The 284,216-nt window shown below is 51.3% G+C and overlaps 5 protein-coding genes across 16 annotated transcripts in view; 2 read left to right on the top strand and 3 right to left on the bottom strand.

The window, feature by feature from the left end:
• Positions 1–5,995, top strand: part of NINJ1 (ninjurin 1) — a 13,698-nt gene extending 7,703 nt beyond the window's left edge. Inside the window, exons 2-4 of the mRNA XM_025360324.1 lie at positions 315–543; positions 1,861–2,024; positions 5,262–5,995. Coding sequence (XP_025216109.1) covers positions 315–543; positions 1,861–2,015 — 384 coding nt within the window. The 3' untranslated portion in view covers positions 2,016–2,024; positions 5,262–5,995. The remainder of the gene's footprint in view (positions 1–314; positions 544–1,860; positions 2,025–5,261) is intronic.
• An 8,361-nt stretch (positions 5,996–14,356) lies between these two features.
• On the bottom strand, positions 14,357–32,363 carry CARD19 (caspase recruitment domain family member 19). 6 transcript variants are annotated; one of them, XR_003116042.1, is made up of 6 exons: positions 32,133–32,293; positions 20,096–20,249; positions 17,054–17,207; positions 15,657–15,716; positions 15,313–15,384; positions 14,357–14,611 (listed from the first exon to the last, which is right to left on the bottom strand). XR_003116042.1 is itself a non-coding variant. In XM_025360786.1 (6 exons), exons 1-6 carry the CDS (start codon positions 32,137–32,139, stop codon positions 14,496–14,498), a joined length of 552 nt encoding a protein of 183 aa, XP_025216571.1. In that variant the 5' UTR covers positions 32,140–32,363; the 3' UTR covers positions 14,357–14,495. The 6 variants fall into 6 exon arrangements, 4 of the variants coding, with proteins under 4 accessions (XP_025216571.1, XP_025216573.1, XP_025216572.1 ...); XM_025360786.1 differs by having other exon boundaries at positions 20,107–20,249; positions 32,133–32,363; XM_025360787.1 differs by having other exon boundaries at positions 14,450–14,611; positions 15,303–15,384; positions 20,107–20,249; positions 32,133–32,363.
• Positions 32,364–43,172: 10,809 nt separating this feature from the next.
• On the bottom strand, positions 43,173–69,588 carry SUSD3 (sushi domain containing 3). 6 transcript variants are annotated; one of them, XM_025359639.1, is made up of 6 exons: positions 69,446–69,588; positions 59,336–59,449; positions 52,469–52,657; positions 50,390–50,537; positions 49,082–49,213; positions 43,173–43,770 (listed from the first exon to the last, which is right to left on the bottom strand). In XM_025359639.1, exons 2-6 carry the CDS (start codon positions 59,382–59,384, stop codon positions 43,560–43,562), a joined length of 729 nt encoding a protein of 242 aa, XP_025215424.1. In that variant the 5' UTR covers positions 59,385–59,449; positions 69,446–69,588; the 3' UTR covers positions 43,173–43,559. The 6 variants fall into 6 exon arrangements, with proteins under 6 accessions (XP_025215424.1, XP_025215423.1, XP_025215422.1 ...); XM_025359638.1 differs by lacking the exon at positions 59,336–59,449 and having other exon boundaries at positions 43,173–43,282; positions 43,535–43,770; positions 69,446–69,582; XM_025359637.1 differs by lacking the exon at positions 59,336–59,449 and having other exon boundaries at positions 69,446–69,582.
• A 21,775-nt stretch (positions 69,589–91,363) lies between these two features.
• On the bottom strand, positions 91,364–161,332 carry FGD3 (FYVE, RhoGEF and PH domain containing 3). Its single transcript, XM_025359229.1, has 18 exons — positions 160,941–161,332; positions 148,849–149,016; positions 147,543–148,044; positions 124,769–124,858; positions 123,611–123,747; positions 121,872–122,028; positions 117,565–117,703; positions 116,761–116,819; positions 114,357–114,503; positions 112,446–112,538; positions 110,099–110,178; positions 108,439–108,469; positions 107,868–107,975; positions 105,925–105,987; positions 97,567–97,689; positions 94,637–94,777; positions 92,919–93,059; positions 91,364–92,263 (listed from the first exon to the last, which is right to left on the bottom strand). Exons 3-18 carry the CDS (start codon positions 147,993–147,995, stop codon positions 92,012–92,014), a joined length of 2,214 nt encoding a protein of 737 aa, XP_025215014.1. The 5' UTR covers positions 147,996–148,044; positions 148,849–149,016; positions 160,941–161,332; the 3' UTR covers positions 91,364–92,011.
• Positions 161,333–235,171: 73,839 nt separating this feature from the next.
• BICD2 (BICD cargo adaptor 2) lies at positions 235,172–283,688 on the top strand. Of its 2 annotated transcripts, XM_025360196.1 has the most exons (8): positions 235,172–235,503; positions 265,892–266,104; positions 272,254–272,406; positions 274,290–274,745; positions 275,463–276,506; positions 277,094–277,245; positions 279,561–279,771; positions 281,587–283,688. In XM_025360196.1, the coding sequence occupies exons 1-8, from the start codon at positions 235,264–235,266 to the stop codon at positions 281,590–281,592; spliced, it is 2,475 nt and encodes an 824-aa protein (XP_025215981.1). In that variant the 5' UTR covers positions 235,172–235,263; the 3' UTR covers positions 281,593–283,688. The 2 variants fall into 2 exon arrangements, with proteins under 2 accessions (XP_025215981.1, XP_025215980.1); XM_025360195.1 differs by having other exon boundaries at positions 279,561–283,688.
• Positions 283,689–284,216: the final 528 nt, after the last annotated feature.

Genomic DNA, 284,216 nt, shown 5'->3' with positions numbered 1-284,216 from the left:
GGAGAAGCAGCCGCGCCTATGGCAGGAGGGCAAGGATCGGGCAACGCTTTCCAGTGGAAAACCAGAGTGCATGTACTAGGGTTGCTATGTCATTTCCGTTCTCTCCAGGACTGTATTCCTAGGGGAGGTTTTATAAAGACCGAGCACATTCTCGCAGCCTCTCCTTAGGGTAATAAGCACTTCTGACTGAGCACTTACTGGGGTGGGGGCAAGGGTAGCCCTCACCTGCAGGGCCCAGCAACCCCCAGAGCCCAACTCAGGCACAGCCCTTGCCCCTCCCCCACCCTCCTTGCTGACCATCCCCCTCCCCGCAGCCGGCCCGCTGGGGCTGGAGGCACGGGCCCATCAATGTGAACCATTATGCCAACAAGAAGAGCGCAGCCGAGAGCATGCTGGACATCGCGCTGCTGATGGCCAACGCGTCCCAGCTGAAGGCCGTCGTGGAACAGGGCCCCAGCTTCGCCTTCTACGTGCCCCTGGTGGTCCTCATCTCCATCTCCCTCGCGCTGCAGATTGGCGTGGGGGTGCTGCTCATCTTCCTCGGTAGGTCCCTGGGTGGGGCAGCCAGGCCACCTGCTCGCCTTGCTGGCATCTGCTCGCACCCCCGGGACAGGTGCCCACCACCTTGCACACTTGGCTCTCAAGGAGCTGCCGAGTCCCTGGCCCTCATCACCCAGACATGCAGTCCAGGAAGTGGTACCCCACCCCCCACGCCCTCCACTTTGGTTTTTGTTTCGTTTTGTTTTGTGTTTTGAAACAGTCACCCAGGCTGGAATGCAGCAGCACAGTCTCGGCTCACTGCAAACTCCATCTCCTGGGCTCAAGTGATCCTCCCACCTCAGCCCCCAAAGTAACTGGGATTACAGGTGCTCACCACCATGCCCGGCTAATTTTTGTATTTTTTGTAGAGATGAGGTTACGCCATGTTGCCCGGTCGAATTTTTGAGCTCAAGTGATCCAACAGCCTCAGTCTCCCAAAATACTGGGATTACAGGCGTGAGTCACCTCGCTCGGCCTTGCTTTGTTTTTGAAACCGGGTCTTTCTCTGTCTTGATCATGGCTCACTGCAGTCTCAACCTCCCAGGCTCAAGTGAGCCTTCTGCCTCAGCCTCCCAGGTAGCCTGGACCACAGCTATGTGCCACCATGCCGGCTAAATTTTTTTGTTTTTGTTAGACACGGGGTCTTGCTATGCTGCCCAGGCTGGTCTCAAACTCCTGGGCTCATGTGATCCTTCTGTCTCAGCCTCCCAAAGTGCTGGGATTACAGGTATGAACCACCGTGCCTGGCCCCACCCTGCATTTTGAAAGAGCACAGAGTGGGGTCAGGGCCTGGCCTGTGGGCATTAGGGCAGGTGTTTCACTGGGTTCTTGTTGACTCATGCCATGAGATAGCCTCAGCCATGCCAGTCCTCACCTCCTGGGCCCAGGGTCCTCCTCGTGACTGCATGACCTTGGGCAAGTGGCTGAACCTCCCAGGCCTCACCTATAAAACAGGCATCATAATAGAACTACAGTTTGTGGCAGGAATCACTAGATTAAGGCCCGCAAAGGGCTCAGTGCATTTGCCCAAACCTGGCCTTTGGTTGACGTCCATAGCTTCAATTCCTATAAGGAAAGTGCGGGGGCTACAGAAGGTGGGGTCGTAGACTGAGGGGCTGCCCAAGCCAGGGGTGCTGTTGTCAGTGTTTCAGCAAAACGTGTATTTTTCTCTGGGCGACAAACCTCATCGTAAATGCGATTGAGGGCCCTGTAATGTCCCAGGACAGCTTGACCACTGGGGTGGGTCCCCTTCCACTGTCCCAGGCTGGGGTGCTGCATCTGGGCTGCCCTTGGCACCATCCACTCCCCTCTCGCCCACAGTCAAGTACGACCTTAACAACCCGGCCAAGCACGCCAAGCTGGACTTCCTCAACAACCTGGCCACGGGCCTGGTGTTCATCATCGTGGTAGTCAACATCTTCATCACGGCCTTCGGGGTCCAGAAGCCCTTGATGGACATGGCGCCCCAGCAGTAGGGCACCCAGGTGAGCCGGGAGATGGGGCGCGAGGCCTGCAGTCCTGGGGTTGCTCACTGTCGGAGGCTCTCGCAGTGTGGCGAGTCCCTGGCTGGCCAGCCTTGGACACCTTCCTATGCTATGGGCATCCTTGTCCACACCTACAAGGCCAATGCCTGGCCACTGTCTTGAGGCCAGCCTTGCCACTGGTGCTGGCCACCTGGGGTCCTGTGGTCACAATGTTTAGATGTAATGTGTGTAAGAGCCACCATTTGAACATCCTGGAGAACTCACTTAAACATAAGATTTCTATGTATTCAGAACATCTGTCTGAAAAAAAAAAAAAGATTTCTGGGTCAGGTGCTGTGGCTTACACCTATAATCCCAGCACTTTGGGAGGCTGAGGCGGGCAGATCACTTGAGGTCAGGAGTTCGAGACCAGCCTTGCCAACAGGGTGAAACCCCGTCTCTACTAAAAATACAAAAAGTAGCCGGGTGTGGTGGCACATCCCTGTAGTCCCAGCTACTCAGGAGGCTGAGGCAGGGGAATCGCTTGAACCCAGAAGGCAGAGGTTGCAGTGAGCTAAGATTGTACTCCTGCACTCCAGCCTGAGCGACAGTGAGATTCTTTCCAAAAAACACCCCAAACCCAGAGATTTCTGGCTTCTCTTGATAAGTCAGGGGCTCTGCACCCCTTATCAGCTCCACTTAGCAGGTGAAGCTTCCTCCCAGCCCTCATCTGAGAAAAAGGGGCCCTGGTATGACCGCCTGCCTGACCCCACTGTGCCAGTCTAACCAGGACGGTGGGATTCAGGATCTTGTCACATGAGCCCCTGTGACTCTTCAGGTCTGCCCCGTGCCGGACCTCACAGAGTCTGTTAGCTGCCTGCCCTAGGCTGGAGCCTGGTTGTGTGCGGGATGCAGACGGAGGCTGTCCCCACAGGACGAGGCTGTCCCCACAGGACGAGGTACCCAGTGTAGGAAGACTTCCCACACCACACACAGCCTCTCCCTGTGTCCTTGCTCAGAGGGGGTGAGCGTCTGCCCAGTGATACAGCCTAGGAGCAGGATCCACAGGAAGGCCTAGGACGCAGCCATGGTCAGGGCCACATGGTGCACACACTACAGTCCATGCAGCCAGGCCAGGGCCACACACCACAGTCCCTGCAACCTCGGGCCTAGGGGTCACCCCTCCGGTTTGTAGCAGAGGTGGAGGTGAGTTGCCAAGGGAGGGGTGGGCACTCCTGGCAGGTGGCCATCTCTCCACCAGTGGTGGCCCACGGCAGAGTAGACAGGAGCAGTGTGCTTGGGACAGAGCACCTGTGTGTCAAGGATATATAAAAATTTCCCCAGGCCGGGTGCGGTGGCTCACACCTGGAATCCCAGCACTTTGGGAGACTGAGGAGAGCAGATCACTTGAGGTCAGGAGCTTGAGACCAGCCTGACCAACATGGAGAAAACCCATCTCTACTAAAAATACAAAATTAGCCGGGCGTGATGGCGCCTGCCTGTCATCCCAGCTACTCTGGAGGATGAGGCAGGAGAATCGCTCGACCCTGGGAGGTGGAGGTTGCGGTGAGCCAAGATCGCGCCATTGCACTCCAGCCCGGGTGACAATGCAAAACTCTGTCTCGGGAAAAAAAAAAAATTCCCCAAGAGGGCGTAGTAGAGGAAGAGGTGGGGTGCTGGGGCCAGCAGCTGGGTTGGGAACGCCCCGCATCCACCCGGCCTCGCCCCTCCCCACACAGGGGCCAGCTAGGAGTGGCTGCAGCTCGTGGTGACCGATGCTCCCCTACCACACCCATGGCCATTCCCCCAGTGGGGTCACACCAGCCCCAGTGTCCCGGCCGTGGAGCCTGAAGTCACCTTTCTGAAAGGGCGTGGATGTGAGCGACCCCAGTGGGGTCCGAGTCACTGTTCAGATGCTGCCTCCAGTTTGTATTTGTCCCCTTCCAGAACACCTAGATGTCAGCTGTTCCCTGGCTTGGGGCATGTGGCCAGGCCATTTATTAACCACCTGCTGTGTGTGCTGAATGCAGTCCCTAACTCTCCCAAACATCAGTTATCTGCCTGCCAGGAAGAGGGTGCTGGGCCTGTGGGCCAGGTGGGGACCCAGCAGTGGACCTTAGGGCTGTCCTCAGAGGCTCAGAGGCCAAAGCTGCTGTGTGTCCTGCCTGGAGCAGCCAGAGAGGTCTCAGGCTTCGTGGGTGGCTATGGTTACAGCTGCCCAGCCCCAGCCCCCCATGGTGGGCCAGGCCTTTAAGTCCTGGCAGTAACCCGGCCATGCTATATTCATTCCATTTTCAGAGGGGAAACTGAGGCATGGGGTACTTTGACACCTCTCATGTCAGAATCAGTCTCTTCTCCTTCCTGAGTTCGGGTGTCCAAATGGCGCCGACACTTGGGGCTGGTCACAGCCTGGCTCAGAGCTTCTATTCTCCCTCCTTCCAGGCCCAGACCCTCTCTTCTCCCTCCTTCCCAGGCTCAGACCCTCTCCTCTCCCTCCTTCCCAGGCTCCTCTCCCTCCTTCCCAGGCTCAGAGCCTCTCCTCTCCCTCCTTCCCAGGCTCCTCTCCCTCCTTCCAGGCCCAGACCCTCTCCTCTCCCTCCTTCCCAGGCTCCTCTCCCTCCTTCCAGGCCCAGACCCTCTCCTCTCCCTCCTTCCCAGGCTCAGACCCTCTCCTCTCCCTCCTTCCCAGGCTCCTCTCCCTCCTTCCCAGGCTCCTCTCCCTCCTTCCAGGCTCAGATCCTCTCCTCTCCCTCCTTCCCAGGCCCAGACCCTCTCCTCTCCCTCCTTCCAGGCCCAGACCCTCTCCTCTCCCTCCTTCCCAGGCTCCTCTCCCTCCTTCCAGGCTCAGACCCTCTCCTCTCCCTCCTTCCAGGCCCAGAGCCTCTCCTCTCCCTCCTTCCCAGGCCCAGAGCCTCTCCTCTCCCTCCTTCCCAGGCCCAGAGCCTCTCCTCTCCCTCCTTCCCAGGCCCAGAGCCTCTCCTCTCCCTCCTTCCCAGGCCCAGAGCCTCTCCTCTCCCTCCTTCCCAGGCTCCTCTCCCTCCTTCCAGGCTCAGATCCTCTCCTCTCCCTCCTTCCAGGCCCAGAGCCTCTCCTCTCCCTCCTTCCAGGCCCAGAGCCTCTCCTCTCCCTCCTTCCAGGCCCAGACCCTCTCCTCTCCCTCCTTCCAGGCTCAGACCCTCTCCTCTCCCTCCTTCCAGGCTCAGAGCCTCTCCTCTCCCTCCTTCCAGGCTCAGAGCCTCTCCTCTCTCTCCTTTCCAGGACCTTGGATGCTGCCTGCCTTGCAACTCAGCTGCCCAACCCCAGGAGCTGCCGTACCTGTGAGGTGTCCACCTCCCTGCACGTGGCACTCCCCAGACTGCCAGAGCCCAGGCTGGCCTCATCTTCACCATGTCCCCGGACCAGCCCTTGCTCTGACTGCGACCAAGTGCCATGCAGCAGGCCACTCTTGTCTCTCGGCGGCTGTTCCCAGGAGGCAGCTCCCTCCTGGCACATGGGGCTGGCCACAATAGCCCAGAGGGTCAGAACTGGATAGCCACAGAGACCTGTGCCCAGAGAGGGGTCTCAACCCACCCAAGGACACACAGCAGGTCCGTGGATGGGCTGGAAGAGGGACCAGGGCCAGCCTCTGTCTTAGGACATTCCAGAAAGACAAGGAGATGTCTCTCCCTCTCGCGAAGCACCAGCGTCCCCACCTCGCGTGGGCCCTGTCCGGGTTGCCATGGTGACCCCAGCCTCTATCCAATTCCTAACCCAGGGAGCCTGCACAGCCAGAACTGCCTTTGGCCCTACTAATGGTCACTGGCTCTGGTCTCAAGTGCCTGGGCTTGGTGGCCATCAAGAGGGAGCCAGCCAGGCCTGTGAGGGCCATAGACCCTGTATATACCCTGCACCAGCAGTGACCAGGCAGAGCCCAGCCCCCTCCACGGGGGTCCCAGCGCCCACTTTTCTAATCATGAATGACCAATAAAGCCCATGCTCTTTGTCAGGCTCCATGTGCCATCTCCCTGTTCCCAGGGCTGGACCGGCCTTGACCTCCCCGTCCGCTCTTCAGCTATCCTGCAGGGGCGTCAGGAGCCCACAGTTCTGGCCAGGGCCGCCTTCTCCAGAATCTTGGCTTGGGGAGCTCTTTGGCTCCTGACATCTCCCGGGGTGAGGTTTGGAGGCACGGAGGTGGAAGTCTGAGGTCACTGGCATCAGCAGCCCCTGGTGACTTCTGACCCAGGCAGGGTCAGGTGTGGAGCAGCGGCGTGTTGCCCCTCACATGTTTCCAGCACTGTTTCCTGCCCGCCTGCTGACAGGCCTTGAGGTCCTGCCCCCGCGTCTCTCTGCCAAGTCTGAAGTTGCTGCTTCCCCACAGTGGTGTCCAGTGATGCCTGTGGTCAGCGGGGACATTCTCTGGGTAGAGGGGAGCTGGGAGCCATGCCGGGACCAGGCCCTGCACTCTCAGGGCCCACCTGCCCCACAGGACCCCTCACCCAGTGGAAATCTGGCTCCCGGGCCACCAGTGTCTGACGCTTCACTCTCTTCTCCTTGGTCCCCCGTCCTTCCCCAACCCCCCACTACCCATTCTGTTCTCCCCACCGGCCCTCCCAGCCCCAGCCCCTCATCTCCCGGGACGCGGAGCATCTGGTGGCCTGAGGTGGGAGTAGGGCCAGTCTGCCCCATTCTCCATCCCACACTGCCTCTGTGTCCCCGCTGTGGTACCTGAGCATCTCCTGCCAGCCTCTGCCCTTTCCTCCTCCAAGCAGCCTTCCAGGGGCACAGGGGAGGGGCGAGGCCTCCAGCACTGCCAAGGCCCCCACTTCCTTCCTCATCGCTTTTCTTCTGTCCCCATCTGGGCTGGGCCCCATGACTTGGGGTGACTCCAGCTCCCGGTTCCTCGGATGGATGAGCGGCCCCCACCCTGCAGTCCTGTGTCTGGGCTGACATCGGGTCTGCACAGCCCCATTGCTGAAGTGACGGAAAGCAGAAGCACTCCTGAGTGAAGGGGTCTAACCTGGGCTCTGCTCGAAAGCACTCCCGGGGAAAACAGCAGCAACTCCTGAGTAGGTGGACTGTGTGGATGCCGAGAAGCTGAGCTCGTGGCACTGCTCTCTCCGCTTTTGTGTTTGTCCCATAGAGGGTGTGAAAAGCAGTTGATACGGAAATGGGTTCTGAGACGTGCTGAGTGGAAAAGGAAGCTGCGAAGGTATATGGTGGGTGCGAAATGTGTCCTGAGAGAAGGCGATGTGGCGTTGGCCACAGGTTGCGTGGCCAGGGCTGACTGAGATGCATGCCGCCTAGCACTCGGTCCCTGCTTTGGCCGTGGCCTGCAGTGTGGGCTGGCTGGCGGTCTGGCAGGTGAGAAGGCCCCCTGTGTGCCTGGCCTCACACACCAGCAGCCGGATGTTGGCCAACACATGTCTTAGCTCCTCCTTTGGCCAGGAAAGGAAGTTCACCAGGACCAAGGGGGAGGGACGAACCCAGATGGCTGTGCTGGGCCCTGGGCCATCCCCAGTTGGATATGTGCACCCTGACCCCCTGCGGTCCCCATGCCAAGGTGGCCTCACCTACTCAGACACCCATGCTGGCTGCCCCCAACCTCCCCGCCCACCAACTCCCAGGCTCATTCACCAACCACTCCACCAGCTCTGACCCTGATTTCTGGGGTTCCCATCTCAGTCCTCAGCCTGCGCTGCTGCCCCCTGAAGAGCATCCTTCCAGGCCCCCATCGGCTGGCCGGGGCTTAGCTCTAAGGTTGCTCCGGAGGCCTTCCTGACCAGTCTGATGCCGCCCCTCCCTGATCACTGTCTTGGCCCCATTGCAGTTTATGCTTTGGTGCCTTGGGCTAGAGTCACTGTCCATGTTGCCAGAGACAGTGCAGCCAGGTGGACTCTCCTCCTGGAGCTGGTGTCTGAGTCCAGCCCAAGTCCAGGGCGGGCACTCCAAGAATGAGTGTTCTACCTGCTGGGTCTCCTAAGGGCCAAGGGGCTCTGCAGGAGCCGGGGGCAGGGCTTGGCACCCGCATCCCTGTCTGTGCTTCTCCTACTTAAGGATCCTTGGTCTGACCTGGCTCTCCTACCAGATGCCACCACCTACCTGCAGCTTGTGTCCTCAGCACTGTCCAGCATATAGTAGGTGCTCAGTAAATGTCTGGGGCAGAACCCACTCACCTGCCTGTCTGTGCTAGGCCCTGTGCACCTGTCACAGCAGCCAAGGGACAGACAAAAAACAGGCCCAGGAGCTGCTGAGAGCCAAGCTAGCTTCTGGGAGGGTTTGATAGCCCCTATGGGATCCTAGGACCTGATGTATCCACTCCAGCCTGTCCTGCCCGTGGATTCAGCTCTGCTCTCATGGGGGACCTGGAAAGTCAACAAGATGTACCCACCAAGTTGGGTGGTGGGGGGGACAAGGAGGGACACACAGGGAGCTCAGGAGGGATGGGCAGGGAGGTCAGTAGGTGACCTGGGATGATGGCGAGGGGCCATGTGGAAGTCTGGGAAGAAGGTTTGAGGACAAGGAAGCCTGTGCACAAGTCCTGTGAGCTGGGCTGTTGCTGGGGAAGCAGTGACGTGTGGGAGCAGGTAGGGGCAGTCACATACAGCTGGAGATGACCAACCGGGCAGAGTGCGATGGGAGGCTCTCCTAACCTCTTTCCTATAACAGAGAGATTATTAGATAGATAGATGGTAGATACATGGATGGACGGATGGATGGATGGACGGACGGATGGATGGATGGATGATGGATGGATGATGGATGGATGGTCAGATAGATTAGATAGATAGATAATAGATAGATGATGGATAGATAGATTAGATAGATGATTAGAAAGAGATGATTGCTAGAAGCTGTTGTATTAATTTGATGGAAAAGAAAAGATTGACTGATAGATGGATGATAGATGAGAATAGATGACATTGGATAGTTTGATAGATGATGGATAGACGATAGATACGTAGGCAGGCATAGATCTCAGTGGCTTGTTGCAAGGTGAAGAGGTACCACTGTGCCAGCCTGAAGCCCAGCCTCGGCCGCTCACTCCCTTATAGGGATCCCTCGCTCGGGTCTCTTCATGGCTTGGGTGCCTGTGCATGTCCTTGACACTGCTTATTCCTGCCCACCTAAAAGCACTGGAAGTGTCTTCTAAGTCTTGTTGGATCTACAGGCTCCCTCTCCCAGGGCAGTGCTTCCTGTCTGGTTCACCGTTGAAGGACCTGGCCCATTCATTCCACATGTGCAGAGGAAGGACAAGGGCAGCTCAGGCCAGATGAGTGGGAAGGCAACTGGGCCTCCATGCAAGGTGCTGGGCCCAGGCCTGGTAGGGCCAGGCAGGGAGGAGCACCTGATCTGTGTGTACTGAGGAGCTGGCCATTGTGACAGAACCCACGTCACACCCTATGTCCAGCCCTCCCCTCCATTTCCTAGGGACCTCCACTTCCACCTGTGTTCAATCAGAGTGGAGTGCCTGGTTCTTCACTGCATTATTCTTTTTTTTTTTTTTTTTTGTACTGCATTATTCTTAACAATCAGAGGACTGGGCCCGGCACGGTCATGCCTGTAATCCCAGCACTTTGGGATGCCCAGACAGGTGGATCACCTGAGCTCAGGAGTTCATGACCAGCCTGGACAACATGGCAAAACCCTGTTTCTACTAAAAATACAAAAAAATTAGCTGGGTGTAGTGGCACATGCCCGTAGTCCCAGCTACTCAGGAGGCTGAGGCACAAGAATTTCTTGAACCCAGGAGGTGCAGGTTGCAGCAAGCTGAGATCGCACCACTACACTACAGCCTGGGAGACAGAGTGCGAGATTTCTGTATCAAAAAAAAAAAAAAAAAAAAAAAAGGCACGGTGGCTCACGCCTGTAATCCCAGCACTTTGGGAGGCCAAGGCAGGCAGATCACGAGGTCGGGAGTTCGAGACCAGCCCGGCCAACATAGTGAAACCCCGTCTCTATTAAAAATACAAAAATAAGCCAGGTGTGGTAGTGGGCACCTGTAATCCCAGCTACTGAGGAAGCTGAGGCAGGAGAATCTTTTGAACCTGGGAGACAAAGGTTGCAGTGAGCCAAGATCGCGCCACTGCACTCCAGCCTGGGCAACAGGGCGAGACTCCAAAAAAAAAAAAAAAAAAACAGGCACAGTGGCTCATGCCTGTAATCCCAGCAGTTTGGGAGGCAGAGATGGGTGGATCACTAGATCAGGAGATCGAGACCATCCTGACTAACATGGTGAAACCCCATCTCTACTAAAAATACCAAAAAACAAACAAAAAAAAATTTGCTGGGTATGGTGGCAGGCGCCTGTAGTCCCAGCTACTTGGGAGGCTGAGGCAGGAGAATGGCCTGAACCTGGGAGGTGGAGCTTGCAGTGAGCCGAGACCACACCACTGCATTCCAGCCTGGACGACAGAGCAAGACTCCGTTTCAAAAAAAAAAAAAAAAAAAAAAAAAAAAATTAGGGGTCTGAATGCTTTCATATTTTCCTTCTCTTTCTCTCAAATACTTTACTTTAGAGGAAACACTAACTCCAGGTGCTGCTGCCCTGCTGTGACCTCAGGAAGCTGCCCCACCAGCTGCAGCCTCTTTGGCCCCCAGCCCAGCACGTCCTCGTCCTTCCAGCCAGCAGACAGCTGGGCTCTCCCACCAGCTGTCTGTAGGCCAGTTTTAGGCCAGCGTAGCCCACTCCCTCCACACTTGTGGCTGCAGCCTGGTCTGTGGAGAACCACCCCCGCTCCCTCGCCCCTCTGCAAGGCAGTGCTAGGTCCCCTTCCCAGATCTGATCACCGTTTGGGGTCCCACCGCAACCCATCCAGCACTTGCCCAGCCAGGCTGCGGGAGGGTGGGTGTTCCTCACCTGCCATGCTCATGCTAACCCTACAGCTGGGGGAACCAAGGCTCTGAGCTGTGACATGACCCCAGCAGGCCGTGGTGACAACAGCATGCCCCTCGTACTCCATCTCCCGAGTGCCCCTCAGGTGCAGGGGACAGTAGGGCGCACAAGAGGCTGGACCCCTTCCCAGATTCTGAACCTGTCTGCGTGAGGGGGGGTGTCCAGGGCTCACCCAAGGAAGGCCAGAACCCTGTGGCTGCTGAGACCCGGGTTGGTGCAGAGGTGTGAGAGGCACTGAGTGGGCAGGACCCCTGTGAGCCCTCTGCGGAGGAGCCGCTGGCCCCAGTCACAAGGCACTGAGCCGGCAGAACTGGAGGCAACAGCACAAGAAAGCCGTGTCAGCACCCCTAAAACCCAGTCTGTGTGTGTAGTCAGCAGGGTCATTTCTCCCACACCGGTACTGAGGATTGTGCAAGACCCAGCTATACTGCCGGGCTCTGAGCTCAAGTGCTGACCTGTGACAAATATACTCCTGGGTTCCATCCTAGGCGCCCCCCAACACCCTTCCCTCACCCCTTCCTTACCCCCACCCTCACCCCTCCCTCACTCTCTCCCTCCTCCCTCAAATCCTTCCCTCACCTCTCCCTCACCCACTTCCACTTCCCTCCTTCACCCCTCTCTCATCCTTCCCTCACCCTCACCCCTCTCTCACCCTTCCCTCACCCATACCTCACCCCTTCCTTATCCCTCTCTTTTCACCCCTTTATCCCCCCTCACCCCTCCCTCATCACCTCCCTTACCTCCTCCCTCACCCCCTCCCTCCCTTACCTCTCCCTAACCCTCTCTCATCCTTCCCTCACCCTCTTCCTCGCTCCCTCTCACCCCTCCCTCCCCCAACTCCTTCCCTCACCTTTCCCTCACCCCTTCACCTCCCTCCTTCACCCCTCTCTCACCTCTCCCTCACCCCTCCTTTACCCCCTCCCTCACCCCTCCTTCACCCCTTCTTCACCCCCTCCCTTATCTCCCTCCTCACCTACCTCACACACCCCCTCATTCCCCTTCCTTCATCTCCCTCCCTCATCCACAGCCCATTGCTCACACCCCCTTCCTCATACCCCCTCTTTCCTTCACTCACTCTCCCTCACAACCTTCTGCATTTCGACTCCAGCTCTCCCACAACCCCTCCCTCACACAAAAGCTTTGGTAATGGGAGTTCCCTCGACCCCAGCATCTCCTACCAGCTCCTGCACAGTTCTGAATGTGAGAACGATATCCCATGTCCAGCTGGGGTAGCTTGTAGGAAACTGCTCTTCTTACTAGGGTATCATGAGGGCTTCCTGGACGAGGTGGCATTCCTGAAGGATGAGTTGATGGGCGGGGCTGGTAAGGAGTCCCAAGCTGAGGGAGCAGCATGGTTTTTGCCTGAACACCCGCAGCACAGGTGTGGAAGCACAGGACACGGCCATCTGTGGATGTAGTGTGGAAGCAGGGACTCAGGACAGCCAGGAGGGCCTCACTGCCCAAGGCTGCCTTCCCCTCCCTGGGGACCTAGTTCACTGCTGGTCACAGGAACTGGTTGGCCTGGTGGTTGGCAGGGCTGGGCCTGATGGGTGGCTGAGGCCCAGACACGGGTGCCTATCATTCTCCCTCCTCCAGGCTCCAGCCTCAAAGGGTGGGGCAGCCACCAGGTGGGAGGCGGCAGATGCAAGAGTGGGCCTGGTTGGTGGTCAGGGACGTCACAGACTCAGACCCAGGCTTGAGTCCAGTTGGTCAGGGATGGAGCTGGGGGTAGCTGGGCGCTGGGAGGGCAGTCCAAGGACAGTGGGGCTCAGGACCTGGCTGATGTGGGCCTCGGGGCAGGGCGGTGAGTGCACGCAGATGGACAGGGAAGGCAGCAGTCCTGGGGCCAGGCAGCCCCTTGCTGAGGAATGACACCTGCCCACGGGGCCTGGGGAGTCAGGGCCTCAGGTGGTGTCAGGCAGCCCTGAGGTGTGTGTGTCCTCCACGGCCTCTGGCCAGGCCACCTAGGACTTGCCCAGGCCACACACCAGCCTGTGCCCTGCCTGCCTCGGAGGTTTCCTGCCTTCAGCTGACGCCGTAATAGAATGTTAATGTCCCTGGAGACCCCTCCTTAGCTCTCCAGGGACAAGTCACACCTGTCTACACCCTTCACCCAGACACCTGTCACCTTCACTAAGTATGTGTCTCCTTTACCCAGGCATGACGGGCACCTGGAGCAAGGTGGTCAATTCCTAAAAGGATTTCCGAGGCAGGGGGGCTGTGACAGAACCCACGCTCAAGGAGGAGTCCCGAGGGAGGTATCCCATTTCACAGGTGGGCGAACGGGCTGAGACTGGAGCACAGGCTCTGGCCCCGCGGCTCAGGGTGGAGGAGGGAGAGGGCAGCTAGGGCTGTCCCCCCGCCACCCCACTCAGTGGGCGCGTGGCAGCCTGGCAGGTGGGAGGGCTCTGAGGCCCTGGCTGTCCTTGCCCCTGGCCCTCAGATCCCTGAAGGGGCAGGCACTGTGATGACCAAGCAGCAGCGCCGCCCAGTAATGGGACATCACGTCCTGGAGCTCCACACTCCGCGGTCAGCCTGGTTCCCACTGTAACATGCGCAGCAACCCTGCGACTGACTGAGCATGGTCCCTCCAGGAGCCGCACTCATAGCCTCGCCCTGCCGGTGGCATCACCCCAGGGTTAGGGGCTCCCAGCACCTTCTGGGGCAAAGCCTGGGTGCCTCCAGAAACCCCCTGGAAAATGCAAACTCATGATGATTCTGCGGGTTGACAAATATTCTTGTTTCCCCACTAAAAGGCTTGGGGGAGGAGCTGACAAGGGGAGGGAAGCAGGTCTCCGGCCCAGGCTCAGCAGCCGGGGGGGCGGGGGGAGAGAGAGAGAGAGAGAGAGAGAGAGTGTGTGTGTGTGTGTGTGTGTGTGTGTGTGTGACAGAGAGAGGCACACAAGGTGGGAGGAGGGGGCAGTGTGGGGGACATCTGAGGTGGGGAGGCAGTGCCCGGGGGCTTATCCGAGGCAGGTGAGCCCATGTTGGGGGCGTCCTGTCTGGGGGTCTGTGCCAGCAGCTGGATGTGGAGATGCCGGGAATACCAGGGCCAGTCCCAGCTGAAGCAGCCACAGCTACCGTCATCTCTGAAGCCCTCCTGAGACTGAGGAACGAGACAGGCTGAGGGAACTTGAACATTTAATATGGTCAGCACCTTGTAAGATGAAGGTGTTTTTTGGTTTTTTTTGTTTGTTTGTTTTTTTGAGACGGAGTCTCGCTCTGTCGCCCAGGCTGGAGTGCAGTGGCGCAATCTCGGCTCACTATAAGCTCCGCCTCCCGGGTTCACGCCATTCTCCTGCCTCAGCCTCCCGAGTAGCTGGGACTACAGGCGCCCACCACCACGCCCGGCTAGTTTTTTGTATTTTCAGTACAGACGGGGTTTCACCGTGTTAGCCAGGATGGTCTCGGTCTCCTGACCTCGTGATCCACCCGCCTTGGCCTCCCAAAGTGCTGGGATTACAGGCGTGAGCCACCGCGCCCGGCCGGAGGTGTGTTTTTTACACAAATTATAAATAATGAAAAATAAGCATTTAGAAAAAGAAGCAGCAGTCCCCTTGGCGGGTCGGCTGGAGGACTCTTTGGTTGAGTGGCGGGTGAGGCCCTGGGTCCAGGGTCTGTCAGAGCCCCCCTAGGTCATCTGCCAGGAAGGCCAGCAGGTAGCGGCTGACATGTCTGTCGATGATGACAGGCGAGAAGCCGAGGACGCGCCGGGTCCCTGGCAGGCCCTTGGGGTCTAGAAGACAAAAGGGGAGGCAAAAGCTCACGAACCAGTCCCAGAGGTGAATTCTGTGTTTCCATCCCTCCCATGGGGGTGGGTGGGAGCGGGCACTGGGGCAGGGTGCTCCCTCCCGGTCATGGTCTTGGCTTGAGTTGAAAAGACAAGAATTAGGGCAGATTCCAGAGCCCCCAGCTCCCACCCAAGTGACCCAGGGGCCTTGAGTCCTGCCATGTGTGCCTGTGTCCTTGCGCCCAGTAGGCCTCCCAGCACGACAAACTCAGGCATCACAGAAAAGGGAGACGGGGCAGGCCAGGCTGGGCGCCAGTAGACGGGCCCTGGGAGGCTCCTATGCATCAGGCCTGTGGCTGGTGGAGAGACCCAAGGCCCTGGGGCACGTGACCTGCTCAAGGGCCCCACATGGCTCAAGGTCACAGGTGTGGCAGGGCTTTGTAACACCCAGAGTCCTGGCTGCACCCCTCCTCCTGCTAGGGGTCATCATTTTCTGGTTCCCAAGGGTGGCAGGAGCCAGTGGACGCTGGGAGCCTCCTCACATCCCATTTCTCATGAGCCCTGCAAGGTGACACCATCCCACTGCTCAAGTGTGGACACTGAGGTGTGGAGAGGCCAAGGGGTCCTAAATTGGGCAGGGTCTGGGGCCCTGGCTTGGTGGCAGAGGGGAAGCAGGCCTAGCCCTGTGAGGGTCCACCTGCACCCACCTGGTGGATAGCAGTACAGGAGCAGGGCCAGTCCCACAGCAAGGCCCAGACCAGCCAGGAAGCTCATGGGTCCTGGGGAGAAACCAGCATGAACAGGGCTCCCCTGGGCCTCAGAGGGGTGGGGTCCTGAGGCTCGGGGGCTGCGCAGGGGAGGGGGGGCCAGGCTGAGGTGCTGCCTGAAGAGCCCCTAAGCGAGCACCTTAGGGGGTCTGTCACCAACAGAAGGCCAGGAATGGAGCCACACTTGGGGTGGAGAAGCCCCTGAGGCGGAGATGGAGCCCTGGGGAGGGTAAAGAGAGAGGGAAAGAGAGGGAGAGAGAGGGAGGGCAGCAGGGAGGTGTTACCCCTGTCACTCAGCTCGCCGCTCTGGCTGCCCGAGTCTAGCTGTGTGCAATCTGAGTTCTCTAGAAACAAAACCACAGAGCATGGTTAGTCAATGGGCAGGGCCAGAGAGCAAGGTCGTCACCCCGTAGGAAGCCCAAGGCCACTGCTGCCTCCTGGGGCCGCCAGGCCAGACCAGGCCGTGGTACCCGAGACCAACCCTCCTCAGGGAACTATGCACAGTCTGGGTCTTCTCCGGTGGTCCAGCTGCTGTGACTTCAAGTGCCACAGGCATGGGGAAGGTCATTGTACCCTGGTGGCCACAGGCACCAAACGTAGCATGAACATTGCTGTGGACAGCGTGGCTGCTGTCGGCCTGGTGGCTGCCTCACTGGGTGCAGCTGGGCCAGAAGCTTTCTGCCCAGGCCTCCCCCGGAGGTTATCCAGCCTGAGACCTGCTGGACGGGCCTAAAGGCACGCGGGAGCCACAGAAGGTGCTCCACCTCCAGTGGGGCCGAGGCTTGGCCCTGCCTGGTTTTGAAAGCCCCCTGTGGCATATTCGTGGCTCGGGAGGGAGAGCCAGTCCCTCCTGCAGGGCTGGGCCTCCCCTCGAGCTCTCCCTGCCCACCATCTGCACTGTGTCCTGTGAGGCCTGGGGAGGCCTCCGGGGGCTCAGAGACCCCCAGCCCAGTAGCCTGGAGTGAGCCACCCAGTCCCTCTGGTCTCTGTCCTGTTGCTTGAGGGCCAAGGGGCAGTAGCCTCTCCTCCTAGGGCCCTGACCACAGAGGCATCAGATCAGAGTTGCCATCTTCATCTTGAGGCGCCCTGAACGTCCCGGCAGCTCTGTGGGCCCAGGCTACTGGCATCCACATGACTCCCGGGGCCTGAGCGCACACTGCCTGAGGACAGGAGCCTCAGAGCTGAAATGCATGTGCTTCGGACCAGCCATCCGGGCCTGACCACGCCCTATGGAAACCCCCACACGTGTGCAGATCACGGCAATGAAAGGGTTCATCATGGGGTTGGGTAATTCCAGCGGGGACCGCCTAGGAGCGCTATGCAGCTGTGGGAACAAGGCTGCTGTCCACACAGACAGGAAGGGATCCCCCTGGAATGAGGCTAGAAAAGGAAGGGCAAGAGAGGACGCACAAGATGCCCCCTTCTGTGTGAAAACTGCCATGACAGAGAGAGATGGAGAAAGTGGGAGACAGAGACCAACATCTGCACTGCCCGTGCCTGCCACACTCTCCCCTCGGGGCTGAGGGTGGCCTCTGGGGAAGGGCTGAGGCGAGAGGGGATGCCAGGCCTGGGCTGCAGCAGACTTGGGAGGTCATGGAGAACATCCATGGCATCAGCAGCAGGCTGGGGTGCCCTCCCTGGGCCGGCACCAAGCATGCATGGTTGGGGACGTGGAACTTACGCAGAGCGTGGCGGCTGGGCAGGCAGCTGTGCAGGGGCTGGGCATGGATATACAGGGCTCGGTAGAACTCCTGGCAGTCCCGCTCGCCGCTCCGCTGCAGGTGGCTCAGGAGGTCACAGAGCCGCACACGCAAGGACGCCTTGGGGTTCCGGAACTGAGGGTATAAGGGGGTGCCAGGGAAGATCAGGCCAGGGGGGCTGGCTGTGGGTCAGGGCAGGGCACCAAGGTCAGGCCCCCAGCCTCAGCTTCCCCATTGAGTGTCAGGACACCTGCTGGATGGCAGCTCCTGTGACACCCTGCCCCTTACCCACACCACATAGTGCCTGGCATTGCCTCTGTCACAGGCATCACTGCTACTCCTCATACTCCCTGTGGGGTGGGAGGTTGGGAAACAGGCCAGGAGCGGTCACAAAGAAATCACAGGGCTGGCCGGGCACAGTGGCTCACGCCTGTAATCCCAGCACTTTGGGAGGCCAAGGCAGGCGGATCACGAGGTCAGGAGATCGAGACCATCCTGGCTAACACGGTGAAACCCCGTCTCTACTAAAAAATACAAAAAAATTAGCCAGGTGTGGTGGCGGGCGCCTGTAGTCCCGGCTACTCGGGAGGCTGAGGCAGGAGAATGGCATGAACCTGGGAGGCGGAGCTTGCAGTGAGCTGACACCGCGCCACTGCACTCCAGCCTGGGCAACAGAGCAAGACTCTGTCTCAAAAAAAAAAAGAAAAAAAAAAAAGAAGAAAGCACAGGGCTGGTGACATCATTCCAAGTGTTAGGACATAGTGTGGCTTCCTGTGTGACCTCAGCCAGCTACTCCACCCCTCTGAGACTTGGTTTCTTCATTTGTAAAAAGGGGATAATGAACCCTCATGGTAGGCTATGACAGGGAATTAATGAAGTGAGGTATAAGTGCTAACTTCTGTTATTTTGCAGTCTACAGGAATGTGATTCAAGTTTTTAAAAAATAAGTTGAAGCTGAGCGCGATGGCTCATGCCTGTAATCCCAGCACTTTGGGAGGCCGAGGCAGGTAGATCAGGAGCTCGAGGTCAGGAGTTTGACACCAGCCTGGCCAACATGGCAAAACCCCATCTGTACTAAGAGTACACAAAATTAGCCAGGCATGGTGGTGCATGTTTAATCCCAGCTACTTGGGAGGCTGAGGCCAGAGGATCACTGGAAACTGGGAGGCAGAGGTTGCACTGAGCCGAGATCACGCCACTGCACTCCAGCCTGGGTGACAGACTCCATCTCAAAGAAAAAGAAAAGAGTGACAAAAGTATTGGCTCTTTTGATGTGTCTGACAGAGAAATGTGTGGTTCTCAAGGTCAGTGGACACGCCACTGGGCCTTGACCGCCAGGACCTGGAGTCTGTGGCCCAGTGCTGCCACCTGGTGGCAGCATACCATTCTACATGGCCACAGGAAACGAGTAAAACCATGGCAGTGTGGAAATGACAGCCAGATGGGTGGCAGAAGCTATGGTGTCTGTGAGGAAGGAATATGTGGTTTTTCTTGTATAAACATCCGAAACTTTCTAAACTTTCTAAAAGTGAACATGCGTTAGACTTCAATTACAATTATAAGAGATGGATTTGAGCTCCTAACTTTTAAAATTACTGTATCACCTTCACAATGGAAGAAGCACCTGAGCCAGTAGCAGGGCCCGTGTTGACTTGTGTTCTGTTGTGGGCCAACCTCATTGTGCCAGGAGATGCCCCAACCCTAAGGATAGCCCTGCATCATGACCCCCTGCCAAGTGAGGAAATGACAGCTCCAAGAGAAGGGACTCAATTGGGGTCACCCAGAGGGGAAGGAGGCTGGCAGGACCTGTACCCCGAAGGCCTGGGGTCTCTGGCACTCACTGCCCATCCCTCTGGTCTTGGTGATGGCTGTCAAGGAACAGGTGGCTCAGTGCGGGCGCCAGAGCCACAGATGTGGGCGGGGTCGGCAGGGTGTGGCTAACTCTCTCATCCAATGTCCCCTCAGGGCCACCTGGCACTGGGGTGATGGGGCAGGACAGACTTCCCAAGACAGAGCCCAGGAATTGCATCTTAAATGCCATCTCCAGCAGAGCCACCCTGCTGTTTCCAGCTCTGCAGCTCTGAGAGGCCAGGGCCATGTGACAGAGCAACAGCCACCGGCCCTGGGCACTTTCCCAAACAATAGGATGAACTCAGGACATGGCCTGGCACTCCTGAGATGAGTGGCCCCGGGCAAGCGGCTGCCTCTTGGGCCTTGGGATCACCTCTGTGAGATGGGGTGATGGGTGCGGTGCCCACAGGGCTGCAGGGCCATCTGGTGATAAGGGCTCTCGGGCAGGCGTTTACCCGGCTCAGCTCAGTCAGTCCACACCACACCTGCCAGGCAGGGCTCTCAGCGTCTGCTCCACACATGGGGAAGCTGGGGTTCCGAGGGGACCAGCCCGCTCAGCACTGCTGAGAGGGGCAGACTGTGGCATGGCCATGGGGTGGGTCAGCATCTGCCTTCCTAGAAGCTCGGTTGCCTACCTGTGACATGCTGGGCTTTCCAGCCGTGTACAGTAACATAGAAATTAGAGAAAAGGAAGCAATTGTTTGCCCACTTTGAACCTTCAGAAGATGCAGAATGCAAAGCACTGTGGCACTGGGGTGGGCCAGGACTATCTGTTCCCCATCCCACTTCAGCTCTCCCTCTGCCTCCACCCTCCTCACCCCTCCCTCTCGCCCTCTTTCTCGCCTCCCTCCAAGTCTTATACTGTCATGTGCTTCATGTATTGTCACATTATCTCCTATAATCTCCCAGCAACTTGGGGACAGCATACCCAATGACATAGGAAGAAACTGAGGCACAGAGAGCTGACATTCTGGGCTTGTTTGGTCCAAAGGGCCCCAAAGGGTCAGTTTGTAGCTCAGGCAGCCTTAGTAGCCAGGTCCAGATATGTCACCTCTGAATCCTGACATACCTAGTGTGTCATTCCCGTGAGAGAATGACCCAGGGCTGGTCACCAGCTTCTCCTAGCCCAGAAGGGAAGGGAAACTGAGCAGTGTCTCGGGCACCCCCCTCACCTCCTCAGCACCTTTTCCGCCTCCTTGTTGGTAAGGATCTGTGGGTAGTAGCGGTTCAGCTGGAGGATGATCTTGTCCACCTGCTGCTCACTCAAGCGCCCGTGGCCTGTCAGGAAAGGCGTGTCCTGCACCAGGCGGTCACAATACGTCTGATCTAAAACAGACAGCACAGGGGCATGAGCTAGCACAGCCCAAGGGGACCAGAGACGACAGCCTTGTACTGACACCACAGGAGGGCATCACCCCCGAAGTGGGTGCCCACCAGGAGGGTGCACCCGCAGAATCACAGCCATCCCAGCCCGTGTGGTGTGCATTGCACAGCTGAGAGCTGCCCCTGGCCTGCCAACCTGCCTGCTGCCAACCTGCCCCACCAGAAGATGGAAGTGAAGGGTTGTGCTGGAAACCCACTTTCACAGAGCTCGCCACAGAAATCAAACTCAGAGGGGCTAAGAACCTACTTTTCATGGGCCACCTGCAGGGCCATCAGGAAATAGTTGGGGCCTAGGGTGGCACAGGTGGCTCAGAATGCCCAGGGCCAGGCATGGTGGCTCAGACCAGGTGCGATGGCTCACCCCTGTAACACCAACATTTTGGGAGGCCAAGGTGGGCAGATCACTTGAGCTCAGGAGTTCGAGATCAAGAATGCTCAGACGTGGGCTCTGCAGATCTTCACACTGGCACAGATACAGGGACACAGGGCTCAGGGTGGCCCGTGCTGGGATCACGATGGGACACAGTGTGTCTGAAAGGCCTTAAGAAGCTTCTACCAACAGTAAACCAGTGAGTTCTCCCAGAGGGCTAGAAATGCTTTTCATTTGCCTTTTTTTTTTCCAGAATCACCATTAAAATATCATTGTACCACTTTTCCATTAAGAATGTTTCTTAGAATGACAAATCTTTAAGGCTGAGCAGTGGAGTGACGACAGGAGGGCATGGAGAGGATGGTACACAGGATCCCCACAGGGACTGAACATGTGCATCACCTTACATACTTGTGGCAGCTTGTCCTGTTTCCCCATGTACACAAAGAAAATATTTATAGAACATAACACAGAGGAAAATGAGAAGGGAATCTAAATGTGTTGCTATAAAAAGTGAACAAAACACAAAGGAAGGCAGTAATAGAATAAATGAGGGTCAAAAAAGCTACAAGACATACAGGAAACACATAGCAAAATGGCAGTAGTAACACATTCCTTATCAGCAATTAATTCAAATGTAAACAGGTTAAACTTTCCTTTTTTTTTTTTTTTGAGATAGAGTCTTGCTCTGTTGCCCAGGCTGGAGTGCTGAGGCCCAATCTCGGCTCACTGCAACCTCTGCCTCCTGGGTTCAAGCGATTCTCCCTGGGATTACAGGTGTGCGCCACCATGCCCATCTGGTTTTTCTATTTTTTTTACTAGAGACGGGGTTTCACCATGTTGGCCAGGCTGGTGTCAAACTCCGGACCTCAGGTGATCTGCCTGCCTTGGCCTCCCAAAGTGCTGGGATTATAGGCATGAGCTACCGCGCCCAGCCAAATTTTCCTATCAAAAGGCATAGATTGGCAGAATGGATTTTTAAAATATGAGACAACTAAGTGCTGTCTACAAAAGACTCACTTCAGATCTAAAGACACAAAGAAGTTGAAAATGAAAGGACCTAAAAAAATTCCCATACAAATAGTAACCAAAAGAGAGATGAGGTAACTATACTAACATCAGGCAAAATAGACTATAAGTCAAAAACTATTACAAGAGATTAAAAAGTATATTATGTATTAATAAAAGGATAAATTCATCAAGAATATGCAACAGTTATAAACATATATGCACCAAATATCAGAGCTTCAAAATGTAAGAAGCAAACACTGGCAGAGTTGAAGGGAGAAATAGATACCTCTATAATAATATTTGGAGACTTCAAAACACCACTTTCAGTAAGAGACAGAACCACCAGACAGAAGATAAATGAGGAAATAGAGGACTTCAACAACACCATAAGCCAATTATACCTGGTAGACATACACAGAACACTCCATCCAACAATATAGATATTTTTCTCACGTGCACATGAAACATTCCCCAAGATAGGCCGCAAAACAAGTTTGTGGCCACAAAAACCAGTTTTAATATATTTTAAAAGGTTGAAATCATATAAAATATATTTTCTGACCACCCACAATGAAGCTAGAAATCAATAATAGAAAACTAAAAAATTCACAAATATGTGAAAATTAAATAGCCAATGGGGTGCCAGTCATAGTGGCTCACACCTGTAATCCCAGCACTTTGGGAAGCTGAGGCAGGCAGATCACTCGAGGCCAGGAGTTTGGGACCAGCCTGGCCAACATGGCAAAACCCTATCTCTACTAAAAATACAAAACTTAGCCAGGCATGGTGGTGCACGCTTGTAATCCCAGCTACCTGGGAGGCTGAGGCACAAGAATTCCTTGAACCTGGGAGGTGGAGGTTGTAGTGAGCTGAATTCGTGCCACTGCACTCCAGCCTGGGTGACAGAGCGAGACTCTGTCTCAAACAAACAAACAAACAAACAAGAAAACCAATGGGTCAAAAGAGAAATCATGAGGGAAATTAGGAAGTAACATGAGAAAAGCGGAAACACACACCTACACACACACACCCACACACACACACACCCCCGCTACACTACGCCAAAACCTAAGGGATGCAGCAAAAGCAGTGCTGAGAGGGAAAATTATAGTTGCAAATGCATATATTTTAAAAAAATCTTAAATCAGTAACCTAACATCACACTTTAAGGAGTGAGAAAAGGAAAAACTAAAGACCAGAGAGCTTGAAGAGCAAACTAAACCCAAAGCTCACAGAAGGAGGGAAATAATCAAGATTAGAGTGAAGACAAATGAAATAGAGAATCGAAAAACAGTGGAGAAAAATCAAGAAAACCAAAGTCGATTCTTTGATGATATCAATAAAAATGACAAAACTAGCTAGACTGACAAAGAAAAATAAGAGAAGACTCAAATTACTAGTATCAGGAATAAAAGTGAGGACATTACCATGAACTTTACAGAAATAAAAAGGAATGTAAGAGAATACTATGAACATTTGTATACCAACAAATTAGATAACCTAAATGAAATGAAAACATTCCTAAAAACACAATCCACCAAAACTAAACCATGAAGAAATAGAAAATCTAACCAATAACTAGTAAGATTAAATCAATAATGAAAAATATCTCAAGAAAGAAAAGCTCAGGACCAGATAGCTTTGCTGGTTAATTCTACCATAAATGTAAAGAACTAATACCAATCCTTCTCAAACTTACAAAAAAAAACTGAAGAGGAGGGAACACTTCATAACTAATTCTGTGAGGTCAGCTTTACCCTGATACCAAAATCAGACAAAGTCGCTTCAAGAAAAGAAAACCACTTTGAGAGAGAGAGGCAGGAGAGTCACTTGATGCCAGGAATTCAAGACCACACTTGGGCAATACAGCAAGACCTTGTCTCTATGAAAAAAAAGAAAATGGAAAAGACTACAGACCAATACTCCTTAGGAATATTGATGGAAAAAATCAACAAAATCCAGCAAATCAAATTCAGCAGCATGTTAAAAGAAGTATACATTGATTTGTTCCTGGAATACAAGGATGGTTCGACATGTGAAAATCAAAAATCAATCAATGAAATATACCACATTAATAGAATGAAGGAAAAAATACATGGCCATTTCAGTTGTTTTAGGAAAAGCATTTGATAAATGTCAACATCCTTTCTTGATATAAATATTTAATTAATTAGGTCTAGAAGATGGTATGGTTTGAATGCGTCAACAAGTATGTATTGGAAACTTAATCCCCAAAGTAACAGCACTGAGAGATAGAACCTAATGGGAAGTGTACAGGTCATGAGGGCTCTACCGTCATGAATGGATTAATGCCAATTACAAAAGGGCTTGAAGTTTCAGGTTTGTTTTCTTCCTCTTAATCCCTCTCATTCTCTCTAGCCCTTCTGCCTTCCACCATGGGATAACACAGCAAGAAGACCCTCACCAGATGCTGGCTCCCTGATCTTGGACTTCCAAACCTCTAGAAGCATGAGCCTATACATTTCTGCTCATTATAAATCCCCTAGTTTCAAGTCTTCTGTTATAGCAGCACAAAATGGACTAAGACAGAAGGAAACTTCATCAACATGATAAAGGCCATAGAGTTGGCACTCTGTCTCTGCAGGTTCCATATCCAGGGATTAAATCAACAGCAGATATAAAATATTTGGGGAAAAGCAATACAAAATAAGACTACAGCCAAAAAATACAAGTTTTAAAAATACAGTACAACGATTTACATAGCATTTACATTGTGTTAGGTATTATAAGTAACCTAGAGATAATTTAAAATATATGGAAGGATGTGTGTAGGTGCAAATATTATAGCACTTTATATAAGGGATTTAAACATCCTCAGATGATTTTGAGGGGATTCCTGGAATCATCCCACCTCATATATTGAAGGACATTTTTATATGAAAAGCCCACAGCTAACATCATACCTTAATGGTGAAAGACTGAAAGCTTTTTCTTTAAGATCAGGAACAAGATAAAGATGTCTGCTCTTACCACTTATATTCAACATAGTACTGGAAGTTCCAACCAGAGCAATTAGGCAAGAAAAGGAAAAGGGAATAAAAGGCATCCAAATTGTAAAGGAAAAAGTAAAATTTTCTCTGTTCACAGATGACATGATTTTATACATAGAAAATCCTAAAATCTTTTTCTTTGAAGTTAGAGCTAATTAAAAGCATGCAGCAAGGTTGCAAGATATAAAATCAACACACAAAAATATTTCATCTCTACATACTAACAATGAACAATCCAAAAATTAAGAAAATGACTCAATTTATAATAGCATTGAAAAGAATAAAATACTTAGAAAGAAATTTAATCAAGAAGGCAAAAATCTTGTACACTGAAAGCCACAAAACATTGCTGCAAGCACTACCCAAAGCAATCTACAGATTCAATGCAATCCCTATCAAAATCTCAAGTGTTTTTTGCAGAAACAGAAAAACCCATCCTAAAATTCATATAGAATTTCAAAACAAAATACCTGTATAGCCAACAAGAAAAAAAAATCTTAAAAAACAAACAAACAAAAAACAGGGTTGGAGGACTCATATTTCCTGCTTTCCAAACTTACTGTAAAAAGATACAATAATGAAAACAATGTGGTACTATCATAAAGACAGATATATGGGTCACTGGCATAGAATAAGAGAGTCTAGAATTAAACCCTATTTTTAATTAAAAGAGTGGAAAAAAAGAGTGAAAAAATAGTTCACATAAATGGGAGAAATATTTGCAAAGCATATATCTCATAAGGGATTAGTATCCATACTCTATAAAGAACTCCTACAACTGAACAGCAAAAGACACAAAGAACCCAATTCAAAAATAAGCAAAGAACTTGAATAGACACTTCTCTAAAGGAAATATACAACTAGCCATCAAACACACAAAAAAATGCTTATCAGGCCAGGCGCAGTGGCTCCCGCCTGTAATCCCAGCACTTTGGGAGGCTGAGGCAGGCAGATCACCTGAAATCACCTAAGGTCAGGAGTTTGAGACTGACCTGGTCAACATGGAGAAACCCTGTCTCTACTAAAAACACAATAATTAGCCGGGCATGGTGGTGTGTGCCTGTAATCCCAACTACTTGGGAGGCTGAGGCAAGAGAATCACTTGAACCCAGGAGATGGAAGTTGCAGTGAGCCGAGATTGCGCCACTGCACTCCAGTCTGGGAAACAGAGCAAAACTCTGTCTCAAGAAAAAGAAAAAGAAAAAATGGTCATGATTACTCATTAAGGAAATTCAAATAAAAATCACAATGAGATATCGCTTCATACTCATTAGGATAGCTATATATTAATATAACAAATGTTGGTGAGGATATGGAGAAATTCAAACTCATGGGCATTACTGCTGAAAATGTAAAATAGTGCAGCCACTGTGGAAAAAAACAGTATGGCAGTTCCTCAAAAATCTAAACATAGAATTATCGTATGATGGCTGGGCACGGTGGCTCACACCTATAATCCCAGCACTTTGGGAGGCCGAGGCAGGCAGATCACGAGGTCAGGAGAGCGAGACCATCCTGGCTAACATGGTGAAACCCGGTCTCTACTAAAAATACAAAAATTAGCCAGGTGGGATGGCAGGCGCCTGTAATCCCAGCCACTTGGGAGGCTGAGGCAGGAGAATCGCTTCAACCTGGGCGGCAGAGGTTGCAGTGAACTGAGATTGCACCACTGTACTCCAGCCTGGGCAACGGTGAGACTCTGTCTCAAAAAAAAAAAAAAAAGAATTACCATGTGATCCAGAAATTCTTCTAGGTATATACCTTAGACAACAAAAAGCAGGAACTCAGTTGGGGGTGGTGGCTCATGCCTGTCACCCCAGCACTTTGGGAGGCCAAGCTGGGCAGATCACCTGAGGTCAGGAGCTCAAGACCAGCATAGCCAACATGGCGAAGCCCCGTCTCTACTAAATACAAAAAGCTAGCCAGGCATGGTGGCACTCGCCTATAGTGCCAGCTATTCAGGGGGCTGAGGCATGAGAATCACTTGAACCCAGGAGGCAGAGGTTGCACTAAGCCAAGATCACACCACTGCACTCCAGCCTGGGCAACAAAGTGAGACTCTGTCTTAAATAAATAAATAAATAAATAAATGCAGGAACTCAAATGGATACTTGCACACCGGTTTTCATAGCAGCACTATTCAAAATAAAGATGGAAATAGTGCAAATGTTCACCAGAAGATGAATGAATTATCAAAATGTGGTATATACCTATGTACAACAGAATATTACTCAGCCCTAAAAAGGAAGGAAATTATGATACATGGATGTCACAACATGGATGAACCTTGAAAACATTATGCTAAGTGCAATAAACATGGCACAAAAGGACAAATATTATATGATTCCAATTATATGAAGTACTTAGAGGAGTCAAATTCATACAGACAGAAAATAGAAGAGAGATTACCAGGAGGTGTGAGCAGAAGGAGAAAGGGCAGTTATTGTTTAATGGGTACCAAATTTCTGTTTGGGATGATAAAGAAGCTCTGGAAATGGACAGTGGTGACAACTGCACAACATTGTGAGTGTATTTAGTATCACTGAAGTGTACACTGAAAAATGGGTAAGAAGGTAAATTTTATGTTTCTGTATATTTTCTCACAAAAAATGTAAAGGGATAAATAAACTCTGGTTTATCCATACAATGAATATTATTCAGTGCTAAAAAGAAATGAAGGCTGAGTGTGGTGGCTCACGCCTGTCATCCCAGCACTTAGGGAGGCTGAGGCAGGTGAATCGCTTAACCTGGGAGGCAGAGGTTGCAGTGAGCCGAGAGTGCGCCACTGCACTCCAGCCTGGGCAACAGTGAGACTGTCTCAAAGAAAAAACCAAAACAAACACAGTGCCATCGTGTTGGACATAGCGGGGCCCCCTCTTGGGTTTCCTCCTTGAGGCACAGACTCAACAGACTGTTTTACTTTCTCATGCCTCTTTCCAGTTGCCACGTCCTCCTGGCTGGTCTTTCTGCCCCCCAGAATGTGGACCCGCCCCAAAAGCAACCATGCTCTGTGGGACCCTGTGCAGACCCTACAGACCCAGGCCCAGGTGAGAACAGCCCATCTCAGCATGCTCGCCCTGCGCCGGGCTGGGGACCACGGCGATGGGCAGATCCATCCACATCCTCCAGGGGCTCACAGTGTAGGGGTGTGGGCTGGCATTCACCAAGCAACCCCGCAAACACATCCTTAACCCCACAGATACCTGCCCTCCAGAGAACAACACGGGGGCCATCCTGGTTCACAGGGTCCCTGGTGATGCCCACATTGAGGCCATCAGCCACCCTATCATCTGGCTGAAGCCACTTGCCATGGGCTGCGCAGGGAAGCAGATGGCTGGGAGCTGACTCAGCCCTCACCTGCACTGAGTCCGCCAGCAGCCCCACCATGGTGAGGAAGCTGAGCGCAAGGCCGTCAAGTGACCTGCCAAGGCCACACGGACAGGCCCAGCTGGGCGGTCTGGGTCCAGCGCCTACAGTCCTCTAGTTAAAAGAACTAAGATGAATTAGCCAAGATTCACAGAGCAATCCCACACGTCTGGCACTCTGTGAGCCCTGCGTCTACCTACAACCTTCATCCTTCCAACAGCCCTGCAACATAGGGACAACCACCAGCCCCGTTTTCAGATAGGGAAACTAAGGCACAGTGAGACAATAAGGTACCTGCCCAAAACTGCAACCAGATACGAAGTGACAGATCAAGATCCAGGCCCAGGCACAGCCGTGTTGAGGACCACCTCTTGACATCCAGACATTCTGCCTCTCTAATTAACATGCGACTTCACTGTAATCAGCGACAGCAGTCTACTCCCTGCCAGACCAAGAGACCAAGAGCAGACCCAAGGCTGTCCTCCCCAGCACTGCCCACTTGGCTAAGAATCCAGTAGTTAGGTGCTCACTAAAGAGTTCTGCAGGCTGGACGCAGTGGCTCACGCCTATAATCCCAGCACTTTGGGAGGCTGAGGCAGGTGGATCATGAGGTCAGGAGTTCAAGACCAGCCTGGCCAACACGGTGAAACCCCATCTCTACTAAAAATACAAAAGAAATTAGCTGGTCGTGGTGGCACACGCCTGTAGTCCCAGCTACTCAGGAGGCTGAGGTAGGAGAATTCCTTGAACCCGGGAGGCAGAGGTTGCAGTGAGTCAAGATAGCGCCACTGCACTCCAGCCTGGGTGACAGAGTGAGACTCTGTCTCAAAAAAAAAAAAAAAGAGTTCTGCAATGAATGGTCCAAGGCCCAAGGGCAAGCACGGTAGGTGGACGGTGGCCAGCATCCTGTAGCGGCCTCCTGCTGCCCTGCAAGCCGCTAACCAGGCGGAGCCTCCGCTGCTGCACAGCCATGAGTCACCGTGAGCCGTGAGTCAGCTGGCACAGGCCGCAAGATCTGGGGGCTGAAGCCAGGCTCCGCGGCTTGGGGGCTCTGCGCTTCCTGTGGTTGCGAGTTGTGCACACAAACACGCAGCACTTGGAAGCCAGAAAAGGCACGAGAAACGAAACCATCTCAGTGCCAGCTCCCGATAAACAAGTCCCTGAACTGTTTTTATAGGACAAAGGAAGATGGCTTGCTCTGGCACAGACCCGGCAAGCCTTCACCATGCCCTACATCCCCTTTCTTCTTGCCAAGCTGGCACCAGCACTATAGACCCCCACTCTATTACCCCAACATGAACCTTCTTATCAGCTCAGACTGATGCCCTCAGCCTGGCATTCGAGGCCCCATGGGAGCTGGCCCCACCCACTCTCACCCGGCCCTCCAGGCCCATGAGACTTCCTGCGTGGCAGTCCCCAACAGCACCATCCTGTCTGGGAACCTTGCCCCAGGCTGAGAATACCTGTTCCTCGGTTTCCACCTGGTTAATTCATGTTCACCTTGCTATCCTACGTGCAAGAGGGCTTCCGAAGCTCCTGTCATCCCCAACCAACTGGAGTCCAGACACTTGGGCATCAACCTCCACTCCCGAATTTTTTTTTTTTTTTTTTTTAGACGGAGTCTCACTCTGTCGCCCAGGCTGGAGTGCAGTAGTGCGATCTCGGCTCACTGCAAGCTCCGCCTCTCGGGTTCACGCCATTCTCCTGCCTCAGCCTCCCCACTAGCTGGGATTACAGGCACCCGCCACCACGCCCAGCTAATTTTTTGTATTTTTAGTAGAGACAGGGTTTCACTGTGTTAGCCAGGATGGTCTTGATCTCCTGACCTCGTGATCCACCTGCCTCGGCCTCCCAAAGTGCTGGGATTGATTACAGGCTTGAGCCACCGCGCCTGGCCCCCTCCCGTATTTCTTCCAGGAGCCCCCTTGTCTCAGAGCTCAGCCCAACTAAAACTGCTCACTCGCCGGCACAGCCCAGGGGGGTAACTTGTCAAGCACCTGCCCCACGCAGACACCTCCTCAGCGTTCTGCAGGCACTGGCTCACATGCGCTGCTTGCAGCGAGGGCTGGCGCGAGGCAGGACCCCAGTTGGTGCAGGGAGGTGGTGAGCCTGGGACTACGGGTCTGCAGCCTTGCAGGGCTGTTCATATGACCCTCCCAGAGCTGTGCTCCAAGGGCCTTGGCTCTCCATGCCAAAGACTAAGGCTTGTGAGGGAATGTCTCCAGGCCCAGTGAGTAGACCCAGCAGGTAGGAAGCACACACTGGAAAAGGTGAGGCCTACAATCAGAGCCTTCAGGGACCCCTGCCTGATGGGATCTCCCAGCTCCAGCATCCCCTTATGCAAGGAAGCTTCCCTGACAGAGAGCAAGGGACAGGGTCCCTTTGTGCAGGAAGGCTCCTCAATGGACAGCAAGGCCTCAGGCTCTGCCAATACCTAGTCCCTGGGACAGGGCTCCCTGGAGACCAGCATAGCTCTGAGTTGTGTCCCACGCATTCTGATGAACTCACGAAGGGAGTTAAGGAATTCCAGCGTGGGCAGGGCACAATTTGACTTTGTTTCCCCATCTGTACACAGACAAGATACTCCACGTGTCCCCATCTGATCATTTTCTTTCTTTCTTTTTTTTTTTTTTTGAGACGGAGTCTTGCTCTGTCGTCCAGGCCGGAGTGCAATGGCGCCATCTCGGCTCACTGCAAGCTCCGCCTCCTGGGTTCAAGAAATTCTCCTGCCTCAGCCTTCCCAGTAGCTGGGACTACAGGTGCCCGCTACCACGCCCGGCTAATTTTTTGTATTTTTAGCAGAGACGGGGTTTCACCATGTTAGCCAGGATGGTCTCGATCTCCTGACTTTGTGATCCGCCCGCCTGGGCCTCCCAAAATGCTGGGATTACAGGCGTGAGCAACGGCGCCCGGTCCCCATCTGATCATTTTCAGACAGGAATCACCCAATATAGGGTCCAATGCACAGTAAGTGCTCAGATATGAGAGCCACAAATAAGAAGGGTTAGAAGGGAGGACAAAGGGGAGCAGGTGGCAGCTGGGGGGGTCTCTTGTGGCCTAGGCTGGAAGTCTCTTCTGACCTGGTGTCCTGGAAGTCGTCAGTTTCCAGCCCATGAGATCCTATTTGTGTGCAGGACCTAGGCTGAGACTCAAGTGAGAGCACTGAGAGAGGACTAGGGACTTCTGGGGCCAACCTGAGCCCCTGAGCCAATTCTGCTCCATGAAGCAGAACAGTGAGAATGAAGTACAGCTTCTGGGAACCCCCATACTCCCTGACCGGGCTGCCATGGGGTCCCTTACCAGCCCATCACCCTCATGGGGTTTCTCCAACAGGGGAAGGTCCACAGAGCAGGGTCACCCTGTTTGGGATCAGGAGGATGGTGGGCAGGTCCCCAGAGAGGCCCTGGGGAGGAAGGCTGGGCTGGGGCCACTAGTGTGGAGCACAACAACACTGGAGGGTCCAGTCGTTGTCCCCGATTCCCTTAGGCCTAAACAGGGGCAAGACCGTCGTGGACCCCCAAAAGAGTCTGGGAGGCTCCAAGAGTCCCACAGAAACCACATGCAGCCGAGGAACGCATCGCCTGTGCTGCGAGGTCGTTGGGGTGGTTGCAAGGATGGAGCGTTGTTTCCGTGACCAGAATCATAGCAGGACCGCTGTGAATTCTCTCTGTTGTCATTTCTACCACCTCCTACTCTTTCATACCAAATTCCCCACCACGGGACACCTCCCAACACACAGACTGGCAGTGGCCGAGCCCAGACCCTGGCTGTGCAGCCCCACCCTGGAGCTGTCTTGTCGCCCCCGCCCTTTTCAGGCCCCGCACCTGGCCACCACCCATCGTGCCCCACCCCGCCTCGGCTGGCACGGCCCCGCCGGGCAGAAGCCCGGGACACCCACCACCTCGCAGGGGTGCACCCGCGCACCACCGGCAGCTGACGGGCCAAGGTCACTTGGCCCCCGCAGCCCAGGCGCGGCCTGCAGGCAACTCGCAAGACAGCCGGACCCTCCGGCCGGGCCACCCATCCAGGGCGCCCGCATCCCTGCCGCCCAGCCAGCCCCGTGCCCACCTGTCATGGCGACGGACACAGCGCCGCCCGCAGTCCCCAGCTGTCTACCCCGCTGCGCGTCAGCCCCTCGGTCAGTCGCCCAGTACAGCCTTTCCAGTGACCGCCGCCCGCGGGCCGTCCTCGCCCGCCCCTTTTGGCTAGGCCCGTCCCCCGGCTTCGGCGGTGTAGACTCGGGGGCTCTAAACCCCGCCCCTCGGCGAGCCCTGCCCCCTTCCCGCTAGGCCCCGCCCCTTCCGCGCCCACTACGGCGCCGCCAGGGCTCTAAACTCCGCCCCTCACTCGAATCCCGCCCCCTTGCCGCCCTATGCCGCTACGAAGATCCTTGCGCCTTGCCCCTCACTCGAGCCCCGCCCCCTCCGGGATCCGCTTCCGCGCCTCCAGGAGTCCTGAGCCCCGCCCTGCACCTGAACCCCGCCCTCTCCGACGAAGGTTTCCAAGCTTCAAGGACCCACTGGGCCCCGCCCCTCACTCGGGCCCTGCCTCCTCCGGCACGGCTTCCGCGCCTCCAGGAGCCCTGGGCCAGCCCCTCACTCTAGTCCCGCTCCCCCCGGCATCGGCCTCCGCGCGTCCAGGGGCCCTGAGCCCCGCCCCTTCCTGCTATACCCAGCCATTGCGGGAGTCACCGGACCGCCCGCCCGCCCCTCCCAGCGTCCGTTAAGGCGCCGCGAGGGGCCCAGAGTCCCTCCCCTTGCTGGGCCTACAACGCCGTCGCAGCGGCCTTAAGCCCCGCCTATCACTGGAGCCCCGAGTCCCACCCTCAGCGCTGCCAGAGCTACGGCGGCCGCGCGCTTTCGTGGCCGCGCCCGCTCCTGCCCGGGGCCCCGTGCGTCTTGGGCCCGCCCTTCCGGGCGCTGCCGCGCTGGGTGGCGGAGTCGGGATCCAGGTGGCCCGGCGGCACCCGGCTCAGTCCACCGCCCCTCCCTCGGCCTCGCGCCCCACCCTTTGGCTGAGGAAACAGACTGAGAGGGGAGGTGACTGATCCAGGGGCATATAGAAATTCAGGCCCTGGGGAGTATAGGGCCAGGCCTGGGGCAGAAGACCGGTTGGCGTCCAGTACGCCGCAGGGACCCGCCAAAGGAGACAGTGCCCAGTGATGCTCTCCCAAATCCAGGGGAGAAGGACTCAACGGTGTGACCTCGCGGGGGGGAGGAGGGGGGTGGCCACGCCTTCTTGGGGGACCCCAGTCCCCCACCTTCAAAAGACACTAGCTTGGCAGTGTGACCGTAACTAGGGAGGTCACTTAACCTGCCTGAGCCTCAGTTTCCTGGACTGTAAAATGAGTGACCTCGGGCAAACTCTCCACCTTCCCTCCCGCTTTCTGGCCTTTCCAACTCCGGTGCTCACCACAAAAAGACGCCAGCCCCGTATGATGTGAATGCACTGGGCCCTAGCCAGGAGATGGAGACCCGTGAAGGGAAGCAAAGCAGCGCCCTCCCAGCCAGCAGCAGCAGTTACCCCTCCCGTTTCCTTCTCTGCCTGTGTGGGCCGTTCCCTCGTAGCAGCTCTAATATGAGATGCTGGAGCCTGACCCAGAATCGGGGCCCAACACAGTATCCCCTTCCCGGACAGCACTGTGGTCCCTGCAGTTCATGCGCCGTCTGTCTCTGTGCCTCAGTTCTCCCCTGTGCCACGACCTCCCATCAGGGCCAGCATATGGGGCATCAGGAGAATGGGTGCAGTTGTCACCTGGAAACCTCAGAACTCTTGGGGCCCAGTCATGGCCATACACAGCAGCCACCCCTGTCCCCAAACACTGAAGGTGAGCCCCTGCGCAGGCTCCCCAGGAGGCCAGGCTGCCAGCAGACCCAGCCTGCCCCAGGCCTGTGGACAGGGCCAGTCCCAGGGCAGGAGGGTAGTGGCCCAGCCTGTGGGTCCCTCCAGGCCTCTCATCTGCTTATGTGCCTGGGTAAGTCCAGGCTGGCTCTGGGCTCCAGGTGCTCCCCTGGAGGACCCAGAGGGGGCTTCCCCAGAGGGCCTCTTTTGCCCCGATGGGATGTGGCCTGACGCCAATTCTTCTTCATCCATCACACTGTTATGGCGTCTAGTACTTAGCTCTCTGGGTTTATTTTGCACACACTCCTGCCCCTGAGTGATGTTAGAGCCATAAGGGTGGGGACAGAGTGGAAGGGAGACACAGTGGGGACCACAGTGGCTCCATGCACTGCCCACCTTCAGGGAGCCCTGACCCCAGCCCCTTTTGGGAAAGCTAGCATCCCACCTTCACAACCACTCCTGCACCCTCAGCACTGCCCCTGACCATGTGATGGACAGGGAAACTGAGGCTTCGAGCATGAAGCCCCTTGCCCAAAGTCTGGCAGCCAGGTGTGGCCTCCCAAGTATAGGTCGCTGCTCCTTGGCCACCTGAGGGTTTGAAGAGGATTTACTTCAAGGAACCCAATCCTGCATGCAGGGACTCAAAGCCCTGTGCCCTCTGGGATGTGCCCTCCAAGCCTATGGAATGGAAGGTCACGGCAGAAAGCAGGACAGCTGCTAGTGCAGCCAGGGGTCTACAGCCCAGATGCCCACCACGGGGGCTGCAAGCAGGCATGGACACCCCCATGGTCAAAGGGCAGGTCCTGGGCATTCCCCCTCCCCCAGACATAGCACACACATCCTCCCTCCTGGCTAGCTCTTGCCAGCTATGGCTGCCTGGACCCCAAATGGAAAGTGAGTTCCTGGGAAAGTCGGGGGGCCCCTTAGGAGGAGTGAACTGAGGTGTGACAGGAAGTCCCGCCCTTGGACACTGTCAAAGAAAAACCAGAGCTGGACTGTGGTTACAGATGTAAAAACAGATTTTTATTCAGGACTCTTGTGATAGGGGAAGACAGACATCAGCAGAGAACTGGGCTCAACTCCGAATACAGCAAGGACACTTGGGACAGGAGGCGGCTTTGAGGATGGAAAATTAGGAAGAGGAAACATCGGGGTGAAGGGGATTCCGGCTGACAGAATTCTTGCAAAGACAGCCTGGGCTGATAAGATCTCACCCAGAGGACGGTGCGGGTGAGGACCGTGATGGGGTATCAAGGGTGATCAGGTATCCAGGGTGGGGAGTTCTTGCTAAACTCACTAGGAGGATTCTTTGTTGAAACTGGATTTTACAAGGAAGTCCACAGATGGGCCAAGGAGAAAGTTCAGGAGCCTGACTAAAGTTTAGTCAAGCAGAGAATCTTTGTGAATGTCACAGAAGCCAGGGCGCTGACACACACACACACCCGCTCCTCTGAACGGCCTCCACCTTACTATTTGCTTCTTTCAGATTTTCTTGCCATTCACATGCTTGATCTCGTTAGAAAGCAGGCAGAATTTTAAAATTATGCAGGCAAAGCTAATTTCCACAGGGGTTCTTTGCATTGGGTTGGGTGGGGGCACTTCCCCCTGGTTTTCCTATGGCCAGCCTTTCCTCACTCAGGCCTCTGCTCACCTGCACCCCGCACCTGTGGGCTCTGCCTTCCAAGCCCAGCCCTGCTCCCACCTCGGTGACCACCATCCCTGTTATCTCTTGCTTGGAAGGTGGCAGCTGCCTTCTCACGTCTCTTGTGAGATGTGAGACGTGCCCCATCCTTGTCTCCACAGCCCAGTACTCACATGGCGGCCACAGGCCATAACACTGAGTCTGACCGTCCTCTTCTCCCACCCCGGGCTCATAGCCTTCCTGTTCCTCCAGCAGCCACCTCTGCCATTTACAAATCTTCATGTGTGCTGTGACCACCCAGAATGTTCTTCCCAGCTCCCTGCCTAGCATCCTTGCCGCCGCTTGGAATCTGGCCCTTCTGGACCACATCACTCGCCACCACACCCCACCCCCAGTCTCAGTTCTTCAGAGCGCTAGCCTTGCCCTATGATGGTTTCCCCACTGACCATTATCTGTGCTGTAGTGTTCACTCCACAAAGGCTGCCATGCAGGAGGCACTTAATGAATGCACACAGATAGCTCTGTTGACAATTAGGGTTAAGGATAGGAGGGCAAGGACAGATGCTATAAAGATGACAGGGTGGCCTCCCTGAGAGGCTGACGCTGAAGACGGTGTTTCTAGGCCAGGGCAGGAGGCACGAGGCCCCCATGGGCTGTGGGAGACCTTCATGGCTGAAGCCAACTGTAACCAGGCCAAGAGGTGATGGTGGGTGATGAAGGGCCTGAACACTGAGGAGCAAGGACATTCTCCTCCCACATTCTCACATGGCCAGAGGCCATCATTTATCCATTCAGCCACTGATTAATTCATTCAACAATATCTCCTAAACATATGCCCAACCCAGAGCTGGATCACAGGGAAGACAGGAAGTTCCATCCCCCTGATGGAGCTTCCCTGTTACCAGAGGACACAAACACACATCTGCGTGTTGATCTAGTAAGAGCTAGGGAGGTGGGTCAGGCCAAGAAAGAGGCAGAGGATGCCTGTGAGGTTGCCAGCCTCCAAGGTGGCCCCAGCAATCCTCACATTCCAGGTCATGCCTTTGTGTAGACTCCTCCCACAGTCAATCAGACTGGTCTGTGTGGCCAGTGAAGTGTGGCAGGGGTGATGGTGTGACTTCTGAGGCTGGGTCACAGAGGCATCATGGTTTCAGCCTTGCATCTTCAGATAGCTTGTTCTGGGGCTAATCAGCCACCATATCATAAGGATGCTCAACCTGCCTTGCAGAGAGCCCTGTGTGGAGAGGAACTAGGCCCCCAGCCAACAACCAGCAGTGACTCACTGTGAGGGAGGGAATCATCTTGCAAGTGGATCCTAAGCCCCAGTAGAGACTTCAGATGAGACCTCAACCCTGGCTGACATCTGACTGCAGTGGCATAAGAAACCCTGAGTCAGAACCACCCTGCAAAGCCCAAATTCTTGACCCACCAAGTGAAAGAGAATAAATGGCGATTGTTGTGTTTGAACTCCCATGTTTTGGGGTAATCAGTTCCAAGGCAATAAATAACTAATGTACTATTCATCTGAGCAGAGGCCTAGCTGCACTGAGGAAGCCAGATGATAGCTGGGGAAGTGTTCCAGATGAAACAGGGCACGCAGGAGCCTCGAGGCAGAAGTGAACCTGCTGTGCCTGAGAGACAGCCAATGTGATGTTGTGGCTGGAGTGGAGCAAGGGGAACAATAACAGGGAGTGACTGGGCATATTAGGCCGGGTCACACAGGCCAGGCAGCTAGGAGCCCATGGTTTGGGGGCTGTAAGCTGGGGGAAGAGCATGGTGATTTGCTCTGATTTACATATTTTAACAATCCTCTGTATACACAAAATAACTAAAAGCAGGGTCTCAAAAGAGATATCTGCACACTGATTCACAGTAGCCAAGAGGTGGATACAACCCAAGTGTCCATCAAGAGATGAATGGGTAGGCTGGGCGGTGGCTCACATCTGTAATCCCAGCACTGTAGGAGGCCAAGGTGAGTGGATCACTTGAGGTCAGGAGTTTGAGACCACCCTGGCCAACGTGGTGAACCTCCATCTCTAGTAAAAATACAAAAACTAGCTGGGCGTGGTGGCAGGCGCCTGTAGTCCCAGCGACTCAGGAGGCTGAGGCAGGAGGATCACTTGAACCCGGGAGGTGGAGGTTGCAGTGAGCCAAGATCATGCCACTGCACTCAAGCCTGGGCGATGGAGTGAGACTGCATCTCAAAAAAAAAAACAAAAAAAAAAAAAACAAAAAAAAAACAGGTGAAAGGATACACAAAATGTGGCCTTATTCAGCCTTAAAAAGGAAGGAAATTCTGACCCATTCTACAGCAAAGGTGAACCTTGAGGACACCATGCAAAGTGAAATAGTCTAGTTACAAAAAGACACATACTGCGGGACTCCACCTATGCAAGGTATCTAAAGTAATCAAATTCATAGAAACAGAAGACTGGATGGTGGCTGCCAGGCACCTGGGGGAGGAGGGAATGGGGAATTAGTGTTCCATGGAGACAGAGTTTCCGTCTGGGAAGATGAAAAAGTTCTAGAGATCGACGGTGGTGACAGATGCACAGCAACGCGAATGCACTTAATGCCACTGACCTGTTTACCTAAAACGATTAAAATGGTAATCACACCTGTAACCTCAGCACTGTGCAAGGCCAAAGCAGGAGGATCACTTGAGGCCAGGAGTTCAAGACCAGCCTGGGCAACATAGTGAGACCCTGTCTGTACAAAAAAAAAAAAAAAAAAAAAAAGTAAAAAAGTTAGCTGGGCGTGGTGGCACGTGTCTGTAGTCCTAGCTACTTGGGAGGCTGAGGTGGGATCCCTTGAGCCATGGAGGTAGAGGTGGCAGTGAGCTATGATCACGCCACTGTACTCCAGCCTTAGTGACAGAGCAGACTGTCTCAAAAGAAAAGTTACACTTTTCGTGTATTTTGCCATAATTTACAAAACAAACCTTCTGGTAGCTGTGTGTAAGTTGACTGGTCGGGGGCTTGACTGGAGGCAGGGAGACCATGAGGAGGCCACTTTCATGGTCCAGGTGAGAGGCCTGAACCAGGACAAAGGTGCTTCTCCCTCCCACAGCTCTGAGGTGGGGAGGAGGGGTGGATTCTGGATGAAGTTTGAGGATGCACCAAAGGACTTGCCGGAGGATTGGCTGTGGGGCCTGAGAGAAAGGGAAGGGCTCTGGCCTGGGGGTAGGGAAGGAAGGAGGAAAACTGAGTTCTGCTCTGTCCATGCTGAGTTTGAGATGTCTGGGGTCATCCAAATCTGAGCTCTGGGACTGCCTGACCAATAGAACATTGTGCTAGGCTCAGGCCTCACAGAGCCAGCAGCTCCCACTTGCTGTCTCTTGGGCTGCTCACTCTTGAAATCCAGTGAGTGAACACGTGTCTGGGAGATTCTGCCCTGGCCACTATCTGACTGCAACCACATGTGAGAGGCACAAGCCAGAACCACCTAGCTTCGCCCAGCAAGCCCTCAGAACCAGGGGCACGCAGGATAACATGGCGGCAGCGGCTGCTGCTTTAAGCCACTGAGTTTTGGAGTGATCCACTGTATAGCAATAGAAAAATGAAACACATAGGTAACCAAGTTGTTGAGGATTGGTTCAGGAGACATGATTTTTTTCCCCAGTCACTTACGTTCTACTGAGTAAAGATGTCTCCTTTTGACACCTTAAGCTAATTCTCTAACTTTTCAGCCCCTTCCGGTTATCAGAATGGCACCATTCCTATATTTAAGGCTGAGTCACGTTTCTTTGATAACTTAGCTTTCATCCCGACTGAAAAACATGGGTCTCGCCAACACCGAATTTGAAAGGCAGCTGAGACCTCAGTGGTCTGGAGACGACAAGAAGGATGCCATCGTAGCCTGGATGTTGCTCGCTGCTGTTTCCCCACTCCTTTACCACCCCTGGAGAGGGACCCCCGGTGACTTTGTGGTGTGGCTTAGTCTGATCCACACATTATGAACAGAAGCGATGTGTGCTCCCTCCAGGCCAGAGCATTTAATTGCTGGTGCAAGTACCGCCTACCCTTGTATCCTCTTCCGTCCTAGGCCTAGCACAGAGGCCGTGAGTCTGTGGATTGTATCCTCTTCCCCTGCCACGAGACTGTGGACTCCCACACTGGAATGGGGGCTCCTCCACCAGCCGGGGTCCCTGGTGACTGTATGGAGTGGAGCCCACCCCTGCCAATCCAGCCGAGACACAGAGCGCAAGTGGGAAATAAACTTGGTTGTCTGACCCCTGAGATTCAGGGGATTGTTCGTTTCAGTCGCATAACCTCACTAGTCCTGATGAACACAATAATATCAAAAGTTACTGGTTTTTGAGCTGAGGTGAGTGTGGGAATGTGCCATGTGGCCAGCAAGGGCCAAGCATTCCAGGCAGTGGGAACAGCGTGTGCTAAGGCCTTCAGTGGGAGTGAGCGGGGTGTGTCCAGAAAAATCAGAGCAGTTGGTGGTCCCTTTTCTTTGTTCCCAGTACTAGTGGGAATTGGACCTCTAGGGTTTTTTGGGGAGATTTGGGGCCAGCTCCTTGCCTTGGGAGCAAGGTGAAGGGAGAGCTGGCCCCAAATCTCCCCAGAAAAATCCTAGAGGCCCAGAGAGCCAAATCCTCTCACATGCATTGTCAGACCATGCGTGCAGGAGTACTCGGCTCTCTGCTCCCCGGCTGTACCATCTCTCGGTCCAGCTGAGACCCCTAGGCCATGGCGCAGACGTGGGGGGATCCAGCATGCTGCACTGTGAGGGGCTCATGCCCCACAGCTCCCCTGGGCAATGGCTCTGTGCTGCCACGCCCCATGTCATTTCCTCCCCTCTGGCCCCCCTGCCCAGTGCAGCCCCTCCATGGCCATCTGGACACCCATTTCTGTAACTGTCAGCTACTGGGAGCTGGAGCCCTTCACCCCAGTTCTCCTGTTCTCTGCTCCAATAGCCCAGGGTCAGCCACCTGGGCGCAAAACACCCATCTCCCTTTGCAGGCCCCTCAAATTTCAAGGGAGGCCTCTGGGCTCCCCTTAGCTCCAGCCACCTGGCCTGTCCTGTCCTGCATGGTGGTGATCTACAGCCTCCACCTACCTGGTCCCACCTCACAACGGGGGTTAGTGGTAGAAAGGGCTGAATGGGGACTAGAACTTAGAACAGGAGAGCCCGGAGCCTTTTGTCAACAGCGCCAAACCTTGGTGCTGCTTAAGTCCTTTAAGGAGCTAGAAGTGATTCAATATCCCTGGTATCCAGATCAGCGGTGGCAGCCTGGGCCTGTGGGCCACCGCCAGCCCTGACCCTGACCGTATCCAGATCAGCGGTGGCAGCCTGGGCCTGTGGGCCACCGCCACCACCAACCCTGACCCTGACCTGCTGCTTAGCCTACCGGTCCCCAGAGGCCTGCAGCCAAGAGGCACCACTTCCCACTCCCATAAAAGCCAAGCAGAGGCAGGGCGCGGTGGCTCACGCCTGTAATCCCAGCACTTTGGGAGGCCCAGGCCGGCGGATCACAAGGTCAGGAGATCGAGACCATTCTGGCTAACATGGTGAAACCCCGTCTCTACTAAAAATACAAAAAAAATCAGCCAGGCGTGGTGGCCGGCGCCTGTAGTCCCAGCTACTCGGGAGGCTGAGGCAGGAGAATGGCGTAAACCCGGGAGGCGGAGCTTGTAGTGAGCTGAGATCGCACCACTGCACTCCAGCCTGGGCGACAGAGCGAGACTCCGTCTCAAAACAAACAAACAAACAAAACACAAAAAACAAACAAAAAAGTCAAGGACAGCTCTCCTGAGCCTGTCAGGAGCCCCAGCAGAGGAAAGCTGCACTGGGCTGGCGAGGGCTGGATCCGTGCTTTCCTGCCTCAGTGTCCCTTTGTGCCCACAGAGGCCCTGAGACGCTCCAGCACTTGACGGGAAACCACCAGGCACACTCTCTGGCCTCACGATCCCGCTCCAGGAATCCACCCAAAGGAAACGGCATCCCAGTATCAAGGTGTCTAGAAATGTGAAGGCCAGAAACGTGAAACCACCTAAGCATCCCTTGGCTGGGGATGTGTCATATAAATCATGGGACACCTGTCAGATGGACAACTCTGTGCAGCACGAATCAGGAAAGTATCTGGTTTGAAGGGACATGACAAGTGTAGCTTCAGTCTGCAAGGAGCCATGCAGAGTAAGGGCTTCTTCCTCCTGACCTTTGGCTCCTCTTCCTCATGGCCCCAACATGGCTGCTGGGCTTCAGGCAGGAAGCAGGAGAGATCAAAGGGCAAACCCAGTGGCTTTTCTCAATGGCCAGAGACAGGTCACACCCCGAATTACCGGAGGCTGAAGGTGTAGTTTTAACTGGCCCGGGACAAATGGGGGGCTCAGAGGTGAGAGAGAGGGTAGGGCGGAGAGCTACAGAATGAGCTCTGAGTTCATTTTAAGTAGAAGCAAACAAGAGGTGCAGCAGCAGGCAGAACTGGCTAAAACCACGCCTGCAGTAGGCATGGCTATGTACACACAGGCCTGCAATACAAATAACCCCTCTGGGAGTGACGCTGGGAGAGGAAGAAATTCGTCTTTTTTTTTTTTTTGAGACGGAGTTTCACTCTTGTTGCCCAGGCTGGAGTGCAATGGCACCATCTCAGCTCACTGCAACCTCCGCCTCCCAGCTTCAAGCAATTCTCCTGTTTCAGCCTCCCAAGGAGCTGGGATTACAGGAGCACGCCTCCATGCCCAGCTAATCTTTGTACTTTTAGTAGAGACGTGGTTTCATCACATTGGTCAGGCTGGTTTCACACTCCTTACCTCAGGTGATCCGCCCGCCTCGGCCTCACAAAGTGCTGGGATTACAGGTGTGAGCCACCGTGCCCGACCAAAATTAATCACCTTTTATAAAATTGCTTTGACAAGTGATTGGGTTAAAGGTGACTGTGATGCTTGAACCCCGGAGGCGGAGGTTGCAGCGAGCCAAGATCGCGCCACTGCACTCCAGCCTGGGCGAGAGTAAGACCTTGTCTCAGAAAAAAAAAAAAAAAAAAAAAAAAAGGTGACTGTGATGGTTATAAAGTGTGTCTGCCAATTGTCTTCTCACCAGTCAGCACTCTTCCCACCTAGCAGGGGAGTCCAACTCTCCACCCCTTGATTAGAAGGCCCACTCGACTCCCAGTGAACAGACACAGCATGACTTCTGAGGCCGGGACCTGAAAGGCAAAATGACCTCCACCTGGTGCTCACATTGCAACTCCACCTTGAACACTGGCTGCCATGTTGTGAGGAAGCCCAGGCCACGAAGCTGCCACATGGGGGTGCTATGGCTGTGAAATAAAATCTTAAGCCCCACTGACTGACTGAATGGACCTGTTTTGGCCAAGGAGACCTGGCCGTGACTAAGACACGTCAGTCACGCCACAGTACACTCCTTCCTCACTAATCAATACCAGATTTTTTTCTTCAGAGTTGAACAGAAACTAGTCCTGAAAACCAAAAAAAGGGAAGTCTCCTCTGCAGACTCTAACATCAACCAACCTTTATATTTTTCAGTATTACATATAATGATGTAGTTTTACTTCATACCCCTCATCTGCACTTTTACAGACAACAGATGCAGAACCGTCCATGGGTCCTTCCTTGGAAGCTTCCTTCCTGTGGAGGAAGATGTTGAGGTAGCCATCTGTACTTGCTGAAAAGAAGTTTATTGCTATTTTCTTATGTTATTATACAAAACTAGATTTGCTTAAAACATTTCCCAGTCTCTTTAAAGGAATACTAGTTAGTGGGAGGCCACAGCTGGTAAATTACCCTCAGTAGTAGTTTCAAGTAGTCCATAACTATAAAACTCGTTACAGCCAGGATATGTCGGAACAGAACACTCCCGCTGGGGTCCTCAGCTTTGGATGTCAGCTCGGCCCCCCAAGGGGTCCCTACACCTGGAAGCTGATTCCACTCATTAGTCTCGAGCTGGACGCATGTGGAGTTCACGTGGAGTTGCAGCTGACTGGCTGGTGGGGTGAGTCTGGCCTCCCATTGTGGAGCATGGGCGCCAGCCTCACTGCACGGTCACCCTAGGGCATATGCTGCGGGCTTTTGTGGCATTCCTGTGGCCAGCCCAGAGGCAGGCAGGGGCTGTCTGGGGTTCGCCATATGCACCATCACCTGGGCTTGGGGCGAGCTGGAGGAGCCACTGAGGCTCAGAGCTCTGGGGATCCCAGGGTCCTTGTCCACGCTGCAGGTCACACTGGCCAGCTTGCTGGTGCTCTCAACATGGTCTCTGTGGAGAGAGGAGGCATGAGTTGGCAAAAGAGTGTAGACAGGGTTTAACCCCCAACTCCATACCTTCCCAGGTACCCAGGCCCTGGGCCTTCAGTGGGCCTGGGGCAACTGTCGACCTGAGCACTGAGGAGCTCGCTTCCTCCTGCCAGGAGCTGCCCTGCACCCTAAGGTGCACAGAGGCCATTCCATCTCCCTGCTGGGCCCTGTTGGCAAGTGGGTCCTTCATCCACATAACCAGGGTGTGGCCCAGGAGTCAGACACTCGCCCCTCTAAGGTGTGGGAAGGGACTTCCTGGGACTCACTCAGAGTGTGCAGAAACCACCAGAAACCCAGCTGCCTGGCCAGGGCCTGGGACGTCCCAGGCAGAGGAGGGATGCTGGGGAGAAGGAGGTCAAGGGGAAGACATCGTCCCTCCTGCCAGGCCTGCCTCTTTGGTGGCCAGGAGCTGGATCACCCACCTGCTCCACCCTCAGTCCTCTCGTGGCTCTCCCACCCCCCAGACAAAAACCAAGCCATTCCCCAGGCTGACCAGACCTTGGCCCTGCCCCATCTCCAGCTTCCACGCACACTGGCCTCTGCTCCATGTGGGCTGCCTGGCGGCTCCCACCTCCAGCCGTTTGCCCTTTCCTCCTCTCAGAGGCTGTCTCTCTCCCCTCCCAAAGCAGGCTGTCTTAGTCCTTTCACTTCCGGCATCACCTCTTCCAGGAAGCCTTCCTGGACCACAGCTCCCACCCACAACTAATTCTCAGAAAAACTCTAGTAAGTAGTAGGAAATAAGAAATGATCTGCTTATGCAATGAGTAAGTTAAAGAATCAATAACTGGTGGAGACAAAAGGGAGCTTCGGGGAGCCAGGAGCCAGACTGACTTCACCCAGCCTCTTTGACTGGTTGTGTGGGAGTCTATACAGGTTTCTTAATCTGACAGTTCTTCACCTGGAAAATGGGATAAAAGTAGTACCCACCCCTAGGTGAAGAGAGTTAATATTTGAAAGAGTTCAGAACAGTGCCTGTCACATTGCAACTTCTGAGAAGTACTTATGAAATAAAAACAAGGTCAAGAGGCAAACCTCACCTTGCTCAAGGAAATTTACCATCTATGGAGGTAGCCTGGGCCCTGCCTGAGGGGTGGGCAGTCCCAGAACAGGCAGATCCCAAGGATCCTGCCTGGCAGCCCGGGGCCCAGGGCTGGGGACTCAGGGAACTCTGCCTCCATTGGCTGCGAAGTCCTGGGCAGGACCTGGCTTCTCTGAGTCCCCACGAAGCTGGGCTGAGTGCTCGAGGTCCCCATGTGTGCGAGAGCTCTGGGAAAGGGCTCTGCCCGAAGCGTGCCCCTCCCAACCCCCCTCAGCCTCACCACCACTTCCTGCCTCTTGAGCTGACTATCAGAGTCCCCCAAGCTGACCTCCTCCAGCCTCTCACAGCCTTGTCAGGGTGCCTCCCTCCCGCCCTGGCTGTCTCACTCCCCTGGGAGGTGAACACAGCTCTGTACACAGATCTGTGGTCACTCTTGGACGGGACGCGCACGTCCGACCACATACTGTGCAAGTTCCTGCAGTGGAAGAGACAGTGTCTGTGGCGCTGGGACCAGGCAGACGTGTGGCCCCAAACGGCACCCCTGGGAGCCCCTCTGGCCAGCAAAGCCCCTGCAGCAGCAGCAGCAGCTGTGGCTGCCATCATCCCGGACACCATGTTGCCTTGAGAGGCAATTATTCCTTCCCCCATTCCACTTTTCCCAGTTATGACACAGGATGATGTGGTCTCAGTAATGGGGAGTGGGATCACAGGTGGGGCAATGGAGGAGCTCTGAAACTGGCTTTGGATATCTCACTACCCAAAAGGAAAGGCATTAGCCACCATGGCCCCAACAAAACTAAAATAAAAAGGAAAGGGGGCCAGGCATGGTGGCTCACACCTGTAATCCCAGCACTTTGGGATTACGCTTTGGGAGGCTGAGACGGGTGGATTGCTTGAGACCAGGAGTTTGAGACCATCCTGGCCAACATGGTGAAACTCCATCTCTACTAAAAATACAAAAATTAGTCGGATATGCTGGCACGCGCCTGTAGTCCCAGCTACTCAGGAGGCTGAGGCAGGAGAATTGCTTGAACCCAGGAAGCGGAGGTTATAGTGAGCCGAGATAGCACTACTGCACTCCAGCCTGGGCAACGTAGTGAGACTGTCTTAAAAAAAAAAAAGAGGAGCTGGGCATGGTGGCTCACGCCTGTAATCCCAGCACTTTGGGAGGCTGAGGTGGGCGGACCATGAGGTCAGGAGATGGAGACCATCCTGGCTAACACGGTGAAACCCTGTCTATACTAAAAATACAAAATATTAGCCGGGTGTGGTGGCGGGCGCCTTTGGTCCCAGCTACTCGGGAGGCTGAGCAGAAGAATGGTGTGAATCCGGGAGGTGGAACTTGCAGTGAGCCGAGATCGCACCACTGCACTCCAGCCTGGGCGACAGAGCGAGACTCCAGCCTGGGCAACAGAGCGAGACTCCATCTCAAAAAAAAAAAAAAAAAAGGAAAGAGGCCTAATAAATTTATAGCCAATCGATGGGTCAGGTGCCCTCCCACAACACATGGAACAAAACATTAGGAGGTAATTCAGCAGAGAAAATGAGAAAATGACTAATGCCAGCAATGGCACTGGTGAGCCAAGGCTGGAGAAAACATTCTTCCTCGACATTTATCAAAGAAATGCTGACGGAAACCACCCACACAACTTGTAGCTACTGTAAGAAACAAATGATAAACAAATGGTCAGCACTCAGTGATGATGCAGTTACCAGAAAAACATGGCCACACTCACTCGTACCAGAGCTCCCAGGGAAATAATGTGGTCATAAAATATTCAGACTGTTGGGCCTAAACAATCGAGTCCTAGGATCACCTCCAAGAGTTGTGGTCTTGAAAAGAAAAGCAGCACTAAGCAAAAAGACACTGACCACGTCTGGCCACTCAGCAGGGGACAGTCTAGCAGATGCTGGAAGCTTTGGAATAATGGGCTGCTGTAAGGAATGATAGCCTGGAGGCCTCAGACCACCATGGTGACCTGGAGCGTGTTGCTAAGTGCAGAAGTCTCGAGAGCAGCATTTCTGCTACATCCGTGTTGATGTAATACACACCTGAAGCACCAGGAAAGGAGACAGAAAGGTGAATTCCTTCCCTGCAGGTGTTGGCTAGACCCAGCATGGGGTGTGCAACCCAGGGCCGCACAGATCACCACCTCCTGTGCCTCAGTTTCCCTGTCTGCATAAGGTCGTAAGAGTGGCAACGACACTAACAGCCAGTATTCACTGAGCTCGCCCCTGGGCCTGGCGAGAGAGGCACACACCTGGACTCAGGTAACCTCAACAACTTGAAAGGGTGGGCGCTACTGCAATCCTCACTTTACACATGAGGACACCGAGGCATGGAGCTGTTACAGTCATACAGTGAGGCCATGAGGGCTGGGACCAAGTGCACTGCAGGCTTGAAAGGCTCCAGCGGGAGGGCCTGAAGGAAGGGAACACAAGCTCAATGATGTCGTCTCGATGGCTTCCCGGAGCCCGGCGTCTAAGCGCTGTTCTCCACCCAGAGAAACAGGGCTCCTGGAGCAGTGGCGAACCGCGGAGCTGGGCACAGAAAGCACGAGATGGGCCTGGGACATCCTGTGCAAGGCAGGAAGCCCTCACACACTGATGGGGATGGATCAGAAGGACACAGGCCATGGCTTGGCACAGCTCCCACTGCCAAGAACAACTGGAGCCCACAAAAAGTGTGCTTGAAAATAATGCAGGGGAACAGGGGAAGGGGCATGAATGAGGTGGCCTGGCTGAGCTGGTAACCGTGAGAACGGGAGGCAGGGACAGGAGATCCGTGACGATATTCTACTTTTGTGTATTTGTGAACTTTTCCCAAAATAAAAGTTTCAGAAAAGAATATTCATGAGTTCATGTGATGCTAAAACAACAAAACAAAATCGAAAGAAAAAAAGGGAAGAAAAAAACAGCTCATCCTCATCCTTGATAGAAGGAATGTCAGAAGTGCAACAGAATGAACAAAATCACCATTCCGTAATGCCCAAGGCAAGAGCAGATCTGGCAGGATCACCCTTGCACGCTGAGACCACGAGTCGGAGGAAGCTGAGACAGTGGAGGGACGCTTGCAGAGCCCCTTCCTCAGGCTCTGACAGTGGAGGGATCTGGGGGGCTTCGCTTCAGCCAAGAGACCTCATTCCATGTGGCGTCTTGGGGCGGCCTGGCCCATGTCTGTGATCTGCACACGCAGCCCTGTACCAGAAGTGCACAGCTGGCCCTGGTCACACAGAAACCCCAGACAGATCCAGACAGGACCTCTGCATGGGCCCTGGTCACACAGAAACCCCAGACAGATCCAGACAGGACTTCTGCCTGGAGCCCTCAGAGGACTACACCATGAAAATCTGAAGGCCCATACCCATTTAAGGAGCCCAGAGACCTGGCAGCTGAGCGCTGCGTGTGATTATGGACCAATGGGTAGGCACGCTCAATGCTGCTCACCACACTGAGACGTTCTCCACTCGACAGGCCACATGCAATCAATATTAGATTTCTGTTGGTTTTTATTTTTTTTGGGACGGAGTCTTGCTCTGTTGCCCAGGCTAGAGTGCAATGGCGCAAACTTGGCTCACTGCAGCCTCCGCCTCCTGGGTTCAAGTGATTCTCCTGTCTCTGCCTCCTGAGTAGCCGGGATTAAAGCCACACACCACCACCCAGCTAATGTTTGTGTTTTTAGTAGAGATGGGATTTCACCATGTTGGCCTGGCGGTCTCGAACTCCTGACCTCAGGTGATCCTCCCACCTCAGCCTCCCATACTGCTGGGATTACAGGTGTGAGCCACCACGCCTGGCCAATCAGTATTAGATTTCTGGACTCAGAAAAAGAATGTCCTTGTATTGGTTCAGGGCAAAAAAAAAGTATGTGTGTATTAAGAGAGAGAGAAAGGAGAGGGAGAGAGCACGGGAGGGAGAGCAAGTGACTGAAGCTCAGTGTAGAGCCCCGCTGGGTGTGGGTGGAGGGAACACAGGTGTGTAGAAGCTTCAGCTTCCCTGGAGGATGGACCCTCCAGATGAAAACAATCCGGGGGGCAGTTCTGAGTCCTAGAATGTTCGTCAGGACAGAGGGCTGCAAGGACCCCCAGCCTCTTGTTTTAGAGATGGGAGTTAAGGTTCTGGGTGGGCCAGGTGTTCTCAGGCTCTCAGCCTGTGGGAGCAGCAGGTGGCCCGGGGCCTGACCCAGCTGGACCCCTTGTCCCCCAGCATGCCCCCCACCCAGACCCGGGCTCACGTGGTGAAGCTGTGGTTGTCGTGCGCCTGGCTGGACCTGCTCACGGGTTTGTTGAAGTGCTTGAGGCCAAGGTATGCGGCCTGCACTGTCTCCAAGTCCTCATCTCTCAGCTGGGACCACAGCTGGGCTGACCTGGAGGAGAGTTTGGGAGGAAGGACTCTGAGCATGCACATGTGTCCCCGACAGCGGTGAAAACGGACTCCATGTAGGCCCACGGCACCGTCTGCAGGACGAGCACAGGCTGGCAAACCTCTCAAAGAGCTGGGCAGTGGATGTTTTAGGTGCGGTGAGACACATGATTTCTCCCACAGCTAAGCTCTGCCGCTGCAGCCCAAAAGCAGCCACACACCAGTAGACGATGAACATGGCTGTGTTCCAATAAAACTTTACTTACAAATACAGGTGGTGGGAAGTTCTAGGGCTGGACAGTGCTAATGGCTGCACGACGTCAGGAACATACTTAACGCCACTGAACTGTAGGCGTTAAAAAGGTAAGTCTGATGTATTGATATTTTACCACAATAAAAAATAAAAACAAAAAAAAATAATAAATTACCACGGGGAAAAAACCTGACAGGGAGCTGGACTTCGCTGGTGGGCTACAGCTAACCAGCCCTCCATCTGCAGTGACAGTGACTCCCCCTCAAGGTTTAGGGGGCGTGTGTGGCAGCCCTGCAGGCCGTTAACACAGCAGAGTGCATACTGCATATGTGTAGCAGGTTTAAGAATAAAACAATCCCAGCCTGGCCGCGGTGGCTCACGCCTGTAATCCCAGCACTTTGGGAGGCAGATCACCAGGTGGATCACCTGGGCAGGAGTTCGAAACCAGCCTGGCCAACATGGTGAAACCCCATCTCCACGAAAAATACAAAAAATTAGCCAAGTGTGGTGGTGCATACCTGTAACCCCAGCTTCTAGGAAGGCTGAGGCAGGAGAATTGCTTGAACCCAGGAGGTAGAGGTTGTAGCAAGCTGAGATCACGCTACTGTCCTCCAGCCTGGGCGATAGAGCAACACTCCGTCTCAAAAAAAAAAAAAACAAAAAAAAAACCAATCCCCCATGAACCCATGGCCTGGCCTAAGAGCAGGGCCTCGGAGGCCCACATGCTCCCCGGCTGTGATGCTGCCCGTGGCTGCTGCATGGGCCAGGAGCAGCACTTGGTGAGACGCAGGCTCAGAGCAGTGGTAGGAACGGGTGCGTGCCCTGAGGGCAGTGCCGGGGTTCCCATGAAACACTCTGCCCTTTCCTCCTCCCATGGTGCCAAGAGGCGCCTCCCGGGAGGACCCTGAGACCATGAGGCCACCATACCTGTTGGAGCGCCGCTGCTCACTCTTCTTCATGCACTTGAGGAGGCAGCAGGTGAGGAAGGCCATGGACATAAGCAGGATGATGGCGCAGCTCACAATGGAGGCAATCACGGCCACCCTGAAGCCAAAGGTCTCGTGTGGTGGCACCACTGTGTGGGAGACAACCACGGCTCCTGGGCGAGGTTTGCCCAGATCTGCCTGGCCCAGGGGTTGGGGATCTCAGGGGTGGTAGGGGCAGGGCCTGGGTGTGTACAGAGCCCGGGCAGCCCTCAGTGAGCCCTGTTGCATGGTAAGGGGGCAGTGAGGTGCTGGGGGCTGAGGCAAGGATCTGTGCAAACTATATTTGGAGGTGGGGCTATCAGAGAAGACTCTCCCCAAGAAACAGGTATTTGAGCAGGGTGTGTAGGAGTATGCAGAGTGGCTAATTGAAGGGGGTATTTGAGCAGGGTTTTGTAGGGTGTGTAGGAGTATGCAGAGTGGCTAATTGAAGGGGGTATTTGAGCAGGGTTTTGTAGGGTGTGTAGGAGTTTGCAGAGCGGCCAGTTAGAGGAGCTCTGGCAGAGAGTTCAGAGTGATGGCCTACGTGGCTCCTACCCAATGGAGTCCTGCCTGAGGAATGAAGGAAGGGCAGGCCACAGAGAGGAGGTGACAACAGACAGTGCTGAGGAGGCCTTGCCCAGTCCATGGTCTGGGTTCTCACAATGCCCCAAGGTGGCAACATTCTTCAGGGGGCCTACATTCCTTCTCAGGTTACTTTCCAGGAAGGCCCAAAATACTATGTATCTGCTGTGTGACCTCAGCTATGCTCCAAACACTAGTTCCATCAGATTCTACTGGATGTTCTGGCTAAAAAAGGCCCCAGAATCCTAATTTGAGCAACACCATGTACTCCCCTAGTAGGGGCCACGGCCCTGTCTCCTGGTCCCCATTTCCCATGCTCCCTAGTGGATGCTGGCCACCCAGAATGAAGACTACATTTCCCAGTGGTCACAGGACCATGTTCTGGCCAGTGGAGGATAAGAAGTGATGTGGGACAACTTCTAAGAACCTTCCCTGAGATACTGGGGCCTGCCCTTTGGCCCCGGGGCCCCTCACCCCATAACAGCTGCCTGGAACACAGCTGCTGCCACCTTGAATCATGAGGCTGAGGGCATGCCCAGCAGAGCCATGCCAGGGAATGGGCCTGGCTCCCACTGCCATGGAGCCCACACAGGCCTGCCTGCCCACCCCGAAGGCTGAGCTCCATCATAGTTAATCCTAGCATTTTGGGTTTTCTGCCTCTCAAAAGCTAATCCGAACACTCGCATTCTCAGAGAATCACCAGCATGTGGACATTTGAAAGATTCTGAGAAGTCCCGCAGCATAAAAACCCAGAAGCTGCCAAACTGTATTTTGACTCTGAGCCCTTTTCATGCACAAAACACATGAACATACTACACATGGCTTCGTTCCGGACGTGCCATTCTGGGCACTGAAAAGGGACTACCTTGTGGACCCTCCAACACCTTTACAACAAATACAACCAGAAAACCATCTCCTCCCACAGACTGGGAGCTCCAGGGCCAGGCACATCGTGACCTTCCGTGTTGCCAGTACTTAGCATTCCTGATACATGAAATATCCTATTAAAGTTTGCCATGTCCACGTGTACGTGAATGAATGAATGAATGAATGAATGAATGAATGAACATAGTTTCCTGCTTAACAGATGAAAACGTGCTGGCTCAGAGAGCTTGCACAGCCTCTTGGCAGTGAGGGGCTAAGTCAGTAGCAGAGCCAGGATTGGAGGCCCACTGCTAGGCTTCGGGTCCACGCTGCCAACATGGCAGTGGGAGGGTTGAGGGCCACCAGCTGGCTGCTGATATGTAAGCAGGCTGTCAGTGTTGGGAATGGGATCCTACACACTGGCCCAGCCCTTGTGAGTAGACACCCATGCCATCCCCACCCACACCATCCCCACCCGCACCATCCCCACCCGTGCCATCCCCACCCGCGCCATCCCCACCTGCACCATCCCCATGACAGGATTTGGGGCCATCCCCCACCCCCAGAGCTACCGAGCTGAGAGAGGGGTCCTTACGTTTGCACACTGGAGACCCTGAAGACCACTCAGCGATGCTCCCCTTCCAGGTGCAGGTGAGGAGCCCAGACCCCACCATCTGGTGGTTGGAGGGGCAGTGGAACATGAGCACGGTCCCCACGGAAGCACCATCGCCACGAAGGACTTGGAAGGTGGCTTGCGGGGGTAGCCGCAGCTGAGCGCAGGTGCCTGGGGAGAGAGGCAGGTGTGAGGCATGGGGGGTGGGCACGCAGGGCGGGGCTGGGCAGGACCCTGGAGGGAGGAGCTGGCACAGCATTGGGGAGCACAGGGGCAGGATGCAGCTCCAAAGGCCATTGGATGCTCTAGAGGTCACATGGGGTCATCCAGACCCAGGGACAATGCAGAGCTGGATCCCTCCAGGAAGTACACTCTAGACGTTGAGGATTGGAGCGTTAAAAAAAAGAAACACATGTTAGAAGACAATAAAAGCAAATATACCTTCCCTGAGACACTGAGGCATTGCCTTTGATTATGACCTAAACACAGTTCCAAAGGCAGAAATCAGAACGAAAAAAAAAAGAGGGACAGAGAGAGAGCAACAGACTTGACTGCATACAAAGCAGAAAGCAAAAGCTTCTGAGGCTCCCTAATAATGGAAAACAACCAACTCAGTGAAAAATTCGGGAAAGGATATTTGGAAAGCACAGGACAAAGGTTGGTTCGACAGTCTTAATTTATAAAGAGGTCTTACACATCAATGAAAACTGAATTTTCCGTTTTAAAAAAAAAAAACAACAAGTTCTAATGTGTGAACAAGCAATTCGCAAGGACACCAATGGCCCACAGTCATGAAAAATGCAGACCCACAGGCAACTGAGGAAATGCTGATTCAAGGGAGAGCTCAGTTTTCCTGCATCAGTGAGGTGAAGGCAAAAAGAAAACAATGTGCAAGTTGGCAGGGCCTGGGAAGCCCTGTACCCGGGCTGGGGTACAGATCCAACCTTTCTGCAGAGCGTTTGGTAAATTCGTTAAGCACCCTATGTTGCATATGCACCCTCAGCCACAGGAAATAAGAATCTGCTGGCCGGGCGCGGTGGCTCACGCTTGTAATCCCAGCACTTTGGGAGGCCGAGGCAGGTAGATCACGAGGTCAGGAGATTGAGACCAGCCTGTCCAACATGGTGAAACCCCATCTCTACTAAAAATACAAAAATTAGCTGGGTGTGGTGGTGCATGCCTGTAATCCCAGCTACTTGGGAGGCTGAGGTGGGAGAAATGCTTGAACCAGGGGAGTCGGAGGTTGCAGTGAGCCAAGATCACACCACTGCACTCCTGCACTCCAGCCTGGCGACAGAGCAAGACTCCATCTCAAAAAAAAAAAAAAAAAGAAAGAAAGAAAAAGAAAAAAAGAAAGAATCTGCTGCCAAGATTATGGGGAAGCCCACCTCAGAACCATACGTAATAGAGAAAGGCTGAAACAACCCACGTCTCCCGCAGAAGGGAATGATTCCCTCACCCAGGTCCATCCAGACGGTAAAATACCAGGGAGCACTTACAGTGATGTTCTTATTTTTTTTGTTGTTGTTTTTTTTTTTTTGAGACGGAGTCTCGCCCTGTCGCCCAGGCTGGAATGTGCAATGGCGCGACCTCAGCTCACAACAACCTCCGCCTCCCGGGTTCAAGCGATTCTCTTGCCTCACCCTCCCGAGTAGCTGGGATTACAGGCGTGTGCGACCACGCCTGGCTAATTTGCTGTATTTTTAGTAGAGACAGGGTTTCGCCATGTTGGCCAAGCTGGTCTCGAACTCCTAACCTCGTGATCTGCCCGCCGTGGCCTCCCAAAGTGCTGGGATTACAGACATGAGCCACCATGCCTGGCCAGTGACGTTCTTATATAAGGACACAGAGATGCTCTGGATGCAGCAGCAATCAAGAATTTTTATAAAATTCTAATGATGACAACAGCTGGGACTGAGAAGATTACTGTGGCTAGACGCCGTTGCACCTGCCTTACATGTGCCATCATCTATCGGCACAGCAGCCTACCCAAGGAGAACCATCATTATCCCCATCGACAGATGAGCAAACCGGGCAGAGGGTCTTACAACACTTTCTGCAGTCACACAGCTCTTATGCTGAGGGAAGACTGAGAACCAGACAAGGAGGCTCTGGTCTAACTTCACACACATTCATATGCACACACAATGTATATGAGTTGTCGTGCTATGCATGTATCAGCAGCTGGTTACTTTTCACAGCAGTGAAGTGTTCCATTGTGCAGATGGGCCTCAGTGTGTGTCCCTGTTCCCCGCATCTGAGTTGCCTCTGGGTTTCAAGGATGTTCAGTGAAACTGCTAAAGACATCCTCGAGCAGGTCTCCTGGTGTCCAGATGCAAGAGGCTCTTCCTCCTGCTTATCTGGTATGTCCTGATTTTTGGGCATTGACAGTGGACCGCTGGTGCATCACAGGTAAAGAACAGGGACAGGCCGGGTGCGGTGGCTCATGCCTGTAATCCCAGCACTTTGGGAGGCTGAGGTGGGCAGATCACAAGGTCAGGAGATTGAGACCATCCTGGCTAACACGGTGAAACCCAGTCTCTACTAAAAACACAAAAATAATTAGCTGGGTGTGGTGGCGGGTGCCTGTAGTCCCAGCTACTCGGGAGGCTGAGGCAGGAGAATGGCATGAACCCAGGAAGCGGAGCTTGCGATGAGCTGAGATTGCGCCACTGCATTCCAGCCTGGACAACAGAGTGAGACTCCGTCTCAAATTAAAAAAAAAAAAAAAAGAACAGGGACAGCAGGCCGTGCTGATTCATGGCATGTGCAGAGGCAGAGACTGACCGGAGACAGCAGTGGTGAAGGGCCACCTAAACATCTCTGTGTCTGTCTCCCTCTGCACAGGCAGAGCCTGACACCCAGAGATGGGGGTGATGGCGGGGACAAAAACTGGGGCATGCAGAGTCTGAGGGACTTCAATATTCCACACTGACCTGCTATGACCTTCCCCTGTCCTCTGTGTGCTGTGTCTCCAGCCAGGACCGTGCCCCGGGTGCCAGGCATGGAAGTCTCACTGCCCACCGAGCCTGAGATGAGACCTAGCCAAGCTTCTGAGCTCCCCAAACCTGCTCACCATGTGGCTTCTCCTATTATAAGTTCAATTTAAATCAGCAGTCCCTCCATCCTTCAGTTGCTTGGGCCCCAAACCTTGAAACCTACTTTCTCAATCCACAACCAATTTGCCAGCAAACTCTGTGGACTCTAATTTTAAAATGTTTACCAAAGACATCTGAGGTAGGCTGCATACCATCCCTCAGATTTATTCACGTCCGCCCAGGAACAGTCACGTGGGCTGGCTGTGTGCCCAGGCAAGGTCTTCATCTGCAAGACCTATCACTCCATTTCTTATCCCACATCTGAATTCACAAGCCCATCTAGGGGGAAACTGAGGCTCAGAGAAGTCACACCACCCCTTGCCCCAGCCATGTGTGCCACGGCTATTAATGGGCATCAGCAGAGCTGGGCTTCAGGCCAGGCCCGGAAATCTGGTCTGGGATCTGGCAAAAGTGGAGGTTACCAGAGGCTCTGTGCCATGGCAGTGACAGTAAAGGATGGCATTTGGCTGTAGCTGGCCAGGTCACATTGACCTACTCCCCAGCAGCACCCAGTGGTCCCCCTGCCCCCTGGCCTCTGTGTCACTGAGGACCCTAGGGCCTTAACAAGCTGAGATGCTGAGGGTGAGAGTGTGGAGGCAGGGGTGGCCCTCAGCAGGGGTTGAGGCAGACATGCCCCACCACTTTGGGAAGGTCAGGCTACACAGATTCTGCCCTGACGACACTTGCTAGTAAGGGAGGAAGAGGTGTGGGAGGGGCTTATGGTTTGTGTACTTTTCTGGGAGGGATGCGGGAGGGACTGATCTAACACAAACACCACTGGGGGCCTAATGGGTGCTGTACTTCATTATAGCCCTATGAGGAGGGTGGTCTACCCCTAGCTTACAGATGGGGAAACTGAGGCACAGCAAAGCTCAGTGACATGCCCAAGGTCACTCAGTGGGAATGTGGTAGGGATGGAACTGGGACCCTGCACACTGTGTCGGGAGCCCCACCTGATGGCCAAGCCCAGGGGGTAGCATCTGCCCATCTCACCTCATCCTGGGTAGCTTCCACTCTAATTCCCACTCCTGGCTGTGGATGCCTCTAGTAACCCTTCTCCCCATTCCAGAGTTGCAGCTGGAAATGTGATCACCACTGAAAACTACATTTCCCAACCTGCCCTCCAGGGAGCTGTCACGTGACTGAACCTGGCCAATGAGGTGTGAGCATAGATGCTGTGCCAATTCTGCATTGGGGAGTGTGATGGTTAATACTGAGTGTCAACTTGGTTGAACGGAAGGATGCAAGTATCGTCCCTGGGTGTGTCTGTGAGGGTGTTGCCAACGGAGATTAACATTTGAGTTGGTGGACTGGGAGAAGCAGACCCACCCTTAATCTGGTGGGCACCATCTAATCAGCTGCCAGTGAGGCTAGACTAAAAGCAGGCAGAGGAACATGGAAGGACTAGACTGGCTCAATCTTCTGGCCTCCATCTTTCTCCCATGTTGGATGCTTCCTGCCCTTGAACATCAGACTCTAAGTTCTTCAGCTTTTGGATTCTTGGACTTACACCAGTGGCTTGCCAAGGGCTCTCGGGCCTTTAGCCACAGACTGAAGGCTGCACTGTCTTCTCTACTTTTGAGGTTCTGGGACTCGGACTGGCTTCCTTGCTCCTCAGCGTGCAGGCAGCTTATTGTGGGACTTCACCTTGTTATCATTTGAGTCAGTACTCCTTAATAAACTCCCCTTTATATATACATCTATCCTATTAGTCCTGTCCCTCTAGAGAACCCTGACTAATACAGGGAGCAAAGATGGTGGACGTGTGAAGGGGCAGAGCAACCTCTCGGATCCTAAGAAGAGAGAGAAATAAACTCCAACTGGAGTTAGGCCACTGTTTTTTTGTGGATTTGTTAAGTGGACTGGCTCAAATCTGATACAAAGCTTCAGCAACACGTCTCAGCCCAGTGCCTTATTTAGCGCTTGGGATTCTGCCTGGCCCACTCGGGGCCCCAAGGTGACAATAACAAAAGTAGGAATATCAGCAGCAACAATAATAATAGAAGGAAGAATAATGCCCAGGCTGTACTCTGTGCTGAGCGCTTCAGCAGCTGTCGGGCGACAGTACATAAACGAGCACACGAGGTCCAGCCTGTGGGGCTCCTAGGCCACCTCCACCACACGCATTTGGGGGCCCAGGCAAGGGAGCCTGCCCCGGCGTCAATGTCAGCACAGCTGTTGTGCCCACCTTGGACTGGAATGTGGAGGAAATGAGGTGTCTGGAAGGCATCTGGAAGGTGGCTGTGCCTGGTACACATGAGGGCAGGAGCCATGTTGTCCTTGGAAGAGCTGCCTCCCCCATTCTGCAGCCCCAGAAACCATGGCTCAGGGACACTGAGGTCACATAGCCAGTTTGTGGTTCTGCCAGGGTCAACCGCAGCCACCTGGCTCTTCATCCCTGGGCTGTCCCCATCCTTTCTGCCCCTTCAGTATCTGGGGAAGGCCAGCCTCTGGCTGGGCAGGGTCATTCTGACGGCTCCCTGTCTATGCATAGATCCTCAGCATTCGCACAGCTACTAACAATAACAATGCATGTATGGATGGAATATTTTGTTCAAGAGCACCCCGCATTCCTTATCTGCATTATTACAGATAAGGCTCAAAGAGGTGGACTCACCTGCCCAAATGCCCACTGATAGCAGGGAGGGAGCCACCACTAGATGCAGCGTCTGAGATTCTTACATTTGTAACATATATGTAATAGGAGATTTGTATCTTCTCTACATAAACAGCACTTAGATATTAATAAGCCAATGACAAAAATCACAACAAAATGGGGAAGTTAGAAAAGAAAGACAAATGGCTCGGCCAGGCATGGTGGCTCATACCTGAGAATCCCAGCACTTTGGGAGGCCAAGGCAGTGGATCAATTGAGGTCAGGAGTTCAAGACTAGCCTGGCCAACATGGTGAAACCCCATCTTTACTAAAATACAAAAATTAACCGGGTGTGGGTGGCACATGTCTGCAATCCCAGCTACTTGAGAGGCTGAAGCAGGAGAATCGCCTGATCCCAGGAAGCAGAGGTTGCAGTGAGCCGAAATTGTACCACTGCACTCCAGCCTGGGCAACAAAGTGAGACTCCATCTCAAAAAAACAAAAACAAAAACAAAAACAAAAAAAAAGGAAGAAGTAAAACAATCTCCATTAGATGACATGATTTTGTATATATGTAGAAAAGCCTCAGAAATCCACTAAAAGCTATTATAAATAGATATGAGTTCAGCAAGGTTGTAGAATACCAGGTCAACATACACAAGTCAAATGTATTTCTGTACAGTAGCAGGGAGCAAATTGAAAATTAAGAAAAACATTTTATACAATAGCATCAAAAAGAATGTTACAAATTTAATAACAGAAGTGCAAAACATAACTCTGAAAACTACAAAACGTTGTTGAAAGAAATTAAAGACCTAAATAAATGGGAAAACGTCCCATGCTCATGGATCAGGAGACTTAATATTGTTATGATGGCAACATATTATGGTAGTCCCTCCTTATCCTTGTTTTCACATTCCATGGTTTCAGTTACCGGTGGTGGTTCCACAATCAGAAAATAGTTACCTCACAACAGTTGTGCTTTGGGGCCATTATTGAGTAAAATGAGAGTTGCTTGAACACAAACACTGCAGTATCAGGGGATCTGATAACCCAGAGGGCTACTAAGTGACTCACAGCAATCCCAGGCGGGGTGGAGCAGGATGGGTGAGATTTCGTCAAAATACCCAGAGTGGCTCACAGTGTAAAACTTACAAATTATTTCTGGAATTTCCCATTCCATCACAAGGCCTATGTATTTCATCTCACTTCATCTCATCATGTAGGCATTTTATCATCTCACATCATCACAAGAAGGGTGAGTACCGTCTATTAAGATATTTAGAGAGAGAGAGAGACCACATTCACATTACTCTCATTACAATATATTGTTATAATTGGTATAACTTATTACGAGCTATCATTAATCTTTCACTGTGTTTAATTTATAAATTAAACTTATCATAGGTACATGTGTTTAGAAAAAAAAACAACGTATATAGTATCTGAAGTTTCAGGCATGCACTGAGGGGTCTTGGAATGTATCTCCCTTGGATACATTGTATCTACTATAGCATTGTATCTTCTATATTCATTGAATCTACTGCATTCATTGAATCTACTGTATTCGTTGAATCTACTGTATTCCTCAAACTGATATACAGATTCAACAAAATCTTTATCAGAATCCAGCTGCTTTCTTTCTAGAAATCAACAAGCTGATCCTAAAGCTCATATGGAAATGCAAAAGACCTAGAATAGCCGAAACACTCTTGAAAAAGAACAAAGCTGGAGGGTTCACACTTAACCAAATTCAAAACTTATTACAAAGCTAGAGTACTCAAAACAGTGTGGTACTATCATAAGGACAGACATAAAGGCCAACAGAATAGAACTGAGAATGCAGAAGTAAACCCTTACATTTACAGTCAAATGATTTTCAACAAGGGTACCAAGATAATTAAATGGGAAAGGAATAGTTTTTCAACAAATTGATGCTGGGACAACTGAAGCTGGACCCCTAGCTCATACCATATACTAAAATTAAAATGAATCAAAGACCTAAAAGTAAGAGCTAAAACTATGAAACTCTTAGAAGAAAACAGAGGGGAAAATCTTTGTGAACTTTGGCAATGGTTTCTTAGGTCTAACACCAAAGACAAACACCAAAAGAAAAAGAAAAACAGGACTTCATCAAAATGAAAAATGTTTGTGCTTTAAAGGACACATTCAAACAGGACTTCATCAAAATGAAAAATGTTTGTGCTTTAAAGAACACATTCAATAAACTGAAAAGACAACTTACCAATAGGGAGAAAATACTTGCAAATCATGTATCTGATAAGAGGCATGTGTCTAGAACATATAAAGAATTATTACAACTCAATTATAATAAGACGACAAAATTTTAAAATGGCCAAAGGATCTGAACAGACATTTCTCTGAAAAAGATAAGTTAGCAGCCAATAAGCACAAGAAGATTCTCAAAATTATTAACCTTCAGGAAAATACAAATCAAAACCACAAAGAAGTCTGTCAAAAAGACAGGCAATACCAAGGGTTGGCTGGGCGTGGTGGCTCACGCCTGTAATCTCAGGACTTTGGGAGGCCGAGGTAGGTGGATTACTTGAGGTTAGGAGTTTTGAGACCAGCCTGGCCAATAGGGTGAAACTCTGTCTCTACTCAAAATATGAAAATTAGCCAGGTGTGGTGGTGGACGCCTGTAATCCCAGCTACTTGGGAGGCTGAGGCAGGAGAATCACTTGAACCCAGGAGGTGGAGGTCGCAGTGAGCCAAGATTGTGCCACTGCACTCCAGCCAAGGCAACAGAGTGACTCTGTCTCAAAAAAAAAAAAAAAAAAAAATTGACTGGAGTGATGGTAGCACGTATCTATGAATCTACAAAAACTACTCAGTTCTATGATTTAAATAGGTACATTGTATGGTATGTGAATTATAGCCCGGTAAAGTTGTTTAAAGAATCATGGGGAAAATATGTCAATTAAAGAAATGCACATTTAAAATTGAAGACACTTGGCCGGGCACGGTGGCTCACACCTGTAATCCCAGCACTTCGGGAGGCCGAGGCAGGCAGATCATGAGGTCAGGAGTTTGAGACCCGCCTGACCAATATGATGAAAACCTGTCTCTACTAAAAATACAAAAATTAGCTGGGCATGGTGGTGTGAGCCTGTAGTCCCAGCTACTTCAGAGGCTAAGACAGAAGAATCCCTTGAACCTGGGAGGTGGAGATTGCAGTGAGCCGAGATCATGCCACTGCACTCCAGCCTGGGTGACAGAGCAAGACTCCATCTCAAAAAGAAAAAAAAAAAGCAACTGAAGATACTCTTTTTTTGCTTCTTATCTCTGTCAGAGTTAAACAGACCAGCCCTTCAGATTAGGGAGGCTGCAGGGGAGGGGTGCACAATTTCTAGGGGTGGTACACAGAGTGGGGAGGGCCTGAGGAGCTGCCCTGCCCTTCCGGGGGATGGAGGGGACACTGGGCAGGACTGGAGTCAGCAGGAGGCAGAACTGCCCAGGGATGCTGGGTCGATGACAGCTGACACTGAGCATTACCTGTGCCAGGTACAGCTCTAACCCCTGGCCTGGGCTATTTCCTATAACCCTGGACTGACTCTCGCTGGCCTTGGGTCACCTAGCTCCCAGTGGCACAGCTAGGACTTGAATTCTGTCTCCAGGGTTGGGCTCTTCATCAACTACCATGCTCCGTATCCGCAGACATCAGTGTAGGAATGAATAAATGAATGAATGCAAGAACAAATGAATAGAGGACTGGCAGCCTGACCTCACGGACAAGAGTCGTGATCAGCACTCCCCAAGGGCCAGAAACCACTTTGCTTTTTCAGGATCTTGGGATCTGGATATGCACTGTTCTTCTGGCCAAGGAGGTGCCTATGGGATTCTGGAGCCCTGGCAGACACAGCAGGGCAGCCACGGGCTGGCCACGTGGCCCCTTCTCCAGGGCAGCCAGGCGGCCAACACTTCCCAGTCCTTAATTTAGAGCTGCGACTTCTGCATTCCTCTGTGGCTTCCCAGTCCACTGTGGCCCTTGCAGAGAGGAGGCCCCACCAGCCATAGGTTTGGGAGTAGCCGTTGGCGGATGGGAGGGGAGGTTGGCGAGGGTGAGTGCACCCAGCACCCACAACAAGCACCTGGCTGTGTCTGCCCAGTGAGAAGATGAATGGATGAATGTGAATTCATTCTTTAAAAATAAAACGGGCCGGGCGCGGTGGCTCAAGCCTGTAATCCCAGCACTTTGGGAGGCCGAGACGGGCGGATCACGAAGTCAGGAGATCAAGACCATCCCGGCTAACACGGTGGAACCCCGTCTCTACTAAAAATACAAAAAACTAGCCGGGCAAGGTGGCGGGCGCCTGTAGTCCCAGCTACTCGGGAGGCTGAGGCAGGAGAATGGCGTAAAAAACCCGGGAGGTGGAGCTTGCAGTGAGCTGAGATCCGGCCACTGCACTCCAGCCTGGGCGACAGAGTGAGACTCCGCCTCAAAAAAAATAAATAAATAAATAAATAAAACGATAACTTCGTTAGAATAATGAGATGCCTGGAGGGGTGGACCAAGGGATGGAGACAGATGTGAGAAAGCAGGCACAGCAAAATGCGAAGGGTGGAATCGAGCTGGTGCATGTCCAGGCAAAAAATTATTTCAACTCTGCCTCACGTTCAAAAGAAAAATGCTCGGGGAAGACCTTAAGCATCCCCACTGCTGACATGTAACTACTCCCCTGGGCACATCCCCTTCCCACCCACTGGGGTCCCAGGGAAGGGGCGGCCATACCACTCCCCATCCAGGACCCAGACACTAACCACTGCTGAACCGTCTGGGCACTGGGCTGATCCTCGAGACTTACTCTACTGAGACTGTGTGTCACCGCGGGAACATAGCTTTCTCTCAAACAAGACAGATGTGACCACCAGGGCCTCCCATGCACCCGAGGCAGCCAGGCCCAGCTCTGGAGCCAGAGGACCTGGGTTTGAGGGTCAGTCCGGCTTTTCCAGAAGACCCTGGTCACTTCTCCACCTACAAATACCACAGCAGGCAGGGTGGGGCAAGGACTGGATGAAATGATGATCATCCCAGCATGGCCACCTTCACAGCTGACTTCCTCTAAGTGTGTCTTAGAAGGAGCAGCTCCTCGGATGGGCGCGGTGGCTCACGCCTGTAATCCCAGCACTTTGGGAGGCTGAGGCAGGCAGATCACAAGGTCAGGAGATCGAGACCATCCTGGCTAACACAGTGAAACCCCGTCTCTACTAAAAATACAAAAAATTAGCCAGGCGTGGTGGCGGGCACCTGTAGTCCCAGCTACTGGGGAGGCTGAGGCAGGAGAATGGTGTGAACCCAGAAGGCAGAGCTTGCAGTGAGCCGAGATCGTGCCCACTGCATTCCAGCCTGGGCGACAGAGCGAGTCTCCATCTCAAAAAATAAAAAATAAAAAATAAAAAAGGAGGAGGAGCAGCCCCTGCCCCTGCCTGCCCACATGTTGTGCTGAGCTGGGTGGGGAGCTCATGACTAGCCATGTCTGAGGTTGACCAGTCGGCTCTCGCCTAGGCATGTCTGAGGTCAACCAAGGTCTTGTCTTGGTTCACACTTCATCTGTCAAAAGCCACATCCTGTGTTCTCAGCCACCAGGTTCTGCTATAGTGAGGGCTCTTGTCCTCAGACAGCAACTGCAGGTAGTGGATTACATGTCACAGTGAAAGGCATCAACAAGGGGGCAAGCATGGCCCCTTCCCAGCATCCCCAGAGCCTGTCCTGCCTGCATCATTGAGCCTCACAGACATGGGGGATAAAGGGTGAAGTCGGCTGGGTGCGGTGGCTCACACCTGTAATCCCAGCACTTTGGGAGGCCGAGGTGGGCAGATCACAAGATCAGGAGATCAAAACCATCCTGGCCAACATGGTGAAACCCCATCTCTACTAAAAAAATAAAAATTAGCGGGGTGTGGCAGTGTGCGCCTGTAGTCCCAGTTATTTGGGAAGCTGAGGGAGGAGAATTGCTTGAACCGGGAGGCAGAGGCTGCAGTGAGCCAAGATCACACCACTGCACTCTAGCCTGGTTGACAGAGTGAAACTCTGTCTCAAAAAAGATTTTAAAAAAAGGTGAAGTCACCACCCACAACCAAAGAAACGGGACCAGCCAGCGCGGTAACGCTGACCTACAAGAAGTCCGAGATGTGCTGTCAAATTAAAAACTCAAACAAAAGTATAAAACGATTTGGAGTACAAGCCCAGTACAATTGATGCCAGCCCCCTAACTGTACGTGAGCAGAGAAGGATGGTGCCTAGTGGGGCTGGGGGGCCTTAAATGCAGTCCTGGTGTCAGACCCCGCATTTCTAGCCAGCTGACCAGGAGGGTCTCATGCCCAGGTCCTAATGTAAGTGCACTGCTGGAATGGCTTTCCTTCACAAGTCAAGCAGAGGGTCTGAGAAAGTTACTGGTAGGAGGGAGGGCAGGGTGAGTCCTCGCTGAACACTCACAGCCCTGATCTGCCTCCTCAGAGCAGCCGAGAGGTCCAACCTCCTTTAAGCCCTCAGCCAAGAGGGCACGGGGAGGCAAAGTCATGTTCCTGTGGCCTCTGCTGCCAGAAAGAGAAGCCACTGACCGGGAATGCCCTGGTCTTAGCCCCCAGTTGGGTGGGCAGGTTTCCTGGAAGGCTAATCAATAGGTTCCCAGGGTCTGATCCTGACAAGACGCTTCCCAGCAGCAGGTCCTGGACCTGGATTTCTCACCTGGCTCAGTCTCAACTTCTCCGTCTGCAAAACTGGTGACTTGCCCTCCTGGGTCTGAGAGGAGCAGGACTACCCTGTGGAGACCTTGGAACAGGATCTGGTGCACAGGGTCACTCCCTAGGTCAGGGCTTGAGCAGCCCAGGACATGAGCCCTACTGGGACCCTAGGCCTCAATCCCCAAGGTCCATGAAACCCAGGAAAACTTCAGCCCTTAGTCCCTGATCCCCAAAGTCTGCAGTATACAGGGGACCTTCAACCCTCCAGGCCCCAGTGGGGTCTCCTGCACTCCTTTCCTGAGCCTGGGAGGTCAGGAAACACTTTCTCTGGGCTGGCTCCATTTTCCAGATGAGGAAACTGAGGCCCATAAACCTGCCCAAGGCCCCTGGCTGCACAATGGCAGTGCCAAGGGTAGGAGCCTGCACTCCTGTCCCCTTGGGGTAGCCCTTTCCATAGGATTCACAGCGAACTCACAGCCAGGATTCCATAGGATTCACAGCGAACTCACAGCCAGGATGGGGCAGGCAGGCAGCACAGTGCCAGGAGCTATGGCCTACGAAGTCTCTATCTGCACCCAACTCCCAGGGGCGTTCCAAGAAATCACCAAGGCATGAGGATGGAGCTGGTGGATCACCCTTGGCTCTAACCCCCACACAGCCAAGTCCTGCTCACACAGAGACTCTAGGACTCCCAGGGGACCCAGGGCCACCCCTCACTGACCTCCTGAGCCCCTCCCCATGCCTGGTGCCTGAGAGGCAGATCCCACCTGTCCCCTCCCCTGCTTCAAATACTCATGAACTCTCAGCTGCCCGCAGATGGCCCTCCTGTGCCTGATCCCTGCAGGGGACCCCACACCCCAGCTGTCTTTGAGGATGTCTCTTCCCTAAAGCTGGAGACAGAGGCCTTGCCTCCCTGGATCTGTCCTGCCCTCCAGCCCCACCCTACCTGCCTGCTGTTCCCCAGCCCTTGGTTGTGGCTGCCCTTGATCTGCTGGCCCAGCGCTGGGGCATTTCTTACCTGGCACCCTTTAGATCCCTTTGCATGTAAATCTTAAAGGAGAGGGAAAAACAACAGAAACCCGATTTGATGCAAACAAGGTACAAAATCAAACACATGAGGCCCTGCCTGGCCCTCCCACGGCTCAGGGGCAGGTGGAGAGGGCCAATGGGTACCTCGGGGGCACACCTGTGGGATGCCTGAGCGGCCCTCAGCCCACATGCCGCACCTGCGCCTCTGCCCGGCCACCTACTGCAGCTGCGCTTCCTCCCTCTCTGGCCTTATGTACGGAGGCGGGCAGGCCTGACCGGGTGGGTCCTCATCCTCCCAGCCCATGAGGCCAGTCAGGCGTCTGAGAACAATCCGTACTTGTTAATCTTCTATCTAGAACCTTGGACCCCAGGTCAGCCCTTCCATCCTCCCTCCTGGGATTCGCCACACAGCCCCTATACCCTGACCTCGCCTGCTATGCGACAAAGTAACTATGTTCCCTTTTATGCTGGCTGAGGCTGTGGGAGAGAGGGCACCCGAGTGATAGAGGCAGGCTGTGGACCCAGTCTCACCTAGACTCGATCCCCACCTGCCAGTGAGTCCCTGTGTGACCTCAATCTGGGTCTCAGTTCCCCCAAACGTGAAACAGGAACCTTCAGAGGAATTTCTCAGAGTTTAAAGGGGGTGACTTGTGCACACAGAGGTGCTTTGAGAACAGGACCCCCAAGACCCTGGCAGTGGGGACAGGGCCTGGCCCCAACACTACATGTGAGTGGCCCACAGCCCTGGTTGTGTGTCTTCAGGTAAGTCAACTGCCCTCTTTGAGCCCATCTCCACATGGAGGGTGGGCACAGGCTTCAGAGCCACTGCAGCCTTCCATCTCCAGGCTGAGCAGCAGGGTGGCCTTAGGACGTGGAAAGCTCACAATCCTCCAGAACACAGGGGGGCTAATTCCAAATGAGGAACGTGTACCCCCACATCCCTGGTGGAAAACCGAGGGCCCTGGAACCTATGTCTTCTACCAGCTGCTCTGTCAATGCCGATGGGTGGCAGGAGGCCATAAACAGGCATCACGGGGCATGTCCGCCTTGCTTTGACTTACACAGGCATTCACAGGGTCTCAATTTCTCCTCCGTAAAATGGACACAGTTCAGTTCTGGGGCAGGAGTTCAGGGGTGAAGCCAAGAAGGCACCGGCAGAGCACACCTCCTGCTACCCCCCCGCCCAGGCCCTTCCTCCAAGGCCCTTCCAGGGATGCCAGGGGGGTTACCTATAGCCACTGGAACCCTGCTTTCCTGGACAATCTCCCAGATCAGGGAGTGCTGGGGCCGACCTGGGAGCAGGGCCAGGGGCCAGTCACACAACAAACATGATAAACTCCTACTCTGAGCTAGTCTCCCCCGCACGCTGCCCTTCTCCCAGGGCGCTCATGGGAGATGAGGGAAGACCACTTCCTGCCTCCTGGGAAGACAAGTGTGTCTGCACTACTGTGCTCTTAATAGCTACTCTAGGAAAGCCGGTGGTAATGGTCCCATTTTAAAGATGGTGGGAAAAACACACACGCCCATGCTGTGTTTTTGGTTTTTGTTTTGTTTTGAGACAGAATCTCACTCTGGTGGCCCAGGGTGGAGTGCAGTGAGGTGATCACAGCTCACTGTAGCCTCGAACTCTGGGCTAAAGCAATCCTTCCACCTTTCAGCCTCCAGAATAACTGGGACTACAGGCACATGCCACCATGCTCGGCTCATTTTTTTTTTGCATTTTTTGTAGAATGAGGTCTTGCTATGTTACCCAGGTTGGTTTCGAGCTCCTGGACTCAAGCAATCCGCCCGCCTCAGCCTCCCAAAGTGTGGGATTAGAGGCATGAGCCACCACTCCTGGCCAGTGGTGTTTTAGTGTCAAATCCTCTCCAAAGACTCCCAACCCCCTAGCCTCTCACTTCACAGCACATTTCACAGATCAAGAAACTGAGATCTCATGGCAGGAGAGTGATGGAGTCCAGATGATGGCATCATCCCTGCACCAGAACAAGTGTCCTCCCGGGGCTCCACTGGGCCTGTCCACAAGCTTGGGGGCAGGTAGACAGTGGGGAAACTGGGGAACATGGGGAAACTGAGGCACAGAGGTGCAGCGACTCACCCCAGGTCACAGGGGGATTCTAACCCAAAACTCCAACAAGGGGGCCAGTGCCTGGGAAGTGGTCATGGTGGTCAGAGGCAGAGCCAGGGCCAGGGAGGATGAACAAGAGCACAGGGTGCCAGACTAAGCTCCATTCCCAGCACAAATTCCAAGGCAAACAACCTTTTGTATGCAAATATGCCAGAGCCTCCAGATACTCCCTGGCCTTGGGCTGACCTTGGGCAAGTCAAGGCTATCCAAAGGGCATTGGCACCCACTCCTCCAGGCTGTTGTGCCAGTAGAAGGGGCTCCTCAGGCAGTACCAGGCCCTGGGCAGGCCTTGCTCAACCACAGGAGCAAAAGTGCTCATCACCCCAACACCAAATGAGGGACTCTGGACATTAGGCTGCCAGAGAGTCAAACTAAACAAACCAAGTCCACCAGCGCCAGGAACAAGTGTCAGCGCCCACGTTGCGGAGTTGAGGAGCTCTGCTCGGTGAATTAGCTCCCTGAGCCGCAGTTTCCCCATCTGTGAGAGGAAGCCAGCCTCCTGCCACCTTCCTGCCAGTTCCCTGACGCTGCAGGCTGACAGCGTGACCTGGTCCAGCCCACCCCAGTCCGGGCTTCAGCTTCCTCCTGCGCAGAGCCTTAGCCCCGCAACGCCCGAGACAGCCAGGACCCTCAGGCCTAACGCTCGTGGGTAGTGGCCACGGAAAAAAGTTTTTGGGATATCTGAGACCCCGAGTTCCGGTTTGCTTCCACTTCTACAAGGGTTAGACTTTAGAATCATTCAAGGAGCAAGGCCAGCAATCGAACCCCGGAGACTTGGGCACGGGAGCAGAAAGCTCTTTAAGCACATTCTTGAATTCAAACACTTAAAAGTAAAATAAAAAGCAGCCTCTCTTCCTTCCGGAGGCCTCTGAGCCTCGGAGACAGCCGAGGCGATCCCAAGCCTGGCCATAGGATGACCTCGGACAGCCACTCCCCTCTCGCAGGCTCAGTTTCTCCATCTGTAAAGTGGAGCTGCGGTGGTCACCAAGGAATCGTGAAGATGCAACCTCCCTCAGGGGCAGAGAGGGCTCCCCGCTCCCGCCTCCGCGCCGCCCGCCCGCCCGCCAGGTGAGGCCGGTTTCGACTTCCCCCGGAGGGGCGCGGAGGGGTCCGGCGCCTGCGGCGCGGAGAGGCTTGGCCGGCCGCGGTGTCCGCAGGCGCCCGGGACCAAGGCGCGGCGGCGACTCGGGAAGGGGCGCGCGGGCTGCTGCTCGCTGCCAGGCTTCGGCTCCGCTAGGGCGCCTGTTGGGCTGGCGGAGGGTCGAGGAGGTTCATACTAGGGGCAGATCGCGGCTGTGGCCCCCACCCACGGCTGTGCGGCCCCGCGACCCCCTCCCCTCGGCTTTCCCGTCTGTGAAATGGGCGCAGAGCCCCGCACGCGGCCACTCGGCCTCAGCCCTCACCTGTGCGGTTCCCTGGGGCAGGCGTGGTGACCCCGGCCCGCCCCCGGGGCCTCGCCTTGCCACGGAGGGTGGCGGCCGCCCCGCGCATCCTGCGCGCTCCGAGGCGCTTGGCGGGGTCTGCCAGGGCAGTGAGCCGGGCTTGTGGGGGCGGGACCTGGACCCGGGTGAGGGGCGGGACGCAACAAGCCCCGCCTCCCGCGCCCGCCCAGGGGCGGTGCCATGCAACTTACAGACCACGCCCACATTTGGGCTGGGACCGAGGTCCGGGCGGGGGCGGGGTCCCCTGGGGAGCCCGAATACCCAGCGGGCCAAGCCAGCTGGCCGAGCGGAAAGTGTTGCTCCTCCGGGGCGTTGCACGCGCGGCTACCTCTGCCTGACACCCTTCCCCCATCCCGCCCTGTTCTCACCTCCATTCCTAGTGTGGTTTTTCCATGCGCTTCTATGTTTTTATTTTTTGAGCAGGATTTTGCCTTCTCAGGGTGCCGGATTCGGCCGGTACCAAAGGGCAAAGAGCAAAACCCCTTCCCGGCCGGCCCCTCGCACACCCCACTCCCCCCCAGAGATCTGTGTGGACCCAGCCTTCTTTCCCTGTCTCTCACTGGGCCAGGCCTGCTGAGGCACCCTGAGGTCTGGGTGCCCTTGTTGTCTTCGGTTCTCACTGAGGGGCCCCCAGCTGGGAGAAACAGGATTGAAAGCCCTGGGGTCTGGCTGCAGGGCCCACACGCACCTGGAGGCCTCCCTTCTCCTGGCTTCCCCTTCCCACTCAGCTCCACCTGCAGCAGGCCCAGAGCTGTGATCCGGGCTCTTTCTCTCTCCCTGACCCCACCCAACCCAGGCTTAGCCCCCTTCCCAAACAGCCACCAAAGGGTGGGGTGTGGTGTCAGGCCTCAGACATCCTGGATCTTGGGCTGCTTATGGGAAGCCACCTGAGCCGTGCCTATCCCTGTGGAGCTGGCAAAGGTAATCCTGGCAGAGGGAACAGCTGGAGCAAAGGCCCTGGTTTGGCAATGTGTGGCAGCAGAAGCCCAGAGCAGCTGGCTGAGGCATGCCTGCAGGAGCGCAGAAGGTGGCCCAGGTGGGCCAGGCTGTCTCCAGAGTGCCTGGCAGGTGACCGTGAAGAGTGTGGATGTTCAGGTGGACCATGAAGCGGGGTTCCAGCAGGAAAGGCCCTCCCCGCCTCTGCTTTCCGAACCCTCCAAAGCTGAGGTTCAGTGTGAAACGTGAGGGGCCCTCCCCCTTTCACCATCAGGGTTGGCGTCACCCCTGATATCTTCTTCCTCCTTGCCCTTGTGGGTCACACACGATGGCTTACTTCAAGCTCCTTTATTCAAAACCCAGCATGTGTGTTCTTCCGCCGTGTGGGGAAGCACAGGACCGTCAGCGGTGCCCACTGCAGACCACGCTCTGGGACCCCAGAATGTCTTGCCAAGTGGCCCCTAACCCACCTCTCAGGCCTGTGTGGTCCTTTCTCTGGTTTTGCCCACCATGCACCACTGGGCGGAGGGCCACTGCCTGTAGGTACATGGACAGGGCTGGGAGGGAGGTCTGGGGCAGCCCTGCAATTGCTGGGTGGAGCTAGGTGAGGATGGAAAACACTAGGCTGCCTGCAGCTCCTTAAGCCACCACGCTGTGGCCCAGGCCTTCAGGACTCCTCAAATGCTAAACACCTGGCCATTTAGGAAGTGTGTTTCCTAGAGCTGAGTAACATAGTGCCACAGACTGGGTGCCTGAGAACAACAGGAATTTATTGTCTTATGGTTCAGGAGGCCGGAAGTCTGAGATCAGGGTGTCGGCAGGCCTACAATCCCTCCAGAAACTCCAGGAGAACAGCCTTCCTTGCATCTTCCAGCTTCTGGCAGTTCCTTGGCTGGTGGTAACTTAACTCCTGTCTACACACGGTGCTTTCCCTGTGTCTCTCTGTGTTCACATCTCTCTTCTAAGGACACCAGTCATATTAGATTAGGGCCCATCGTAATGTCCTCATCTTAACTTAAGACCCCATAAAGAGTCTGTAAAGACCGGCCGGGCACAGTGGCTCACACCTGTAATCCCGGCACACTGGGAGGCGGAGGCAGGTGGATCGTAAGGTCAGGAGTTCGTGACCAGCCTGGTCAACATAGTGAAACCCTGTCCCTACTGAAAATACAGAAATTAGCTGGGCGTGGTGGTGCGTGCCTGTAGTCCCAGTTACTTTAAAAAAGAGTCTGTAAAGACCTTGTCTCCAAATAAGGTCATATTTGGAGGTACTGAGGATTAGGACTTAAACATAGATTTTGGGGGACACAGTTCAGCCCCTGACAGGTGGGATCAAGGAGGACAGAGCATGTTTTTCTGAGCATTCTGTCGCTTGGTTGGGTTGTGGACATTTAGGCTTGTGGTGCTGGGCCTCCATTTGTACTGTTAGGGGACCTGGAGGTGGCCTAAGGACCTCTGTCATGTCCTTTCCACTGGAAACAGTATGCCTTGCTGTGGCTCAGAACACCCATTTGCTGCCAAAAGGCCATCTTCAGGAGCTGTGGGAGGGATCTGAGCCTGGTTCTGGAGGTGGGCCTGTCACCTATTTGAACCCTGATCAGGGCCATCTTGTCCACCTTTTCCCAGGCCCTTGGAATGGTTTGCTCCTACAAAGCCCAGCAATTCCAGCCACACACATGGGCGAAACTGAGGCACGTGGAAGGAACGGCATGGGCCCACCAAGGACAACCGCCTGGGGTGCCCCCTTCCATGGTGGGAACCATGGCTCTCTGACAGGCTTCCCTGATCCCTGGGGCAGGGGTGGGCACCCTTGCACTAAGTCTTCGTGTTCTCATCTGAGGGGTGGACGTGGTCCTGCCACCCTCTCAAGGCAAGTGAGAGACCGTGATGTGCTCAGGATGGAGTGGTGGCCTCTGAACTGGACTGCCAAGGCCCCGTCAGCATTTGAGCTTGGCCTACCCACCCAGCTCTCCTAGTTGCCTGGTTTCCCAGACTCTCCAAGTCTAGGCACAAACTGGGAGCAGTGCTTGGGCTTCGCCTGCCTGAGTGTGTCTCTTTGCCTTCCTCACCCTCCTCCTCCATGGAGCCCTCCCTGATGGCACTCCCTGTCAGAGCCATTTCGTGCCACCTGTCCTTAAGGCCTGGTCAGCCTGTGTCACGTCTCTGAAATGAAGAGGACATGTGGCCAGGTGTAGAGCTATGGACATGTGGCCGATTGTGGCCAAGAGGATCACTTGAGGTCAGATACACCAGTAATCCCAGCTACTCGGGAGGCCAAGGCACGAAAATTGCTTGAACCTAGGAGGCAGAGGTTGCAGTGATCTGAGATTGCACCACTGCACTCCAGCCTGGGTGACAGAGGGAGACTGTGTCTCAAAAAACAAAACAAAACAAAACAAAACAAAAAAATATGGGCTCCCCTGCTAAAGAGGCAGAGGAGGAGGCTAGGAGGAACGGATGGACTGCTGACAAGGCAGGTCGGCAGAAGGAAGCAGAGTCAGTCACAGCCTGAGGAACTGACCAAAGTCGCAGCCTCTTCCCAGCTCCATTTGCAACTGGGAGCACACAGTGCACTGTCAGTGGATGCTTATTGGATGGAACCTGGGAGGCGGGGGAGGCCTGCCAGCCCTGGGGCTCAGTGTTCCACTCTGTAACATGGGGGTCTCATGCGCTGCCAGAGGTTTCCAGGGGAAGGTGAGGGTCTGGCTTGGGGGTTTCCTCTTTCCTCAGACCTTAGCTGAGGTGTTGCCACCCCCAGGAAGTCTTCCTCAACCCTTGGTTTGCCTGACTCAGCACCCGTGGGCCATGGTGGCCTGGGAGGGGGCCCATGCAGGAGTCTGGTGGTGACAGAGTTCTTGGCTTGACGAGTTTTTCTAAAATTAGATAATAATTGTGGAAATCTAAAACATTTTGTTTTGCTTTTTTTTTTTTTTGACAAAGTCTTGCTCTGTCACCCAGGCTGGATTGCAGTGGCATGAGCTCGGCTCACTGCAACCTCTACTCCTGGGTTCATGCAATTCTCCTGCCTCAACCTCCCGAGTAGCTGGGATTACAGGCATGCACCACCACGCCCAGTTAATTTTTGTATTTTAGTAGAAACAGGGTTTCACCATGTTGGTCAGGCTGGTCTTGAACTCCTGACCTCAGGTGATGCACCCTCCTTGGCCTCTCAAAGTGCTGGGATTACAGGTGTGAGCCACTTTTTTGCTTTATTCTTGATTTTAGTTTTTACTCAATAGAAAATGAGATTTTTGTTCTGAAAACCTCTCACAATAGACCACGTCCAGAAAGTTCTTTTGCAAAATGATAAGAGGCAGGGAAGCACTGGTGGCCTCATGGGTATCTTCCCTTTTTAAAAACTGTATTACCTTTTAAAAACTAAAAGCAAAACAAGAAAAAAAAAAAAAGTAACCTGAGGTTGCAGTTCTAATAGGCCAGATGTTTGCAGAGAAAACAATTTTCCCAAAAATGTTTTCTGCTAGGCCATCTGGAGCCCTCAACACACACCACTTATCCTCCTAAAGCAAGGCAAGAGCCCTGTCCCCACTGTGCACAGCGACAAAGGCCCCTCCCCAGGGGTACTCCGCTGCTGCGGCCTGAGCTCTGACCATCAGACTGTCCTACCTGGCCGCAGCCTGCACAAATAGATCAGTCAGCCCGGGTGACATGACATTGAGCCGCCGCCCTCAGGTTCAGAAATGGTGACTCAGAGACACAAAGCAAGGCGCCCGGAGGGCAGAAGGAATGACAGGTTCATGGAACAGGTACTACCAAGCACATACTGCGTGCCAGGCCAGTTCAGAAGCTGGGATACAGCTGGGCCTAGGAGGGACAAACTCTGGCCAGGGGCTGCTCCCCCGATCCTCATCCTACAAGCCAGGGCCTTTGCCCGGCCACTGCTGGGTTGGCAGATAGCGGCTCATCTTTTTCCCACCCCTCAACTCCTTTTGTACTTTCTGAACTTCCCACAATGAGCATGTATCTATTCTCTGATAAGAAACAAGGATTTTAAATGCTTTGTAAATGTAAACTATTGCAAAATTTCCCACGACCATTCTGATGTTCACTTGTCAGGAAAGATGTGGACTGACCGGGGTCCTCGGCTGCTAGGATTACACAGCATTACCATGCTCTGAGGACTTACAACCAAGCATAGGATTTCAGGTGGGGGGTTGTGCTTCCATTGGCCTGGAGCTGTTCCCAGCTAAGCTGGCAGGTCAGGGGGTGCACAGGTGGGTCAAGGGCAGCCCGAGGCTTAATGCTCAAGAGCCAGTTAAGCTTCTTTGATGCCCGGCACCTGCACAGCGAGCAGCATGGGCCCCCAAGTGCCTGGTCACTGGAGAAGCGTGAGAGCCTCGCCTCCTCCCTCCCCACAGGCTTCCTGCCAGCTCCCACCCTGCCCCCGGCAGAGCAGCGGCTGCTCAGCCCTCACCAGCTGCCAGGCTCAGTGTGTTTTAGTCCTGCCTCTTCACCAGCCCTCTGGTGGCCTCAGGTAAGCCCGCACCCCCTGGGCTCCAGTTTCCCCACCTCCTCTTAAAAAGGGCTGAATTGGAGGGTCCTGACAGCCCGGGGCGGGTACAGTGTGTCTGGCAGCCATGCCGCTGAAGCTCAGAGTGTCTGCTCGGGTCGCTCAGGTTCCCTGGTCTACCGCCTGGCTTATATCTTTGGAGGAGGCAATCCTGCGGGGGCAAGGGTTCCATCTGGATATGGCCCCCGGGTGGCCTCTCAGTGGCCTGGAAGGATGGCTGAGGCTCATCCATACAGAGACATCAGAGGAACTCAGCCTTAGGAAGCTCCTTGGAAGTCTCCTGTGTTACAGATGGGGAGACTGAGGCCTGCGGCGAGGGGAGAGTCTCCCTACAAACCAGGCTTTGGAGCCTGTCTGGGGTCAGCCTGTGGGACCTGGGCATGTGACTTGGGCTCTCCTTGCCTCAGTTTCCTCCCACTCCCAACAAAAAATGGGCATGCCAGGACTCCTGTCCCAGGGCCAAGGGTGGAGCCCATGATAGATGGAGCTTTGCTGCCATCTCTGGAGGAAAGTGGAGAGCAGGAAGGGCTGCTGGCGGTTCCCCGTCTACACTCGCCTCTCCCTCTGCCTGCGTTGGCAGCTCCAGTTTTCTAATAATCACTCAGTTACCATTGATGAGGGCTTCACCATCCCCATTTTACAGACGGGAAACTGAGGCTTAAGCCTGTGAGTCACGTATTTGCTAAGTGGCTGCTTTAGTTGCAGGGGACAAAAACCCAAGTTAAACCCATGGGTGAATAAGGAGGCAGGTTATGGGTGATGGGGGAAAGGTGTCTGTAGGACTCCATCTGTCTCCCCATCGCTCAGCATGCGTTCCTCTGTCTATTGGCCTCACCCACCCCACCACGGATGCTGCAGCTTCCAGGTTCTGAGCAAAGACCTTGCAGCTCACAGTCCTAGAGGCAGGGCAAGGCTGTCTCCCGGGATCCTAACATATCATCCCAGGATGGATCACCCTCAACACTGTGGCCAGGCAGAGGCACTTGGCTGGGCGAGGGTTCCAGTATCTCTGTACCTGTCACTGGATAACCACAGATACTTCTTAGAATGGCAATAATCCTTTCCTTTGCTCACGAACCTGCAATTTAGGCAGGACCCAGCATCTGGTTTCTGCTCCCTGGGGAGGTTCAGCTGGAGCAGAGCTCCATTCCCAGGCCGGCTGATCGCAGGCTGACGCGTTGGTGCCAGCTGTTGACTACTCTCCCAGGGCGGCTTGAGCTTTCTCACAGCATGCTGGCTGGCTTTCCAGGAGCAAGCATTCCAGAGGACAGGAAGTGGAAGCTGCCAGCTTCTCAAGGCCTCGGCCCAGAAACGACACTGCTGTTACATCATTTTCACCAAGCATAGAGCTCAGAGTCAAGGAGTAGAAACAAAGACCTCACTTTCAATGGGAGTGTCAGCAAATTGAAGGGCCGCCAGAGGGCCAAGGCCTGTGCTCTGGATAGAAGCACCAGGCCAGGTTGTTGTCAGCCACTTCTTGAGTATCTGCTGTGTACCTGAGCTCCAGAAGCCGCTCCTCATTAGAACGCCAAGATCAGGCTGAGACCCGAAATGTACACATGATCCCATGACTTTTATTTTCTTTTTTTGCCTTTTGTTATTATTTTTTTGAGACAGAGTCTCGCTCTGTTGCCCAGGCTGGAGTGCAGTGGTGCCATCTTGGCTCACTGCAAGCTCCGCCTCCCGGGTTCCCGCCATTCTCCTGCCTCAGCCTCCCGAGTAGCTGGGACTGCAGGCGCCCACCACCATGCCCAGCTAATTTTTTGTGTTTTTAGTAGAGACGGAGTTTCATCATGTTAGCCAGGATGGTCTTGATCTCCTGACCTTGTGATCTGCCTGCCTGGGCCTCCCAAAGTGCTGGGATTACAGGTGTGAGCCACAGCGCCTGGCCCCCATTATTTTTTGATAAAACACAGACACACACATATACAGACAGATCCAAACACATGGATGGCTGGAGGGTGCTAAGTGTGTGGTGTTATTACTGGGTGGAGATACAGGTGAGGTGCTTGTTCTTAGTGCCTATCCATATTTGCTAAACTCTTTAGAGGAATGTTCCTTTCATTGGTCTGTACTTCTGAGCTATAAGGACGCTGTCTGTGGGGGCAGGCAGGTGCACCCCATTACCAGAGACAAGACCATATTTCGTAGCCAGTCATGAGCGCATATAAATCCGATGATGGCAGTTTGTTTTTTCCCTGAGGCCTGGCTTAGCCCAGGTGGGTCCAAGCTCACAGCGCCATCCAGGGTCTCCCTGCGCTCTTTTCTTTTTTATTTTTTTGAGACAGAATCTTACTCTGTTGCCCAGGCTGGAGTGCAGTGGCATGATCTCAGTTCACTGCAACCTCTGCCTCCCAGGTTCAAGCGATTCCCCTGGCTCAGCCTCCCCGGTAGCTGGGATTACAGGCAAGAATCACCACACCCAGCTAATTTTTGTATTTCAGTAGAGACGGGCTTTCATCATGTCGGCAGGCTGGTATCAAATTCCTGATCTCAAGTGATCCGCCTGCCTCAGCTTCCCAAAATGCTGGGATTACAGGAGTGAGCCACCACTCCCAGCCCCCTGTGCTCTTTTCTTTCTTGTCTCCTTCAACCCCTATGATCCTGAGCCCTCCCGGAAACCACCTCATTCTCAGCTCCTCAGAGAGCATTGCAGAGGGCAAGGAGAGGGCCAAAGCTAGCCCATTTGGTGACTTTGTACACATTTGGAGAAGGCCACATCCCTGAGGGTGGTACATGGGCTGCATCTCAATGTATGTACACATTCCTCAGTGCCTCTGTGTAGTGGATGACCTGCTCAACGGAACATGGTGATCCTTGGTGGGGATCGTGTCACTGCAGCCTTCAGGGGGTAAGAGCGTACTGGTCCTGCACTATAGACCACCTGTAGTGCAAACGGCCATTGCCTCTGGAAGTCAGACTTCAAGAAATGGTTCTGTGAACAGGCCCCTGCCCGGCTCTTCCATGGAGTCAAAAGTCCTTCCCCTTGCTTCCCGATTTTTTTTTTTTTTTTTTTTTTTTTTTTGAGACGGAGTCTTGCTCTGTCGCCAGGCTGGAGTACAGTGGCATGATCTCGGCTCACTGCAACCACTGCGTCTTGGGTTCAAGCAATTCTCCTGCCTCAGCCTCCCGAGTAGCTGGGACTACAGGTGTGTGCCACCATGCCCAGCTAATTTTCGTATTTTTAGTAGAGACCATGCTGGCGAGAATGGTCTGGATCTCTTGACCTCATGATCCGCCCACCTCAGCCTCCCAAAGTGCTGGGATTACAGGCATGAGCCACCGCACCTGGCTGCTTCCCAATTTTATTCCATACACTCATTAACACTGACGGGCTCTGCCTGTCTCTGTGCTCCATGCTGCTGGCCCTGGAGGTCTCCCAAATCCACAGGGCCCAGGAGCAAAGTCCTCACTCCCCAGTGAAGCAGGAGACCCCCTCCCCCAGCCTGTCCCTGCAGTGTTCCCGCTGCAGTGACCTTCCTGCCCCAGCCTGTCCCCGCAGTGTTCCAGCTGCAGTGACCTTCCTGCCCCAGCCTGTCCCCACAGTGTTTTAGCTGCAGTGACCTTCCTGCCCCAGCCCTGTCCCCACAGTGTTCCAGCTGCAGTGACTTTCCTGCCCGCTCTGCTCAGCTCTGTGGCCCTGCTAGTGCTTCAGCGCTCAGCTCGGGCACCACGTTCTCCAGCAAGGATTCCCTAACCATCCAGGCTGGGTGGGGCTGGACCACAGGTTTGCTCCCTCCTCAAATCCCCTGCAGACAAATCATACCTCAAGGGCAGGAACCATGCCTGACTCATCTCTGTGGCCCCAGAGCCCAGCGTGGGGCCGGGCACAGAGCAGGCACTGGTGAGGGTCTGAGGAACATGCAAATGAGACAGTCCGAATAGGTAATGCGGGCGATGACACTGGAAAACACCTGTTGTTCTTTTCTCTCCGCTCACCAAATTGAGCTCTAGTTCATAATATGGAATTTGGCTTCAGGCCATCCTGAGCTCAAACCCTGGTCCCGAGCCAGCTGACTTTGGGGTGGTCACCTGTAGCAGATGCCGTCTGTGCCTGCCATGTCGCCTCAGCCATGCCCACTCGGGGGGCCCTCAGCCCAACTTCCAGCTGCTGGAGACTCCCTCTGGGGGCCCGTATTAATCATACTTTTTATTTTCTGTATTCTGATGCTTTGACATCTTGGGGACTTGCTGACCCTGGAGTGACGGCCCCTCCCAGGGATAGCCAGTCCCTAGAGAGAGTAAAGGACTTGGCTGTGATCACGCCTTTCAAATGCAAACCAACCCAGAGCCCACATGCTACACCCCCTATCCGGGGCTCCCACACTCCGGGCCACCATCCCCCTGCACTCCTCACCCCGAGGCAGGTGCCAGACAATCAGCAAGAGCCTCCGTGCCCCAGAACCCACGGAAATGATTCGCAGCTGCCAGTACTCAGCCGGCTTACCCTGCCTTGCCCACACCTTCCTGCAAAACCACAGTAAAGGCTCCGGCCCACAGTCCCCCCATTCCCTCTGCCTGCTGACCAACCCTGGGGCTTCCCTGTGTGGCCCTGCGAGGCTGGAGGCCTCTTCCACTTTGGATCTGTGATAGCAAGCTATCTTCTCAATGGTAGTTGTCTACTGGTCTGCTGGCCTCACCATACCTGAATAATAACAAAACCAGAATCATCTTCAAACAGGTCCAAAGTCCCTCTGCTCAGGCAGGGCAGGCCGGAAACGTGGGAGAATGATGAATGGTCCCTAGAGAAGCCCTCAACCAGTGTCTCCAAGTGCCTCCGAGGTATTGGAGGGTAAATGCCCAGCTGGATGGTACCGGGGTGACTGTCTACCCTGTGAGAAGCCAGCACTGAATTGGCGTTCACCGCTCCTGTTGAACATAAACAGTCTCCCAGGGCATCAGTATCAGACAAGACCACTTCAACATCTTGTCTTGGCACAGAAAAAACAACGTCAAAGTCACAGGCCAAGTGTGGTGGCTCACGCCTGTAATCCTGCCACTTTGGGAGGCTGATGCAGGTGGATAACCTTGAGCCCAGGAGTTCAGCCAAGACCAGCCTGGCTAACATGGCAAAACCCTGTCTCTACTAAAAAATACAAAAATTAGCTGGGCATGGTGGTAGGTACCTGTAATCCCAGCTACTTGAAAGGCTGAGGCAGCAGAATTGTTTGAACCCGGGAGGCAGAGGTTGCAGTGAGCTGAGATTGTGCCATTGCACTCCACCTGGGTGACAGAGCGAGACTTCGTCTCAAAAAAAAAAAAAAAAAAAAAAAAAAAGGAAAAAGTCACTGGAAAGACAATACCAACATCCTGGGTGATACAAGTGGCTGCTGTTTCATACCAATTGCAGCTTGAGCCTCATTTCATTCCTCTGCTTTCTGATGGAATGTATTAAGATACCCAAGCATAGAATTGCTCCTAATAGCATCCAATGCAGACTGGCTTCCGACCCCCCTCAAAACCACCTAACACAGCCCAAATCCTACTCCACATCCTCCCTAACAGCATCCCACTGCAACGCCCTAAGCTTTCCCAACGCATGTGCTCCCGCTCATTGCCGCAAGTCTGCAAACCCAACTTCGTTCATCAGCAGATGTGTTCTGGGGCTATTAACTGGAGGGATGGAGTAGTAGCTACCAGACTCCCCTGCAGACTAAGGTCCAGTTGCCTCCAGACCTAGTTGCTTAGCTACCCACCCTGTGTGTTAGTGTTCCAGGGTCCCTGCAACAAAGTACCACAAATCGGGGTCTCAAAACAAAGGCATTCTTGGTACTCCTTGGCTTGTAGCTGCACCACTTCAATCCCTACCTCCATCACCACATCTCTGTGTCTTCTCTTCTTATCGGGACACTAATTATCGGATTTATGGCCCATCCTAATTCAGTATGACTTCTATATCTAACTATATCTGCAAAGATCTTATTTCCAAATAAAATCACATTCTGATGTTCCAGGCAGACATAAATTTGTGGGTACACTATTCAACTCACTACAGTGGGAACCCCTAAAGGTTGCTGTGGTCCCTTGTTCAAAATGCATTCACCTCATCCCAATATCCTCCAAAGTCTGAGCACATTCCAAAAGGGAGAAAAGGAGCCGGGCGCGGTGGTTCACGCCTGTAATCCCAGCACTTTGGGAGGCCGAGGCGGGTGGATCACGAGGTCAGGAGATCGAGACCATCCTGGCTAACACAGTGAAACTCCATCTCTACTAAAAATACAAAAAATTAGCCGGGCGTGGTGGCGGCGCCTGTAGTGCCAGCTACTCGGGAGGCTGAGGCAGGAGAATGGCAGGAACCCGGGAGGTGGAGTTTGCAGTGAGCCGAGATCGCGCCACTGCACTCCAGCCTGGGCGACAGAGCAAGACTCCATCTCAAAAAACAAACAAACAACAACAACAACAACAACAAATAAATAAAAAGGGAGAAAGGGAAGAAACGAAAGGGTCTCTTGGTCCTAAGTAAGTCTGAGACCCAGCAGGCAAGTTCCATTAGGTTTCATGATCTGAAAATAATCCTCAGTGGCTCAGTGTTCTGTCCTCTGGGACTGTGTTGTTGGCCCTGCACTCTGGGGCCTTGGCAGCAGCAGCAGCCACCCTCCTGCCACCTGCCCCCCGCAGGCCCGCCCCTAGCCTGTCTCTGTATCCATGCCTGCTGTCCTCCAAGGCATTCTTCCTTCATTTCATCCCATCTCCATGCCTTTCTTTTTTCTTTTCTTTTTTTTTTTTTTTTAAAGATGGAGTCCCACTCTGTCACCCAGGCTGGAGTGCACTGGTGTGATCTCGGCTCACTGCAAGCTCCGCCTCCTGGGTTCACGCCATTCTCCTGCCTCAGCCTCCCGAGTAGCTGGGACTATAGGCACCCACCATCAGGCCCGGCTAAATTTTTGTATTTTTTTTTAGTAGAGACGGGGTTTTCACCATGTTAGCCAGGATGGTCTTGATCTCCTGACCTCATGATCTGCCTGCCTCAGCCTCCCAAAGTGCTGAGATTACAGGCGTGAACCACCGCACCTGGCCCCCCGCCTTTCAATTCAGGCTGGCAGTGTTTCTGCTGGTGCAACATTCTCAGAAATCTTGTTGGTCTCCTGTGTAGTTTACAGGGACCCATGCCATCAGACAAGAGGCTCTATCCACAGATCATTCCTGGATAACCTCATCTCTATTCCTCAGTTCCACTGAGATGGCTGATTGGATCCACGAGTCACATTCATAATGTCTTCAACAAAATGTCTAGCAACACCCTTGGTGTTCTCTTCACACTTTCTTTCCACACTTTCTCAATAGTGAATCTGCTAATTTTAGCAATCTGGACAGGCTAAGGGCTTCCCAGATTACCAAGTACAGTTCCTTTTTGCTTAACAGTTCCTTCCTCGATTTATCTCTTTTCTCTTAAAAGAGATAAATTGCTACAAGCAGCAAAAACAAACCAGGCCACACCTTCCACACCGTTTGGAAATCTCCTACTTTCTACCCAACACTAGAATGTAGTTCAGCCAACTTCTCTACCACTCTATAACAGATCACTTTTCCTCCTCTTTCCAATAGCATGTTCCTTACTCTCTTCTAAGGCCTCACCAGAAGCACCTGTGATGTTCATATTTCTACGAACATTCTGTTCTTTTTTTTTTTTTTTTCTTTTTTGAGATGAAGTTTGCTCTGTTGCCCAGGCTAGAGTGCAGTGGTACGATCTCAGCTCATTGCAACCTCTGCCTCCTGGGTTTAAGTGATTCTCTGCCTCAGCCTCCCCAGTAACTGGGACTACAGGCACATGCCACCACACCCAACTAATTTTCATATTTTTAGTAGAGACGGGGTTTCACCATATTGGTCAGGCTAGTCTTGAACTCCTGACCTCGTGATCTGCCTGCCTCGGTCCCCCAAAGTGCTGAGATTACAGGTGTGAGCCACGGCACCTGGCCTGTTCTTCATGACATATATATTATTTAAGATGATAGATTTCGATCAGGTGTGATGACTCATGCCTGTAATCCCATCACTTTGGGAGGCCAAGCCAGGTGGATCACCTGAGGTCAGTAGTTCGAGACCAGCCTGCCCAACATGGTGAAACTCTGTCTCTACTGAAAATACAAAGAATTAGCCAGGCGTGGTGGCGGGCGACTGTAATCCCAGCTACTTGGGAGGCTGACGCAGGAGAATCGCTTGAACCTGGGAGGCAGAGGCTGCAGTGAGCCGAGATCATACCATTTGCACTCCAGCCTGGGCAACAAGAGTGAGACTCTTTTCTCAAAAAAAAGACGATAGATTTCTCTATATTTTCTCTTTGATTTCTAATCCTCATGAGGAGTACCTTAAATAAATGTCCACTTTTCTACCAACAAGCACTTGAAAGCCATCTGGGCTTTTTCTATCAAGCACCTCAAAACTCTTCCAGCTTCTACCCATTACTCAACTCCAAAGCTACTTTTGCATTTTCAAAAATTTGTCACAACAGCACCTCACTTCCTGGTGCAAAATCTGTATTAGTTTTCTAGGGCTACCATACAAATTAATTCTCTCACAGTTCTGGAGTCCAGGAGTCTAAAATCTAGGTGTTGGCAGGGCCAAGACCCCTTTGAAAGCTCTAGGGGAGGAGGATCCTTCCTTGCCTCTTCCTAGTTTCTGGTGACTCCCAGAAATCCTTGATATTCTTTGGCTTGTAGAGGCATCACTCCAATCTCTGCCTCTGCTCTCCCATGGCCTTCTTCCCTGTGTGTATCTCTCCTCTTTTTTTTCGAGATGGAGTCTTGCTCTGTCGCCCAGGCTAGAGTGTAGTGGCGTGACCTTGGCTCACTGCAACCTCCACTTCCTGGATTCAAGTGATTCTCCTGCCTCAGCCTCCCCAGTAGCTGGGACTACAGCCGTGCGCCACCACATCAGATACTTCTTGTATTTTTAGTAGAGACGGGGTTTCACCATGTTGGGCAGGCTGGTCTCGATCTCCTGACCTCGTGATCCACCCAGCTTGGCCTTCCAAAGTGCTGGGATTACAGGTGTGAGCCACTGCACCCGGCCCTTTTCTTTTCTTACAGGGGCAAAAATCACTGGATTTAGGGGCTATCCTAATCTAATGTGGCTGTTACAACTCTCATTCATATTAATGCTGCCTCAACATCCATCTTGTCCTGTCGCTGGCTTGTCACACCTGAGCTATATATTTGGACACAGTCTCCACGCAGTTCCTGTTTTTGCATTTTGGATAGATAAGGTCTCATACTCTGAACTGCAGGATCACCTTACTTCTGCTTTAAGTCTGGTGAACTTGACAATGTAGCCAAGTTCCGGTGCTTACCCTCATGCTTCCTTTAAATCAACCAATGAGCCCCTGACTTGGGAAACCCACGTAGATAACACCCTGGACCCCAGTAAAGGCTTTGGTCCCCAGATCCCCCTCTCTTTCTCCTTACCTGCTGCTGAGCACGTGTCCCAGACGTCCCCTCCCTTTCCCGTGGCCCTTGTGAAGCATGCTGCCCTCTGCTTCCTGGGCTTTGTGAATTAGAAACTCAATCCTTTTGCCATTTTGGTCTGAGGTCCCCCACTGACTAAACCGAACCTGACCTAAATGCCTCACTTAAGTCACAAACAGTGACCTCATCTTAACTTAACAAATTACATCCCAGTTCCAAATCAGGCCACATGCTGAGGTTCTGGATGGACATGGAATTTGGAGGTGACATTATTCAACACACTGTACCTTGTATTGACTTTCAGCCTTTCTCTGCCTCAATCTCCACTCCCCTACTCGGTTTCCTAGATCACCTCCCAAATAAACTCCTTACATTGAAATCTACATAGCAGGGCCTGCTACGGGAGAACACGCCTCAGGCATGGCCTCCCCATGCTGAGCCGCAGAGTACTTCTCTCCGTGCAGGTGAGGGCAATAGCCCTTTCCTCTGAGGTTTTGTTGAGGGCAGAGGAGAGAATCCTCTTGTCTCACAGAGCAAAATATTCACTTCATGACTCCGGGAAGAGGGGTGCTTTGAGACTATACCCCAATATAATTTTTCTTTTTCTTTTCTTTTCTTTTCTTTCTTTTCTTTTTTTTTTTTTTTTTGAGATGGAGTCTCGCTTTGTCACCAGGCTGCAGTGCAGTGGCGCGGTCTCGGCTCACTGCAACCTCTGCCTCCCAGGTTCAAGCGATTCTCCTGCCTCAGCCTCCCGAGTAGGTGGGACTATAGGTACGCACCACCACGCCCAGTTGATTTTTGTATTTTTAGTAGAGATAAGGTTTCACCATGTTGGCCAGGATGGTCTCAATCTCTTGACCTCGTGATCCACCTGCCTCAGCCTCCCAAAATGCTTTACTGGCATGAGCCACCGCGCCAGCCATGATTTTTCTTAAATGTGAATGGGCTGTTCAGGTGTCTGCAGTTTTTCAATGTCTCTTCGGAACAGATGTTGTTGGAAGGGGTGGATCTTTTTTTTTTTGAGATGGAGTCTTGCTTTATTGCCCAGACTGGAGTGCAGTGGTGCAATCACGGCTCACTGCAACCTCCGCCTCCTGTGCTCAAGCAATTCTCCTGCCTCAGTCTCCTGAGTAGCTGGGATTACAGGCATCCACCACCATGCCTGGATGATGTTTTTGTATTTTTAGTAGAGATGGGATTTCACCACGTTGGCCAAGCTGGTCTCAAACTCCTGACCTCAGGTGATCCGCCTGCCTTGGCCTCCCAAAGTGCTGGGATTACAGCGTGAGCCACCGCGCCTAGCCAGGGGTGGATAATTTACGTGAGTTTTGATAAGGTAAAGGGAAAGCCAAGCTTCCTTTCTGAGACAGAGATTCATCAGGAAGTTGTGTGTAGAATTTACAGTGGGCAGCACTGGGGCACTGAAGACTAACTAAGCTTTCTGAGGGGGCCAGGCCTGGCCCCGGCAGAAAAGAGGAAGAGATGCTATGAGCCTGGATGCTGGGTGGGGGAAATATGGCCCAGGCAGGACATTTTGGAGAGCAGAGGCTGATCCATGCAAAACAGTGGCTGCTGGGTGGAGAAGGACAGCAGTTAGCAGTAAACCTGACTCCACGTGACATTTATTGACTCATGACTAACTACTCCAGATGAAACCAGAGATCTGACTTCCTCCCACCTCTGTTTGGGTCTCACTGGGAGGCTCTTCCGGTTCCAAGATGGCCGCCCAAGCTCAGCAGCCAGGCTCCCTCCTGCCATGGGGGGTGGGGGGGTGGGGAGGCCATCTTGGGCCATGTGACCTTGCAAACCAATCACTGTGACCAAGGGAATGGGGATGCTGATTGGCTCGGGTCGAGTCAGAGGCCCCCGAAGTGGAGTCTTCCTGAAACACCTTCACTTTCCAGAAATTCGGGGCTCAGCTGACACACACCCAGCCTCCAGCTCTTTCTCTCTTAGGTGATGATACCCATTGCTGTCCCCAAGCCTCCAGGGCACAGCCTTGTGTTTGCCCCGCCCTGGCTAGACAGGAAGGGCTGAGTCCAGCCTGGGGCCAGTGCTGGGCATCCCTCAACAGGGTGGGAGGAAGCCCAAGGGAGCAAGGACAGAAGCGTGGAAGTGGGCAGGCTGCTGCCGTCAGGGACCCCGGGAACACTCATGTCCAAGGCAGCACTAAGGCCTGCACCTCCTGTGGCCCAGCTGGAAGGGGCCTTAGCGCACGAGGGATTCAGGGGCCATGGAGCCCGACAGCTGGGAGATGGCATGTGGCTGCTGTCCGACCACACCGTTGTCATCCTGGCTAAGCTGCAGCCTTCCGGAGGCTTGCGGGAGCCTCTGTCAGAGCTTCCCACCTGGGCGCAGGGCACTGAGCCCGTAAATCCACCAAGGCAGTGTGAGGAGAGCGGGGTAGGCCCTGAGGCCGGGCGGCCCAGGCGGCTGCTTTTCAGGATAGAATGTGCAGAATGTGGGGTGCCTGCCTGGGTGCTCCCCGATGGCCTGCCCTGCCTCCCTTTTTGGCCCACCCAGACCTTCAGTTTTATGTAACACCCCTGGAACTGCGGGAGGAGCCCTGGAGGTAGACGGAGCCCGTGGCTCCAGCGGGTCCCTTTCCTCAACCTCAGTTTTCTCCCCAGTATATGGGGAGGAATCCTCCATCCAGAGTAACGATGTGAATGATGTTGTGGGCAGGGAGCAGCCTGGCCTCTTGTTGCAGCCAGCTGCTGCAGAGACCAGCAGGTGCCCCTCAGGAACTGTAAATGCTTCAACCTGGGGCAAGAGGGAGGTCCTGAGGGGAAGGGTGGAGGGGCCTGGACCATACCTGCCCAGTGCCAGGCGCTGCCTGCATGGACATAGTATTTCAGCTTCAGAGCCAACCACCACTGGCCCTGCCTACTGGGGCCCAGAAAGTAGGGTGTCTTGGGGTGGGTGCCTGAAGGAATGGGCTGTGGGGTCATGATGCAGCCGCCCCCAGGAACCACTGGGCCCAAAGCTCCCCCTGGATGGCCCTGGAGGGGTCATCCAGAGGGATTTTGCAGGCAGAAACACAGCAAGCAGCCCCAAGGGAAGGTGAGCCCACCGTTCTTCCTGCATGCTCAGTGCCAGAACTGGCTGCTCAGAGGGGCTTGGATTCTGGAAAGTGGGAGATGTTCCTGGGGCAGCTGGTGATAAGACAGAGTTCTGGAGGCCTCCATGGCTGCAGGGAGGGCAGGGCTGGGACTACCCAAAGGCCTGGGCTCTGGCCTCTGGGGTAAGCCGCCCTCTTAGGCTGGGGCTTGTGGGGGCCAGTGGCTTTTCAGAGGTGCTGTCCTTCTGCGGATCCTGCTGCCTCCGTGGGATGGTGGGAGGCAGGCACAGCGGGAATTGGACTGACCTGCATCCCAGTCTCCCTCTGCCCATGTCCTGGGGACATGGACGCTTGTTTGGGTCTTAGTGTGCCCGTGTTTACAACAGGACCAACCATCTGAGAAGGAGCTGACTCTGATGTCCCCGAGACCCAGGACGGTGAGTGAGGCAGGCGAGCACTGGGCTTTATGACCTCAGACAGCCTCTACTTTCCCATCTATAAAATGAGGATCCCAGACCCAAAGTGCTCAGGGCCCCTATGGCAAGGCAGGAGTTACTGAGCCTTTCCAAGGCTATGGATAGGTATTCACTGAGCACCTGCTGTGGGCCAGGCTCTGCTAGAGGGGCTGCTTCCTGCCCTCTTGGAGCTTCTAATCTATGTGGGAAAAGAGAGGTTAAACCAGAGAGCAAATGGCTAAACAAACAAGTGGAGAGGCTGGAGGGCTGTCTGCGGAGGCGGCGTCTGAGCACAGTGAGTGTTGAGGAGGTGGCCCACGAAGCCCTGCAGGAGGAGCCCCCAGGCCCAGGGAACAGCATGTGCCAAGGCCCCAGGAGGAAAGGAGGCTGGTGGTTCTGAAGGCCAGGTAGCTGCAGCCTGGTGATGGGGCTGAAAGTGTAACTGTGCCTGGGGCTACAGGTGGTGTTTGGTCCCCTATCCCAGAAGTCCAAATGATGCTCAGTGCACTTCCCTATGGGACAGGGCACTCAGGAGGCCCGCCTCCCCTGTGTGGTGGCCCAGGCTGAGCCCCCAAAGAGTCTGCTAGCAGTACCTGGTGCATGAGCAAATGGAAGAAAAGTAAATTAGGGGCCGGATGCAGTGGCTCATGCCTGTAATCCCAGCAATTTGGGAGGCCGAGGCGGGTAGATCCCCTGAGGTCAGAAATTTCAGACCAGCCTGGCCAACATGGTGAAACCCCATCCCTACTAAGAATACAAAAATTAGCTAAGTGTGGTGGTGTGCACCTGTAATCCCAATTACTGGGGAGGCTGAGGCGGAGGGTGCAGTGAGCTGAGATCGCACCACTGCACTCCAAGCCTGGGTGACAGAGCGAGACTCCATCTGAAAAAAAAAAAAAATGAATGAGGGAATCCTAGACAGCCCCTAACTCACTGCGTGACCTTGGGAACGTGCACTTCCCTCTCTGGGTCTCAGTTTCACTGCTGCCAAAACGCCTTCTCAGTCATCATTCTCCTCTCAGGCAGCTGCGGAGCACTGGGCTTGCAGCAGGCCCTCCTGGAAGCTCATTCATCTTCCCCAGGACTGCCAGGCTGCAGCCAGCACCCTGCTCTGGGCCTAGTAAGGTGGGGTGTGCCGGGTGGGGAACCTGCCCATGGCAGGAGCACACTCCTTCCCCTCTGTCCTGGTTTCCTCTCACCGCCCACCACCGCTTGCTCCTGTGAAAGCCTTTCAGCTCTGGTGTCCACTGTGCTCCAACCTTAGCCCTTGGGCTGGTACCAGGAGCCCCCATCCTGCAGGCTAGCGTGCGGGGGAGCCTCAGAAGGGCCCCCAGCCCAGTCCCTCCCTGACTCCTGTGGTGATGGACTCCCCAGACTCTGTGCTGCCCCATTCCACGTTCTTCAGGCCCGAGACACCAGGAGCTACCTCCCACTCAGCCACAGGCATCCCTTCCTCCAACCCAGGGAGTGGTCTCCTATGCCTCTGGAGGCGGTGGCCTTGGGGAGAAAGGGCAGGGAAGATGGTAAAGAGGCCAAAAGCCAGCGTGCGTCCAGCATGCATCCAGGCTCCGCCACTCCATTAATGGGCAGTGGAGCGTGCCCAAGCCCTGGACTGTGGGGTGGGAGGGCCGGAACGTGGGGTGGGGCAGTGTGTGGCGAGAGGCCAGGCCCAGGCAGCACCGACGCCCCGGTGTGGAGGCCCCCGTGGCAGCCAGCTCCCCAGCAGCATCTTTGGTGGGGTGTCCCACAGGAGGGGTCTCTGAGGACAGACCCTAGGAAGGCCGGATCTGTAAGGGCGCCGCACGTAGGCTCTGCATGCCGGAGGCCTCTCACTGCCCCCGTCTGAGCCTCAGCTTCCTCTTTTGGAAAAAGTGGGAACAACAGCCTACAGCCACCAGTGTGAGAGCAAACAAGCTCCCAGCAGGACGGGCCTCGCAGCAGGTGGCAGAGTCCGGGGGCATGCCCTGCCCCAGACCTGCGGTGACGCACCTTGTCCCTGCCTCCCAGCGGACTAGCCAGACTGGTGAGTGCAAGACAGAGGGCTTGAGGCTAGGGGACTCACCATGGCGACCCCCACAGCACAGTCTTCGGCCCCAGCAGACCCCTGCCCTGCTGGATTCACCATGCCCGGCAGGCCAATTCCAGGTGCCTGCTCAGTGCCAGAGCTGTGGGGCTCTGGGGGTGTCCTCTCTCTGACTCAGTTTCCTCAGCTGTCAAGTGGGGATTTCCTGGGGTTGTGGTGAGATGGCAGAAATGGAACTACTGGAGCAGGCAGAGGACGGAGTCCTGACCCTTCAAAGAAGGGCCTCATGAGGGCTGCCGCGGATGCTCAGTAGATGTGTGTGAGGGAGCGGCTCCGCCACTGCTCCGTAGGGGATGAATGTGGGTCAGAGCTCAGATCTGCAGGGCAGAAGGCAGGGCCAGCGGCTGGGGTCCCCTTGAGGCCTCTTCCACCCCGTCCCTAGCTGGGTGAGGGGCTTTGCTGCTTCCTTAAGCAGCAGCTGGAGCTGGTCGGGGCACCTCTGTGCAGCTAGAAAGGTCTGATCCCGTCTCCCCCGGCGGGCACTGTCCAGTGTGGAAGCATGCACGTTGTTTAGCATGCCTGAGCCTCAGTTTCCTCCGTGTGAAGTGGGACTAGAACATCCAGCACAGTGTGGGAAGCAGTGGCAGAGGCCCGGGTAGCCAGCAGGGGCTCCATGTGCAGTGGCTGCAGCATCCAAGCACGGCCCAGCTAGAGCTCATGGGAGCTCACCCTCGCCCTCACCTGTGCCCCCATCTCAGCTGTCCCCCACTCACCTGTGCCCCCACTCACCTGTGCCATCTCAGCTGTCCCCCACTCACCTGTGCCCCCATCTCAGCTGTCCCCCACTCATCTGTGCCCCCATCTCAGCTGTCCTCCACTCACCTGTGCCCCCACTCACCTGTGCCCCCATCTCAGCTGTCCCCCACTCACCTGTGCCCCATCTCAGCTGTCCCCCACTCACCTGTGCCCCCATCTCAGCTGTCCCCCCAACCCGTGTTCCCAGCTCACCTGCCCCCCACCTGGGATCAGTCTCCCATTTCTGGCTCCTCCCCCTGCCCTCTCAGCCCCCGGTAGGTGCCCTCCATGTCTTCCTAGGTGTCTCCACATGGTGCTATATGGATATTAGAGGAGTGGGGGTCCTGACCAGTGAGCATCCCCCATCACTGGTCCCTAAATTCCCCCACTCTCTCCCAGAGGCCCTTGGGGCTCTGGTGCAAAGAGCACCCGCACCCCAGTGGCCTCTGCAAGGTCCCCACTGGCACCATCTCGAGTGCCCTGCACCCCACCCTCCCCATCTCTGAGCCTGGCCATCTTCACCTGCCATCTGCCCACCCTGGGCAGGACAACAGATGCAGAACTGCTCTCCAGGCGGTGTGCGGTCCCATCACCCTTGTCCCTCAACCTTTTATCAGTCAGCCCACCTTGTGGGGGGACCCCGCTGAGGGGCTCAGGAGAGAGCACTGAGGCTGCGCCACTGCCAGTGGCCAGTGTTTATTTATGCAGATAAGCACTGTGTGCCACCAGCATCAGGAACAGCCACAAATCTCATGCGTCTGCCACTCAGTGGCTGGGGTAAGTCCCAGCAGAGCTTCCGAGTGCAGTTATTTAGGAACCGTGAGTCCAGCTAGGACGTGGCAGGTCCACCTCCTGGGGGCTGGAGGCAGGACCTCAGGAGAGGACAGAGAAGGGAGGTGGGAAGCGAGTCATGATTCAGCTCACACGGTGTAGACAGGCTGGGCAGAGGCGGGGGTGGACCACACTGCAGACTGGCCGGATGTGGCTGTCCCTGGCAGTGCCCATGCTGCCTCCTTCTGCCTTCTGGGCCAGCACCACCACACGACCCGTATGGATGATGGTTACTGTGGCAGTCGGCCCCTGCTCTGGGCCACACTGCTGGGGCTGGAGGCCAGGCTCTTAACCAAGACTTGCTGGGTGACCCTTGGCCAGTGGCTGCCCCTCTCTGGGCCTCAGTTTCCTTCCCTCCAAAGCCAAGTGTCCTGAGCTCTGGGCTGTTGGCCCACCCTCAGCAGTCCAGGGCGCTCTTCATCTGGCCTCTGACGCCACCTCCCAGGAGAGCACAGGCCCAATGTGGTGGAGTACAGGGCAGCGGGAGACTCAGCTCACGGAGCAGCTGTGCCCATAGGGACCTGAGGCTGCAGGGTCCCCGGGCTGTCCTGGGCCGTGTCCCCACGGGCAGCAGTGCTCAGGGTCTCCAGCCATCGCTGCTGCAGCTCTGCGGAGGGGGCGCTCAGGTACCAGGATTGCTTGGCCCACTGCAGCTTCCACACATGCCCGGAGTCCAGCCTCTCCTCAGGGTCCGGCACACTCAGTTTGCAGCCGGGGAGAGGGATGGTGCGGGGCAGCCGGCCGTCCTGCAGCAGAGGAGCAGATGGTCAGCGGTGCCTCAGCTTCCCGGCCTCGGGCTCACCTCAGTGACAGGGGCCTCTCCCAGGAAGCCACTCCCAGACCCTTGCAACACAAGGCAGGTGCTGAGCCCGAGGGGCCTGGTGGCTGTGCCTGCACTGCCTTTGTCAACAGGAGGACAGTTGGTGGGGGGACCCACTGGTTCTCCCCGAGGGAGGATATAGGGGAGGGGATGCCTTGCCCCCCTCACCAGACCCCCAGACTCCATGGCCTCCTTTGGGCTGTCTGGCCCCTGGGGAGGCGAGGCAGGACAGGCCAGTCCCTGTGACAGAGCAGCAACTGGGGCTCCAAGGGGCCAGGCCAGGGCTGTGTGGGTTCCTGAGTCTCACCTGACAGGTTCTGTGGCTCCTGGCCACCCTTTGTGCCCCCTTGGCCCACCCCTCCTTGCACCCTGGCTGGCTCTGGGGTCCACCCAGGTGCCAGTAGGTTCTGTCTCCTGTGACTGGGGAGCAGAGGGAATCCTGCGCTGCTGGGGAAACTGAGGCCCCAGGTAACACTGCTCAAGCAGGTGGGCCCCAGCTGGTGGCACAGGCTTGCTGTGGGAGCCTCAGGCCTGAGGCTCTGGGCTGCTGGCCCAAGGCCTGGGGGCGTGGGGACACGTACCTGGCTGCCTCCCTGCACGTGCAGCACCTGGGGATCCGACGTGGGGATGGCAGCCCACACCTCGCTCCAGGTCTCACCACTGTCTGACAGCTGCAGGGGGCCGCAGAGCAGGCTGGGCTGGGGGTCTGCAGCGGGTGTCTTCTGCGGATACAAAGACACAGGTTGGGGCAGTCTCGCCTGCAGTGGTCACGCCCTGTTCTGAGGAGGCTGGGGCAGGGCCAGGGCCACTGCTTGGGAGGAGCTGGCTGTGGAGACCTGGCCAAGGCCTGCACAGAGACTGGGACCAGCCGCACCCAGCTTCCAAGGGTCACTAGAAGCCTGCAGGACGTAGGCGTGTGTGGTATCAGGCGGGGTTTGCAGGTAGGGCTCTCTAAGGGGAGGGTGTCCATATGCTGGGTCAGGACACATCAAAATCACAGGAAAACCCAACAGCAAGTACCTGAGGGTAGGTCACGGGACAGGGACTTCACGCGTGTCAGTTCTACACACACCGTATACATGCGTGTGCATGCACACACAGCACACACACACACCACACGTGCCACACACAGGCCCTCCCTCTGTCGTGTCACTGTTGGAGCTACTGTCCACCATTTGGACATGGCTTAGACACCCCCTGCCAGAGCTGGACCCCTCAGACCTGGGCCCCCCTTCGAGGCCAGAGTCCACCTTACAGGACCCTGGAGGCCCGTGCCCCAAGGACCTGGCGCTCTCAGAACACACTTCGGTATTTAAATTGCAGGCATGAGGGAGCTCAGTGGGCAGAGCAAGGTCCTTCTTCACCATCGAGACCATTCAACGCTCAGTCCTAATAGACTTACATCCTTGACTTCTGAGACCGAGGACCTAGGTCAGGGCTCCAACCACAGCTGTAAGTCAGAGCAGCTGGGACCCTAAAAACCCACTGACCCCCCGATCACCTGACTGAGCCTCTATGAGGGAAATCAACACTAGAAGCTTCCCAGGAGACCCCAGCGTGCAGCCGGCACTGCGAACCGCAGGCTGTGTCGAGTGCAGAGAAAGGGCGATGAGCTTTTCTGGAAGCTCATGTTTTCTTTTTCAGCTTTCCTGCAACCCCCCAGAATAGACTGTGTTCTTGAGGAAAGAAGGCAGGGAAAGCAGCAGCCACTCTCAGAAAGAGGAGTGGAGGAGGAACAGAGGAAGAGAAGGAGAGGAGTGTGGGGGAGAAGAAGATGGGGAGGAGGAGAGGGAGCAGGAGGAGGAGGGAGAGGAGAAGGAGAAAGACAGGGACGCAGAGGGAGAGGAAGGAGGGGGAAGAGGAGGAGGAGAAGGGGAGCGGGAGGAGGAGGGGGGGGTGCCTGCCTCCAGGGCCCTGCGCACCCTCTGACAGCTGGAGGTGAGGCAGGCTGAGACAAGGGCAGTGTCTCCCCTCAGGTGGGCCTCAAGGCCTGGACTTGAGGGCAGCTTCAATCCATGCCCTCCAACCAGGTGACCAGGAGTGACACTTGTTCCCATCTAACTCCTAGATGCAAATGGTTCCCAAGCCTTGGCCGTGGCTGGTCCCGAGAAGCCAGTGTGCACACACGGGATCTTCCGAGTGTGTTCCCAGCCTGGGGGTCCCACTGAGACACACCCACATCTGTCCTGGCCCCAGGGACGCCCGAAAGCAGAGGCAGCTGGAGCTGCTGGGCACAGAAGCAGGTGTCTGGAGGCTCTGCCACACTGCCAGGAGGGGAGCAGGAGCTGGGAGCACCCACCTCTGTGCTCTGCTTGGGCTCGGCCGGAGCCTCGGGGCTGGGGCTCTCGGGGGCCACTGGCTGTGTCAGGAAGCACTCTCTGCAGACGCGGCTCTGCCGGCTGTTCTCGGCCTTGAACTCGGAGCACTTCCCACAGATGACCTGCCAAACAGAGGGCACCTGTGACCCCAGCACCCTGGGGCAGAGGATTATCCAGGAAGAGGCCAGAGGAGAGGTGGAGTGGGCGGGAGGAGACTTAACACAGTGTGGGGAGGCGTAAGGGCTTCTCCTTGACGTAAAGGGGGGAATCCTGTCTGAGGGCAGAGAGCAAGGCTGACCTTGCTGGGCATCTGGTATCCACCCTCCTGTCCTGGAGGGTCCAGAGTCCAGGAGTCTGTGTGCATGGGAGGAAGAGTGGGAAGAGCCGCCAAGCACACGGGAAGACACCCCATCACTGGCCATCAGGGAAATGCAAATCAAATTCACAACCAGAAACCACCTCTCACCCCTCAGCACGGCTATCTTCCAGACCAACAATGACAACAGCAACGAAAAGAAAATAGTGTTGGCACGATGTGGAGACATCGGAATCCTTGCACTATTGGTGGGAAGCAAGCTGGCGCAGCCTCTGTGGGAAGCAGTAGGGTGGCTCCTCTGCTTCCCACAGAGTTAAACACAGAGTTACCATACGATGCAACAGTTCCACTCGGGGCATGTACCCAAAAGAACTGAAAGGAGGATCTGAAGGGATGTTTGTACACTCATGTCCATAGCAGCGTTACTCACAATAGCCAAAAGCTGGAGGCAGCCTGTGTCCGTTGGCAGATGAATGCATGAAGTCGTCATGGTCTGTTTGTACAGTGGCATGTGACTCAGATGCATGGGTGGAGCGTGGGGATGTAGCCAAGGAGTGCTCCTCAGTGACTTTTCCAGAGCTTTTCCTACCCTGGACACTCCTGGCAGGCCCCCTTGTCCCCCCTCCTCTGGCCCCTCCAGCTGCGTCCCGTCGGTGGTCCTGTCTCTCTCTGCCTCGGTCTCCCTCCCTCTGCTGGATCCTTTTCCCAGCACACAGAGGCTCCTGCTGCCTCAGGGCCACCCACACCCACTTCTGCATCTGCTTCTCCTGTTCCATCCTGCCCCGTGTACCGAATATTGCAGAGGACTTGGAGATCCTTGTTCAAACCTTGGGAAATTCTAGTTTGAACCTAAACCTGCGGGCACCGGCTGCTAAGGGACCACGGCACTCAAACACTGAGCTCATATCGAAGGTCTCAGGAGCCACAGCAGCGGGGAAATTGCGCTTTTTAAGTAGATGGAAGGCACCCTGTTCTGGAGTCCTACTTTTACGAGGATTTTATTTATTTTTGGAATTTATCTTTTCTCTATCACTTCTTGTGTGAGGAAGCAGGAATACTGGGCAAACCAAGGCAATGAACGCTAAGCCCCAGCAGGCTGACATGGAGATGCAGTGACGTCAGTGAGGGCACCGAGCCACTTCTGCTGTGCGGGGAAGTCCAGGTTGGCCATGAGGATGCCCACTCCAAAGAAGATTAACAGAGGCTGCAGCTTCTGATCCTGAGTGGTCACAAAGCCTGAGGCCTAGAGCTGAGCAGGGGCCTGGGCACATATTCTGAGGATGGCTCTTAAAGCAACAGATTCCCCTCAGGTCTGATGGGGAAACCAGGTTTAAGTTAAATCCCCCAATTCTGGAGTATAAACTGGGCCCCAAACTGAGAGTTCTTTAAGAGGTACAGATCACATTTCGCACTTACCTGCCCATCCATCCTCTACCATCCATTCATCCATCCATCATCCATCCATCCATCATCCCTTCATCCACCCATCCATCCCTCCACCCACCCATTCATTATCCACTCATCCATCCATTCATCCATCCATCCAACCATTCATCTATCCATCCTCTACCATCTATCCTTCATCCATCCATCCATACTTCTGTATGCCATCCAACTATTTGTATATTCATCCATCCATCCATCAATTCTGTAGTCATCCATTTATACTTCCTATATATCCACTTCCATTCACACTTCCATATGCCATTTATCTAACTACCCACCTATCCATCCATCCCTCCATCCATCTCCCCATCCATCTATCCATCCATCTATCCATCCATCCATCCATCCATCTACCTATCCATTCGCCCACCTCTCCATCCACTCATCCATTCATCCATCCTTCTACCCACCTATCCATCCATCATCCATCCTTCCAAGGACTCATCCACTTATTCCCCTCCCCCTGCTGCCTCCCGCCATGTGGCAAAGGTATGACAAGTAACACCAACTGCTTCAGGCACAAGTTGCTGGCGCCCTTTGAAAAAACACCAAAGAATTCTGTGTTGAGATCCAGTTGCTGACATAGATTCAACTTTAACCTCTTAACCTAAAGATACTTAAATCATCAGTTCCTTCCTCAGGGATACTTCTACATTCAATATTAAGCATTGAATTTTCTCTACTCTCAGGAGAAAGGGCTTTGGAGTGAGGGGAATGGAGATGGTGTGCAGCTGGGGTGCCAGTCGGAGGCACTGCCTCATCACATGGGCCCACCAGGCCTTCAGCACCACTGGAGCGCTGGGACAAAGCTCCCAGCACAGCCACACCCTTCACCCATCTCCAATACGCCTTGCAAGGAATGAGGACTATCATCTCCTTGTTCTCAAGGTCACCCAGCTAGGGGTTCTGTGGTTCCCAATCCAGCACTTTTCCAACCACAAGGAGTGTTTGTTGAACACCAGAGCTGACCAGAGAAAAGTGATCAGATTCTACTTTGGACAGGACAGTTTTGCACTCAAGGGCATCTATATCCATGAGCCAGGATCAGGAAGCTCTTCTGTGCAGGGCTGGTGTGCTGCTGGTGAGGACTCAGCTGCTCTGTCCGAGCAGGGTGGCCTCCTGTCCCTGTCCCCCTCTCCTGGGACTCACCGCCCCGCATAGCTTGCAGTGATGCCTCCTCTTCGTGATGGAGTTGAAGGTCTCGCCACAGCTCTTACAGCTCTGCTTCTCCTTGTCACGTCTGGTCTTAGAGGATAGTTTTCTGGGCTCGAGCTACAAGGAGGCAAATAGATGCCATCAGCTTCCGAGTCATGTGTGCACCCTACCCCACACGGCAGTGGAGTGGCAGCTCTCGTGACTGTAAAAGCCACACAGGCTCAAGGCAAAAAGTGGAACATGCAGAAGGGAATGAAGTGAAGAGCCAAGTCGGCCCCGTCTCTCTTCCCTCCCTCACCCCCCAAGTGGCTGCCTGTGCCCATTGCACCGAGTAAAGATTGTAAGTGGGTCAAGATCTTCATGTTTGGAACAACCTGGCCAATGACTTTATCTGGTGCATCTGAGAAACTATTGAAAGGAGCCACAGCTGGAGGAACACAGCGCTTACTAGGGTGGGCAGTGGGCAGCACAGCCACGGCCTGCAGCCTTGGGGACGGAGGCACCCCTGCCCGCAACCCGAGCCATGTGTCCACATGCCTGCTCTATGCTGGGCACCGGGGGGCCACACCCTCCAGGCACGCCACATGGATGAATATAGGTGTACACCCACATGCCTGAGTGTGCAGACAAGCATGGCAACATTTTAGGGGGAGGCTGGAGGCAGTGGCTCACACCTGTAATCCTAGCACTTTGGGAGGCTGAGGCGGGCAGATCACTTGAGGTCAGGAGTTTGAGACCAGCCTGGCCAACATGGTGAAACCCCGTCTCTACTAAAAAAAAAAATACAAAAATATAGCCGGGTGTGGTAGTGGCAGTGGTAGTGGGTGCCTGTAATCCCAGCTACTCGGGAGGCTGAGGCAGGAGAATCGCTTCAACCCAGGAGGCGGAGGCTGCAGTGATGCAGTGAGCCAAGATCGCACCATTGCTCTCCAGCCTGGGCAACAGAGCGAGACTCAAAAAAATATCTGGGAGGACATGTGAGGAAGCCATGAAGAGCTGTACCTCCCTCTGTCTCCTGTTGCCTGAACTGCCTATAGAGGAAGGTGGTGTGGAGGCTGCAGCAGGTGTATCCTGGGGCTGCCCAGCCCAGCCTTGGTTTCCCTGTCTGATTATGAACCGTGCAAGGTGGAGAGACCCCAGGCTCCTGCCTCCTGTCAGCCATGAGACCCTGGATGACTCACCTCTCCTTTCTAAGCCTCAGTTTCCTCACCTGTAAAATAGGATGAGTGACTGGTCCCTGGGCCCTAAGCCTCATCACAGTACATAAAACTGCCACTTTGGCAAGTGGCTAATTACCCTTTCTTTTTTTTTTTTTTTTTTCAACTTGTGAATTTTTTTTTTTTTATACTTTTTAAGTTCTAGGGTACATGTGCACAATGTGCAGGTGCAGGTTTGTTACATATGTATACATGTGCCATGTTGGTGTGCTGCACCCATTAACTCATCATTTACATTAGGTATATCTCCTAATGCTATCCCTCCCCGCTCCCCCCACCCCACAACAGGCCCCGGTGAAGCTAATTACCCTTTCATGTTATAGCCTGCAGCCCTGGAAAGGCCTCATCATTTGATGAAATAACTTCCTGGGCTTTTGAAGCTTGGTCCACACCCAGCATTTCCTCTCTGGGGAGGAGGCGCCTCCCTTGAGATACTTTGTTATGGGCGCAGAAAACACCCTTAAGAAGACTTTAGGAAAAGGCAAAGCTATGTCTCCCGTTCCCCAGGATGTCAGAGCTGGAGCTGCCCCTAGAAATGTTTATCTCAGCCTCTCCAGTCAGGGGAAACTGAAGCCCGCAGGTGTTGTTTTTCTTTCTTTTCTTTTTTTTTTTTTTCTGTTTAAAAGAAAATTACATAAAATAAGCTAACCATTAGTATAGCTGCACAGAATAAAAACAGGTCTGGGATAGGCTTTAAAATATTACAGTAAACAGAAGGCCGGGCGCGGTGGCTCACGCCTGTAATCCCAGCACTTTGGGAGGCCGAGACGGGCGGATCACGAGGTCAGGAGATCGAGACCATCCTGGCTAACACGGTGAAACCCCGTCTCTACTAAAAAATACAAAAAACTAGCCGGGCGTGGTGGCGGACGCCTGTAGTCCCAGCTACTCGGGAGGCTGAGGCAGGAGAATGGCGTAAACCCGGGAGGCAGAATTTGCAGTGAGCTGAGATCCAGCCACTGCACTCCAGCCTGGGCGACAGAGTGAGACTCCGTCTCAAAAAAAAAAAAAAAAAAAAAAAATTACAGTAAACAGAAGTGTGTGTGTGTGTGTGTGTGTGTGTGTGTGTGTGTGTGTGTGTGTGTGGCGGGGCTGGGGGCCGAGGGGCTGTAAGAACAGCACCAGGCTGAGGTGTCTGGAGCTGGGGAGGGACGCTCACTGCAGTTATCCCCACTTGTGTGGGTCCAAAACTGCCATAGGAAAACGCTGAACAACATACACTTAAAAAAAGTTTAACAGAAACTCTTCAGGTTCAAGGAGAAAGTGGCTTGCGCACGTAATTCCAGCACTTTGGGAGGCGGGAGGGTTGCTTGAGGCCAGAAGTTCGAGACCAATCTGGGCAACATAGTGAGACCCTGTGTCTCAACAAAAATTCAAAAAATTAGCTGCCGTGGTGGCACGTGCCTGCAGTCCCAGATATGTGGGGGGCTTAGGTGGGAGGATCACTTGAGCCCGGGAGGTTGAGGCTACAGTGAGTTGTGATCACACCACCACACTCCAGCCTGGAGGACATGACATCCCAACTCAAAAAATAAAAAAAATAAAAAAAAGAAAGAAAGAAAAAGATGAACTGAACTGGTTGGGGGTGAAGAAGCAAGAAAGGGGTGGCTCAGATTGGGCATAAGCATTGGAGGCTGGGATGGGCTGAACTGTGTCCCCCCAGATTCATATGTTGAAAATTTAATTCCCAGTATCTCTGAAAATGTGACTATATTTGGAGACAGGGTGTTTAAAGAGACATTAAGTTAAAATGAGGTCTTCGGTTGGGCCCTGATTCAATCTTACTGGTGTCTTTATAAGAAGAGATGAGGACACAGAGACACAGAGAGAAGACCGTGTGTGGACACAGGGAGGAAACTGCCATCTCCAAGCCAAGGAGAGGCCTCAGGAGAAACCAGCCCTGCCCACACCTTGATCTCAGACTTCAGCCTCAGGTAGTATGTTGTTCTGGCAGCCAAAACACACGGACACCAGTGCCTCCGAGCACATTCTGGCCGGGCACTTCCAGCTGTGTGGCCTGGTCTGTGGTCCCCCTTCACTGGCCCACCTGCAGGTCCCCCAAGCGCCCGGCCGGTTTGGCACAGGAGCCCAAGGGCAGGGCTGGCTCCTTTGAGGGTGACAGGGACGCTCACTCACTGTGCTGCAGCCCCCAGCACCTCTGAAGAATGGGCCTTGTGCCAAAGACACGGGTGAGGCGGCCTCGGCTCCTTCTGCAGTTTTTCTTATGCTCAAGACCCCAGTGGGGGCTCCAAGCACACTAGGTGGGGAATGGGCGTCACTGACCTGGTAGTGAAAACCTGTTCTCCAGGTGGGCACCCAGAGAGGCTGGGATTGGTGGAAGGGCGGCCCCGATCTGCACCTCAGCCCAGAACCGCCTGCTCGTGAGGACCCCAGAAGGGGGACCCCTGCCACGGCACCCAGGGGCAGCACTGCATAGCAGCTGAGAATAGCACACGGCATGCCCATGGGGCAGGGGGCAGCAGGGGCTGGAGGAGCGAAGAACAGCCATGTAGGAGGACAGGTACCTGCGGGGCTGGGTGCACAGCAAGAGCTTGGCCTCTGAAGACCAGCGGGGACCAGGTCCCAGTGAAGGGACAGATGACAATTCTGGAAGCAGCGAGTGTGGCTTCCAGAATTGGGGCAGTGCCGGGAGTCCCACTGGCTTCCTTTATCTGGCAATTCTTCTCAGCTATGGAGCTGAGCTGAGCACTCGGGGTGGGTCCTGGCCTGCACCAGCTCCCATGGAGCTGAGGCCCGCAGCCCACCGAGGCCAACCCTCCAGCTCCCGTCATCAAGGTGTGGCAGAATCTGTAGGCATGACCCAGTGGCTGAGGGGCAAGAGGCCCACCTGAGTAGCCAGGGATGGTCTCTCAGCCGTGCACACGCCCCTTTGTGGATGAATTTACCACGCAGGTTGACCCAAAGAAGGGAGCTCAGGTTTTCGTTGTGGATGTCAGGACATCAGAAAAGCTGGGCCCAAGTCTCTCCAGGAAGATGGAGAACTGTGGCTTCCTCAGTATCTGACCGAGTGACTTCACCCCCAAAGCGCCCAAAACACACCAGCGTTAACCCAGAAAGTGGTCTCCACCAAGGGTCAACAGGGCTGCCCCCTCCAGCAATTTTTCTTGAGCAAATTGAGCTGCACATCCAGGAACGGGGGGCACAGCTGAGTTACATAGAATTGGAGCCCAGTAAGTGGCCCTGATGAAAACAAGTCAGTTTCATCAGATACTAGAAATGACCCAGCAGGGGACACAGGCTGTGGGGCACAGGTACTGCCTGGGGCTGTTCTGACAGGAGGGTGGCTGGGCTGAGGCCTGAGGCCATGCCCCTCGTGACAGCCTTGCCCTGGAGCCCCGAGGGTAGACACAGCGTGCGGCCTCGTCCCAGGAGGGGCAGTGCCTGAGAAGGAGCAGTGCCTGAGAAGAGGCCCTGGCACTGCCCTGTCGAGGGTGCCCTCTGATGCCTCGCTGGCACCTTGGAGGGGTTCATGTGTCACCCACGGTGGGTCTGAGACCCTAAGAGACCTTCCGGATTCTGACATTTTGTGTTTCTGTTAAGAGCAACTCGATGCTTGCCCATCAGGGAAGCCTTTGAATTCTGCAAGGCCCCTTGCAAAACTTCCTGGCTTGGGCGTAGCTTCTCTTAGGAAAGGGGCTTACAGGGACTATACCACTGAAGAAATCGGGCTCAGGAAGTAAGTTTAAGTTTGGTATACTGTAGCAAAAATCACTGTTGTGGATAAGAGGATGAACTTGCTTTTGAGTGCTTTGTAAAATGCACACTGAGCTCACCTCCATCACACCACATTCACCCTGTGCAGCTCGACGCCGACACTGAGCTGTCCCAGCTCCCACCACAGTCTCAACTCTGCTGTTTTTGCTCACAGGAAGCCACCAGTGAGGAACACATGGCCAGGTCAGGCCACATCCACTGGGGGTAGGGACGCCGTGGGGCCCTGGGCTGGAGCCGAGGTCTGTTGTTCGGTGGTCTGTCATGGGCCCAGCCCTGGCTTGGTGTGGGTAAGGGACAGAGACAAGAGACTGGAACTGGAATTGTGGCCCTGAGCACCTGGCTCCCTGGGCTGCTGCAGAACCTGAGGCAGCTGGGCCCTGAGCCAGGGGAAGTACAGGGAGTGGGGCAGGTGGCACTGTCCACCCAGCTGGGCGCACCCATGGAGGCACAGCGGGTCTGCTGGCCACAGCCTGGTCCAGCAGATGCCCGGACACTGACTGAGGCCCCGAGCCCCAGTTGCCTTCTCGCCTGTGATGGAAGCAGGGGACCAATAGGGGCATTGCCTGTGTGGCCAGCAGCGCCTCAAAGCCCTGCTCCAAGGCCATCTCCAAGCTGTGTCTTCCCACAAGTGAAAACATTTTAAACCATGGCCTTGCAGGTTCTTCCAGCTAGAACATTCTCCTGTCCAGGCACCAACCCGGGGTTCGACTCCCCAGGACCACACTCAGACACCCTGTGTGGATCCCCTCAGCCAGGCCGGGGCTCCTGCTGTTTCTACAGCCCACCCAGGTCCTGCCCACCCAGGGCCTCCCTCAGCACGTGGCCTCCACCCACTTCTGCTTCCTTGCCTCCCCAAGACACTGAAGGTGCCTCTCCAGGGCCTGTGGGCTCACACACAGGACAGACGCACTCACAAAGGACAGGTGGCTCTCACTGAGTCTTGATGCCTCTGCAGCGGGACTGTGACCATGGATGCCTCCATAAGCCTGGCCCAGGGCCTGGGGCTGGACATGGAGGGTCATCGAGCGGAGGCCAGCCCAGCTCACTCCTTACGTGAGCTGTATGTGTGGGAGGCAGTGCTCTGTGCCAGGACGTCACCATGGAAACTGTCAGGGATGCCTGCCCTGGCTGTGGGATGCCAGGCAGTGGGGCTGATCAGGCAGTGCCTCATACACACGGGTGTGGGCTGTCACGTCCCCACTGTGACCCTGCGATTGTGTGTCCACTGTGGGCAGCTCACGCTTCTGTGGCTGCACTCACACCATGAGGACACATTGCTTTTCATAACTTTCCTTACTGCTCCAGAAAAGGGACTGAAGAGCTCTGGGAGTCTGGGGCACAGCCAGCCTCTCACTTACTGCTGGCGATACGAAAAGTTGCTGATGGGCGGATTCCCGTCATAGGCCGGGCGTGGTGGCTCTCGCCTGTAATCCCAGCTGAGGTGGGCAGATCATGAGGTCAAGAGATTGAGACCATCCTGGCCAACATGGTGAAACCCCGTCTCTACTAAAAATATAAAAAATTAGCTGGGTGTGGTGGCGGCGCCTGTAGTCCCAGCTACTTGGGAGGCTGAGGCAGGAGGATTGCTTGGACCTGGGAAGTGGAGGTTGCAGTGAGCCGAGATTGTGCCACTGCACCACTCCAGCCTGGGTGACACAGCGACACTTCGTCTCAAAAAAAAAAAAAAAAGGCTGGGTGCAGTGGCTCACACCTGTAATCCCAGCACTTTGGGAGGCCAAGGAGGGCAGATTACGAGGTCAGGAGATCGAGACCAGCCTGGCTAACACGGTGAAACCCCATCTCTACTGAAAAAAAATATATATATATACAAAAAATTAGCCAGGCGTGGTGGCAGGCACCTGTAGTCCCAGCTACTACAGGAGGCTGAGGCAGGAGAATGGTGTGTGAAGCCGGGAGGCAGAGCTTGAAGTGAGCTGAGATCACGCCACTGCACTCCAGCCTGGGCAACAGAGTGAGACGCCATCTCAAAAAAAAACAAGTTGCTGATGGGCAGACTCCTGTCACTGAGACATTTTTATCAGGGACCCCTGGGGCAGGCTACGGGGCTTCATAGACTTGGACAGAGCAAACAGCAGATGTCAAGTCCCTGGGGCCTGGCAGGGCAAGGGGAGCCCAGGGCATCTCCAGGGAGGGTGGCCAGGGAGCGGGGTGAGGCCAGACAGAAGGAGAGACAAGTGAGAGGAGATTTTCTCCTAGGAGGCCAGGGGACCACTTCCCCGCAGGCTGTCAGACTTCCTCATTTTAGTGTTAATAAGATGTCCCTGCAGGGTGCCTGTCTGCTCTGCAGAGGCCAGGTGGCTGTGCTTTGTGAATCTGGGGGTCTCTCCTCTTGCCTGTTGGGATGTATTTGGAAGTCCCCCCACGCCTGCGAACTCCATTGTGCCTCTGAAGCACTACATCCTTCCCGAGGCCTCCTGAGTTTCTTCATGGTTTCCCAACGCCGGGCCAGCCCAGATCACGATGGGTGGGGCCTGGTAAAGTTCAGGTCATGGGAGGCGGCGGCCAGCGGCCAGCCCACTTGGACAGACCCCTGTCTGGGGTGGGGCTAGGGCAGCCATCTGGGGCCACTCATTTCTGAGCCTGCACAGCATAGGGGGAGCGAAGCGCCTGGAGAATCGCCCTCCCGCATCTGGGTGCAGCAGCCACATGGGGTGCCCCCGGGTGATGTTGCTGTCAGCATTGGTGAGTGCCAGGCCTGGGCGCCAATGATGATGGCTCCAGGTACAGATGCTCTTGGCCCTCATCCTCTTTAACTTCCCGGATTAAATGGAGGAGGCAGGCCTCATCCCAGTTCCTACAGCACATCCTCTGGCAGGCGGGTGCGTGGACACAGCCTGCCTGGCCGGAGCAGCACCCTTGTGGGCTGGCTGCCATAAGGCACAAGAGAACACAGACGGGGAGAGGCAGGGAGGCTCAGGCCTCCCTGGCCGCAGCTTGGGGTGAAGGACTAAGCAGTCCTCTGCGTTACTGAGCCTCCTGAGGACCTTGCACTGTCAATACACGCTTTATGGGACGATTCACACACGTTAAGAGCAGAAATGTTCACCTGGAGCTCAGAGGATTCTCACATGTGTGCCCAGCTGTGTGACCACCTCCAACTAGGTAATGGACATCCCCACATTGACAGGCCTCCACGTGCCTGCCTCACAGAGTCCTCTGCAGTGACCACACAAGTCATCAGAGCCTGGACTCAGACATGGCTTTACCTCCACACACCCAGGTCCCCAGGCACAGTGAGCAGGACAGGCTAGCCCCTCAGTCCTCAGCCTCCAGGAGGCCCCGGTCCGACCCTCCCTCTCCATCTTCCCTACAGGTCATCCTGGTCTGACCCCCTGCTCCGCCTCTCACCCCTGCTGACCACTGAGCATATGGCACTTACCCCTGCTGCACCTGAACTGCCTTCGGTGGTCACCACAGACTCCAGAGGGCTGGTGCTCGTGATCTGGAAGGGACACAGAGGCCGAGTGAGAGGAGATTCCAGGGCCACGCAGCCCCTGTGCAGTGAGGACAGTTCCTGAAGCCTCCAGCACCCCCGTGCATTGAGGGCAGGCTCAGGAGCAGGAATTCCCAGGCCTAGGATTTGCTGTGCCTTTGGGGAAGCTTTTTCCTCCCTGGGCCTGGCCTGAGCTGGAGGCCTCTCCTAGGAGCATCTGCCAGTGTGGTGGGTGGCTGGTGGGTGACGCCTTCCTTTGGCCCACCCTGATCAGGGGCTCTAATTCACACCAAGTCACCCAGTGAGGAGGGTCCCTTTGGGTTCTCTCTCATCCTCCAGGGCTCTTTGTGGAGAGTCTCTGCAGCCCCCACTTTCTCAGCAAAGTGAGGCTCTGGGCTCAGCCTCTGGCCAGAAAGGGCTTGGCCAGCTTTAAGGAGAGCCAGGCTCAGTGTCTCACATTCCCAGGTCACCTCCACTCAAGGCAGTCCCAGGACTCTTCCTTTCTGGATGATGCAAAGTTCTTACAAAGTGAATGCAGAAAGCAGAAAAAACCTAGTGGACTTGATACAAATATGAAGTGGATATGGGGGAGGTGGGCTGTGCCAGGCAAACCCACGGAGGTGGTACAGAGGGCAGAGCCAGCCTGGAGTTGGGATTCGGGCCTGCGGGGTCTGGGTCAGGCGGCGAGAGTTGGGGCACCCTAACTCTGAGTCATGCCCAGTACCCCCGTGAAGCCTGGAGCAGAGGGCCTGGCGTAGGGCTCAGGGCACCGTCTCTCCTGGGTGCCTCCCCAGATGTGTCCTTGCTATAGTTCCAACCCCTATGCCTTGTCCAGGGCCAGTGGCTCCAGGGCCTTCCTTGCAGTGGGCAGACATCAGCCTCCTCACCCAATCCTCTCTCCCTGACTCCAGGGAAGCCCTGCGGGGAGAAATGGCCGAGGCTTGGTCCTGGGGCTGCAGCCCTGACTCCCTGGCCAGGCTTCTCAGCAAGGACCCTGTAGCCCTGCCTCTTTCCCAGCCTAAGTCTCCACATGAAATCCCCCTGGGCCCTTGGGGCAGCTCCACATGAGGATGGGGAGTGAGATGCTCCTACTGCTTCCCCCAAGGGGCTCTGAGCCACCATCTCCCAGGGCACAGGGGCACTGGGGGGAAAATACAGTCACAGAAAGGTGTCTGCAGTCATGGGCCGTCCTGGGCCAGAGTGGTATGTGGGCAGTGCACCACAGCCCTGTGACGCCGGGTCCACAACCCATGTCACCGAGTTTCTCTGAGACTCAGTTTCCACGGGGATGATGTAACATTCCTTGGTGCATAGGATGCTGTGCAGAAGGCACCAGACAACCAAACAGGTCACGTGGGAGCACTTCCTCCACGGCCACATCCTGCTTTCCCGTCCACCTGGGCGCTGACCACGGGCCTGGGGCCCAGCAGGCTGCAGCGGGCACTTAGTGGAGGGTGGGTAGGGGTGAAATTAAGTTCAGTCTAAAGCTGCCATGGAAAGGTGGCCAACGCTTCAAACCATGTCAAACACGGCAAACGCGGAGCTGTAACCAACCCAGCTGCTTCTGGGCTTCACTTTCCCTTTTCTGTCCATACATCCTCTCCGACCACACAGCAGCAGAGGAGGCTCTCTGGACCTATTCTGGTCTCAAGGGTTGTAGGGGGCAGGTGCTGTCCCATCCACGAATAGTTGTTTGCTCAATTAAATTGTTACATTTAATTTGTCTGAAGTTTTTCTTTTAACGCAAGGGAGCGCCCGCTGTCCTGGTCCCTGGTACAGCAGGAGGAAAGCCTGGAGGTTGGGCTGTCCACCCAGACGCCAGTGCCTTCTGCTCTCCGCAGGCAGCTTGTCCCCTGGAGGCCCCTCTGCGCCCCGGGCCACTGACTCACAGGCATGTCTGGAGAGAGGCTGGGGTCCTCATCCTGGCTGAAGGCGCCACCGAAAGCCTTGAAGGTCTCACTGTTCTGCTTGTGCTTCTCGATGGTGGCCTGGATGATCTGGACACAGCAACACAACAGGGAGGACCATCAAGGGGTGTGGGGGTGTGGGAGGACGCTACCTGCAGGAAGGATGCGCCTGCCTCTGTCCCGAGGACGGGCCCTGGCGTTCCCGGAACAATGCCCAGGCCACTGGCCATCTCCTTTCCCTGCTACCAATGATGTGGTCTCCCCTTCAAGCTGTCCAGATTGAGGAGATCCACCCTGAGCGGGGAACCTGGCCTGTGACTCCACCAGGCCTGTGCATGTTTATTTGGGGGCCCTCAAACAAATGAATGGGTTGAAAGGCCTGTGACATCTGAAGGTGCTTATGAAGGCACAGTGTGGTCACTGCATCCCTGCAGGGTGCAGCACAGGGCCAGCAGTCCCGGAGGCCAGGGCCCCCACCCTCTGTCCCAACATAAATGGCCTTACTGCTCAATCACTTGGTCGTTTGGTTACTTTACAAGTTTAGAAGCTTCACCTGAATCCATTCTTTCTTCTCTTCCTCTGTCCTAAAAAACCAAAACAGTCTTGTATTAATCCAGTCTTGGATACTGACTCTAAATGACCAGCCCTCTCTCAGCCCTGCAGCACACCCGAGCCACGCACTGGCTTGTCAACGCAGCTCAAGGATGGGAAGATTGTCCCCAAGGGCCTCAAAACACTTGTGGCCTGGTGGGGCCAGGTGAGCCACGTGGAGCCCTCTGCAGTGGCTGTAATTCAATGCCTCCTTGGACCATAATGGGTCATTACGAAGATCCCACTGTTGGTGGGCTGTGGGAGAACAGAACTCCCATATATGGCTAGTCAGAGCACAGCCTGACATCACCTTAAAGGGTAGTGTGACAACAGCCACCAAAATTTCAAACAGATGCACTACCCTGTGACCAGCAATTCTATGTCAGCAATCTATCTGATGGCTACAACTACACATATGCAGAAACACCTAAAAACAAGGACACTGCTTACAGCACCATTTGTGATGGCCAGGTTCAGGAGGAGCCCAGGTCCTCGTCAGTGGGAACTAGCTAATGATCATTAATGGAAAATTATGTTGCTTTAGGAATGGTGTGCAGATATGGGATGATTCTTGACAAATTAAGTGAAAAAGCAAGATGCAGGACAGGTATAAACAGCCATCTGTGATTTAAAACGTAGATACAGGTGCATGTGCATAGAAAATCCTAGAAGGGGCCAGGTGCAGTGGCTAACACCTGTAATCCCAGCACTTTGGGAGCCCAAGTCGGGGGGTGGATCACCTGAGGTCAAGAGTGTGAGACCAGCCTGGCCAACATGGTGAAACCCCATTGGGGTTTCACTCAAACAAGAAATTAGCCAGGTGTGGTGACGGGCGCCTGTAATCCCAGCTACCCAGGAGGCTGAGGCAGGAGAATCACTTAAATCTGGGAGGCAGAGGTTGCCGTGAACTGAGATTGCGCCACTGCACTCCAGCCTGGGCAACAAGAGCGAAACTCTGTCTCAAAAAAAAAAGAAAGAAAAGAAAATCCTAGAAGAATACTCAAGAGAGGACTAAGAATGTGCTGGGCCTGCTGAACAGGAGGTGGGCAGAGGCTTAATTTTCATCAACTTCCCTTGGTACTGAAAGGGCCCTGATCATCCTATAGATAGTTTTTCCGATAAACATACAAATTGACCCTTCCAGTCTTCAAGCTTGAAAGTTAACATTTGTTTTATCTGAGTTCCTTCCTCAGTAACCTTAAGGCCTCTCAAAAAAACCATCAAGGGACTGAAACTCACCAGGTCACCACATCCAGACAATGAGATGCCCAGACCCTTTATCCATCATGATTGCTTCCTTGCCCCCACTAGTTCCTGTTTTCTTACACATTGTTACATTTCTTCCCTGCTGTATGTGCCCCTAGTTTTAGTTGGTCAGGGAGATGGATTTGAGACTGAGTTCCATCTCCTTGGCCGATTAAAGCTTCTTCCTCGGCAATAATCATCTCAGTGATGGGCTTTCTGTGCAGCACGCAGCAGGACCTAGACGGCACCCTGGTGTTTGGGTAACAGTACTGTTAAATTTTAAGCCATACATAAATAAAAATATATTGCAGGTTATCCAGTTTAGAAAAAGAAGACATGAGGTCAAAGACATTCACTAGAAACAGCCCGTTCCATACCGCGTCTGCAGCTCCAGGGACCTTTTCTTTCCCGTTATGATAAATGTATGCGCTGTGTTTGGCTTGACGATATCTTGCACCTGAAGGGGCAAGAACAAAGAACAAAGCAAACCCCAGCTGGTCATTTTAGCAGGTCCTTAACTCCAGCCTCACGTTTTCTGACTTAGAAGTGTTTCCCCGAGGAGGTAGCAGAGGTGAGCCTGCAGCCCCACAGTTCTCAGGGAGAGGGGCGCAGAGGCCCAGGTCACCGTGGCTGCTGCATGAGCTGGTCCATCGGGAACAGCGGGCCTCCCACCCTGCTCAGACACAGCTGGGACCGCTCATCTTCTGTGCTTGGAACTCTGCTGACCAAATCCATCCCCCGACACCCAGCCTGTCAGGTTTCCTCCCCATGTCGCCCCCATCCATCCTCCTCGAAGCCAAGCCATTCCCCACAGGCACCACTGGGCACTGCCCCCCTACAGCAGCCACGTCCCCTTAGGATGGAAAGGGACCTGATGAGAAGAGCAAGGGTGGCCTTAGCCACCCTGTAGAGTCTGCGCCCCTGAGCAGGTGTGCCCTGAGATGAGATGTAAATAGGACAATGCGTGCCCAGAACTAATGAAAATGGGGTCACTTCTTCACAGAACCACAGCCTCAAATTCCATCCTCTTCCATCAGGATGAGACCACAGAGACCACGGCTGGGCACGGTAGCTCACACCTATTCCATGTCTCATTGCAGTGGGAGTTGAGAGGGCTTTGAATGAATGGGTGCTCCAAAAACATTTGCTAAATCAAAATATGTAGTCATTTGCTTAATGCCACCAAGAATCCCTTCTTACCTTGAAATTCTCTGAATTCGGGTTAAGAAATAAAAGACTAACTAGAGAAAATACCTTTTTTTAAGGTTGTTTTATTATTTTTTTTAAGTTATTTTTGAGACAGGGTCTTGCCCTGTCAGCCAAGCTGGAGTGCAGTGAGTGGCACAATCATGCAGCCTTGACCTCCTGGGCTCAAGCAATCCTCCCACCTCAGCCTCCCAAGTAGCTGGAAATAGAGATGTGCACCACCATGCCTGGCTAATTTTTTATTTTTTATAGAGACACGGTTTTACTACATTGCCAAGGCTGGTCCTGAACTGGGTTCAAGTGATCCTCCTGCCTCAGCCTCCCAAAGTGCTAGGATTGTAGGCGTGAGCCACTAAAACTACATGCCTGGCTTTTTACAGTAGTTAGAAGAAACCACTTTTCTAGTGTTTCTCTATAAAAAATCAGTCATGGCTGGGCATGGTGGCTGACGCCTGTAATCCCAGCACTTCGGGAGGCTGAAGCGGGTGGATCATGAGGTCAAGAGTTTGAGAACAGCCTGACCAACATGGTGAAACCCTGTCTCTACTAAAAATACAAAAATTAGCTGGGCATGGTGGCATGCACCTATAATCACAACTACTCGGGAGGGTGAGGCAGGAGAATCCCTTGAACCCAGGAGGTGGAGGTTGCAGTGAGCCGAGATCACGCCATTGTACTCCAGGTTAAGAACTACCATTAAAAATAATGACTAACTAGGCTGGGCACGGTGGCTCACGCCTGTAATCCCAGCACTTTGGGAGGTTGAGGTGGGTGGATCACAAGGTCAGGAGTTCGAGACCAGCCTGGCAAACATGGCGAAATCCCGTCTCTACTAAAAATACAAAAATTAGTTGGGCATGGTGGCGTGCACCTGTAATTGGAGCGGCTCGGGAGGGTGAGGCAGGAGAATCCCTTGAACCCAGGAGGTGGAGATTGCAGTGAGCCAAGATCACGCCATTGCACTCCAGCCTAGGCGACAGAGCGAGACTCCGTCTCAAAAAAAAAAAAAAAAAAAAAGTCATTCTGGACCATGCTACAGATCTGCCTGGAACCCTCCCCCAGCTCCGCTGCAGGAGGACAGGAAAGAGCTCGGGACCCAGGAACCAGGGAAGGGAAGCAGGCCCTCGCCCCAGCCAGGATTTCTCCCTGCAACCCTGGGCTTCATGTTTTTGTTTGTAAATAGGGCCCCAAGTCCCAGTCTTAGAGGTGACAGGGTTCGGTCCAGGTCCTGGTGCCATCCCTACTGCCCCCTGCATCCTCCAAGGCTCTGCAGAAAGGGGAGTTGGCAGCAACGTGGCAGGTGGGCGAAGCAGAGAGGGATGGAATCCTGCCCTTCCGGCCTGGGGCACCAGGACTGAGACGATGCCTTGGTCACAGATAGGGTCTGTTGCTTGGAAAAGCAGGCAGGGGTGCCAGGCTGCACAGAGGTGAGTGCCTTAGCAGCCAGAGCCCGGTGTTCCCAGCCCTGCTCAGTGCCCCTTCTAAGGGGACAGGTTTGAGATGGAGGAGCTCACCCACCTGGAGGCCTGAGATGTCCATCTTCTCCCGGACGCTGAACTTCTGGCCCATGAGCCGCAACTTGGGCACGCAGTAAAGGATCATGCTGTTGAACTGCAAGAGGGATGGCACAGGTGAGGAACGGGAGCTGCCCGCAGGCCACCCCCAAGGGCCCCAGTGAGCTTCATGAGATCTTTTCATTTTTTTTAATGTTATAAAGTGAAAAATATTTTTAAAAGATATGTGCAGTAATTTTAACTACGGTTACATCTTTGAGTGAGGAGACTCTAGTCACTAGCTTTATTTTTGTTCATTTCTATTTTTAAATTTTTAAACCATGAATATGAGCTAATTGTATAATCAAAAAAACGAAACTTTTTTTTTTTTTTTTTTTTTTTTAAAGGGTTTTTTTTTTTTTTTTCCCTAATTTAATAAAAAAAAAAACGAAATTTTTTTTTTTTTTTTTTTTTTTGAGACGGAGTCTTGCTCTTGTTGCCCAGGCTGAAGTGCAATGGCACAATCTTGGCTCACTGCAACCTCCACCTCCCGTATTTAAGAGCTTTTCCTGCCTCAGCCTCCCGAGTAGCTGGAATTACAGGCAGGTGCTACCACGCCTGGCTAATTTTTATATTTTTAGTAGAGATGGGGTTTCACTATGTTGGCCAGGCTGGTCTCGAACTCCTGACCTCAGGTGATCCGCCCACCTCAGCCTCCCAAAGTGCTGGGATTACAGGCGTGAGCCACCACATCCAGCCAAACCAAAACTTTTGAATGAGCTACTGACACATTCACCAAAACGGATGAATCTCTCAAACCCACATGGGGAGCTAAAGGAGCCAGACTCATCTCATGGCATTGATGTGACATTCAGGAAAGGCAAAATTCTAGCAACAAAGAAGAGACCCATGGTTGCCAGGGCAGGGGAGCACTTGCCCACAAAGGGGTGGGACAAGGGAATTTTGGTGGGAGGGGGGCAGTGATCAAACTGTTCTGTAACTTGGCCAGGCGCAGTGGCTCACACCTGTAATCCCAGCACTTTGGGTGGGTGGATCACCTGAGGTCAGGAGTTCGAGAGCAGCCTGGCCAACATGGAGAAACCCTGTGTCTACTAAAAATACAAAAATTAGCCGGGTGTGGTGGTGCGTGCCTGTAATCCCAGCTACTCGGGAGGCTGAGGCAGGACGATTGCTTAAACCCGGGAGGTGGAGGTTACAGTGAGCCGAGTTGAGCCACTGCACTCCAGCCTGGGAGACAGAGCGAGACTGTGTCTTAAAAAAAAAAAAAAAAAAAAAAAACCAAAAAACTGTTCTGTAATTTGATTGTGGTCACAACTGTATTAGTCAAAACTCAGAATTGTAAAGCAAAAATGAGTTTTAGTTAACATAATTTTTAAAAACTTAAAAAAAAACTTTCAAAGAAATAATTGTTTATTTAAGGAGAATTAGAAGCTAGAGGAAAATAGAGGAGGAAAGAAGAACCATATCTGTTTCTACTGCGCCACGGCACCCGGGGTGGGTCTCGAATTACACTTCCATCCAGCCTTCCCCTCCCTCCCAGCCAGGGTTTGGTTTAGGAATAGTCGAAAACATGATTTGCTGCTACAGTTCTCTGTGCTCTCCTGGTTGCTACAAGCTGGAGTCTGCTCAATTCTGGGGAGGAAAGAGGTATTGGCTGTGAGGGATTAAAAAATGAGATATTTGCAGCAAATGGGGAGAAGCCGCTGGCAAAAGTCTGGTGTCTGGATGTGGAGAAGCGAGGCTCCCTGTGGCTAGGGAAGGGATGCTGAGGGTCTGAGAGGGAGCCAGAGTCCCAGTAGGAGAGGCCACAGAAGAGCCATGTCCTTGGGCAGCCAGAGCCCTGCTGGCACTGCCCTGGACTTGAGACAAATGGCAAGGGAGGCTCTGCGGCTGGGCTGGCAGGAGCCAGGCTCACCAGGAAGAGGTGGCGGTCCTGGGCGGTGCCGTTCTTGGCTGACAGCTTCTGGATTTGGCCCTCCTTGATCAGCTCATTGGCCGGGTTGACAATGTCCTCTTCCCCACCCAGCTGCTCGTACACCTCCAAGAGCTTGTGCATTTTCTCCTGCAAGAGACATGGGGCTCAGGCACCAAAGGTCTGTGAAAGTGGCTGGTAACCTAGAGATACGTGGAGCCCTTCCCTGCAACTGTGGCTCAGAATCCAGAGAGGACAATGAGCTACTGACAGGGATGGGAGGGAAATCAGAGTGATGTTTGAGTTGAGTATTGAAGGATGACTAGGAGTTCGCCATGCAGAACATAATAACAATGATAAACAGCAACAGAGCTAACCATGCTGTGAGCCAGGTACGGTTCTACATATGATACACGTTTTAACTCACCTAGTGAGGTGAGTGCCATTGTTATTGTCATTTTACAGACAAGGAAACTGAGGCACAGAGAGGTCAGTTGAGTGTCTGAGACCCAGACTCGGACAATCCATATGTCACCTTTCCCTGGCCATGGTGACTGCTGGGGTGGTCACGTGGGTAACCAGCACCCAGAAGTGCGATGGGACCAGGTCAAAGCTCATGGCCCAGCTTTGAACCGGATGCCAGTGCAGCGGAAGGCAGAGCTGAGCCCGCAGCAACCTCAACAGTCACGTGTCCGAGTCTGGACCTGCGTGCCTCAGAAGCCCCGTCCTTGGACCTGAGTGATCTCAGCCTGTACACCCTGGAGGCAGGTGGGTTTGGCTGATCCTTCTGTCTCCGGCACCAATGCAGGTAGGTGCAAGTGGGCACAGGGTGTGGGGGGCACTAGAGGAGCCAGCAGCAGAGAGCTTAGAGGAGAAGACCAGGGTAGGGGTGAGGGTCTTTTGAGAACTGGGGGAATGGGCAGGTACCTGGTATATACACAGAGGAGCTGGCTGTGCACCTGCCCACTACTGGGGGCTGGGTGTGCAGCTGGTGTGTACCGGGGGCTGGGTGTGAACCTGGTACGTACTGGCGGGCTGCGTGTGCAGCTGGTGTCTAATAGTGGAGAACTGTATGCACCTGGCATGTACTGGGAGGGCTGGGCAAGCACCTGGTGTGCAGTAGGAGGGCTGGGTGTGCACCTGTCATGTCCTGGGGGGCTGGGTGAGCACAGAGCCAGTCCATGAAGGGACTAATGCAGCTTTAGTGAGTGAATGAATGACAGTAACACTGAGCACTGACACTTCCTGCACCAGGTCCTGTTCTGAGCATTCTATGTGGAGTGCTCCCCTACACCCGGTGGCTTACAGGTGTGCGCCACCACGCCTAATTTTTGTATTTTTAGTAGAGATGGGTTTCACCATGTTGGCCAGGCTGGTCTCGAACTCCTGACCTCAAGTGATTTGCCCGCCTCGGCCTCCCAAAGTGCTGGGAGTACAGACGTGAGCCACCCTGCCTGGCCTTGCTGAGGCTTTTGAACACAAAAGTTGCCATGGGCTCAGGCCATCTAGGGCTGAGTTCCACGGTACCACGTGGCCGACACTGTCTGGGGCAGGCCGGAGACTGCTTTGTGGGGCAGGACTTGGGGCTGACCCTGGATATGTTGCAGCTCTCACTGTCTTTAGCGTTTTAGGGGTCATGAAACAGCCATTCTCTGAGAGGTGTGTGAGTTTTGGGAGAAAAGACCTGGATTTGGATAATTAAATGAAACTGCCTAGGGGAAGTACCTGGAACATAATGGATACTTCGAAAACAAAGGAAATTCCTTTTTTTTTTTTTCCTGGTTTTTTTTTTTTTTTTTTTTTTTTTTTTTTTTTTTTTTTTTTTTTTTGTTTTTTGAGATGGAGTCTGGCTCTGTTGCCCAGGCTGGAGTGCACTGGTGTGATCTCGGCTCACTGCAAGCTCCGCCTCCTGGGTTCACCCCATTCTCCTGCCTCAGCCACCCGAGCAGCTGGGACTACAGGTGCCCGCCACCATGCCCAATTTTTTGTATTTTTAGTAGAGACGAGGTTTCACCATGTTAGCCAGGATGGTCTCGATCTCCTGACCTCATGGTCTGCCCACCTTGGCCTCCCAAAGTGCTGGGATTACAGGCGTGAGCCACCGCGCCCGGCCATAGAGTGATTCTTTTAATCTCCACAGATGCCCAATGAGACAGGCTGTCAGGGCTCCCATTTTATAGATGGGGAAACTAAGGCATAGAGCGTTAAATAACTCACCAGGGACACAGATCTATCATAGCAAGGGGCGGGGCTGTCCAGCTCACCCCCCTGGGGACGGGAGTAGAGGAGTAAAGGAGTCACTCGTGGAGCCCCCCGAAGGATGGGGGCGAAGGGCTGGCCCACAAGGGCCCCCGGCCCTCACTGTTGCTCACCACCCTGCTGGTCCCCGCCCGAGTCCCGCACTCACCACTTTCCGAATGGCGGCATTGGAGTGGTTGGCGGCTGTGGAGATGAGCTCCAAGGACCCTGCAGGAGGGAGGCTGGGTTCAGCCTGGGGCCACGGTGGCTCCATTTTTGCTTGCCTGAGGGGCTCCAGGGCAGCTGCCTCCAGAGGGAGGATCTGTCTCTGCTGTCGGTCTTTCCCATGGTGCCTGGGCTACTCTAGAGGACTGGCCCAGAGGAAGGGGGTGACCCTGCCTCTGACCCTGCAGACACATCCCTTCTGCTGGGGCCAATACCAGGCAGGGGGCTCCCACAATCCTGCAGATGCCTGCCCGGGCTACCTGCCAGCCACACCAGGCAGTGACTGGACCAGGAGCAGCCCCCACCAGCCCCATAAGGCCCATTTCTGGGGCCTAAGCTCTGAACGGGGCCAGCATTTAGCAGCACCTTCCCTAGACCAATGTTTACCCGCATACTTCAAGCAGGGGAGATTTTTCTCTGCCCTCAAAGACACTAAGTCCCTTCCTGGGCTGTTAGGGGTCTCACTTTTTCTCTCTCTTCCTCTCTCTCTCCTTCCTCTGTCTGTGTGTCTCTCTCTCCTCCCCTCTGTTTCTCCCTCCCTCTCCCTCTCTTTCCCCAATGTCTCCTTATCTCTCTCTCTGTCTCCATCTCTCTCCCTCCCCTGTCTCTGTCTCTTTCCCTCTGGTCTCTCTGTTTCTCTCTCCCCTACCCCCACGACCCCACGACTCTCTCTCCCCCTCTCTCCCCACTCCCACAGTTCTTGGCAGGTGCCCCTGTGCCCTCCTGGGAGCCCTTGGCCCCAGCTTACTCTCCGCGTCCTTCCGGTCTGGGGCGTCCTCCGGAAGCCTCTTCAGATAGTCCTTGAGCAGCAGCTCGTACCGGGGGACCCTCTGCACGGGCTCCAGCATGTGGTGCTGCAGCGTCAGGTTTCCACACACCTCCTGCTTCTGTGGGGACAGAGGGAGCATGGGGCACCCCAAGGACACGTGTGTGGACGCCGGCCCCACCACAGCTTCTGGCCACCACAGCCCCAGGAGGCTGCCTGGAACTGGCTGCCCGGAACTGACTTCCCTTCAAGACATGGCTGGCACAGACCACACTTTACAATGGGGGAAACTGAGGCTCGGAGAGACTGACCAACGGAGCAAGGACTGGAACCCCAGGCTATGGCCCTTGGCCCAGAGCTGGCTGTCTTATATGCATCCTCGGTGGAGAAAATAAATGCCTGGACAGGACTGTCTCCTCTCAAGAGTGGGTTCTCCCCACTCCCCACCCACCCGTGGGCCTATGCAGGGCTCCCTTGACCCCTCTGCTGAGAAATCAGGCAGAGCTTCGCCCAACTCTCCCCACTGGGAATCGGGCCAGGGCCTGTCCTCATGCCTAGAAGCCGCTGGGGAGTCCTCCTGCAGATCGTGCTCGATGTAAACGCACCAGTGTTCCAGTTGGGTGCTGAGATCCTTGCGCCCCACCCGTGCCCAGCACTGCTCACCGGCTCTCCGTGCCTGCCTCCCACCCTGCAGCACCTCCTTGCTGCCATGTCTCCGTCTGGCATCCGAACCCCAGACACGTGTGCTGAATGCTGCCACCCTGTCACCTCTGTGCTCCCCACTCGGGTCCTCCTGCCCGGGCCACTTTGCCTCTGCCTCCCCCGACGATGCCCGCTGGGCAGCCTGTGAGGGCCTGCTGCCTCTGTCATCCTGTCCACCAGCTTCCCCACCCACCTGCCAGCAACTTGAGGGCCTCAACCACCCTCACCAGGCTCAGGGCCCAGAACAGAATGGCTTCCAGCTCAGATGAGCTCAAAAATGCCTGGGATACAACAGGGTGAGAGAAACCCAAATCTTCATAAAAGCAACTGTTTCCAGCAACATATTGACATAATCTCCAAGTGTCTCCCTAAAAGAAACTTGTTTTTATTCTCTTTTTCTTTCTTTCTTTTTTTTTTTTTTTTTTTTTGAGACGGACTCTCCCTGTTTCCCGGGCCGGAGTCCAATGGCACCATCTCGGCTCACTGCAACCTCCGCCTCCCAGGTTCAAGTGATTCTCCTGCCTCAGCCTCCTGAGTAACTGAGATTACAGGCACCCACCATCACACATGGCTAATTTTTGTATTTTTAGTAGAGACGGGGTTTCACCATGTCGGTCAGGCTGGTCTCGAACTCCTGACCTCGTGATCTGCCTATCTCGGCCTCCCAAAGTGTTGGGATTACAGGCGTGAGCCATCGCACCTGGCTGAAACCTTTTTTTTTTTTTTTTTTTTTAATGGAGTCTTGCTCTGTCGTCCAGGCTGGAGTGTAGTGGAGTGCTCTTGGCTCACTACAGCCTCTGCCTCCCTGGCTCAAGCAGTTATCCTGTCTCAGCCTCCCAAGTAGATGGGATTACAGATGTGTGTGTGCCACCACACCCAGCTAATTTTTGTATTTTTAGTAGAGATGGTGGGGGGGGGGGGGTCTCACTATGTTGCCCAGGCTGGTCTCGAACTTCTGACCTCAGGTGATCCACCCACCTCGGCCTCCCAAAGTGCTGGGATTACAGGTGTGAGCTTCTGCGCCCGGCCAAGAAACATATTAATTGGGGAAAAAACCCAACTTCACCTGAGCAGTCCTGGCAGACACGCCCTTAATCAAGTCAATATCCCCAGGACGCAGAGACTGAGCCACCAGGCAGAACGCAGGGAGAAGAACACAGCCTCACTCTGGGAAAAGGCACAGCCTCAATCAAACTGGACAAACAGCAGAAAAGCCCAAGCAGGCAGTCTACAAGTAACTAGCCTGCACCCCTCAAAAAGACAAGGACCTAGGTCTGCTCCAGACCCAGGAAGCCAAACACCATCATGAGAGCAATGTGCGGCCCTGGGCTGGGTTATGGACCAGAAAACAAGAACGTTATTGGGACAATCGGTGACATCTGAGTGTGGGCTGCGGAGTAGACAGCACCAGGACGTCCGTGTAAAATCCCCAATTTTGATCACTGAGCTGGGAGTACGCAAGAGAATATCCTTGTTCACATTTAGTGATAAAGGGTTACGGTGTCTGCAACTTAGTCTCGAAACGCTTAAAAGTCATCATCATCTGTATGAGTTTAGAGAGAATAGTAAAGTAAGACTATTAACAAAATGTTAATAGTGCATAACAATTTGGCATTTTTGCAACTTTCCTGTAAAGGTTTAAAGTTATTTCAAAATAAAAGTTTAAAGTTTAAAATATGCTTTGGATTAAAGGAAGGAAACCTCCAAAAGGCCACAGGAAACTTGAGTCACGCAATCCTGTTTTGTCCACGCCAGGGCTTCTCACCCTGGGCACTATGGACACTCGGGTCAGAGAATTCTCTGCAGTGGGCCATCCTGTCCACTGCAACGTGTTTTGCAGCATCCCTGGACCCACCAGATGCTGGGTGCACCACCAATGTCTGCAGATATGGCCTGGGATCCCTGGGGGGGCAAAGTCACCTTCAGAGAATGGCTGGACGGTACTGAGTCCAGGCAGAGAGCCCTCTCCACAGCCTGCCTGGCCCTGTGCCCAACCTGCCTACAGTGAGGGGATGTGCAGACCAGTGGCTGGCCTGCAACCGGGGCCATGTCTGCCTCGAGTGTCCCCAGGCAGACGTCATCCAGGACATGGCAGTGCTGCAGTAGCTGCTGCAGACGTGTCTGCATCCCAATCCAGAAAGTGTCTAGCCTCCTAAGGGTTTGCTGGACCCAAGAACGGGGTCTGCCAGGGATGGACAGAGGACCACAGCCTGTGCCAGGACAGTGACTGTTCGCTGCACCCTGGAAGGGCTCACTCAAGCTCGACAGCACACATGTATCATTACGCCACGTGGCCATGTGACTAATTTCACTGTCTCAGCGTCTACATAGAGTATGCCCTTCCCTTACTTCATTCTGAAGCCTAGATGGGAGTTGCCAGCTTGATTGGCAACCCGGGAAGAAAACCAAATTAATCCGAATTTTGTGTGGTTTTTTTTTCTTTCTTTTTTTTTTTAACGGTGGGGGGTCTGGGGGACAGAGTCTCTCTCTGTCGTCCAGGCTGGACTGCAGTGGCACAATCTCAGCTCACTGCAACCTCTGCCTCTTGGTTCAACCCATTGTCCTGAATCAGCCTTCAGAGTAGCTGGGACTATAGGCTTGCCATGCCCAGCTAATTTTTGTATTTTTAGTAGTGATGGGGTTATACAGTCTTGGGTAGTGGGAAATGCATTTAAAAATAAGCTTTACATTTTAAGAAGTGGTGAGAGGAAGTACTTAAAAATAAAAAATTCTGGGCCGGGCGTGGTGGCTCACACCTGTAATCCCAGCACTTTGGGAGGCCAAGGCGGGTGGATCACGAGGTCAGGAGATCGAGACATCCTGGCTAACACGGTGAAACCCCATCTCTACTAAAAATACAAAAAAATTAGCCGGGCATGGTGGCGGGCGCCTGTAGTCCCAGCTACTCCGGAGGCTGAGGCAGAAGAATGGTGCGAACCCAGGAGGCAGAGCTTGTAGTGAGCCAAGATCGTGCCACTGCACTCCAGCCTGGGTGACAGAGTGAGACGCTGTCTCAATAAAAGAATAAAATAAAAAATAAAAGATGGGGGAAAATAATCTGTGACATGCATGAGAGAAAGCAGTTGATGTTCTTAGCATATAAAAGCCTTGTGAATCAAGAAGAAAGGGACCAACCCTACAGGAGATAAGAGCAGCCAGGGCTATGAGGAGGCTGTTAGCAGAAAGCGAAAAAGAAAAAAGCAATGTAACATATAAACAAAAATGCCTGCACTAGATATCGAGGGACACTGTGGAATCAGACTGTCCTTTGAATTCAGGTTCCATCAGATAATAGCTTGTGATGCTGCAGCTTGCACAGCCTCTTGAGCCACAATTTTCCAATGGGAATGCTGATTCGTCTCTGGGAGTTATTGTAACGCTCAAAGCAACAACAGAGCATCTGGACACATCTCATAATTTTCCTAATTTTCTCTATGTTCCAAAATTTCAGTAATGTCATATATTACTTTTTGGAGTTATATATATATATATATATATATATATATTTTTTTTTTTTTTTTAAATAAAACACCGGGCTCTGTGCGTCTTGAGAACATCCGTGTCCACACTCCCGCTGCCCGCCTTACCTGGATGCTGTGGATGACGTCCTTAAACAGTGGGGAGCGCTGGGTCCACGTGCTCACCAGCCCCACGGCTCGGTCAAAGTTCTTAACGTACTCGCCGTACATCTTTAGGAATGGGGCCAGCTTCTGCAGGATGTCCCCGAGCCGTGGGTTTGTGTCCCTTTGCGGAGAAGTGAATCATCAGAGAAATAGCTGGGTGCAATGGGGGCTCCGAGGTTAGTGGACATGAACTCCACCAGGGGAGTGTGGGGTGGCGGCCAGCTCTGTGTGATGGTGAGCAAATTGGTCACCCTCTCTGAGCTTTAGTTTCCTCCCCTATGTCATGTAGAGTAGAAAATAATTAACAGGGCAATTAAATGAAAGGTGCCTGTAAAACAGTTGAAAGCGCAAGCTGCAGGCTTAGAACCAGTGCCCCAGACACAGGAGATAGCAGTAGTAGCAGAATCACCTGAATGATGAGCCACAGCTATCAAAGAGAACCAACAAAATACCATTATGCTCCTTTTAAATGGGCAAAGATTAGAAACAATGGTTCTATTCAATGCTGGCGAAGTCCTGGGGAAAGTAACTCTTTGTAGTACTGATAATGAAGAAAGCTGCTTTGGACAGGGATTTGCAAATAATTTTCAAGAAACAGAAACATATACTAATCGTCTTTGTCCTTAGGACTGTTTCAAAAAGAAAGAAAAAAGCCACCAGCACAAAGCCATCACTGAGGCGTGACTGAACTGCACTCATACATTTAATTTAAAGATCCAAAGGGCAGGGTGGCTAAGTCATCGGACCCCTGTGCTGTTATAAAAGGAGCAGAGGAGGTCACAGGTGCGCTCATGAGTTAGCAGTCTCCAGGGCCTTGCAGGAGAAAACCTGTCTCTAGCAAGCATGGATTTTGTCAGCCAGAAGGCCGCATCCAGTCCTGACTGCCTTGGGGACACAATGTAACCTGCTCGGCAGCTGGACCATGTCCTTGTACAGATTTATGAATTGACATAGTGCCTCCCTGAGCAACAGGTGAAAAGGCTCCCCCTGGCTTCCCATTCCAGCCAAGCCTCCGTGGTCTCCTGGGCTGCAGCTTGGAGAACCGGCTTGTGGGACACAGAAGGGCCTGGCTCCTGATGCAGAGGGAAGCCGGGCCTGCGAACGGGGCAGGCAGCAGAGACCCTAAGTCAAACAGCAGCGGCACCCAGAATGAGGGGAAAGGTAACACGCAACGTGGCGAACTGATGAGCCTGGGGGCCACGCCTGGGAAGTTTCATGAATTGTGACTTGCACTGAGCTGTCCCTCTGCTAACGAACAGAAGCATTAGTGGGACGGAGGGACAGGCCCCAGGGACAGCAGGAGGAGGATCTGATGTCCACTGTTGAGGGGAAAAAATAGCATTTTTTAAACAAAGGTGGAGTATAAGCTAGGAGGGAAAAGAAAACCAACTAGCGCTATCCACTGTGTGGTGTTTCCAGATGTCAAACCTCATTTTAGTTTCAGAGCCCCGAGAGGGGCGTTAAAAGCCCTTCATTCCGCATCATCTGCTTTCTCAGGAACTAAGCCTTGGAGACCGTAAGTGGCCGGTCAAGGTCACCAACCAGGAAGGGGTGGAGTCTGGACCGGACCCAGACCGTGCAGAGAAGGGAGGCGCCCAGCCACCATGGGACAGTCCCCCAGCACTTGCCTGGCTCTCAGGCACATGAACCCAGGTCTAGAGACCACTTGAGGGGCCCCACGGGCATCCGCACACGGTACTCACCACTCCTCCGTGATCCGCGTCTTCAGCTCCGGCAGCAGGAACTGCCCGTGGAAGCGGTGGATGGAAGAGATGTTAGAGAATATGCCCGTGATGACTTCTGGAGGGATCCCCGCATCCGTCAGCCTGGTGCAGAAAACCTGAGCATAGAGAAGCCCACGTGTGGCCAGTGAGCCTCTTCCGCTGAGCACAGCTGCGTCCCGCTTCGGCCACAGGTGAGGGCGCTCGGGAGGGGCCGCTGCTGCCACCTTGTGTTTTCTTAATGAACTTCAGAATTATTGTCCTCCCTTTTCATCGAACTGGTTCAGACACCCTCATGGTCTTAATGCAAGCTCACTTATGACTTAGGAATGTGGGTGCGGCAGAGACAGTCCCCTGAGGACAGGGAAGGACATCTTTCCTTAGCCACCTCTCACGCGAAATGGAAGGTTCAGACTTCCTTCTCTGTCTCGTCAGATAAAAACAGCAGCAGCACCGTCTGTCAAAACCCCGGCTTCCACGGGTGCTTTATTTCCTGAGCTCATAAACCCCACATTGTCATGTGGATAGGGATGCGTGGCAACCCCTGTCCCGACTATTTATGCAGAAAAACATCCAGAAGCCATGTACATGCTCAGATCATGCAGCTGCCAGGAAGAAATGTCCCACAGATGACTTGGCAAAGCCTTTTCCTCACAGCCATAAGCACTGAAAACAAAAAATAAGTTTCTAGGATGGGCGTGCTGGTTCACACCTGTAATCCAGCACTTTGGGAGGCCGAGGCTGGTGGATCACCTGAGGTCAGGAGTTCAAGACCAGCCTGACCAATGTGGTGAAACCCCATCTCTACTATAAATACAAAAATTAGCCAGGCATAGTGGCATGTGCCTGTAGTCCCAGCTACTCGGGAGGCTGAGACAGGAGAATCACTTGAACCCAAGAGGCGGAGGTTGCAGTGAGCCAAGAGCTCACCACTGAACTCCAGCCTGGGCGACAGAATGAGACTCTGTCTCAAAAGAAAAAAAAAAAAAGTTTGTAGACCAGACTTAAATTTGTCTGAGTTTTAGTATTTAAGTCATTCATACTGCACCTGTAATGCCCAGCCAATGCTAAGAGATACTGAAACTGCCCACTGAAACTCTGGGAGTAGACTAAGGTGGGCCCCCAAGCCATGTGGGCTACCTGGTCCAGCAGGTGCAGCCGCCTCACATAGGTCTCCTCGGTGTGCAGGAGCTCCTGGGCAATGTGGAGAAGCTTCTGTGGGCCAGAGTGCTGTGGAGAGAAGAGATGCAGCTCACCTGGGGAAGATGAGCCTTGGGGAATCGGCACCTAACAGGCTGCCACTGTGTGCAGGAGAACCAGGGACCATGGGGGCAGCAGGAGGCCACAGGGGCAGGAGCGGGGACAGGAGGGGGCCACTGTGATGGCAATGTGGTGCTCAGTTCTCATAGATGATATTCGCATGGAAGATTTTGGGAAAAGCACAGTAGTTTCTGGCAGTCCCCCAAAAGCCTCTCTAGCCTAAAGATAACTCCACCCTCCTGGGCCTTTGACTACAGAGCAGTTGCAGCAACCACCTCAAAATATATTGGAGAGCAAAATAAAATTAGCTACAAAGAAACAGAAACATGTAGCCCAATCAAAGGAACAAAATAAAAAACTCCAAAACTGATCCTAAGGAAACACAGATCTATGAGCTGCTTGAGAAAAAAAAAACATCTAAATAGTTGTCATAAAGATGCTCAATGAGATAAAAGAGAACAGAAAGATGACTAAAAAACAAAATCAGGAAATGATGCATAAACAAAGTGAGAATATCAACAAAGAGACGGAAACTATTAAAAAGGACAAACCAGACATTCTGGAGCTGAAATACACTTTAACTGAACCGATAAATTTTTAAGAGGGGTTTGATAGCAGACTTGATCAGGCAGAAGAAAAAGTCAGCAAACTTGAAGAGAGGTCATTTGAAATCAGAGAGTCAGATAAGAAAAAAAAAAAAAAGAAGAGGAGCAAGGAGAGCCTAAGGGATGTATGGGCCACTATCAAGTAGATCAATATATGCACATGTAAGTTCCAAAGGAGAAGAGAGAGAAAGGGGCAAAGAGTTTATTTACAGAAATAATGGCTGAAAATTTCCCCAATTTGAGGAAAGCAATGGACTTAAAAATTCCTGAATCTCAAAGACCTCCAACTGGAGTAAATCAACAGAGAACCATATCAAGACACTATATAACTGTCTAAAGTCAAATATACAAAGAAAATCTTGAAAGCAGTGAGAGAAAAGTAATTTGTCTCACATAAGGGTCTTCCATAAGATTATCAGAGGATTTGTCAGTGGTAACTTTGCAAACCAGAAGGTAGAGGGAGGATACATTCAAAGTGCTCAAAGGAAAAAAAACAACTGTCAACTAAGAATATTGTATTTGACAAAACTGTCCTTCAAAAATGGAGAAACAGGCCGGGCACGGTGGCTCAAGCCTGTAATCCCAGCACTTTGGGAGGCTGAGACAGGCGGATCACGAGGTCAGGAGATCAAGACCATCCTGACTAACATGGTGAAACCCCGTCTCTACTAAAAAATACAAAAAACTAGCCAGGCGAGGTAGCGGGCGCCTGTAGTCCCAGCTACTCGGGAGGCTGAGGCAGGAGAATGGCATAAACCCGGGAGGCGGAGCTTGTAGTGAGCTGAGATCTGGCCACTGCACTCCAGCCTGGGTGACAGAGCGAGACTCCATCTCAAAAAAAAAAAAAAAAAAAAAAAGGAGAAATAAATACTTTTCCAGTTAAACAAAAGCTGAGGGAGTTCTTTACCATTAAATCTGCTCTAAAATAAAAAAGATTAAGGGGTCCTTTACGTTGAAACAAAAGGATGGTAAAAAGCAACATGAAACCACATGATAATATAAGGTTCTTAGTAAAGGTGAACACATGGATAAATACGATAATTTGTACTATTGTCCTTTTGGTGCATAGAATTTAAATTACAAAAACGTTTAAACATTTAAATCTATATGAATAAATACAGATGAACTCATGATATCAATAACAGCAGGGAGAGGGAAGTGAAATTGTAAAAGAGTTTTTGCATGTGATTGAAGTTGTTATTAGTTTAAAATAGAATGCTATGACTTTAAAATGTTTTACGTAATTGCAATGGTAACTACAAATAAAATATCTATAGATAAAAAAGGAAACGAGAAGGAAATAAAACCATATCACTACAAAAAAATCAATGAAACACAAAGAAAGGCAGTAAGAGAGTAAAGGAGGGACACAAAAAACGTATAAGATAGGCCGGGCGCGGTGGCTCAAGCCTGTAATCCCAGCACTTTGGGAGGCCGAGATGGGCGGATCACGAGGTCAGGAGATCGAGACCATCCTGGCTAACACCGTGAAACCCCGTCTCTACTAAGAAATACAAAAAATAGCCGGGCGAGGTGGCAGCGCCTGTAGTCCCAGCTACTCGGGAGGCTGAGGCCGGAGACTGGCGGGAACCCGGGAGGCGGAGCTTGCAGTGAGCTGAGATCCGGCCACTGCACTCCAGCCTGGGCGACAGCGCGAGACTCCGTCTCAAATTAAAAAAAAAAAAAAAAAAAAAAAAAAAAAGTATAAGACATACAGAAAACAACCAAATGGCAGTAGTAGGTCCTTTCCTATCAGTAACTACTTTAAATGTAAATGGATTAAACTTCCCAATCAAAAGACATATTGGCGGTTGGGCATGGTGGTTCACGCCTGTAATCCCAGCACTTTGGGAGGCCAAGGTGGGGGGATCATGAGGTCAGGAGTTTGAGAACAGCCTGACCAACATGGTAAAACCGCGTCTCTACTAAAAATACAAAAATTAGCCGGGCATGGTGGCACGCACCTGTAATTCCAGCTATTCAGGGGGCTGAGGCAGGAGAATCACTGAAACCCAAGAGGCGGAGGTTACAGTGAGCTGAGATTGTGCCACTGCACTCCAGCCTGGGCAACAGAGCAAGACTCCATCTCAAAAAAAAAAGAAAAAAAAGACATAGTGGCTGAATGGATTAAAAATAACAGCCTCCAACTATATGCTGTTGACAAGAGACTCTCTTTAGATATAAGGACACATATAGGCTTAAAGTGACAGGATGGAAAAAGATATTTTGTGCAAATGGTAACCAAAAGACAGCAGGAGTGGCCATACTTAGATAAAATAGACTTTACAGCAAAAATTGTTACAAGGCTGGATGCAATGGTGTACACCTATAGTCCCACCTACTCAGGAGGTTGAGGTGGGTCACTTAAGCCCAGGAGTTCGAGGCTATCCTGGGCAACATAGTGAGACCTTGTACCAAAAAAAAGAAGGAGAGTGACAGCAGTAAGATGGCTAAGTAGAAACACCTGGCATTCCCCTCATCCCAGGAAAAGACTAAGGCACAAAAAACTAAGATTTGGCTGGCGCTGGAGTGAGTGGTGGAGTAGAGATGCACCTGTGATGACTGGGAGAGCAGTGTGGAGGCACCCAGCCTCTAGTGGTCCCATCTCCCTCCAACCAGATAGCATCTATCCAGAGTCAGGAGGGACATTCCTTTGCAGGGAAAAAGTACAACACGAGAGAATCCCACATTCCTTGCAAGCCCCAAGCCCAGTTTGGAGAGCTGTGAGAATTCGCACAGCTACATCGCCCAGATTAGGATCACAAAGTGTACATGCCCCACCCCCACAAGCACCCACTGTGAACCAGGCTGCTGTGGCATGGCACCATCCTGAGACCGGAGCCACCTCCAGAGTGCTCCAGGCAGTAGCTACTGTACCTCTCCAGCATTGGGGCTCCATCTCCATTCCACAAAGACCACATGAGTGGTTGAATGCCACAGCCCCAGCTGCATAGAGCTTGGGCCCAGGATCAGCTGTGACTCTGCTCCTGCACAGCAGGGAAACCAACCCTCACTCCCACACTTTCAGCTAAAAGAACAGTCTGCCATTCCAACCCAGAAGGAGCTCAAGCAATCCTCCCAGCTATTCTTCAGAAAGGAAGGAGGAATAAAATCTTTAACCGACAAGCAAAAACTAAGGGAATTCATCACCACTAGACGAGTCTTATAAGAAATGCTCAAGACAGTCTTATATCTGGAAGTGAAAAGACAATAAACACCATCGTGAGAACATGTAAAACTATAAAACTCACGGATAAAGCTGATACACAAAGAAGGAAAGAAATGAATCAAACCTTATCACTGCAGAAAACCATCCAACTACAAAAATAAATAATGAGAGGAGGTAAGTAACAAAAGATATACAAAACAACCAGAATGCAATCATAAAATGACAGGAGTTAAGTTCTCACCAATCAATAATAATCTTGAATGTAAATAGATTAAATTCCTCCATTTAAAAGATAAACTAGCTGAATGGATCAAAAAACCAAGACCCAACTATATGCTGTCTACAAGAAACTCCCCTTACCTGTAAAGACATAAACTGAAAGTCAAGGGTGAAAAGACATAGTCCATGTAAACAGAAACCCAAAACAAGCAGGAGTAGCTATACTTATATCAGATGAAGAAGACTTCAAGTCAAAAACTATAAAAATAAAGAAAGACATTACATAATAAAGGGATTAATTCAGGAGGAGAATATAATTATAAATATATATGCACTGAATACCAGCGCACCTAGATATAGAAAGTAAATATTATTACATATAAAGGGAAAGATAGATCTCCAACACAATAATGGTTGGAGACTTCAACACCCCATTCGCAGTATTAGATAGATCATCTAGACAGCAAATCAAAGATACATCAGATTTAAACTACACCATAGAACAAATGGACCTAACAGACACTTACAGAACATTTCACCCAACAACTGCAGAATACACATTTTTCTCATGAACACATGGAACATTCTCCAGGACTAACAATATATTAGGACACAAAACAAGCCTCAAATTTTTTTAAATCAAAATTATATTAGGTATCTTATCTTACCACAATGGAATAAAACCAGACATCAATAACAAGAGAAACATTCAAAGCTATATCAATATATGGAAATTAAATAACATGCTCCTGAATGACCAATGGATGAAGGAAGAAATTAAGAATGAAATTTAAGGGCCAGGTGGCCCTTACAATGGCTCACACCTGTAATCTCAGCACTGTGGGAGGCCAAGGCTGGCATACTGCTTGAGCCTAGGAGTTTGAGACCAGCCTGGGCAATATGGTGAAACCCCATCTCTACAAAAAATATAAAAATTAGCTGGGTGTGGTGGTGGGTGCCTACAGTCCCAGCTCCTCAGGAGGCTGAGGCAGGAGAATAGTTTGAGCTAGGGAGGCAGAGGTTGTGGTGAGCCAAGATTGCGCCACTGTACTCCAGCCTGGGTGACAGGGTGAGACTCTATCTCAAAAACAAACAAATCTCCAAACAAAAAAAGTCCAGGACCCAATGGGTTCACCACTGAATTCTACTGAACCTATAAAGAACAATTTATACCAATTATCAAACTATTTCAAAAAATTGAAGCAGAGGAAATTCTTCCTAACTCATTTTATAAGGTCATCAAAACCTTGATACGAAAACCAGGAAAAGACACAACTAAAAAGACAACTACAGGCCAATATCCCTGATGAAAATAGATGAAAAAATCCTCAAAATACCTGCAAACCAAATCCAACAGCACATGAAAAAGATAAACTAGAATCAAGTGGGATTTATCCCAGGATGCAAGGATGGTTCAATATGCACAAATCAATAAATGTGATACATCACATTCACAGAACTAAGAACAAAAACCATATGATCATTTTAATATATGCTGAGACAGCATTTGATAAAATTCAGCATCCCTTTATTATAAAAGCCCTCAATAAACTAGGTATAGAAGAAATATACCTCAAAATAATAGAGCCCATATGTGAGAAACCCACAGCTAACATCTTACTGAATGAGAAAAGCTGAAAGCTTCTCCTCTAAGAATTGCAAAAAGACAAAGATGCCCACTTTTCCCACTATTATTCAACATAGTAGTGGAAGTTTCAGCCAGAACAGTTAGGCAAGAGAAAGAAATAAAAGGCATCGAAATGAGAATAGAGGAAATCAAATTGTCCCTGTTTGCAGATGATATAATCTTTTTTGGTTTTTTGATACAGGACCTCACTTTGTTGCCTGCACCACCATGCCTAGCTAACTTTCTTATTTTTTTGTATAGACAAGGTCTCACTATGTTGCTCAAGCTGGTCTTGAATTCCTTGGCTCAAGCAATCCTCCCATCTCAGCCTCCCAAAGTTCTGGCATTACAGGTGTGAGCCACTACACCTAGCTGATGTGATCTTATATATATAGGAAAACCTATACTCTATCACAAAATTCTTAGAACTGATAAATTTCATAAAGTTGCACGGCACAAAATCAATATATGAACAACAGTAGTGTTTCTACACACAAACAACAAAAAATAGCTGAAAAAGAAATCAAGAGGGCAATCTCATATACAATAACTGAAAAATAAATACCTAGGAATAAATTTCACGAAGGAGATAAAAAAACCCTCTACAAGGTGCAAAAGGAAAACAAAAACTCAGGACCCCAATTCATGATGCCAAAAGAAAAAAATTAAGCTGAAAGCTGAGTCATGCAAGAAACTGCCTTTCCTTTTGTTCCTAAGCAGACAGCTATAGTTGAAAGGTTAAATATCGCCACAGGTGGCTGCCCTATGTTTACCCCATCTTACGTAAAGTGCCGATTTACTGAGCACCAGGTGAATATATAATTGACTATTCCCCTACCAGCTTCTTTTCTCTTGCAACATGTGGATTAACATACCCTCCCTTTCTCCCCTCCAGCCCACTTTTCCCCTTTAAATACTGAAGCCTTCAAAGTCCTCTTTGGAGAAAGGCACAGGCCACAGACTGCTTTTCTATGATTCCATGTTTATTTCTTCCAAGCATAACCTCAACCTTGGCAAAATAAACTTCTAAATTGATTGAGACCAGTCTCAGATACTTTTTGGTTTACAAAAGAAAACTAAAAAAACACTGATGAGGCCGGGTGTGGTGGCTCATGCCTGTAATTCCAGCACTTTGGGAGGCCAAGGTGGGCAGATCAAGAGGTCAGGGGTTGGCTGGGTGCAGTGGCTCACACCTTCAATCCCAGCACTTTGGGAGGCCGAGGCGGGCAGATCACAAGGTCACGAGATCGAGACCATCCTGGCTAACATGGTGAAACCCCGTTTGTACTATAAAAATACAAAAAAATTAGCTGGGCGTGGTGGTGGGCACCTGTAGTCCCAGCTACTCGGGAGGCTGAGGCAGGAGAATGGCGTGAACCCGGGAGGCAGAGCTTGCAGTGAGCTGAGACCACAACGCTGCACTCCAGCCTGGGTGACAGAGAGAGACTCAGTCTCAAAAAGAAAAAAAAAAAGAGGTCAGGGGTTTGAGACCAGCCTGGCCAACATGGTGAAACCCTGTCTCTACTAAAAATACAAAAATTATCTGGGTGTGGTGGCACGCACTTGTAGTCCCAGCTACTCGGGAGGCTGAGGCAGGAGAATTGCTTGAACCTGGGAGGCAGAGGTTGCAGTGAGCCTAGACTGAGCCATTGCACTCCAGCCTGGGCGACAGAGCAAGACTCCATCTCAAAAACAAAACAAAGGCCGGGCGCGGTGGCTCAAGCCTGTAATCCCAGCACTTTGGGAGGCCGAGGCGGGTGGATCACGAGGTCAGGAGATCGAGACTATCCTGGCTAACATGGTGAAACCCCGTCTCTACTAAAAATACAAAAAACTAGCCGGGCGTGGTGGCGGGCGCCTGTAGTCTCAGCTACTTGGGAGGCTGAGGCGGGAGAATGGCGTGAACCCGGGAGGCGGAGCTTGCAGTGAGCCGAGATCACGCCACTGCACTCCAGCCTGGGCGACACAGCGAGACTCCGTCTCAAAAAAAAAAAAAAAAAAACAAAACAAAACAAAACAAAACAAAACAAAACAAAAAAACACTGATGAAAGAAATTGAAGCAGATAATGTTTCATGAAAGGGCTGTGCATGCAGAGACCCCCAAATGCTGAAGGAGTTGAGAAACCAAAGAACAAGGCAGACTAATGTAGTTTCTCAGCAGAGCGTGATTTATTGGGGACGTTACAGACAGGAGATGTGTCTTGAGTGGCCACAAAACAGGTGGATCCTCACACTATCAACCCCCAAACCCAGGACTTATATGCCATAGGGAAAGGGTATACAGTGCTTCAGAAGGAATGTGTAGGACACTGAAATCAACCCCTTGGGGAAAGTCAAGAATGTTGTATTTATCATAGCGTAACAGTAGGATTTATGGTAAATATGTGTTTATGATAACATCAAAGTTGTCATGACCTAAGGGTAAGATTTACAATAAATACTTGCTCTTATACAAGGAACAGTAATAAGATAGAAATCTTAGAGGCATTCCTGGAACTATGATTAATCAGAAGTCAACATGGCAGATTAGCGTAAGGTAGGTAGCCAGGCAGACATGAGCAGGGCAGCAGGCTCCCCACCACACCAGGAATATCGGGTGACCATCATCAGTGATGGTCTTGATAGATGCAGGAGGCAGATAAGAAAGGGTCCCTGGAGAATCTCCAATCTGCCCCACAAGCGTTTATGCCAGATTTTTTTTTTTTTTTTTGAGGCGGAGTCTTGCTCTGTTGCCCAGGCTGGACTACAGTGGTGCGATCTCGGCTCACTGCAAGCTCCGCTTCCCGGGTTCACGCCATTCTCCTGCCTCAGCCTCCCGAGTAGCTGGGGCTACAGGTGCCCACCACCACGCCTGGCTAAATTTCTTTGTGTTTTTATTAGAGATGGAGTTTCACCATATTAGCCAGGATGGTCTCCATCTCCTGACCTTGTGATCCACCCGCCTCAGCCTCCCAAAGTGCTGGGATTACAGGTGTGAGCCACCGCGCCTGGCCTATGCCAGATAATTTTGTGTAGGTAAGGGAACCTGCGCAGGGTCTTGCCTGGGCATGCCCGCAATGGACTGGAGGCCCACAGGCACTGGGGAAGTGGGGTGGAGCTACCAGGAATTCATGCCTCATGCAGAGGAGGAGCCTGGCCTCTTCAACTAGTGTGTGGTGGCCTGGTATTCAATCTGTGAGGTGGTAGCCTGTTGGCAGGACCCCCTCTTTCTTTGCTGAGAGCTTTCTTTTTGCCTAATAAATCCGCCCTGCTCACCCTTCAATGTGTCCTCATGCCTAAGTTTTCCTGGTAATGAGACAAGAACCCGGATTTTAGCTGAACTAAGGAGCAAAAAGTCCTGCATTGGTCAGGTGGTTGCTAAACAGCCTCTCTAAAATAATAATTGGTAGCAGCCAGCACCAGGGAAAGGCAGTCTCCAGATAGATAGAAAAACTTGAAACAGGTAATCAGCTTCCTGATAAGATCTCAGGAGTTGGATAAATGGGCTCATGCATGCGCACTAAGGGGTGAAATGGTGGAGTGTAATTGGTATATGACCTTCTAGGAACTCTTGACTGGTACAGGAAGAACGCCTCAAGTGAGCATGCTCACAACTCCAGTAAACACACTATGCATACGGCCCCTCCCAAGTGCTGGCAGGCCACTGGGCATGCAGACAGCCCACCACACAAAAGAATCAGGGGAGAAGGGATGTAACCCCCTGGAAGCATGCCAGTGCAGAATCACCCTAAGTCAAAGGTTAAATGGAGCACTTGAATCTCTCAAGTCAGAGAGAAGGGACCTTGGAGTCTGAACTGAGTAGAACTGAGGCACCCATGGCCCTCCTAGACAGGAGGCTCACGAGAGTGGCAGGGCTAAAGCCTAACACCATGCAATGTCTGTTGTTTCCTCTGCTTTTTCTTTTTTTTTTTTTTTTTTTGAGACAGAGTCTTGCTCTGTCGTCCAGGCTGGACTACAGTGGCACTATCTCGGCTCACTGCAAGCTCTGCCTCCTGGGTTCACACCATTCTTTTGCCTCAGCCTCCCGAGTAGCTGGGACTACAGGCACCCATCACCACGCTTGGCTAATTTTTTGTATTTTTAGTAGAGACGGTGTTTTACTGTGTTAGCCAGGATGGTCTCAATCTCCTGACCTCATGATCCACTCGCCCTGGCCTCCCAAAGTGCTGGGATTATAGGCATGAGCCACTGCACCTGGCCTCCTCTGCTTTTTCAACTAAAATTGGTTCTTTTCCAAAAACCCATACTGCCTATTCTCCTGTTTTCTCTGTGTGTATTCTGAAATGGCTTGTGCACTCACTGGACTGTCTGCCTTGGGGGCAAGTCTGCCACTTTGTTTTCACTTTGCATGTCACTTGACTTCTTAAACACACACTCCCTGTTATTCATGCACCCGTGGCTCTTGCTGCATTTGTGTGGCAGCAAAGACACAGGCTCCCTTGGGGATATGCCCTGAGATTTATACTTGGTTTTACCCTACCAGCTCGGATGACCTCTAACCCTTCCCCTGACTACTGGCACATGGTCGGGACAGACACTAATTGGAACCCTGGCTCTGCCAGCTCCTTATGACTTACCATATGCTTTTCATTCCTGTTATGCCCCAGGGCCAAGTTTTCCAGTGGCTTTTGAAGCAGTTTGTCTGCGGGCACAGGGCCTCACTCTGTGGCCCTTTAAGGACCCTGCCTACTTGCTTTTTTGAGTTAGCACTTTTTGGGAGGAGGGAACATTCTTCCTTTGCCATTGCAAGTTCTTACCCCAAGCGCCAAGTCCTCCAGAGGTTCTTCGTTTATGTCAGGAGGGAAAATAAACATCGCCCTCTCAAATGGAAGGGCTGCTATTTTTGTGAGCATATGAAGGTTTTCCATGAGTATTCCTCTCGCCTCCTCCCACTTCCTCCTGTAGCCTCCATTTCTCTAATCACTTCCACATCCTTCTCAACATGCATCAAGACCTTCAAGGTCATGTTCGCAGGGAGGGGAGTCAGCCCCCTTGTGGCAGTTAGCTGAAAAACAGGCTTCTCATCTACTTGAAGAACATGAGAAATGGAACCCTGAGAAAAGAGATCATCACTTTGTTGCCAGAATGCTCCGAGCGAGAGTCACTATAAGGTCATGGAGATAAGGATATAGGCCAGCTGAAAGCCACAGGCACAAGAGACCCATAGGACAGAGATAAAGGCTAATAGATTATCACTAAAACAGAGACGAAGGCAAGGTTAGGGGTACAAGGTAAGACATTGCAGAACCCCAAGATGAGCAGGGGGCCCGCTGTTCACTCTGATATCTCCTCTGTTCTCAAGTGGATAATTGTGATGAAATGGGACCAAGGTTTAGGGTACACAGTAAGACCAGTTCATTCTGGAACCCTAAGGATGAATGGGGGATGCCCTATTCAGGATAATAGGAAAGTAAGAAGGGACACCTTTTACCTTTTTTCTCCTCTGTTCTGTCTTCACAGATGGGTAATCATATCTCCATACCACAGGACACACCCCTCAGATGCATTCCCAAAAAGTGGGAAAAGTTTGATCCCCCAAACCTTAAAACAGAAAAATGGTCCCGGCACCGTGGCTCATGCTTGTAATCCCAGCACTTTGGGAGGCCGAGGTGGGTGGATCACCTGAGGTGAGGAGTTTGAGACCAGCCTGACCAACATGGTGAAACACTGTTTCTACCAAATACAAAAAATTAGCCAGGCATGGTGGCAGGCACCCGTAATCCCAGATACTTGGGAGGCTGAGGCAGGAGAATCACTTGAACTCGGGAGGTGGATTACAGTGAGCTGAGATTGTGCCACTGCACTCCAGCCTGGGCAATAAGAGCAAAACTCTGTCAAAAAACAAACAAAAATAGAAAAACTAGGTTTTCTTTGTAATACTGTTTTTCCTCAAAATTAACTGGGACTAAATTACAAAAGTCAGCCTCAGAACCCAGTGTCCCTATGCAGGAAATCCTCAAAGTCACCTCCTCAGTCTTTTATAACTGGGAGTAGAATAAGGAGGACAGGGCTAAGGAAAAGGAAAAATGCAGGGACCAGAGGCAGGCTTAACTACTGGCTGCTCTGCAAGCCCACCAGCCTCCTCCAGGTTGCCCTAAGGACACTCCTCCAGGTAACTGCCATTGGAGTGGGAAGCCAGGCCACTGGAAGGCAAACTGCCCCAGTGGGACAAACGGGAGGAAACTTCACATGGTTTGCCCCCTCTGCCAAAAGCTTGGCCACTGGAAATGGGACTGCTTCAAAGGCTGAAGGGGTCCCAGGACAGAATCCCAGCCCCTGATGGCCTTGAGCTAGAGAGCTCTCTGCTCCAGCTGGCTTTCAAATCAGACATTGGCACTAACAGGGCAAAGCCAAGGGTGACTCTGGAGGCAGCAAATAAAATTATAAATTTCCCTTTTGGGTTCAAGAGCTGCCTACTCTGTGCTAATCTCTTCTGAGCAATTCTTCTCCAAATGCAGTCAGGTAATGTGGGCAAATAGCACTCCCTCCTTCCAAAAAAAAAAAAAAAAGATTCATACCCCTTTATATTATTTAAGAGACCAATTACCACTTTCACACCAGTCCCTGCTAGCGTCTAAATACCTACACCTCTTTGGGGCAAATATATACTTTCTTAGATGGGTGCTTGCTTAATATTTACCTGACCTCTGAATTCATCTTTCTCTCTAATAGCTCTATTTCTCCCGGGAAGGCTACCTAAATCTTTAACCAATAACCTTAACCTGGACAGTCCAACCTCAGGGATTTAGAAATAGCCCACACTTATTTGGACAAACCCTAGCAAAAACCTAACCAAGGCGTCTCTCAAAGGGGGATACCTTCTACAGTATGTAGATAACCTCTTTGTCTGCTCCCTGCTTCACAGGACTGATACAGCAACATGTAGTACAAACCATAACTTCCTAACGGAAAGAAATTACTTTGTCTAATTCAAAGGTTATAAAGGTAAAGGTATTGTTGGTAAGGAAGTTTATAAAGAAAAGTGATTTTGTATGAAAAGGATTTTGTATGGTAAATTCTTGTCCCAAAGTAAAATAACTGGTTGTTTAAAAGAGGGATGTTTAGGTCAAGTCAGAAAGTCCAAGCATGCTGTAGATGGTCAGTGCAAATTGTAAAATGCTTTATAAACTGTGATCATGACTCTTAACTGTACAACTTGCCTGCTTTACAGCTAGGTAAGGCCTGGGGACATACAGAGTTAACCGTATCCCCATATCCATGCTGGAAAGAGTCAAACCTTATCTGCATTTCTGTTGGGTGTCCTAGGCTCCAAACCTAGTGCATAATTAGAATTGCTTACTTACCAGGTTTTTCACCAAACGTAAAAGTTGCTAAGAGTTAACAGTGTAATGTGTACTTGACACTACTGGAAAAACAGTTTACATGTAAGGTGTGTGGGAAAAGCAGAATGTGATTTTGGTAAAAGATTATAAGAAGGCATGGAAATATGGATATTTTTGCCTAGTTTAGAGGGTTAAAGGATGGTTTTAAATTATATATGATAAAGATAAAGGTTAAAGCAAGTTGTGGAAGGTTTGTTAAAATTAATCTTGTAAAAGAAATTCTGTATGTGACCATATTGGCTAGAGTTAAAGGAGTATTCAGTTTTTCCATAAATTGAACATTGGAATAAAAGCACAACAGAGTTTCATTACAGCATTATTCTGCTCCTTATAAATGTGTTATTGGTACATGTTCCAAAATTACGCAAAACTTCTATAATTATGATATAATTTAGTATGTTATCACTAATAATAATTGTTATGTTAAAATTAGTGTGCCACAGAGATAACAAATGTCTTTTTTGATTGTGTCTTTGACTGTGGCACCATAAGATTTTTTGTCATCCACAGACAATTGTTGGCTTGTTTTAATCCTCTTTAAAAGGTGAGTTTTTTGTTTTTTGTTTTTTTAAAGACAGTCTCACTCTGTTGCCCAGGTTGGAGTGCAGTGGCACGATCTTGGCTCACTGCAACCTGCCTCCCAGGTTCAAGCAATTCTCCTTCCTCAGTCTCCCAAGTAGCAGGGATTACAGGCAAGCACCACCATGCCCAGCTAATTTTTGTATTTTTAGTAGAGACAGGATTTGGCCATGTCAGCCAGGCTTGTCTTGAACTCCTGACCTCAGGTGATCCATTTGCCTTACCCTCCCAAAGTGCTAGGATTACAGGCATGAGTCACCGTGCCTGGCCAAAAGGTGGTTTTTATAGTCAGCTATAGGACTCTAACAGGTGCTCCGAAATGCAGGTTTCTGATAACTTTGGAGATTATGATATTAGAATAGAGGAAAAACTTTCAGGACTCTTATGGAGAGCTGAAATGTTCGTGAATATCAAGCAGAACAGGAGCTAACTGCATGAACAGTGATCTTGCCACTGCACTCTAGCCTGGGTGACAGAGCAAGACTCTGTCTCAAAAAAAAAAAAAAAAAAGAAAAGAAAAGAAACGAAGGAAAAAAAGAATGAATACATTAAAAAACTAAAATTTTTTAAAAGAAAAACCATAGAACTACCATATGATCCAGCAATCGCACTACTGGACATTTATCCAAAGGAAGGGAACTCAGTATATTGAAGGGACAGCTGCACCTCCATGTTTATTTATTCCAGCACTATTCACAGCAGTCAAGATATGGAATCAACCTGGGTGTCCAACAACAGATGAGTGGATAAGGAAAATGTGGTATATATAGACAATGTCATACTACTGAGTCATAAAAATATGAAATCCTGTCATTTGTGGCAACATGGATGGAATTAGAGGACATTTAGTCAAGCAAAATAAGCCAGGAACAGAAAGTTAAACACCACGTATTCTCACTCATACGTGGAAGCTAAAAAAAAGTTGATCTCCCAGAAGTAAAAAGTACGGCAGAGCATACTAGAGACTAGGAAGGGTAGGAGAAAGAGAGGGATAGGGAGAGATTTGTTAAAGGATATAAAATCGCAGATAGATAAAAGGAGTAATTTCCAGTGTTCTATGACACTGTAGGAGGACGATAGTTAACAATCGTAGAGTATATAGTTTCAATAGCTAGAAGGAGGGTATTGAATGTTCCCAACACAAAGAAATGATAAATGTTTGAAATAATGGCTATGTTAATTGCCATGATCTAATAACTATATATTATATGTATCAAAACATCACTATGTAACTCAGGCATATGTACAGCAAGTATCTGGCACTTTAAAAAAAAGAATCACTGCTGCCAAGTGGAAAAAAAATAACTGTTACAAGAAGCAAAGAAGGACATTATATAGTGATAAAAAGGTCAAGTCACCAAAAAGATGTAACAGTGATAAATATTCATGCACCAAACCTCAGAGCTCCTAAATATATGAAGGAAACTTTGGTAGAATTGAAGGAAGAAATAGCAGCAAAATAATATTAGGAGACTTTAATATCCCACTTTCAATAAACCAATAGAATAAACAGACAGAAGATCAATAAGGAAATAGAGAACTTGAACAACTCTACAGCCAGTTGACCCAAACAATTACAGAACACAGTGCCCAAAAACAGCACAATATACATTCTTCTCAAGTGTACCTGAAACATTATCCAGGATAGATCACAGTAGACATAAAACAAGTCTCAACAAACACACAAAGACTAAAATTACACAAACCATCTTTTTCTTTCTTTCTTTTTTTTTTTTTTTTTTGAGATGGAGTTTTGCTCTGTCACCCAGACTGGAGTGCAGTGGCACAATCTCAGCCCACTGCAAGCTCCGCCTCCCAGGTTCATGCCATTCTCCTGCCTCAGCCCCCCGAGTAGCTGGGACTACAAGTGTGCGCCACCATGCCTGGCTAATTTTTTGTATTTTTAGTAGAGACGGGGTTTCACCATGTAAGCCAGGATGGTCCCGATCTCCTGACCTCGTGATCTGCCCGCCTCAGCCTCCCAAAGTGCTGGGATTACAGGTGTGAGCCACCGCGCCTGGCCCAAACTATCTTTTTCAATCACAATGAAAGGAAACTAGAATTCATTAATACAATGAAAATCCACAGACATGTGCAAATTAAACAACACATTTTTTTTTCTTTTTTTTCTTTTGAGATGGAGTCTTGCTCTGGCACCCAGGTACGGTGGCGGGATCTAGGCTCACTACAACCTCCACTTCCCCAGTTCAAGCAATTCTGCCTCTGACTCTCGGGTAACTGAGATTACAGGTGCCCACTACCACGCCTGGCTAATTTTTGTATTTTTAGTAGAGACAGGGTTTCACCATGTTGGCCAGGCTGGTCTCAAACTCCTGACCTCAGGCCCTCCACCTGCCTCAGCCTCCCAAAGTGCTGGAATTACAGGAGTGAGCCACTGCACCTGGCCTAAACAACACATTCGTAAATAACCAATGGATAAACGAAAAAAATGAAATAATAACATACCTATGGAATGCAGTAAAAGCAGTGCTAAGAGGAAATTTTACAGCTATAAATATGTACATTTTTTAAAAAAGAAAAACCTTGAATCGACAACCTAACTCTACACATCAAGAAACTCAAAAAAGAAGAGTAAACTGAAACTGAAGATAGCAGGAGGAAGGAAGTAATAAAGATCAGACACAAAGAGATATCTATATACATACAGGTATCTGCAATAGAGAATAGAAAGACAATAGGAAAACCAACAACATGAAAAGTTGGTTTTTTGAAAAGAGCAAAAAAATTGACAAACATTTAGCTAGGTTAACTAAGAAAAAGAAGGCTGGGAATGGTGGCTCACATCTGTAATCCCAGCACTTGGGAGGCTGAGGCAGGTGGATCACCTGAGGCCAGGAATTTGAGATAACCCTGGCCAAAATGGTGAAACTTCATCTCTACTAAAAATACAAAAATTAGCTGGGTGTGGTGGCACACACCTGTAATCTCAGCTACTCAGGAGGCTGGGGCAGGAGAATTGCTTGAACCCAGGAGGTGGAGGTTGCAGTTAGCTGAGATCGCACCACTATACTCTACCCTGGGCAGCAGAGTGAGTGAGACTCCACCTCAAAAAAAAAAAAAAAAAAAAAAAAAAATCTATTCTACTGTCTAAATGTATAGATTTTTTTCTAAATGTTGTGATTTTTAAATAGACTGCCTCAAAATAAAAGAGAGGGAGAGAAGACTAAACTAAAATGAAAGAGGGGACATTACAAGAGATGCCACAGAAATAAAAAGACTGTAAGAGAATACTGTGAACAGTAATGGGTAAATTCCTAGAAACACACAACCTAGGAAGACTGAATCATGAAGAAATAGAAAATCTGAAAGAGCAATAATGAGTATGCAGATTGGATTAGTAATAAAGAACCTCCAAACAAACAAACGTCCAGGACCAGATGGCTTCACTGATGGATTCTATAAACATTTCAAAAAGAAATAAAACCAATCCTCCTGAAATTCTTCCAAAAAAATTGAAGAGGAAGGCATACTTCCAAGCTCATTCAGTAAGGCCAGCATTATCCTGATACCAAAGCCATACAAAGACAATACAGGAAAATAAAACTACGGGCCAATATCCCTGATGAATATTGATGTAAAAGTCCTCAACAAAATACTAAGAAATGAAATTCAACAGTACATTGAAAGGATTAATTACCATGACCAAGTTTATTCCTGGAATGCAACTCTGGTTCAACATAACAAAAATCAATGAATGTAATACACCACATTAAGAGAATGAAGGACAAAAGCCACATGGTCATCTCAACTGATGCAGAAAAAACATTTGAAAGGATTCAACATGCTCTCATGATAAAAACACTCAACAAACCAGGAACAGAATGAAACTACCTCAATATAATAAAGCCCATGTATGAGAAGCCCACAGCTAACATCATATTCAATGGTGAAAAACTAAAAGCTTTTCCTCTAAGATTAGAAATAAGACAAAGATGCCCACTCTCACCACTTCTATTCAATATAGTATGGGAAGTCCTAGCCAGAGCAATTAGGAAAGGAAAAGGAAGAAAAGTCATCCAAATTGCAAAGGAAGAAGTACAATTACTTCTGTTCACAGATGACATGATTTTATAGTAGAAAATCCTGAAGATTCCATTAAAAACTGGTAGGACTAATGTACCAATTCAGTAAGGTTACAGGATACAAAATGAACACAAAAAAATCAGCTGGTGCTGGGCATGGTGGCCTGCAGCTGTAATCCTGATATTTTGGGAAGCCAAGGCAGAAGGATCACTTGAGGCCAGGGGTTTGAGATGAGCCTGGGCAATATAATGAGATTCCATCTCAAGGAAAGGAAGGGTGAGATTCTGTCTCAAGGGAAGGGAAGGGGAGGGCAGGGGAGGGGAGAGGAGGGGAGGGGAGAGGAGGGGAGGGGAGGGGAGGGGAGGGGAAGGTGCGTGTAACATGCAACTCATGTTCACCTTGGGGTGGAGCCTTAACATTTAAATGTATTACAGTCAGGCTCTATATGCTAAAAGGTCTTTTCAGGACACAAATGCACGCAAGTGGGCAGCCTCTGCAAACTGGCCAGAGCTAGTCCATACATAGTCAGTGATCTTATTGAAAGAAAGTTACTGAATCAGTCTTTTGTCCAATTAAGGCTGCAGTTATGACTGCTGGAATGGGGGTGGGGTGAGGGGTGGGCGGTGGGGGGGGGTCAGTCAGCATCTGGTGGAGCTACAGTTGTTTTAATATTGCTTATTGCCTGTTTAGCTGCTAAAGAAAAAGAAAATACCTTGTGGCTATCAGAATATAGTTTATTCTTTTTTTTTTTTTTTTTTTTTTGAGATGGAGTTTCGTTCTTGTTGCCCAGGCTGGCATGAATGGCGCGATATTGGCTCACCGCAACCTCTGCCTCTTGTGTTCAAGCTATTCTCCTGCCTCAGCCTCCCAAGTAGCTGAGATTACGGGCATGCACCACCATACCCGGCTAATTTTGTATTTTTAGCAGAGACGGGTTTTCTCCATGTAGGTCAGGCTGGTGTCAAACTCCCGACCTCAGGTGATCCACCCGCCTCGGCCTCCCAAAGTGCTGGGATTACAGGCGTGAGCCACTGCACCCGGCCAGAATATAGTTTATTCTTTAAGTGTATGGTGTGTACACTTGCCAGGTCCTGTTTACAATTTGGTATCTTATTGCCACGGAGTCTATTCTGTCAGTCTTCTGATCGCTGTTTTAAGATTAATGCTGCTCAGTTGTGTGTAAACTACAAACGGAAGGAAGTAGAACCAGGTGTGTCTGACCTCCCATCCCATCACAGCTGGGAACTGAAGTTTTTAAGGTTTTTCTGGGGTCCCCTTGGCCATGAGGGGGTTTGCTCAGTTGGTGGGGGGCATAGGATTTTATTTTTAGTTTACAGGGTTAAATGACAATCTATCACTGAGCTTCAGCCTTCCCTACAGCCTCCTGTGTTATAATTTTAGCACACCAGGCTGCTTAAGCTAAAGCATGGGGAAAGGGGAAAGGAAAGAAAAAGAAAAAGGAGTATCCCAGGGGCGCAGCCAGGGGCCCTGCTGACTGCTGGCTGCGGCCCCTCTGCAGCCTGGCCTCTGGGTGCTCCAGCCCCTTTCCCTTGGTCGCTGAGTGGCCTCCTTGCGCTTGGTCTGTCAAATGCCTTCTACAGAGAAGGCACAAGAAGTTTGCATCCTGAGGCAGCCGCTGGTCTCCAGATGGAGCCACATTCCCCTACACCTGGGGCCAGACCTCCAATAATGAACCCTGCTCAAACCTATCTGTGAAAAAATGCTTTCGTCTTGGATTTGCGTTTTTCACCTTATTCGACAATCTGGGGTTGGCTTACTCGTGTTCATTTACAGACTGGGTCCTGAGTCCTTGTGACCCACACCTCGGGGCAGAGGCCATGTGAGTCCCTTTCAAGCAGCTGCAGGTTAGTGGGGAGATTGCACAAGGCAACTAGCCAGGGTGACACCCACGGGCAGGGCGATCCAGAATCCCACAGGCAGATTTCCTGCAGGCCCCTGGGCAGGTGGTACGGATCTGAGTCCCTAGCAAAGAAAGAGGCCCTTTCTGTGGCTGGTGGTGGGATGAGGCTGGGGAGGCATCTGTACCAGCCTGGGGCGGCGTGTGCGCCAGCCTGGGGCCTTCAAATCAGGCCTCAGTGCCCAGGCAATGGGAAGAAGAGGGGAGTTTTCTGATAGCTGCGTGGAGGTGAGGGGTTGCTGCCAGGGGGTTGCCAGGTGGGATGGGGCTATGGGAATAGAGAGGAGAGCACAGTTCCTGAGGGACTGAGGGATCCAGCCTCAGAGCGGGAGGGGCGGGGGTGGGGGAACACTGCAGCAGGGCATGGAGACCTCCCAGGTTCTGGTGAGCAAAGTGGGTTGCCCAGGGGATGCCTTCACAGGGACAGGCCTAAGGGGAAACCAGGGAGAGATGAGTGCTTAGCCTGGAACATCTTGACCCCATACTCATAACTCAACCCCTCTGTGCTTCGATTTCCGTATTTGTGAAGAAAAAAGCCCCCACTCTCCAGTTTCGCCATGAACAATGCTGAAAGGACAGACAAGCTAGCGGTGTCCCCAACACTCATGAGGCCTCACCCCACCATGTACCAAGGACAGGAATGCAAGATGTTAAACGTTTAAGTCTAATTGAGCCTCCCTTATTTTACCTAACCTTGAAAGAAACTCCTTTTAAAAACATGAAGGCAGGCTGGGCGCAGTGGCTCAAGCCTGTAATCCCAGCACTTTGGGAGGCCAAGACGGATGGATCATGAGGTCAGGAGTTCAAGATTAACCTGGCCAAGATGGTGAAACCCTGTCTCTACTAAAAATACAAAAAATTAGCCAGGCATGGTGGTGGGCGCCTGTAATCCCAGCTACTCGGGAAGCTGAGGCAGAGAATTGGTTGAACCCAGGAGGCAGAGGTTGCAGTGAGCCAAGATCATGCCACTGCACTCCAGCCTGGGCAACAGAGCAAAACTCTGTCTCAAAAACAAACAAACAAAAAACATGAAGGCCAGGGTGGGCTGGGTGGAGAGTCCTCCTGAAACAGTGTTCCTGAGAGAGTTGGAAGGGGCCAAACCCCCCTGTTGGTTTAGGGATGCCAGCCCAGCCCTGCCTGCCCTGCTGTGTGGCTCCAGACCCAGCGCTCCTGCTGTCTCCAGGTGAGTGGCAGGTTCATGCCTGACCCAGGCAACCCCACGTTCCCCGAGAGCTGGGTGATTTCGGGAACAAGAAGTGTGCTGCTGAAGCATCCTTAACCTTTCCCCAATGCCTTTCCTGTATCACGTTCTAGGTTGCTTCTGGCTAATTCTTCACAGCACAGAGCCTGGCTCACTGGCTTGGCATGTGTTCCCCTACATCACCCACAACATCAGACCCCTGTTCTTCCTCAGGGTGGGGTAGAGGAGACTCCGGGTCCCAAAGATCCTGTGTGGTGCCTCGCCCTGAGGACCAGCCGGTGTGTGACAGACTGCCCTCTGTCAAGGCATCCCACAAGGGAGGAGACAAACTCGTTCCCATCAGCGACAGAAGCACCGGAGCAAGCGCTGGAAACTTCCTATTGCAGACACCAGGACCTGGGCCTTCCCCGCACAAGCCTGGCCCTGTGCACCCCCCAGAACCTGAGGGGCTGGGCCTGGGGTCTGCACTGTCCCCGGCACTCAGGAGACTGGACAGCCCGCTCGGGACACCCCTGGAGCTGTGGGTGGCGTGGCCAGGACTCACCAGGCCTTCTGTTGTCTGTGTTCTGATGTGCTGACATCTGGACCTTTCTGACCCTAGAGGGACTGCCCCTCCCAGGGTAGCCAATTCTAGAGAGAGTAAAGGCCCAGGCTTGCCCTGCAAACTCGCCTTTCCAGTGCCCACCAACCCCCACAGAGCCCACACCCACCCCCCTTCTATGGGGCCCTCACACTCCAGGCAACATGCCCCTGCCCTCCTCACCCCAGGGCAGGTACCAGACAGCCAGGGACAGCCCCTGTGCCCCAGAACCCAATGAAATCATTCACACCAACCAATCCTCAGCCTGCTTACCCTGCTTTGCCCGTTCCTTCCTGCGGAAACCATATTACCGTCTCAGGCCCACAGTTTCCCCTTGAACCCTCTGCCTCCTGACGGACCCTGGGCTTCCCTGTGGCCCCACGGTGTGGTGTGATGTGCCCCTTTCTCTTGGAAACTGAGGATGACAAACCATCTTGTCAATGGCAGTGGTCTCCTGATCCTACACCTGAGTGATAATAAAGCCTCCATTGAACACAGCCCTGGCCTCGTCTCCGTGAAGCCGGCTCCCAGTGGTCCAGGCACCGGGCTTCCCTTCACCTGCCCAGCCTGCCTCCTGATGGTACCCGTGTCAGCCAGCAACGTCCCCATGCAGGCGCCAGCAAGCCTGACCCGCAAAACGCTCCCATGACCTGGTCACTTGGCAGCTTACCCATGCTGTGCCCCATACCCACAGTTTCTCTTAGCCTGAGGCCATCTGCCGCCTCTCCATCTCCCCAAGACCCCAGCACCGAACCAAGAGCCCCATAAATGCTAATGAGAACGCAAACAAACTCCCTCAATGCAGCCCCATCGTGTTGTGGGAACTGTCTGCTCTGGTCTCCACACTGCACTGCGGGCCTCACAGGTCCTGCCCCACTGTGTCCTGAAGAGCACAGAGCACCCAGCCTGTGCCACACCCCATGGATGACCCCGGCCAGGTACCATGCTCTCTGTGCCTCAGTTTCCCATTGAGGAAAACAGTTTCCCCACTCACACTGTCTCCTCCCAGGAGTTTTATAAAGTCGGCAGTGAGCACTGCGCAAAGGGCAGCTTTGGCAGCACCACCGGCAGGACTGACCACCATACCTTCCCAGGGTCGGGAGGTGCCCACTGCGCAGTTGTGGAAACTGAGGCTCAGGACTGAGGTCACTGCTCAAGGTGTCAGGTAGGCTTGGCCTGACCTGCATGGATTCTTCCCACAGGATTTTCTCGGGCACACTGCATCCCAGGACCTCCCCTTGCACACGGCACAAGCCTATGTGCCACATTCCTGGAAACAAGGTGTGGCGTGACGCCCACTAAAAATCTCAAAACCCTCCCGAGGAAAGGCCTACAGCCTGCAGCGGGGACAGAGAAGGGGAAGCCTACCTGGGCCAGGCCGGCGTCCTCGTCAGCCTTCTGGGGGGTGTTCTCAGGGTCAGGTTCCTCACCCACGTCGCTGTCGGCCTCCTCCTGGGGGGTGACCTTCGGGACCTGGCTGTCCAGGGTCATCTCTGGGTGTGCCCCCAGCACAGTGGGGCTTGGGCCAGCCTCCAAGCCCTCCTCGCAGGGGAAGTTCTCTCCAGCCACACTGGAGGATGGACTGTCGATCCCGCTGTCCCGGTTGGGGATCTTTAAGCTACCACTCTGCTCTCCCGTGGGGCCCGTGTCTAGAGAGCCGTCCCCTGCTGCAGCTGGGCTGCCAGGATCCCCACAGTGGGCCCTGGGCCCGACGGGGAGCACTTGGAGCTTCCCCAGGGAGGAACTGCCAGGTCCAGTATCTGGCACCCCTAGGGCAGCAATGGGTCCTGGAGGGGTTGAGGACCCCCTGCCTGACTCCATCCTTAAAGCTTAGGTCACTGGGCTCAGGTGGAGGCTGGCCAGGGGCTTCCTGTAGGGGAGAAACAAGACAGAGTCAGTGCTAGCCAGGCATGGACCAGCCCCCTCAGGTGCAAACCCCAAATGCAGCCCCCAGGCAGTACCCTCTACCCCCCCACCCAAAGCCTCGAGCAGGTGGGCTGGGGGCTGTGTGTGAAGTGTGAATACCCTGGTCAGCTTCAGTTGGGTCTTGTACAGACAGGCTTTTAGAGAACAGAAAGTAGAAAATGTTTTCTTTTAAAACTAAGTTTCTTCTGCATAAAAAAAAAGTAACCCTGTGGTGTGAAGCCATCTGCTGTTCAATAAATTCAAATAGATGCTCAAGGTAGTGACCATAACCAACAGGAACACAGTGGCTTCTGTTTATAGCGCATCCGTGGTGCTTTTCAATCCTCTGATACTCCCAGGATGTGAGGCCAGTGTCCTCCTCCTCCTCCTCCCCACCACTGCCTGCTGGACAGGTCAGAAAACAGCCCCCAGGGGTCCAAGGTCCCAGCTGTCTCTACTATCTCCCTCCGGGGAGGGCTGGGGCAGGAGGTGGGTCTCACCAGAGGATGTGGACCAAGGTCTTTGCCCCAAAACTCTTCCTCCCTCCTATGCACTGGAGCCACCTCCCACTGGCCCACCACACCTCTCATGGACCAAATTCAAGTGTCAATTCTAAGTGCACAGAGAATTCACCGGGCGCCTCTGAGGAGAAGCAAAAGTGAGATGGGCCTAGAGGGAAACTGTCATCCCTCAAAATCATCCTCTTGAACCCAAGACGCAGCTGCCGAGGAGCCTAGGGGCTGCAAGCAGCGGTCACTTATCCCCATACCTGATGCCACCAGCCTCTCCGAGGAGGGTGCTGAGGGTTGGCAGGCACAGGCGCCTGGCCCCGCGCTGGGGTCTGGGATTGGCCGGCAGGGGCTCGCACACAGTAGATGGTTTCCTTGAAAATCTTTTCCTTGCCCAGCAGGTTCAAAGTAGAGCCATTTAGGAGGTACTGAAAAGACATGAGAAGAGAAAGAAAACCACCTTCTCCAACTGGCATTTGGAGCAGCCAGAGGCCCGGCTCTAGGGGGGTGTGGAGGAGGGAAGCTCTATGCCACTGACCAGCAGAGTGGATCCCAGGATTGGGGCATGGCAGTCTGCACAGCCATATCCTCAGTCCCCAGGCTGGCACACAACACCTCCAAAAGGGTGGCGCCTGCACCAGCAGCCATTCACTGTGGGGTGGGAAGTGTCTTGCTCAGCTGGAAACTCTGGGGTCAGGGCTGAGCTTGTCCCTGGCCATGTAGCATCCTGCGGCCCAGGGGAAGGGTCACCTTGAAGGTGCAGGCACTGTCCAGTGTGAGGCGAGCCGGTGGGCATCGCCAGGCCCCTCCCCAGCCCACACCTCATACCCTCCCCCAGGCACACACAGAGAGGCTCCCTCAAACACTCACACCGATGGGCTGGTTCACACTCACGCACACTCACACTCACACTCACACTTAGATATTCCTCTGCCAGCAGCTTTACATGCTCCTGCCTCACTTACAAAGCAGAATAAAGAAGAGGCAGTGAAGAAACAGGCTTCACAAGACAGGCACCCCGTGAGCCAGCCCTGGCTGCCTTGAGCAGGCAGGTGTGCCTCTGGGCAGGGTGTGACGCAGGCCTGGGCTCTGGCAGCGTCCCAGTGGCTGTGGATGCCAACCAGCTCCACGGTGGAGCACTCCACCCCGCACAGGCTCCTGAGTGCTCGCTCTCTTGGGGCAAAACCACTTTTGAGTGGATGTTTCTTTAAATGACTCCAGAATCACTCAGGTGGGCATTTATGATTGGCTACTGCCGCATTCCTAACGAATTCAATGGGGGGCAATATTAAGATTTCTGAACAGAAAATACATGTTTTGCCGCATTCTTCTCATAGCACAAGAGATAAACTCAGGTTTCCAGAGGTCAAACGTGGCACAGCAATAAAAATACACCAGATGGAATGTGAGCTGCACTCAGCCTCAGTGTGTTCAAAGGTAGCTGTCTGGCAAGACAGTGCCTGGTTCAACCCCATCTCAGGGGAATTAGGGTTCTGGTCAGGATGGAGTAATAGAAACCAGATTTACTCTCACCTGGAACAACAACAACAAACATGGACAAAACCTACGAAAGAGGTTTGCAAGGCTCTACACAAAGCAATAAAACACCGTGGTCCCTGAGAGACGGGAATGAATGAGGTGAGCCCTCCTATTGTCCCAGCTCACTGCCCAGAGACCATTTCTGGACCATGGATCAGGGAAGGGGAGCCCTGTGGGGCCCAGTGGACACTCTGAGTTGAAAAGACAAAACTGGGAGGCCCAGAAGACTAAGGTGGCCAGAGTCCACAGCATGGAGCCCTGAAGAGGAGAGAACTGCACACAGAGAGAGAGCTCGGAGATCTCAGAGGGACCCCTCAAGGACCGTTCGGCATGTGTATAGTGGGGAGAGCACATGAGGCCAGAGTAAGAACTGCCTGCAAGGACCACAGGGAGCTTTCACAGGGCAGGAACACGCCTGTGCCCACCAGCCAGCCCGAAAAACCCCACAGTTCACGGGGCATTGCGTTGAATACTCAGAGGGTCTTGCTTCAGGAATGATGGATAATTAGCCCTGCAGTGATCACTGCTCTGGTCCCACCTAGCAAATATTAACAAACCTTAACAGGAAGTCCACATGTTTACACAACTGCATCCCTGAACAAAGCTAAAAAATATAGAACTACAAAAATATGTAGTGCACGGCAAGGTAAAATTCCCATAGTGTGGCATCTAATCAAAAATCACCAGGCTGGCCGGGCGCGGTGGCTCAAGCCTGTAATCCCTGCACTTTGGGAGGCCGAGACGGGCGGATCACGAGGTCAGGAGATCGAGACCATCCTGGCTAACATGGTGAAACCCCGTCTCCACTAAAAAATACAAAAAACTAGCCGGGCACGGTGGCGGGCGCCTGTAGTTCCGGCTACTCGGGAGGCTGAGGCAGGAGAATGGCGTAAACCCGGGAGGCAGAGCTTGCAGTGAGCCGAGATCCGGCCACTGCACTCCAGCCTGGGCGACAGAGCGAGAATCCGTCTCAAAAAAAAAAAAAATCACCAGGCATAGACCGGGCGCAATGACTCACACCTGTAATCCCAGAACTTTGGGAGGCCAAGGCAGATGGATCACTTGAGGTCGGGAGTTCGAGACCAGCCTGGCCAACATGGAGAAACCCCATCTCTACTAAAAATACAAAAATCAGCCAGGCATGGTAGTGCGTGCCTATAATCCCAGCTGCTCAGGAGGCTGAGGCAGGAGAATTGCTTGAACCCAGGAGGCGGATGTTGCGGTGAGCTGAGATTGTGCAACTGCACTCCAGCCTGGGCGACAGAGCAAGACTCTGTCTCAAAAAAAAAAAAAAAATTGCCAGGCATAAAAGGGACTATACAAAAATGAAGAGAAAAAATTCAATATAAACACATAACTAACACAGATGTTAGAATCAGCAAAAAGGGACATTCAGAACTGCTATCATGTCTGTGTCCTACTATGTTCTAAAATCCAGTAGAGACATGGAGGATGTAAGAAGGCCCACATTAAACTTCCAGAGATGAAAACTACAAAGTGTGAGACCAAAAACACACTGGAAGGAATTAACAACCAATTCAACATTGTAGAAGAAAAATTAGTGAATTTGAAGAGACAAGAACAGAAACTATCCAAAATGAAACACACACACACAGAGAAAACTGAGCAACAGCGAAATGTGGGAAAACTTCAAGTAGTGTAATACATGTGTAATTGGAGTCTCAAAAAGGGGTGGACAGAAAAAGTATTTGAGGAAATAATGACAAGTTTTCTAGATTTGATGGAAGCTATAAATCTACACATCTAAGAAGCTCAGTATAAAGTAAGCACAAAAAATCCTTGTAGTTAAAACTTTTCCCACATAGAGAACTTCAGGCGCAGAGATCTTCACTGGTGAATTCTACAAACATTTCAGGAAAATAATGATGCTAATTCTAAACCTACATCTAATGATCTTTCAGACCTTTTTTTTTTTTTTTTTTTTTTTTTTGAGATGGAGTCTCACTCTGTCGCCCAGGCTAGAATTCAGTGGCACAATCTATGTTCACTGCAACCTCCGCCTCCTGGGCTGCGTTCAAGTGATTCTCCCACCTCAGCCTCCTGAGTAGCTGGGATTACAGTCACCCACCACCACGCTTGGCTAATTTTTGTATTTTTTTTTAGTAGAGATAGGTTTTCACCATGTTGGCCAGGCTGGTGTCGAACTCCTGACCTCTAGTGATCCTCCCACCTCAGCCTCCCCAAGTGCTGGGATTACAGGCATGAGCCACCACGTCCAGCCAGATCTTTCAGACCAGTTTTAAAAAGAGAGTAGAACGCAGATGAATCTAGAAATAATTATGCTGAACAAAAGGAGCCAAAGAAGACCTACAGTGTTTTCTCATTACTACGGAATTCTAGGAAGTGCAAAGTAGCCTATGGTGCTAGGAAGCAGGTCATTGGGTGCCTGGAAGGAAGGGGAGGGGCTATGGGATTGGCGTGGGGGAGGGGGGTGAATGGGGAGGGGGCTGGTGGGGTGGAGGGTGCTTACAAAGGAGCACAAGAGCTTTGAGGGATGTTGCACACATACTCATTACCTTGATTGTGGTGATAATTTCACAAGCATACCCCATGTCAAAGTTTATCCAACTGTACACTTTAAACATATGCATCAATGGTATGCCAAGTATACCTCACAGGGCTGATCAAGAAAATGTCACCAGGCCGGGCACGGTGGCTCACGCCTGTAATCCCAGCACTTTGGGAGGCCAAGGCGGGTGGATCACCTGAGGTCAGGAGTTCGAGACCAGCCTGGCTAACATGGTGAAACCCTGTCTCTAAAAATACACAAAATTAGCTGGGCGTGGTGGTGGGCTCCTGTAATCCCAGCTACTTGGGAGGCTGAGGCAGGAGAATTGCTTGGACCTGGGAGGTGGAGGTTGCAGTGAGCCGAGATCACGCCACTGCACCCCAGCCTGGGTGACAAAGTGAGACTCCATCTCAAAAACAAAAAAAAAAAAAAAAAAAGAAAATGTCACCCTAGCCAGGTATGGTCGGGGGCTCCTGTAATCCCAGCTACTCGAAAAGGCTGAGGCAGGAGAATCACTTGAACCCGGGAGGTGGAGGTTGCAATGAACAGAGATCTCGCCACTGCACTCCAGCCTGGGGGACAGAGCCAGACTCTGTCTCAAAACAAAGAAAAAAAAGGAAAAGAAAAATCCCACCCTTATCGCCTTTGAACTGTACAAACTTGGTGAATTTCAGACATTCCTGAGCATCATTTTCCTTACCACAGAAGGGAGGATGGATCATGAGGAGAGGTGAGGAGGTGTGCGGTTGCAGCCTGGGAGGCTCAAGCAGCCCGGCCCCCCGGACATCCTGTCCAGAGGAGAGAGGTGCACTGTGCTTATCGGAGGCCCTTAAATCACTCCCGTCTTGGAAGGGCTTTTGTCCAAGAGCAGAAGAACCAAAACAAATGAAGGACACTCACCTCCAGCTTTGCGTTTGCAACTCTGCATTGCCAACACCTGTGTTATGGATCCTGTCGGTCCCCCCAATTCACACACTGAAGTCCTAGCCCCCAGTACCTCAAAATGAAGACATGTTTGGAGACAGGGTCTTTACAAAGGTAATCAAATTAAAAGTGAGGCTTTTAGGGTGCCCTTGGTGGGGGCAACCTGGGTTGAGGAGCCCCTAATTGTCACTTCACTTCCTTCTATTCTGTTGCAGGGACTTTTTTTTTTTTTTTTTGAGACAGAGTCTTGTTCTGTCGCTCAGGCTGGAGTGCAGTGGTGCGATCTCGGCTCACTGCAAGCTCCGCCTCCCGGGTTCATGCCATTCTCCTGCCTCAACCTCCCGAGTAGCTGGGACTACAGGTGCCTGCCACCATACCTGGCTAATTTTTTTTTTTTTTTTTTTTTTGTATTTTTAGTAGAGACGGGGTTTCACTGTGTTAGCCAGGATAGTCTCGATCTCCTGACCTCGTGATCCGCCCGTCTCGGCCTCCCAAAGTGCTGGGATTACAGGCATGAACCACTGTACCCGGCCCAGTTGCAGGGACTTTTTACAGAGTATGTGTTGTTTTAAAATAAAAGAGGTAATGAGAACAGACAAACAAAGCTGGACAGAGGGGCAGGAGAGGGAGGAGCCACTTTGGGAAGTGTAGCTGGGCAGAGCCCCTCTGCGACCAAAGGCTTTACCAGCAGCAACCCTCCTGGGCTGGTGTGGCCACTGCCTGGCCTTCAAGGCAAGGTGCACACATGCATATACAAGCGCACATGGGCACATACATACACATGTGTGCACATGTATGCTGAAAAATAAAAAGACCTTTATCTGAGGAATGCCAGCCCCTTTATATAATCAGGCGTCGAGAGGCGCCGGAATGCAACACAGTCACGTGTCACTCCCCATCGAGCAAAATGGGTCCCTCCTGAAACCACTTGCCATGCAGGCTCTAGACTGACAGATGCCAAGTAACCCTAAAATGCCACATTCCCTGTAGTTCAACAGTGACTGGCCAATCACTAACCAGTGTTATTTCTGTGAACCAATGAGAGTTCCTGATGAACAACGGTCACCACCCCCTCTCCTGATTCATCCTTTCTTTAAACACTGGAGCCTCTCTTTTGTTCTCCAGACATTCCCTGAGGCAACTTGGAAGTGTCTCCCTGGCTGCAGTCCTCAACCTTGTGCTTGAATAAACTCTCTTTAGACTATATTGTGATTCTCTTGATTATTTTAGGTTGACAATGCATACACACATATAATACAAGTACACCCATGCACACCCATGCACACCCATGCACAGGGTCATTGCTGAGCCCTTTCTCACATTTGCAGGGGACATTTCCGTCCTTCATATGAGGAAGCCGAGGCTCAGACAGGCTGGCCCTGGCACACAGGTGCTGGAAGCCCGTGTGTTTGGGTCACTCTGATCCACCCAGGGCTATGCCTACGTTTCCACAGGGGCATTGAGGGAGCCGAGGTCAGTTCTCTGTACCCCACCACCTCAGCTCTCCTTTTAGGAAGCCCTGAGCCGCCTGAGGTGAGCAAGGCTGGAGCTGCTGACCCAGGTGAGCCATGCCCACTGTGGACTCAGCCAGGAAACAGGTCCCAGACACTCGGGGCTGCCACCACCTAGCACGAGGAAATCCACAAACCTGAAAAAATTAAGAATGCCCCAGAATCCAGGGCATCCTAGAACTGTTCATGTGTCTCCATCACAGCAGCCAGTGAGCAGGGGGTGAAATGCTCTGGCCCCGCCCCGTGTCCCTCCACAGTGCAGCGGCCCCCCCAGATGGGCAGGGCTGGTCCCACAGATGGGCCACCAGTCTGCCTACCACCCAGCTCTACCTGCCACCAGATGTCCCTTCCTGGGGGCCGTGAGGGAGTCCCCTCCCCTCTGAAAGAAACCCACCACGGCACCTGTCCACTGGGCTGCCTGGCACCTAGCAGGCAGGGACCTCCCCTGTCCTGTCGCTGGAGTGGCCCAGTGGCCCCCGGCACACAGAAGGCTCCATAACAACGGCATGTTATGTGGGGGGAGCAACAAACGCGTTAGTGGTGGTTTTTAAACTGCCATATATTCTTTGACACCCCTTCAATATAAAAGAGGACTCTGACAGCCCTCCCCTAAATACAGAGGCCCTAAGAGACTCGCTGTAACTAGAGAGGGCAGCATACGGGAGACCAGGTCAGGAGGGAAGACAGCTCCAGGCTCTTGTCCTTGGAAACCAGCGCCTCGCTGTGAGGGAGCCCTGGCCACGTAGAGAGGCATGCGGAGGCATCCCTGCCAACAGCAAGTGGCAGCCAGGCCTGAAGCCTTTGGGGGAAGCCTTTGCAATGGGTCCCAGCCCTGTGGGCGAGAGCTGCCTGCTGCACCCAGGTGGCCCAGAATCATGAGGGAAGGATGACAAGATCTCCCTTGAGCGTTACCCTGCAATAGAGAATCCAGGCAATACTGTAAGTGCCTCCAGGTGATACAATAAACCATGTGTACTGCCCATGTCTGCTGGTCCCCATATGGCTTCTCCCTGGCTTAACTTCAGTGCCTTGAGGTCCCAAACCCACTGAGGCCACCCACAGTGAGCAAGGCCCAGGGCACCCTGGCCATGCCCAGGTGTAATGGCTGATGGCAATCAATTAAAGCCACCAGGCTGGGTGCAGTGGCTCACACCCGCAATCCCAGCACTTTGGGAGGCCGAGGCACTTTGGGAGACCTCCACCTGAGGTCAGGAGTTCGAGACCAGATTGACCAATATGGTGAAACCTCATCTCTACTAAAAATACAAAAATTAGCTGGGCGTGATGGCTTGCACCTGTAAGCTACTCTGGAGGCTGAGACACGAGAATTGCTTGTACCCATGAGGCGGAGGTTGCAGTGAGGAGATCGCACCACTGCACTTCAGCCTGGGCCACAGAGCAAGATTCCGTGTCAAAATAAATAAACAAATAAATTAAAGCCACTTTGTGACCCAGAGGTGCCTGGAAGCACAGAGTAATTACCTTGGGGTCTCAGCCTGGGAAATGCCCTGTCTGCTGTGGGCGTGGATAGAGGGGGGGTCTCCATTATCTCTGCTGAGAACTCAGTGAGGTGCCACATGCTCCTGAATTGAGGTGGGGGTCAGAGGGACCTCGGAGAGGGCGGGAGGCGAGGGCAAGCTGAGCAGGGAGAAGAGGAGGCGGATCAATGCAGCACCTGCCCGTTTGCAGGCATGCCATGAGCAGACACTCACAAATACGGCTCACACTACCACCTTTACACGTTACCTCTACCATTTAAGACTGTGTGACTCTTCATGAACCATAGCCCTGGCACGACGCTGTGACTGTGGAGTGGGAGGACAGGCTGGACAGCCTGGGACTGGGGGCTGGTGGGCGGGGGGTGTCTATCTCTCCCAAGGGTGTGGCAGCTTTTCTTAGGGCAGCCACATTTACTCCAACACCAGTTTCCAATGTGAGTCCATCACGTCAAGAATGTTTCTCCCAAAAGTTTTGAAAGCAGGGTCTTAAACAGGTACTTGTACACCCACATACACAGCAGCATTCCCTACAATAGACAAAGGGTGAAAGCCGCTCAAGTGTCCATTCATAGATATCTGGATAAAGAAAAGGTGGCCTCTCCACAGAACAGAATCATGTTCGGCCTTAAACAGAAGGAGGCCGAGCGGAGCGCAGTGGCTCCCGCCTGTAATCCCAGCACCTTGGGAGGCCGAGGCGGGCAGATCACAAGGTCAAGAGATCGAGACCAGCCTGGTCAACATGGTGAAACCCTGTCTCTACTAAAAATACAAAAATTAGCCGGGCATGGTGGCGGGCGCCTATAGTCCCAGCTATTTGGGAGGCTGAGGCAGGAGAATAGCTTGAACGCGGGAGGCAGAGGTAGCAGTGAGCCGAGATCGCACCACTGCACTCCAGCCTGGCGACAGAGACTCTGTCTCATAAATAAATTAATAAATCAGAAGGAAATTCTGACCCATGACACAACAGGGGTGAACCCTGAGGACATTATGCTAAGTGAAATAAGCCAGTCACAAAGGGACAAATCCTGTGTGATTCCACCTACGTGAGGTCCTTGAGGAGTCAAATTCAGAGACAGAAACCAGAATGGCGGCTGCCAGGGCCAGGGGAGGGAATGGAGAGGGTTTAACAGGGACAGAGTTTCAGATTGGGAAGGTGAAGACACTCTGGAGATGGACGGCAGTGATGGTTGCACAGCAACGTGAATGTGCTGAGGGCACTGTACTGATCACTTAAAAACAATGAAGGAGGCCAGGCGCGGTGGCTGACGCCTGTAATCCCAAAACTTTGAGAGGCCGAGGCTGGCGGATCACCTGAGGTCAGGAGTTCGAGACCAGCCTGATCAACATGGTAAAACCCCCGTCTCTACTAAAAACACAAAAAAATTAGCTTGGTGGCAGGCACCTGTAATTCCAGCTACTTGGGAAGCTGAGGCAGGAGAATCGCTTGAACCCAGGAGGTGGAGGCTGCACCGAGCCGAGATCGCGCCACTGCACTCCAGCCTGGGAGACAGAGTGAGACTCCATCTCAAAAAAAAAAAAAGAAGATGAAAGTGCTATGCTTTAGGTTATGTGTATTTTACTGCCATTTTAAAAAAGAAAACTTTTTTTAAAGGTATGGATTTCAGAAGATTTGCATGAGAAGCTTTTTGCATTCATACCAAAATGATAAGGTGCGAAGGGCAAGGCCCTGCACCAGGCCAGCCTCCTTTTCAACCTCCCTGCCCAGCTGGGGGCATCCAGGGGGAGGTGGGATCGTTAGTGTCCCTTTCTGAGGCTGTGGAGCTCAGCCCCTGTTCACGCACTCTTGCCTTTCTTCCTTGGTCCACATGCACAGCCACCGCTGCTCCTCAGAAGACTGGCACCCTGGGCAGAGGCCTCACACAGACTCCCAGGTGGGGTGGGCCCCGGGCAGGACCCACGGGTGCAGCCTCCAGGCCTGAGTCTGCGGTGCCCCCACCTGGGAGGTGGGGCTGGGGGACAGCACATCTTGTGGCACAGAGTGGGGCGCCCCATCCTGGAGGGCTGGGATTATTGTTAGGAGTTCAATACTTGCTTTCGGGGAAATGCAGCAACCACTTGCCTGTGGGCTACTTTCTTGAGACCAGGGACACTCACCGGCAGGCGGCAAGCTCAGAAGGAGGGAGTGGGGAAGCTCACATGTTCGTCTTACGTGTGGGGACAGAGGCACCACAGGTGCAAGTTCATGTCACCAGGCATCAGGCAGCTTGTCCCCAGGCCCAGACGTGGCGGCCCCCATTTCACACAGGGCCTGCCCTACACTGTCCTTGCAGCCAGCCAGATCCAACCGTGGCAGTCTCATGTCCCTGTCTCCCTCCTCAGACAATGGGCCCCTTGTCACCTACCAGGACCCACAATATCTGCAGAAAAGAGAAGGCAGCACACGGGGAGAAATGTAAGGGACGAATGAAGGTCCTCGTGTCCTGCTTCCTTCCTGACTGGCTCAGTCCCCACAGCTGATGGTCGTCCGGCCCAGGGCCAGGCAGGCACCACAGTGCCCGGCGCTGCTCTTCCTCTTGTCCTCGTTCATTGTTTTCAGCACATGCTTGCCTCCGAGCCTCCTTGTTCCACAAGCCCAGTCTCATCCTTGTCTAGGTTTCACACCTGCCCAGCACTGCCCTTACTGAGAGGCCTCAGTTTCCCTATCTGTAAACACACTGAAGTCCTAGCCCCCAGGACCTCAAAATGAAGACATGTTTGGAGACAGGGTCTTTACAAAGGTAATCAAATTAAAAGTGAGGCTTTTAGGGTGCCCTTGGTGGGGGCAACCTGGGTTGAGGAGCCCCTAATTGTCACTTCACTTCCTTCTATTCTTTTGCTCCGGATAGACCCATCGGGGCAGGTGGGGAGGATGCATTGGGAGCTCCCAGCACATGCAGCAGTGACTCTCGGGTCACTCTTTCAGTCCAAGGACTAACCTGGGAGTCCTCAAGGGGCGCAGACCTGTGCGGCCAGGAAGGTCAGGCCTGTGCTTGTACAGCAGTGAGGCTTCTCAGGAAAAAGTCACTTCAGCTCTAACCTCTGCACAACACGGCTGCAGGCTCTGTGTGCAGCGCACTCAGCCTGGTGTAGCTCCGAGGGGTCTTGCACACGGGGTAGTGCTGGTTTCTGTGTAGACGCGGACCTCAGCCCCCTGAGGAGTGGAGCCGGGGCCTCCTCTGGCCTCCTGTAATGGCCCAGCTGGGGACAAACCACTTCCTCCGTTTCACACGCAGCTGGCTAGCCCCACCCGGCTCTGGGGCCACGGAGCAAGTTGTGAAGATTTGTACTGGGGCTCAGTCAGACACTTTGCAGGCTGGGGGGCCCAGGGCAAGTCAGCTCTGTGCCTCGGTTTTCTCCCTGCAAGAATGGCTGACCAGCATCCGCCCTGGGCATTGGCAAGCACTGATCTGAATGGCAGCGGCACCTGCTGAGCGCGTCCAGTCCCGAACTACAGTGAGCCTGGCACAACTCAGTCCCCACTTTACAGATGAGTGTGGCCATGCATGCTGTGCGACCCGAACATGCCCCTGCCCCTTGGGCTCCCTCTGCACAGTGGGCACAATCACAGTGGCGTCGGGTTGTGCCGCCACTGTCGCTGGGACCCTGCCATCAGTCCACGCACCTCTTGAGGTGGCCCCACCACTGTCCCACACTGCCAGGCACTGCATGGGGTGCGAGGAGGCTTCGGTGGGCGCGGCACTCCTTCCTCATAGCCCCATGCTACACAGGCCCACATCTGCTAATATCTAAACTGCAGAGTGCAGGGGAAGCTTCTGGAGCCACACTGTGTGGGAAAGCCTAGCCCCAGGACAGGTCTGGGACCACCCTCCTCTGCTCAGGCAGAGGAAGGCTCACACTGCCCCCGGCCCCTGGCCCCCGAGGCCTAGGTGACATGAGAGGGTCTGGCCGTGGTCTCGATGCCCTGGCTGGTGCACCGCCAGCTGATGGAAAAAGGCTCCCTGTATCTGGTCAGCCTTGGACTTGGGCCCCTGCCAGACTTTGATGGGGACACAGGCAGGCACCGTTCATCTTGTGAGAGCCTGAGCCACCCCCAGATGATAGGCAACACTGTCCCAGCACTGTCCCAGGCAGTTTACAAAGGCTTTTCACACTTGCCATTTGAGGCCCATAATAACTCTGAATTTTTACACATCACGCTCCAGGAACCCAGAGAAAGACGACAGAACAAAAACAAGACACCATTCCGTGCCACCACAGCCACTTCCTGCCTTGAAAACATCCGTCTCCCTCAAATGGCTCCTGCCCTGAATGCTCCCACCACCCCAAAGTTCCACAAAACCAGTCAGATCTCGGGGCTCCGCCAAGACCTCAGGGCCAGCCCCACTCACCTGTCTTCCGAAGGCGAGCGAGTTTCTCCTCCGGGCTGAACTTCGTGCAATAGCGAAACACAACTTCCTTCTTTCTAATTTTCGCAATATGGGTCACAACATGATGGTGTATTTGCATTTCCGCATCATTCTGCTGGGGTGAGAGGAGCTTGGCTTGCTGATTCTAGAAGGTGCAACTTGCAGGGTGGCGGGGGCAACAGCAAACAAGCATGCAATCCACAGCTCTCCACTGACCAGGCGCTCGGCTCACAGCCGCGGCAGCCGTGCTGGTTTAAAGGTTAACGGGGCTGCGCACAGAGGACCCACAACCACCACCCTCCTGCTTCTGCTGGGTGGACTATTGTGAGTAGATCTGCCGTGTAGATCTTCAGGGAGGAGGGGCCCAGCAGGGAGTGAGGGGGCCGGCCCTAGACCAGACAAGCCCAGAGTGAGCCCAGAAACACCATCAGAGGCTTCCTCAGACCCTCTTGGTTGGGAACAATGAAATGGTCACAAGTTAGAAAGTGAAGAGACCTCCGGCAAACAGATATTTCAAGATGTTTCCTGGGAGACCTGACCTGCGAGTGCTGCTCCAGCAGGCCCAGCACCTGCCCTGCTAAGCAGCCCCACCAGGAGGACACCCTCATTGTTTTAAGGAGAGAATCAATAAATAATAACACCAGGTCCTGAAGGGCTTAGAGTGCAAAGTCTGACTCAATTTTAATAAAGCTTGTTAATCCAGCCTTAAATTCATTTTTTTTTTAAAAGCAATTTCTCAGCTGGGCATGTGGCTCATGCCTGAAATCCCAGCACTTTGGGAGGCCGAGGAGGGAGGATCAGTTGAGGTCAGGGGTTTGAGACCAGTCCGGCCAACTTGGTGAAACCCCATCTCTACTAAAAATACAAAAATCAGCTGGGCGTTGTGGCGCATGCTTGTAATCCCAGCCACTAGGGAGGCTGAGGCAGGAGGACCGCTCGAACCCCAGAGGTGGAGGTTGCAGTAAACTGAGATTGTGCCACTGCACTACAGCCTGGGGGACAGAAAGAGACTCCATCTCAATAAAAATAAAAATAAAATAATAAAGAAATAAATAAAAGCAGCCAGGCACGGTGGCTCAAGCCTGTAATCCCAGCACTTTGGGAGGCCAAGACAGGCGGATCACGAGGTCAGGAGATCAAGACCACCCTGGCTAACATGGTGAAACCCTGTCTCTACTAAAAAATACAAAAAAACTAGCCGGGCGAGGTGGCGGGCGCCTGTAGTCCCAGCTACTTGAGAGGCTGAGGCAGGAGAATGGCGTAAACCTGGGAGGCAGAGCTTGCAGTGAGCTGAGATCCGGCCACTGCACTCCAGCCCGGGTTACAGAGTGAGACTCCATCTCAAAAATTAAAAAATAAAAATAAAAACAAACAAATAAATAAATAAATAAAAGCAATTTCTCTGAGCCTCAGTTTCCCTGTGCCAGGCGCTGCCACAGGTGCCCTGTGGGTGGTTGCTCATGAGGCCCCTTCATGCCCTTATGAGGGGCTGTATGGTTATCCCCGTCTGACAACAGGGAAACTGAGGCTCGGGACAGAGTGGTGTGCCCCCCCTCCCAAAAGCTAAAGGCCAAGGTGATGTGGAGTTTGTCCCCTAGTTCCCTGCCTATGTAAGGATGCAGAGCTACACCCAGCTGTGACAAGGATGGGGTGGACAGTGTCACCTGAGCTCAGATGCATGGGTGCTGTGGCCTCAGCCACATAGTTGAACTTCTTCTTTTTTATGCTTTATTTTATTTTATTTTTTTGAGATGGAGCCTCACTCTATTGGAGTGCAGTGGCGCAATCTCAGCTCACTTCAACCTCCACCTTCCGGTTTCAAAGATTCTCCTGCCTCATCCTTCCGAGTAGCTGGGATTATAGGCGCCCACCACAATGCCCAACTAATTTTGTGTATTTTTAATAGAGACTGTTAGCCAGGCTGGTCTCAATTCCTGACCTCAGGTGATCTGTCTGCCTCGGCCTCCTAAAGTGCTGGGATTACAGGCATGAACCACCACGCCCAGCCATTGATGAACTTCTTGAAGCCTCCATTCTTCCTCCATGAAATGGAGAAAATGTGGGATGCACGTGGTGGAGTTTTTGTAAGAAATGAGGGCTTTGCCCACGGCAGGTACTCAAGGGATCCCAGCCACCAACATCTGAATCACCGTTGCTGTGCTGTCAATGCCCGGGCCCTGGAGTCTTGGCTCCTGCCCCTTGAGGAGACAGCCCTGGACCATCCAGATGCTGCCAGCCCAGGCCAGGAAGGACAGCAGTGCCTGCCACCACCACCTGGTTCAGCCTTCTCCTTTACAGACGTCCCCTGTACCAGAAGGCCAGCAGTGGGGTCCCATTAGTACCAGGGATACAAACCCAGGTCCACCAGGAATACACAACTGTCGTCCTAAGAAGGTCAAGATAAATTCTGGCAGCACAGCAGCAGGCTGGCTGTGATGACCTGAAAAGTGAGGGGTTGTGGTAGGTGAAGGACAAAAAGAGGATGGGGAGGGGTTTGTGGCTTGAAAGTAGAACTGAGGCCAAGCGTCCTGTCGTCCCTGGTGGGGGTGAGTGGGAGGAAGAGGTGCCTCCACCTGGGAGTGACATCATTCAAAAAGAAACATGTTTGTGGCAGCCAGCCCCACAATGGCCCAGTCATCATCAACTGCTGGTCATCTGCCTCTCCCACTGTGAATAGAGCTGACCTATGGACACTACTATACAATAGGACATTACAGAAATGATGAAGGTGACTTCCAAGGCCAGGCCATACATAACACTGCAGCTTTTGCCTTTCCTTCCTGAATCACTCACTCTGGGGGAGCCGGCTGCCATGTTGTGAGGATGCTCAAGCAGCCCTACAGAGAGGCCCATGTGGAGAGGAACTGAGGTCCCCAGCCAGCAGCCAGCAACAACTTGCGATGAGTGAATGAGTCACCTTGGAAATGATCCTCAGTTTCAGTCAGGCCTTCAGATGACACTGCAGCCCCAGCCACCATCTGCAGCTTCATGAGAGATCCCCAAGCCATAGCCAAGCCACACCCCAATTCCTGACCCATCAAAACTAGAGTTAAGTGTTTACTGTTGTTTTACAGTGATGTAGTATTTTCATCACGAAAAAGGGCAGGGGTGACCTGAAGTTGGGGGATGGTGGGATCAGCCTGGTGGGGAGAAGTGGCCACCAGGAAGTAGTAACACATATTCCAATTTCTTTAACCAATTATTTCACTCATGTTCCAATGGCTCAAATGAGTCCTCTACCCTGGAGGGCTCCTGCAGGCACCTGCCTCAAGGCCTTTCTATTTGCTACTCCCTCAGCCTGGACCACTGTCCCCTGGGTTGCTCAGGTCCCTCAGGTCTCTGTCTCAATGACCACTCCTTGAAGAGGCTTTCCTGGCCACACTACCCAACCCATGGATGGCTCCTGGGGGCCACAGTGATAATCCATGGGTGCCATTCAATCTCAAAGCCCCTGAATAACTTTATGGAGTCAGAGGCTCTGCAGAGAAGGCCCTGTGCCTCCAGTGTCCCTCAGCCTGTCCCTCAGGGGTACTGCTCATCCTCCCCCAGGCGGCTCACTTCATGAGGGGTGGGTGCCTCTGATGAGAAAGGGGGTTTCCCCGGGACTCCTGCTTTGTCCCAGGGACCCCCAGCCCTATCTTCCAGGAAAGCTGGCAATGGCCAGGTAGAGGAGCTCTGAAGTCCAGGACCCAGAGGGACCTGTGTGGGATGGAGAGGCCAGGATGGAGAGGCCAGGATGGAGAGAGCCTACGGGCAGGGAATTCTTAACCAGGGGGAGTACCCGTCCACCAGAAGAGAGTCCCAGGGGGAGCACCCACTAGGAGAGAGGCCTGGAGGAGCACCCACTCACCAGGAGAGAGCCCCGGGGAAGCATCCACTCACCAGGAGAGAGTCCTGGAGGAGCACCCACTCACCAGGAGGGAGGCCCAGGGGGAGCACCCACTCACCAGGAGAGAGCCCCGGGGGAGCACCCACTCACCAGGAGAGAGGCCTGGAGGAGCACCCACTCACCAGGAGGGAGGCCCAGGGGGAGCACCCACTAGGAGAGAGTCCTGGAGGAGCACCCACTCACCAGGAGGGAGCCCCAGGGAGAGCACCCACTCACCAGGAGAGAGTCCTGGAGGAGCACACACTCACCAGGAGGGAGGCCCAGGGGGAGCATCCACTCACCAGGAGAGAGGCCTGGGTGGAGGGTCCACCCACCAGGAGAGAGATCTAGGGAGAAGGTCCACCCACCAGGAGAGAGGCCTGGAGGGATAACCCACTAGGAGAGAGGTCAAGGGGGAACACCCACTCACCAGGAGGGAGGCCCAGGGGCTCTACCCTGTTTAGCATCCCCTGGCCTAATTTCTCTCACCTGGCCTAGGGGCTCTCCCCTGGTGGGTGAGTGCTCTCCCTGGGCCTCTCTCCTGGTGGGCAAGTGCTCCCCATCTGATTGCATGGAACAGAGCCCCCACAACTCTCCCATTGCCAGCGCTGGACTATGACTAAGCCTGGGACTGTTACAGCAGCCAGCTGGCCCTGACTGTTACACCCCATTCCTTCCCAGGGTTGCCACCAGTTTATTCGCTGTGGGGGAAAGTGTCCACCTGACGTCTAGTAGTGACACTTGGGGTGCATTTTTTCAGGGAAGCCATCTTACACATGTTGATTCTGCGGCCTTTAAATGGAAGGTTTAAGGAGGAAGGCAGCTCATATTTACCAAGCACATAGCATAAGGCAAACCCTGCTCTGGGCTGGTTTATGGGAGACATGAGGACGTGGGGATAGGAGGAGTCCTCATGGGGGAATGAGGACTTGGGGATGGGGGACTTGGGGACACGAGGGATATGGAGACATGCAGACATGGCGACATGACAGGACATAGAGGACATGAGGATATGGGCATTTGGGGACACGAGAGCATGGGGAGTGGAGGTCATGGAGACATGGGGACGTGAGGACAAGTGGACATGGGAACCTGAATACATAGGGACATGAGGACATGAGGACACGGGGACATGACATGGGAAAATGGGGATATGGGACATGGAGACATGAAGAATATGGAGATATGGGGCATGAGGACATGGAGACATGGGAATATGGAGACACGGGAACACAGGGACTCGGGGACGTGAGGGACATGGGGACATGAAGAATATCGAGATGTGGAGGTTATGGGGACGTGAGGAATGAGAAAATGCAGACATGAGGAATGTGGAGCCGCATGGACTTAGAGAAATGAGGACATGGGGTACAGGGGATGTGGGGACGTGTGGTCTTGGACTTGTGGTGGGGACTTGGGGGCATGGGGACACAAGGACATAGGACATGCAGACATAAGGGACACTCGCTTCAGCCGTCGACCTTCCAAAACACCCACACAAATGAGCAAGGACATTTTGTACAGTCTTATTAGGGCTGTTTGTTTGTTTGTTTGTTTTTGTTTTTGTTTTGAGACAGAGTTTCCCTCTGTTGCCAAGGCTGAAATGCACTGGACCGATCACGACTCACTGTAGCCTCGACCTCCTGTGCTCAAGGGATCCTCCCATCTCAGCCTCCTGAGTATCTGGGACCACAGGTGTGCCACTATGCCTGGCTAAGTTTTTATCATTTGCAGAGATGGACTCTGGCTATGTTTCCCAGGCTGACCTTGAACTCCCGGGCTCAAGCTATCCACCTACCTCAGCCCTGCAAAGTGCTGGGATTTACAGGCATGAGCCACCGAGCCTTGCCCAATGTCAGAGATGTGCTGAAGGTCCAACAACAGAGAACTAGTTCAACCAATTACCCTATTTCAAGACTTACTATAGTAATTATATTTTGTTAACTAAAATAATATTATTATAGTAATTATTTTCATTAATAAAATAATTATTATAATAAAATAAATTTCGGCCGGGCGCAGTGGCTCCCACCTGTAATCCCAGCACTTTGGGAGGCCAAGATGGGTGGATTGCCTGAGCTCGGCAGTTCGTGACCAGCCTGGGCAACACAGTGAAACCCCGTTTCTACTAAAAATACAAGAAAATTAGCCGGACATGGCGGTGGGCGCCTGTAGTCCCAGCTACTCGAGAGGCTGAGGCAGGAGAATTTCTTGAACCCGGGAGGTGGAGGCTGCAGTGAGCCAAGATCGCGCCACTGCACTCCAGCCTGGGCGACAGAGTGAGACTCCGTCTCAAAAATAAATAATAAAATAAATTTCAAAAGCAAGACAATGTGGTATCAACATAAGGATAAATCAATGGAAATCAATGAACTAATAGATTTTCATTCATTTGTTCAACTGATTTTCAATGACGGTGCCAGCACACATCAATAGGGAAAGATAAGTCCTTTCAACAAACAGTGATGGAACATTTAGATAGTCGTACCAAAAAATGAACCTTGACTGCTTACTCACACCATACACAGAAAATAGCTAGAAATGAATCAAAACCTTCATTGTGAATGCTAAAACTATAAAGCTTCTAAAAACACATAGCTGAAAATATTCATGAATTTGACGTTGGTAATGATTTCTTAGGGTACAAAAGGCACTAAGCCACACACACAAAAGACTTGGTAAACAACTTCTTCAACACGAAAATATGTTTCATCAACATAGAAAACTTCTGCGTATCGAAAGGCACCATTAGGAACATGAAAAGGCCGGCCACATATGGACTCTGAGTGACAATGATATGTCAAGGCAGGTTCATCAGTTACAACAAACGTCTCCTCTGGGGAGGATGCTGATAAAGGGAGTGTCTCTGAATGTGTGGGGTCAGGGAATATATGGGAAATCTCTGGACCTTCCTCTCAATTTTACTGTGAATGTAAAACTGCCATTAAAAAAATTAAGTCTTTAAGGCCAGGCATGGTGGCTCATGCCTGTAATTCCAACATTTTGGAAGGCCAAGGAGGGCGGGTCACCTGAGGTCAGGAGTTGGAGACCAGCCTGGCCAACATAGAGAAACCCTGTCTCTACCAAAAATACAAAAATTAGCTGGGTGTGGTGGTACGCACCTGTAATCCCAGCTACTTGGGAGGCTGAGGCAGGAGAATCACTCGAACCTGGGAGGTGGAGGTTGCAGTGAGCCGAGATCATGCCACTGCACTCCAGCCTGGGTGACAGAATGAGACCCTATCTCAAAAAAAAAAAAAAAAAAAAAAATTAAATATTTTAAAAAAAATTCAAAGGCAGCGAGGTGCTGTGGCTCATGCCTGTAATCCCACCACTTTGGGAGGCTGAGGTGGGCAGATCACCTGAGGTCAGGAGTTCAAGACCAGCCTGGCCCACATGGTGAAACTTCATCTCCACAAAAATACAACAATTAGCCGGGCGTAGTGGTACACACCTGTAATCCCAGCTACTCTGGAGGCTGAGGCAGGAGAATCACTTGAACCTGGTAAGTGGAGGCTGCAGTGAGCAGAGATCATGCTACTGCATCCAGCCTGGGCAACAGAGCGAGACTCTGTCTCAAAAAAAAAAGAAAAGAAAAGAAAAGAAAATTTCAAAGGCAAATCACAGATTTGGAGAAAACATTTGCAATACATATATCTGATAAAAGATTTGTGTTCAGAATACATAAAGATTCCTACAAGTCAATAATTTAAAAAAGGACAAACGATTCCATTTTTAAAACGAGAAACAAAAAACTGGAACAAGCATTTGACTTAAGTTACCTAAATAGACAGTAAGTACACGAGCTGGTGGGCAACACTGCGGCCATCAGGGAAACTAGAAACCGCACTGAGGAATGATTCCAGTCCCAGCAGAATGGCTACAGTGAAAAAGACTGACAATGCCACGTGCTGGCAAGGATGTGGCGCAAACGTAACCCTCAGTGCGCAACTGTCATGCTGGTGGGAGCAGAAAACTGCACAACCACTTTGGAAAACTGTTTGGCATTTTCTCACAGTTAAACATACACCTTCCCTATGACCCAGCAATTGCACTTCTAGGTATCTACCCAACAGAAAAGAAAACATCTGTTCACACAAAGACCTGTACCCAAATGTGCAGAGCAGCTGTATTCATAACTCGAAGCTGGAAACGACCCAAGTGTCTGACAACCGGAGAATGCGTTATAAGCAAAGTATGGTGCAGCCATAATAGAGATAGAACAGGATTCAGCAATAAAAAGGAGTAAGCCATTGACATAACAGTGATGTAGAGCTGGGGGTGGTGGCATGTGCCTGTAGTCCCAACTACTCAGAGGCTGTGGCAGGAGATTGCTTGAGCCCCAGAGGTCAAGGTTGCAGTGAGCTGTGATTGCACCACTGCACTCCACCCTGGGAGACACAGTAAGACTCTGCCTCAAAAAAAAAAAAAAAAAAAAGCAATTATATGGATGGATCTCGAAGCCAGACACAAAAGACTGTTAGATGAAGTTCAAAGTCAGGCGGAACTAGTTTCTGAAGTCAGAACAGAGGTGCCCTGTGGCGCTCTGGAGGGCAGTGTCTTAGTTTACCGTGGTTGCTATAACAAAGTCCCACTGGCTAGGTGGCCGAAAGGTCGAAAATTTACTTTCTCATGTTCCTGGAGGCTGGAACTCTGAGATCAAGGTGTTGGCAGGGTCGGTTTCTCCTGAGGCCTCTCTCCCTGGCTTACAAGCAGCCATCGTCTCCCTGTGTCCTCACGTGGTTGTCCCTCTGTGAGTCCTCAGCTCTTTCTATTGGACACCAGTCATGACAGATCAGCACCCACTCTCAGCACCTCATTTTAACTTCATTACCTCTCTAAAGGCCCTGTCTCCAACACAGTTACATTCGGAGGTCCTGGGGATTAGGGCTTCAACATGTATTTTGCAGGGACATAGTCAGGCCCATAATAGTCCCCCAAAGTGAGAAGAAGGCAAAGACGCCTGCTCTCACCACTCTTATTCAACATAGTGGAGAAGGTTCTAGACAGCGCAATAAAACAAGAACAGAAAAGAAAATGCACGCTGAGCAGAAAGGAAGAAATAAAATTGTCCACGTTTGCAGATGACATGATTGTCTACAAAGAAAATGCCAAGAAACAGAAAAAAAAAAACCTCCCAGAACTAGTATGTGAATTTAGCAAGGTCAGGGATACAAAATCAAGTCGCAAAAATCACTTGAATTTGTATATACTGGCAATGAACATGCAGACATGGAGATGAAAACTGTGTTGCCATTTACACATGAACTATGGTACATCCATGCCACACAACAGCACTCAGCAATAACAAGGAAACACTACTGACACACACAGCAGCCGAGATGTGTGATGATTCCCCTGGATGAATTCCCTTAGACAAATCCCAAGGGATTATGCTGGTGGAAAAAGGATAATTTCAAAAGGTAACATGCTATATGATTCCATTTATATAACATTCTCTAAATGACAAAATTGTAGAAACAGAACAGATTGGCTGCTGTCCGGGGCAGGCAGGGAGCAGGTGTGGACATCAAAGGGCTACAGGAGGCTCCCTGTGCTGGTGCTGCTCTGTGTCTTGACTGTACCAGTGTCAATGTCCGAGCTATATCGTTTTGCAAGCTGTCACCACTGGGAACTCCTGGGTAAAGACCCATAGTGTCTCTGCATTATCTGTTATGTGTCTATACAGTCATTCCAAAATAAAAAGTTTAATTAAACAACCAGCTAGTGGCATCCCTTGGCTCTTTTTTCTTTTTTTTTCTTTTTGACAGGGAGTTTCGTTCTTGTTGCCCAGGTTGCCTCAGCCACCTGGGTAGCTGGGATTACAGGCCTGTGCCACCATGCCTGGTTAAGTTTATACATACATATATATATATATATATATATATATTTTTTTTTTTTTAGTAGAGATGGGGTTTCTCCATGTTGGTCAGGCTGGTCTCGAACTCCCGACCTCAGGTGATTACACCTCACCTCAGCCTCCCAAAGTGCTGGGATTACAAGCGTGAGCCACTGCGCCTGGCCATCCCTTGGCTCTTAAGAGAAGCAGTGAGCCGACAAGTGACTCACAGTAACGCTGGAATCCTCAGCATCATCTCAGAGTTGGCCCGGCTGGAACTGGGTCCTTGCAGCCTCCCAGCCTCATTCCCGGCCTCGGCAATGGTTGGGAGCACCTCTCCCCACCGTCACGGGCCCTGTTCCCTCTGCTTCTTGGCCGCCCCGGCCACACCAGCTTTAGAGTTTCCCTCTGGGTGCAGCTGGCTCTTGGACACACAGACACCATATCGCCATCACTCTCCAGGCAGACCATGAGTTCCATGAATGCAGGCAACGATGCTCCAAGCATCCTCTCATTTCTCCTTTTCCAGAAGACAAAGCTGTGGTTCAGAGAGGTGGAGGAACTGTTAAGGCCACGACACTCAGAGCCTAACAAGATGCAGCTGAGGTGGCTGGTCTCTAGGACACAGCCTGAGGTGCAAGACAAAGGGGAACCAGGGGACCAGGGGCTCAGGGGAGTAAAGAGCTTGGAAGTAAGAGTCCCATTCAATAACCAGGACATTGAGGTTCAGAGAGGCCAAAGTGCTGTCACTCAGTCAGTCAACAACCATTTGCTGAGCGGCTCCTAGGACACAAGAATACTCGGCAGGCTCAGGAGATGGCCCCTGAGGAAGGAGTGGCTCTGGCCTGCAGAGACATTTACGGCTGCCACTCCTCCTGTGCAAGGTGACCCCGGCCCCTGCCCTTCTGCTCACTTATTAGGGTCACAGCCAATCACTTGGGCCACACGGGTGCAGGACTCAGAGCCCAGCTGCTTCTCTAATCACCTGCCTGCTTTTGGGAACCGAGAACCACAGGTCTTAGATCCTTCCCAGAACCCTTGAGACCCAAGGTTTGGACAAAGTATCCACGTTGAGTTACTCTCATTCTTTTGACAAGACAGGGGAAAGCCACAAAAATAACACACTAGCCAGGGCCGGAAGTGGGTGGGACCAGAGGAGTCATTCCCGTGTGGCTTTGGCTGGGGCTGGGGGGTGGTGCACCTTTGTCAGCGTTCAGGCTCCAAGACAAATCCTACTGAACATGTGACCTAACAATAGACAAGACGGAAGGAAACGAAAGCTCCCCAGACAGAGGCTGTGTGAAACCCTCAGGGCGACCGTCTCTGGGTGGTGAGCTTCTGGGAATTTTCATTTGCTTCTTGATGCTTCTCAGTAACATACAAATTTCTACCACGAACATTTATATTTGCAATTGGGAGGAAAGCCAACCTGTTTAAAAATACAAGAATCGAAATCGCTCATTGCTCATTGGAGATTCCCAGCTGGGAACTATTGCCCAATGAAAGCCAGCTGTCTCCATGCCTGTTTACATATGGAAAATTTAATTTCTACTTAGCTGTCCTAAATCTCTCTAAGGAAAGATGTGGTTGACAAACCAAAAAAAGAAGGGATACTGAGTGTAATTCTGCTTTCTGAAAACACATTTTTTGCAAAACGTTTTCTAGGTTACTTTAAACTGAAATTACATTTGGTCCAAAGACAGACAATATTTCCTAAACCTTGGCACTGCCCTTAACTTTACCTGCCTTCCTCCTGAGCAGGCAGCTGGGAGGGTGGACAAGCCCAGAACTGGAACTGTGAGGCCCGTGTGCAGGTGACATTGTGTGAGCCCCTTCACCCCAACACGAGGAAAATATCCCTGGATGCCAGGTTCCTGGGGGCTCCCTGGGAAAATGCGTGTAAAATGCTACAGTGTGAGCAGTGAGGAGCTCGCTAGTCATCACTCACCATACCTCACTTCTTAAAAGTTGCTCTAAAAATATGTGATGCTTTAGTCATCTTAGCCAAAGTGGAGAGGCAATCCCAGCTTCAAACTCTTAGACCAAGAGGCATTTTGAGAGTTTTCCACTCAGGAGACGTAATTACAGAGCAGTTCTGGCAGTTGGCTGTGACAACATTAGAGCCTGAAGTGGGAGCGATTGTTTCTTATCCTTGACAAAGAGCCCTGATGTGTCTATACTTACACGAAAGTGCTGCGTCTGGTGCATTTTTTTTTACCCTGTCGGAAAAAATTATCAATGTGTCAATAGAGAATGATATACATTAAAAAAATAAGGCAATAAAGGGGTGGCCACACCCCCACTCAATCAGGCCCTGAATAAAGGATAATTCCAGCATTGTTATGGGGCAGCTGCACAGCGTCAACCAGAAACACTCATATACCCAGGGAAGTGCGGGGTCCCTTCCTATGCACTCCATGTCCAATCCAGACATCACATTCTGCCAAGTGGTATTCTCACAATCACTTGGATCCACCCTTTACTATTCAGTCCTTAGTCTAAGCTCCTGATCAACCAGAGGCTATTCAGAATGCAACAGCACATGTTCATTTAGGTTTCCTTTAAGGGCAGATGCTGAGCTGGGAGACCTGGGGGGAGAAAGTAACCAGAAAGGTTAGAATTGGAGGCACCTGAGGGTGATCACAGCAGCACTATTCTAAAGGAGAAAAAAAGGAAGGAGGGAGGGAAAAGGGGAAGGAAAGAGAAAAGGAAGGAAGGAGAGAAACAAGGAAAGGGAGAAAGAAGAGAGGGAGAGAGGAAGGAAGAGAAGGAGGAAGAGGGGGAAGGAAGGAGAGATCTGAGCCACACTTGCTCAACCTTCATGTTAAGGAGGGCCTTAGGATTGGAGGGTACAGGATGGGGTGGGGGGCGCTTCGGCTTTAAAACATTTTGATTTTTGGGCCGGGCGCCGTGGCTCACGCTTGTAATCCTAGCACTTTGGGAGGCCGAGGTGGGAGGATCACGAGGTCAGGAGATCGAGACCATCCTGGCTAACGAGATGAAACCCCGTCTCTACTAAAAAATACAAAAAAATTAGCTGGGCGTGGTGGTGGGCGCCTGTAGTCCCAGCTACTCAGGAGGCTGAGGCAGGAGAATGGTGGGAACCCAGGAGGCGGAGCTTGCAGTGAGCTGAGATCATGTCACTGCACTCCAGCCTGGGTGACAGAGCGAGACTCCGTCTCAAAAAAAAATTTTTTTTTTAATTTTCAACAGTGATATGTGCATATATCCTTTGCATACTTGAAAATAAACAGAGATGTGCTCTGGTCACACCCTGCATCGACTCCCGTGAGCTGGAAACCAGGGATAGTAAGAAGCCCGTGGGGAGTCAAGTGTGATGTCTAATGGACGAATTAGGGCAACGAATTATTCCTTATGCAGCATAGTTTGTTTTGCAGACAAAATTTTTTGGAACTTGATTAAAAGCAGGATCAGGGAGAGGGTCAAAGAACCAGATGCCCCTTTTGCCACTGAAGATCTTAGCCCCTCAGATTTTGCCTGCCCTGGAACGGGGACAAGGGCATCCTCTCTGCGGCTGTAAAGTCAGGGTCTTCTGACTGGGATCCCCCCAAGCCTACTTTGCACCTACTTTGCATGGGCAAAGGCCAGCAGTTTTATTCCTTCAGTTTACCACCTCTGCAGCTACATGAATCCTGCGGGCACCAGCGTTTCAAGGACCAAGAACATGAGCGTGCTCAGATACAACCCCACGTCTCGCCAACTCTACACAACTTTAATGAATTAATCAATTTTTTTGAGACAGGGTCTCACTCTGTCACCCAGGCTAGAGCGCAGTGGCACAATCATGGCTCACTACAGCCTCAACCTCTGGGTTCAAGCAATCCTCCCACCTCAGTCTCCCGAGTAGCTGGCACTACAGGCGTGTGCCACCACACCTGGCTTATTTTTGTATTTTTTTTGCAGAGAAGGGTTTCACCATGTTGTCCAGCTGGTCTCGAACTGCGGGCTCAAGTCATCCACCCACCTCGGCCTCTCAAAGTGCTGGGATTACAGGCGTGAGCCATCCTGTTCGGCTACATAACTTTATTTTAGGAAGTTACAAGTTCCATGTAAGACACATTTCAGTGAAAAATTCTACCTTACGGGTTGTGTCTAGCTGGCATATTCTGAAAAGCAAAATAATTTACCCAGAGAAGACAAGCTAGGAATACTTAGAATTACTGGATATCAGTAACCAGAAAAATACAAGGCCTTCTTCATATATTCATTCAACAAGCACATATTAGTATGCTATATACCATTTTCCTTCTTCTTTCTTTCTTTTTTTTTTTTTTTTGAGACAGAGTCTCGCTCTGTCACCCGGGCTGGAGCACAGTGGCACAATCTCGGCTCACTACAAGCTCCGCCTCCCGAGTTCACTCCATTCTCCTGCCTCAGCCTCCTGAGTAGCTGGGACTACAGGCGCCTGCCATAACACCCAGCTAATTTTTTGTATTTGTAGTAGAGACAGGGTTTCACCATGTTAGCCAGGATGGTCTCGATTTCCTGACCTCCTGATCCTCCCACCTCGGCCTCCCAAAGTGCTGGGATTACAGGTGGGAGCCACCACAAACAGCCACCATTTTCCTTCTAAAAGCCCCACATTCCTAAAAGGCCTGTTGGAATTCCCTCATGAACACACTAGCCCTAGAGCGGGACCCCCAGAGCAACCTGGTGTCTCAGTAGCCCCTGCCCACAATCCTCAGCCTGCAGGGCTCCCTCCACCTCTGTGACCTTTCTCCTAGGCACCCTTGCCTCTCCTCATTCTCCTCAGGGCCCAGGCAGGTCAGGGGCAGCCAGATCTCGGGGAGAAGCAAATCTCCAGCGCTGGATGGGGCCACATCTGCTGCCCGACTCCTCATCAGCATGCAGGGGATGTGGCAAAACAAGGATCCTGGCTCCACTTCCATCTGCCTAGGCAGAAAAGGCAGCCGTCCCCAGGTCACTTAGCGGCTGTCATCCACAGATCCCTCCTGGGTGGACTCATCTGCATCTGGATTTAATTCTTTAGAGCAAATGTCACCAGGCACTCTAGCCACAGACTACCACAGCCTCCACAGTTCATGAGGGCCCTACCAGGGGTCAGAAGGGACTCGGGCTACATTTGCCAGCCTTGAATGAACCCCTCCTGAATCATGTGTGACCCCTTCTTTCCCCACCCTCAGTCAGGGGCCCAGGAGTGTTGGTCCAAGTCCAGGCCTCTGTGAGCAGGGACTGCCAAGCCGCATGGGGCCGGAGCCTGCTCAGTGTCCTCAGACTTCATCATCCCCATGACAAGTTCTGCCTGGCAAATCCAACCTGCTCTTCCTGCTCTTACTTTTCACCCATTTGTTTCTTTTTTTTTTTTTTTTTTTTTTTTTGAGATGGAATCTCGCTCTGTCACTCAGGCTGGAGTGCAGTGGCACGATCTCAGCTCACTGCAACCTCTGTCTCCTGGGTTCACGCCATTCTCCTGCCTCAGCTGGGACTACAAGCGCCCGCCACCACGCCCGACTAATTTTTCGTATTTTTAGTACAGGCGGGGTTTCACCATGTTAGCCAGGATGGTCTCAATCTCCTGACCTCATGATCCACCTGCCTCGGCCTCCCAAAATGCTGGGATTACAGGTGTGAGCCAACGTGCCCGGCCCCATCTGCTTCTTTTTATCCTTTGCACTCTATGCTGAACCAGATCGTTTCTGGAATAACAGGTGAACAGATGAAGGGAGGAGAAAAGGGAAAAAAAGAGGAAGGAAAGAAGAGGGGGGAAGGAAGAGAGGAAAAGAAGGGAGTAGGAGGAAAGGGAGAAAACAGAAAAGAAAGGGAGTTGATGAATTCGTTGCTTGGTTAGTTGGTTAGTTGGTTGGTTAGTTGAGCCCCTGCCGGTGGGCACAGAGCTCCTTGGCCAACAGGACAGGGAGAGTTCCTCAGAGGGTTGTGGTGGGAGGAGGGAGCCCCACCCCTCACAGGCACACCCTGACAAGGGTGCTGTGGAGGAAGCCTGAGTCTCCCCTGTCCTTACTGGCACATTTCTGCACACACGAGCACCTCGCCCCTTCTTGGCCCACACAGATACACTCAGGGCCAAGAGCTGCTGCCTGGTGGCTGGATATCCCTCCTTGGGATGTCCTGGAGAATGAGGACACCCCAAGGCTGACTGATGCTGCAGGACTGAGTCAGCACTGGTACTCATGAGCTTGGACATGCAGGGATGATGGGGAAATGGGCCCACATCTCCCCCATAGCCAGAGTGGACGGACGCCCCACTGCAGACCGGCAGGTGCTTGTCAGACACTGTCGCGGATGAGAGGCTTCCATACAGGTCACACACAGTGAAAATGCAGTCTTTCTTTCACCCAAGAGCAAGCCACCAGGGGGTGACACATGACCCCACTTACAAATGGAGAAACTGAGGCACTGGTCCACAGGATGGGGCCAGATTTCCTTCCACATTGCTTCCATTTCCAGGCACCAGTCCCTCAGCACATGTGCTCCATGGTGACAGGAGGATGTGTCCTGCTCTGACCTCCCCCAGATCATGTGTGACCCCCTCTCTGGGGTGTCCAGAGAAAAGCCAGTACCATGATGGGCTTGGAGAAGCCTACAGTCCCCCAGGAGCCCAACTAAAGGCCCAAGGGATGAGCTGTCATAACCCTCATTTTGCAGATAAGGAAACTGAGGCCTCCAGCCCCAGCCCAACCTCTGCCCAGTGAGTCCTGAGGTCTGAGGATGAGGAGGGGCACTTGGGACACAGCCCAACCCCAGAACAGATGGGGTGAGCCGCTGACTCTCAGTGAATGAGCTGGGACCCTGGGCACAACACAGAGAAGGCGTTGTGTCCAAAGCCAGCTGGCCTTCAGCTGACCACCCGCTGCCCCAACACAAGGGCCTGGGAAGAAGAGCCATGGGCAGCGGCCAGAAAGCAGCCAGGTTTCCCTGCTGCTGAGAAATGTGTAACTTTTCTGCACAATATGAAAGAGAGGGTCCACCTCACTGGGGCTGGGGTTTGCTGTCATCCTAATAGTTCACAGCATTAAATCCTGTGCACACACATACATAGATGCAACACACACACTCATCATTTACACTTCAAACTGATTTTAGGCAGTGATACCTGTATTTCCCAGCCATCCCAGAAAATGACAACATTCTAACTGTCCTGATTCACAGACACAGAGCACAGGAAACATGCAGTCAAAGAGCCGGGACAACCTGGATCCGCAAGGACCAGAGACACCAACCACGAAAAGGGGCACGGCCGGCCTTGCGGCCTCTTTCCACCCATGTCTATCCGAAGAACCGGAGGTCTTAATGAACCTCAAACTTTTGCCTAGCAGCGCCAAAGCACCCGCTTTCACCCTGGTTTTGTTTTCTCCCTTACAAGAGGTGACACTCAGGGGAAATGCCGAGTGGTAAGAGTAAGGTAACAAAAAGAAAAGACAATCCCAGCATCTGACATGGGGTCTCCGTTGCCATGGCAATCGCCCAGGCAATGACATGTGTTCTTTTTTTCAAGCAGACTATTTTCTTTTCCCATCCATTTGAAAAGAAATGGGAAGAATGGGCAAGGGTGGAGAAACCCAGAAATAAAACAGGTCTCATCACAGTCCAGCCTAGCACTTCTCATTCAGTAGGTATCCTGGAGAATCCTGTTCCAGAGCCAGGGGCCCCAGCACCCACCGCGAGGACTGCCCAGGTGGTCTTCTTCAGCTCAGTCTCCCCTGGGCTGTGCTCAGGAGGGGGCAGAAAGCCGATTAAAACCCCTCTTCAAACTACACACCAGGCAGTCACCTCCTCCTCCTTCAGAGGGCTCCCGCCAGCCCGCCCCCCGGAGAAGCCCTGCTCAGCCCCGGACACCCAGAAAAATGACCCCACACAGGATCTCAAAGCCACCTGAAACCAACGAAAATCTCCACCTTTTCCAATGAACCTACTCACCGCCTTCCTCTAGGGACGGAAACCATTTACAAAGCAAACAGGGAAGTCGGAGGCTCCCCCAGCTCCGCACAGGCGAACTCGGGGCTTGCAGGAGCCGCTTCCAGAGGAGCCCCGGAGCGGTCGCTCACAGTGGGCGGCAGGAGGCTGGGGTCTCCCTGGGGACCCGGAGGGCCGCGCTGCGCCTCCCGCCCCAATCAGCCCAGCACTAAGTCTCTGGGGTTCCGAGGAGCGGTCCCGCCTCCCCGGCCCGCCCCAAAGGTTCGCGGCACCCACAGGCAGCCGCCGCGTCTCCTCCTCCCCTCGCAGCTGCAGGGACGCGCTGAGCCCTGACAAAGCCGCCCGCGGAGAGTCCGCGGGAGGGCTAGGGGCGCCGGCCCGGGTGCGCAGGCCGCTCTCCATGGCAACGAGGGCTGGGGGCTGCGGGCCGAGCGGGTCCCTCAGGCCAAGGGGGAAATGCTGTTTATTTTTCCTGACACCTCTACCGGGAGCCATTACCTCTGCCAGACTTTTCTAGAGAGTCCTGGGGCAGCAGGAACTTTCTTTGCTCCTTCACCACAAGAAAACGCCTTTTTAGGCGTGAGCACTTTCCTCCAGGCTTAGAGAGGGTAGAGTGGGAAATAGGCTCTTGCTGAGAGAGGTCTTGGTGCAGAGGCTGTGCGTGCCTGTGCGTGTGTGTGACGTGTGTGTGCGCCGTGCATGCTTGTGTGTGCGGTGTGTGTGCAGCGTGTGGCATGTATATGTGGTATGTGTATGTGTGGTAGGCTGTGCATGGTGTATCTGATGTATGGTGTGTGTGACGCGCTTTGTAGTGTATGTGTGTTGTGTTGTGCGTGTGTGTTGTGTGTGGGATGTGATGTGTGTATGGTATGTTTTGTGGTTTTTGTGTGGTGTGGTATGGATGCGCTGTGTTGTGTATGTGGTATGTTGTGTGTTGTGTATGATGTGTGTGTGGTATGGGGGTGTGTGTGTGCAATGTGTAGTGTGTGGTATGCATGGTGCATGTATGGTTTATGTGGTGTGTGTTATGTTGTGGTATGTGTTGGGAATAGGCCCCAAAATCTAGCCATAAACTGGCCCCCAGCCCACAGTGCTGCAGCACTGTGACATGTTCATGATGGCCATGACGTCCATGCTGAAGGTTGTGGGTTTGCTGGAATGAGGGCAAGGAACACCTGGCCCCCCCAGGGCAGAAGACCGCTTAAAGGCATTCTTAAACTACAAACAATAGCATGAGCGATCTGTGCCTTAAGGACATGCTCCTGCTGCTGATAACTATCCATCCCTTTATTTCCCATAAGGAATACTTTTAATTAATCTATAATCTATAGAAACAATGCTTATTACTGGCTTGCTGTCAATAAATATGTGGGTAAATCTCTATTTGAGGCTTTCCGCTCTGAAGGCTGTGAGACTCCTGATTTCCCACTCCACACTATATTTCTGTGTGTGTGTCTTTAATTCCTCTAGCGCTGCTGAGTTAGGGTCTCCCCAGCTGAGCTGGTCTCAGCAGTATGTGTATGATGTTCAAATCGCTTGAACCCAGGAGGCGGAGGTTGCAATGAGCCGAGGTTGCATCACTGCACTCCATCCAACCTGGGTGACAGAGAGACTCTGCCAAGAAAAGAAAGAAAGAAAGAAAGAAAGAAAGAAAGAAAGAAAGAAAGAAGGAAAGAAGGAAAGAAGGAAAGAAGGAAAGAAGGAAAGAAGGAAAGAAGGAAAGAAGGAAAGAAGGAAAGAAGGAAAGAAGGAAAGAAGGAAAGAAGGAAAGAAGGAAAGAAGGAAAGAAGGAAAGAAAGAAAGAAAAGAAAAGAAAGAAAACAATGAAGAGAAAATATTTTGAAGGAAAAGGATGTCCCTAAGTGCCAAAATCGAGGTCTAAGCCTCGGCCCACGCCTCAAGCGAGGGACATCTTACCCTCAACTGTAAAGTGGACATCTTCTACATCTTCTAGCTGAGCCTCCTTCGGCATTGCCAGAGAATTCCGTGGGACACAAATACACCCATGGCCCAACTCCCCCTTATTGCTCTATTCATGCCAGCTGGTACCATTCTACTACTCCGGTATTTACATGTGCTTTTTATTTTTTAATCAGACTCTACCATGCCTGTTGTTTTAGGTGTGTTTTTCTCACCCTGAAACATATCGCAACCTTTTTGCTTTTAATAAGTGTTCTCCTATGGCCATGGGATTCTTCCCACCCAGTCCTTCTTGGGTCCCAGCCAGTTCTTTGCTGGTGCTTCTCTACTCTCTGCCCTTGCAGTCCCTGATAGGAAGTAGACATGGGTAGAAACCAGCAATCGAGCACTTTTTCCCTTCTCCAACGGACGCCTCTCTCTCACCGAGCCCTGACCCACAGACCCCACTCTGCCCGGATGCGCTCAAGGCACGGTGAACAATGGCTCATTTTTACACTCCCACACGCCCATCTTACAGAGGGATGGAGAAATTCCTGTAAACCCAGGACGCCACACGCCACCCAGAGCATGTGGACCCAAGACCCTCCAGACCCCTTGTTCTTTTTTTCTTTTTTTATTCTTGGGATGGTGTCTCACTCTGTTGCCCAGGCTGCAGTGCAGTGGCGCCATCTCGGCTCACTGCCATCTCTGCCTCCCGGGTTCAAATGATTCTCCTGCCTCAGCCTCCAGAGTAGCTGGGATTACAGGTGTGAGTCACCACACCCGGCCTAGACCCCTTGTTCTTACAAGGGGAGCTCAGTTCTGTCAAGCTGAGGACCTCCTGTGGGTCCGCGTTTCTGGTTTGTTCTTGGGACTTGCGTTGGGCAAGAACCAGCGGTGTGGCAGGCAGCCTGTACCCCAGTCCCACAGGGTCAGCCTCACAGGGCTGCCAGTTGGTCACTATGTGCCTGCATGGTAGGTGACTTCCCACGCAGTATCTGGACCAACAGGCCATGCCCGGGGATGGCTCTCAGGACCAGGGGAATCCTGTACTTCTCATCCCTTCCTGTGGAGACAACTCCGGGTTCCTCACTCTAGCTGTCCTGATCTGGCCTTCGCTGTGCCGGGAAAAATCCCACAAATAAAAACATAGACTTGTGGTCTAGGAAAAATGCCTCCATCTCACTAAATGGTCTTTTGCTCCTGAAGAGCTGATGCACAAAATGTCATGTGGCTGTTAAAATAATCAGGAATGTTATGTGGCAACATAGGAAAACACTGCAAAGAATAAAAACAGAATCATGAAAGCTGCAATTACCACCTGGTCAAAACTATTTCTGCACGCGTGGAGAGGACAGAGTGTGTCGTGGGACTCTGTGCAAATATTCTTCTTGTTTTCTTTTGTTGTGATGAGAAATGTATAACAGGCCGGGCACAGTGGCTCACGCCTGTAATCCCAGCACTTTGGGAGGCCGAGGTGGGCAGATCACACAATCAGGAGATCAAGACCATCCTGGCTAACACAGTGAAACCCCATCTCTAATAAAAATACAAAAAATTAGCCGGGTGAGGTGGCGGGTGCCTGTAGTCCCAGCTACTTGGGAGGCTGAGGCAGAAGAATGGTGTGAACCCAGGAGGGAGGCGGAGCTTCAGTGAGTCGAGATTGCGCCACTGCACTCCAGCCTGGGCAATACAGTGAGACTCCGTCTCAAAAAAAAAAAAAAGAAAAGAGAGAGAGAGAGAAAGAAAAATATGTAATAAACAAAAAACAGGAAAAAATAAAAAATAAAAATAAAAAACAAGGGATTTCCTTTGTTTTCGAAGTATCCATTATGTTCCAGGTACTTTCCCTAGGCAGTTTCATTTAATTATCAAAATCTGGGTTTTTTCACCCAAAACTCTCACACACCTCTCAGAGAATGGCTGTTTCATGACTTCTAAAACACTAAGGAGAGTGAGAGCTGCAACATGTCCAGGTCAGCCCCAAGTCCTGCCCCAGAAGGTGGTCCCTGGCCTGCCACGGAAAGTGTCGGCCACATGGTACCGTGGAACTCAGCCCTAAATGGCCTGAGCCCATGGCAACTTTTGTGTTCAAAAGCCTCAGCAAGGCCAGGCATGGTGGTTTACGACTACAATCCCAGCACTTTGGGAGGCCGAGGCAGGCGAATCACTTGAGGTCAGGAGTTCGAGACGAGCCTGGCCAACATGGTGAAACCTCGTCTCTACTAAAAATACAAGAATTAGCCAGGTGTGGTGACTCACACCTGTAATCCCAGCTACTGGGGAGGCTGAGGCAGGAGAATCACTTGAACCTGGGAGACAGAGGTTGGAGTGAGCTGAGATCACGCCATTGCACTCCAGACTGTGCAACAGAGTGAGACTCCATCTCAAAAATAAAATAAAATAAAAAAGTCTCAGCAAAGAAAAGGTGCCTTCACTTGAGGTTTGAGCAATGTGGATTTCCCCCAGAAAAAATGCAGAAACACTTCAATTCCAAGCTTTATTTATCAGGTTTTTAAATATCCAAGTGGCTGCCTGCACCAATAAGAAAGTCCTCCTTTGCTGCCTAGGAGCACAAAGGTGCCAGTGCCTCATCTCAGAGGGCTGGACACGTTCCCCTTTCTTTGTAGCTTTCAGCCACAAGCTTGTGACATTTCACAGCGGAAGTATCAATTGCAGCTTCCTGTCGCCCCAGTGGACAGTCTCACACCCACTCCTGCTAGCCCCCACCCTCCCGTCTGATTCTGGAGGAGAAGGAACAGGTAGTGGCACCAACTCTTTCCAAACTGCTGAGCCAGGAACAAGTTTCAGCATCTGGGCATGCGGCCACAGGGCACTGGCTGTGTCAGACCTGCTAGGGCCCAGCAGCCCAGGAATGGCAGCCTCCCTCCGAGATGCTGAAGAACCTACCGGGACATACAACGCACTGTGCAGCGGCCGGTGGTGAAAGCCTACCGCAAAACAGAATTTGCTTTCTGTAGCAACTGGTCAAAGGGAAGGAGTAAAGTGTTACACACCAAATTGGAATTAAATAAGAACTCTTTACGAAATAACTGCACATCCATCTGTATATGGAATATATGATGAATACCTAGTTCTAAATACTTTGTACATGCCAGGCCCTCACACAAGGCTCTCTATCATTTGCTCCTGGGTGGTCCATCATTAACTCTGTTCCACAGGTGAGGAAACTGAGACTCAGAGGAGGGCATGGCCCAGCCAAGGCCCCACAGCTGGCCATCAAGGGCGCTCCACAGCAGCCCCTCTATTCCCGTCATGGAGACTGCTTGATCCACTTGGCTCGTCTCCATCAGCAATGCGTAAAATCCTTCTGGGTGAGGGTGGGCAGTGAGTGTCCCTGGACATGGGAGCTCCAAGATTCTCCTTTCTGGGCTCCTGGGCTCTCTGACCTCAGTGCTAGCCCTGGTAGGCTCTGGAGCTGAATCTGTGTAGCCCTGTCAGCCCCTGGGGACACCAAGGTCCCTGAAGGAGAATGCTCTTCCCCAGGTGGCCTCAAGGAGCACCCCGCTACCTAGCCCAGGTTGCCGCCTGCCCTCTGGACTGCATCTGGAGGGGATGGCAGTTTTAATTTTCAGTGGTGATGGCTCCTGGAACACAGTAGTCAGACCTGAGGATGCTGGCAGGACAGTGCTGGTGGCCGCCACAGCCGGGTAAGGGACACCAGGGAGGGTAGACTTGCCAGACATCCAGAATGTGGGAAAGATGCTTTACTGACACCTGCATCGCTCCGGAAACTCCCTCTGGGGGACCTCACTTGCAAAATGATGGAATGATGTCTCCTTGCAACCAGGGCCCTCCCTGTTGGGGCCTCACTGCCTCCCTACTCTGGCCCTGCAGCTCCACTTTCCAGCTCCGCCCAAGGCTCCAGCACTCCGGGATGATGCATCCCAGATCCCCAATCCTATCATTACCAGCTGTGCAAACCCACAGGACCTAAACACAGGGAAACACAGTGTTTCCACCCGGCTGAGGCAGGCTCCCTACTCACAGCTGCTGGTCTGTGTACAGGCCCATGGCAGAATGATGGTAAGGGAAGCATCGGCCTGTCAATGTTCTGGGAATATGGTGTTTAAGACCCGTGCCAACTCAGCCTTGGTAAACAGCATGTTACAAAACCTCAACTTCAGACACTTTTTCCACTTGGCATCAGGGGACCCAGAAGCCCAGTCAAGTCACCGGCCTCGTGTCCTCTTAGCTTTGATGTCAGACTTTGTGGAAGAGAAGACTCCAGGCCCCAAGTCATGGGGGCAGCTGACAAGGTTCTCTCCTTAACCAGACTCTACTCAGGCTCCATTGAATTGTCTTTCAACCAAGTCCTGATTTGGGGATTTCTATGTTTGTCTCTGCGTTGACCAATTTTTTTGAGATGGAGTTTCCCTCTGTAGCCCAGACTGGAGTGCAGTGGTGCAATCTCGGCGCACTGCAACCTCCACCTCCAGGGTTCAAGCAATTCTCCTGCCTCAGCCTCCCAAGTAGCTGGGATTACAGGCACCTGCCACCATGCCCGGCTAATTTTTGTATTTTTAGTAGATAGGGGGTTTCACCATGTTGGCCAGGCTGGTCTCAAACTCCTGACCTCAGCTGATCCGCCCACCTCAGTCTCCCAAAGTGCTAGAATTACAGGCGTGAGCCAGTGAGCCTGGCCTACATTGTCCAATTTTAGCAAGGATCCTACTAAGTCCAATTTTGCCAGAATACTCCACCCTCAGTCTTCTGGTCACCCTCACTAACTGGCCAGACGCCCCATCCCCTGCCACACCCTGGGTGCTATCTTGTCACTGTGGCCGGCTTTCAGCAACAATCCTGTTAGGTGACTTAAGCCAGAATCGCCCTTCCCCCTGCTGTTTTCCCTTTGTCATTCTCCATCCGGCAACCCCCACCCTGCCCTTGGCTCTCAATCTCCAGTGGTCCATGCTGTGTTTGGAGCTGAGCCAAATATCTCTCTTCCACTACAAGACCCTGTACCTATCTCAATGGGCCTGAATAAAGTTGGCCTTATAGGGTTTTAACAAGCAACAGGAATATTTTTTCTTTAATACAGCCAATCCCAACATCCTCCAGCTGTCTGCTCCACCTCTGCAGCCCAACACTGCCCTAACCCAGAGTGGATCTCCACAACCACCCCTTCTTTGACCCTGGGCACACCTGGACCTCACCCCTTCTTGTCCTAGGAGATGCTCTGATGTTCACCTTCAGGTACTGGCCAGAGTGAAGGTCCCCACCACAGTTCCCTGTGCTGTGTGAACTCCATGCTCCAACCCTCTCCCAAGAGTCTGGTGTGCATGCTGGTGTCAGCCCTACAGTAGCTCTTCGAGGGGCTGCTGCCATTGCCCCTGCACCTTAGGGAGACCCCAGACCTGGCCAAGGGCCCAGTGGAGGGTGATGGTGGTGATAGCGCACTGGACCACTGAATCTGACTATGTGCTATGTCTCAGGCCTGGAAGACCTCAAGGGTCCTGCCCTCCACATTCATCTAGCACAAGCTCAAGTTCCACCCAAGAGGGAATTGGGGCCCAGAAAAGCCTCCAGGTTTCCCACACTGTGTGGTGGGTCAGGCCCAGGTCCCTCTGCCACCCTCACTGAGGGGGTGCCACTGCCACCCTTGTTTAGTGGGCTTCCTTCAACCAACCAGCCTGGTTGGGGCTTGGATGGGGCTTCCTTCATCTGCAACCCAGCAGCTTCCATTAGCAAGACACTAAACAGACATATCACTGCTGCACTGGGACCACACAGGACCCTGCAGACAGGACAGCTCAGACAACTGACAACATTTAAATGGGCTCTGTTCATCAGAGCGACCAAACAATGACACCCTATAACAATGAGCACCCCTTGTGCCCAGAGCTTGGTCCCCAAGCACCAATTTCCAGTAATAGAAATCAGGGTTCTCAGGGGAAGTGACTGACTCCAGGGCTGGGTCAGAGAATATAGAAGATGAGCCTGGAGCATCTTGTATACCAGAAAGTGAAGAGGTACTAAGAGAAAGAAGGAAAGGAGGGGAGGGAGGAAGGAAGGGAGGGAGGAAGCAAGGGAGGGAGGAAGGAAGGAAGGAAGGAAGGAGGAAAGAAGGAAGGAAAGAAGGAAGGGAGGGAGGGAGGAGAAAAGGAAGGAAGGAAGGAAGGAAGGAAGGAAGGAAGGAAGGAAGGAAGGAAGGAAGGAAGGAAGGAAGGAATTTGTCCAAACAGGACCCAACCTAAAGAAGCTCCTAATTGCCAAGGATGGAATAATTTGAGCAACAAAATAAAGGATGATATTAGATTTTTCACCCACAGAATAGAATATCCATCATGCCGATATTAGTAATGGAAAAAAAGTCAATAAACAAATGGAGAAGAGATGATGCTTCTTCACAGAATTCCAATGAAGAAATGAAGATAGAAACATTGCTGACAGGCAAACACCAGGAATAAAGGCTGCAGACACAATGCCACAGTAGAGGCAAAAATTAGTGGGTGAAATTTTGGGGGGAATGGAATGTACACAGTCTCCCTCAAGATACTGAACTACAAAAAGAAAGATGGTAACTATAAAGTGGAGAAATTTCGTCAAAGTGTACAGTGGAGAAATTTCATCAACTTAACCCAGTGGTCAAGGTTCACATGGCTAGTATCAGACGCACGGACATTCTGGGCCTCTCAGTAGGATGCACCAAGAAGGGCATATCATTTCCGTGGTATTCCCGTCAAAGATACAAAGCTTACTTCAGTCGTGAGAAGACACAGGGCAAGCACAAACTGAGGGGCACTCTGCAAAGATAGCTGCTCAGGACTCTTTAATCCAAATCACCATTGACAAGGAAAGGCCAAGGCACCGTTACAAACTGGGGATGACCCAGGAGAAATAACGACACAATGCAGGGTGGGAGCCTAGACAGAAAAAGAACATTTAGTGGACAATTTGGTGAAATTCAAGAAAGGTCAGGAGTTAGTTAATAACTTTGTACTAATGTAAATATCCTCCTTTTGATCATTGTGCTCTTTTCTGTAAGGGTTCATGCTGGGGGAAGCTGGGTGAGAAATACCCACAGGGAATCCTTGGCACTAGTTTGGCAACTTTTCTGTAAGTTCTAGCAACAAAGAATTCAGTTCAGCCTTTAAGACAAAAGCTATTTGACTGGTCATGGTCGCTCACCCCTTTGGGAGAACTTTGGGAGGCCGAGGCAGGCGGATCATGAGGTCAGGAGATCAAGACCATCCTGGCTAAGACAGTAAAACCCTGTATCTACTAAAAATTCAAAAATCAGCCAGGGGCAGTGGCAGTGACTGTAATCCCAGCTACTTGGGAGGCTGAGGCTGAGGCAAGAGGATCACTTGAACCTGGGAGGCAGAGGTTGCATTGAGCTGAGATCACACACTGCACTCCAGCCTGGGCAACAGAGCGAGACTCTGTCTCAAAAAAAAAAAAAAAAAAAGATACAGGAAGGAGGGAAGGGCGGAGGGAAGAGCAGGTGCTAAGGCCCTGAGGGGAGCCAGCCTGGTGGGAGATGAGACCAAAGAAGGGTGCTGAGACCAGCCCTGGGGTCTTCATCAGATCAGGAAGAGGCCTGGGTTCTATTCTGAGAGCTGTGGGAAGCCCCTGTAGGTTTTAAGCAGCAGGGTCCTGATAACTACAGGTTTCAAAGACTGTCTGGCTGCCAGACTGGGGGCTAGGCCAAAAGGGAGACTCAAGGGATGAGGGAGTAACCAGCAGATGTCAGGAGAGGTCAACACAGGTCACAGAGAAGAGAGCAAAGGCTGCAGGGATGGCCCAGGGCGAGAGCTGGGGGACCTCACGAGGTTCCCCACTGGAACACAAGGCAAGGCGGAGCCCAACCAAGGAGGTTGAAATTCATCCAGATAGTGGTGGGGGGCAGGAAAGGGGCTGAGTGCAGGGGGAAAAGTTCTTCCCTTCTTCTGAGATTTACCCTGCTGGAGGAGGATGGAGGGAGGGAGAGAGGGAGGAGGTGGATGGACTGAAGATGGGCAGAACTTCAGGAGGCCAGGGAAAGGAGGAGGATGAGAGCCATGTGGGCGAGGGCATAGCCACAGATCCACAGATCTCAGGGAGGCCACGAGGTCAAGGAAGAGAGGATGTTGCAAAGAGCTTGTGGCTGGAATTTAGTATTAAGAGGATTCTGAGGCAAAGTCTAGACCCTCAGGAAGGTGTCCTGAGACCTTTGCTATCTGTGTGTTACTGGGGACTTATGTGACAGTGAGTGTGGGCCGCACTTGCTTTACTTAGCAGTATCTAGCTCTACCCAAGAGAGCCCCTATAAAGCCTCGCCACTAAGTCTGAGCCCCCACCCTGCAGCAAAAACTTGGTGGCCTCACAAAAGCCTCAGCTTCCCATCTGTAAAACAGATGCACCCCTCCCCTGCCTCTGGGAGTTGCTGTGAGCACTCAGGGAGAAACCACTTGGGACCAGTGAGATCGGCCAGACACACTGGGGTGTGGGTAATTTCTTCACACCAAGCCCGAGTCCTCCAGGCCAGAAATGCAACTGTGAGTCCAGAGGACGGAGGGGACAGGACTTCAAAAAAGCAGCTCAGCTCTTCCTCCCTAACACTAAGGCCCCACAGAGGTGCCAGAAATAAAATTCTCCAGTTTCTGACTCTGGGTCAGGTAAAGGGGAAAAAGCCAGCTCCAAGAGTGAGTCGGGGCCCCCCAGGCTCTCCAGGAGCACTGGAGCCAGGCAGTTGGAGCTCCCAAACCCACTCTGCCCCTGGCTGTGTGACCGGGGCAGGTGAGTCCCTTTCTGGGCTATGGGGTCTACTCTGTGTGGCCCCTCCTCTCGGGCTGCTGGGAGGCTCAGACAAGCCAGCACACGGAAGGCCCCTGTGCCCTGGCTAGTGAGCAACCCCGCACAGCAGGGCCCTGCCCTCTTGCCTGATGGATAGCATGTGTGGGCCAGTCCGTGGTGGGACCCGCCCGACCACACAGCCCCCACCTCGCCCCGCTTCTGTGCTGTTCCCCTTGAAGTGAGGACCATATTCCTCCCAACCTGTCCCTATCATTGTTGAGAATTCCATGTGTGACCCCTCACTAAGCACCTAGTACACAGAAGGTGCTTAATAAACAACAAGTCCTTGGCCTCCTTAGATTTCATCACGGATGGTCTTTTATCAGGCGGAGGAGCCCCATCCCAGGGGGAAGCACAGGTTCACCAAATACACCCTGAACCACTGTTCTGGGCCTCGCCTGGAGAGTCCACAGCCACCCCTAAACAGGAAACTACAGGAAACTCCAGTGACACTGCTGAGTCCACCCCATGCCATGGTGCCCAAGACAGAGACTGCAGCCTGTGCGTCCCTGTGCCTGAGGCACAGAAGCTCTGCAGACAACTTCTGGTTAGGGAGTTTTACTCCTTAAATCAAATCTAACCTTGAAGACCCTTTAGAGTCAAAACCCCCTTCAACATTTGTGGTTGAGGTGTTTCAGACTAACCTGGTGAGATGAGTTAAAAGACAGAAGAAGACAATGAATGAATATGCAGGCTGGAAACAAGGGAGGTGACCTCCGAGGCCCTGCCTGGCAGAACCCTGGATTACTTTACACAGGTGAAACAACGATTTCTCCCGTTAATCTCTCTGATTTAGATTGCCCTACATTTTAGAAACCCCAAGAGGAAATGGTTTTAGGAAGTGTTCAGTAGTCTAAACACATGCTACCTTATTAGCAAGTTGGAAACATTGATAGAAAGAAAACAGCTGATAGACATTCAAACCCTTCGGCAAGTTCCTGCTCAGAGGGAATTCCAGCACTGGAGCTGTGGTGGAGTTGGGGGCTGTGGGGAAGAAACTGGCTTGGAAATGAGGAACAAAGAGAAACCATGTGCAGTGGCTTTAAAATATATCCACAGATTCTTTGACATTCTTCTCTCCAAAAAGTGGAGCCTGGTTCACCTCCCCCTGCATGTGTGCTGGGCTTAGTGATTCACTTGTAACCAAACAAATGTGGTAGGTGTGATGTGATACAACTATTGGGTTTGGTCATAAAAAGAATACCTTCTGCCTAGCTGCCTGTTTTCTGGGTCACTCACTCTGAGATGAACCAGTCACCGTTTTGTAAGGATGCTCAAGGGGCCCCATGGAGAGGCCCATGTGGGGAAAAACTGGGCCAACAGCCAGCACCAAGTGGCCGTGAGTGAGTCACCTTGGAAGTGTATCATCAGCCACAGTCAAGCCTTCAGATGAGTCCACAGCCCCAGCCATCATCTGACTGCAGTCTCATGAGAGACCCTGAGCTGCAGCCATCCTACTAAGTTGCATCTGAACTTTTCGCCCTTAGAAACTGGGGTGGATGATAAATGTTTATTGTTGTTTCAAGCCACTAAGTTTGGGGGTAATGTGTTACACATCTCTAGATTTATTATACACCATTGGATGGTGACCTCTTCTCTGGATGGGAAAATACAAACCAAGAGGTCTTCAGGACTTGAGGTGGGGATTGTTTCAATTGGAGCCCTGCACAGATACCCTGTATCGGTCAGTGACCCCACCCCCGACCCGCCAGCTGCAGAGAGCACTGGCTGCTACCAGCTCACCCTGACCATCAGACTTCCCCTTCCTCAGACCTCAGTCAGTGACTGACAGGGCAACCTGAACCTTCAGAAAAGGGAAGGTGCTGATTTAGTCTGTTTTTGTTGTTGTTGTTGTTGTTGCTTATAACAGAAAACCTGAAATTGGGTAATATATTAAAAATATATATTTCTTACAATTATAGAGGCTGATAAATCCAAGGAAAAGGGGCCAAGTCTGGTGAGGGTTTTCTTGCTGATGGGGACTCTCTGTGGAGTCCCAAGGTGGCCCAGGCCATCACATGGTGAGGGCACAAAGCATGCTGATGTACTCACTCAGGGTTGTCTTCCTCTTCTTATAAAACCACCAGTCCCATTCCCACAATAACCCATTAATGGATTAACCCATTCATCTCTTAAAGGCCCCACCTCTCAATACTGTCATATTGGGGATTAAATTTCAACATGAAATGTAATGAGTTTTGGAGGAGACAAAAATATTGCAATCATAGTGCTGATGTTTCCTGTGGCATATACACACCAGGCAGGTTACACGTGTCATTTCTGTGGAGCCTCATAAAATCCTTAGATCCCCCACTTTACAGAGGAAAAAACTAAGGCTTGAATAACTCAGCCTGGCGCTGTGGCCCACGCCTGTAATCCCAGCACTTTGGGAGGCCGAGGTGGGCGGATCACTTGGGTCCAGGAGTTCAAGACCAGCCTATGCAATATGGCAAAACCCCGTCTCTACAGAAAATGTTTAAAAATACAAAAATTAGCTGAGCATGGTGGTGCATGCCTGTAGTCCCAGCTACTCAGGGGGCTGAGGCAGGAGGATCGCTTGACCTGGGAGGCAGAGGTTGCAGTGAGCCATGATTGAGCCACTGCACTCCAGCCTGGGCGACAGAGCAAGACCCTATCAAAAAACAAACAAACAAAAAAATTCACCTGCTCTTAAATGATGAAGGCTGGATGAGATGTCTAACTCACGTGCTTTCCACTCAGCCATGCTTCTCCCCTGTAATGTGGCTTGAGGGCCACAGAGCATTTGCTGAGTAAATGGATGGTGCTCACAGGGTTGGCAGCTCTAGGCTTTAAGAAACTTCACACCCTCCTGCACCAGAGATGGGGTTGGGGTTCAGCTTCGCATATTGGACCACTCAGGGAAGCAGAAGGCACAAGCTGCTACACCCTCAGAGTCCTGCCTCTGACCACCACGTGGCCTTAGGCCCCTTCACTCTGGGCCACCAGCTTTGCATCTGCAGAATGGGCATTGTAACAGAATCTTGCTCTCACAGGGCTGCCATAAGGAAGGCCCAGCCAGCAGTGGGTCCTCCCCAGACTAGGGTGACCATCGCTCCGTTCCAGGAGAGCGAGAATGCCCTGAGCACAAAGCCAGCTTCCTCACTGATGCATTCTGAGGGCCGGATGGTCCCAGGCACAGCACGGGAACCCACAGTTTGTAGAATGAAAGAACAAATGAACACAAGAGGTGGCCGGGCTCGGGCCAGGACCTAGGCTCTGTGTCCTTAGACCAGCTTCTCACAGGAATGGTTCTTCGCAAGGGCGGCCACAGAGCAGGACCCTCCCACCAGGATCCTGAGGGCAGCGTAACTTCCCCTCCAGTTGGGATTCTCTGGCCTCTCCCCTAGGTGCCTCTCCAAACTGCACGGGAAGGTCAAGTTCATTCCTCCAAGGCCTCTGTCCACTGGCCATTCATCAGCAGACTAGGGGTATGTGGTGATGCTGAACACAAAACCATGAGGATGAGAGGGACAGACAGGAAGGAGGAGGTGAGCAAGATGCCAAGGAGGGCACAGGGTCCAGCAGCCACTGAAGTTTCCTAGGCCACCAGCTCCCTTGGTGATTCTGTTCTGCTCCTCAGTTGTAAAAACACCAAGCTTTTCTGTAGTAGGAAATAGCTCTGCTGTTTCTATTCCTGAAGATGAAAGGTGGCTTCTGAAATGAAAAGTTGACTTTCCTGCAGAGTGCTAAGGCATGGCACAGGCACAGACATGACCTGGCCTTTAGGTATTTCTCTTTGGAACCTGGTAATGCCACCAATGGTCCTTTCTCAGGATGACGTGGACGCTGAGAAGCCAAGAGCAGCTTCCCCCTGAAAGGCATCACTGCAAATAATTTCCTTAAAATCCTGGGAGCGTTTTCTGTTTTCACATGAAATTTTGCTTTGGAGTTTCGCTGGATACTGTGGGAATCTAAAATATTTAAAAGAAAACAAGAGGCTGGGCATGGTGGCTCACGCCTGTAATCTCAACATTTTGGGAGGCCGAGGCAGGTGGATCACTTCAGGTCAGGAGTTTGAGACCAGCCTGGCCAACATGGTGAAACCTTGTCTCTACTAAAAATACAAAAATTAGCTGGGCGTGGTGGCACACACCTGTAGTCCCAGCTATTCAGGAGGCTGAGGTAGGAGAATCGCTTGAACCCAGGAGGCGGAGGTTGTGGTGAGCCGAGACTGCACCACTGCACTCCTCCTGGGCAACAGAGAAAGACTCCTGTCTCTCAAAAAGAAAAAGAAAAAGAAAAGAAAACAAGAGACCAGAGAGATGCAACAATGGAAGAGGCAGGAGAGATTGGAGGCCTATTGTCTATTTCCTCTCTGTTCACAAACTTGTTGGCAGAAAGATATTTTCAATAGCTTCTTGCTATTTTTAATTTTGGGGAAATGTTTGTGGTGTTGGTATCTCTTGTAAAGAGCAGGAAAATAGCAGGAACAGCCAGCACTCTCTCACAAGGCCACCAGCACAAGAATATTCATGGAAACAGTGTCTTTAATCGTGAAAGGTCAGACGTCCATAATCTAGAGGAGAAATTAATACTTTATGGTGTATTAGTAAAATGGAATACAATATAACACAGGAAAAATGAATAAAGTAAATCTACACATCTCAGTAGGGATGAATTAACTAACATAACATTGGGGAGTGAAGCAAGTTCAAAACATTAACTACGGTGCGAATGCATTCCTGTGAATTTGGAAATGAACACATTGGGAGCACATGCTGGAGAAGGAAGGCAGCGTGGACTGCAGAGAAGGCAAATTCATAACACTGGTTTTCTCTGGGGAAAGACGGGGCATGGAGAGGGTGGGATTTGGGCTCAAGAGTGAATTGTAGGAACTGCAGCTTTGTAACCACTTAATGCTTAAAAGAAAACCTAGTCAGTCAGGCTTGGGGGCTCACACCTGTATTCTCAGCACTTTAGGAGGCCGAGGTGGGAGGATTGTTTGAACCCAGGAGTTCGAGGCTGCAGTGAACTATGATAGCACCACTGCCCTCCAGCCTGGGTGACAGAGTAAGACCCTGACTCAAAAAAACCAAAACCACACCAAACAAAAAAACTCTAAAGTAAATATGACTCCGTGTTGAGAGACAGAACGAAATATCAGTAAATAATCATTTATGTGAACAAATGATTCCCATTAAGGAACAGTATTACATCCTACAGACTTTTTTTTTTAATCCTGAAGCCTTCTACCTGTAATAGGAACTGATCTGTTGTTTAAAAAAAAAAAAAAAATTCTGGCTAGAAATAGACCTTTCTGCAGAGCTTGGGCAGAATAGAGCTACAAGGCATCAGCACCCACAGCCTGCAGGCCTGGATTTCTGACTTTTGGCAAGGGTTGCCATGGAGGTGATGCCATCCTCCTAGAATCTCACCCTCTTCCAGGTCAATCCCCAGGGAAGGCTGCCTCCCTGCATCTCGGATGTCTTTGCTCATTGCAAATAGTGTCACAGTTGAGTTCCCAGAGAGGCGTCCGTGAGAGCCTCCACCCTTCTCTGCACAGTGCAGCGGCAGCCTGGGGCCAGGACAGCGGCATCGCACACAGGCCCCTGAGGTGTCCAGTTCTGGGCCACGGGCAGAGTGGGCTTGGCTAAAGTAATACGTGTGTCCAAGTTCATTCAACAATCTCCAGAATCTGCTCTGCACCTGGCACTGAGGGCAGCGGGAGAGCTGATTATAAGATTTGTGGACCCCAGTGAAAAATAAAAACTCCAGCCACGCCCAATGTTTAAAAAGTAGAAGAGTGCCATATAAAGCCTTCTCCTGCTATGGTCTCTCTCTTGACTTTTCACAGTGTTTATGTTTGCTATTTAACTTCATCTGAAATAAAGAAAACTTAGAATTCTAAATCATTAGCACGGTTTTTCCTGTGAATCTTTACGTTGCACAGTGCTGGTTTTAGATGCAAACATAAGGCACTTAATTCGCATGCAGAATCACCAAAGTTCTACAATTTGTATTTTGTAGCACCTTCTGCATGTAGAATGCCTGAAGCCAGACAGAAGAGACAAATGCAAGCTGAATTCTAGAAGGTTGGAAAGAGAAGAGGGCACCCCAGCTCCTGGGCATGGGGAACTCGAAGGGAGTCTATCCTCATGGCCAGGTCACCCAGCCGCCCTCTGACTCGGGTTCCATGGCTGCTGGGCACCCCCCTGGCAGCCCGGTGGGCTCTGAGGAAGTCAAGCTGGCCTTTCCCCTTCCCACAGCTGTCACCCCAACCCCTGGCACACAGGCAACCCCCAAAACTCAGAGTCTAGATAGCTGCAGTGTTGCCTGTCCCTGTCCCCAGATGTCACAGAGCGTACACACCTGACTCGACCCTCTGGCACCTGCACCCAACCTTCTTGGCTCAACAGGACCCTGTTGCTGCCCTGGGCAGACGTAGGCAGGGTTTCCAGGCTAGAAGGGGAGGATGGGCAGGACCTGGCACCAAGAAGAAGAGGATGGAGCCACCAAGAAATTGTCCTAGGGAGGCAGGAAGGCAGTTGGTGACCAGTGCATGACCAACACCCCATTGGACTTGACCTCTAAAGCACAGGCTCAAAGATAAAAGTATTAAGAATCATGAGATGGTGACAGCAGAGCATTAAGCCAAGTGCAGGGCCTTCCTAAGCCTGAGGCCCGGGGACTGCACAGGTCACAGGTCCATGAAGCCACCCTGACTAAGGAACGGGGAGAAGGAAGGGGTCCCAGCCCCCCAGCACCTCGGTCTAACAGAGCAGGTGATAATGTGGCCCAACCATTGTAAAACAGTGGGAAGAGGGTCTCAGGGGAAGTGAGTGTGAGCACTACAGTTGAGCAAGCACTGGATCTGGATGGGGCAGCAAAGGCTTCCTAGAGGGAGGCTCTTGAGTCTTAAAGGATGAGGATGAATACCAATCAGCTAGAGGGAGGCTGGGACAAGCATTTCAGATGTGGGAACAGAATGTGCAAAGACAGGAAGTTCAGGTGGACACCGTCATGAGCCAGACTGCAGGTGGCGATCATTTTGAAGACGAGCTTGACCAGCACTGGCTGCCCTGATGGCTGCATGAAGGACTCTGCAGCTTTCTCTGCAGCCTGCGCAGGGATCAATTAGCAATGTCTGTTGTAGCAACAGGAGCAGGAAGTGGTAGCGAGAGCGCTTCCTGAGAATGAATCTGGGGCCAGAGCAGGGACCTGGGGAACAGCAGGGTGTGAGAATGGAGGTGGCAGCTCCAGGACCATGATGGACAGTGAGTACCAGCTGTCCCACAGGGTTCTGATGTTGTTTCTTTTTTTTTTTTTTTGAGATGCAATCTCGCGCTGTTGCCCAAGCTGGAGTACAGTGGTGTGATCTCAGCTCACTGCAATCTCTGCCTCCCAGGTTCAAGCAATTCTCCTGCTTCAGCCTCCCGGGTAGCTGGGATTACAGGCTTGCACCACCACGCCTGGCTAATTTTTTTGTATTTTCAGTAGAGACGGGGTTTCACCATGTTGGCCTGCTGGTCTCAAACGCCTGACATTATGATCCGCCTGCCTCAGTCTCCCAAAGTGCTGGGATTACAGGCGTGAGCCACCGCGACTGGACAAAAGTATACTCTTAATGAAAAATGTTCTTCCTGGCCTTTTCATTTTTTTCTCTTACTGAAAAGTAAGTTGGCTGGGCCCGGTGGTTCATGCCTGTAATCCCAGCACTTCAGGAAGCCGAGGTGGGTGGATCACCTGAGGTCAGGAGTTCGAGACCAGCCTGGCCAAAATGGTGAAACCCCGTCTCTACTAAAAATACAAAAATCAGGCCTGGCATGGTGGCTCGTGCCTGTAATCCCAGCACTTTGGGAGGCCAAGGTGGGCGGATCACAAGGTCAGGAGTTCAAGACCAGCCTGGCCAACATGGTGAAAACCCATCTCTACTGAAAATACAACAACAACAAAAAATTAGCTGGGCGTGGTGGTGTGTGCCTGTAATCCCAGCTACTCAGGAGGCTGAGGCAGGAGAATTGCTTGAACCCGGGAGGTAGAAGTTGCAGTGAGCCGAGATTGTGCCACTGCACTCCAGCCTGGGGGACAGAACCAGACTCCATCTCAAAAAAAAAAAAAAAACAAAAAAACAAAAATCAGTTGGGCATAGTGGCGAATGCCTGCAATCCCAGCTACTTGGGAGGCTGAGGCGGGAGAATTGCTTGAACCTAAGAGGCGGAGGTTGCAGTGAGCCGAGATCGTGCCATTGCACTCCGGCCTGGGCGACAGAGGGAGACTCCGTCTCAAGGTGTTGGGGGGAAAGAAAGAAAAGTAAGCTTATCAACTATTAGATTACTTTTCTTAAACTTTACTTATAAATAACTCTAGTTTTAATCTCCACCCCTATCCATTTGCCCAGTTCCTATCCCTCCATCAAGAAGCAGAGTTATCACTTTATTTTTCCAGAGACCTTTTTTCAGGGAATACATAGGTCAGTATAAATTCATTTGTCTCCCCTTTCCTTCTTTTAAAACACAAGCAGCAGGACACCATACACTCTACTCTGTGGTTTTCCTTGTTCACTCGGCAACTAATTTGGAGAACTTTCCCTATCAGTAAACACAGAGCTTCTTTATTCTCTTTCCTTGTGTAGAAATCCATTGTATGGACCGGTCATAATTGATGACCACTTCTTGGGGGACGTTTAGTTTTTCCACATAATTGTTTTTACCAAAAAAAAAAAAAAAAAAATCCTGCCATTAATATGCTTGTAATCTGTTATTTCACAGGTGCGTTAATTGGCTATTGCTGTGATAGTGCTGATTACCATACCACTTCTCACTCACAGGACTGAGGATCCACTGCGGTTTGGTAGACACCGTCTGTGCTCAGCCAAGTAGCTCTCCTTGGAGCTGTAAGACACCCAGGATGGACTCCTAGCCGTATAACAGGTTCCAATTTGTCTCATAAACCTCTCATCCTCTTTGAACCAGTGGCTGCCTGAAGCAAATTATGGCAAATGGCAGGAGTGCAATCAGAACCAAGCCACTCAAGCTTCGAGAACATTATATCCTTTGCTCAGTTTCCTGGTGGGTATTAGTCTTGATTGATCTAGAACTCTATATAGTAAGCATATCGCCCCTTGATTGTAAAATGAGTTGCACATTTTCCCAGTTGGTCATTTGTCTTTTGACTTTGCCGATGAGATTTTTACTAAGTAGAGGTTTTTCATTCCAATGTAGCCAAATGCATCAAGTTTTTCTTTTTAGAGTTTCTGGGGTTTTTGTCATAGTTAGAAAAGTCTTACGTCAAGTCATGTTCCACTAATTTTTGTGGGAGTTTTACATTTGAATCTGTGGTGCTCTGTATGTAGCATGAAGCACAGATTTGCTTATTTTCTTTTTATTTTATTTTATTTTGGAGACAGAGTCTTGCTCTATCCCCCAGGTTGGAGTGATCTCAGCTCACTGCAACCTCTGCCTCCCAGGTTCAAACGATTCTCCTGCCTCAGCCTCAGCCTCCTGAGTAGCTGGGATTATAGGCACCTGTCACCACACCCAGCTAATTTTTGTATTTTTAGTAAAGACGGGATTTCGCCATGTTGACCAGGCTGTTCTCAAACTCCTGACCTCAGGTGATCCACCCATGAGCCACCATGCCTGGCCTGTTTCTTTCTTTCTCTCTTTATTTCTTTCTTTGCTTTTTTCTTTCTCTTTCCTTCTTCCTTCCTTCTCTCTCTCTTTCTTTTTTTGCAAAACAGATATTAAATTTTCCCAGCAACATATATATTTGAAGTACCATCTTTGTCATATTTTAAATTCTGTATGTACTTGGGAATTTTTGGACTTTCTATTCTGTTCCAGTTGGGTGTCTATTTGCATATGAGTTTCACGTTGTTTAAAGTACTAAGCATTGCAGTAGGCTTTGATATCTTAGGTCCCCACCTGCTGTTCCCTTTCAAAAATGTCCTGAGTATCTTACTTTCCTTCGTCAAATCCCCAATATAAATCATATAGTTAGTTACCTTAGCTAGTTTAAAAAATTCCTAATGGCATTTTTGTTAGGATTGATTTTAATCTAGGAAATAACTCCGGGAGATTTGGAATTTTCATTATTTTGAGTCTTCCCATCAGAGAACTTGGTAGTTTTTCCATTTGTTCAAGTATTTGTTCATGTTTTCTGTTTGACAGTTTTCTTTCTTTCTTTCTTTGAAACGGAGTCTCGCTCCGTCGCCCAGGCTGGAGGGCAGTGGGGCGATCTCAGCTCACTGCAAGCTCCGCCTCCTGGGTTCACACCATTCTCCTGCCTCAGCCTCCCGAGTAGCTGGGACTACAGGTGCCCGCCACCACGCCTGGCTAATTTTTTGTATTTTTAGTAGAGATGGGGTTTCACCGTGTTAGCCAGGATGGTCTCGATCTCCTGACCTCGTGATCCACCCGCCTCAGCCTCCCAAAGTGCTGGGATTACAGGCATGAGCCACTGCGCCTGGCCCAATTTTCTTTCTTTTTAAAGAAATTTTTTATTTCCATAGGTTTTGGGGGAATAGGTGGTGTTTGGTTACACGAGTAAGTTCTTTAGTGGTGATTTGTGAGATTTTGGTGCACCCATCACCTGAGCAGTGCACACTGAACCCAGTTTGTAGTCTTTTATCCCTCAACCTCTTCCCACTCTTTCTCCCTTAGTCCCCAAAGTCCACTGTGTCATTCTTATGCCTTTGCACCCTCATAGCTTAGCTCCTACTTATGAGTGACAACATACGATGTTTGGTATTCCATTCCTGAGTTACTTCACTTAGGATAATAGTCTCCAATCTCATCCAGGTTGCTGTGAATGCCTTTAATGCATTCCTTTTTATGGCTGAGTAATATTCCATCATATATATACACCACAGTTTCTTTATCCACTCATTGATTGATGGTCATTTGGGTTGGTTCCACATTTTTGCAGTTGTGAACTGTGCTGCTATAAACATCTATGCGCAAGTACCTTATGTATATAATAACTTCCTTTCCTCTGGGTAGATACCTAGTAGTGGGATTGCTGGATCAAATGGTAGTTCTACTTTTAGTTCTTTAAGGAATCTTCACACTGTTTTCCATCGTGGTTGTACTAGTGTACAGAGCTGGAACAAGATAAGGATGCCCACTCTCACCACTTCTATTTAACAGTTTTCTTTCTAGGTCTTTGTATCTGGAGTTTCCCCATGAGCACACTAAGGTTTAATGATTCACTAGAATGACTTGGATAATCCAGAAAAGCTGTTATACACCTGGTTACTGTTTTATTAGAGCTAAAGGATACAGACTAATATCAGCCAAGGAGCACAAAACAAATCTTAATATATTTTAAAAGTTTGGGCCGGGCGTGGTAACTCATGCCTGTAATACCAGCACTTTGGGAGACTGAGCTGGGCGGATCATTTGAGGTCAGGAGTTCGAGACTAGCCTGACCAATACGGTGAAACCCTGTCTCTACTACAAATACAAAAAAATTAGCCAGGTGTGGTGGCATATGGCTGTAGTCCCAGCTACTTGGGAGTCTGAGGCAGGAGAATTGTTTGAACCTGGGAGGCAGAGGTTGCAGTGAGCCAAGATCGCACCACTGCACTCCTCCAGCCTGAGGGATAGAGCAACTCTGTCTAAAAAAAAAAAAAAAAGTTTGAAATCAAAGTATATTTTTCTGTTTGAAATGGAATGAAACTAAAAATCAGTAACATAAGGAAACTGAAATTTTCAGAACTATGTGAAAATTTAAACAATATACTCTTTCTTTTTTTTTTTTTTTTTAGATGGAGTTTCACTCTTGTTGCCCAGGCTAGAGTACAATGGCATGATCTCAGCTCACTGCAACCTCTGCCTCCCAAGTTCAAGCAATTCTCCTGCCTCAACCCCCTGAGTAGCTGGGATTACAGGCGTGTGCCACCACACCCGGCTAATTTTGTATTTTTAGTAGAGACAGGGTTTCACCATGTTGTTCAGGCTGGTCTCGAACCCGTGACCTTGTGATCCACCTGCCTTGGCCTCCCAAAGTGCTGGGATTACGGATGTGAGCCACCATGCCTGGCCTAAATGATATATTCTTTTTTTGTTTGTTTTTTGAGACAGAGTCTCGCTCTGTTGCCTGGGCTGGAGTGCAGTGGCACGATCTGGGCCTATTGCAAGCTTTGCCTCCCGGGTTCATGCCATTCTTCCACCTCAGCCTCCTGAGTAGCTGGGACTACAGGCACCCGCCACCATGCCTGGCTAATTTTGTTTTTGTGTTTTTAGTAGAGGCGGGATTTCACCGTGTTAGCCAGGATGGTCTCAATCTCCTGACCTTGTGATCTGCCCGCCTCGGCTTCCCAAGGTGCTGGGATTACAGGTGTGAACCACCGCACCCGGCCAACAATATACTCTTAAACAACCAGTGGGTCAAAGAAGAAATCATAAGGGAAGTCAGAAAATACCTTGAGACAAATGAAAACAAAAGCCACACATATCAAGACTTATGGTATGCAGTGAAAGCAGTGCTAAGAGGGAAATGGACAGCTGTGAATGCAGACATTAACAAAGAAGGAGGACCTCAAAATTTAAAAGCGAACTGTATACCTTAAGGAACTAGAAAAACAAGGAGACCAAATCCAAAGCTAGCAGAAGATAAGAAATAATAAAGATCAGAGTGAAAACAAATAAAATAGAGAATAAAAAAACAATCGAGAAAATCAACAATATCAAAAGTTGGTTCTTTAAAAGATCAACAAAAGGAATGAAATGTTAGCTAAATGGATAAAGAAAACAAAAGAAGCCTCAAATTACTAAAATCAGAAATGAAAGTGAGGATATCACTATTGATTTGACAGAAATGAAAAGGATTATAAGAGATTATAAGATAGTACTATGAACAATTTTACACCAATAAAGTTGATAACTTAGGTGAAGTGGATAAATGTCTAGAAAGACACTAACTACAAAAACCAACTCAAGAAGAAATAGGAGGCCGGGCGCGGTGGCTCAAGCCTGTAATCCCAGCACTTTGGGAGGCCGAGACGGGTGGATCACGAGGTCAGAAGATCGAGACCATCCTGGCGAACACGGTGAAACCCCGTCTCTACTAAAAAATACAAAAAACTAGCCGGGCGAGATGGCGGGCGCCTGTAGTCCCAGTTACTTGGGAGGCTGAGGCAGGAGAATGGCGTAAACCCGGGAGGCGGAGCTTGCAGTGAGCTGAGATCCGGCCACTGCACTCCAGCCCGGGCGACAGAGCGAGACTCCGTCTCAAAAAAAAAAAAAAAAAAAAAAAAAAAAGAAGAAATAGGAAATCCGAACAGACCTACAACTAGTAGGGAGATTGTATCAATCCATTCTTGCATTGCTATAAAAGAAAACACCTGGCCAGGCGTGGTGGCTCACACCTGTAATCCCAGCACTTTGGGAGGCCGAGGCGGGTGGATCAATTGAAGCCAGGAGTTCGAGACCAGCCTAGCCAACATGGTGAGACCCCATCTCTACTAAAAATTAGCTGGGCATGGTGGCACGTGCCTGTAATCCCAGCCAGTCAGGAGGCTGGGGCAGGAGAACCACTTGAACACAGGACGGGGAGGTTGCAGTGAGCTAAGATTGTGCCACTACACTCCAGTCTGGCAATAGAGCGAGACCCTGTCTCAGAAAAAAAAAAAGAAAAAAGAAAAGAAAAGAAAAAGGAAATACCTGAGACTGGGTAGTTTATGAAGAAAAGAGGTGAAATTGGCTCGCTGTTCTGCAGGCTGTACAAGCATGGTGCCAGCATCTGCTTGGCTTCTGGGAGGTCTCAGGGAGCTTTGACTCATGGCAGAAGGCAAAGCAGGAGCAGGCCCTTTGCATGAAGAAAGCAAGAACAAGAGGGAGAGAGGGTGGAGGTGCCACACACATTAAACAACCAGATCTCACAAGAACTCACTCATTACGGTGAGGGCAGCACCAAGACATGTGGGGTCCACCCCCGTGACCCAAACACCTCCTATTAGGCCTCACTTCCAACACTGGGGATTACATCTCAACGTGAGATTTGGAGGGGACATCCAAACTATATCAGAGATTGGATCAATAATCAGAAACCTCCCAACAGCTAGGCACAGTGAGTCATGCCTGTAATCCCAGCTTTTTGGGAAGCTGAGGTGGGCAGATCACTTGAGGTCAGGAGTTTGAGCCCAGCCTGGCCAACGTGGCAAAACCCCATCTCTACTAAAAATACAAAAATTAGCCAGGCGTGGTGGTGTGCACCTGTGATCCCAGCTACACAGGAGGCTGAGGCAGGAGAATCGCTTGAATCCCGGAAGTAGAGGCTGCAGTGAGCCGAGATGGTGCCACTGCACTCCAGCCTGGGCAACAAAACGAGACTCTGTCTCAAAAACAAACAAACAAACACAAAAACAAAAAAACCTCCCAACAAAGAAAAGTGCAGCAGCAAATAACTTCATACCAAATAGCTTCACTGGTGAATTCTACCAAACATTGAAAAAAGAATTGCAGCAAGAAAGCCTAGGCTAACTGTCAAAGCCAATCCTTAAACTCTTCAAAAAAACAGAAAAGAGGGGAATACTTCCTAAGTCATTCTGTCATTCTGTGAGGCCAGTATTACCCTGATGCTAAAGCCAGAAAAAAACACCACAAGAAAACTACAGATCAATATCCCTTATGAATATAGATTTAAAAATCCTCAAAAAAGCTAACAAACTAAATTCAGCAGCGTATTTAAAAGAGTAAGCACCATGACTGGGTGGGATTTATTCCAGGAATGCGAGAGTAGATGCACACATGAAAACCAAGAATGAAGGAGAAAACCCACACAATCGTCTCCATAGATGCAGGAAAAGCATGTAACAAAACTCAACACCTTTTCATAATAAAAACACTCAATAGGCCGGGTGCACTGGCTCACGCCTGTAATGCCAGCACTTTGGGAGGTCGAGGTGGGAAGATCATGAGGTCAGGAAATCAAGACCATCCTGGCCAACATGGTGAAACATCATCTCTACTAAAAAAAAAAAAAATAGAAAAAAATTAGCCAGACGTGGTGGCACACACCTGTAGTCCCAATTACTCGGGAGGCTGAGGCAGGAGTATTGCCTGAACCCAGGAGGCCACTGCACTCCAGCCTGGGCGACAGAGGAGACACTGTCAAAACAAAACAAAACAAAACAAAAACACTCAATAAATTAGGAATAGAGGGGAACTCTATTTTATCAACTGATAAAAAACAATCTGTTAAACCCACAGCAAACATTCTACAGAATGACAAAAGACTAAAAGCTTTTATGCTAAGATGAGAAAACAAGGATGCCCTTTTGTCATTTCTCTTTAACACAATACTGGAAGTTCTGCCCAGAGCAACTAGGCAAGAAAGGGAAATAAAAGACATCTAAATTGGAAAGAAAGAAGTAAAATTATGTCTTTTCATAGATGACATGATCTTATACACAGAAATCCTAAAGGTTCCACAAAGAAACTTAGAACTACTACATGAATTCAGCAAAGTTGCAAGATACAAAATCAGAAGCCAGTCCAGGCCATTCCTTTCTTTGGAAGGTGAAAGTTTTTTTTGTTTGTTTGTTTTTGTTTTTGTTTTGAGACAGTTTCCCTCTTGCTGCTCATGCTGGAGTGCAGTGGTGTAATCTCGGCTCACTGCAGCCTCCACCTCCCGGGTTCAAGCAATTCTCCTGCCTCAGCCCCCTGAGTAGCTGGGATTACAGGCGTGTGCCACCACTATGCCCAGCTAATTTTTTGTATTTTTAGTAGAGACAGGGTTTCACCATGTTGGCCAGATTGGTCTTGAACTCCTGGCCTCAGGTGATCTGCCCACCTTGGCCTCCCAAAGTGCTGAGGCTACAGGCGTGAGCCACTGCACCCAGCCTGAATGTGCAAGTTTGAGCCCCACCAAGCCTACTGAATCAGCCCCCTGAGTCTGCACAGGCCACCTCCGTGATACTTAGGCTGACTCTCTTACTGCAAGACAGTTATATTTGTTTAAGCATCTATATTTAGTACAGAATTTGTGTAGCAGACAGCAATAGTATCAGTGTGAATGTGCCTGAAATGTAGTTGAGCCAGGATGGGGTAGGGCTAGATTGAAAGAAATAAGTAATCCGTCCTATAAAGCCATTACATACATTTTCAAATTTCTGTACTAATTTGATTATTCAGTTCCCCCTTGCTCTACTGCTGTTTGTACCTTATGATAGCCTTCTATAGACTCTTTAGCACAGAAATTAGCTGGTGGTTAACTAAATCCAGTTCTTCCAAAAGCCAGTGATTTTCCAGTGATATTACATCCTCAGGAGGCTTTAACTCAATCTCCCAATCTTTGGTCATCAACATCAGATTATCATATGACTTATATATGTAGGATAGTTGAATGTTACCAACGATGCCAGTGCTGTATCACACTGCAGTATGGTCATGGCACAATTTAGCTTCATCACAGAATAAATCAGTCATAATTTCAATGCTATTTGCTAGGCCTTTCCAACAGAATCTGCCCATGTTCACATGCCATATATTATTATGACCAGGCATCATTACAATTGGCCATGACAGGCCAGGTGCGGTGGCTCATGCCTGTAATCCCAGCACTTTGGAAGGCCAAGGTGGGCGGATCATCAGGTCAGGAGTTCAAAACCAGCCTGGCCAATATGGTAAAACCCCATCTGTACTAAAAACACAAAAATTAGCCGGGCATGGTGGCACACGCCTGTAGTCCCAGCTACTCAGGAGGCTTGCAGAAGAATCTCTTGGACCTGGGAGGTGGAGGTTGCAGTGAGCTGAGATCGTGCCACTGCACTCCAGCCTGGGAGACAGAGCAAGACTCCGTCTCAAAAAAAAAAAAAACAATTGGCCATGACTTGGTAATTCCTGGGTTTCAAAGCCAGTCACCTTGTCTTAGTTCACAGGCTTGTACTGCAAGACTGGCTTCCGTTCTACAGCGGGACTCACATCCTCTCTCCTACAGAGATGTGGGTGGTATTCAGACTAGTTCCTTTTCCTGCTGATTATACTACAGGATGTGGGTTATCCAGAGCAGAGTGCATTGGTCCAAGTTGCAAGAGCTCTCAGAGAGCTTCCATAGGTTTGGAGACCCATACGATTCCCACAGGTGGGCCCCTTGAGCCTCAGCAATCAGGACAGAGGGCCACTGCCCCATGGCCACTTTGGCCTCCATCTGTAACGGATAGTCAAGGAACCCTGGCTGGATCTAGGGAGAAGCCCTTTCCCAACACTGGGTGCTAGCTTTACCCAACATTACCCAACCCACTTCACCAAAGCCTCATCATCTTCCCAGGCTGACTCCTACCCCTTGCTGCCTCTAATCTGCTTTTTTTTTTTTTCAATGAATCTTTCCCCGCTGAGTGCTGCTCCTCATCAAAAGCAAATTCAGGCTGGGTGCAGTGGCTCACACCTGTAATCCCAGCACTTTGGGAGGCCAAGGCAGGCAGATCATTTGAGGTCAGGAGTTTGAGACCAGCCTGGCCAATATGGTGAAACCTCATCTCTCCTAAATACAAAAATTAGCTGGGCGTGGTGGTGGGTGCCTATAATCCCAGCTATTGGGGAGGCTGAGGCAGGAGAATCGCTTAAACCTGGGAGGCAGAGGTTACAGAGAGCCAAGATCATGCCATTGCACTCCAGCCTGGGCAACAAGAATGAGACTCTCTCTCAAAAAAAAAAAAAAAAAGGCAAATTCAGCTCATCCCATGAAGCCTAAGCCTAAGCCTAAGGCCCTTTTCTGTCTGGTGGGCCAGTGTTCAGGCCACCATGCATGCTGTTGCCACTGTGTCCTCGTGGCCGAGTGCAGTTAGGATACATGTTTCATTACCCAAAAGTATTGGGTTTTCCCATACTTGCATTGTATAAGTGGTGGTCACACCTCATTGTCATTTAGTCTGAATATGTCATAGAGGTTTCCATTGTCTTCCTTGTCCATGGAGAGGATGCTCTCCTGGGGAATTTGGACCCACCAGGTGATGCCTACTCTTTAGTTCTATCAGAATCCCAGTGGCTTTTCCTGGTTTGTGTAAGAGCTTTCTGTTCACAGAACAGGGTGATTTGTGTCTGTGCACAGCACACTGTGGCATGTTGGGCAGGCCACCATTCTATGTCGTCCAAGATAACCAGGGGGACCTTTGTAAGTCTCTGATCACCAGGGTTTATAGTTACACAGGAGTCAGTCAACCAGCAATTATACACCATGCAGTGTGATGCCCCAATAGGGAGTAGTTCCCAAAAACCCCTTCCCAGATGATATCCTTTGTCATAGATGTACCCTGAAAAGTCACAGTTGAAAGATGCTAGAGTTCCACTTGCTCATCATCGTGTGACCACAGTGTCTCCGACAGTGATGTCACTAGGTTTGCAGGCTGCCATTCAACTTCGTCAGATTCCTAAAGCGGGGATGGTTTTGACAAACATACAAGTTTACCCTTTCAGGCATCTGGTATAAATGTGCTAAGAGACAATATCATTCCCTTGCTCTGAGCTTACTTCAAGGCACCAATGTATTGTTGGGTTTCTCTCATTGCATAACCCATTTATTCATTCCTTTGTCTTCAGCTACTATTTCTCCTTCTCTCCATTTGTCATTGATTTTCACCCAAACTTTTACACCTTTAGAAAGGACGAAGGGATGTTAGGTTCATCCACTGTGTAGGTCCAGATGACCAGCAGCAATCCTACTCCAGCAAGTGCCTCCCCCAGGGCCATTTCAGTCATGTACGGTAGGGCTGCATAGAGACAAACTGGGAGGCTGCCCTGACCACCAGGAGATACAGCTGCACTCAGTCACCACCTCTGATTTGCCAGATGCAGTGGAGGCATAGCCATCCCATCAGACCTTCAGGATTTCTGACACAAATGTTGAAAGATACAGCAACTGTTTCTCACTTAAGAATCATTCTTGCTTCCAGCTGGGTGCAGTGGCTCATGCCTGTAATCCCAGCACTTTGGGAGGCCAAGGCCAGCAGATCACAAGGTCAGGAGTTTGAGACCAGTCTGGCCATCATGGTGAAACCCTGTCTCTACTAAAAATAAAAAGAATTAGCTGGGCGTGGTGGTGTGAGCTTTACCTCCCCAGTAGCAGATGCTTCCAACACTGGCAGCTGACGGGCCTGATTTCAGGCTCTTTTCATCAGGTGGGAAACAAGAAAGTTGAGGTGCTATTAGGAAGAACTGCATAGTGATAGCAGCATCCTTCCTGGCCATCTTCCCCAGATCACTCCGAGAGTGGAGGAATCTATCTAGTGGGAACCCTCCTTGACTCCCACATGTTAAGTGTGAGCACACATGCATGGAGGTGTGTAAGCCTTCATGCTTTTGTCTCTCCCCATGTAAGATAACAAATGTTTCCATTGCCCGTTTCAATTCTCTCACAAACTGCTCTGAGGATAATGTGCAGCATGATATACCCATTTGATGGGAAGTCTCCTTGCCCTGTGTGGGTTGTAAAGTGTGTTCCTTGGTCCGAAGATATGTAACTTAGTGACACACATTGATACAGTGTCTTCTGCTCAGTACTTTTATAGTATCTTAAGCATTTGCATCTGCCACTGGGTAGGTAAAGGTCCAGAGTACATGTCTATTCCTGCCAGAACCCATTTTTAAACTCCCTCCAGGGCTACCAGCAGGGGTCCCGTAGAGTCCACCTGCCAGCTGCATGTGGGGTCTTCTCCTGCTGGGGAATCCGCCCCTTAGACACCTGCGGTCTCCATCTTCTTGTCGTCAAGACAGTTCTTGTTGGCATTTGTGTCTCTGAGGGTGCAGGAGGGACATGTTTCTGAGCAGCCCATCCCTGCACTGTCGCCCACTCCTTTGTTGAACCCAGGTGGCCACCTCAAGTTTGTTCATCAGGATATCCACCTACCGGATCTGACCACACATCCTGGGAGGGGTTCTTCAGGTGGGCATTGACATGACCTACTTTAATGTGCCCCTCAAATTCCTGCAGTGCTGTGCTCCCACGTGGGCATCCCTTTCACAGCCCAGTTTGCCATCACCCTCTGCCTGGTCCCGTGGCCAGGCCATTGGCCATGGCCCACGAGTCAGTAAAAACCAAAACACAGGCTCTTATGATTGTTCCATTCTTTCATCATAGCAAGAAATGCAGCATGCAATTCATCTCGCTGGGCTGATTTGTTCTTGCCTTTTTCAACGTGAGTTTTCCCATTATTGCTCACAATGTAGTGGCCTTCAGATCTGGATGTTGTCCACCCACCTTGAAACTGCCAACCACAAACCAAATAGCTCTTCGTCGTCCATTGAGAACTGTTCACAGGGCACCCTCTGTGACGCCACAGACCTGGTAGGTCCTCAGCTGGTTCCGAAACCAGCCCCAGGGGAAAAGCCCTCCTTGCATTCCCTCAGTATCATGCTCCTGTAGAAACCATTTCCGTTGTATTATGGAACTCTGCTAAGCACTGCCTTCTTTATTGAAGTGTATCTCTGCCATCCCGCAAGACAACATGTGTATTTCAGGCTTTAAGACTAGAGTATGTCCTTCAGTCTTAGGGGCAGTTTCAATTAATGCTCAATCGCAAGCTACTACCTACCAGGTCTGGGGATTTCCTGGTCCAAAATCCCAGTGGTCACCACTGGGTGGCACTCATGCACAATGCTGTTGCACAGAGAACATAGTGCCAGGATTCCAGCCTCCAACAGGTCATTAAAGTGAAAATCTCTTTGCTCACCAAGTGTTTCATACTTTTTCAAATTAACAGCCTGTTTGGGCTCGGGCCCATGGGTTCCCCTTTAGTGTGTCCAATTAATATTGGCTGAAGGGCAAACGTCCGTGCCATCTGCTTCACAATACTAGATACAGACATGTTCCCCAGTCAGACATAATATCCATCCTGTAAACACATTCAGGTAAAGGAGGTGCAACCACTTCACATAAAGTCCATTCAAATATTCCTATTTTATTCCGTATTTTCACCTTAATTCCATCAACCCATCAACCACTGAGATCATGACAGTAGGGCCTTAATGATGACATGGAGGCTCACACCTGTAATCTCAGCACTTTGGGAGACAGAGGTGGGTGGATCACTTGAGGCCAGGAGTTTGAGACCAGCCTGGCCAACATGGCAAAGTCCCATCTTTACTAAAAATACAGGCCGGGCGCGGTGGCTCAAGCCTGTAATCCCAGCACTTTGGGAGGCCAAGGCGGGCGGATCATGAGGTCAGGAGATCGAGACCATCCTGGCTAACACAGTGAAACCCCGTCTCTACTAAAAATACAAAAAATTTAGCTGGGCATTGGTGGTGGGCGCCTGTAGTCCCAGCTACTCAGGAGGCTGAGGCAGGAGAATGGCGTGAACCCTGGAGGCGGAGCTTGCAGTGAGCTGAGATCGCGCCACTGCACTTCAGCCTGGGCGACAGAGCAGACTCTACCTCAGAAAACAAAAAACAAACAATAACAACAAAAAAAAATTAGCTAGGTGTGGAGGTGCACACCTGTAATTCCAGCTACTTGGGAGGCTGAGGCACAAGAATTGCTTGAACCCAGGAGGCCTAGGTTGCGGTGAGCTGAGATCACGCCACTGCACTCCAGCCTGGGAGACAGAGCGAGACTCTGTCTCACTAAATCAATAAATAAAGATTTTTTTTTTTAAACGATGGGATTAGTGTCCTTATAAGAAGAGCGACACACCTGAGAGCTAGCATGCAGGTGCCCGAGCTCTCTCTCAACCCATTGTGAGGACACAGTGAGAAAGCTGCCACTACAAGCCAAGCAGCGAGCCCTCACCAGAACCCGACCTTGCTGGCACCTTGATCTTGAACTTCCATCCTCCAGAACTGCAAGGGAGTAAATTTCTTTTGTTTAAGCACAGCATGTGGTATTTTGCTATAGCAGCCTCAACTGATGACACATGTTTACACCATCTGACCTAGGTTTGGGTTGACCCCAGAAGACTAAGTTCCACTGGCTGGGACTGAGAAGGGAAGAAAGCAAAGTCCAGTATGAAACCTAAATTCAAAGATGACTTTAACTCTTAACAGTATACTTCATTACTTCATAGGAAAAACGTAAACTCCTAAAGTTGTCTTACATCTGAATTTTGGGAGATGGAATGACAGGTAGTGAAGGTGAGGGATCCTCCCGTCTCTACTTAAAACATTAAGGCCAGCCAGGCGCGGTGGCTCAAGCCTGTAATCCCAGCACTTTGGGAGGCTAAGGCGGGCAGATCACGAGGTCAGGAGCTCGAGACCATCCTGGCTAACACGGTGAAACCCCATCTCTACTAAAAAATACAAAAAACTAGCCAGGTGAGGTGGCGGGCACCTGTAGTCCCAGCTACTTGGGAGGCTGAGGCAGGAGAATAGTGTAAACCCGGGAGGCGGAGCTTGCAGTGAGCTGAGATCCGGCCACTGCACTCCAGCCTGGGTGACAGAGCGAGACTCTGTCTCAAAAAAAAAAAAAAAAAATTAAAGCCATTCAGTGGTGCTGAAAAGACTAGGCGAGCTCTCAACTTAGACACTGTCTTTCTCATAGGTTCTGCTAAAATTTCCTATTAATATATTCAGTGTCTGCAATGAATTTTGTGTTAGCCACATGGTACCTTTCCATTGTTTTCAGTGCTCAGCAAGTAGCCCACTTGACAGCTCCTTTCCAGCTAGAAGCTTCACTTTCTTTCTACTTCCCAAAATCTAGACAGGAAAGTTAACTCACAAAATCTAAAAATGATTTTAAAATCTTGTCATTGGAAGAGAGAGAGAGAGAGCGAGCACTACCTACCATCCTAAAATGGTACAAAGACTGCTTCTTTTAGTTTTTCTTTGTAAATGTCTGTGGTCTTCAAAAATAGATCATATTTCAGCTACACATATTAAAACCCACACAAAAACGTTACATTTTATTTTAGCTTAAAAGCGAGCATACTGTATGGAGTTTTAAAATAATACAGCCTGAAGTCTTACTTTTCCCCCACCATGATCCACTTCAGAGCCATCTGTAATGTGTCAGCTACTTCTGTGAGGTCAGCCATATATGCATTACATGAAACATGTTTATGGAAATATTAAAAATTAGAAATCATTTAAAAGTGTGCATCTCAGGAAGCAGGTGCACACTCTTACAGAAAGTATTTGTAATTCTTTTTTTTTTTTTTTTTTTCTTGAGACAGAGTCTCGCTCTGTTTCCAGGCTGGAGTACAGTGGCACGATTTTGGCTTACTGCAACCTCCACCTCCTGAGTTCAATCGATTCTGCTGCCTCAGCCTCCCCAGTAGCTGGGTTTACAGGCATGTGACACCACACTGGCTAATTTTTGTATTTTTAGTAGAGACGGGGTTTCACCATGTTGGCCAGGATGGTCTTGATCTCTTGACCTCGTGATCTGCCTGTCTTGGCCTCACGAAATTCTGGGATTACAGGCGTGAGCCACCATGCCTGGCCTGGAATTCTTTTATAAACATTAGGTGTTGAAAATGGGACATATTAATCTGTAGAAAGATAACTGTACAACCTATGAATACTCACAATTTATTTCCTATACTAAGGTACATCAAATCCTAATTAGATAACCCCTTCTTGCTGTTTTTATGTACTTAAATAAAAAGGTTAAATCTGCCAGGTTTTTAAAACTGTAAATAATTTTTAAACTGTGCTCAGAGTTAGATCTCCACAGACTTTAAAATACACACACACACACACACACACACACACACACACACATATATATATATATACACATACAGAGTCTCACTCTGTCACCCAGGCTGGAGCTCAGTGGCACAGTCTCATCTCACTGCAACCTCCGCCTCCGGGGTTCAAGTGATTCTCCTGCCTCAGCCTTCCAAGTAGCTGGGATAACAGGCGTGCGCCACCACACCCAGCTAATTTTTGTATTTTTGGTAGAGATGGGGTTTCACCATGTTAGCCAGGCCAGTCTCGAACACCTGACCTCAGGTGATCTGCCCGCCTCGGCCTCCCAAAGTGCTAGGATTACAGGTGTAAGCCACCATGCCCAACCCTCTATAGACACTTTTAAAATAGAAACAGAAAACACTTTTTAAAAAAAGATATAAAAATTAAAGTTTTTTTGTTTGTTTGTTTGTTTGTTTGTTTTTTGAGACAGAGTCTTGCTTTGTCGCCCAGGCTGGAGTGCAGTGGCCGGATCTCAGCTCACTGCAAGCTCCGCCTCCCAGGTTTACACCATTCTCCTGCCTCAGCCTCCCGAGTAGCTGGGACTACAGGCGCCCGCCACCTCGCCCGGCTAGTTTTTTGTATTAAAAATTAAAGTTAACATGAAAATTAAGCATTTAAAGAATGGTTTAAGCTTTCAATATGGAATAACAGGGACCAGATTTGCCTTCCAGCCTGTAACAAATAAACAAAAAACAGATGAAGCCTATGAAACAATTCTTTTCCGACACTGGTCCTTGAAGAGTGGTGAACAGTGTCCTGGGAGAGGAGAGACCTGCAGCTGCCCCCAGCTCATGGCCTGGAGACAGCATCCAGGGTGCATGTCCAGGAAGAGACTCTAGGGGGAGCTGGTGGTCTGCTGGCACTGAGAACAGGGAATTGGGAGCCTGGGCAGGCTAAGGACAGTTTCCCAGGGCAGGGTACCTAAGAGAAGAAAGCTGTGCAGATGAGGAGAAAGCTCTGAACGATTCCGGAGGGTCCCTTTTGAGGCCTCAGCTGGGTGCTAAGCAGTGTACTTAGTGTGAGGGAGATCACCTGAGGCTGGGGAAAGAGCCACCAGAAAGAAGCAGAGAGGGTGCGTGCGGTGGCCTACGCCAGTAATTCCAGCACTTTGGGATGCCAAGGTGGGCGGATCACCTGAGGTCGGAGTTCAAGACCAACCTGGCCAACATGGCAAAACCCAGTCTCTGCTAAAAATACACAAAAAAGTAGCCAGGTGTGGCGGCGGGCGCCTGTAATCCCAGCTACTCGGGAAGCTGAGGTGGGAAGAGGTCTTGAGTTTGGGAGATACAGGTTGCAGTGAGCCGAGATCACACCACTGCACTCCAGCCTGGGTGAGAGAGTGAGACTCTGTCTCAAAAAAAAAAAAAAAAAAAAAAAAGAAGCAGAGAGAACAAACCTCAGAGATCCGTAGGACAGGAATAGTTCCTGCTGCTCGCACCAGCCGGAGAAGAAAACCTCTTACTTCATGGGCATCAGATAGGGTACTTGGAAATGGTGAAATTAGTCCCTGAATAAAGGCTTCTCTAATCTCACATGACATAGCTGAAGAGCATAACAGTTGGGAAGATCAAGCTGTTTCCAAGTAACTTAACTGCATCCTTGAATACTATTCACTAATATTCATAGGAATTCAAAAGGAGCCAGCACTAGCAAGGTAAAATCCACAATGTTTGGCATGCAAAGGAATAGGAAACTAAGACACTAGCAAGGTAAAATCCACAATGTTTGGCATGCAAAGGAATAGGAAACTAAGACTCATAATGAGAAGAAATATCTATTAATATAAATAGACCCAGAAATGACACAGATATTGGAACTAGCAGATAAAGACATTGAAATAATGATCATAACTGTTTTCCATATGTTCCACAAAAATCAAACACGTTAGCAGGAGTGTAGGAAATTTTAAAAAGACCCACATCAAACTGTTTGAGGTGAAAACACAATATCTGAGTTGAAAAATACACTGGATAGGATTAACAGAAGATTAGACAATGCAGAAGAAAAGACTGGTGAATTTGAAGAAATAGTAATAGAAACTGTCTAGGCCGGGCGCGGTGGCTCAAGCCTGTAATCCCAGCACTTTGGGAGGCCGAGACGGGCGGATCACGAGGTCAGGAGATCGAGACCATCCTGGCTAACACGGTGAAACCCCGTCTCTACTAAAAAATACAAAAAACTAGCCGGGCGAAGTGGCGGGCGCCTGTGGTCCCAGCTACTCGGGAGGCTGAGGCAGGAGAATGGCGTGAACCCGGGAGGCGGAGCTTGCAGTGAGCTGAGATCCGGCCACCGCACTCCAGCCTGGGCGGCAGAGCCAGACTCAGTCTCAAAAAAAGAAAAAAAAAAAAAAAAAAAAAAAGAAACTGTCTAAAACGAAACACTAAAAAGACTTAAGAAAATTAATGGAGCATCAGTGAGTCATTGGACAAATTCAGTCATACTAATACACATGGAGTTGGAGTTCCTGCAAGAGAGTATAGAGAAAGGGAACATTATTGAAGAAATAGCCCCAAATTTCCCAAACCTAATCTAAAAAACTCTAAACCAGTGGTTCCCAACGGGGGATTATTTTCCCCATGAGAACATTTGGCAATGTCCAGAGTCATTTTTGGTTGTCACAACTGGGGAATACCACCTGCCTTTCGTAGGTAGAGACCAGGAATGCTATTAAACTTCCTAGAGTGCACAGGACAGCCTCCCCCAGGCCCCATAGGACTGAGGTTGAGAAACGCCGCTTTAAACCCAGAGATCCAAGAAGCTCGATCAACTTCACGTGCAACATAAAATAGAAGAAAACAGCACCAAACACGTCATAATCAAATTGCTGCTTAAAACCTGTGATAAAGAGAAAAATCTTAAGAGCAGCCAGAGGAGGCCAGGCGTGGTGGCTCACACCTATAATCCCAGCACTTTGAGAGGCTGAGGCAGGTGGATTAGAAGGTCAGGAGATCAAGACCATCCTGGCTAACAAGGTAACACGGTGAAACCCCGTCTCCACTAAAAATACAAAAAATTAGCCGGGCATGGTGGCGGGCGCCAGAAATTTTTTTAAAAAGTCCGTCAGGCAGAAGAAAATGATGTCAGATTGAAATCTGCAAGGAGAAATAGAAAAATCCACAATAATAATCAGAGATTCCAACATCCCTCTCTCAACCATTAAAAGAATGAATAGATAGAAAAAAATCAGCAAGGACATAGAAGACTTGAATAATATTATCAATCAACTTGATCTAATTAACATTAATGAACTACTCCACCCAACAACAGTAGGAATGCTTTTTTTTTTCCTTTGAGATGGAGTCTCGCACTGTCGCCCAGGCTGGAGGGCAGTGGCACAATCTTGGCTCACTGCAAGCTCCGCCTCCTGGGTTCACAACATTCTCCTGCTTCAGCCTCCCGAGTAGCTGGGACTACAGGCACTCGCCACCACATCCAGCTAATTTTTTGTATTTTTAGTAGAGACGGGGTTTCACAGTGTTAGCCAGGATGGTCTCTATCTCCTGACCTCATGATCTGCCCACCTTGGCCTTCCAAAGTGCGGGGATTACAGGCATAAGCCACTGTGCCCGGCCCCTTTTTTTTTCTTTTCTTTTCTTTTCTTGAGACAGAATTATGCTCTTGTTGCCTAGGCTGGACTGGAGTGCAATAGAGTGATCTCAGCTTACTGCAACCTCTGCTTCCTGGGTTCAAGCGATTCTCCTGCCTCAGCCTCCCAAGTAACTGGGACTACAAGTGTGCACCACCACACCCGGCTAATTTTTTGTACTTTTTAGTAGATACAGGGTTTCATCATGTTGGCCAGGCCAGTCTTGAACTCCTGACCTCAAATGATCTGCCAGCCTCAGCCTCCCAAAGTGCTGGGATTACAGACATGAGCCACCGCACCAGGCCAGAATGCATTATTTTTAAGTGACCATGGAACATTTACCAAGATAGACCATATCCTGAGCCATAAAACAAGTCTTAATAAATTTAAAATAATTTAATTCATACAAAATGTATTCTCTAATCACCATGGAATTACATAAAAGTAAATTAGAAAGCTCCCTGGCTTTCCATCCCAGGCTTGCTGTTATAGTTTGTGCTCGTTAAATGGTCATAGGCCGGGCACTATGGCTCACGCCTGTAATCCCAACACTTTAAGAGGCTGAGGCAGGAGGATCACTTGAGGTTAGGAGTTCAAAACCAGCCTAACCAACATGGTGAAACCCTGTCTCTACTAAAAATACGAAAAAAAAAAAAAAATAGCCAGGTGTGGTTGCGTGCACGCATAGTCCCAGCTACTCAGGAGCTGAGGCAGGAGAATTGCTTGAGCCTGGGAGGTAGAGGTTGCAGTGAGCTGGGGTCGTGCCACTGTACTCCAGCCTGGGAGTATGAGGGACACCAGATGATGGAGGCCTCATTCACCATGATCACTTCCTGGCCCTTCCCAAGTTTCTGTTTTCTTACACATTGTTACATTTCTTGCCTGCTATATAAATTCCTGGTTTTAGTCAGTCAGGAAGATGGACTTGAGACTGAGCACCCATCTACTCAGCTGCAGCACCCAATTAAAGCCTTTTTCCTTGGCACTACTTGTTGTCTCAGTGGTTGGCTTCCTGTGTGGTGAGTAACAGGACCTAGACTGAACCCCTGCTGTTTCTGTAACAATAGCAATTGTCCTAAGTCATAAGTACCATTTGGTTATCAAAGCATTACTGTCAGCAGAGCCCTGCCCACAATGTACCAAGATCCCTTAGGGTGGAAGACAGGGCCACATGATGGACAGTAGAGTATGGAAAAGCTGTCCCAGTGATGACCATTAGAGACTTTCGGCACAAGACCCCTTAGACCTAGGCAGGTGTCACCAGAAGCAGAGAGGGACATAGAGCTGGAAAGATGAGATGCCCTGAGGTAGCATAGTGAAGGTGTATTTCTGGCCTTGCCAACTGAAAACAAACTGCTTCTGGTGGTCTTTGTGAGCAGCTATTGAGGGGAAAAAAAAATTGGAAGGATCAATAGCTGCCTACCAAGTACTGGGGGTTGTGTTAATTTGCTCAAGCAACAACAACACATCAGAACAACAGCTGCAATTAGAGTTGACAACCAGTTAAACTTAAGATAATCCACTGTCATTCTTCAAGCCCCATCTGTCTTCTACACTGGCCAAAGAAGTGATTTGAATGGGGGATGATAGCAGAATCACCATCCCTGCATCTTTCAAGTCCTTGGTGGTGGCATTAATCTCTGCAATCCCTCCAGGGATACAGTACTACTTTTGGCTTACTATTTTCCTAGTTAGAGATAATTCTAGTGGCCTGTCCCACCATAGTGGCCCTCACTCCACAGGTCAGGGAATCAATACGGGAATTCTGCCAGTTGCTGTGCATGTCTATTCCAATGTTATGCATTCTAGAACTGGAGAAATAACCACAGGATGAGTTCAGTGGCCCACTGGACCCACTAGGAGAAGGACCTGAGCTAATACTCCATTGATCACCTAACCTCCATAAAACTCTGCTCGGGCTAATGGATGACAGTGACATTTTAGTTCTCCTGGAATTCATGTCACTTCAGAGCTGGTGCCCAGCAATCCCCAAAAAGTCTGATTATTTCCCTTCCCATAGTGCAGTCACCCTGATGAAAGGCGATGGGTCCCTTTAGGGAAGGCTGGAAGAAAGATAAACCGTTTTACATTTTTGACAACGTAGCCGACTCCTTCTTCAAGGTGACCTGGATTCTCCTTCATTCAAAGGGTTCAGCGTCTGTAAACTGGCTCAAGTCTGGGCATTACTTGAGGGACCATGACTCTCTGCTCTGGTAATTCAAGTTAGACTTCCGTTTACCTGACCTAGAACTCTTCTGCTTACGCAGATCAAATAAGAATGTAGTAGGCTTCCTGTCTGTTTCACTTCTAGCAACACCATCATCAGCTAGTCAACATCATAGGTCTGAGCGAGTCAGAATATTCTGATTGCTGCTTTGATTCTGCTGTTCATTGTAGCAACCCCACCCACCTTGCCTTTGGCAATTAAGTGCCTCCCCTTGGCTCCTGCCACCCTGGGATCCAATTACCTAAGTGGATTTAGGTTTCCCAACTCAGTGGCAGCAGTTCTCACTGTAATTTTTACCTACAGATAAAAGCAACCACGTAGGTTTTTTTTTTTTTTTTTTTTTTTTTTTTTTTTTTTTTTTTTTTTTTTTGAGACGGAGTCTCGCTCTGTCGCCCAGGCTGGAGTGCAGTGGCGCGATCTCGGCTCACTGCAAGCTCCACCTCCCGGGTTCACTCCATTCTCCTGCCTCAGCCTCCTGAGTAGCTGGGACTACAGGCACCCGCCACCTCGCCCGGCTAGTTTTTTGTATTTTTTAGTAGAGACGGGGTTTCACCGTGTTAGCCAGGATGGTCTCGATCTCCTGACCTCGTGATCCGCCCGTCTCGGCCTCCCAAAGTGCTGGAATTACAGGCTTGAGCCACTGCGCCCTGCCAACGTAGGTTTTCAAAGGTGCTGGGACTCCCTCACAAATTTATTTCTCACAATCATGGTTAAAGGTATGTTCTCTGAACCCACCAGGGGTGGAGAAGCCAGTCTTACATAACAAATCCACTCTACCACTCCAGTCTCCCTGAGCCTCTGGATACCTTCTACTAGAATATACCAAGGCAGTTCTGACACTTCAACTTCATTTAGTGCAGGTCACCTTTTGGTTCATGTTTCAGCCAATTAACCAACCAAACATTAGAGTTCTTTCCATCCATCTGAGCCACAGCACTGAGTCTAGAATCTCCGTTTTGTGGCAACACATATTCTCCATATTTCTGTCTGTATAAACTGGAAAAATCATGTATTTCATTTGAAGTGTAACGCATGTCCTTGGGAGTCATACTTTGTGCCTCATCTTTCAAGGCCTGCTTAGAGTGATTCTAGTTATAGGTGTAGATGCAAAGACAGGTGGTGATGGGTGGATGCGTGGGTCCTGAGGAAAATTAGCAATGTTTTGTAAGGCGATTTTCTCAGGGAGCCATTACAGTTTCCTCAAACAAAGCAGAATTACTCTCCTCAGATGTAGGTGGAACAGCTTCTACTGGCAAAGAAAACACACCCAAATTTAGAAATTTAATGTCCCCAGCTTCATCCAGATCTCCCCGTATGTCTCCGTCTGTCTTAGAACATTTAGTGTTGCTATAAAGGGATACCTGAAGCTAGGTAGTTTCTAAAGAAAAAAGGTTTATTTGGCTCATCGTTCTGATGGTTGGAAAGTTCAAGATTTGGCATCATCTCCCGATAGGTCTCAGCTGCTGAGGCTGCTTCCACTCATAGCAGAAGGCAAAGGGAAGCCCGTGAGTGCAGAGACCACATGGCAAAAGAAGAGAAAAGAAAAGAGAAAGAGGTTTCAGTCTCTTTTTAACAACCAGCTCTTGCAGGAACTAATAGAGAACTCACTCACCCACAAGGGAGGGCATTACTCTGTTCATGAGGCATTCACTCCCATGACCCAAACACCTCCCATTAGGCCCCACGTCCAACATTTTGATCAAATTTTATCATGAGATTTGGAAGGGACAAACATCCAAACCATAGCACCATCTCAATTTTCAGGATCCCATTCATTCCCAATGAATGCTTTCACTTTAGCATCAGACACCATGGAGGATTGGAAAATCAGTTTGCTTTGTAACTCACCTGATTGTAGGATGAAAGTCTGGGTTTGACTCTTAGCAATCTCATCTCTGTGGCTACCGAAGATAAGGTATCACAGTTTGCCAGAGCAGACATTGAAGCTTTCAGGTGATTTATACAGAGCTTGAGTTGGGAATTCAGATCCCTAGGGTCCTTTTCCTCTTTCCCCACTTTTCCCATGCAATTAGCAACCAGCCAATGTCATTATATTTGCCAGTGTTTTTGTCCATTTTGTGCTCCTATTATGTAATACCCAAGACTGAGTAATTTATAATAACAGAAATGTATTGGCTCATGTTTCCAGAGCTGGGAAGTTCCAGATCTAGTGGCTGGCATCTGACAAGGACCTTCTTGCTGCATCATCTTCTCATGGCAGAAAGCAGAAGAGGAAGAGAGAGAATAAATGGCAGCTGAACTCCCTCTTTTATTACAAATCCTCCCCTGGGATAATAGCATTAATTCGTTCACTCTGGCCTCATGGCCTAATCACCTCTCTTTAGACCCCACCTCCTACCACTGCCAGATTGGGGATCGAGTTTCCAATCATGAACAATAGGGGACACATCAAATCACAGCAGTTAGTTTGATTAAAATGTTCCAAGATATCAAATACGTGATCACCCAGAACCTTACCGCCTGTAAATATTTGATTAGGAGTATCAAAGGATGATATTTGTTATATATGTATTGCCAGATCACACAATGGATTATCAGTGTTGTCTTTACTGCCAGAAATAGAGTCATCAGTGTCTTCAAATATAATCAAATTGAGAACCAATTCTAGATACCCTAGAGTTAATGAAGAAAGCTCATCCTTAAGACCGGGTACAGTGGCTCATGCCTGTAATCCCAGCACTTTGGGAGGCTGAGGCAGGTGGATCACTTGATGTCAGGAGTTCGAGACCAGCCTGGCCAACATGAGGAAACCCCTGTCTCTACTAAAAATACAAAAATTAGCCAGGCATGTTAGCATGCACCTATAGTCCCAGCTACTCGGGAGCCTGGGTGACAGAGTGAAATTCTATCTAAAAAAAAAAAAGAAAGAAAGAAAGAAAGAAAGAAAGAAAGAAAGAAAGAAAGAAAGAAAGAAAGAAAGAAAAGGAAGAAAGAAAGAAAGAAAGCTCATCCTCCTTAATATTCTGTTCCTCTGGATACCTCTAGATACACTCTTGGTGCCAAAGTCTATATCAGTCAGAATTCTCCAGAGAAACAGAACCAGTAGGACAGATAAGATAGGTAAATAAGTAGATGGTAGACAGATAGACAGACAGACAGATAGATAAAAAGATAAAGATATTTACTTCATAGAACTGGCTTTTGCTGCTGACTTATGCTGAATTTTGTAGGGCAGCCTGGAAAATCTTGGGCAAGAGTTAATGCTGTGGTCTTATAGCAGAATTTCTTCTTCAGGGAAACAAATTTTGCTTTTAAGACCTTTCAATTGGTTAGATGACACTCATCCACAGTATGCAGAATAATCTCCTTAATGTCAACTGGTTGTAGGTATTAACCATATCTACAAAGTACCATCACAGCAACACCTAGATTAGTGTTTGATTGAAGTACTATATTGATTGAAGTTATATTGAGGTACTATAACCTAGCCAAGTTGACATACAAAACTAACCATCACAGTGGTCAAGTAATGATTTGACAGATGTTTCTGTAAATGCCTGGAACCAGTAAGTCTCCAAGTCTTTGCCAGGAGGGTCTATATGTGCATTGGGGAATGCCTTCGCCACTCAGCCAGATGGTTTAAGCTCTGCCTTAGCCTTCACTTCCTGCTTGTGCATATCCTCATGTTCAGTCAGAGGTGAGACCTTCTCATGTCTTTCCTGAGCATGCACACTGCTGCATACAGCCCTGGGCATGCACATGGCCTCCCAGATCTTCAGGAATATGTTGGTGCCTTTCAAGGTCCCATGGACACCTCATTCCTCAAATTTTCCTTTTAACCTTGATGGTTAGTCTGTTGTTTACTCCAACTATTATTTATCAGCTCAGGCGGCCCTGATGTTGAAATGTTCTACAACTGCTGCCACTGGGAGAGTCATTTAGCACTGAGCTAGAAGCATCCTAATTTGCATAGTTGAAAAAGTTAATGTCTCCACCTCAAGGTGATAGTGGTATCTAAGGCAGTGTGGTAGAAACTAGTACTGCAGCTTAAAATTGGGACAAGAAGGAAGCCTCATCCTCCAGTCTCCTAAAGTACCTACTTGTTGAGAAAGAGGACAGTAACCTTGATTGTGAGGAGCATGAGGATGCAGTTTGAGAGCAATGCTGACTAGTTGGTGCCTCCTTTGCAAGGCCACTGTTTCAGAGATATACTAAACCAAGGCTATTAAAGAAACAGCTAAAGTCAGAATATCTGATTGCTGGGATAGAGGAGATTCTTAGGTTCCTAGCTTCATAACCTAAGACTCAGTAAGCTTTTCTTTCTTTTTTTTTTTTTTTTTTGAGATGGAGTCTTGCCCAATCGCCCAGGCTGGAGTGCAGTGGTACGATCTCAGCTCACTGCAACCTCTGCCTCCCGGGTTTGAGTGATTCTCCTGCCTCAGCTTTCAGAGTAGCTGGGATTACAGGTACACACCACCGTGCCTGGCTAATTTTTGTATTTTTAGTAGAGATGGGGTTTTGCCATGTTGGCCAGGCTGGTCTTGAACTCCTGACCTTGTGATCCGCTTGCCTCAGCCTCCCAAAGTGTTGGGATTACAGGCATGAGCCACTGAGCCTGGCCTCAGTAAGCTTTTTGACTTAGGTTATTAGCTCTTCAATAAATTCAGATAGTTTATATGATTTACAGGTTTGAAAGGAACTTGTATTTTGAGACAAATCCTTGTGATCATTATCCTATAGGGCAAGAGTCAGCAAATTTTTTCTATAAAGGGCAAGATAGTAAATATTTTAAGTTTTGCAGGCTATGTGTTTTCTGTCACAACTACTCAACTCTGCCAGGAGGACAGCAGCCATAGACAAAAGAAACAATAAGCATGATTATTGTCTCAGTCCACTCGGACTGCTATAACGGAATGCCTTAGATAAAGTAATTTATAAACCACAGACATTTACTGCTCGCAGTTCAGGAGGCTGGAAAGTCCAAGATCAAGGCACCAGCAGATTCGGTGTCTGGTGAGGGCCTGTTATTCATAGATGGCACTTTCTGTGCATCCTCACTTGGCAGAAGGGCAAAAGAGCTTCCTCAAACCTCTTTTATAAGGGCACTAATCACACTCATGAGGAGAGAGTCCTCATGACCTAAAGGCCGCACCTCTTAATACTATCCTGTGAGGGATTAAGTTTCAACATATGAATTTGGGGGAAGACAAACATTCAGACCACAGCAACTGTATTTCTTTTTTTCTTTTCTTTTTTGTTTTGAGCCAGAGTCTCACTCTGCTGCCCAGGCTGGAGTGTGGTGACGGGATCTTGGCTCACTGCAACCTCTGCCTCCTGGGTTCAAGTGATTCTCCTGTCTCAGCTTCCCAGGTAGTGGGGGCTACAGGCACACACCACCACACCTGACTAATTTTTGTGTTTTTAGTAAAGACAGGGTTTCACCATGTTGGCCAGGCTGGTCTCAAACTCTTGACCTCACGTGATCCACCCATATTTTGATAAAACTTTATTTACAAAAACAGGCGGCAGCCTGGATGTTACCCATGAGCTCTAGTTTGCCAAATCCTGCTATTAGGCAATCCTGTGATGATGACATGGGACCCAACGCCAAGAGCAGACTAGTAGAGAAGGGCAGTCCCTGAGTCATCCTACTCACTGTCCAGCTCAGACGCGACCTAGAGATCAATGGACAGAGGAGAGCCTCCCAATGAGCTAAACCAGGGTCAGTGTATTAGTTAGCTACAGCTGCATAACCAATCACCCCAAAACTAGTGCATTAGAATAACAAGAGTGTTTTTAGTCATGCACCTGCATCAGCTGGATGGTCCAGGATAACCTCACTCAAATGGCTGTCAATCTGCTGGGGTGTTGTGGGTGATGCACCAAGTGCTTCTCATCATCTGACAGACTAGCCCAGGCTTGTGTTCATAATAGCTGAGACAGTTTCTGTAAGAGAGTAAGAGGGTTTAAAGTCTCCTGAGGCCCAGGCTGAAAACTAACACAACATCACTTTTGCCACATCCTGTTGGTGAAAATAATTCAAGAGGGCAGTCCAGAATCAAGGCATGAAGAAACAGACTCCAGTTCTTACTGGGAGGAGCTGCAAAATCACTTTGCAAAGGAATGAAGAGAGAGGGCAAGCTTCATGCCCTTTTTTGAAATCTATTACAGGCAGCCAGATTTAGCTGATAAAGAAAGTAGAAAGTCATGCTACTGCCTAGAGAGGAAGACCTGTGGGTGTTAGGGTGTGTATCTTTCTTCCATTTTTCCCGGTGTAATGATTCCAAACTATACAAGAAGGAAGGAAGGAAGGAAGGAAGGAAGGATTGCTTAAATGTGGGTGCAAATAGCAAAAGTCTGTGATGTTCCTACCTGGGGAAACTGTCATAACTTCCCAACACTGTTTAATTTGATGAATGTAGGGGCAGATAAAGAAACTATTACCTTTGATTACACTACCAGAGGGATGTCACTTGATTTAAATACTGTCAGCTAAATTGGATCTCACTGACAAGTGATCAGGGATGTCCAGCAGCTCTGCTAACCTGAAGTCAGACCTTTTTTGTTTGTTGGTTTGTTTGTTTATTTGAGACACAGTCTCACTCAGTTGCCCTGGCTGGAATGCAATTGGGCCATCTCCACTCACTGCAACCTCTACCTCCTGGGTTCAAGCAATTCTGCCTCAGCCTCTCCAGTAGCTTGGATTACAGGCATGCACCACCACACTCAGCTAATTTTTGTGGTTTTCGTAGAGACAGGGTTTCACCATATTGGCCAGGCTGGTCTCGATCTCCTGACTTTAAATAACCTGCCCACCTCAGCATCCCAAAGTGCTGGGATTACAGGCATGAGCCGCTGTGCCTGGCCTAAACTCAGATCTTTTTTGAACAAGAAATGAACCAAAAGGATAGATAAGGTTTTACTAGGGAGTTCCAGGTGGTGAGACAGCAATAGGGGCCTTGATAAACTCTCACATATGCCACATTGAGAGGAGGATGAGCACATGTGTGACAAAGATTGGATTGAGCTGAAGCCACGCATGCATCTCTGGCCAACTGAATGTGACTATATATGCGGAGAAGACGCAAGAGATCCTAGTGGAATCTAATAGCTAGAGTAGACTTGAATGTGGCCTGTGGTTAGAAGGTGCTCCTCTGCCAAATTGCAGATCCATCAGCACAGTGTGGAAGCCTCATTGGCTATGAGCATAGTCTGACTAACCTCCAACTGAATGCTAATGTATGAAGTCACAGTTGCAGAACCTAGGAAGCAGGCTTAAACATAAAAATAAGAAGAAAGCAGCCACACATTGCTGAGAAGACAGAGTTCACAAACAAACAAAACAAAAACAATAGTGCACAAGAGGGGGAATCCAGAGTTGCTTCAATACATTATCTCAAATATCAAGTATTCAACAAAACATTATAAGACATCCAAAGACCCATCCTCAGAAAAAAGAGAATTCAATAGAAATTGTGTCTGACAGTCCTCAGATATTGGATTCAGCAAACAGAGGCTTCAAAGCAAAGCAGCTGTTGCAAAGAAGTTCAAAAAGCTAAAGAAATCCCTATTTAAATAAGCAAAAGAATGGATTATGGCAATGAATCAACAAATAGAAAACCCCAGTAAAGACAGAGGTTATGAAAAGTACCCTTCATCCAGTTTCCCACACATTTTCTTCAAAGAAGAAACACAAATGGCAAATAAGCACCTGAAAAGATGTTCAATATCGATTGATCATTAGGGAAATGTAATGATTCCAAACTATACAAATCAAAACCATGAGATACCACCTCTCACCCACTGGTACAGTTTTTTTGTTTTGTTTCATTTTGTTTTTGAGACAGAGTCTCGCTCTATAGCCCAGGCTGGGGTGCAGTGGCACGATCTCGGCTCACTGCAAGCTCCGACTCCCAGGTTCACGCCATTCTGCCTCAGCCTCCCAAGTAGCACCCGCCACCACGCCCAGCTAATTTTTTTGTATTTTTAGTAGAGCTAGGGTTTTACCATGTTAGCCAGGATGGTCTCCATCTCCTGACCTCGTGATCCACCCGCCTCAGCCTCCCAAAGTGCTGGGATTACAGGCGTGAACCACCACGCCCAGCCTGGGACAGTTATTTTTAAAATGGAAGTCACAAGTACTGATGAGAATTTGGAGAAATTGAAGGCCTTGTACCTTGTTGCTGGCAATGTAAAATGGTGCAGCGGCTATAAAAAACATGGCAATTCTGCAAAAAGCCAAACGAAATTACTATATGACCCAGCAATTCCACTTCTAGGTACATCCTCAAAAGAATTGAAAGTAGAGCCTCAAGCAGATACTTATATAGCCATTTTCACAACAGCATTCAAAATAGTCAAAGCAGGTCGGTTGCGGTGGCTCACGCCTGTAATCCCAGCACACACACACTCCGTCTTGCTCCTCTTCCCTGAATTTATCCCCAGGCCACACTCATCCATGATTCCACATCTTTGTGTCCCTGGGGACTTCTCTCTGGAGCGTATTTTCCATGACTGGCAGAAACCTGCTCCTTCGAGATGCAGCCACTGTCCCCCACTCTGTACCACCTTCTAAGTTCTCCAGGTGGAGTGTTGCCCCTCCCAGGCTCCGGAGTGCAGCAGAGTCAGTCACTGACGTCTGTTCCATCTGCAACATGAATCCTTGAGGGCTGGGCTGTGTCCTGCTGCACCCAGGGAAGGCTGGCAGGCAGGGAGCTGGGATCTGGAGTCACATGGACCAGGGTTCAGATCCTGGGCTTCTCCAGTTATACCCTATGATATCTTGGACAAGTCATCTACCTTATTGTGCTTCAGTTTCCTGGTCTATAAAATGAAAACAGTGGTACCTGCCTTGTAACTTGTTTGTGAGGCTTAAGAAAGATAGTGATTATTTGCAATTGCTAGACATAGGGCTTGGAGCAGGGTAAATGCTCAGCACATATGGGGTCTTCACCACCATCATTGTTCCTGGACTGAACTGAGGCTCGGGCTGCTTGTACTCATGGTCCAGTAACGAGATGCAGATGACCTGGGAAATAAGAGAGTTTATTTCTGTAAACAGGTACAGGGAGAAGGGCAGGGGCAATTCACCAGATCAACTCAAAGTTACAAAGCTTTTCCAGTGCTTATATACCTTCTAAGCTATATGTCTACTTTCTAGTGTGCATTTGTCTAAAGACCCAAGTGATGGATTCCTTGTAATCTACAACTAAGGTGTGGGTCGGCCAGGCACAGTGGCTCACGCCTATAATCCCAGCACTTTGGGAGGCCGAGGTGGGTGGATCACCTGAGGTCAGGAGTTCGAGATCAGCCTGACCAATACGGTGAAACCCCATCTCTACTGAAAATACAAAAATTAGCTAGACGTGGTGGCATGCACCTGTAGTCCTAGCTACTCTGGAGGCTGAGACAGAAGAATTGCTTGAACTCGGGAGGCGGAAGTTGCAGTAAGCCAAGATCACACCACTGCACTGGAGCCTGAGTGACAGAGTGAGACTTTGTCTCAAACAACGACAACAACAACAACAAAAACGTGTGGGTCCTGGAGACCTTTCTCCAGAGCCTCATCTACTTGATCTAGATAGGTGCTGGTACCAGGGCTCATTACCTTTATCTTGTCTCCAGCTAAGGTATGGAGGTCTGGGGAGTTTCTTTAGACCCCCAATAAAACTTGCTTAATCCTAAACGGGTCCTGGTAGGAGAAATGTAAGAATTCCTTCATTGTCTTGACATGTTTCAAAGCCCAGGAGAGGCCCGGGTAAGACTCTTGGAGGGCTTCTGTTACATTCCAGCCATTTTGTAGGAGCACTGGCCCTTTCAGCCTTTAATATCTAACCATTCAGTCAGGGCTGACGCAGTGGTTCTAGAGGCCTGCCTGTTCTACTGTTAGTGAGACCTGGCCTGCCACATCATCATTACTGTGTCGAAACTCCTAGCACAGAGGAGGAGTTTATCGAATGCATGACATTTGGGCCAAAGATCTTTCTTTTTTTTCTTTGAGACAGAGTCTTGCTCTGTCGCCCAGGCTGGAGTGCAGTGGTGCGATCTCAGCTCACTGAAATCTCCACCTCCCAGGTTCAAGTGATTCTCCTGCCTCAGCCTAGCTGGGAATAGTCCCAGAGTAGCTGGGACTACAGGTGTCCACCACCAGCCCAGCTCATTTTTGTATTTTAGTAGAGACAGGGCTTCACCATGTTGGCCAGGCTGCCCTTGAACCCCAGACCTCAGGTGATTCACTCACACCGGCGTCTCAAAGTGCTGGGATTACAGGCGTGAGCCATCATGCCCGACCTGTGCCAAAGATCCTTTGACGTCATACAGCATGAAAGTGTGGAGGCTGCTATGTGACCCACCATGAGGGTGGCCCAAGCCACATACACCTGGCAGGCCATCACCTGTTGGGGAGACGGTTTTGTTCCTCAGCCAGTGAGGAGCAGAGAGGAGACAGGGGAAGGGGCTTACGTGGGTAGGCAGAGCTCTCCAGGGAACAGTGAGGAAGGGGAGGCTGAGCTGCCAGAGTGACCACACACCAAGTTAGGTTTGAGTCTGGGCATGTCTGTGTGTGAGGGCACTGCCAGCCTTTGCCTGGGCCCCTGGGGAGCCTTTGTTTATTTACAAAGGACGAGCAGCTTGGTTGGGTGAACATCACTTCCCGTTTTGTTGCCAGGCCCCAGCTAAGTGGTCCATTTCTCCTAGAGGGAGCCACGGAGCTGTTCCCTGACACCCTTCAAGCCCCTCTCCCTCCCACCTCTGCCGAGGTCGAGGTCGCCTCTGTTATCTTGTGTGTCCCACCTTCCTGGTGGAGGGCGCTTGTGTCCAGGAAGTGGTGCATGGTGAGCCCAGCCTGGTCTGTATCCGCTGAGCCCTGACCCCTAAGGGACCTTGGCTGGTGTCCCTGATATGGGCCCAAAGACTCACTAGGCCTCGTCAAAGCTCTTGCCCTCCTAGAGCTGACCTTCTAGGGGGACAAAAATGTACAAAGGTGAATATGCACACCATACAGTATGCAACAGAGGGAGGGAAATAGAACCAGGGAAGGGAGTCTACAGCCTACAGCCATGCAGGTGTAACCAAAAATAAAATTTGAAGACCCGCCCAACCATCTGAATGAACTTCCTCCTCAGCCAGGGCATTCTAAAATTTAACCTGAAAGACTAACCTGTTCAGGCCATGACAGGAAGTGGGGGTTGGACAGGTCCAGGGTTTACATCAACACAAACCTTAAGTCTGATAAGAAACATGTACAGTCTATTATGTCTAAAGCCTGCTATTTAAAGGTTTCATATGCATGATAAAACCTCAGCCTTTACAACCCCTGATCACAAACCAGATATTCCTTTCTACTGATCATAAATAACTCTTCAACCAATTGCAGTCAGAATATGTTTAAATCTGCCTGTGACCTGGAAGACCCCCCCACCCCTTGCACGCTTCAAGTTGTCCCACCCTTCTAGATGGAACCAATGCAAATCTTACATATATTGATTGATGTATCGCTGTTACTGGAAAGGGGTTCTGACCCAGACCCCAAGAGAGGGTTCCTGGACCTTGTGCAAAAAAGAATTCTGGGTGAGTCCATAGAGTAAAGCGAAAGCAAGTTTATTAGGAAAGTAAAGGAATAAAGAGTGGCTACTCCACAGGCAGAGCAGCGGCATGGACTGCTTGACTAAGGATACTTACAGTCATTTCTTGATTATATGCTAAAGAAGGGGTGGATTATTCATGAGTTTTCTGAGGAAGTGGTGGGCACTCTGCAGAACTGAGGGCTCATCCCCTTGTTAGACCATATAGGGTAACTTCCTGACGTTGCCATGGCATTTGTAAACTGTCATGGCGCTGGTGGGAGTGCCTTTTAGCATGCTAATACATTATAACTAGCACATAATGAGCAGTGAGGATGACTAGAGGTCACTTTTATTGCCATCTTGGTTTTGATGGGTTTTGTCTGGCTTCTTTTTTTTTGAGACAGAGTCTCGTTCTGTCACCCAGGCTGGAGTGCAGTGGCGTGATCTCGGTTCACTGCAAACTCTGCCTCTCGGTTTCAAGCAGTTCTCCTGTCTCAGCCTCCTGAGTAACTGGGATTACAGATGCCCACCACCACTCCCGGCTAATTTTTGTATTTTTTTAGTAGAGACGGGGTTTCACCATGTTGGCCAGGTTGGTCTCAAACTCCTGACCTCAGGTGATCTGCCCGCCTTGGCCTCCCAAAGTGCTGGGATTAAAGGTGTGAGCCACCATGCCCGGCGTTATCTGGCTTCTTTGCTGCAATCTGTTTTATCAGCAAGGTCTTTGTGACCTGTATCTTGTGCTGACCTCCTGTCTCATCCTGTGACTTAGAATGCCTAAGCTCCTGGGAATGCTGCCCAGCAGGTCTCAGCCTTATTTTACTCAGTCCCTATTCAAGATGGAGTTGGCTCTGGCTCAAATGTCTCTGACATTATGTCTCCCAAAAATGTATGAAAGTAAGCTGTACCTCGACCACCCTGGGCACATGTCATCAGGACCTCCTGAGGCTGTGTCATGGATGCATCCTTAACCTTGGCAAAATACACTTTCTGAGTTGATGAAGACTTGTCTCAGACACTTTTTGGTTTACAAGAGCTACACAAGAGGAGAGGGGAAGGAAGAGGTAGGGGAAGAGCCACACTTGAGTGTGCAGGGCCTTGGAGGTAGCTGTGATGATTTGGCTTTGACTCTGCGAGGGTTTCAAGCAGAGTGGGAATGGAACCTGACTTGGGTCTAAGGAAACTCTTGGCTGCCCTGCTGTGAGAGAAGCCTAGGGGAAGGAGGAGCCAAGGAGGCAGTGAGGAGGTGACGGTAATGGTCCAGGTGATAGGGACAGGGAGGGGGTGGAGGGGGGGCAGAGAAATTCCAGGCAGGAAAGGGCGGGTCCCTAGTGAAGCCTTACTATCAAGCTGAAAGGCCTGAAACCCCAGCCCAAAATGAGAACTTATATCTGTTTCCCACTCAAATGTTGCCCTTTCCTAAACCACCCATGGCCCCGCCCTGCCCCATCCTGTGCCTATAAGGACCCCAGGCTCAGCCAGCAGAGAGGAGAAGCAGCTGGATGTCGGGGACTATGACTGGATGTCAGGGACTATGACTGGATGTCGGGGACTATGGCTGGATGTTGGAGAGAATGGCTGGATGTTGGGGACTATGGTTGGATGTCAGGGACTATGGCTGGATGTCGGGGACTATGGCTGGATGTTGGAGAGAAGCGGCTTGACTTCAGAGTGACAGCTTGATGGTGTAACTTTGGAGAAGAGTCTGGCCAGAGACAGACAGACTTGAGGAAAAGAAGGTGGCATCATTTCTACCCCTCAGGGTATTGTGAAGATTGAATGAGAAGATGTATGTCACGTACCTGGTAATGTTGGGGACACAGGCAGAGCTCAGTAAGAAGTGGCTCGTTATCTGCTGCCGGGACCACCCTGCTTCTCTTATGCTTGCCAGCCCCCTATTCCTGCAGCCTTGGGCTGGCCAATTCCTGTGCATCCTCTGCGCCTCCCTCAGGTGTCTTCTCAGGGAAGGCTGTCCTGATCCACTCCACCCCGTCACACACTGCAACTCCCACCCAGAGCTCTCCCTCCGGCCAGAAGGAAGCCCACAAGGGTAGTGACAGACCCTCTGCCCCCAGCACCTAGGAGAGTCCCTACCTGTAACAGAATGTTCCTGAAGCCTTTCCTGGCCTCCCTTCCACCACCACCACCTATCTCCAAGTTCAAAGTGCCATGGTCACTCTCTGCGTGGGACCCCCACGGTCCTTCTCCATCCCTCCTCAGACCTGCCCCATGGGAAGGTGTGGGTGGGGCTGGGGCGGTTGGAGTCAGATCAGGCAGGATCAGGTGCAGGTGTTGCCCTGAGGCTGTGTGACCTTGGGCAAGTCACTGTGGGACATCAGTCCCTCCCTTGTTAAGTACACACTCAAACAAGGCTTGTTCCTTCTTTACACTAGGAGCTGTCCCACTTATTAACAATTTGCCCAGCCCAAGACAGTCCCAGGCAAGCCAGGCCGCTTGGTCATCCTATTCCTACTACAACTGATTAGTTAATTTCACAAGTCAAACTATGACACATTCTCCTCAGACAAACAAAACACTAAAAAGAATCAGGGCTCCTTGAGGAAATAACTGATTTCAGGTCTGGGACATGGAGAGCACAAGATGATCTTGGAACAACTGGCATCAGATATCAAGGAAGTAATAACAATAATAACAAATTACGATGTTTTGAAGACATGGAGCCAGCTTGGAGAGCTCCCACAGGCCAAATCTGCTACCATTTGAGCATCAAAGCAAGTAAGGAAAGTAATGGATTGTAACCCATGGAGTAAAATAAGAATCCATGGATCCACACTGCTAATGAATGAGAGAGAAGGGAATAAATGAGAAGGTATAGCTGCCTCACAGCACAAAGGCAACTCATAAATGGAGAAGGACTGATGGAAATAGAAAAGCAGCCAGTATGGCCGGGCATGGTGGCTCATGCCTGTAATTCCAACACTTTGTGAGGCCCAGGCAGACAGATTACGAGGTCAAGAGATCCAGACCATCCTGGCCAACATGGTGAAACCCTGTCTCTATTAAAAAAAAAAAAAATTACAAAAATTAGCTGGGCATAGTGGCATGCACCTGTAGTCCCAGCTACTTGGGAGGCAGGAGAATCACTTGAATCCGGGAGGCAGAGGTTGCAGTGAGCCGATATTGCGCCAATGCACTCCAGCCTGGGGACAGAGCCAGACTCTCTCTCAAAACAACAACAACAACAACAACAACAAAAACAGCCAGTATGGTAATAATTATTTCAGGCAAGAAGTAGTCTTGAATGCCAAAATTAGTGGGTCAAGGTTTGAGGAGTGATAGGCTATATCTATGGTTGCAAAGTCTTCACTCACGACACTAATTACTAAAGAAAATCCCAGCATCGATCAGAGAGATGCAAATCGACATTATGCGTCTCCCAGCTGTTGCTCTGAAAACTCAGCAACACCTCAGTGAGAGTCCTGCCAGAAACGCATCACCTCATCTCCCCATGAGCATATACCGGTGTGCACTGCACTCCTCAGAAAGGTCAATCAAAGGAGACTCAGGAAACCTGACGACTGAATGCAACTGGATCCTGGCCCAGAAAAATAATACTGAAGCTCTCCAGTATGGTGTTGGGTCCTCGTGCCATTAGAGTGTGGACTGTGCATTAGATAGTGTCAGGACCCTGTGTGCTGTGATTTCTGCTGTTATGGCTTCTAATTTGGTCTTGAGAGTGACCATAAGCCAAGATAGCCACTCTCTAGGAGAACCGAATGGGTGTGGGGGTCTGGTGAGCTACAATGAGGAAGTAAAATGAAAAGGTACAAAACAGAGGAAATTTATTATTGTTAGGTCCCGGAGAGGTTAGGGACGCCTAAGGGAAGCGGACAAGCAGGTGGGGATGGGCAGTGAGAGACGGTGGGAAGGAAGGGACTATGCCTGTGCTAGGGTCCTTGGGAATCATCCTTTAGGATTTCCCTTGGGGGCTGTGAACTGGTTAAAGAAAACACGAGGGAAGGGTGAACTCATTTGCAGTACCCCGATACTGGCCATTAGGTGCTATGGCGGTCAGCAGCTGTGGGGTGTGTTGCGCTATAGGTCAATAAGATAAGGAATAAACGGGCTATCTCACACATCACCATATACGGAGGAGAAGTGTTACCTACGCCAAGGCGAAGGGTACGACTGGCTTTCAAACAACTTAAGTCAGGCCTAAAAATAGATGCGGAGACAACAATTGTATTTACCACGTTTATGACCCTGTATTAATGGAAATGTCTTTATTCCCAAGAAACAGACCTTGAAGGACGGAGGGCAGCGCTGAGGTTCCCGCTGGCCCGTCCTCCTCCCGCCCCCAGACGTCTGCACAGAGCATGCGTCACACCGTCCCCAGGTTTCCAGCAGCAGCCGTTCGCCCGCGCTCTCGGATGCGCTTCTCGCTCGCGGCCTCCTGGGCTCTGTCCGCATTGTACGCCCCAGGGTCGGGAGCCCAGTCCCGCCGCCCGCACCCGCCTCCCCCTGGGGGTTCTCCCGGCAGCCGTCTTGCCACCCCGCGTGGCCGCCGGCTGCCAGAGGCACAGGGGAGCGCGAGGCGCGGCGGCTGAGCAGTGTCCCCGGCTCTGAGTGCTGGGAAGGCCGCGGGGCCGCGCCCACTCGACCGCCGTCCAGGGGACTGCAAGGCACCGGTGCATCCGGCTCTGACGCTGGCGGCGCGCGCCAATCATGGCCGGGGACGGGTGGGCGCGGGGCTGGACGGGCCTTGTAGTCGGTGCGCGAGCGGGACTACTGTCCCCACAGTCCCCTGGGCGACATCGGCGTCAGTGGCTGCGCCCGAGTGCCCGCCCCTCACAGGTCATGGGCCAATCATAGGCGGGGGCCGGGCGGGCGCCGGGCACGATGGATCTTGTAGTCGGAGCGCGGGCTGGACTCCAGCCCCCAGCGGGCCCCGCGCGCCGGAGGGGAGGAGCCGTGCGGCGGCGCGGGCGGGCGGGCGGCCGTCGGGGCAGGGCGGCGGCAGCGGCGGCGGCGGCGGTGGCGGCTGAGGAGGGCCTGGCCTGCGAGAGTCTCGGTGGGAGCCGGCTCGGCCCTCGGCCACCATGTCGGCGCCGTCGGAGGAGGAGGAGTACGCGCGGCTGGTGATGGAGGCGCAGCCCGAGTGGTTGCGCGCCGAGGTGAAGCGGCTGTCCCACGAGCTGGCCGAGACCACGCGTGAGAAGATCCAGGCGGCCGAGTACGGGCTGGCGGTGCTCGAGGAGAAGCACCAGCTCAAGCTGCAGTTCGAGGAGCTCGAGGTGGACTATGAGGCTATCCGCGGCGAGATGGAGCAGCTCAAGGAGGTGAGCCGAGCCGCCCTGCCCCGCGACCCCCGCGCGGCGCCGGGGCCTGTGGGCGTCGTCCCTGGCACCAGGGTGGCCAAGGTCAGCTTGCCAAGCGGGGGCCGGCAGGGGTGGGCGGAGGGGGCACGGGCCCAGAGCCGGGGACCCGGGCAGTATGTGGGAGTGGGTCCGGCCTTGGCTAGCAAGCCGGTGCAGCGTCCGTTGCAGACGCCGCTAATGCAGGGGTCCGGGCGCCCTGTCGCCTCCTGCAGCTGCCCGCCTGCTTCTGTGGGGACCTGGGCGGCCCGGGCGGGGCGAGGCTTCGTAAGGGCTGATGCTCTGCGGTGGTCGCTGTTCCGGGTGTGTCTGAGCGTGGGGTGGGGTTGGGAGGGCAGTGGCTGAGCCGAGAGCTGAGGCCACGGATGCTGGTGACCCGCTGGGAGAGGCCGATGATGGGCCTGGGTCTGAGTGGCTGCGGTTCTGTCACCTTCAGACAAATCACTTCCTCTCTCTGGGCGCAGCTACTTTCGGAGCGTTTCTGCTTGTTTCATGAGTGCCTCTGAGGTGGGGAAAGGTCGTGGACAGCGGCGTAAGTGAGTAGGGGCTCGGGGTTGCACGTGGAGGTTGCCCTTGGCATGGGTCCCCCAGTACCCTTGCCCCAGGCCCAGCGCTCTGTCCTCATTGCGGGGATTTCGCTCCCACCAGCTAGCATGACTTCCCTGGCCCACTTCCTGTCCAGCCCCCCATCTCAGGCCCTTCCCCTAGCTGTGGCTGGCTGTGTTCCTCTTGGACGGAGACCTCAGTGGTCTGTGTCATTCCCACTGTGGGGAGGGGAGGTTAGACCACCAGGCTGGTCGAGGGTCTCCAGGCGGCAGGGCAGCGGGAGACCTGGACAGTCCTTCCCCAGCTTCTCTTCTCCCCTTCCCTGACTCCATAGCGTTGTTGGCAGGAGTTGCTTTCTGGGAGGATACACCAGGGTTTGGATCCAGGCTCTGCTCCTTGCTAGTGATGTGGCTTTGGGTAGAGGCGCTCCCTGAGCCTTAGCTTACCCCCTCTGCAAAATGGGAGTGCAGTACTGCGTACCCAGAAAGGATTGTTGTGAGTGTCATGTATTTGGAAAGGACCGGTGTGGGGTCAGGAGTATAGCCTGGTGGTGTGCTCCCTTCCCCCACTTGACTGTGACCTGGTGAGTCCTTGACTCTTGGTTTCCAGGCTTATCAGCTGGCACCTCTGCTCCGAGTCAGCCCAGACAGGTGCCTAAACCATTTGCAGCCTTCCTTGCCTCCCCCTTGTCTGAGGAGACCAGTATGACCCCCCTCTGTGGAGAGGACAGATTGAATCCAAACAGGTGTTGAAGTCAATGTCTGGGCAGAGCAGGTGCTCAGTTAGTACCAGTCAGTGGCTGACCCTGGGCCAGCAGGAACTGGGTCCTTCCGCATGACCCTCAGGACTCCAGTCTGTTGTCTGTCAACAGGTATTGGCGCCTTCTGCAATCCATGCTGCAGTGGCGCTGGAGCTACAAGAGGGGTGAGATGCGGCCGCTCTTGCAAAAGTCCTCATCTTAGGGTGGGGCGTGTGACAGGGAGGCCGGGGGCTCTGAGAATATGGAGTGGGAGTGGCCTCAGCCGGATTCTGGTCTCCTGTAGTGGGGCTCACCCTCTCCAGCAGGCTGCACTGTCTGTTCGAGCACTTTCCCCTCTGCACACAGAGAAGCAGCCCTCTTCCTCCTACCAAGTGCATCGTGAGCCGCTCCTGGGCAGCCTCGACAGTCCCTGTCTCTGTCCACAGCTTGGGTTTGGCAGTGTCCTCTGTGAGAAGGAATTGTTGCTGACCTAACTTGTCCCCACTTTGATGCCCTTCGTTTGTAGCTCTTTGCTATTCTGACACAAATGTTTTGGCACAGTGAAGAATCTTGGCATTTTCGTGGCATGTATCTGGAGGGTGAGTCCCTAGCAGAATCGGGAAGAGAGTGTATCTGTTTCTGTGGGTGCTCTTTAGGCATCTGCTTGCCTATTGTTTTTTGTCACCACCTGGCTTCCCCATGTACTGGCCACATGGCCTTGGACAAATTACTGCTCTGTTCAGAGCCTAGTTCTCCTTTGTAAGGTGGGATAAGAATGTTTCTGCCCAGAGTCTTTAGCAGAGTCTAGAGGAATGTGCATCAGCATTTCAGTTTCAGTAAATGTTGCCAAAAAGTTTGTACCAGTTCACCCCCCATCAACAGCATGCCTATTCCTCACACCTGTGCCAACACAGGCTCTAGCTAACCTATTTAATTATGGCCAATCATAGTTGAAAATATTAACTCTTTATTAAAAAAAAACCCACAAGATTTAAGGAGACAATAATTGTGGGTTTTTTTCTTCTCCTGTAGAGAGGTGTACCGCCTTAATTCTTTAAAAAACTTTATTTCTTGAACTAAAGTGCATTTAGTTACTAACAGATTGTGCTCCAAATGGAGTTGCTTGTGCTCCTGCCCTGCATTTGTAGCTAACAGGATCGTTGAGGGAAGGATGCTGGCCTGCTGGTCCCAGTGTGTGGGTTTCTCATCAGAGCTGAGGAGGGTCTTGTGGTGAATGGGAGACAGTGCCAGTCCTGTTGCCTTTCTCATGCAGTGGGGGATGTGTCTGTGTCCTGCCGACATCATAGCACGGTGCTGGCTGAGGCCATGAGTGAGGAGGGTGCTCCCTGGTTGATTTTGCCTAATCATTCTGCTAGTGATTTCTGGAGTCTAACTCAATAAGAGCCATATCTGTCCCAGTTCCCACTGCACCCTTTCCCTTCCTCTCCCTGGAATGGTGGGGAAGATAATTAGATGGGCTTTGGTCAGCAACCTGGTGTTCCTGGTCCTGCATGGCCGTGGGACACTTTGCCCTGTGTTCTCAGCTGCAGCTTTAAGAGGACAGGTGGACCGGGCGCGGTGGCTCAAGCCTGTAATCCCAGCACTTTGGGAGGCCGAGACGGGTGGATCACGAGGTCAGGAGATCGAGACCATCCTGGCTAACACGGTGAAACCCCATCTCTACTAAAAAATACAAAAAACTAGCCGGGCGAGGTGGCAGGCGCCTGTAGTCCCAGCTACTCAGGAGGCTGAGGCAGGAGAATGGCGTAAACCCGGGAGGTGGAGCTTGCAGTGAGCTGAGATCCGGCCATTGCACCCCAGCCTGGGCGACAGTGCAAGACTCCGTCTCAAAAAAAAAAAAAAAAAAGAGGACAGGTGTGCTGAGGTGGCAGCTCCTGCTTCCAGGGCACAAGCAGGGACTGTAGCTAGGTGGGCTGAGGCTAGGTGCCCATGTGGTCCTCATGGTCAGGGGAGGATAATGGGGGAGGTCTGGGAACAGTCTTGACTCCACCTGAGCTCAGGCTCAGAGAGGAGGTCTGGACACCCTCACTGCCTTGGTGTGCCACCTCGGTGCCATAGTGCCAAGCTCTGGAGCATCATTGTCCTTGTCTGAGAGGTGCATGTGGGTGGAATTGGGTGTTGGACTGGGCACAGCACCCAACACGCAGCAAGTGATTTGTAGGTCTTCTGCGGACTGAATCTCATGCCTCACTCAGGTCTCTGTCTCCTTGCTGCTGCACCTGCAGCTTCTCCCCGTTCTCGTCCTTGTCCCTGCTCAGTCTCAAGTGGCTTCCATTGCCATCTCCGTGGGGCTGCCCTAAGCATTGTCTCATGCCCCTACAGGCTGGCTTGGGACTGCCGTACCTCTCCTGTGCCCACATTCACCCTTCGTCTTAGAAGTCCCACCTGCCCTTCAAGCTTGGGTGCCTCTAAAGTTCCCCTGCGTGCTGCCTTCTGCACTTGCCGAGCCCTGTTCCCAGTACCTGGGCAGCTGCAGGAAGTGGGGGCAACAGGGGGATTGGCAGAGGATCCTCCAGGAGGTTCCTCTGCAGAGTCACCAGGGGTGAGTCCCAGCCTCCTTGATTGTTTGCTTCCAGAACAGGAAAAGTCCTCGTCTTGGTTAAAGCAAGTGTGGGATTCTCCCATTCCTCTGATAACCCCTGAGAACATCCTTGTGTCCATTTCTGAACAGAAGGCTGTTGGGAGCAGGGAGGCTCTGGGAGACCCAAGGGCCTTTCAGGGGGCTGGGTGGTGGCAGTTGGTATGAAGAAGCCTGGCGTGGGTGGGAGCTGGGGCCCTGTGAATCCTTGCAGCACAGATGGGTCTGACAGTTGGAGCGAGGCAGCTATAGGCATCCAAAGATGATGACCCTGTGGCCACACTGTTGTCACTTAATTGTTGGGCAACTCTCTGCCCCCCGGGCCTCTCTTTCCCACTTTTAGAATGTGGGGCAGGGGATCATGAAGGAATATTTAGGGACCCTTACACTTTTAAAAATGTCTGAAACTCCCACATCGAGCCCTGTTGCTATTTCTTCCTGCAGGGCCTGGCGACTGGGCACTTGTATATCTCAGTCATCCTGGGACCTGGCCAGGGAGTCTGCCCAGCCCTAGGCATGCGGATGGTGTGCTTCAGGCCAGCCCTGCCAGCATGTGGAGGCGTGGACCTGGCACCCTCCACGGGATTCAAGGCAGGCACAGCTGTGATGGAGCAGCTCGTCTTTGGGGACGCCAAGCGAGCATGCTTTGTGGCTTAGCAGGTGGATCCGGAGGAAAGCCAGGCCTAGTACTGGGAGCCTCTGGGCCCCTGGGGCTGCCTGGCACCACCTGAGTAGGACCGACTATATGATGTCTGTCCCTGTGGACTCCATACTGACTCCACAGTGGGAGTCTGGGCCCTGCCTGGTCTCCCAGGAGCTTGCGGCCCTAGATGAGCCGCTGCCTGGGCCATAATGGGTTAATAATGATGCTGCTTACCTTGGCCCAGTGCTCTGTGAGCCCTGAAGGTCGGGGAGGGGTGTCCCTGTGCCCTTGTGTCTGAACATCCTGCCTAGGTCCATATAGGATTCCTGCTAGGTCTCACCTGTCACTTAGGGACCACAGTCCCTTCCTTTGAGGGAGGAGATCAGTTTCTTTGTCAGTTTTGGGCATCCCCCAGTCAGTCGGACCTGCTTCCCCATGCACGTGGACCAGATGAAACTGTCACACACATCGGGGGTAAGAAAGATTTGGTTTCTTCTCAGACAGTACACCAGCTGTTTGAGGTGGTGGTGGCTGGTAGCCAGGGCTGGCCAGGACTATGCAGGCTTTGACAGGTAAAGCATTGGCCCTAGACCCTGTGTTGTCCAGTGTTCAGAGTGTGGCCCCTGAAGCTGAACTCCGGAGCAGGAGAGGGCCCAATGTGGCTGCCTAGCTGCCGCCTTGGGCTCAAACCCTGCTGTCCCAAGCTGGGCTCTGCTCTGCTGTGGGAGGTGGATGGAGAGATGGGGACTGAGTGGCAAGCAGGCACCCCTTGCCACCCTCAGGGCCTCGCAGGCCAGGGTTAGGGTTAGGGTTAGGGTTAGGGTTAGGAGGAAGCCACTGGGGGCCCAGCTTCTTTTGTAGAAGCTACTGTGTTTTAAAAATCATACGTTTGCTTTTTTTTTTTTTTTTTTTTTTTTGAGACGGAGTCTTGCTCTGTAGCCCAGGCTGGAGTGCAGTGGCCGGATCTCAGCTCACTGCAAGCTCCGCCTCCCGGGTTCACGCCATTCTCCAGCCTCAGCCTCCCGAGTAGCTGGGACTACAGGCGCCCGCCACCTCGCCCGGCTATTTTTTGTATTTCTTAGTAGAGACGGGGTTTCACCATGTTAGCCAGGATGGTCTCGATCTCCTGACCTCGTGATCCGCCCATCTCGGCCTCCCAAAGTGCTGGGATTACAGGCTTGAGCCACCGCGCCCGGCCATACGTTTGCTTTAAGAACAGCAGAAAGTGGAGAGAACAGTGTCAATAGGACCTGTGTAGATGGTGCAGGACAAATGTGGGGAGCACTGAGCATTTCTCCCTGCCAGCTCTTCTTCCCTTGTGAGTGTGTGATGTGTACAAGACACCATCAAACAGGGGAAAGACTGTGTATGTCTGTAATAGTTGTTTTTTATTAAAGATAGTTTGTTGCTACTCTGAGATAGAGAAAAGCAGGTTTAATTCAAATGAATAAAGACAGGAAAGTTTCTGTGGATCCAGAGCTTCTGTGGCACTTCTAGCTCATGCTGTTTTGTTATTATATGAAAAAATTGTCATGGTTTGCTTTTTATAGTTGGCTTTTAAATTTATTATTATTATTATTATTATTATTTTTTTTGGTAGAGACAGGGTCTCACTATGTTGCCCAGGCTGGTCTTGAACTCCTGGGCTCGAGCAATTCTCCTGCCTTGGCCTCCCAAAGTGTTGGGATTAGAGATGTGAGCTACCACACCTCATCTATGGTTTGCTTTTTTTTTGAGACGGAGTCTTGCTCTGTTGCCCAGGCTGGAGTACAGTAGCTCAATCTCGGCTCACTGTAACCTCCGCTTCCCGGGTTCAAGTGATTCTCATGCCTCAGCCTCCTGAGTAGCTGGGATTACAGGCGTGTGCCACTACACCTGGCTAATTTTTGTATTTTTAGTAGAGACGGGGTTTCTCCATGTTAGCCAGGCTGGTCTCAAACTCCTGACCTCAGGTGATCTGCCTGCCCCAGCCTCCCAAAGTGCTGGGATTACAGGCGTGAGCCACCGCACCTGGCCATTTACTCGTTATTTATTTATTTATATTATTATTATTATTATTATTATTATTTGAGACAGAGTCTAGCTCTGTTGCCCAGCATGGAGTGCAGTGGTGTGATCTTGGCTCACTGCAAACTCTGCCTCCCGGGTTCAAGCAATTCTCCTGCCTTAGCCTCCCAAGTAGCTGGAATTACAGGCATCCGCTACCGTGCCTGGCTAATTTTTGTATTTTTAGTAGAGACGAGGTTTCACCATGTTGGTCAGGCTGGTCTCAAACTCCTGACCTCAGATGATCCTTTCACTTTGGCCTCCCAAAGTGCTGGGATTACAGGCGTGAGCCACCGCACCTGGCCTTTACTCATTTTTTAAAGCCACCTTCTTTGTTGGACGTTTTAGACATAACCAAAGGTGGAGAGAATAATAGGGTGAGTCCATGTGTGCTCCTGCCCTGCACCTGCAGTTTGCAGTTGTGGCCAGTCTTATTTCTTTACTGCAGTTCATCTTGTGTGGCTGTTTCTGTAAGTATATCCGTTGTTTTGCTAAGAAAATAGAATATTTTCTTTTTTTTTTTTTTTTCCGAGAGGGAGTCTCGCTCTGTCGTCCAGGCTGGAGTGCAGTGGCTGGATCTTGGCTCACTGCAAGCTCCGCCTCCCGGGTTCACACCATTCTCCTGCCTCAGCCTCCCGAGTAGCTGGGACTACAGGCGCCTGCCACCTCACCCGGCTAATTAGAATCTTTTCTTATAAAACTTAACCATTGTTGAATTTTCACACCTAAGAAACTAACAAAAATTCTTTAGTGTCATCTGTTGTCCAGTCAGTGTTTGGACTTCCCCAGTTTGGCTCATAAATTTCATTTTACAGTTGCTTTGTTTGCTTCAGAAGCCAGGCAGGATCTGCAGGTTGCATTTGGTTGAAGGCCTTGTCATTTTTTTTGTTTGTCTGGAGACAGCCTTGCTGTCGCCTGGGCTGGAGTGCAGTGGCGTGATCTCGGCTCACTGCGATCTCTGCCTCCTGAGTTCACGCAATTCTCCTACCTCAGCCTCCCAAATAGTTGGGACTATAGGCGCACGCTGCCACACTCAGCTAATTTTTTGTATTTTAGTAGAGATGGGGTTTTACCATGTTGCCCAGGCTGGTCTCGAACTCCTGAGTTCAGGCAGTCAGTCCACCTCTGCCCAGCAAGCTGCTAGGATTACAGGCCTTGTCGCTTTAAAGACAGCGCCATGTGTGGCCTGTCCTGTCCCCTTTCATACTGTGCTGGCATTAGCCCCCGCTATTCTATTCTCATGCTGTGGAGGGTGCCGGTAGGCGGAGATTCCCACTTTATCTGTCCCTGCCATACACTTTACCCTTGTCTTTCTCTTTTATTTACAGACGTATGTGTCTTTAAGCCATTGAACATGTATAAAAGTGTGCTGCCGGCTGGACGCGGTGGCTCACGCCTTTAATCCCAGCACTTTGGGAGGCTGAGGTGGGCGGATCATGAGGTCGGGAGATCGAGACCATCCTGGCTAAAACGGTGAAACCCCATCTCTACTAAAAATACAAAAAAATTTGCTGGGCATGGTGGCGGGTACCTGTAGTCCCAGCTACTCGGGAGACTGAGTCAGGAGAATGGCGAGAACCCAGAAGGCGGAGCCTGTGGTGAGCCAAGATCGTACCACTGTACTCCAGCCTGGGCAACAGAGCGAGACTCCGTCTCAAAAAATAAAATAAAAACTGTGCTGCCTTTTAATCATTATTTTTAAAAAATGAACTACTTAGAAAATTTTTAGTTTTATAGAAAAATTTCTTTTTTTTTGGTTTTCTTTTTGGTTGGTTTTTGAGACGGAGCCTCGCTCTGTCGCCCAGGCTGGAGTGCAGTGGCCGGATCTCAGCTCACTGCAAGCTCCGCCTCCCGGGTTTACGCCATTCTCCTGCCTCAGCCTCCCGAGTAGCTGGGACTACAGGCGCCTGCCAACTCACCTGGCTAGTTTTTTGTATTTTTTAGTAGAGACGGGGTTTCACCGTGTTAGCCAGGATGGTCTCGATCTCCTGACCTCGTGATCCACCCGTCTCGGCCTCCCAAAGTGCTGGGATTACAGAAAAATTTCGAAAATAGTACAGAGTTCCTGTATACCCCACACCCAACTGCCCCCTTATTATTATAACATTGTATATTAGTGTGATATATTTGTTACAATGGATGAACCCATATCACGGCATTATTATGAATACTTTATTCAGATTGCCTTGGTTTTTACCTGATGTCCTTCTTCTGTCACAAGTATTGTCTCGGATATCACATTACATGTAGTTGTCGTGTCTCCTTGGGCTCCAGTTGACTGACAGTTTCTCAGACCTTCCCTGTTTTTGATGACCTTGACAGTTTTCAGGAAGATTGGTCAGGTGTTTAGTAGCGTGTTTTTCCCTCGGAATTTGTCTGATGTTTTTTCTCGTGGTTGGATTGGGATTATGGGTTTGGGGGAAGAAGATCACAGAAGTAAATGCCCTTCTCATCACATATCAAGAGTGTGTATTGTCAACATGACCTGTCACTGCTGCTGTTGACCTTGATCACTTGACCGCCACTGTAAAGTTATTCTTTCTCTTCCTGTCCCTGCTGTATTCTTGGGAAGGAAATCACTGTGCATAGCCCACACTTGAGTAGGGAGTTTGCTCCACCTCTTTGAGGGCAGGGTGATATCTACATAAATTATTTGCAATTTTTTTTGCGTGGGAGACTTTTACCTCCCTCCCACTCTTGTTTATTTTATCAATGTAGACTCATGAAAGTTTATTTTATTTATTTTTTGTGAGACAGAGTCTCACTCTGTCGCCCAGGCTGGAGTGCAGTAGTGTGATCGTGACTCACTGCAGCTTTTGTCCTCCTGGGCTCAAGTGATCTTTCCACCTCAGTCTCCCCAACAGCCAAGACTATAGGCATATACTACCGCCCCCAGCTGATTTTTTAATTTTTTTAGTAGGTACAGGGTCTCACTATGTTGCCCAGACTCGTCTTCAACTCCTTGGCTCATGTACTTCTCCTCTCTTGGCCTTCCAAAGTGCTGGGATTGCAGGCATGAGCCACTGTGCCCAGCCCATAAAAGTTTATTTTGTTCTTTGGGTTATAATCCAACATTACCTCATTTTGTTGCTCAAGTTGCTCCAGCTTTGGCTCTTGAGAGCTCTTTCAGATGTCTTAGACCCCCTTTAATATACCACATCGTGGTGCTTCTTTTTTTTTTTTTTTTTTTTTTAAGTGCTTCCTTTCTTTCTGGCACTACAAGATGTTGCAGACTTATCTGCTTCCTGCCTCAGTCCTAGAATCAGCTATTTACCCCAAGAAGCCCTGGTTTCTTTAGTTGAGAAAGATGTTAGAAACCAAGATCTGGTTGCTAGGTGTGCTCATTGCTATTAGGGTGTCTTTGATTTAAGGCCTATCAGCTACAGAACAAGGAAATTGTTTTGAAAATGCAGTTAGTGGCCAGGTGCAGTGATTCATGCCTGTAATCCCAGCACTTTGGGAGGCCAAGGCGGGCGGATCACCTGAGGTCAGGAGTTCGAGACCAGCCTGACCAACATGGCGAAACCTCGTCTCTACTAAAAATACAAAAATTAGCTGGGTGTGGTGGTGGGCCCCTTTAATCCCAGCTACCCGGAAGGCTGAGGCAGGAGAATCACTTCAACCCAGGAGACGGAGGTTGCAGTGAGCCGAGATCGCATCATTACACTCCAGCCTGGGCAACAGGAGCAAAACTCCATCTCAAAAGAAAAAAAATGCAGTTAGTGTATACTAACACCATGTATATACACATGTCAGTAAATATACCTGTATGTATATTTAGTTAACCATGAGTCCATGCTGATGTAATGAACTCTAATCCATTACCACATGGATCGTTCTTACCATCTTCCCTTGCTTATCTGTAACCTCCCACTCCCAACAGTGAGACACCTGGCTCCCACCATCCACCATCCAGTAACTTAATTGTTTCATTCCAGTTCACATGTACAGCGGTAACAGAACTGTTAACCTGGGTCCCCATGGGAAACAATTTTATCAACTACAGTGCTTTTATATACTTCTTTTGCCTTTAGTCTTATAGACTCTACTTATTTCCAAAGTTACTTAAGTTAGGGCTGGGCTCAGTGGCTCACACCTGTAATCCCAGCACTTTGGGAGGCCAAAGAGGACCAATTGCCTGAGATCAGGGGTTCAAGACCAGCCTGGTCAACATGGCGAAAACCTGTCTCTACTAAAAATGCAAAAATTGGGCGTCTGCAGTCCCAGTTACCTGGGGGAGGCTGAGGCAGGAGAATCGCTTGAACCCAGGAAGCCGAGGTTGCAGTGAGCCGAGATTGCCCCACTGCACTCCAACCTGGAAGACAGAGACTTGTCTCAAAAAAAAAAAAAAAAAAAAAAAAACCAAAACAACCACGTGGCCAACATGGTGAAACCCTGTCTACTAAAAAAAACCAAAAATTAGCCAGGCTTGGTGGTGTGTGCCTGTAGTCCCACCTACTTGGGAGGCTGAGGCAGGAGAATTGCTTGAACCCAAGAGGCAGAGGTTGCAGTGAGCTGAGATCTCGGCACTGCACTCCAGGCTGGTTGACAGAGCGAGACTCTGTTTCAAAAAAACAAATTAAGAAAAAAAAGAGTTGCTTAAGTTAGTGCTTTATTCTCCCATCCCCTTCAGTGAGGTTGTTTGATACATTTGTAATACAATTAGATTATTTTGTTACATTCTACATTCCAGTCCAGGATCCCTTGATCTCCCAAATGATTTTGTAAAACAATTCACGTACTAATATATTAAGGTTCACTGTTTGTTTTTATAAATACAGTGGCGTTTATCTACCATTACAGGATCATACAGAACAGTTTTACTGCCTTAAAAAAAAAAAAAACAACCCTATGCTTCACCTGTTTAAATCCACCCCCATCAACCTCTGGCAACCACTGATCTTCTTAACACATCATATGGTTTTGCCTTTTCCAGAATGTCACGTAATTGGAATTATACTGTATGTGGCCCTTTTCAGACTGGCTTCTTTCACTTAGCATTATGCACTTAAGATTTATCCATGTTTTTTTGTGGCTTGACTGCTCTTTTTTTCTTCTTAAGTCATAATAATATTATATGGGTGAACCACAGTATATCTGTTCACCTACGGAAAGACATCTTAGTTGCTTCTGCTTTTTGGCAAATATGAATAAAGCTGCTTTAAACATTCACGTACAAGTTCTAGTGTAGACCTAAGTTTTCAAACCATTTGGGTAAATACCTGAAGAGTCTGATCGCTGGATTTTATGATAAGACTGTATTTAGCTTTATGAGAAACTGCTAGACTCTTCCAAATGTGAATACCATTTTCTGTTTCCGCCAGCACTGAACAAGAGTTCCCTCTCCTCAGGCTGCACCCTCATAGTTCGTCCTGTGGTGGGAAGAACTCTGGGGATTGCAAGGAGATTGCAAGGCGTAAGATTCTCCTGCCACTTGCTGATTGTGAACCTTGCTGGCGTCTCTTTCTAAAACAGTACTAATAAGGTGAAGAAGTGTGATGAGGGTTAGAGATGAAGTGAGGAGAAAACCCAGGCTACAGCCATGCTCTCCTGTGGTTTTCAACCCAGCCTGGCCCAGGCTGCTGTGCCCACTGTGCCATCCGCCCCTCACTTGGAACAGATGTGGTCTGGACAGCTGCCTGGCAGGGCCCGCAAGCTGTCCCCTCCTGCCCTGACTACAAGCTGTTGAATGGAGATTTGTGTCAGGGCAGCCAGCTGCCATGGAAGATGAGGGCTGGTCCCCAGGCCCCAGGACTGGCTTCTGTGTCCTTGGGCGGGGGAGCCAGGGTCTGTGGGGACCTTTGCCAGCCCTGGGCGCAGCTGGCCAGAAGCCTGTCTGCTGACACTGGGGCAATTAGGGTGTAATCTTCTCTAAATGGCACCCAATTCTGGCTAAATCCCTCCTGCCCAGGGATGAATTCCCAGTTTTCTAAAAGCAGCTTAGCATTTGGACATTGCCCAGGGCAGCTGGGGTTCGCGGTTGGCGATGGGATGGCTGCTTCCGATTGATGTGGGCCTTACAGAGGAGGGGCCGTGGGTAGGCAGAGGCTAGTGACAAGCACCACAGTCCTACAGTGTTCCCTGTGTGGGTGCCTCTCAGCCCTCAGTCCTAGCGATCCCCACATCCACAAGTGTAAGTACTCCTTGAGGAAATGCAGTTCCAAAGCCACACAGTGGGAAGGGTGGGCCAGCACCCCTCAGCCTCCTGTGGTGTGAGGGACAGATGGGTCTGCAGAGGGGCTTGGGCCTGGGCTGGTCCTGCGGTGCCCAGCCTGATGGATATAGGCTGGCAGCGGTGGGTGGGTGCTGTCTCCTGGCCTGGAGGCCCCACTCTCTCTTCCTGACCTGGACCCCAGTCCCCAAGAGGCACCACCCTCTCTTTTTTTTTTTTTTTTTTTTTTTTTTTTTTGAGACGGAGTCTTGCTCTGTCACCCAGGCTGGAGTGCAGTGGCCGGATCTCAGCTCACTGCAAGCTCCGCCTCCCGGGTTCACGCCATTCTCCTGCCTCAGCCTCCGGAGTAGCTGGGACTACAGGCGCCCGCCACCTCACCCGGCTAGTTTTTTGTATTTTTTAGTAGAGACGGGGTTTCACCGTGTTAGCCAGGATGGTCTCGATCTCCTGACCTCGTGATCCGCCCGTCTCGGCCTCCCAAAGTGCTGGGATTACAGGCTTGAGCCACCGCGCCCGGCCACCACCACCCTCTCTTGTAGGGACTCCTGCATCTTTCCCAGGCTCCTGCTTGAGTGCTCCTGGGCCTCCTTCCTCCTCCCTGTCTACCTGCCAGGTGAGGCTGTCTGAGTTCCTCAGGGACCACCTCTACCTCCTGCCCCCCTTCCTGTTACCCCCTTCCCCCCTCCGTGTACCACTTCCTTTGGGAACCACCCTGCTGCAAAGAAGAAAAATGGATTTTGGAGTAAGAAACCTTATGGTGCCACTCAGATGAATCATCTCACCTTGTTGATCCTCTCAGTTTGTTCACCCGTGAAAGGGAGCGATAAAGGTTTTTACTTTGCAGGGCTTGTGTGAAGACACATGATTCACACTCACCTCTGTCCGCTCCTGGGGGCCCTGGACCCCACATCCTTTGTTGCCTGTGTCTGCTTAGGGAAGTACCTTTTGAGTAAAGAGAGGAGGAAGTTGGTTTGGTGATGGTGGTGGGGTTTCCTGGAGCATCCTCACCCAGCTGGGGGTGGGTGGGAAGAGCTGGCTGAGGGGGTGGTGAGGTGGGGTCTCCCACATAACACCCATGGGATCCCATTGGGTGGGTCGTTGGGTCTGTGAGGGACCCAGGTAGTCAACAGGTCTATTTCTGGCTTCTTAGCTGACTTGGGTTCCAGTAGAAGCATGTGGAGCTGGCTAGTTTGCTTGCACCCCAGGGTCACTGGGGGACTTTCAAAAATTCTAAAGCTCAGGGGCCACACTCAGACCTATGAAATCAGTCTCAGGAGTGTTTATACTTCCAGAATGATCGCAGGGGAAAGATGCGTGTGGGAGCACCATCCTGTCATTGCAGTTTACACCCGGGAGTCTGAATCCTCCCTGCTCTGCATGTCGTGTGTGATTCAGCCCTGGAGGGGGTACAGCCCCTCAAGTGGAGAACTTGGGGTGCCTCCCTGACCCTCTCTGGAGTGTGCATGAGCAAAGGGAAGACCCAGGGCAGGGGCGAGCCTGGGAGCCATTCTTGTCGCTGAGTCCCTGGGGTGTGTCCCCTCCACTGGCTGGAGAGAGAGGGGTCAAAGAGGAGATGCCCCAGAAGAACCTCCAAGGCCTGCCCACCCTGTACCCCTGGAATTCCCTGCAGTCCTTGCCTCACTGAGCCACATCCAGCGCCTCTCTGCACTCTCAGCACGCTAGCATCTGGCTATTCCCTGGACCTGCCATGCTGTCTACCCTCTTCTGGTGTGGGGCCTGTCACCTCCCAGCTATGTCCATAGGTCCCCCTGTCTGTCCTTCATTCATGCCACAGATGCTTCCTGAGCCTTGCCACTTGCTGGGCATGGGCTCCTCACTCCGCTCCTGTACTCGCTAAGGAGGTGCAGATGTGTGGTAGACGTGGGTGTCCACCTGTCCACAAGGACAGGCCTGAACCCTTCCTGTGTGAGAAGCCTTGCCCCACCCACACTGTGTGTGTATCTGGATGGTTGGCCCTGCCTCCTGCCTGACCTATTTCTCAGCATCTGCGAGCTAAAGTGATGGGGGTGCTGGCTGAAGCGAGGGTAGTGTTGGGCTGGGGGGAATTCTGCTGTCCTGGGACAGCTGCTGGACTTTTCCATCCTGCCCAGTGGGTCTGGCCCTCCCTGCTGACTCCCTGCTGACCCCACTGTCCTGAGCCATGCCCCTGGAGCTGTTTCATGTGTGGCTATGAAAGAGTTGGAGGTCAGGACCTCACCCAGGAGCCTGGTGGGGACTTTGGAAGACAGCATACCAGCATGCAGACCCACTTCCCAGCGTAGCCAGGGGCCTGGGCAAAGGGCTTCTCCACAGAGCTGCCCAGCCTCCCGCACTAGGCCAAGATGCCAGGGGTCAGCACCTAGGAGGGGTCAGGCCTGAGGCTGCTGTTGGTGGTGGGGCAGGTGGTGGACAAGTCCATTCACTCTCTTGGCCCCCAGCGACATACTGGCTCTGAGATTTGGCCTACTGGGGACCCACCAGGGAAGTCATCCAGAAGGTCTGTCTGTGTGGGAGCTTGGCAGTACCACCAAACTGGTGGCCTTTCTCCAGAAGCTGCTGGGAGACCCCCGTCACCTACCTTCCACGTTGGTGTGGTTCACTGTGAGACAGGGCTGAGCCCCATTTTAGTCCAGGCTGCATTTTTTAGGGTGGCCTTTGACCTCAACAGGCAGACATTTCCAGAGCAGCTCTGGCTGCTGACTAGATGATTGTTTTGTGCAGCTCTCAGTTTTAAATTGAGGTATGATTTGCCTGTAAGACCACATGCGGTTGTGCAGTTGCGTGCTCATGTGTGGCTGCCCCATGGTGCAGGTTACCCTGAAGTGCTCAGACCCTTCCTGTCCACCCAGTAGTGCACTGCCTGCCTTCTACAGCGATTAGCTTTCTTCGTAGTTGGTGTATGGCCCTTTGGGTCTGGCTTCTCTAAGAGCCATCATGACGGTTACTTGCATGAGGAGTGAGTTTTCCGGCTGCTGAGCATCATCCACTGTGTCATCGCACCAGAGTTACTGCCTTCCACCTATTGTTGGGCGCTGGGCGTTGTGAATGCACCATACTTGGTGTGGACATGTGGCATGTGCTTCCCTATTTCTTTGGAGACCATGCGGTGTCTCACTTTATCACCCAGGCTGGAGTGCAGTGGCGTGATCTTGGCTCACTGCAACCTCCGCCTCCCGGGTTCACACCATTCTCCCTGCCTCAGCCTCCCGAGTGGTTGGAATCACAGGCGCCCGCCACCACACCCAGCTAATTTTTGTATTATTTAGTAGAGACAGGGTTTTGCCATGTTGGCCAGGCTGGTCTTAAACTCCTGACCTCAAGTGATCTGCCCACCTCGGCCTCCCAAAGTGCTGGGATTACAGGCGTGAGCCATCACACCTGGCCAGTGCTTCCATCTTTCTTGGGTGGTACCTGCAGCAAGCCCCTCTCCCCTCTGTGTTCACATGTCAACACATCCCAGCAGGAAGGCTAGTCCTTTTACTCATGCTTTGCTACCTCAGGTAACCTGCTTCTAGGGAGGGAGGGACTGTGTGTCAGGAAGGAAATGATCTCCATAAATTGTGGGAGGTGGGGCCCAGGGACCACTATGACTGGCTTCAGCCAGATCTCAAGTGTTAGGCAGTCCCCACAGTGAGCCCAAGCTTTCTAGGTTCCAGGCCAAGACCAGGAAGGACTGAGTCCCAGATATTCATGCACCTAGGAATGGGAGTTTCCAGTTCTCCAGGTGATTCTGAGGAGCAAGCAGGGTTGGGGAACTGATCAGACGGTTGAGCACCGTGGGCCGGGGTCCAGGCCCAGGCCCAGCCACTTCTGGATTATCAGCCTTCTCTTTCTTGCTTTCTCTTCAGACCCTCTTGGGGAACCGTTTATGGAGATGTGTGTTCTCAGAGTTCAGTTTCTCACTTGTGAGAGGAGCTAATACCTCCTGTGAGAGAAGCTAATGAGCTTACGTTGGTACAAACTGTGAAGTGCAGTGGTGCCTTGGGGTTATTGCCCTCCTCCCCTGGGCACCCAGAGTCCTCTTGTCTGTTAACAACTGTGTTGTCCTCTGTCTTCCTCCCTCTGGGCCCACATCAGAGCTGGAGGGGTGCTGACGGCAGCCCAAGGCTGGGAAGACATCTGGACAGAGCAGGGCCAGTGAAGATGCCTCAGGACAGGGGACCCCCCCCTCCCCTGTCCCCACCCTTAGTTAGGTGGATCCCCTTCTCCCATCGCCACACTGCCTCTACCCTGTCTTGGATCTGGGTCATTACTGGGCTGAACAGTAGGCAGAGGTTCTAGCTCATCTCACATCCATCTCCCAACTATACCTCCCTCCTGGCCCTGGAGCCCTCCATCCCCCATCCCAGTGTGCCCTGTGACTCTGTTTCTGCTGGTGTTTATAGCTGCTGTAAGTTGTTTTCCCAAATTGCTAGCAAGGCTGTACATCTGTTTGTGCGGTGATCTGAAGCATCTGGCCCTGTGTAAATCTGAAGTCCATTTCTTGCTACCATTTCCTGACCTGATCCTTTGTTCTTGTATCAGGTTTTTGCTGAAGTTCATTTGTGAAAATTTGATCTTTCGTCTTGTTTCTGTTACTCTCTATTTCATGAATAACAAGTAATTTAACTCCCTGTGATATGTTTGGTTTGGGGTTTTATTAATCTTTTAAACTAGAATTACATACAGTAAAATGTATAGATTTTAAGTGCACGTGTGTATGTTGGCAAATACATCATCCCTTGGGTACATTTGACATTCTGCAGCTTTTCTTTTTCTTTTTTTGCTTTTGATATGGAGTCTTGCTCTGTCACCCACGCTGGAGTGCAGTGGCGCAATCTCGGTTCACTGCAAGCTTCACCACCTGGGTTCAGGCTATTGTCCTGCCTCAGCCTCCTGAGTAGCTGGGACTGCAGGCACCCGCCACCATGCCCGGCTAATTTTTTGTATTTTTTTTGTAGAGACGGGGTTTCACTGTGTTAGCCAGGATGGTCTCGATCTCCTGACCTTGTGATCTGTCCGCCTTGGCCTCCCAGAGTGCTGGGATTACAGGCGTGAGCCACCGCGCCCGGCATCTTTTCTTTTTAATGCCCAGTAGTAATAGTAGCTAAGGCCCTGAGCTCATCTCTCGAGTGCTATGTATTCGGATAGCGTTTCAGATACTGTGTGCTTATTGCTGGGTTGCTTCAGGATTTTTTTTAATAGGTTGATTCTATTTCAGTATTGTATTTTAGAGATCATTTTGTTTCTCCTTTTTTTAAATCAAGATATAATTTATTTTGAAACCCTATTCATAATGCTTTTGATAGTTTTCATATTTCACTAATTTTTAATAAAAAACATTTACTGGAGCGTAAGGTAAATATGGAAACTATAAAAATCATAATTGTATAGTTTGACAAATTATCAAAGGAAGTGCACCCATGTAGCTACCAGCAGATCAAGAAGTTGCATGTTATCAGCTTCCCAGAGCTGCTCTCTGAGCCCTGTCAAGGTGTGATCATTCTGGCTTTTGACAGCAGAGATGATATCTCGCCTGGTTTGGACATCTGATAGAGGGAGCTGCACTGTACTTTCTTGTGTGTTCCCTCGGTATTGTGAGACTGATCCTCATTGCTGCTTGTATTTGTAGGTTATTGGCACTCATTGCTGCATGGGATTCGTTTGTGTGGACATACCACACCTTCCTCACCCACTGTCAGGTGGACCGGCCTTAGGGTTGTTTTCAGCTTGGGGCTGTCAGACACTCATGGGGTGGCTGATGCCTGTTTCTGCTGGATGGACTGGCTAGGGTGACACAGGGCAGGCTTTCTTCTAGAGGAGCACAGAAGTGTGTGGCAAGCCCCTGTCCTCTCCATCCTCACCGCAGGCACGTGATGTGTTATTAATTTACATACTAGCCATTCTGATCAGCATGTCACAGTAGCTCTTTCTGGTGGTAAGTTGCATTCCCCATGTACCTTTTCCTGTGTTTACTGGCTGTTTGGAGAGCCTCTTTTGTAAAGAGCCTCTTTAAGACCTTCTTCCAGTGTTCTTATTGGGTGTCTGCCTTTTTCTTATGTATGTTTGGGAGCTCTTTATATATTCAGGATATGAAGCCCTTTGCCATCAGGCAGTAGTTCTGACCCAGTGGTGCAGCAGAAAGACCCAGCATGGAGCAGGCAGAGATGGCTGTCTTCCATCTGTGTCTCTGCCCTGTCACAACCTTGGCCTCTTGGAGCCTTAGTTTCTTCCTCCAAAAAATGGGAACACGGATTCTCCTGAGAACTTTGAGATAGGCATTAAGTGAAATAATATATTTAAGGAGACTTACAGAGTGGTGGCTATTGTTGTTACTAATACTTTTTTTAATAAAATGGAAAGAGGCTGAGCACGGTGTCTTGTGCCTATAATCCCAACACTTCTGGAGGCCAAAGTAGGAGGTTCACTTGAGCCCGGGAGTTCAAGACTAGCATGGGCAACATAGTGAGACCCCATCTCGAAAAAAAAAGCTGGCATGGTGGCACGTGCCTGTGGTTCCAGCCACTCAGGAGGCTGAGGCAGAAGGATTGCTTGGGCCCAGGAGGTCAAGGCTGAAGGGAGCTATGATCTCACCACTACACTCCAGTCTGGGTGACAGAGCGAGACCCTGTCTTCCAAAGAAAGAAAATAGGAAGAGCTCTCATACCCACTGGGATGGTTGTGACCAAAAAATAGACAGTAAGAAGTCCTGGAGAGGATGTGGCAAAATTGGAATCCCCCTGTGTTGCTAGTGGGAACATAAAATGGGATAGCCCTTGTGGAAAATTTGGCAGTTCCTCAAAAAAAGTTAGAGATACCACATGACCTAGCGGTTCCACTCATAATAGCCTAAAAGTGGAAACAACCCAAGTGTCCATCAAATGATGAATGGATAAACAAATGTGATCTGTTCATACAATGGAATATTATTTGACCATGAAAGGGAAGGGAATTCTCATACATACTACAACATGGGCGAACCTTGAAAACATTGTGCTAAGTGGAGAGGCCAGTCACAAAGGACTGAAATGTCCAGAATAGACACATTAATAGAGATGGAAGATAGATTGGTTTTCAGGATGGCAGTGGGGAGAGCTGAAGAGTGATGCTAATGGGGACAGGGTTTCTTTGGAGGGTGATAGAAATGTGGAATTAATGGTGATGTTCACTCAACTCTGTGAATGTACTAAAAACCACTGAAAACCACTTTAAAAGGGTGGATATTATGACGTGATTTTAACATTTTTAAATGGAGGTAAGCAGGAGAGTCTTTTTGCTTGCTAAATCTTTGAGGTAAATTTCACTATTATTCTGAAGTAATCCCCAGAAGATTTGAGGCAGCTTCCTTCCAGGTCTGTAGCTGTGGTATCCATATCACATGAATCTACATGACAACTCGAGGAATCTTACCTTCAGCTTACCCTCTGTCTTTCTCATTAGTATTTTTATAATTTTCTTTGGATAAATCTCATGTTTCTAGTTAAGTTAATATCTGGGGGTTAATTTTTTAGGTCAAAATTATAAATGTAATTGCTCTTCTTTTGCATACATAACTCAACAGTTTAATTTGGGAGGGTTTTGTGGGTATCTTGGTGTATTTGAGATCTCTGACCTTTTTGAGGACATAGATGACATTTTTAATTCCTTTTAAAATATGAGTTTGTGGCAGAAATATTGGTAGTTTGCCTTCAGTCTATCTATATGGTTTACTTACTTGTTGGCCTATCTTGTTTCATAGCAGATGCTGAATATAGATTTTTAAAATTGAATTGGTTTACCCTGGTTTTATGTTCTTGGGCAAGGTCTTCTGATCACAGTAACTCTTAAGGTAAATTGTTACTTCTGTTTGCTAAGATTTTGTCAGTTTTTTGCATCCGTGTTGGGCATGGAGTTGGTCCATGAGTCCCTGCCCATTGGAAGGGAAGATCTGTTGAAACTAGCAGGTAAGTTCATGGCATACTTGTTGAACATTCCTGTTGAGTTTGTAATGTCTTTTCTTCTGCCTTAGAGAGGACATTACAAACTCAGCAAACTCAACGGGTATGTTCAACAGATACATCAAGAACTGATAAGGCATGTCTTTCTGTTTTCCTTTCTCATTATTTGTTTGAGTGAATATGGATGTGGACAGGGACACTTTAGGCCGAGGTCAGAGCTCAAGACCTGCTGTGCTACACAGCACCCAGACTCCCTCCTGGGCACGCACTCCCTGTGTCAGTTCTCCCCCGTGAGGCAGGCCTGCTGGTGCCGATGCCCATCTTGCCAATGGCTGTGGGGTGGAACCAGCGATGTGGTAGCTCAGTCCTCACGTTGCCTGTGGGGACTGGACAGGTTGGTAAGTGTTCAGTTCCCTGATTTAGGGATATGTACTTTGCACAGACTTACCAACCTGAATACAGTCACTAGCGGGTTAAAAAAATACATGAACATGGTTGCTTCGCTTTTTCTTTTGTTTCTGGGTTTTTGTTGTATCACTTCCCCTTTGTGAGACTTCTGCTTGTTACTTGATTCAGTTTCTGCAATCCCAGTCTAGAGAGACTGTTTCTTTTTATCATTATTTATTTTTAGTGCAATCCCCCACAACCCCCAGCACAGTACTGCTTTGGCCGTGATTCTGAAGTTTTCATATGATTTGTTTCTATTTTTTGTTTATTTGGTTTCCTGTTGTTTTGTTCTGTATACCCTCTCTAATACAGATATATTTAAGAGATCATTTTTCAATTTTCACGTTTGAGTGTATGCTAACTTTTTACAGCATATATTTTTTAGAACAGTTTCAGATTTACAGAAAACTTACATGAAATACCGTCTTTTATTTGTTTTCCTGTGGTGCACCTACACGTAAATGGAATTTCTTCCTTTTTTAGATTGCTCTGATGTCATTCTGTATCCTCTTGTGGTATCATTTCCTTATGCCCTGAGTCCTGGTGTCTGTGCCAGTTCTGATTTGCTGGCTGTTGCAGAGCCTGGATCTCTCCCTCTGCGTGGTTGACATTTTGATGTATTTTGTACTAGGCTGTTTGGGTCACGATAGGTTTGATTAATCTATGAGAGAGTTTAATGTCATAATGCTATAAATTCTTTTTTTTTTTTTTTTGAGGCGGAATCTCACTCTGTCGCCCAGGCTGGAGTGCAGTGGCATGATCTCAGCTCACTTCAAGCTCCGCCTCCCGGGTTCAGGCCGTTCTCCTGCCTCAGCCTCCCAAGTAGCTGGGACTACAGGCACCCGCCACCACACCCAGCTAATTTTTTTGTATTTTTTTATTAGAGATGGAGTTTCACCGTGTTAGCCAGGATGGTCTCGATCTCCTGACCTCGTGATCGGGCCTCAGCCTCCCAAAGTGCTGGATTACAGGCGTGAGCCAGTGTGCCTGGCCTAAATTCTTTATCTCATAATAATATTGTTGAGCTTGTGTTTATGTCAGCTTGATAGGCCTGAGCACCCTCATGACTGTAATAAGGCTTGATGCCACTTGGACTCCTGTGGAGTCCTGGCTCTGCGGGACAGGACTCTGAACAGCACATGCAGAGCTGCCCAGAGTGGAGCAAGGTGTATAGACACAAGCGTCTGAGGCCTCCAGGTCTTCTCATGTCCTGCAGACCACCCCAGCTCCTTTTAAGGCCTTGGAAACACCTGATTTCCCTTTGACCCCCTCAGGTGTTGAAGCCCTGTGGCTTGCTGTGGCAGTTTTTGGGGGGCAAGTTCATCATTTGATAGTATTTACTGACTGCATGATTGTGAAGGAGGTGGGTACTGGACTTGAACTGCTGTTTCCTGGCTTTGCAGATTTCTTTGCCTCTTCCCCCTCACAAGGAGTAAAACCGTGGTCGGGGGTCGGGTCTTCCTCCAAAGGCTATGCCTCCCTGCCCGCCAAGTGCGAACTTCTGATAGGAATACTGCTTCAAAACAGTAAAGAGTTGACCAACACTTCGGGGGCTCCTCACTGTGGTTGGGGGGAATAGAGAGCCTGGGATACTGACAATCCGTAATCGAGTGAGTTTTATCATCCTGTGGTTCCCCAGGGTGGGAGGATTTGTGGTCTCAATTGACTATCTGGGCTACAGGCCCTCAGACTTGGGTCTTGGGAGGCCTGATAGTCTGTTGTCCCAGTACCTACCAGAGACCAGGCATGCAGTAAGCACTAATAAGTGCTGTTAGTAAACATTGAGGGGATGGTAAAGCCAGTCCCTGGGATTTTTCAACAAGCCTGGGTAGGAAGATGGGTGCTGAGCAGAGGGTATTCACAGCCCGTCGAGTGGATGAGGATCAGGCCTTTCCCCTGCTTGGACCAGCCCTGACAAGGAGCCCAACAGTGTCTCTACCTTAGCAGGTGGTGGGAGGGCCCAGCGGAGGCAGCCAGGCTAGGACTAGTGGGATTCCTGGGATGCCCAGGCCCAGCCGTTCCCAGGAGGCTGGGCCCACCCTCGTGCAGGCATCGTGGCCCTTCAGGGACAAGTGTGGGACCAGCTGGCTGTCAGTGGGTGGTGCTGGATCAGCCTAGCAGATGAAGGAATTGAGGCTCCCAGTTTTGTTGTGGAAACTGCATCCTGGAACAAGTCCTGCCTCATTGGAATGCTGAGGCTGGCTCTCCTGGCTTGGCAAGTGTTGTTCCTGTTGTATCAGATGGCCAAACTGGTTTAGGATGAAAGAGAATTCCCTGGGACAGCCCTGCCTAGAGGCCTGGTTCCTTGCCCTGGTGGTGTAGGCCTTCTCCAGGGAGCCAGACCCCAGTGGAAGGTCGGCAAGTGGGGTTGGTTCTGTTTCCTGTGCAGACCTGTTTCCACGCCCTGTACAGGTTTGTCTGGAGACTGAAGGGTCAACCTCTACTAGCTAGGGCTGATGGCCAGCTCTTATTGTGGAGATATACACATTCTCTCTTGAGAGCGGGGAGGGAGTGGGGTGACTTTCCTTTGTAGCTGAGGGAACTGTAATTAGGTAGTTGCCACAGAGCCAGGCAGCCCCACTGGCTGACTACAGAGTAAGGACATCTTGCACGTGAAAAAGGACAGTGAGGCCACTTTGGAGCCAGCACCTGGCCTTGTGGGGACCATCAGGGACCAACCTTGTGGCAAGTGGGAGGGGGCAGGCACTGGCCTGGGGCTGCTCTTCAAGCCCTGCCACTTCTCATAAATGGGGTGATTGTGAATGACCCTGACCCGATGCCCATGCTGCCTTGGCATCAGGGTGGGCTTACACACGCCCAACTATGGGAACTTGACCCTGTAGCCCCTTTGACAGACAGGCACAGTGAGGGAGGAGCTCACCAAGTCATAGCTGACCAGTGGCAGAGCCAGGATGTGGGCCCAGGCAGCCTGGCTTCAGGTGTGCACATACCCATTGGCTCTCCTGCTGTGCCGCTGGGAAGTGGGCAGGCAGGGCAGTGCCTCTTGCACAGTGGGGTACCTCGGCAAAGCTGGAGGCCTACGTGGCTGAGGAGGGAGGGAAAGAGATTCTTGTCCAGAGGTTCAGAGGCCCTGGTATGAGGACCTAGTTCTCCTTCTGGCCTCACCTTGTCTTACCTCTTACTTTGCTCTTCCTTCCACCTGGCGCACTTCCCCATCCTCCCAGGCTCTGATCACCTGCCACTATTTCCTCCTCTGCACTAGGCACAGGCCAGGGTCTCAGCCATTCCAGCATAGACTTAGTTTTACTTTCACAGAAAGTAACGCTTGAAGAGTTGTTCTAAGGTGGTGGGAGTGCCCAGGTGATAACAGGGAGCTTTGCTGGTACTGGCGTCAGGAAAGAATGAAAACCACAGGGGTAACCGTAACCCATTGTTGGTCGTAATCTTTTACTCTTCCTTCATCGTCCAGCTTCTGTTTCTGGATCTCAGCCTCTGCTGTGGGGTTGATGGGGGCCTAAGCATCTGCTATGGGCTCATTCTAAAGCCACCCAGCCTCCCATGCGCTGCCCCCACACTGGGGTTGTCAGGATCTCAGCATGTTAACACTGGTCCAGTGACAATAGCCTCAGCCACATCCTGAGTCAGAGATATGCTGACTCTGGAGGAGTTGGCTCCTTCTTGGGCATCCGAAAGGCAGTGGGAGCCCTAGAGAGGAGAACAAGGAGTAACTCCCTGAACCTGTATTTTAAAGCTCCTATCATCAGGGGATGGGTAGAGTAGGAGGCCACATAGACTCTGGTAAGTGAATTACGTTAACTGACTAAATCTCCACAGCACTAAGCTCAGATTGGTGACATTATTAACGCAGGTTTCACATGAGGAAATTGAGGCACATTGTGATTGGCGCCCACCACAGTCACATAGCCCTGCCGCTGCAGCTTATTTCAGAGGTGCTAGCAGGGGATGTTGGCTGTGCTTCCCTGAGATGGGGGTGGTGGGCACAGATGGGCTCGTGCTCACAGGTGCGCCTGGTACCTGGCCTGCCTTCTCTATCTCCTAGGAGTGGGGGTAGGGTGGGGCACTGGGCTCATCTGTTGGACAGGATCCTTACTGCCGTGTTTTCCATCCTGAGGCGTATTCTGCCAGCCTTCTGTCTCCAGCCCTGCACCATCCCATACTGTGCACCCTTGGCAAGCATTGAACTCTGTTGTGCCTCAGTTTTGTGGTCTCGATCTCCTGACCTCGTGATCTGCCCGCCCCAGCCTCCCAAAGTGCTGGGATTACAGGCATGAGCCACTGCGCCTGGCCTATTCATTTTTTAATTAGGTTGTGTGTCTTTTTTTTTTTTTTTTTGAGACAGAGTTTCGCTGTTGTTGCCCAGGCTGGAGTGCAGTGGCATGATCTCGGCTCACTGCAACCTCCATAGTGGATGTCCTGCCTCAGCCTCCTGAGTAGCTGGGATTACAGGATTATCACACCCAGCGGATTTTTTTGTATTTTTAGTAGAGATGGGGTTTTATCATGTTGGCCAGACTGGTCTTGAACTCCTGACCTCAGGTGATCTACCTGTCTCAGCCTGGCAAAGTGCAGGGATTATAGGCGTGAGCCACCGCGCCCAGCCAGTTGTTTCTCTTTTTATTGTGTTGTAAGAGTTTTTTTATATGATCTGGATACCATATCCTTATCAGATAGGTAATCTGAAAACATTTCTTTTATGGTGTAGGTTGTCTTTTCACTTGATTATGTCCTTTGATGTATGAGGTTTTTAATTCTGATGAAGTTCAAGTGACTAATTTTGTGCTGTTGTTAGTTAACGTTTTCGGTGTCATATCTAAGAATTCATGGCCAAATCCCAGGTCATGAAGATTAATCCCTACATTATCTTCTGAAAGTTTTATAGTTTTAGTTCTTATATTTAGGTATTTGATTCATTTTGAGTTAATTTTTGTGTATAATGTGAGGTAGGGGTTCAGCTTCATTATTTTGCATATATATAGCTACTTGCCCCCAGCATCATTTGTTGAAAACCTTTTTTTTTTTTTCCCTCTGTCGCCCAGGTTGGAGTACAGTGGGGTGATCTCAGCTCACTGCAACCTCTGCCTCCTGAGTTCAAACCATTCTCCTGCCTCAGCTTCCCAAGAAGCTGGGATTACAGGCATCCGCTACCACGCCCAGCTAATTTTTTTTATTTTTAGTAGAGACGGGGTCTCGCTGTGTTGGCCAGGCTGGTCTCAAACTCCTGACCTAGTGATCCGCCTGCCTCGGCCTCCCAAAGTGCTGGGATTACAAGCGTGAGCCACCACGCCTGGCCGAAAAACTATTCTTTAACATCAAATTATTTTTGTACCCTTGCCAAAAATCAATTGACCATATATATAAGGGTTTATTTCTGGACTCTATTCTATCCCGTTGGTCTCTATATCTTTACACCAGCACCACATTGTTTTGATCACTGTAGCTTTGTATTAAGTTTTGAAATTGTGAGTTTTCTCACTTTGTTATTCTCTTTCAATGTTGTTTTAGCTCCTCTAGGCCCTTTGCAATTCCATATGAATTTGAAAATCAGCTTTTCCGTTTCTGCTAAAAAGGCTTTTGGAATTTTGGTAGGGATTGTATTGAATTTCAAGTTAATTATCTTTTAAAGAGATTTAAATAATAAAAATAAGTATTTTATGTTTGCCTATTTAATTACCATTTCTTCCATGTAGATATAGATTCCATATGGTATGATTTTTCTTCTGCCTGAAGGATTTTATTTAACATATCTTTAAATACCAATGCAGATCTGCTGTTGATAAATTCTTTCAGCTTTTGTACGTCTGGAGTATTTCACCTCTATTTGTGAACAGTTTTCAGTGAGTGTATCATTCTAGTTAAGTTTTTTTGTTTTGCCGTTTAAAAGATGTTGTTCCACTGTCTCCTGGCTTGTTAGAGAAATCAGCTGTCGTTTAACTTTGCTCCTCTTGAGTCATGTATCCTTTTTCTTCTGGCTGATTTTAATATTTTTATTGTAAAATTGGTTTTAAACAATTTTATGTTATGCCTTGGTGTAGTTTTCTTCATATTTCTTGTGCTTGGGTTGACAAGCTGCTGATGTCTGTGGGTTTATAATTTTCATCAAATTTGGAAAATTTTCAGCTCTGATTTCTTCAATTTTTTTTTTTTTATTTTCCTGTTTTTCTCCTTTGGGGACTCCAATGAGTCCTTATGTAAGACTTCCTGAAACTGTGTCATACTTCACCAATGCTCTGTTTGAGTTTTGCTTTTGTCTTTTAGCCTTTTTTCTCTGTGTTTCATTTTGGATAGTTTGCTGTGGTTTTTCAAGTTGACTAATCTTTTCTTCTGCGTTGTTTTATCTGCTGTGAATCCCATCCGCTGTACTTTTCGTCTCTAGAAGTTCTGTCTGAATCTTTTTCTGTCTTCCTCATTCGTACACCTTTGCCTACTCAGTGGTTAGTGATGGAATGCCGGGCAGTGGACCTCACCTGTTGGGAGATGGATGTTTTTGTATTCCTTCATGTGTTCTTGAGCTTTGTTCTGGGATGTAGTTAAGTGACTTGGAATCAGATCGGTCCTTTCAGGATTTGTCTTTAAGCTTTACCCTGTGGTATCAGAGCAGATTTAATCCAAACAAATTTTGTCAGGCCCTGGGAGTGCTCCCCTGCTGCCTGTGCATCAGGAGGGCTCTCCTGTGGCTGGTGGGAGCAGGTGCTGTTTTTGGCTGGTGTAAATGGTGGGGATTGCTTTCTCTGCCCTTCTCGGTGGTCCTTCAGTGACTTCCTCAGCTCTGTGCTGCCTGGTCCTCAGTGGAGATTCTGGCCCTCTGTGTGCAGGTCTGCCTAGCTTGGCTGCCCTGCTGCCATCTTCCAGTCCCTCCTTGACAGGGTCTGCCACACCTTGACTCAGGCTCCCATTTTTCCATGGCTGGGAAGTTCTCTTGGTGGAGGGGGCTCCTGGAACTCCCCTGATCTGTCCCTCACTATCTAGTGCCCATGACGTGAAAACCACTGCTTATTATTTATTTATATTCTGTCATTGTCTGGTTTTTTTTTTTTTTTTTAAGTTTTCACAGAGAAGGTAGTCCTAATTTCTGCAACAATCTTGTCTTGGCTGTAGGCGGAAGTCTCTATCTCAGTGTGTTTGAAAAGCTGCCCAGGAGTGTTCGTGGGCCCCGGACTGGGAGCTTAAGCAGAGGAAAAGATCCAGGGCTCAGGCCAGGAGGCCCGGACTTGAATGTCGTGTCATGGCATTTAGCTGTCATACCTGGAGAAAGCTTCTGAGGTGATGTGTGCATCCCCAGCTCCAGGCTTGTGGGCGTATTCTGAGCAGCCATGTGTGCTGGACCCTTCAGTTGGGTCCCGCCTGCTTGTCAGAAGGCCCAGATGGTCTGGTGCTGCCCATGCCGCCTGCAGCCTGTGGGCCCCTCACTCAGTGAGGGACTTGGGGCCTGGCTGCCACTTGGATGGGGAGCCCACAGTTGGGGCCAGTTCCATGTCTGGTTTCCATTCTTGTGGCCTGGGGCTGGGCAGGGTGGATCAGGTGCTGTGTAGACATCATGATTTGGTCCTTCCTTGGGACTAGGATAAGAACAGAGCAGAAATCACGGCGCTGACCCGACTGCCTTGTGGAAGAACGGACATCTTCCACAGAGTGGTGTTGTGTTGATGGGCGGGGCAGGTAAGCAAGACCCAGCCTCCGCAGAAGTGTGGGTGCCATGGACGTCTGTACATCCACAGCAGGAGTGTCCATGACAGTCCCGAGTCCCCACGTGGAGTCCCAGTGCCAGCACCAGTCTTCCTGCTGGGCTGTGTTGTCCTGTTAGCCTTGTTTAGGGGTGTCCCCCACAACACCACGAGACACACACACACAACACATACCTTATAGCACGTGTCACCACACCTGCCACAGCACATGTGTGCTCTTCCAGGCAGGATCCTGTGATCCTCACAGTGCTGTGAGATCAGTCTGTCTTCCCCTTGATTCCCCTATTGGTCCCATGAGACTCTGGACTCAGACTAGACCCTGGTTTCTTTTGCCAGTCTCCTGGTGGGAGGAAATGAGTTACTCTTTGCTTTGATTTATTGAAATTAGAAACTGTCCTGCTTAGTAACATCCTTATTCATGGTTTTGTACATTTTCCCTATTTTCTTGGACTGAATTCTTAGATTTAATATTAAATAGTAAATGAGTGAAAAATGCTCCTTTTTCTCTCTTAGGGAAACAAAGTCATCCACTTTCAGTTGCATCTCTCTTGATCTTGTTTTCTGCCATGAGCCAGGATTACCGTAAAAAGATAAGGTCTCCCTCAAGAACTCTGTGGTGGAGTGGCCAGTGAGACAGGGGCTGCTGGGGGTGACACACTGCGGGCCCTCTGCCCTCTACCCAGGAAGCCCTGTCCTGCCGTGCCAGCTATGTGGGGGTAGTGGGCAGTGGGAGGGAAGGAGGGCGATGGCACCTGCTTGGAGGCTGGGCCACTCGCCTGGGGTATACACGATGGGAGGCCGGCTGGCCTGGGTTTTTGGGCATGGACATGACACAGCTGTCGTCTCTCGGGTGCGTGGGCAGGTGGTCACCCTGGGCTAGGCGAGCACGCCTTTCTGGTCGATCTCACCCATAAGGTCTGCTCCCTGAGCCCCAGGGCCCTACACTTCTTTGCCACATGCAGCCCCCGCCCCCCTTGTTCCTCACCCCTCTGGAACATGCTGGTATGTTGGCCTCTGAGCCAGGAACTGGGCAGAATGGGTGGCACACTGTGCTGGCCTCTGTCTAATTCTTACCATCACTGCCGTCCTTGGGACTGGGGCTCTGACTGCTCAGCCCAGGTCTCTCCCAGGCGTGAAGGATGAGCCAGCATCAGGCAGCAGGATGGACAGACTCCCTCTGCCCTTCATGTGTGGTGGCTGGCGTGCCATCTGGAGTGGGAGGAGGTAGGAGCTGTGTGGGAGCTCCCTCCGCCGGCCCCAGCTGCTGTCACACATGCCCGCTGCGGCTCCCTGACTCCAGTACTTGTCTTGCCAGTGCAGACACTTTTCCTCAGAGACCAGGCTTTCTCTTATTTTGGTGAAGCAAATGAATCTTGGGTGCAGCTTGTTGCGTTTGCATGTGTGCAAACCATAGGCACGTCACAGATGCACCTCCCAGGGCGGGGGCCCTCCCTTCAGGCCCACAGTCCCCATCGTTGTTGGCTGTTGTTCTGCAGCATGAATGTCGCCTGTGAGCTGAGTCTCTATCCTTCAGTGCCCCTGGGAGGCCCACCTGACAAGTGTTTTGTCTCCTGATGCAGGCCTTTGGACAAGCACACACGAATCACAAGAAGGTGGCTGCTGACGGAGAGAGCCGGGAGGAGAGCCTGATCCAGGAGTCGGCCTCCAAGGAGCAGTACTACGTGCGGAAGGTGCTAGAGCTGCAGACGGAGCTGAAGCAGTTGCGCAACGTCCTCACCAACACGCAGTCGGAGAATGAACGCCTGGCCTCCGTGGCCCAGGAGCTGAAGGAGGTGAGGGGGTGAGGAGGGGCCTACTCTGTGGCTGCAATAGTGCCACCAGGGTCACATAGCGGGTGTGCCTGGTGGGTGGCTGGGCTGGGCTGGCCTCTGGGGATGCTGCAGCTGGCTGGGCTGTCTTGCTTGCCTTGTCTCATCCTCCACTGCCCATGTGGCAGAAGGGAGAGAGATGGACCCATGAGTTCCGCTGCATCTGGCTTGCTTCCATCTCACTAGTGAAGCAAGTCCCATGAGCAAGTCCAGAGCAGAGAGGTGGTCAGTCAGGGAGGGGTGCGGTTAGCCACTCGTGGAGGCTAAGGGCTGATGCCCATGGGGCACCCCTCGTCATTGGACTCCCCCCTGCCCTGGGAATGTTTTGTGTCATTCAGGGCCTGCATTATGCCCAACTGTAATAAGAACACAAGCCCCAAATATTCCATGGAGACTCGAGGTAGGATGTGCGTGTCTGAGAATTAGGGGTGGAGACCACTGTCAGTAGCCCCAGCTGCCACACCCCTGCCTTGTGCACAGCAGAGTGCCTGCAGGGAGGGTCTGGGTGAGTGGTCCCTGGCACTAGAGCCTGTTGGAGTCCTGGGTACCCATGGACAGCCATGGGTACATGGCACAGGCTCTACATCTAGAAATGAAACTGTGGTGTCCGTCCATGAGCTTGTGAACATGAAGTCAGAGGAACCAGCTTGGCTCTTGGGCCCTGACAGGCACAAAGGCCACAGGACCAGCTGCTCATGGCCCTGACACTTAGGCCCTGGAGTCGGGGAGGATTGGGGAGCCCAGGGGAACGATATGGCTAAAGCAGGATTTGGGAAGTTTGCTGTGGGGCGTGGAGCCTGTGCAGTTTGAGCCACCAGGAGGAGGAGAGTCTTCCACTGGGGCAGGTGGGAGGAGAGTCTCGCTGGCTTGAACAGGAGGCTCAGGGAAGGTTGAGTGAGCACCTGAGTGTCTTTCCTCACTGACTGGCACGTATTTTAATTGAGCCCTGCTGGGGCCTCGGTGTCTGTGAACCTGAGGACACAGCATGAGGAAAGCCTCATTCTCCTAGAAGGCATGTGGTAGATATCAGGGGAGAGCCGTACCCCGTGCCTGTCCCTGGGGCAGGGGCATGTTCACTGTGGGGCTGAGCCAAGGGCAGGAGGAGTGTCGGGAGAGTCCCGCAGGCCTGGGTGGGGCCCTGAAGGAGGCAGGGTCCAGCTTGGGTTTGGTGGTTACACGGGGGAGTGGGCTGTGGGGACAAAAGTGGGGCTGAGATGCCTGTCATGGGGGCAAGAGGGGCCAATGCCCTCTGAGGAAGGATGAGGCCCCATCACCAAGATGGAGGTGGGATGGTCCCTGGGTTCTGCAAGTGGAGCTGGAAGTTGGCAAGTGAGCTGTAGTCCTCCTGGCCGTGGCCTTTGAGGGTCAGCCCCAAGTTCTCATTGGGAATGGCTGGAGGAGTGGAGCACCAGTCGGTTGGGAATGGGCTGATACTGACTTTGCCTTTCACTGAGACTTGGGGCCTGGCCTAGGCCTTATCTTTAGTCCTGGGCTCAGTTTCCCCGTCTGTAAACCGACAGTCTCTGAAGCCCCTTGTAGAGGATGCCCCACAGCTCCTTCACCCCACATTGTCGGAGCACTTGTGGACCCTTGTTCCTGCCACAGGAGCCCCACCCTCTGCAGCAGATAATCTTACTGGAGGTCAGCAGGGCATAGGCCCTGAGGGTGTGCAGTGATTAGGGCTGCTGCTGTTGGCTTAGCATGTCAGTACTGAAGGATACTGCCCTCGGTGCCAGCAGCGGTAGGAATGAGAGGTCAGAGATCGCTGAGGCCCTAGGGGTCCAGGGAGGAGCTTGGCTTGGAGTCAGGGTGGCGAGTCTCAGATTCTGAAGCGGCAGTACATGATCTCATTTCCTCCCACAAGGAGCCCTCTGGTCAGTGGGAGGAGGGGCTGTGTGGCTGGAGAGATGTATCCTTGGCTGCCCCAGCTGCCATCTGTCTGGCCCCTCTATTCCTGAAAAGCGTGTGCAGGTGCTTTCTCCCTAGCCCAGCACATTCCACTCCTTGTCTCTTCCAAGAGACCTATCTCTGGTGGCAGAGGCCAAAGAGGGCTGGGTGGCCCTGCTGGCTTCAGGTGAGACTGGAAATGAGCACAGCAAGTTAAAGATGCTGCAGGTCTTGTGGGGAAGAGAGGGTTTCTGTGGTTCTGTTTGTGCTTCAGGAGGAAATCCTGACACTCCCTGCACACCCCTCAGCCTTCCCTCTCTCTCCTGAGGGTCCCTGCCTGGGTCCCTGGGCACACTGTGTCCCCCATGCCCGTGTCCCTGCCCTGGCTTGCTGCAGAGCTGTAGGAACCATCCCAGGTCCTCACCTTGGGTACCTGGTTGGGGTGGAGCATCTCTAGGACTGACCTTGTCTCACCACCACCAGTCCCAGCTGTGAACAACTCTTGTCTTCTGCTGCCTGCTGTTCTGAGCCACTGTGCCAAGCTCCTCCATGCTCCCCTACCCCCCAACATGGCTTTGCCCAATCACTGCCCAAGGCTCACATCTCATGGGTCAGAAAGGGTACATTTGACGATAAAACAACCTTCATTGTATCCTTTGACCCACCACCCTGCTACCCTCAACAACCCTTCCCCTTTTTCCTCCCTTGTGTCAACTGGTTGTCTGTCAACCTCCACACCCCAACACACCATGAGGACCTGTGAAGCTTTACAGTAACAAACATACTTGGCATGTGTTGGACAGTTCTGATTGCCTCAGACCTGGTCCTTCTGGTGACCCTACTGGTGTCTTGTCAGATGTGAAGAAACAGAGGTTTGCAAGGTTCCACCATGTGCCTAAGGTGTCCTGGCTGGTAGAGGAGAGGTGCTTTTCAGATCTTGACTCTAATCGCTGTGTATGTGTGAGCCCCACATGTGGGCAGGTCCTCCAGCTTCTCTCCTGCTAGTGAGAGCATCTTTCCTGCCCCGGCCCCTGGCAGGTAGGGGAGCTTCTGAGGACTGACCTGGATGGGGCCTTAGTGGGGATGTGGCTCCATTTCCCAGATGGGGAATCAGAGGCCCAGAGAGCCACAGGAGGCCTGGGGTCAGAGCCAGGTCTCATACACACACCAAGATCTTTCTTCATATTTGCCCCAAGAAGGAGTAGGGTGAAGGGGCTGCCCTAGGCCGTCAAGGCAGAGATGAGAGTGTCCTGGGGTTGAGGTCTGGTGGGGACAGGAGAGACGGCAGCCGACCCCCTGCGGAGTGGCTCCTTGAAGCAGGCAGTTGTCACACCCTGCTTGCTGATGAGCCGTCTGAGGTGTGGGGATCCCACAGAAGGGGAGCTGAGATGGGACCCTGGTGGTCAGCTACAGGCCTGTGCTCCCACCTCCTTCATCTGGGCTGCTCGGCCACACACAGCAGAGTTTGTCCCCTGTACTCCTTTGGGCTGACATCAGACAGGCTCACTGGGAGAAGGTGCTTACTTGAGGGAAAACTAAACCCCATGGCGACCAGTCAGCCTGTTTGAGCCCTTGGCAATTGGGCGTGTGCTGGATGGAGGTGCTACGTGGCAGGCCAGGTGAGCCTGGCTGCCTACGCCCAGTGGTGTGGGCATGAAAGCACAGTGTTTGTGTCCTACAGCATCAGCAGAGATGGTGCCATTGTCACCCACGGCATGGTATGGCCAGGCCAGCATTTGACATGGGTGTGCCTCTGTGTTCTGGGTTTGGCAATGGTGCAAGGCAGAACTCCTAGTACACCTTGCCTGGGCCGGGTGGTGAAGGACCCTGAGGACTCACATGGGCACTGCCAAGGGAACAGAAGTCTCGTGTGTGCCTCTGGGGGACCCTAATGCTATGAGGCATCCAGCCAGGCTCTCTGCTTCAGTCTTTAGTTGGGCATGTCACTGTCTCTCTGCCCAGGCACATGGAAGCTTCTTGGCCCTCTCTTCCCACTGCCTGGAGCACCTTCTAGGTTTGTTGATCTTGACTGGCAGGCCTGGGAGAGTTGGTGGGACTTAGACCTTCCCCTCAGCTTCCACTCCACCTGAGGAGCCAGCTGGGTGACCGCGTTGAATCAGGTGGCACATGTTTGCACACCTCTTGCAGACTGCTTGCTTGCCGGTTAGCAAGGAAAAAGCAGGAATTGGAGAAACTTTTCTGGCATAGAGGTGCCCAAGTCCCCAGCTGGGGTGTGGAGAGCCTGGGTGTGACTTGGCTTGTGTAGCTCCCCTAGGCACACTCGTGGGGAGCGCTGCACTCGCTGCAGTCTCACTAACAGGAGAGAGGCTGGAGAGCCTGCCCACTCCCCATCCACTCCTCATGTAGCCACTGTGGGGCCTGGCCCTGGTGGTGGCTGTGCTGGTGCAGCTTTCTCTCCCTTCATCCCAGCATGCAGCTTGCTCACTTTCTCCTCTGGTACGAGGCTTTGCCAGGCCTTCTCTTCCTCCCTGTATGGTATCTCTGTTTCTTTTGGTGTCAGCTTTCTGTCACTTACTTGGATCACTTACAATGAGAGGACTATGTCTGTGTCCATTTGCTGTAGATTTTAAGTGTAATCTTTGTGAATAGTAAGCATTTGTCAGTAGTACTTGCTGTATATCGCTGACTCTCTTCCCCTCTCTGTTGCATTCCTTTTTTCCTTTGTTTTGGGGAGGGATGTCCTATTTCATTTTGCTAACCCAGTATGACTGTTTTGTGTGTACTTGCGTGGGATCTTGGAATCTTGTCTATAAAGCATGTTCCATTCAGATGAGCACACACATGTGACCAGGAGAAACCATAGCATGAGCCAAGAGAATAGTGCAAGAGGTGGACAAAGCTGTGGGGCCCGCAAGATGGACAGGGCTTCTGGCTGAGAGTCCAGGAGGGCTTTGGAGCAGGGGTGGTGGTGGTCTGGGGAGCCAGGCCTTTGCAGATACACAGGGAGGCAGCTGGGTCAGCAGAGTACAGGGAGGAGATAGAGAGTTTGTCAAGGGGATGATTTCATCCCTGGGGGACATTGGCAATGTCTGGAGAGGAGATGGCTGTGTCTGGTGGGCAGAGGTCAGGGATATGCTAAACATGTAATGTACAGGCCAGCTCCCATCACAAAGAAGAAACATCCCTGAATGTTGCTAGGGCAGCGGCTGAGGGGCCCAGGTCCCTGGCTTATGGCAGCAAGTTGGAACTCTGCCTTGATTGCATCCTGTTCTCCCCAACCCTGCACAAGCCTCTCCCATGACATCTCTTGGCTCCTTATGGGCAACTTACAACCCAAACTAAATTTTAACAGCTTTATTGAGATAATTTATGTCTCATATAGTTCACCCACATAAGGTGTACAATTCAGTGTATTTTATTAGAGTCACATATATGTGCACCATTCCACAATCTTAGAACAGTTCATTGCTCCAAAAAGAAAACCCGTTTCAGTCACTCCCCATCCCCCTCCCCAGCTCCTGGCAGCCACTAACCTACTTTCTGTCTCTATGAATTTGCCTATTCTGGACATTTCATGGAAATAGAATCATACAATGCATGGCCTCTCGTGACAGGCCTTCTTTCACTCAGCAGACTGTGTTCACGGGTCATTCATGTTGTAGCATGTGTCAATACGTCATTCCTTATTGAGGCTGAACAACATTCCATTGTGGAGAGACTACATTTTGTTTATTCATTCGTCAGTCGATGAACACTTGGGCTGCTTCCACCTTTTGGCAAAATGAACGCTGCTGCTGTGAACATTTGTGGACCAGTTTCTCTGTGGGCATGTGTGCATTTCTCTGGGGTAGACACTCTGTGTTTAACAGTTTCAGCACCTGCAGGCTGTTTGCCACAGCACTATACCATTTATATGCCCATCTGCACACTACTGTGTACATGCCCAATAATAGAAGGCAGGAACTACTTTTAACCCCATTTTAATGTAAAGATGAAGAAGCCAAGGGTTGGAGCAGGTAGTCACTTGTCAGGGGTTCCCAGCTGAGAAGGGCTGAGGGGATTTACTCTGGAAACTTTGTAGTCCGCCGTGCACTCTGGCACACTGCTCTGGGCTCCTTCTCCTTTCCAGGCAGTCACACTAGCACCTGCAAGCCTGGGCTCTTGAGTTCTGGCCGTGTGGCTGGCCATGGCGTGTCTGCCTGTTCTGAGCCCCTCTCGTGCCCTGTGGAGGCTGCTCACACCTGCCTTTCCCTCTCCCTCAACAGATCAACCAGAATGTGGAGATCCAGCGTGGCCGCCTGCGGGATGACATCAAGGAGTACAAATTCCGGGAAGCTCGCCTGCTGCAGGACTACTCGGAGCTGGAGGAGGAGAACATCAGCCTGCAGAAGCAAGTGTCTGTGCTCAGACAGAACCAGGCGAGTCTTGGGCCTGTGGGGTGGAGGTGGCACGTGGGTTAACTGGGCCTCGAGGCCTCTCCCTGTTGAGAAGGGTTCCTGTCTCATTCCGCACACCTGAGGCCCAGGGCCAGCTTTCCCACTGTGGAGGCAGAGGGTACACTTGGTGGGACCCAGACCCTCCAAAAGATGAAACTCTGGCTGCAGTGTTTGCTGACATTGGCCAGGCTGAGGTGTCCCAGCCAACAAAAATGAAAACAAAAATCTGAGAGGTGATGAAGAGGCTGCACCAGAAAACCCCAGACTGGACTTTGAGACTCTTTCCCCCATCGCGTGCTGACCATGAGGCCTGCAGTATTCCTGTGTCTCTGCCTGTGACAGGGACGAGGAAGGTCCTCTCTCTGATGGGGATGAACAGACACCGCTCTGTCTCTTATGAGGTCTCAGAGGGACCTCTCTCTGACAGGGATGAGCAGGGTCTCTGCCTGTGACAGAGATGAATGAGGAGGGTCCCTTCTTTCTGTGATGTGACTAAATTATCACGTGCTCTGCTGTTCTGCTGCCACTCAAGGCCTGAACTTGCTCTTCTGTCTCCAAGAGCCACGATCCTGCATGGTGGGGAATGGGAGTCTTTTCTCTCAGGAAACCCCAAAACTTCCCCCAGAATGCCATGGATGTCTTCCTTGCTTTCCTCAAATCCTCTACCACCGAAATCCTCTGAGTCTCACCATCAGGGAATGTGGTATTTGTGCCCAGAGGAGGAAGCTCATGTGTTTGTGCAGAGCTCCTAGCCTGGTCCCTCTGTGACAGCTTGTGCACATGAACAGTCTTAGCCACTGTGTACATTGTAAGTACCATTTGGTCGTTGGTGCTGCTGTTGGCAGAGCCCAGCGCACAGTGGCCTTAGGAGAAGCGAAACTGAGGCTTGAGGCGACCCTGTCCTCGGGTTGGTGCTCAGTGGAGTCTGACTCTCTCCCTGTCTGGGATTCCCCCCCATTTGTGTGCTGAGACCGAGGGCTCCACCCACCTCCTGTGAGCACACCTTGGATGTGGAAGTAGGTGTCCCTTCCGACCCAAGACCGCAGAGATGTGCTCAGCACTTCCTGTTACTGGTTTGTTTCTGATTTTTTTGCCCAAATGTTACAGAAAAATAAGAAATCGTTTTAGAAATTGCCCACAAATTCTGAACCTCCACATCAGGCATCGTTTTCTATCTACTTTTGCCTTGTCCACCTGCAAATACGATTTTCATGGAGACAAGACTTTGATGTTGCTTTTCCCACCTACCTTCGAGCTCCTCCGGGTCTGGGTGTCATGTGCGTGTGGAGGTTTAGTAGCTGAGATGTTCTGCCTTGGGGGGAGTTTCTGTTCCTTCATTTTGAAATATGATTAGAAGTCATGATCACAGCACACATTGAAATGCATTTTTATGTATCTTAAGATATTTAGTTAACTGTTAATTAAATAACTTTATAAAATTTTAAGTCAGCATGTACTTGGTAATATTTGTGAATGACTTAATACAAGGTTGGCAGCCTTCTATGGGTGGATGTGTGTTGTTCTTGGTGCATCTCCACATGTACAGTCCTGGCTTGGGGCCACCTCAGACATTTGTGTTCCCTTCCCAATGTCTGCTGATCCCAAGGTGGGTGGGTTGGGCTGAGGCTTTCGTTGCATTCGCATCTCATGCCCTGGAACCTTCTTAGCATCCACATCTCTGAGCAGGGGAAGTAGTCTTGGCCTGGACAGGCTCCCTCCCTTCCCAGGATGGCACTTCACCTGGCGTTTCACCTTGTACTTCATGGGTGGCTGGAGTTGGTGTGCTGATGTGTTTTCTTCATTTATGGGGCCTAAAAGGAGCTTCCATGTTGCCTTGACGCAAGAGCGTTGACTTCTTTTCCCAGGTGGAGTTTGAGGGCCTCAAGCATGAGATCAAGCGTCTGGAGGAGGAGACCGAGTACCTCAACAGCCAGCTGGAGGATGCCATCCGCCTCAAGGAGATCTCAGAGCGGCAGCTGGAGGAGGCACTGGAGACGCTGAAGACGGAGCGCGAGCAGAAGAACAGCCTGCGCAAGGAGCTGTCACACTACATGAGCATCAATGATTCCTTCTACACCAGCCACCTGCATGTCTCACTGGATGGCCTCAAGTTCAGTGACGATGCTGCTGAGCCCAACAACGATGCCGAGGCCCTGGTCAATGGCTTTGAGCACGGCGGCCTGGCCAAGCTGCCACTGGACAACAAGACCTCCACGCCCAAGAAGGAGGGCCTTGCACCGCCCTCCCCTAGTCTCGTCTCCGACCTACTCAGTGAGCTCAACATCTCCGAGATCCAGAAGCTGAAGCAGCAGCTTATGCAGGTGAGCAGGCAGCGGGGCCTTCGGCACACTGTGCCCACTCCAGCTCTGCAGGGCTCACTGAGCAGTGCCTACCTGACTCTGCTGATGTTAACTTTCCCTTTTCCTTACATTGATTTTATCTCCTGCTTCATTACCATAAATGGAACTCCAGGAGCACACATAGAAGAGTCCCAGAGAAGTGGTTTCCTGGCACTACAGCACCCACATTGCTCCCCTGTTACCTACATGGTGTCAGGGTGAAGTGATGAGACACTGGCCCCACATATGGTCCCTGCACGCAGGCCAGGTGTCAGAGGGGCCCACCAGGGTCATACATGGGCTCATCTCCTGGGACGTGGACCCTGTTGATCCAAGGCAACAGAGTCCCGTCCTCTGAAGCGGAGGGCTAGGGCACTAATATTCCCGACTACACACCCAGCCAGCCTAGAGCTCCACTTTCTGAGCCCAGATCCCTTGTAGCATGAATGGGGAAAGAGCCTGTGTTGAGGGTGACCACCATTACTGGTGACGCGCAGTGTTCTGAGGGTCCAGCATGAGTTCCATCCTTTCCACACCCTGTGTGTCTCTGTCCACCTCACTGACAGCATGACCAAGGAACCTGGGGCTCACAGCCTGCCCTGACGTGGGGTGGGATGTCACTGGGCCATCCTGGGGGTCCTCCAAGCTCTCGGAGTCCATAGCAACTGACATGGTGTCCTGCTGCCTGTGCCTTTGCAGATGGAGCGGGAAAAGGCGGGCCTGCTGGCGACGCTGCAGGACACACAGAAGCAGCTGGAGCACACGCGGGGATCCCTGTCAGAACAGCAGGAGAAGGTGACCCGCCTCACAGAGAATCTGAGTGCCCTGCGGCGCCTGCAGGCCGGCAAGGAGCGGCAGACGGCCCTGGACAATGAGAAGGACCGTGACAGCCATGAGGACGGCGACTACTACGAGGTGGACATCAACGGGCCCGAGATCTTGGCCTGCAAGTACCACGTGGCCGTGGCTGAGGCTGGCGAGCTCCGTGAGCAGCTCAAGGCGCTGCGCAGCACGCACGAGGCTCGTGAGGCCCAGCACGCCGAGGAGAAGGGCCGCTACGAGGCTGAGGGCCAGGCGCTCATGGAGAAGGTCTCCCTGCTGGAGAAGGCCAGCCGCCAGGACCGCGAGCTACTGGCCCGGCTGGAGAAGGAGCTGAAGAAGGTGAGCGACGTCGCTGGTGAGACGCAGGGCAGCCTGAGTGTGGCCCAGGATGAGCTGGTGACCTTCAGTGAGGAGCTGGCCAATCTCTACCACCATGTGTGCATGTGCAACAATGAGACGCCCAACCGTGTCATGCTGGACTACTACCGCGAGGGCCAGGGCGGGGCCGGCCGCACCAGCCCCGGGGGCCGCACCAGCCCTGAGGGGCGCGGCCGCCGCTCACCCATCCTCCTACCCAAGGGGCTGCTGGCTCCTGAGGCCGGCCGAGCCGATGGCGGGAGCGGGGACAGCAGCCCCTCACCTGGCTCCTCACTGCCGTCACCCCTGAGTGACCCACGCCGGGAGCCCATGAACATCTACAACCTGATTGCTATCATCCGCGACCAGATCAAGCACCTGCAGGCTGCCGTGGACCGCACCACAGAGCTGTCACGCCAGCGCATTGCTTCTCAGGAGCTGGGCCCTGCCGTGGACAAGGACAAGGAGGCGCTCATGGAGGAGATCCTCAAGCTGAAGTCGCTGCTCAGCACCAAGCGGGAGCAGATCACCACGCTGCGCACTGTGCTCAAGGCCAACAAGCAGGTGAGACGCCAGGCGGCAGGGCCACTTGTCACCCACTGCTGGCCTCAGGGTGTTTCCCCTTGGCCTCCTTCCTACCCCTGCCACGGGGCCCCCCAGGCCTGCGTCACCACCAGGCAAAGCCAGCCCACAGTAGCTTGGCCGCCTGCCCTCCCCTGCTCAGGGCCCCCAGCTGGGAGGGTGGAGCGGGCAGGTGGGCCTGAGGGCCCCTCAGCAGAGCCACTCAGCCAGTGAGAAATGCCGCTGCCATTCATTCACTGTGACTGCCTCACAGTGCTTCCTGATGCTGGTGGGAAAATGTGTGAGAGCCATAGTCTGAGCTGTGGAGAGTGATTGTGGGGCTTCGTGGGGGTCCCGTAGGCAGGTTTGGGGGCAGTCCCTCCTCTGCCAGTCAGAGTCAGCAGGTGGGACTCCCCATGGCGTAGCTGCTGGAGTCCATCCCCAGGGTTTGTCAGAGGGAGGGGCCTCCCAGGAGCTCTCTTCCCAGGCACCGCCACCACTTCAGACCAGGGCTCCCCTTCCTACTCCCAGAGCACCTCTAGGCTGACTTCACGCCTCTCACTTTTCTACCCTACACATCTGTACCCCAGACAGCCGAGGTGGCCCTTGCCAACCTGAAGAGCAAGTATGAGAATGAGAAGGCCATGGTTACCGAGACCATGATGAAGCTGCGCAATGAGCTCAAGGCCCTCAAGGAGGACGCAGCCACCTTCTCCTCGCTGCGTGCCATGTTTGCCACCAGGTAACCGTGCTACTGTCGGGCCCTCCCCTTCCCTGAGGCCAGCTGTCCTCAGCACTTGCCTCTGAAACCCTTAGCCTCTCACTGCCTTATACTGAGGCCTGCAGCTCTGCCTAGTCAGTGGCTGTGCCCAGCTCCATTGGGGCCAACATGGTACAAGGTTGGGGAAGCATGGCCCCTGGCACATCTCTGGCATACTGGTGCTCAAGTTGGTGACAAGAAAGGGTGAGGCGATATGGGGGCCACATGGGGTTGGTTTCCTCCGAGGTCACGCAAGCAGGTGCTGGAGCATAGCGCATGCCTGGCAGGTGACCACATGTGGCTGGGGATAGCAGAGCGTGTGTGATCCTTTTTCTGTTCCTTTCGCACCTAGCCCAGCCCCCAGGAGCCTGGTTCTGTGGCGCTGATTCGATTTTGCTGTGATTGAAAGCACAGCAGGCCCAGGCTTGCCTCTGCTTTGCATATATGGAGACTGAGGGCAGAGGGGCTGAGGAGAGCAGATCCTGGAGTGGATGGGCCAGAGTTGCGGAGCTTCGGGGGTGCTTGGGCTCCCACCCCTTGGATCCAACATTTCCAGGGACTGACTTGGGGCCAACAGGTGACAGAGGAGTCCTGGCCTTTTCTCTCATGAGGTATTCGCCCCCAAGGTATTGGCCATATGGCACAAGTATGCATTTATGTTTGTAGAATCAGAAGGAGGATTACCCTCCTGGCTGGAGCAGGTCACTGCTGGGGTCCACAGTTCGGGTCCCACCTCTGTGCATAGCCCTGTACCTCTGCGTCATTGTGACCACTGGGTACTCACCTCCCATCCTCCACTTTGCCAATCTGGGGAAGGTGAGGAGAGGGCCTTGGGGCTTGGAGGAGACCAGCTTTCCTTCCTCCTCTGTGGGGAGTCTCTTAGTAGTGGGCTCTGGGTGGGCTGCCCCTGGTGGGTGCACACCCCTCCCTGGCTGGGAGTCAGACCTCCCTGGCTGGGAATCGAGGCTCCCTAGGTGTTCACGGGCCTCTGTGGGGCAGGTCCTGGTTCCAGCATCTTCCCAGGTGCTCCCTGACAGGTGCCCCCCTCTGTCTTTCATCTTCCAGAGATGGGTAGTGCCACCTGCTGGGTCATATTGGGATAGCACCATGGGGCCAGCCCTGCATGGGGGACAGCCAGGCCCACCATGGACGCAGCAGATAACCTAGATGTTTCCTTTTTGTGGGTGAGCAAGCTGAGGATCTGAGCTGGACAGGGTGGGAACTGCACATAGGGCCTGCTTCTCTCAAGCCTGGTGCCAGGCACTCCCAGTTTCTTGGTATCCCTGCAGGCCCTGCCAGGGCGGGGTATGGACTAGGAAGAGGCCCAGGGTTTCTCTGGAAGCGTCTTGTCTTTCTGGGGCTTGGGAAAAAATTCCACAGTTTCTCAGCATCTGGCATGTAAACCTACCTTTTAAAATTTGTTTTATTTTAAAAGTTAACTTTTCAGATGGAGCCAAGATTTTGAACCTGCAAGGATCACAGCTCAGTGTGTGTCCTCAAAAGGGTGGGCAGCAGAGTCCTTGGAGAGGGTGCTATCCAAGGGCCAGTTCCTGGCAGGTGGGGACAGGCAGGGTGGGGTGCGTGTGGGCAGGGTGGGGCTGCGCTCAGTGCCTGCACAGCCTTACCACCCTGGGAGCCCCGGGGTTTAACCCGCCCTGTGTCTCTACCAAGCCCCACCCACATGGGACATGTGGAGGAAGGGCATCCAGGGACACATCACACCCTCCCACAGCTCCGCACCGGGTTTTGGGATGAAGCTATCGATGGCATCCACACACATGGTTTCTTGGCTCCGGTCAGTGCTCAGCACAGACTGACGAAGCATCGACCTTGGGAACAAGCCCAGTCCTGCTTAGGTTTACGTCCACACCCTAGAAGCCATGGCGTCTCCATGTCTTGATGCCCCAGGCCACCTCGAGGCCTTTTAAGTGGGGAGCGCACCTCTTAGAAGCAGCCCAGTCACTGAGGGGCATAGCCTCTCTGTAAGCACTACATGCTGGTGAATGAGCACAGCAGCCCCTCCCCTACAAAACCACAAAACTCAAGCCAGCCTCATAGGGCTGCCCTGCCTGGGCCCAGGCCTCCCTCTCACCCTTATCAGGGATTTGTCCGAGCAAAGCCTGTGCTAAAATAAGCCAGAATAATTCTCCCCCACCCCCACCCTCCAGTCCAGAGGCCACACCGAAGGATGGCTCTGGTGCAGGCCTCTCAAAGGGCTGCACAGCCTAGCCCTGCCCTGCCCTGCTCTCCTCTGCTCGGCTCTGCCCACTCCTCAGTCATGTTTTTGGTACCCACAGGTGTGACGAGTACATCACACAGCTGGATGAGATGCAGCGGCAGCTGGCAGCCGCCGAGGACGAGAAGAAGACGCTGAACTCGCTGCTGCGCATGGCCATCCAGCAGAAGCTGGCACTGACCCAGCGGCTGGAGCTGCTCGAGCTGGACCATGAGCAGACCCGGCGTGGCCGCACCAAAGCTGCCCCGAAGGCCAAGCCAGCCACCCCGAGCGTAAGTCACGCCTGCGCCTGTGCCAGCGACAGGGCCGAGGGCACCGGGCTGGCCAACCAGGTGTTCTGCAGCGAGAAGCACAGCATTTACTGTGATTAGGGGCTGTGGGGCGCCGCACGCTGCAGCTAACATCTGCTTCACCTCAACTAACCCAGCAGCAGCGGGACAGCGGCGCTAGGTCAATCTTAACGTGACTAATGCACAGAGGGTAGGATTCTAGCCGAGGCGCCATGGGGCGTGTGCATCAGCAGGACACTTGTGAGAGCTTTGTGTCACTTCTCACTCCTCAAAGCCCCCTCAGGAGCACCCAGTCCTCAGCTGCTCTCGTAGGTGGGGGTCAGAGGTGGGGATAGAGCTGCACATTCTTGCAGCAGATGTGTGATGACAGCATCTTCTAAGCCCTGGGCACCCTTGGGGAAACCCAAGGGAAGGAGTCCTGGTCCTGCTCCCTCAGCACCCAAATGGGGCAGAACCTGAGTTGAAACTTGCATGTTCCTCGCATGTGTCTAATGTCAGCGCTAGAAAGCAGTTTTAGGAGGTTCCAGCTTGCAGTATAGGTACTGCTTCAGAGGACGGCTCTGCACTTGGCATAGTTTCATGGAAAGGATTATGTTGTAGTTTATGCACTATCTCACTGCAAATCATATTCAGGACAGAAGTGCAGAATTTCTTCCCCAAGCCCAGAGAAGAGCAGCCCTGAGCCCCTGTATTCTGCTGGCCAGACACACATGGCAGAGACACAGCTGACCATAACCCAGGAATCCAGAGCTCGGTTTTACATTTCTGAGATCAGGATGCTTGTCTAGTGGCCTGTGAGGTGACAAATGGGCAGGGCCCAAGGCCCTAGGTTTTCATTTTTCATGAGAAAAGCTGTCCAAGTGCCTGGCCAGACCTTGGTCCTCAGTGCAGAGCCTGTCCTTTTGTACTTGGGGTGACCTCAGCAGCCAATTATCTGGCTGTCCTTAGGGGGTTCAGTCCCAAAGACATGGGGCTTTGAAAACCCTAGCCTGAAGTCTGAGCCACCAGGGGCTTGGCTGAGTTGGACACCCACAGTTGTAGCCAGAGCCTAGCCTGGTGCTGGGAAAGCTTTGCATGGGGCCAGGGCCAATTGTCAGGATTCACAGGTAGGAGATGTTTAGGTCTCTTTATTTAGTGCAATTTGGGGAATGGCAACAGAGAAAGAGGAAAGGTAGCTGTAGGGCTCTCCCATTTCCAGAGGCTCCATCCACACCAGAGCTTTGGCATCAGGCCGCCTGCCTTCCCACATTCTGAGCAGAACTTTTCTCAGTATTTTTCTCCCGATCACCCCGTGGAACCAGCTGGACCTGAGGCTGCAGTCTTCTCCCCTGCAGGCTGCTTGCCTTGTCTCTCATGCGGAAGAGGCATTCGAGTTACCTGGTGAGAGACCGTGTTGCCCCCTCCCACAGCTGTCTACCCTGCGTGCTCTTCCCTTTGGTGCCGAGTATGTCTCGGTCCTCGCCAGACTCCAGGACAGGCCCATGTTATGTTCCCTGCGTGTTCATCCTGGGCCCAGATCCCCCTGCCCCAGCAAGACTCGCAGTGGGATGACTGCTGGCATGCTCACCCTGCACGTGCTTTGCCCTCTCCTTGCAAGCCTGGCACACAGCTTCTCTCCATACTCCTACGGGGCTTTGCAGACACTCAAGCCACTGGGCTCCCCCTAACACATGCCGGTCTTCTCTTCTGCCAACTAACGTGCTCGCACCCTCCCAGCACGTGGAGAGCTTCAGTTGTCAGATAAACAGGAAGCGACTGATGACCGCTTTCTAACGCTCTCTTTTCTCCCGTTTTCAGCTGTAGAGTAGCTGCCAGGAGGACTTGGCCACGCGGCCCTGTCACACTGCAGCCCCCTCCCCTTCCCTCTCGTGGCCCACAAGGAGGAAGGAAGGGCAACCTAAAAGCCCACTTAGAAACTTTTTGGATATACCACTGCAATTCTTTTCAAAATAGCATTCCCCAAGTTTTTAATGGGAGGAAAAAAAGCTTTAATGTTGAGCATGCTGCGAGCTGCTGCGTGGAAAGGCCTCTGTATGGGCCGAAGACCCTTCTTCCCTGGCTGCCAGGCTCGCCAGGAGCCCGCTGGAAACGCCCACCACGGGGCTCCTTGTTACACATGTTCTTTTTTTATCCGATCAACCTGTGCACTTTTGATATTTTGATATTATATTTGCTTCCTTAATTCCTCGCATAGAGACGGTCTCAGGTGCCGTGGTCTATGCTCGTGGTCCTGTAGCTGTCCGCCTCAGCTCCCACCGTGTTTGTCTGGTGTCAGCACGAGGCAGAGCTGTGTGCTCCGTAGCGTGTAGCTTTAGACTCGGAGATGAGTGCTTTGACCCAGCAAGGAGCCCGGCTACGTGTATCCACGCTGTGGTTCAGCAGCCTTTAGATCATACGGCATTGTGGTTCATGTTTGAAATTACAGATTTTAAATGCCATGTTCATTAAGAAATCCAGGGTATTCAGATTCTGGGGTTTTTCATATTGTATTATTATTATTCTTAGGAATAGTTCAATGTAACAAGAAGAAAACTTGACCTTTGCTCTGGTTAAAACAGTAATAGGCACTTGAAAAAAAAAAGATAAATTATTGAATGAGTAGTATTACCTACAAATTCCAGAATTTTCTGGGTTTTAGGACATTGTGAAGCATGACTGATTAACAGAATTTTATACAACTGTACCAATAAAATTCCAAATTGGAATTGTTTTGTTACTCTGGTTGTTGTGCCAAATTGTGGTACACTTAGAAAATTCTACAGTCGTCGATTTTTAGGGTGTTCTCTTTCAACACCTTTTTGTTAGTAATCATTGCCAGTAGTGCCTTCATCAGTTAAGGGAGGTGTCCCAGCGTAGATCATTCTTGAAAGCGAGCAGGGAAGAGCTAGTGGGCATGCCGAAGGCCAGCGTGAACAGCAGGTGAGGCAGGCGCTCCTCACACCCGGACCTGGGCATCTTCATTGAGGGAAAGAAAACAGTCATTGTGCAAAATTCTGTTAGTCAGTGATTCTTTACTTGCAAATTCAGGGGCTTAGAAAATGAAAGCAAACACAAAACCTTGAGTGTGCTTTGGGAACCAAATGGACCTTCTGGGACAAGCTGAGCAAGCTGTATGAACGCCACGTTTGTGAAGAGCTGAGGGTGTCAGGAGGGCCGACGCTCTGTTGGCATGCGCAGTAGGGGACGAGGGTTAGCCATAGTATTCTTTGCAAATGTGAAAGCGAGACATTATATCTTCTCTTGCTTGGTGTAACTAATCACTGTTAATTTCAGGAAACAGAACTCATTAAAACTCCTTAGTAAACCAGGTCTACATCCTGTTTTGTTTGCTGAGTGAGGTTCGTGGGAGTGGTCAAATTGGTACTCTTGGAGGAAGAAAAACTGTCCTTCCTTCTCCAAAAAAGGAAAAATTATAATAATATAAATGACAAAAATAAAAGAATTCTGTTTCCTGGAATAAGCATTTCTTATTCCTAGTTGTAGGGACTCCTATTTTTACCTTCCGTTACAGTGTTGATTCATAAGAAATATTGTTACATTTGAGATAACTTCATCTGTATGGGGTATTTATTTGCAACGATGTCTGAGTACTGTATTTTTTCTGTGCATTACCTTAGTGTCAGAATGTTGGTCTTTATTTTAAAGTCATATGCATGTTCTCCTGCCAAGGAACCTTTACACAGACCCAAACAAAAAAATAGTAATAATTAAATGCCTTCAATTTCTGAGAAAATGAGGCAGAGCATGGAAAAGGAATAGGAAGGAGAAATTAATTGAGATTTTCAGGACACAGACATGTGATGTGAATGCCTACAAAGCCAGTGCGCATAGGAACAGTGGGCCTGGGTAAAGAGTCACATTGGTAGGACCAATAAAGAATAATAAAAAGACAAAGCACATGTTTGTTCTCTGTGGTTGTTCTGACTCCGTGCTCCAGATGACTGTGGTTTAAGCAAGGCACAGTAATTCCACTGCCTCAGACAACAACAGCAATAAAGCCAGCCTCGCAGGTAACCCTGGTAGTGGGAGCTGGAAGCAGCCTGGGGTCCACCATCAGGAGAGGGGGGAGGGGTCACGTATATGTGGGGAGGCTGTCACTCCATCCCTGAAGCAGGAATGTGTTCAAGGACCTAGAAGATGAGGGTAGAGAAAGGGTAGAGTTGGTGTCTGGGTGCCTGTGCCAATCAAATACACCACCAGGCAGAAGTGAGCCAGGCCACACTGGGCCATGCGACATTTGTGGGAGTGGAGGGCACAGACAGTGCCCCCTGGACAGAGGCCTGCCCCCAGCGCCCTGACGCCTTATGCCTCTGTCCTCCTCAAGGGTCTTCTGAGGTGCAGCATCAGGTTTGAAGCCACAGCAGCGTGGTGGTGAGAACACATCGTGTATACATAGACTGAAACAAGGAGTAGCCTGCGCCATCCTG

Source organism: Theropithecus gelada, chromosome 15, assembly GCF_003255815.1.
Source record: "Theropithecus gelada isolate Dixy chromosome 15, Tgel_1.0, whole genome shotgun sequence".
Lineage (NCBI taxonomy): Eukaryota > Metazoa > Chordata > Mammalia > Primates > Cercopithecidae > Theropithecus > Theropithecus gelada.
The sequence above is the reverse complement of the archived record's forward strand: the minus strand, read 5'-3'. Positions and strand labels throughout refer to the sequence as shown.

Bases quoted from the DNA above. Each gene is read 5' to 3' on its own strand.
- CARD19 (XM_025360785.1), bottom strand. The intron at 17,208-20,106 runs GTGCTGAGGAGG...TTATACCCTCAG, and splicing joins CCAACAAGGAGGCGGAAAAG to TTCCGGAACCCCAAGGCGTC.
- SUSD3 (XM_025359637.1), bottom strand. From the start codon at position 69,533: ATGCGCGGGGCGGCCGCCACCCTCCGTGGCAAGGCGAGGCCCCGGGGG. The intron at 52,658-69,445 runs GTGAGGGCTGAG...CTCTCTCCCCAG, and splicing joins TGCCCCAGGGAACCGCACAG to GCACCTGCGCTCAGCTGCGG. The intron at 49,214-50,389 runs GTATGGTGGCCT...ACTCTCCTCCAG, and splicing joins GAGCAGCGGCGCTCCAACAG to GTCAGCCCAGCTGTGGTCCC.
- FGD3 (XM_025359229.1), bottom strand. From the start codon at position 147,995: ATGGAGTCAGGCAGGGGGTCCTCAACCCCTCCAGGACCCATTGCTGCC. The intron at 117,704-121,871 runs GTAAGGCGGGCA...CTGTCCCCACAG, and splicing joins ACGTCATCCACAGCATCCAG to AAGCAGGAGGTGTGTGGAAA. The intron at 97,690-105,924 runs GTAAGTGCCATA...GCCTCCTTGTAG, and splicing joins GCAGTTCAGGTGCAGCAGGG to CTCGAGCCCAGAAAACTATC.
- BICD2 (XM_025360195.1), top strand. From the start codon at position 235,264: ATGTCGGCGCCGTCGGAGGAGGAGGAGTACGCGCGGCTGGTGATGGAG. The intron at 235,504-265,891 runs GTGAGCCGAGCC...CTCCTGATGCAG, and splicing joins AGATGGAGCAGCTCAAGGAG to GCCTTTGGACAAGCACACAC. The intron at 266,105-272,253 runs GTGAGGGGGTGA...CTCCCTCAACAG, and splicing joins TGGCCCAGGAGCTGAAGGAG to ATCAACCAGAATGTGGAGAT.